General features: G+C 52.9%; 8 protein-coding genes, 1 long non-coding RNA gene and 1 other non-coding gene across 36 annotated transcripts; 6 read left to right on the plus strand and 4 right to left on the minus strand.

Moving 5' to 3' along the window:
• The first annotated feature begins 5057 nt into the window (after positions 1–5057).
• Positions 5058–13448, plus strand: MRGPRF (MAS related GPR family member F). 2 transcript variants are annotated; one of them, XM_036326362.1, is made up of 3 exons: positions 5058–5629; positions 8816–8919; positions 11634–13448. In XM_036326362.1, exons 2-3 carry the CDS (start codon positions 8872–8874, stop codon positions 12615–12617), a joined length of 1032 nt encoding a protein of 343 aa, XP_036182255.1. In that variant the 5' UTR covers positions 5058–5629; positions 8816–8871; the 3' UTR covers positions 12618–13448. The 2 variants fall into 2 exon arrangements, with proteins under 2 accessions (XP_036182255.1, XP_036182257.1); XM_036326364.1 differs by lacking the exon at positions 5058–5629 and adding an exon at positions 5653–6281.
• A 12187-nt stretch (positions 13449–25635) lies between these two features.
• MRGPRD (MAS related GPR family member D) lies at positions 25636–26631 on the plus strand. Its single transcript, XM_036326951.1, has one exon. The coding sequence runs from the start codon at positions 25636–25638 to the stop codon at positions 26629–26631; it is 996 nt and encodes a 331-aa protein (XP_036182844.1).
• A 9258-nt stretch (positions 26632–35889) lies between these two features.
• On the minus strand, positions 35890–56025 carry IGHMBP2 (immunoglobulin mu DNA binding protein 2). Of its 2 annotated transcripts, XM_036326365.1 has the most exons (16): positions 55869–56025; positions 53961–54130; positions 51294–51477; positions 50984–51081; positions 49302–49465; positions 48241–48441; positions 46771–46918; positions 45760–45934; positions 44835–45017; positions 44455–44573; positions 43333–43427; positions 42461–42584; positions 40661–41536; positions 39950–40122; positions 39321–39514; positions 35890–38004 (listed from the first exon to the last, which is right to left on the minus strand). In XM_036326365.1, exons 1-16 carry the CDS (start codon positions 55952–55954, stop codon positions 37920–37922), a joined length of 3075 nt encoding a protein of 1024 aa, XP_036182258.1. In that variant the 5' UTR covers positions 55955–56025; the 3' UTR covers positions 35890–37919. The 2 variants fall into 2 exon arrangements, with proteins under 2 accessions (XP_036182258.1, XP_036182259.1); XM_036326366.1 differs by having other exon boundaries at positions 35890–39514.
• A 9-nt stretch (positions 56026–56034) lies between these two features.
• Positions 56035–65706, plus strand: MRPL21 (mitochondrial ribosomal protein L21). Its single transcript, XM_036326367.1, has 7 exons — positions 56035–56182; positions 59332–59389; positions 60375–60460; positions 61909–62072; positions 64753–64805; positions 65174–65277; positions 65594–65706. Exons 1-7 carry the CDS (start codon positions 56083–56085, stop codon positions 65656–65658), a joined length of 630 nt encoding a protein of 209 aa, XP_036182260.1. The 5' UTR covers positions 56035–56082; the 3' UTR covers positions 65659–65706.
• Positions 65707–84641: 18935 nt separating this feature from the next.
• On the plus strand, positions 84642–129031 carry CPT1A (carnitine palmitoyltransferase 1A). 4 transcript variants are annotated; one of them, XM_036326368.1, is made up of 19 exons: positions 84642–84775; positions 99158–99310; positions 101775–101914; positions 103207–103378; positions 105157–105258; positions 106521–106658; positions 107676–107753; positions 109621–109728; positions 110686–110773; positions 111931–112126; positions 113615–113803; positions 114531–114636; positions 117209–117325; positions 118726–118890; positions 122922–123056; positions 124355–124507; positions 125173–125286; positions 125499–125591; positions 126771–129031. In XM_036326368.1, the coding sequence occupies exons 2-19, from the start codon at positions 99170–99172 to the stop codon at positions 126855–126857; spliced, it is 2322 nt and encodes a 773-aa protein (XP_036182261.1). In that variant the 5' UTR covers positions 84642–84775; positions 99158–99169; the 3' UTR covers positions 126858–129031. The 4 variants fall into 4 exon arrangements, with proteins under 4 accessions (XP_036182261.1, XP_036182264.1, XP_036182263.1 ...); XM_036326369.1 differs by lacking the exon at positions 84642–84775 and adding an exon at positions 87892–88034; XM_036326371.1 differs by lacking the exon at positions 125173–125286.
• On the minus strand, positions 85888–86978 carry LOC118665191. Its single transcript, XR_004970585.1, has 2 exons — positions 86630–86978; positions 85888–86439 (listed from the first exon to the last, which is right to left on the minus strand). It is a non-coding gene; the product is annotated as an uncharacterized LOC118665191 (long non-coding RNA).
• Positions 129032–132243: 3212 nt separating the features above from the next.
• Positions 132244–149879, plus strand: TESMIN (testis expressed metallothionein like protein). Its single transcript, XM_036323927.1, has 8 exons — positions 132244–132765; positions 135634–135774; positions 137510–137630; positions 139329–139405; positions 142406–142497; positions 144729–144831; positions 147907–148067; positions 149690–149879. Exons 1-8 carry the CDS (start codon positions 132289–132291, stop codon positions 149877–149879), a joined length of 1362 nt encoding a protein of 453 aa, XP_036179820.1. The 5' UTR covers positions 132244–132288.
• A 3015-nt stretch (positions 149880–152894) lies between these two features.
• GAL (galanin and GMAP prepropeptide) lies at positions 152895–157061 on the minus strand. The gene is made up of 6 exons (XM_036326373.1): positions 156862–157061; positions 156566–156637; positions 156018–156072; positions 154320–154406; positions 153955–154035; positions 152895–153143 (listed from the first exon to the last, which is right to left on the minus strand). The coding sequence occupies exons 2-6, from the start codon at positions 156635–156637 to the stop codon at positions 153031–153033; spliced, it is 408 nt and encodes a 135-aa protein (XP_036182266.1). The 5' UTR covers positions 156862–157061; the 3' UTR covers positions 152895–153030.
• A 21157-nt stretch (positions 157062–178218) lies between these two features.
• Positions 178219–241570, minus strand: PPP6R3 (protein phosphatase 6 regulatory subunit 3). 22 transcript variants are annotated; one of them, XM_036326385.1, is made up of 23 exons: positions 241338–241570; positions 235950–236136; positions 232288–232425; positions 229049–229114; positions 226938–227050; positions 221969–222082; positions 220239–220368; positions 217469–217621; positions 215312–215461; positions 214014–214078; positions 212554–212669; positions 210711–210796; positions 203089–203175; positions 197997–198043; positions 196136–196190; positions 194976–195106; positions 192399–192520; positions 189703–189856; positions 188099–188205; positions 186290–186440; positions 183322–183339; positions 182946–183065; positions 178219–179711 (listed from the first exon to the last, which is right to left on the minus strand). In XM_036326385.1, the coding sequence occupies exons 1-23, from the start codon at positions 241562–241564 to the stop codon at positions 179660–179662; spliced, it is 2589 nt and encodes an 862-aa protein (XP_036182278.1). In that variant the 5' UTR covers positions 241565–241570; the 3' UTR covers positions 178219–179659. The 22 variants fall into 22 exon arrangements, with proteins under 22 accessions (XP_036182278.1, XP_036182273.1, XP_036182271.1 ...); XM_036326380.1 differs by having other exon boundaries at positions 197997–198076; XM_036326378.1 differs by having other exon boundaries at positions 197997–198094.
• Positions 241571–256097: 14527 nt separating this feature from the next.
• TRNAA-AGC lies at positions 256098–256170 on the plus strand. Its single transcript has one exon. It is a non-coding gene; the product is annotated as a tRNA-Ala (tRNA).
• The last annotated feature ends 3709 nt before the right edge of the window (positions 256171–259879 follow it).

Here is a 259879-nt window from a genome sequence, read left to right on the forward strand (position 1 = left end):
ACAGCTGCTTCTGCCAGGAGGTTTAGGAAGCCTGGCCTCCCACCACCAGGAGACACCAGGTCCCTGGGACTCGAGAACAGCTCTGCCGTTCTGTGCTCGTCCCACGGGAAGCTGAAACTAATGAGGATTGGGGTCGAGGCAGGTTTTCATTGTATTTGCACGTCAGCGCCAGCGGCCGGCCTGGACGGAACTGCACAACATGATCTCAGGATTTAGGGCAGTATCATCCCTGGCTTCCCTGCCTCCCATTTCCCCCAAGTCAGGAGTTGTTGGCACCAGTCCCCGTGAGTGTCTGGCAGCCGCCCTGGCTGCCTGTCTCTTCCCCCTCACCAGGGACACCTGTGTAGGTGTCACAATCACCTACCGAAGGGGGCTGGGGCAGTGGTGAGCTGAAGACGAGGCCCATCAGAGCAAGGCGGGAGGGAATTCCCATCATCTTCCTCCCCTGTCTCACGGCCCCATGTCCACGTGGTGCTTCCCAGGATCACCACCCAAATAAGTGATGTGGCCCCCACCGCGTTAAGTACGGTTGAAGGGATGGTGGTGTGTGCCTGGCACAGCCACAAAGGGGTGGACTGTGCTAGGCTGCCTGCCCCCCATCGCGTCTTCCTACGGCTGGAAATGGTTTCCCTGAGTTCCCTCCCAGAGCGACACTGGGTTAGAGGTTGCCTGTGAGGAGGGCTCCTGGGAGGCCTGGAAGGTGGAGCAAAGTGGAGGCCGTGGCTCTGCAGACCTCTCCAGGAGCTCCCGCTTCGGGCTCCGGGCCAGATGGGGCAGTCCCCCCGGCTTCTGCAGCTCCTGTGCTGATTCTTGGCTCCAGGCTGGTGAAGGACCGGCTCTCCTATCCTCCCCTGCCCCAGCCCACACACACTCCTCTATGAAACTCCTTATTTCCCTGGGAGTGTGATGTGTCTGTTTCCAGATCCAACTGGGGCAGAGGGAGGGAAGGGGAAGGGAAATAAGGAAGCAGGGAGGGAGGGATGCTGCAGGGGAACCCTAGGTTAAAATAAGGGGAAAGAGGCATATCCAGCAATGAACCTTGTCTGGACCCTAATGACACACACACAACTCTCTAGTAAATAGAGATAGACAGACCTTTCCCGCCTCAGGGCCTTTGTACCTGCTGCTGTCTATCCTGGAATGCTTTCCTGTGGGCTCAGTGAGTACCTGGCTCCTTCTCCTTCCCCCTTTCAGGCCTCAGCTCAAGCAGAAGTAGCCTCTAGCCCACCCTCAATCAATAGGCCTATCTGGCCCTAACTGGTTTGGCTCAGTGGATAGAGCATCTGCTTGCAGACTGAAGGGTCCCAGGTTCGATTCCGGTCAAGGGCATGTACCTTGGTTGCGGGCACATCCCCAGTAGGAGGTGTGCAGTGCAGGAGGCAGCTGATTGATGTTTCTCTCTCATCGATGTTTCTAATTCTTTATCCCTCTTCCTTCCTCTCTGTAAAAAATCGATAAAACATATATTTTAAAAAAAGGCCTATCTGCCATTCTGTATGAGTTTCCGATCGCTGCTGTAACAAATGAGCACAAACTTAGTGGCTTAAAACAACACACAAGTATTCTCCTGTGGTTCTAGAGATAATGGAGCCTAAAATCAAGGTGTCTGCAGGGCTGGTTCCTCCTGGGGCCCCGAGGGGAGAACCCTTTTCCTTGTCTGTTTCAGCCTCTAAGACTACTGGCATCCTTGGCTCATGGCCCCTTTCTCACACTCCCCTGGCCTCTTCCTTAGGGCATCACATCTCCTGCCTGACCCCCTGATTGTCCTCCATCATCACATCTCACTCTGACCCTCTTGCTTCTCTCTTATAAGGACCCTTGGGATTATAGGGGACCCACCTGGATTATCCAGCATAATCTCCCCGTCTCAAGATCCTTCACGTCATCAAATCTGCAAAGTCCCTTTTGCCACGGAAGGTCACATATTCTCAGGATCTTGGAACTCAGACACCAACATCTTTAAGATCATTCAGCCTATGACACACCCTCCTCTCTCCCACCATATAATGTCCTATCACCAAGCCTGTTCCTCTTCCTCACTGCAATGATCCCAGTTAGAATTCATTTGTTAATTTGTTTCTGTTTATCACCTGCTCTTCTTCCCCAGGATCAACATTGTTGGTGTTCAGTAACTATGTGTTAAATAAAGATAAGAATGAATGAATAAATGATGGTTGGATGGATGATAGATGATGGATGATGGGTGGGTAAATGGATGATGGATGGATGGGTGATAGATGGATGGGTGAATAGATGGATAATGAATAAATGATGAATAGATGGGAAAATGTATGTATGTATGTATGTATGTATAGATGGATAGATGGATGGATGGATGGATGGATGGATGGATGATGGATGATGGATGATGGATGGGTGAATGAATGCTGGATGGATAATTGATGGATAATAGATGAATATTGAATGGATGAACAAATGAACAGTCTCCCACATAAGGGAAAGAGGAAAATGTAGGCTTCTGCAAAGATTCCCATGATGCAGCTTCTATCACAGACGCTCCAGCCTGGCTAGAGCAGGGGAAAGAATAAAAGAAGGTCCCACTCACCCTTCCCATCAGGAAAGCACGCTAGACCTTGAGAGACCTTTTTATCTCAAGGGTTGAAGCCAAAGGGCCTCAGGCATGGACCTGGGAGACCCAGACCACACACACGTTTGCCTTGTCTCCTCCTGAGAAAAAAGAAGAGCCGGCCTGTTAGAGCTAAAGTGGAAAGTGAGGACGGGCATGGGGCACAGGTATCATCAGATCCCACCACCCTCTCCGCGGCACACCTGGGGAACCAGGGCTCCGTTTCCCTCCGTTTGCAAAGGCAGAGCCAGGCTGGATCCCAGGGTCCAGAGCTCTCCCCACACATCTTGACGTTTCCATGCCCAGCAGTGGAGATGGGGACACAGAGCCGTCCCAGCCCCTGAGCACAGGTCCTCCAGACACGCACAGTTACTCCCTGGGCCTCAATTTCCTCATTTCCAGAATGCGGGCCCATCTCCATCTGTTTCATTCACCATTGGGTTCCCAGGGCCTAAAACAGTGCCTGGCACATGGTAGATGCCCAGTAAATACATGCCTGATGAATCTGTAAACTGTGGGGTCGGGGGGGGGGGGGAGGCTGTTGTGAGGATTAAGTGGTTCCATTTATGCAGGCTCTGGTTCCCAGGACACAGTGAGTGGCCTATAGCTGTCATCACTGCACCTGTCCCCCGACAGATGGGACAAATGGCAGCAGAGAGGTGAGAACACAACTAGGAGCGTGAGATTCTGGACCCAGTGAGCTGATCAGAGCTGCCCAGCTTGGGCACCTCACCCACCGGTGCCCTGTCTGCGTCCCTCAGCCTCATGCAGCCGCCATTCACCTGTGCAGCCTGCCTTCCTGCCCCAGGGCCTTTGCTCACACCACCTCCTCTGCCGGATGCCTTCCTTCCCCTTCTCACCGAGTCACTCCGGCCCAGCTTTCCTCATGGGCTCCATGATCACCTCCTCAGAGAAGCCGTCCTGATCTCCCTGGCACACCTGGCCGTGGTGCTGGCTGTCCAGGTGTGGTTTTACACGTATGCGGATCATCTGGCTCTGGTCTGCCTCTCCGCTCGCCTTCAGCGGGGTCATCCGCCTACAGTGCAGTGCCTGGCGCCCCACAGGTGCTCTGGCTTCCACAGTGGAGAGGAGCCGGCAGAGGCTCTGCTCCACGGCCACCGTCCTGCAGGGGCCAGGTCTGGCAGCAGACAGCCCTGCCCAGAACCTCCTGCCCCCAGGAACCCCCAGCAGAGGAGGGTCCTGGCCTGAGGGGGCGTGGGGTGTGCTGTGGGACCACAGAGTCCATCTGTGAGGCCCATGGTGGGGGGCGATTAAAAACAAAGTTCCTGAGCAGAGCCTTTCTGGGTGCCCACAGCGCTGTGCTGCCTGGATCCGACCCCTTCCTCATTGCAACTCTGTGGGTCGTTTCTCCTCCACCCGACAGGAGAGGACCCCGAGGCCCAGGACCGCCCAGCACTGAAGCCGCCACAGGAGCCCAGCCTCCGGCATGGGACCCCGGGTGGCAGCAGCAGCAAACCCGGGCAGGGGACGGCTGCCCCACTCACAGGCACCTCTCATTAGTTTTAAAGGAAACCAATTTCCACACCAAATAAGGCGGCGGACCTCGGAGCCACTGCCCACTTCACACAATTCCTTTTAAGTGTCCAAATGCAATTACACTTGGAACTTGCCTGGACTCGGTCTCCTCCCGCCTCCCCCACCTCCCCTTGGCCTCCCCACATAAACAAGTGGCCCAGCTGGGCCCCAGCTGGCCTGCCCTGGGGAGTGGGGGGCGGGGGGGGGGGGGTCCCGCTGCCCGCTGCCTGCCCAGCCTCTCATCCCAGGCGTGGCCTGAGCTTCCGCATCCTGGAGCCTCCTTCTGCCCCGCCCCAGGCCAGCTGGGCTCGCCGGGAGCACCCCCCTCCCTCCTCCCGGGGAGGATTGCACTGGGGCAGGGACACCCGCTTCCTCCAGGACAGAGGCCTGCAGCCCCAGGCAGGTGCAGGGGGAGCTCTATTTCCAGGCTCCCTTCAAGACGCCCACAGAGGCACCTACACATGATCTGGGCACCGCTGGGCTCCTCTCGGGGAAACACTGGTTGGAATTCCCTCAGCTCCCTGGCCATGAGAAAGTTGGACCAGGGCAGGAGGGCCCTTCCCAAGGGGCTCGCTGGGAAGCCACTCCTCCCTGCCCCGCTGGGGCGCCTGCATCCCCCAGGCTCTGGCTCGGGGCCCCAGGACCCCGTGGTGCTCGTGGGGGGGAGTCGAGGTTGACTCATCCTCCCCGCGAACAGCACACACACCAGGCACCCACAGCCGCCAGTTCCCGGCTCAGCCCAGGCAAGCACAGTGATTTTCCACTTGGGCCATCTGATTGCTATTAGGGCTGGGAGAAGGGAATTCCTGGTTCCACGGGCCCCCGGGGGCCCTGGGCAGATTCCGGGGTCGGGAGGGGAGGCGCGGGGGGGGGGGGGGGAGAGCAGTGCCACCTGGGTGGCCTCCCTGTCCCCTGCCAAGCCTACCTCTCACACGCCTGCACCTCCCCCTCCACGGAGCCCTTGCCTGCTGTCTGTCTCCTGGCGTCTCCATATCAGCCCCTCAGTACATTGGAACAACCAGTGGGGGCCCCCCTCCTGGACCTGTGCCCCCAGAAGGCCCAGTGGGAGCTGCCGAGGGAAGGCACCCGCAAGTGGACAGCGAACGCCCCTCTCTCTAGGATGCGCGGGAGATTAACAGCTGGACTCTGGCCACAGTGCTCGGGCCAACTTGACGTCACCAGGCAGAGAGATGAGTTCCCAGTGGGGCTCTGGGTGGGGGGGGCTCCTGAGCAGGGCATTCCTTCCCCAAGCCTCATCCCGCTCCGCCCCTCCTCCTCCCCCCTCCCTCCCCTCCTGCCGGGCCTGGAATTGGGTTTGGGGCGGGTTCTGCTTCCAAAGCCATCTCCCCAGCAGCAGGCGCGGGCTCTCCACACTCTGGGCTTTCGTTTGCTGAGGCTCCAGCCCCGCTCCACACTGGCCTGCCGCCTCGGGGATCGCAGCCGGAGGCGGGCATCACCGAAGCGCCCTCCACAAAGGGGCGGCCTGGAGGGTCCGGACAGCTGCAGGTAGCTCCATGGGGCCCAGGGGAGGGAGGTCCGGGAACCAGGTACTGCCATCTGCAAACCCACACTGCAAGGCGAAGGCCAAGCAGGGAAGGGGGATGAGGTGGGCACCTTTGGGGCAGGCAGCTCCCAGAAACCACAGCCCCGAGCAGGAGCCCTGAGACCCCAGAGAGGGTTGTCACCAACCCCGAACTCTCAAGGCTCCAGAAGTCCCAGGGACACTGGGGACCTTCGAGAGTCCCCCTTCTGTGGGGCTGGCCCTGGTGTTCTGGCAACTCCCAACCCTCAAGCTGTCCTCCACCCCAGGGCGCTGCTCTGTCCGCCAGTGGGTGTGGGCTCCCCCTCTGTCCCTCCACCACCCTCGGCAGCAGCTGTCCACGCCTGGAAGGGTGGGGAGGGAACACCCAGCCGGCAGCATCCCAAGCTCGGAGAGGGCTCCCTGCTCGCACGCACTCCGCACACCCCAGTGCTGCTCTGCCTCCTTCCCCGGGCACCCAGCTCAGGCGGCTCAGTGTGGGGCCGGCGCTGGGGTGGGCAGAGGGGTCAGCCTGGCAGCCACCGGAGGCTGGACAGCTGGGTCCCCCCTTCTCCCAGGCCTGAGACACCTGAGGTGGAGTTGGCATTGGATGAGGCCGTTTGTGAAGTTTTCTGGAAGGTACCACTCCCCCAGAAAAGCCTTTCAACACACGTTGTGAGCAGAGGATTGCAGGGGGAGGCTGGGGTGAGACAAGGCAGGCCTCTGCGTCTGGAGGAGTGACTGCCAGGGCTCTCGTCCTGCCCAGGTGGCAGCCCGGGGACAGGAGAGGGGCTGGCAGACGGGCTGGAGAACTTAGTGTTCCCACCTGGGCCTCCTGGAGGACAGCCTCGCCTGGGGCCCGCATGGGTTTGGGGCTGCGGAGGTGAGTGGGGGTGGGAGGAGCTGAGAGCTTCCTGAGGCTGAGGAGGCAGACAGGTAGGTGGTCAGGGGCCTCTCCTTGGGTGTTGGGTTTTGAAAGGAGGGTCGGGAGTGAGCTGAGCTGGCAGTTTGGGGTTTGGGGGGGGGGGTGTTTGTTTTTCTGTCTGCTTTAGCTCTCGTAGGCCCGATCCCAACCTGAGGAGCACACACATTCACACGCACTCACACACGTCCCATGCACATGCTGCACACATGTCCTTCTAGGGCCCATCTGGGGCCCACTCGGCCTCTGGTCCCTCTGTGTGAGTGCAACAGCTCTTCTCTGAGGGCTCAGACACACACGGCACCCACCCCTCCGTCAGTCAGCAGAGGGGGGCTCGAGGCCCATCCAGGCCCCGCACACGCCAGGCACCATGCGTGGGTCCCAGCCGGCTGCCCTTGGGGGCCCTGTGTGTTGGGGGTCTTACCTGCCTTGGTGAAAGGGCAGGGCTCTCTAGCCTCAGGACATCCCTGGTCCAAGCACTGAGAAGCGAGGGCGCAGTGCAGGGGGTGTGAAGGATGGGGAGGCGGGGAGGTTGGGGTTGCAGGCTGGCATGGAGAGCTTGGGCAAGCCCAGTCAGTGGCGAGGCACGCAGCCTACCCCTGGTGATGGGAACAGTGGCCCAACTAGAGTCAAGACTGGAGAGGTGTGTGTGTTGGGGGGGGGGGGGGGGGACGGGTTAAGCAGCACACCTCCTTGCACTGCCATCTGCAAACCCACACCACATGCACATCAAGGACTCGCCCACAGGACTCCCACCCACCCCTGCAAGTAACCTCTCTGGGGCACCCGCTCGGCCACCACGCTGTACCGGCTGCTGTCCAGGGCCGCTTGGCCCAACCACATGTGGCCTCGTGTTCTGAGGGCTGCACTGGCACCGCGGGCTGGGGGTGGTGGGGGCTACCAAGGGTTAAGAAAGGGTGGCAACCCACACAGACAGCCACCCTTTCCAGCCAATAATGGGCTTGGCTGCTGCAGGGGCCTCCGCCCCGGCCTGGCGGGGGCGTGGAGGGGGCTGCCCAGCCTGCAGAGGAAGGAATTCCGGGGGAGTAGAGCTGTCTGCGCTCCCTCCAGCTGAGGAGAGGCCTAGCCTTCGGCCGCGCCTGTGCCCCTGCAAGACCCTTCCTCCGCACACAGCCTCAGTTTCCCCACCTGCACAGTAGGACTAGGTGCTGGCCTGTGGAGGCAGAGCTCAGGTGGGGACCTGGATCAGGCGGGCCAATGAGCTCTGCTCTGCTTGGGGGACCTGTCTCTGGCAGGGAAGCCCCCTCCCAAGACTGCCGCCCCTCCCAGGCCCCCCAGACCTGCCTGGCTGGGTCCAGCTGCCCTTCCACCAGCCTGGAGCCTGGGCCATGGCAGAGGCCTGCTGGCTTGCTCCCTCTGACTGCTCCTGCCTTCATGGCTGCTGGAGTCCTGACCACGAGCCTGCAAAGCCACAGCACATGCAGTGGCAGTGGCCCGTGCCCGGGGGCAGGCGACCTCACCCCCCGGAGCCCCATAACCCCATCAAAGGGGAATGACAATACCTGCCTCATAGCTGGTCACAAGGACAAACGGACCCTGGCTGGTTTGGTTCAGTGGATAGAGTGTCGGCCTGTGGACTGAAGGGTCCCAGGTTCGATTCCGGTCAAGGGCACATGCCTGGGTTGCAAGCTGGGTCCCTGGTGGGGGGTGTGTAGGAGGCAGCTGATCAATGGCTCTCATCATTGATGTTTCTCTCTCTCCCTCTCCCTTCCTCTCTGAAAGCAAAAAATATATATATTTTTTTAAAAAAAACAAGGACAAACAGGATGATGGATGTGGAGCTGGCACAGTACTCGGCTCCCAGCTGGCCGTCATTGACAGAGGGTTTGATGGTGATGACCGAGCTGTCCTACCTTCAAGGGAAAGACCAGACCCCTTAGCATGTTACAAACACAGGCCCAGCCAAAGGCCGCCTCCTCCAGGAAGCCTCCCTGCCTTCTGGGTCTGACTTCAGGGAACCCGTGTCCCACCATGGGCTGAGCACAGAGGCGGTACCAGGAAGTATGTGTGGGCCCCACTAGCATGTCAGCAAAGTGTGAACGGGGGGCCCAGGCAGGAGGTGACCTGCTCTGGACTCAGCAGAATGACCCCGTGCCTCCCACATGGCCCTGCCTCACAGGGAGCCAGGAGATTGCTTGTCACCTCTCCTCTACGGTGAGGCCCTGGGGACAGGGCCTGGGAAGGGACAGGGAACCCTGCTGCCCTGATGTGGCCCTTCCTGCCTTTGCAGGTGGGGTGCGCCGGCCAGTGAGCTGTGAGCAGAGCCGCGAGGAATCGGGCCCGGAGATGGCTGCGAACGGCTCCTGGGAGACCCATCCCACCCACAGGAACAAGGCAAGTGCCCAAGGCCCGCCACGCCCCCGGTCTGTGGGACAGGTGTGGTGGGAGGGGCAGACCCGCCCAGCATCTCCCCGCCTCCACCCGCTCTGCTCCACAGGGCGCAGGGGGGCAGCAGGGCCGCTCTGGCCACACGGCCTGGCACTGGTCGCTGGGTCCCTCGGATCCCGGGGTGCTCCTTGGAGAGGCCAGCACAGGGGGGGGCATCAGTCACCAACCCAGAGACCTCCTTCCAGCTCTTCCCTGTGGAGATGGGCGTTTGGCCACCTCCCACGGCCACCCTGAGAGGCCGGCTCTGAATCACCCTGCTCATGCCGCCCACGGCAGGGGTCTTAGTCACACCTGCCTCCTGTCTTCAGACACCAGCGGTGGCTGAGACCGACAGCCCCCACCCCACCCGGGACCCCTTCTTCCCAGAGCCCTTGAACACTGGCTCACGGTGGAAGAAACTCCGAGCTCACCTAGTGCCGCCTTTCCCCGGGAGGAGACAGGCTCCCGCGAGCGCAGAGGCTTGGCGGGGTGAGCCCGGAGGTGGGGGCAGAGCCGGGACGCCGGCCCAGGGCCCTGACCTCCAGCCCCTGGCATTTCCCTCCTCTGGCAGTGACCACGTGGAGCGGCAGCCACGGGGGAGCAGAGATGGGCTTGGCTGGGCGGAGCCTCCAGAAAACCCCGAGAAAAGGCAGGGCGGGGAGGGGGCCCGGCTCCAGGGCGGGCATTTTACAGGCGGCATGTGTCTGGGGATGGCAGCTCCCCACCCAGTGACTCACCCGGGCCTCCCGCTCTGACTCCAGGACCGGATTGCAGGCTTTTTCCAGCCCGTGGTCCGCTCCGTCTGACACAGCCCCTGCCGCCAGTCCCCTCCCGGTGTCCAGGCCGGTCCTCCAGGGCAACGGTTCTCAACCTGTGGGTCGCGACCCCCTTGGAGGTCGAACGACCCTTTCACAGGGGTCGCCTAAGACCATCCTGCATATCAGATATTTACATGACGATTCCTAACAGTAGCAACATCACAGTTATGAAGTAGCAACGAAAATAATTTTATGGTCGGGTCACAACATGAGGAACTGTATTTAAAGGGCCAGAAGGTTGAGAACCACTGCTCCAGGGGCTCATTCAGGCCCCGGCCTCAGGAATTACTAGGTCCGCCCCCGGCTCAGAGGAGGCTGGCAGGAGGCTACTCGGGCCTGGAGTGGTCAAGGCCACCAGCAGGAAAGGCTGAATAAAGAGCAAGCGAGGGGCTTGGGGCTGACAGACAGATGTGGAGCCATAAATGTACTTATAGGAGGATAGGTGGAGAACAGGACCCGCTTAAAGTGACCTCACGAAGGCTCCCCAAAGTTTGGCCAACACCCTCCATGGCCAGGTTCCAGCCGGCTGTGTGGTGAAGACTCTGAGATGGATTAGTGATGCCTGCCCGGGCGTGGGACGGGAGTGACAGTGCCGGGCAGCCTCTGGGGTGCGAGGTCAAGGTCAGAACCGGCAGCCTGAGCACGGCATCCGGCGTGCAGACGTGTTGTGGGCGGCCCCACAGTGTGTTTTAAACGTGAACATTTAAAGATCAGGAGGAGCTCATTACCATCCAGAGCTCTGGCTCCTCTGGCGACGGGGAAGGCTGGCGGGCTGGAGCCCAGCGGCTGCCCACGTGCTCAGGGGGGAGCTCTGCAGTGTGCCTCCGCGCCCCCACTCCTCCTGCACCTGGCCCACCTCACGCACATACAGGCCAGCCCAGACCCTGCAGCCAGGCTGACGTTCGCTGGACACAGCTGAGCGGTCAGATCCACTGTTAACATGCTGATCAATAGTTAAAGTGCTTCCCTGGGGCCTGACAAATACCTGCTGCCTCAGCACCCCCCTCCCCAGGGACCCCCAGGCCCCCCGCCCCCCACCATCCAGACCCCAGAGGTCCCCTGGCCCTGCAGGGGCCGCCTCTGACTCCCCAGGTCTCTGATCCCACCGTGAGCCAGGCCCACTCTTTTTGTCATTTGCACGTCCACGGTTTTATTTTTTAATAAATATTTTCACATTTTAGTGTGAAATAGTGCAGGTGCACAGAAAACCTGGGAGAGCAGGACGGCCACGGCACACACCCTCCAGCAGTTCACTGCGGGCCTTGCTCCAATGAGCTCTCTCTCCATCCCTGTCCCTATCTCTTGCTACGCTTTTTCTCCCAGACTGTTTGCAAGTGAATCGCAGACACCGAGCCCCTTTGCCCCCAGAGAGCCTGCATCTTCGAAGGACAGGACAGTCCCCTACGTAGCGCCGCCCACTCTCCCAGCGATGCAGGGCCGTCATGGGTGCAGGTGCCCCCGCCTCTCCGCAGCCGTGCCAGGAACAGCCTGGGCGGCGGGTCAGACCCCTCACAGGCTCGGACCCGGCCCTGCATTTCCTGTCCCTGTCTCTTTCGTCTCCTCCCGTCAGGAAAGTCTCCTCGGCTTCTCTCTCCCCTGCACGCGTGGACGTGCTTTGTCCGGTGTCTGTCCTGGCAGGTGGGCGGCCGACCCGGTGCCCTGTGAGTGATGGGCATGTCCCTTGTCACCCGAAGGCGGCTAGCTCCAGACCTGGGTCACAGAGTGGAGGCGCTGGGTGGAATCAGGGGTGTTGTCTGCTCCGGTGAGAGTCCGTAGTGAGGACCAGCACACCCGGACGCAAGTGCGGGGCGGGGTGGGCCCCGCGGCTGGCCTCACCGGAGTCTCCCCTCTGTGCCCGTGCAGATGTATCCGGGCGTGCTCGGGGCCCCGGAGTTCCACAGCCGCGGCTTCCTGACCATCGAGCAGATCGCCACGGTGCCGCCGCCGCCCGTCGTGAACTACATCTTCCTGCTGCTCTGCCTGTGCGGCCTGGTGGGCAACGGGCTGGTGCTCTGGGTCTTCGGCTTCTCCATCAAGAGGAGCCCCTTCTCCGTCTACTTCCTGCACCTGGCGGGCGCCGACGTGGGCTACCTCTCCAGCAAGGCCGTGCTCTCCATCCTGAACACCGGCGACTTCCTGAGCACCTTTTCCCAGTACGTCCGGGCCGTGTCCAGGATCCTGGGGCTCTGCTCGTTCCTCGCCGGCGTGAGCCTCCTGCCAGCCATCAGCTCCGAGCGCTGCCTGTCGGTCGTCTTTCCCGCCTGGTACTGGCGGCAGCGGCCCAAGCGCCTGTCGGCGGTGGTGTGTGCCCTGCTCTGGGCCCTGTCGCTCCTGGTCACCGGCATCCACAACTACTTCTGCGTGTTCCTGAGCCGCCAGGACTCCAGGGCGGCCTGCACGCACATGGACATCTTCCTGGGCATCCTGCTCTTCCTGATCTTCTGCCCGCTCATGGTGCTGCCCTGCCTGGCACTCATCGTGCACGTGGAATGCCGGGCCCGGCGGCGCCAGCGCTCCTCCAAGCTCAACCACGTCATCCTGGCCGTGGTCTCGGTCTTCCTTGTGTCCTCCATCTACCTGGGGATCGACTGGTTCCTCTTCTGGGCCTTCGGGATCCCAGCCCCCTTCCCCGAGTACGTCACCGACCTGTGCATCTGCATCAACAGCAGCGCCAAGCCCGTCGTCTACTTCCTGGCCGGGAGGGACAAGTCGCAGCGGCTGTGGGAGCCGCTCAGAGTGGTCTTCCAGCGCGCCCTGCGAGACGGCTCCGAGCTGGCCGAGGCTGGGGGCGGCACGCCCAACACCGTCACCATGGAGATGCAGAGCCCCTCTGGGAACGCCTCCTGAGAGATGGGCGCCTGGAGAGGAGGCAGGGACCAGAGGGACCTCCGGAGACCCTTTGTCAGGGACGGGCCTGGGCTGCTGCCCTGGTGCCCGAGTACAAGGAGGAAAGTCTGCTTCCGGCCCCTCGGCCTCCTTCTCCCGGGGCTCGAGGCTCTGTGAGTGACCAAGAGACAGCAGCCGCCTGCAAACAGGCCCTGAGGCCCTGCCAGGCTCCCCCAGGGGTCTCCTGCACCAGCACCCACTGTACAGAGTGTCCCCCAGTGGGGGGCTCTCCTCACCCCAGGCTGGTCTGGGAAGGAGAGGAGGGGGCCGCCAAGCCCTGTCCACCTGCTGCCCCTCTGAGCGCGCCCCCCTTGAAAGTGACGCAGCCATCACAGCACCGGTGGGCCACCAGCACCTCCCCCGTGGGGCACCTGTTCTCGCCACGCCACCCTCTCGAGGCAGTGTCGGTGGCAGGCCTGAGTGAGCGGAGAGGGTCCGGGGTAGCCTGCCTGTGGCTCGGTCTTTCTGCAGGTGATGTCCCTGCCCCCTTGATGAATCCTTGGTGACTTTCACGGGTGTGTTTCTGGTCCCAGCAGACAGGTGGGGACAGGAGGACCTTCAGCCAGCTCAGAAAGGTCACCCTTCTTTCTGGCACCATGCCAGCCTCGGCAGCCTTCCGGAGCACACGGCGCGTGCCGGCTGCCGCCCCCTGGGCCTCGGGTGCCTGCAGACCATCCGGAAGTGGGCACAGGTTCCACCTGGCCACCCAGCCCACCTCCAAGCACAGTGGCCCAGCGTAGCCAAAGGAAGTTTTATGAAATAAATGTATATCAATAAACGTTTTATATCTTACTTCCTCTGTCCTATCCATGGTCATGTTCCTTTCTTTAAAAAAAAAAAAATATTTTTTTATTGATTTCAGAGAGGAAGGGAGAGGGAGAGGGAGAGGGAGATAGAAACATCAGTGATGAGAGAGAATCACTGATTGGCTGCCTCCTACATGCCCCCTACTGGGGATCAAGCCCGCAGCCAGGCATGTGCCCTGACTGGGAATTGAACCGTGACCTCCTGGTTCATGGGTCAACGCTCAACCCCTGCGCCACGCCGGCCGACCTGGCAGTCTTGTTCCTTTCCATGCACCACCCCCCAGCGCAACCTGCTCTGTCCCCAGCCACTGTATGTCCTCTCCCGGCTGGTCTGTCCGCTCCTCGGATGTGAGCTCTGCTCCTCAGCCACACCATCCTCCTGTGCCCTCTCTCACCCACCCAGGTGCCCTGCTCCCCTCGGCGCCGCCTCGGTCTTCATCACGCCCACCTGGCGCCAGGCCCTGACTGTGGGGAACATGGTGTGTCCACATGGAGGCCTCCTGGAGTGGGGCTGCATCCTCTCCTGCTCCCCGTCCCAAACTCCATGAAGCAGAGCCGCCCTCTGCCCGGCACCCCCCTACTTCACAGCATAGGCCGGGTCCCTCCCAGGTGGCTTCCAGGCCCAAAAGCGTCCCGACTGCCCCCTGGCCTCCGGTCTCCCCCACCTTGGGCTCCTGGTGTCCAGCACGGGCCCCGGCTGCTCCGCAGAAGCTCCGGGGGAGCCTGCTCACTGCAGAGGCCCAAGGAGAGACCAGGCGGGGCAGGCCCCTCCTCTGTGGAGAGCCAGGGGAGGGCGGGAGGGCTGTGCCCACGCTCTGGGCAGGAGGGGTGGCTAACGGAGTGGACTGCCTAGCAAGGCAGCAGCACTGCCAGAGGCTGGCATTCTACCCACATGCACTTCCTTGAGGACTCGTCCCTCCTGGCCACTGCAGGCCATTGCTCCCAAGCTCCCCTCCCGACAGTCCCAGCCACGCCTGCCCGCAAGGCCCTGCTCTGCAGAGAGAGAGGACCCTGTGCGGTTCCAGAGCCTCAGGTGAAGGCAGTCGGGAGGGCCTGCCTTTCTCCCAGCAGCTGGGGTGTGCCTTCCCCACGCCACCCAGAGGATGGTGAGCAGAGGAGAGCAGAGTTCGGCCACCACGTCTGTCACGTCTGGGGACTCAGAGAAGCCGGGAGGGTCCTGGGACCTACGTGAGGGAGCGGACCAGGACCCTCCACCCAAAAGCTCCCCTGGCACCTCCTTGTGGCAGAACCCCTCCCAGGCCTGAAGGGGCTGAGGGGGCCATTGGGGGCCATTGGGGGCCATTGGGGGCCATTGGGGGCCATTGGGGGCCTGGGTTTTCAGTGCCTGGAGTTCACCGCTTCCTCAGGAGCCCCCACCCCGGCCTCCAGCCCTGAGCCTTTGTGGGGAGCTTCCCCAGGAGCTTGGAGAGGCCACCTGCCGAGGTTCAGAGCCCAGACCCAGTGGGTGGGTGGGTGGGCATCCCTTACCCATGACCAGGACCTGGGTGTGAACATGAATCTGCCCTTGGCAGGGACCAGGCCTGGGAGGGTGGGGAGTGAACCCAGGAACTAGGCCTCTCCCAGCCGGCAGCCACTTCTCCTGTGCTGATGGCTAGTCGGCTGGGGAGCAAGACTTCCTCTGTGACCACCCACATCCCTGGAGCATCTCTGCACCTCCCGCCCACGCCCTGGACCACCTCACCTCTGGGCTAATGGAGGGCGGATGACCGCCGGGCAGCAGCCGCAGGCCTCACGGCTCCCTCCTCCCTCTCCCTCCTCCCTCCTCTGGTGTTTAATTATTCAAGCAGGCCAGGGAGCCAGGCAGGGATGGGGCGATGGGCTGTCCTCCCACCCCACCCCACTCCCTAAGGCAGCACAGCTGGGCCCCAGTGACCTCCCCAGCTGCCTTCTTTCTGGGTGTTGAGTGGATGCAGTAGGCAAGGGCTCCAAGCATTGCTGATGTTCACCCTGAAATTGTCTGGAACCAGGGATCTAGCCACTCGCCCCTGACACTCGCTGGTCCACAGAAAACAGAACTGAGTTGTGGGGAGTGGGTACCACCATTCCTACAAGAACAAAGAAAGACTGATGGTCTTTCTCCTCTGGTTATTACTAAGCCCGACTGTGGAGAGCGGCTACAGCATTTGGACAGGTTCAAGACTGGGACTAATGAGAGGGCACGATCCTCTCGTGGCAAAGCCACGTGCAAGTCCCAGCACAATTATAGCCAAAGGCTGTGGTTGTAAGCTTGACCTTATTGGTCCGAACCTGTGGCCCCACGTGGCTGAGTGATATGGGCTGCGGGAGGTGCAGCAAGTAAACAAAGCTTGATCAGGTGCATGTAATTGAGTAGATTCGAAACCCGTGAGAACATTGTAACCACGCCCTTACTTTGCCTCGTGGAATCTGGCTATAAAATAAAGACTCGCCTTGCAAGCCGTGGCGCTGTCTCTCCATCAGAGAGGGCAGGTCCCACCTAGTGCCCAGCTTTATTCTTTTGTCTGTCTTTTCTTAATCCTTCACCACCCCCTCTCAGGCTCACCGAACCTGGCCGTGTGGGCGCGGCACATATGGCGCCCAACATGGGGCTGAGTGCAGGTTCACCCATGGCCCTGCCGGCTCGGCACACCGGATTTTCCATCCCATGGGACATGCAGGATTGGGAGGGGAAAGGGACAGGGTGGGCTGGGGTCAGGACAGACCTCTATGCTTCCCCGTGCTTCCGACCACCGTCTCTGCAGAAATGAACACGAGGAGAAGGCACAGCCAATGCCAGGGATGTGCAGGGTACATCCAGGGCAAGGTCGGTGTTGCTGTGCCTGTTTCCTCGAGTTCTGCGATCAGGCATTGGGGCATGAGGAGGGGAGGGAGAAGGTGGCCACGGAAGGAGGGACCCAACGTAACAGCCCATCCCAGGCACAGGCGATGAAGGCAGTGATTGCCATTTATCAAGGGCCTACTATGTGCAGTGGGCCCTGTGCTGAGAGCTCCACCTACACGTCTCATTTGATCTTCACAACAGGCTCACAGATGGAGCTCCGGGTCCAAGGTCAGCCCAGCAGGTGGGGGGCCCTGGCTGAGCCCAGTCACCATCCACAGGCTCCGCCGTGACCATCTCGCTTCCCTGGAAGTGCAGGCCTCTGCCCTCCGTGTCTCCCATCAGCAAAGCCCTGGGAGCTGGGCCCTGGGTGATGCCGTCACAGCCCAAGGACCCAGACCATCCTTGTTGGATTCCACACGCGACTGAGATCAAAGGGAGGGCTTCGAAGGCATCTGCAACTGGCGGGGGGTGGGAGGCCGACACGTGTTCCACAGGCAGCACTCGAACAGCCTGCAGGCCGAGGCCTCTTCCTTTCTCCATCTTCCCAGAGGGAGTGCACGCTGCCTGGCACCTGCCCAGCTTTCTCGAATGCCCCGCCCGCCGCGGTTTTGCGATAACCTGGCTTTTCTGCCAGGATTTTAAAACCCAAGATCTTCCGCGTGAGCACAGCTCCCTCAGTCCAGAGGACTCCTTCCCGGGAACCCCGGGCTTCGTGCTGGAGGCAGGCTGGACAGATGGCGCCGCCCTGGCCCCACCTCCCAGTGCGTGGGGAGAAGCCAGGTCCAGGGAGATGCGCCCCCAACTCGGGCTGACCAGGCCGAAGCTATGCACGCGCACGCAGGACGCAGACCCTCCGGATCGGGACAGCCGAGTGCGAGCGCAAGAGAGCATATTTGGAGCCAGTGGGGCTGGAAAGCCGCCAGGAGGGGCTCGGAGGAAACAACGGCGCAGTTCACAGAGCGAGGACTCATGGAAAACTCAGCTTCAGGGGGTCGGAATGCCAGCGCGAAGTTTCCTGGCAATTCCGAAGGCTCCCCGCTCAGACATGTTTTCAAAGGTTTTCTAATTGGCTTAATTGCATGTGATTTATATACTGGTACACGCACCCATTTCGTATATAGTCTGATGATCTCCAACACGCGCGGACGCCGTGTCTTCACCAAGTCAAGACATGGATGTTTGCATCCCCCCGAGAAAGAACATTTCCGTCATCCCGCAAAAATCTCCCCGCGAACCCAGCCAGGCAGCCCTCCCCCTGCTGCTGCCCCCAGCCGCAGGCAGCCACTCTGCTTCATGCCACTAGAGAGTATCGATGACCGATTATAGATTAGTTCCCTAGACAGATGTTCACACCACAGCAGCCAGGAGGTGTGGTGACAAGCACAGGAACCTAACTCTAATCTAGCTGGGGGTGGTGTAAGTTCGGGGGAAGGGGCATTTCTAGAAGTCATCTTCACCTGAATCTTATTTGGCCAAATGGGGTCACACTTGGGCCCTGGAGCGGGAGGCGGGGCCAGGGGAGAAGGAAGGAAGCCCCGCCCACCTCACCTAAACCCACCCCCTGAGAGCTGCCGGTAGCTTCTGGCTCTAAGCCAGTGGTTCTCAACCTTCTGGCCCTTTAAATACAGTTCCTCGTGTTGTGACCCAACCATAAAATTATTTTCGTTGCTTTTTCATAACTGTCATGTTGCTACTGTTATGAATCGTCATGTAAATATCTGATATGCAGGATGGTCTTAGGCGACCCCTGTGAAAGGGTCGTTTGACCGCCAAAGGGGTCGCGACCCAGAGGTTGAGAACCGCTGCAAGCCCACGCAAAGCCCACGCAGAACGAGTCTCTCCGTCCAATAGCCTGCAAGGAGCATAATAGTACTTGGCTTCCTTGTTTGCCATCAGCTCCATGAACTAGTAACCAAACCCAGGCCCCTTGTAGAGTCCCAGGCCTTGATTCTAAACCTGGGCCCGGGCGTTCTCACTCGGCACAGGTCTCGGGGACTCAGGCCCCGCTCGGGCCTCGGCTGAATGGCCTCCCCGAGACCTTGGAGCAAAGAAAACACCCGCCTTGGCGAGGGGAGGAGAGCCGAGCTGCTTCCTGTCGCAGGGAGTACGTCACCGTGTGTGTCATCCCACCAGGCCCAGCCAAGCACAGGTCTGAGGGCGGGGATTTGCAACCTGCCTCCTTCGCGTAGGTCCGAGCTCCCCGCTGGTCAGGATTCTCGGTTGCAAGTGACGGAATCCCCACTGAAACGCACATGCGTGCGGGTGCACAGACAGAATGGGTTAGTCCGAGTGACGGGAAAGTCCAGGGGCGGATGGGCTCCGGGGACAGCTGGATCCAGGTCCATGCATCCGTAATTAGTAAAGAAATGTGAGCCTCTGCACACGCCAGGCACAGGAGGTGTGAGAGCAGGAGCATTCCTGCCTGGGGAAGCCCCTGCCCTCCCGGGCAGCGTGTCTGTCTCAGGGCTGAGGCCCTGTGTTCCTCGCTGGCCCATTCTCATACTCGGCTGAGCGGCCTCCCCTGCAGCGATGAGAACCACCGCCCGGGAGAGGCTCCTGAGGCAAGAAGGCCTCCGTGGCCCCGAATGAGAGCCCCTGGCAGCTGGAGTGGCTCCTGCAAGAGCGGGTGGTCCAGGTCCCCTGGGGTGTCCTGGGTCCCCCATTATCAACGTCGATCTGCGTCGCTCACGGGTTCGAGGTCTGAGGTCCCACCTTTCCTCTCCTCGCTCACATTTGTTTCCAAGGCTGGTGCCCAGCGTGTGCCACGCTCCCCCCTCCTCTCCAGGGCGGGGCAGGGAGGGTGAACACGCAGTCCCACGGGCCTCCAACTTCCATCACCCAACACGCTGCCCTTGCTCGGTCCAGCAGGCTGCCTGGCATGCAGGTGATCCCGGTACAGTGTCAGCCTCCATCCTGCCCTGGAGGGACCCAGTTTCATCCGATTCTTCAATTACCAGGCGGGCTCAGCAGATGTGAGGGAGAGAGTCCCGTTCCTCCCAGTCACCTGGGGCCCCATTCGGTTGAAACCCCCCGATTCCTGGGCGGAGTTGAGGGCGGCACGGGAGGGCATCCGACCAACTAGTTGAGGACGTGGGCGCTCAGGTCACCTGAACTACAGGGCCCCCAACTAGCAAGTTGCAGAACTCGGACGTGAAATGAGGCCCTGGACTCGGGGTCTGGTGCTCCTTCCTCCCACCCCTCGTCGCAGAGCCCCGGGCAAGCCCATTAGCCAGCGCCTCACCCTGCAGGCGGCCGGGCAGCCATAATGGCTCTCCCAGCCCACAAGAGCCTGACTTCCGACAAGGGAGCTGCTAATGCTCTGAGGTCTCGGAGGCTGTCCCAGGTGGCCTCCGGGAAGGATGGCCGGGAGAGGGGGAGCCTCCCACTGCTCCCCGAAGGCCCCCCCACCCCGTCCCATCCATCTCCCTGCATCCCAGCCCTCCCCTGGGCAGGAGCTGAGGGCACGCCTGGCAGACCATTAGCCCCAGCTGCTCTCCCACAGCCCCGGGGGCGGGGGCCTTCCTGCAATTATACCTCAGCTCCCCTTTGGCTCCCAGAAGGAGCAGAAGGTTCTTTGAAGGCTCCGGGGGACTGGGCTCCTTTGAGGCCCGGGTGGGAGACCGAGGAAAAACAGCTCCAAGGCCCGGGCCAAGGGGACCTGCCGAAGGGTCGGACCAGCGGCGTGCGGAGGGGGCGGCCACCGTCCCTGAAGGACAGGGCGCCACATCGGAAGCAGGTGAGAGGCCCTGAGTTTGCCCCGGGCGGAGGCGGGACAGCATGATGGGAACAAGCGACGCCTTGCAGCCCCTGGCAGGAGTCTCGCCTTCTCCGGTCCTGCCTCTTCTACCTGAGGCTGATGGAGCCTGTCTCGCTCCCATTCTGAGTGTATAAGGCCCACGGGCGCTGCCGCACGGAGCACCCCCACCAACGAGATGGCAGAGCCAGGACGAAGGTGCGACAGGCAGCTCCCGGGGGCACAGTGGGAGGAAAAGACATCCAGTTAGGTTTTGAAAAAGCAGCTTGTGGAACAGCCGGGTAATATATTTTCATTGATGTGAAAACAAATTCCTATGGAAATGCACAGCAAACAACCTCCAAGGACATGAGCACACATTAGCAGTGCCATGAGGATGAGATCGGGGCAAGATCGAACTTTTTGCTTAGCATTCGGATCTTTTCAAGTAAGACTGGTGTTTCCTCTGTGCAGATTTTTTTGAAGTCGTTAAAGCACAAGGAGAAATGGGCAATATGATAGCAGTCGTGGGAGATAACACATTTCCGCCAGTCTCCCGTGGAATCAGCTAAAATCCTGACAAGGCTTTGGAGGACGGGGATTTAGAGTAAAGCTAACGGCAGAGTCTGTATGGTAAGCCCTCGTCCATCGGCAGGTCATTACTCAGCGTTCGCTACGTCGGCTGCGTGCTGGGGACGCGGGGACACGGAGATGGGTCAAGTCCTATGCAGGCCCGGGGTGAGCCTCACAGTCCAAGGGGCACACCGCCTGAGCAGGCGTGGTCAGACCATGCCGAGGGAAGGAGGGCCTGGAAGTCTGGGGGCACAGAACATAGCACTTAGCTCAGGGGCCAGTCCACATTTATTGAGCGCCGACTGTGTGCCAGGACCTGATTCAGGCCTGGCCGGGACACGCACATCCATCCCCACCACCGTGCAGCTCCCATCACCGCAGAGAAGCCGGAGTTAAGAATCGTGTGGTTTGCCTCTGCTGTGCCCGGCACTCCAATGCTGGCTCCATGAGAGGGACCCCACTCGGGATGGGGCCCTACGCCTCTGGGGGCTGTGAGACAGAGCCCAGAGGGAGCTGGGCCCCCCCGCAGAGATTAGGGGCTGGAGTGGGGGAGAAGGGTCAGCTCCCTCCCATCCCTCCCTCCCCCTCCTTCCCCAAGTGCCTCCAAGCCCAGGAGAACCCATTCTTCCGGTTCCTCGGGGAGCTGGTGCCTGAAGGGTGACTCCCCCAAATGTGTATGTTCTGTCTCAAGGTCCGGGGTCCGTCCCAGACCAGGGGGTCCACAGGCAGGAACCCAGCTCCCCCATCCCTTCCCAAAGGCTGCTTGGGGTACCTCTGCACCCACGGACCCCCACTGAGTCCAGCTCCACCCACTTGTCAACACTGAAAGGTGAAAATGGGAGGTGGCAGGGTTCCCCTCTAGCCCCCTCTCCTGTACCAGCCTCCGCAGAAACCCCAAAGATCTGCCGGACTCATGCCCATCCAGTCTACAAAAACATTTATTGGACACCTGCTGTGTACAGGCACAGCGGTAGGTACCAGGGAATACAGACAAGTCCCTGCCCGAGGAGCTTTCATCCCCATGGAGAACACACAATAAACAAGTAAAATATATTTTAGAAAGAGAGAATCATGTGGTCCATTTCCACACAGAGCATGTGTTGTTTGCTTTCATTAGGAAATATTCACAGGTCCTGAGTTCCTGCCAGTTAGTGCATTAGTCGCTCGGGTACCATAACAAAACAACAAAACACAGCAGGCAGTCGCTTCCAAACAGACGCTTGTTTCTCACGCTTCTGGAGGCTGGAAGTCTAAGATGGAGGTGCTGGCCATGGGGAGCTCACTTCTTGGCGCCTTCTCTCTGTCCTCACACTGGGGAGTAGGAGGGTAGGAGGGTTGGGAAGGTTGGGGGGTGGGGGAGAGATGCACACAAGAGAAGGAGGGAGGGAGCGCCCTCTGGTGTCTCTTCAGAAGAGGACACTAATCACATTAGATCAGGGCCCCACCCTTATGACCTCATTTAAGTACCTCCTTATCTCCCAATACAGTTGCATTGTGGGTTAGAGCTTCAACAGGTGAATTTGAAGAGGGCACAATTCAGTTCACAGCAGTCGGGATAAGGGCTCCTCTCTCTTCCAACCTCCCAAATCCCTGTTCTCTTTCCTCGATCCCAGTATTTGACCTCCCTTCTACTTTTGCTGAAAAGGGGGATGCCTAAGAAAGAACAGTGTCTCTGCTGCTGAGGGTCGCCCCTTGGGGCTGTCTTCTGGAGCCACCCCACTTAGAACACCAGCCCCTCCCCTCGGTGCTCCATCCCCTCGCCCAGCCGTTATCTGTTGGAGTTTCCCCGAGCGGCTCCTCTGTGACAGCGTCCCCGCTCCACGGGGACATTGTCATGTCAGAAGCCGCGCTCTTCCTGCTCACTGACAATCTCCCTCAGAACATCATCTCCGGGAGGCACAGTGTCTGTCTGCTTGTCCCTCTGCCCCAGGACCTGGAACAGCACTGGCCCAGTCTGCCCTCAGTCAGCACTTGCGGGTGGACAGCTAGTGACCACTAGGAAGAGGCCCAGGTGTTCCAGGGCCCCTGTCCAGGCGGAGGGACCCCTGACCCAGAGCAGGCAGGACCCCATGTGAGCGGGGAGGTGAAGGAGGTGTTGGCCTGGGGGCCCAGTGTCATAAGGACTGGGGGTGGCAGTGTGCATCCCCGCCCTGTCCACTCAGCCCACATCCTCCCTCCTGGGAGAGCTGCCCAAACACGCCTGAGTGTGGCCTTTGAGTGGCATTGAAGGAGGGGTCCCGTCTGCTAAGGGAGGCCAAGGGGATCCTTGCTCGGTCCTTCATCCCTTCACCCGGTTTCTCCCAGCTGCCCTCAGCCCTCAGGACCTCTGAGTCCCCACCTTGTTAGTTTTCTGCCGTGGTCGTAGCAGGTAGTTGTATCTAAGCGTGTGTTTCCTCCCTGGACTGTGCTCTCTGAGAACAGGCTTTGTCCATCGTGGTCACTGCTGAGTGTGTGTGTGTACACATATATGTCTGTATTGTATGTTGTGTATATGTGTGCACGTGTGTACATGCTATGTTTACCTATGTGCATTATACATGTATATCGCTGTGTGTATATACCATGTATGTGTGTTATTCTGTATGTATATATGTTCTCTCTATATAGCACTATGTATCTGGCACATGGTATAAGTCTGATAAATATTATTTCACTTTGTCTTGAACCTAAGGAAGAGGCTTCTGATTGTAGCCACAGGGCACCTATGGAGCTCGGAAGCAAAGAAACAATAGAGATGATTTTTGAAATAAAACAATTCTCAAAAGCCCTAGCCGGTCTGGCTCAGTAGATAGAGCGTCGGCCTGTGGACCGAAGGGTCCTGGGCTCGATTCTGGTCAGGGGCACGTACCTTGGTTGCAGGCTCCTCCCCGGCCCAGGCCCTGGCCAGGGCTTGTGCAGGAGGCAACCGATCGGTGTGTTTCTCTCACATCGATGTTTCTCTCTAAAAAAAAAATCAATGGAAAAATATCCTCGAATGAGGATTAACAACAAAAAACAATTCTCAAAATACAAACCTCCTGCAGATAGATGAAGGACAAAAGAAGCAAAGGCACAAATTAAAAATGGCAGATAGAATTAAACTTTTAAAAATTATAAAAGCATTACACCAATAAACATGAAACCAGAGGACAAGAACAATTTTCTGGAAAAATAATGTCACCTACTCTAAGTCAGGAAGTGAGGGAGAATCTGAACACACCTCACAGTAACTCAGCTGAAGCTGTAGGGTTTTCTCACCGCTCTGCCTGTCCGCAGCCACGGAAACGTCGCCAGGCCAGATGGTCCACCTTCGGCCAAACCTTCAACGAAAGATAATCCTCACGTGATAGAAACTGTTCTAGAGGGGAGAGAGCGAGGGCCATCTCTCTGAGTCCTTTCATGAAGCCAGAGAAGCCTTACAGCTTTGAATACAAAGCATACGAAGACGGCACCAGAAGGCAAAATCATGGCCCAGTTCACTTACGGACATGGATGAAAATTTGCCAAAAAAAAATCCCAGCACCCAAGCAGGGGGCAAACAGCAAATTGGAAATGATTTGTCCAGGACACAGAAGGCTAAATAAGCATCAGAAAGCCTATCACTGTGTATTCACCACAGAAACAGATTCAGGGAGGGGGAAAATGATTCCGTAGATGCAGAAAAAGAAATTGTGATAAATTTTGTCACTCATTTATGATAAATAAATGGTCAGAAAGCCAGAAAGGGAACTTCTTCACCTTGATAGAAGGTAATACCACAGCCCTAGCCAGTTTGGCTCAGTGGAGAGAGCATCAGCCTGCGGACTGAAGGGTCCCAGGTTCAATTATGGTCAAGGGCACATGCCCGGGTTGCAGCTCAGTCCCCCAGTGGGGGGCAGGCAGGAGGCAGCCGATCAATGATTCTCTCTCCTCATTGATGTTTCTATCTCTCTCTCCCTTCCTCTCTTAAATCAATAAAGAAATATATTTTTTTTAAAAAAAGATAATACCACAGCCCTGGCCAGTGGCTCATTTGGTTCGAGCAATAAAATTCCAAACCACAAAACACTGCTTTTCCATGCCATCACCTGTAACTATCCTAAAATCATAGCGTTGACAAAAAACAAACAAACAAACAAACAAAACAACAGCAAGCATCCATGTAAATTAAGAACATTTCCAGGTGAGTGCTGGGGGTGGGGGAGCTGGGATGGAGATAAGCGGGAAACTAAATGATTTTATTTTTTTAAATATATTTTTATTGGTTTCAGAGAGGAAGGGAGAGGGAGAGAGAGATAGAAACATCAATGATGAGAGAGAATTATTGATCAGCTGCCTCCTGCATGCCCCACACTGGGGATGGAGCCTGTAACCCGGGCATGTGCCCTGACTGGGGATCGAACCGTGACCTCCTGGTTCATAGGTCAATGCTCAACCACTGCGCCAGGCTGGCTGGGCAGCTTTTGCTTTCCTTTAAACGGCCTGCTGGTCCTGTGTGCTAGCGGGAGGGCGTGACTCATCCTACTCTTTGCACCTGAAGTTCACTTCACAGGATTTGAATTACAGGAGAAAAATGATATTATCAATAGATGTAGGAAGAGCCTTTAAGAAAAGTCAGTCGATGTCTCTTCGTGATTGAAAAAAATAAGCTCAAAACTAGAAGAGCCTCTTGCCCTGGCCGGTTTGGCTCAGTGGATAGAGCGTCGGCCTGCGGACTGAAGGGTCCCAGGTTCGATTCCGGTCAAGGACATGTACCTTGGTTTCGGGCACATCCCCAATAGGGGGTGTGCAGGAGGCAGCTAATCGATGTTTCTCTCTCATCGATGTTTCTCTCTATCCCTCTCCCTCCTCTCTGTAAAAAAATCAATAAAATATATTTAAAAAAAAAAAAAAAACTAGAAGAGCCTCTTAACATGGCCAAGGGCCTCCATAGCTCTGGGCGCCTAAGGGGCCCTGGTGGCAGGTTCAGGGGGGCTGGGAGCCGCTGGGAGGGCAAAGGGTCGCCTCCTGGGCAGGGCCTGTTGCCAAAAGCGTGAGGGCCCGGAAGCATGAAACTCGGGGTGGGGGTCCCCGAAGTCCCCAGGGTCCATGCAGCACAGAACCTCACGCAGGTTCACCTTCTTCCACAGGATGAACCAGACTCTGAATGACAGCCAGGCGCCCACGCCCGACCCCAGCAGCCCGGAGCCGCGGGCGCTGGGCGTGCCCTACTGGGTGCTGAGCGCCCTGACCCTGCTCACCTGCGTGTGCAGCCTGGCGGGCAACGGCCTGGTGGTGTGGCTGCTGAGCTGCCGCGTGCGGAGGACGCCCTGCACCGTCTACGTGCTGCACCTGGCCCTGGCCGACCTCCTCTTCCTGCTCTGCATGGCCTCCGTGCTCAGCCTGGAGGCCGCCGAGGCGCACCCCATGGCCTCCGAGGTGCTGCGCAGGGTGAAGTACTTCGCCTACACGGCGGGCCTGAGCATGCTGACGGCCATCAGCACGCTGCGCTGCGTCTCTGTCGTCTGCCCCGTCTGGCACCGGCAGCACCAGTCCCCGCGCCTGTCCGCCTGGGTGTGTGCGGCGCTCTGGACGCTGTCCCTGGTGATGAACACCCTGGCCGCCGTCTTCTGCAGCAAGTACTGGCGCTCGGACGAGAACCAGTGCTTCGTGGTGGACGCGGTGTTCAGCGTGCTCATCCTGGGCATCTTCACCCCCGTGATGACCGTGTCCAGCGCCACCCTGTTCGTGCAGGTGCGGAGGACCTCCCGGCGGTGGCGGCGGCGGCGGCCCACGCGGCTGTACGTGGTCATCCTGGCCTCCGTGCTGGTGTTCCTCGTCTGCGCCCTGCCCCTGGGCCTCTACTGGTTCCTCCTCTTCTGGCTGCACCTGCGGCCCCAGGTGGTGCGCCTGTACAGCTGCCTGTCGCGCCTGTCCGCCACCGTGAGCTGCGGCGCCAACCCCGTCATCTACTTCCTGGTGGGCAGCCGCCACGCGGGCCCCCGGGAGCCCCTGGAGGCCGTGCTGCAGAGGGCGCTGCAGGAGGCCCCGGAGCTGGAGGGGAGAGAGACCCCCTCCGGCTACAACAACGAGGAAGGGGTCTGAGCCGTCCCCCCCCCCAAACCCCCGCAGGCCTGCTCCAGCCCGGCACCTGGCTGGCCTGCTGTTGCCCCCAGGAACTCTGCGCTTCCCCTGTTGGGGTCCCTTTCCTACAGTCAAAGCTCCCCCCAGCACGGTCCGGGCCTCACGTGCCACTCAGCTGGAAGATGAAATGTAATCTCTTGGCATCTGAGGATCTTTGGTTAGAGGACAAAGGTTAGCCGTCACCCTGGCCCAGCACATTCTCTCCGCCTCCTCCCCCTCAGATGCGGCTCCTGGGGTCTCCTGGGGTCTCCTGGCCCTGCTGGTCCTCGGGCATGTGCTGGCGGCACCCACTGGCCCCCAGGCGATGCCCCTGGTCCCCTCCCACCAGTGTCCTGCTGACACCCTGCAAGCCTGCAGCCAGTCAACCGTGTCGCCTTTGCTGACCCAGCCGTGGCTGGCTGCAGGCCACAGGACTGCCTCGCGCTCCTTGTCCTCGACCCCTGACCTTTGCCTGCGGGTCGCCGTGCACCACCCCTGCACCCATGGCAGGCCAGCTCCTTTTCCCGGAGGTCACACTGGAAATGCTCAGCTGAGCTTGGCGGGACTGCGCCCGCACGGTGCCTGGAGGCAGCTTCCTCCCAGAGGCCCACGCAATGCCAAGCAGGGTCGGCGGCTGTCCCTGATCCACTGCCCCTCCCAGAGTCCCCCTCAGCTTGCCCCACACCCTCTGCCCCTCTGGGGACAGAGCCCACCGGGCGATGTGGGCACGTGCTCTGCCGTCCTCCGTGGGTCAGAACAAGGAGTGGACTTCTGCTGCCGTCTCGTGTCCAGCCTCAGGGCTGGGGGCTTGGGTGGAGGGCACCTGGCAGGGGGTCCCCACAGAGCTGCCCTGCACGGAGAGGAGGGAGGAGGAAAGAAAGAAGTGGAAACATCATGGCCCGGCCCACAGGGCTGGCATCTTGCTGCGTAATCCTATTAGGAGTGTCAGAAGCCAAAGGGTACCTGTCCTTCCGACTGGCACCCTCTGAAGCAATTCCCAGTCTTCCCCCAAAAGAGGGAGCTTCAAGCCAGCTGGGGCAAAGGTCAGATCCTCAGAGAAGCTAGAGAAACCCACTAACGATCCATAAATGTTAGCCCATGGCAGCAAGCGCCCCAGCCTGCAGATGTGAGCACCCCGTCCGCACATGCTCAGGTTGCACCGCTCGATCCCCAGTAGGGATCTCATCATTGATGTTTCTATCTCTCTCTCCCTTCTCACTTGCTCTCTGAAATCAATAAAAAAATATATTTAAAAGTAAATAAATAAAACAGTCATGGGATTGTAAAGTGCAGCACAGAGAATATAGTCAATAATATTGTAATAAGTATGTATGGTGCCGGGTGGGTACTAGACTTATTGGGGTGCCACTCTGTAAGTTATATACATGTCTAATCGTTATTTGTACACTTGAAACTAATATAAACTAATTTTGAATGTCAACTGTAATCTTATCTAATAAAGCGGTAATATGCAAATTGACCATCACTCCAACACACAAGATGGCCACCCCCATATGGTCAAGGATGGCTGGCAGGGGAGGGAAGTTGGGAGGAACCAGGCCTGCAGGGGAGGGCAGTTGTGGAGGGACCAGGCCTACAGGGGAGGAAAGTTGGGGGTGGCCAGGCCTGCAGGGGAGGGCAGTTAGGGGCAATCAGGCTGGCAGGGGAGTGGTTAGGGGTGACCAGGCAGGCAGGCAGGTGAGCAGTTGGGAGCCAGCAGTCCTGGATTGTGAGGGGGATGTCTGACTGCCCATTTAGGCCCGATCCCCCCGGATATCCCTTGAGGGGTCCCAGATTGGAGAGGGTGCAGGCTGGGCTGAGGGACACACACACACACACACACACACACACACACACACACACACACTGTGCACAAATTTCATGCACCAGGCCTCTAGTTAAAAAATTAAAAAAAATTTAAGAAGTAGCTCATTAAGAGGAAGAAGCCATTTGGGAATAGAAGGCATCAATAGGCTCTTGGGTTTTTCATAATGAAGTAAACGAACAGGAGTGCACTGTATGCACACGGGGGGAAGAATTTCAATCGTGTGCTGATTCGACAACACCCATGCACATAGCTTCCCACGACAGCCAGAGCACCGGCAACAACAGAGTCAAGGGTGGGGTCGACTCAAAGTCCACTTCAGGTGAAGCATACACAGGACACCCCAAGGTGCCCTGCAGTCTCGCGTTCATTATGAGAAACCTTGAGAGAGGCCTTCCCAGGTTTGGAACGATCCTGAGACGTTACCAAGACAGGCGGGCAAGGTGAGAAACACTGTGAAACCAGTCGTGATGCTAAACACATTGCGGCCAGCCATGCTGAAAAGGCCAAATCGCCTTTCAGCTTGCTCTCTGGAAAATATTCCAACCCGTCGACATGTGAAAAGGCAGTCGAAGAGTGTGTGGCCAAGAAAGGTAGAAAAAATATTACAATGTCTTGTATTTTGTATTAGTTGTGGTATCGGTCCGCTTTTTAAAATCCGTGATCTGCTGTGATGACTTTTCCCATTCTAAATAAATATTCGTTGTCATATCTACCTTGGTATTCTTTTTCTTTTTAAAAAAAGTTTTTGTTTTAGAGAGAGAATAACATCAATGCGGAAACATCAATCAGTTGCCTGCTGTACCCTGATCTGAACCCAAAACCTGGGCATGTGCCCTGACCGGGAATTGAACCCGCGACCTTTTGGTGCACAGGGCAGCACTCCAACCAGCCTCAGCACCCTCCCTCATGCTGATAAGCTTTGGGCTCCACAAAGTGTAGCATGGGTGGAAGGCAGAGGGACTCCCATTGAAGCTCCAGACGGTCAGCAGGACCCTTGGACAGCTGAGGGGCAGCCACACAGCCCCAGGGCCCTGGGCAGGGGCTGCCTCCGACAGCGCTGAATTCTTTAGGTCAACAGAGTGGCAATTCAGATCCCCAATTTCTTGTTTTGTGATCTGGACTGAAACTCGAGGACTTCCTGAGCCGATGCCGAAAGCAACGCTGCTGTTGTTGTTGTTGTTGATGGGAGGTTGACTGATTTGGGAGAGCCACGCACTTCCGCAATGTGCCCAATCTGTTCAATTCACAACGTCACAGTTTTGTTATTCACTCAGCAAACGTTTAGGAGCGCTTACTCTGAGCCAGGCACGGCTCCCAAGGGGCTGCACATCTGTCGGCCGAAAAAGAGACATTGAGAAGGTTCCAGGAGCCACAGGGCAGAGCCTGGCCCCACGCCTCCTGGCCCCCTCCTCCTTGCTGTGGATGGACCCCCATGTGTGCAGTGCGGGGCGGAGGGAAAAGCAGGCGTTCAGACTACACCAGTAAGCCCCCCGGGTGACTTCTGAGGGAACGCGTGTAGGAGAGAGCATAACGGGGGAGGTGCTCGCTTACTGAGACCAAGAGGAATGTCTCGATGCGCGTGTGTTTATAGAAACCGTACCCGAGTCCTCGCCCACACGGTTGGACGTGGTCCTAAGCATTTGCACGGCGGTCGACACGAATCCGAAACTCCCCCAGGCCAGGGGTTCGGGTGGCAGAGAGCAGAGTCCGCAGCTTCATGTAGATGGAAGGGCCCCAAGTCCTCGGGGGAAAGGAGGGCATGTGGCCTGGGGTCCCCCTGCACCCACCACGACCCCAGGGAGGACCCCGAGGGACCCAGAGCAGGCAGTGCCAGGACACTCCACGGCGCTGGGCAGTGAGGGACGGATGTTTTGGAAATGAGTGGACTCGGAGAAGGCGTGCAGATGGGCTTGTAGCCAGGTGGTCCAACGGCCAGTCCCCTTTCGAGAGAAACCACAACCTCCTCTGCAGGAATGGCTTCCCAGACTTTTTTTTTTTTTTTTTTTGGTTAGGTTGTACGATGCAGTTTTTTAAAGGTGCACAATATAGTGATTTCAAATACACTTACATTGTGACATGATTACCGCAGTCAAGTCCAAATCCATCACCTGTCCATCACCGCTGCCGTGCATGCGTGTGTGTGTGTGTGTGCGTGTGTGTGTGTGTGTGTGGTGAGAACACAGCTGAAAGAACGTTCAAGTTTACGATGTGGCATGGTAAGCTCCAGCCGCCGTGTGTACATCACGCCCAGCGCTCACTCATCGCAGACCCGGAAGTTGCGATGTCTGACCAGCGTGTCTCCATGTCCCCACCCTCAGCCCGGGCCACCCCCACCCTGCTCTCTATGGCTGGACCTTGGTTCTAGGAGTCGGGCTTTTAGACTCCACCTGTACGTGAGCTCCGACAGTCTCTGTCCTTCTGTGTCTGGCTGATCACGGAGCGTGACGCCCCCGGAGTTCACCCTGTGGGTGCAGACGGCAGGGTCCCCTCCTCCTGCGGCTGAACAGTGTTGCACTGGGTGCGCACGCCTCCTTTATCCCTGCATCGGTCGGTCCCGGACACGGACGCTGCCTCCTGCCTCCACGTCGTGGCTGTTGTACCGAACGCTGCGCTGAGCGTGGGTGCAGGCAGGTCTCAGAGATGCTGATCTCACTTCCTCTGGATGTGGGCCCAGAAGGGGGACTGCTGGGTCAAATGGCAGGTCTAGCTTTCATTTTTTTAGGAACCTCCTCACTGTTTCCCACAGTGGCTGCACCAGGCCCATCTCCCCCAAGTCTCGATCCGGCACCTTCTGCCACGGGAACCGAAGGGCCCCCTTCCTGCAAACCCTCTTCTCATCACGTCAGACAACTGAGGGGTGTGGCCATGGCCTCTGAATACTGTCCCCCAAAATTCATGTTCACCTAGAGCAGCGGTTCTCAACCTGTGGGTCTCGACCCCTTTGGCGGTCGAACGACCCTTTCACAGGGGTCGCCTAAGACCATCCTGCATATCAGATATTTACATGACGATTCTTAACAGCAGCAACATTACAGTTATGAAGTAGCAACGAGAATAATTTTATGGTTGGGTCACAACATGAGGAACTGTATTGAAAGGGCCAGAAGGTTGAGAGCCACTGACCTAGAGCCTCAAAGTGGGATTCTAAACTTTTTAATGTTTTTATTGATTTGAGAGAGAGAGGAAGAGTGAGGGAGAAACATCAGTGATGAGAGAAAGATCAGTCGGCTGCCTCCTGCTCGCCCCCTGGTGGGGATCAAGCCCACAGCCTGGGCATGTGCCCTGATGGGGGAATCAAACCAGTGACCTCTTGATGCATCAATCCACTGAGCCACACGGCCGGGCAACGTGGGACTTTAGAAAAGGGTCTGTAACTAGTCAGGATGAGGTCACACTGGGTTGGCGTGGGCCCTAAAGCCAAAGACCGATGTCCTCGAGAGAAGGTCATGTGAAGAGACAAAGAGGCACAGAGAGGAGGCCGAGCAGGGGGTGAGCGGCCACAGCCAGGAACTGGGGGGAGAGGGCTCCCCCAGATCCTTCCCGGCCTCCGGAGGGAAACAACCCCTAGCACTGTGGGCCCAGACTTCTGGCCTCCAGGACCGGGAGAGAATGAAACCTTCGTGTTAAGCCACTGGGTCGGTGGTCACTGGCTGTGGTGGCCCCAGGACACGCTTACGTGGACTCAGGTGGCCCTCTCACTCCCGGGGAACTGAGGCTTGAGGCAGGTGGCCGAGCAGGGAAGGCCCCGGCCACTCTGACCCCGAGGGGTTCCTGCACTTTCTCCGGGCTGTTCTCGGGGCGCGATCAGCTCGGCGGCCCCCGCAGGCTTTAATCAGACAGACAGAGTGCTGAGCAGGGACGGAAACGGTGTCCCTCAGGGACGGGGGCTGCCTGGTCTCCCGGGACCCACGTGGCTGGCACCTCACCACCTGAGGCCAGAGCTACGGCCCAGAGTTACCGCCACCGGGCGGACACCCAGGAGCCCCAGGAGCCCCCTGAGCCGGCCCTGCCCGGGGAGCAGCCGTGGGCACTGGCAGGGGCCTGGGAGTGACCGAGACCCTCCCCCAGGACAGGATGCAGCTCCAGCGCAGGTGAGGACTCAGCGCAACTCCCCGTGGTGGAGTGGGAGGCAGGGGGGCCCAGTGGTTAGGCACATGCCACTCACTTGTCCCCTGGCTGACCCTGGGTCGCCTCCTCTTCTGCCCACAGGACCCCAGACACTCACGGCACCCTGAGGGCGGCTGGCTTGTCCACGCTGCCGCACGCGGGAAATGCCCACTGAGAAAGCAGACCCCTGGCGAATGCGCCCGCACCCAATCGTTTCCAGCACATGACAAGCTTCTATGCGTTCAGAGAAGAGATAGACTCGAAAGAGTGGGATGACTTTCTTCATCTACTTTAATGGAGGGGGGATTGATTTGTGAATAATTGGGGGGGAACAATTTCAGGCAAATTTTGTTCTTATAGATGGTGCTATTTCACCGGCACAAACAAGGGACACAGAACCCCGTCCACGCCACGGCTTTCCGAGTGGTTGTTTATGCTGGAAGCAAGGGAGAGGCCTGCAGCCAGCTCCCCGCTTGGCGTGGAAGCCGAGAACATTCCTGCAAAGGCAGCTGCGAGGCTCGGGCGGGAGGGGTTCTCCTGGCCGGGGGCCCACAATCTGTGCTCCTCTTCTTCCCTCGCTGAGCGCCCACCGTGAGCCTGTGTGCACCAGGCTCCGTGCCATGACACGGACAACACTCCCGCAGGGGCAGCGGCTGCCACACAACGAATCACATGGTTCATTATTGGACCGGCATTGTGCCAAGTGGTTCTAACAGGAAATGCGGGGCGAGGTCAGCACAGAGCCTGGGATGGAGAGATGGGAGATGGAGATGGGGAGCTGGGGATGGAGATGGAGATGGAGATGGGGATGGGGATGGGGAGAGGGAGGGGGAGGGGGAGGGGAGAGGGGGATGGAGATGAGGAGATGGGGATGGGAATGGGAATGGAGATGAGGATAGAGGTGGAGATGGAGATGGGGATGGGGATAGGAATGGGGAGAGGGAGGGGGAGGGGAGAGGGGGATGGAGATGAGGAGATGGGGATGGATATGGGGAAATGGGGAGATGAAGATGGAGATGGGGATGGAGATGGAGTTGGGGATGGGGATGGGGATGGGGAGGGGGAGGGGAGGGGGAGGGGAGAGGAGGATGGAGATGAGGAGATGGGGATGGGAATGGGAATGGAGATGAGGATAGAGGTGGAGATGGAGATGGGGATGGGGATGGGATGGGTTGGGGATGGGGAGATACAGGTGGAGATGGAATGGGGATGGGGATGGAGATGAGGATAGGGAGGGGGTGGAGATGGAGATGAAGATGGGGATGGGGATGAGGAGATAGAGGTGGAAATGGAGATGGAGATGGAGATGGAGATGGAGATGGAGATGGGGATGGGGATGGGGATGGGGATGGGGATGGGGATGGGGATGGGGATGGGGATGGGGATGAGGAGATGGGGATGGGGTTGAGGAGATGGGGATGGGGTTGAGGATAGAGATGGAGATGGCAATGGGGATGAGGAGATGGGGAGAAGGAGATACATCCCAGGTGATAGCTAGGTTGTCAGGGGTGGGATAGAGGTTGGAAACAGCCCGCTGGGCAGCACATGGGAGAAAACTGACGGCATGTGGGCCTGCCGGGTGGGGTTGGGGCAGAACGGAGCCGGTGTTGGCCAGCTGCTGGGTGAGGCCCCCGCAGACACACAGGGCCCCACGCCTGGGAGGACACAGGCTTGGCTAGTCCCAGGCACTCAGACCAGGAGATGCCTCTTAGTGAGGCATGAGTGGCTTCTGTTCGGAGTTGGGGGGAGAGGTCAGAGCCACGAGGCTGGGGAAACGGCTCTGGCTCAGTTTCCCTGAAGTGAGCCCAGCGGGCCTCAGGTGCATGTGGTTTTCGGGGACAGGGCGCTCAGAGGAAGAGTGGGGAACAGAGCGAGCCTGACCACAGCAGCCTGGGGACACCGGCGTCCTCGGCCTCCGGGCCAGGGGCTGCATTTGAACCTCTGAGTCCCGCTGTGCTGTCCCAGTTCCTGAGCCCAGAACCAGGAGCAAATCACAAGATTTTGGGTAAATGTGTGATGCAGCCATAGTAACTGGCACAGCCATCGTTCCCTCTGATGCGTCAGAAAGCCCTGCCCTAGGAACCGGGCTCCAGTCCCACCTCTGACGGCTGAAGTCTTCCTCCTGGCCCCAACCCCCCTGGCCCTTCGTCCCGTCGCCCACAGGAAAACAGCCCTCGTGCGGCCAGAGCAGGGCTCGGCCCCAGCTCCCACCCTCTGCCTGCCCTGTCTGTCTGTTTTCTGGGACACAGGTTCTGTATCTCCCTTTAAGAAAGGCTCCATATTTTGAAAACATTTTCGGTTTTTGGTATCACAGCCGAGGGTCACGTGTGGATGGGGGTGCTGTGTCCCTAAGCAAGATCTGCATTGTCATCCTGACCAGAAGTCTCCATTCTGTGCCTCCTGCACACCGGCTGCCCCTCCCTGGTGGGGGCCGGGGCACCCCCAGTGGGGCCTGTGCCTCCCCCCGGTCCTGAGCGTGCTGTGCAGCCGGGCCTGCTCCGACATCTCTGTGCCTGGGGACCCAGCACAGGCTCACCCCAGCTCAGAGCCCCGCGGACTCCCGCTTTAGGGCGCCCACCCAGTTCATCCGGAGAGAGAGCCGGCATTCTGGGGGACTTGCCGGGCCCTGGCCGCATGAATCCGGGAGAGGAGACAGCACCAGCAAGCTGCACACTCCGTCCTCTCGACCTGAGGACAGGGTGTACATGGAACTGGGGCACCAAGACATCCCTTCATTTGCTAAAGATGATACACCAGAAATTTCCCCATCACTAGGCTGTGTGATCTACCCTGGGCGCCCCAGCCCCGCCCACAGCTTCCTTCCATCCATCCAGGGCCCCAGCTGCCTGGGCAGCATCTCTGCACAAATCAGAGGCCGGGAGCCCTCCCTCCGAGGGACGTGATGGGCGGGGTGAACCCCAACTCACCCCCAAAAAGCCCAACTGCATAGCCTCACGCAGGGCCTGCTCTGTGCACCCCGAGAGGCAAGAAGGCCAGCTCGGGCCAGGACCACCCGACGGCTGAAGTCTTCCTCCCTGGGGCTGACCACTCAGTTGAGTGGCAGGACAATCGAATGGTGCGGGCACGTGTTTGATAGGAAATGAAGGGGCGTGAGAAGCCCTTCGGTGGGTTTCTGCTTCTCGGGGCCCTGAGAGCTCTACCTCGTTTCACGAAAAGAATCTAAGTACAGCCGCCCCATAGAGAGATTCACCTCGGATTGGGAGCACACCCCAAAACAGGGGTTTCTGGGTATTTCTGAACACCCCCATCAACAACGTAAATGAAAATGACACACGGAGACCAAGTGGGATGTATCCCAGGAATTCAAGGCTGGTTTAACATTCAACAATCAATTGACGATATTCCATCTTAATAAAGGAAAACCCCCCATGGCCATCCCTACAGGCTCAGAAAAAGCACACGACAGTCCAAAACCTACTCACGATGTAAAAACCACAGCTCTAGTAAAAAAAACGTGTAAATAAACGGCGACTCTCGGCAGAGGGAAGAGGGAGAAGACTCCACCGTCTGCACAGGGGCCCGGGGGCTGTGTGGGCGAGTCTGCACATCCCTGAGGTTTCCTCCATCCAGCGCCGCACACAGGCCGCGGGTGAGGCTCGCGGCACGGTCATCGCACCGCTGTGGGTTGCACAAGGGGGTGGAAGAGAGCTGCGCGGGCTGCGGAGGCAAAGGGGAAAACCGCTGCGAAGAAGGCAGGCAGCCAGCACCAGAGAATCGACGGAGGAGTTCACAAACGGGCGACCTTCCTGGCAGCGTTCAGACTCTGCCCGCCCAGAGGAGAAGCCTGCTCACTCCCTCCGCTTCTCCTCCAAGCAAAGAAGTTTCCAGACCAAATAAGGCCGCAGCTTTTGCAACGCTCCTGGCACAGAACGCAGTTCCTTTTAAGTGCCACGCTATAGCTCTGCCCAAAAACGTCCCAAAGCAGCGTGGTGCCCATCGGCCCACAAGTCCCTCTGGGTAACGCTCCAAACAAACCCAGGTAAACACAGAGCAGCCAGGCCGGCTGCCGACCTCCGCCCACGGGCAGGTGGTGAGGACAAACTCTGCTCGGGGGGACGCCCGTGCCCACACCACGGGCAGGACTCCCGAACCAGCCGCTTCTGCAGGCAGCTGCCTGGCTCCCGGGGCCCTCGCGCCGGCCTTGGCCTTGAGCTGCAAAGGCTGCTCGCTAAGCCCATGTGAGGAGCCACACGTGCTTCTTCCGTCGTCCCTGCAACCTTGCGGGCGGTTTTTGAGCACGGAGGCCCTATTTCTGGGCTCTGTGATATTTCAGGCATTTCGTCTTCACAGCCATCCCAAGACGGGCCCTATGATCTCCCTGTTTTACAGATGGGGAGACTGAGTACAAGGCCACACGGGCTGTACGAGGTACATCTGGGAATGAACCCAGGGCTGACAGGCTCCCAAACCAGGGCTCCATCCTGTGCCTGTGGCCCCCACCCCAAAAGAAGGAACCAGCAGGGCCCGCTCCTGGGTGCCCCCATAGGGGACAGGAGGCATGCCCGCTGACGGGAAGCCTCAGCTGGCTCCGCTGCCCCTGCAGGTCGCCGGTGGTCACCCTTGGTCACCCTCGCTGGCTGGGCAGATGTTTGGCTTGGGGTGTTTTTTCCTTTTTTTTTAGGCTCCCTGTCCAGGCCAACGGGAGACATTTTTCAAGCAACCAGCTACAAACATTTTCCTAACAAGGTCTCTCTGAATGAGACATGGAAACTTCTTGCATTGCGATCGTCAACGCTGACATTTTAACGATGCGTCAGTACTGGCTGGAGTGGAGGGCAGTGGTGGAGGGGCGAATGCTCCGTGCGGGGGCAGGTGGGCGAACCCGGCACCAGGTACCCCGAGGAGCCCGCTAACCCGACCCGGGCCAACACACAACACTGCCAGCTGCTCGCCGCAGGGACTTCTCAGCACAGCTGGCGAGGCTGTTCCTGTCCCCGTGCAGAGGAGGAGGCAGGTGGGAAGGGAAGGGACCTGCTGAAGCCGTGTTCCTTCAAGGGCCCAGCATTCAGACTCGGGGTCCTCCATTTCTGGACCTTCCAGCAGCCCCGCCCATGCTCTTCCTGAGGAATGGCCCCTGGGAAGAACATGTGGATGAAGGTGCAGGTCCTGATCTTTCTCTAACACTGATTTGGCCCTGCCCGCCATGCTGACATATACAGATGTGGGCACAACTGGACCAGCAAGGACCCTTTTAGCTGCAGAGACAGAAACCCAAGGCAGACTTTCTTCAGCTGAAAAAGGGAATTTATTCAGGACACTGGGAAGAATGGGGTGGGAGTCAGGTGTGGCTGGATCCAGGTGCTCAGCAATGTGATCAGGTGACCCCACCCCATTGTTGGCTGTTTCTGCGTTGGCCTCCTCTCTCCTGCAGACAGGCTCCCGCAGTGGAGGAAGAGTGCCTGTGTGTGGGTGGCAGGGTGCAACCCTGGTGGGCCCTTTTGGATTCTGGCCCAGCCCTGAACCTGGCCTTGCTATGGCCAGGTGGGTGTGGGTCTCTGATCTGGCCAAGGACACACAGCCCAGCCTCCCTGTGGCCAGGGCATCAGAGTTTGTCATCACACAGATGGAAGATAAAGCAAGCGCCCTCAGCAGGCACAAAGGCTGCCCCGTGCACCCTGCAACCGTGACGTCAAACCTCTCAAACGCATGTGGGCAGGCTCTCTACTCATGTGTAATCAGACTGATGGCGTGGCACATAAATACAGGGGTCCCTGCACCGTCCCCTCCCAAACGGTCTAGTCCCAGACACTTGAGGGGGTGAGAGGGGGCCATGGGGTGCAAAGAGGGCATCGGGTCTGGGCAGGAGGACGGGGTGCCCACGAGGGGGCGGCCCAGCACTGGTGAAAGCAAAGTGGTCCCAGTGTCAGGCGGCGTGGAGGACACATAACGGTGCAGGACAGACAGGCTCCTGAGGAACACGGCCTGAGACACGGAGGCCCTGATGCCTGGTCAGGAGACTGAGCCTCACAGAGGCCATGGATCCCAAAAGTGAAACCTGGGCCGTGCAGGTGAGGGGGAGGCAGAGCTCTGGTGCAGGGCAACCCCCAGGCCCAACAGGCTGCCTCTCTGACCCAGCTCAGCCCCCGGGGAAAAGGCCTGCCCTGGGCTCCTCCCCAGATTACAGACCTTCCCTGGGGGGCGGGGGTAGTCAAGCAGAACAGGAAGTGGTTTCTCCCTGTCACCTGCTAACAGGACAAGGACCGCCCCGACACGACCCCACACACGTCCTGAGAGTTTAGAGCAAATGCAAACGGCGCTCACCCTGCACCTTCAACCTCAGGAAAGTGAGCAAAACGGGAAAGAACGCAGGACCTACTGTGGGCCGTGTGCACAGCTTTAATTCTTAAATAACTTACACTCCTCTGAAACAAATAAAACTCTGCAGCTAAAATAATACATCCATCTGAGGTTCTCTTAAAGCAGTTGGCGAGGGACCTCGGAGAGCCCCACGGGCCCTGGTGCCAGCAAAGCTGAGACCTGGGGCGGCTCTCTCCCAGGAAGGTCCAGGGAACAGCCACTGCAGCCCGCCCCACCCCAGCGCAAGACAGGGCACGCTGGGCCCGAGGACCCACCCTCTCCCAGAGGCCCCTCGCTCGCTCATGCAGCCCCGGTCATGTCACCGGAGCAGCTACAAGGCACAGAAAGCACCAGGGGCGGCCGCTTGCCCCCACCCGCATTTGCAAAGACAAGGCCGGAGGGTGTGAGGGCCGCTCACATCTCCTTCTCCCTCCTTTTGCTCCTCCTCTGGCTGCTCAGCTCGCCCAGCTTCTTATCCAGGCTCCTCTGCAGCTGGGCCCTCTTGGCGGGGTCCAGGGACCGGTCCTTGGTCCCACTGCCGGCGTACAGCACGCCCTCCCGGCTGATTCTCTGCCGGGCGTGGGCACGGGCCCTCTCCCCACAGCCATGGATCTGGGGGGACACAGAGTCAGTGCGAGGCGGGTGGGGACAAGCCCACCGCTCTGCCCATCTTGGAGCTTGGGGACCATGAAGCCCAGCGTGAGACCTCGGGGGGGCTCCGTCCTCTCCCGACACGGACCCTTCGTCCCCAGGCTCCCTGCCTTCGCCTGTGCCCTGGCCCCAGCCCGGACCACCCCCGAGCGGAGGTGAGCGCAGGCCGGTCCGCAGCCTCCCTGACGGGTGACACACAGGAGCTCAGGCCCACCCCACGGCGCTTCTGCAGCAAAACGAGCAGAGTCAGAACCTCCTCTGGGGGAAACACTATTTTCCATCGTATGGCCCCAATGCTGGCCGAGGGACTGCTGGCTGGGGGGTGTCTGTGGAGGGTGTCTGCCCCACACTGGCAGACTTTGTCAGAGGGGTGGGCGAGGAGGGGGGCCCACGTACCTCGGGCAGGCAGTGGCTGAGGCAGTAGCGGTGGCTGCAGTGTGGGCAGAGCTGGCCCAGAGTCACGACGCTGGCCCGGCACTTGGCGAGGCCACAGGTGTTATCAGCCTTCATGGCGGCCGAGACCAGGGCGTCGAAGTCCTCCGTGGAGGGCAGATCCAGGGCCGCGGGTCCTGGGGAGAACAGCGCCACTCAAACAGGGAAGTGCAGGGTCGGACAGTGTCTGAGCGGGGCGGGGGCGGGGAGGGGGGCAGGTGCATCACGAGCAGCTGCACTTGCTCCCTGCTCTCGGGGTCAGGGCAACGAGCAAATGCAGGCTCATGTGCGCTCGGTGTCCGTCCTCAGAGCTAGAACCAGTCGCTGCCGAGCGGGTGAGCACGCAGCCCTTCCGGGTCTGAGTCAGGAGCACTGTCACCACGACAGAGGTCTGGGACCCTTCCCGCCCATCTGCTCCTCCAGGCCCTCCCCTGCAGGGAGCGCACCCCTCTGCCAGGCCCTGCGCAAGCCTCCGGGTATGCGAGGGTCACTGTGACCAGTCGCCACCCTCGGGCTCACTCCAAGCCCATTAAACATAAGGTGCAAAACGCAGAACCAGGCCCCGCCAGGAGAAGTCCTGATTCTTCCTTAGGGCGGCAGGTGCGCTTCTAGTGGGGCAAACAGCCCCGTTACGGGGACACCACGCCTGTGCTCTCATTAGCTGATCCGACTCACCTTTTGCATCTTTCTTCTTTTTCTTTTCTGGTAACTTCCGCAGCCCCGGGCCCGCAGCCCGTGGGCCCTCCTTGGCTCGCGGCTCCTGCCTGGCCCTCTCCCTCTGCAGTCGCTCCAGGTGCACAGCCCTCAGGTCCACGCTGCTCGGCTCTCGCCCGGGGGGCTCCGTCTGCACGGGGCTGGGGGGCTCGGGATGGAGAAGGGCTTTGCCGTCAGTCCCTGCCGGGACGGGTGGGACTGGCGGAGCCGATGGGGCCGCTGTGGCCGGCAGGGCCCTCTTGCTCACGGTTATGAACCTGTGCTTCCCTTCCCCGGAGCTGTCGTGCCTCAGCCCGTGCTCCTCCGCTATCTGGTGGATGCGCATCCTGTCGTGTGAGTTCAGGGAAGCAGGAAACTCCAGCTGCACTTGCTCACTGGCCACAAACGCGGCGATCAGGGCCCGGAAGTGGTCCGCACTGTCCCTGCTCCCCGGCCCCCCTGGGCTGCCTCCGTTGAGGCTGGGCTGAGACTGGGCCTCAGAGCCCACGGGCTTCCCGGGCGGCGCCTTCTGGACCGGCCTGGCGGTCGCTCTGGCCTCCCGAGCTCCCTCGGGCCGCCGGCTTCCAGGCTTCCTGGCGGACCCGGCTGAGCCTTGGGGCTTCGCACCGGCCTGGCCGTGGCCCTGGGAACTCTCGTAGGAATAGTTTTCAGGGACAATGTCATCAAGATACTCAAAGGCCGTGCGCACCTCCCCGTGCTCCGTGAAGTAATCCACCAGCGTCTTCAGGAAGGCGTGGTTGCTGACCGTGCGCGAGTCGCAGACGATGGCCACGTGGCGCCGAGCGCGGGTGATGGCGACGTTGATCCGCCGGTCCTCGGCAAGGAAACCAACTTCACCTGGTAAGGAGGCAGGGTGAGCGGGCGAGATCTGAGCCTAAGGAACAGGAGCGGGCTCTCCTGCCCTCTCAGCAGCAGGCACCCCAACGGAGGACCAGCTCCAGGCTCACACCAGCGGCCTCCCGGCTCCGCCTCCCACGGACTCAAGGCCCTCAGGCCCCACCGTGACGCCAGGCTGCTGACCCTGCTGCTCACACAGCTCATCAGGATGGCAGACGGCACCCGACTGATACTGCGGTGGCTCTCAGACTGTCACTCATTTCTCAGTAAGTACAACTCCTCCTCCCCGAGCCAGAGCTAGGTGACAGGCGGGGGCATGGACGGGGCTGCAGCTGACACACGAGAGAAGTGCAGGGCCATTCCAGTACCTTCTCTCTCCCAGCACAGCTGTCCCACCTCCCACCTGTTTTCAACCTTCCACTGAAAACGCTTTTCCAAGCCCATGAACCAGAACACTGTTTCTGGGTACAACTTTCTTACCAAACGGAATTCCACAAGCTCTATGGGCATCAATGCTGTGCCCTGAGGCTGAATCAGCCTCAAGGACATAAGACGAGCTCTGAGCCTGGGGGGCTCCACCTCCTGGGCAGTGTCCAGCCCCCCAGCCTGCCTGGCTCCCAGCCCCCCACCCCAACTGCATCCTCGGGCCCTAAGCCTCCATACTGCTCTCTGTGCCAGGAACACCGTTCCCACCCCTGGCTCCGTTCTCCCTGCTGTGCACGCTGGGCCCCGGCGGGTCCCCATTAGAGGCCTCGTCACACCTCGCCCCCCGCCCCCCGCCACCCCCGCCGGCTCAGTCTCTCCTCACACTGAGCTCACGCAGGACAGTCTGCACTCCATGCTCACTGTCCGGGGACCAGCACGGCCGGAAACCCAGCCCTCCGCGTGCGTGACTCACTTCTGGGACTGGCGAGCGCTCCGTACCTTTCCTGTTGGATCTGACGAAGGACAGCACCACCGCCTCCTTCTCTCGGCCTTGGAAGCCGTCGACCGACTTGATTTCAAGCTCAGGGTGCCTGTGAGCAAGGCTCTGTCGGAGCAGGTCCACCTGAAGCACCAAGCAGACCGTGCCTCAGACCAGGCCCCAGCACAGCCCTGGCCCAGGCGGCTCAGACACGCTGTCCTTCCCTCAGCAGAGGGCCTCGCCTGCAGAGCCGCCCCGACCTCGGGGACCTGGTTTCCACAACGGCCCTCCTCACAGGCATGCAAAAGAGCCAACAAAATCCCCCCCCCCATCAGATAGGACCCCCACCCCCACCAACACCGACACCCGAAGGGAAGGGAACAGCCGTCGATTCTGCTGACTCACCACCTGCTTTCCCTTCAGAAACCGCCCACTCCCGCCCATCCCCCGGGTTCCAGAAAGCCCGGCCAGCCGGTCCCAGAGACGGGCGAGGACCCAGCTCCAGGTCACAGCACTGGCTCGGGCAGGGGGACAGCCAGATCGAGATGGGAAGCTGAGATTCTCGTGGCAAAGGCCACAAAAGGACCGCTGTTCCCGGGCTACCTGTGTAAGGACAACATCCCCCGAGGTTGCCAGGGCAATGGGAAAGCTGGGGAAACAGAAGCCAGCACAGGTCAGGACAGGATGAGGCAGGAGGTGGCAGAGTGAGTGAGATGGACAAACGGACGGATGGAGGCTCTTGCTGATGTCATCTGAGCCTCAATCCAGACGTGACGTGGCTGACTCCAGCCCGGAGTTTTCAGTCATAAGAACCAATAAACTGCCCTTTTCCTTCCAGCACAGAGGGGTAGTTGGATCCCACTGACACATGGAGAGAAAGGGGCGCTCGCACCTGGAGGTTGTATGGCGTGATGACTGCAATGTCGCTCGCCGGGACGCCGGCGTCCACCAGAGCCTGGACGTGCAAGCTGACGAGGCGCACCTCCCCTGTAGACACAGAGAGCGGGCTTCCAGGGCAGGGCACGCTGACACCGAGGCCGGCGCTGCTTCTCCCAGCAGCTCTCCCTCTATTATGCCAGCTGATCTGGGTCACCCTGGGAGCCCACACCCGAGTCGGAGGGTCCCCAGACTCAGAAACAAAAATGCAGGGCATCCTGCGCCCACTGGGTGGCCAGTGGATTGAGCGTCATCTGTGCACCAAAAGGTCACCAGTTCTATTCCCGGTCAGGGCACATGCCCGGGATGCGGGTTGGATCCCCAGCTGGGATGTGTATAGGGGGCAACCCATTGATGTTTCTCTCTCACATTAATCTCTCTCTCTCTCTCCTTTCCTTCCCATTCTCTCTAAAATAAATTTTAAAAATGAAAAAAAATGCAGGACCCCCAGCCAACCTGAATTCCAGAAACAATAAGCACTCTCTCAGTGTAAGCAGGGCCACATGTCCTGTTAGTGGCAGCCCTGGAGTGGAACCGAGTGGACATCCTGCGGGCTCAGCAAGGACCTCATCCCAAGACCAGCCAGGCAGCGCTGGCCACTCTGCTTGGAACAAGAAGATAAAACGCTGCCCAGGCCGTGGCTGCCTCGAATCGGCCCGGACCCGGCTGCCGCGAGCATCTCTTGCTCAAGGAGAAGAGCATCAAACACACTCAGGCTTAGCCTCCAGCTCCTAACTGCCCACGGCTCCTCGGTGCTGCCCTCACCTCCGCTCCCAATTTGGCAACTAGAGGGACGTGTGTGTTTGGAGGAGCCCGGGGTCTGCCGGCCATGGGCAAACTACGGCCCGCGGGCCGGCCCCGGCCCGTTTGAAATGAATAAAACTAAAAAAAAAAAAGACCGTACCCTTTTATGTAATGATGTTTACTTTGAATTTATATTAGTTCACACAAACACTCCATCCATGCTTTTGTTCCGGCCCCGGTCCAGTTTAAGAACCCATTGTGGCCCTCGAGTCAAAAAGTTTGCCCACCCCTGGTTTAGACTGAAAAGCTGACCCTCCCTCCCTCCCGAGCTCACCGGGGTTCCCTTTGGACTGGTCCTCCTCCTCCTCCAGCTCGGACAGCCCGCAGCCGGCCGTGTCCACGAGCAGCAGGGGGAGGCCCGTCTCCTCCGTGGCAGCCACTCCCGGGAGGTCCCTGCACAGGGGGAGACTGAACGTAAGGCCCCGGCGCGGAGGCCCTAAAAGCAGAACCGCATGTCGCCCTCAGCGCTGCCCCGCCCTCGGGAAGACGGTACCACCCACGGGCACCACGATGGACGGAAGCAAGTCAGACTGGGACCCCCAAGTCCACTCTCCTTCCCAGAAACTGGTCTTGGAGGAGACGCTTCCTTAAAACCTGCGGACCCCTCGGTGGCTCGGGGCTCCGTCAGGACACGGACGTGGCCACACCACTCACCGCAGGAGGTGCTCTGCCACGGAAGGGTGTGCCGTGAGCTGCCCGCGGTACAGGGCCTCCGAGGCCCACTGCATGATGGCCCGGTGCATGCGGTACTGCACCGTCAGCGTCCGCACTGCCCCCGCGCAGCACCCCTGGGCCAGGCGCTCCATCAGGCTCAGCGACAGTCCCGCCAGCGCAGCTCTGCACCGAGAGAGGAAGCGGGAGGGAGGCCAAACCCGGAGTCCAGCGTGAGACCAGGGCCCAGGGAAGAAGCTGCCCTCCAACCTCGAACCCGACTCGCTCCCCAGTTCTGACCAAGAACTAAGGTGTGGTCGGCTGAATAACAGCCTCCGAAGACGCCACCTCCTAACCCTGGGCCCTGCGAGAACGCGGCAGGGCACCGTGCAGATGTGGTGAAGCGAGGGGTCCGAGGCGGGAGCTGGCCGTGGACCAGCCTGCGGGCCCAGTGTCCTCAGTCAGTCAGCCCACAGAGGCCACTCCGCTGTGGCGTGACGATGGGAGGGCCACGGGAGCTGGTGCTCAGGGGTGCGGGGGGATGACACTGTGCCCACAGCGGGCAGGCCTGGAAGGTGTCCCCATGGAAGGAGGTGCCTACAGACCAGGCCTCGGGATCCACGCTGGGCCGGGTACTAACCCACCCCGAGGGCAGTCAGCACAGCCCACAGAAGCGGGTGAGCATGGACATCCACCCCGTGGCCCGTCGGGGTGTTCAATCCAAGCACAGGGCCAAGTTCCAAGGCCACAGGGACCACTGACACAAGCCCTGGCCTCCAGGAGCACAGGCTGAGGCGCGACGTCTAAATGAGCAAGTGTGGGGGCGGCTCACCCCGGGCCTCCTGTGAGCCGCGACTTCTGGGCCAGCCCTCGGGGGACAGAGCAAAGGGTGACCGGGAGGGGCCAAGGCGCTCGGCAGAGGGCTTACTTGGGAGAGACGATGGTGGGGGGCAGCTGCTTGTGGTCCCCGGCCAGGACGCACTTCCTGGCCTTCAGCAGGGGGACCCAGCAGCTGGCTTCCAGGGCCTGGGCGCACTCGTCGATGACCACCACGTCGAAGTAGCCGTCGGGCAGCAGCTTCAGGGGCCCGTCGGGAGAAGCGCCTGGTGGAGATCGGAGCCACGGGCTTTACAGGGGCACAGGCCGTGTGAGAGCAGCTGCCAGGGCGCCAACAGGCCCGCGGCTCCACAATCCAGCCTCACGTTAAGACTAACAAATGTGCAGCCCAGAATAACAACTTGGTGAGGACGTCAAAGGCCCGTAGTGCCTGCCCTGCGTTCACCCGTGAGGCGGTGTGTCCCCAGCCATGGGCCACTCCGACGCCTCAATCACCAAAACCCATCACCCCTTCGGGGCTGCGACCCAAGTCCTCAGATGGCCGTCTTATTTATAAACGTTCCTGCATCATTTTCTGAATTTAAAATGTAACTAATCCTCCTCTAAAGTCTTTTCAGAACAATTAGCTGCTGAGTCGACACCCAGGGACAAAACCTCCACGAGTCCAACCACACAGAACAGCGCACCAGCTCCCCCGCCCGCATCCCCGCGAGAGCTCAGCGCGCAGACCTGGCCTGAGAGACGCTCCCAACCGCCAGGGGCCTGAGCAAGCCCCCCCCCGCCCCCCCGGAGCCGGCTCCTCACCTTTAAGATAATAAGATGATATTATGAACATCACGCGAATAAACTCAACAACTTAGGTTAAATGGATCAACTCCTTCAAAGATACCAGTTCACTTAAGAGCTAACCTGAATATAGTCCCGTGTCAGTTAAAGAAATCCCATGTGCAGTTAAAAACCTCCCCGCAGCGAAAACTCCAAGCCCAGAAGGCTTCCTGGTGAATTCCACCCGGCAGGGGGACCGCCCTACACAAACGGCTCCAGGAAACTCAGAGGGGGACACCTGAGGCCCAGGGGCCGGGCGGAGACACGCCCTCCTCACCTGTGTTTGTGGCCAGGACCACGTCGGCCGCCCGGAGGCTTTCCAGCATCGCGGCCTCTTCCCTCGCCTTCAGCTCCTTCCTTAGCAGCCTGATTTCATTTTGAAAAGTACTTTTCTCTCTCTTATCCTGGGTCTTTCTAATTTTCACCTACAAATGAAGGCAAAGAAAGCATAATCCTTCTTTTTAATTGATTTCAGAGAGAGGAAGGGACAGGGGGACTTAGAAACATCAATGATGAGAGAGAATCATGGGTCGGCTGCCTCCTGCACGCCCCCTCCTGGGGACCGAGCCCACAACCCGGGCATGTGCCCTGACTGGCAACCCACCTGTGAACTCCCGGTTCATGTGCCAAGCACTACACCAGCCAGGCAGAAAATATAACCACTCGGACACAACTTTGCACTTATTTAGCTCTTTTTAGTTCACAAACTGCTTTTATTTATAATCACTTGTCCACCTCACTAAGTTCCTTAAAAGGCAATGAAGTCAAACTCTTTCTTGAAGGAGCAACAGACACATGCAGGTGACCAAGCACCTGACCCTGCCTGGCCTCAGAGCCAGTGTCGTGCACAGGGAGAGGCAGACAGGCCGGCCGGATCCTCGAAGCAGAGGCGCTGTAACGGTGAGCCCAGCCCCGCCCCCAGTCACTGACAGGCACCTGCCACTCAGGGCCGGGCTTTCGCAGCGCACAGAGGGGCTGAGCTTCACTTTTTATTCCACATTTGTCAAGAGATTTAAAAATGTTTTGATTAGCCCATAAAATGGCCACATAAACCCCAACTTACTTTAATACTAAAAAAGAGCTGTAACCCCTGCCCTGGCCGGGTGCTCAATGGTTAGGGCACCGGCCTGCAGCACAAAGGGTCAAGGGTCCGATTCCCGGCCAATGGCACATGCCTCAGTTGCAGGTTCAACCCCAGGCTCCAGATGGGGTGCGTTTGGGAGGCAACCAATCCATGTGTCTCTCTCACGTTGATGTTTCTCTCCTGCCTTCCCAGTGGAAAAACATCCTCAGGTGAGGATTAAAGAGACGTCACCCGTCCTGCCCTGTGATGTCCGCTCTGGAGGACAGGGTCCAGCGGCAGTGACAGGAGGGCCTCGGTGCCCAGCTCCGAGCAGACAGCATGATTTAGGCAGGAGCAGGGCCAGGCCCTCCTGCGCGCTTGTGACGGAGCGCCAGCACGGCAGACCCCTGCACGCCTCCCGTGAGGAGGGACTGCGGGTCCTGTCCCCGCCCTGCTGTCCCCACGCTGGGCCCTGCGCCATCCGCTGCCCCGTGGGAAAGGCTGACTCAAAGCACCGGCCCGGGGAGCCCCGAGCATGGGGAGCACACACAGGGTGGGACATTTCAGGAAACCAGGGCACACGCGGGAGCTGGAGACCCACAAAGCTGCAGCACCGAGGCCATGAGGAAATGCCACCTCTGACTGAAAACCGCCGTGAGTGAAGCCCAGCTGAGACATACGTACGGAGACCTGGTCGATGTCCCTCCTGATGTCGGCCACGATCTGGGCGCCGTCGCTGCGCGCCAACACCGCGTCCAGCGAGTGCTGCTGGATGGACTCCAGGAGCCGGGCAGGGTGCCCGAGGCGCAGCGCCCGTCGCCCGCTTCGCGCCAGGCGCTCCACTAGGTTGTCCACGGCGATGTTGGAGGGCGCGCAGCACAGAACCTGGGGCGCAAAGCTCAAGGTCGGGTTTGGGGATTCCGTGTTTAAGGAAACCACCTCAGTTTACACTGAAGCAAACAGAAAGCCTTACGGAGAGGAGAGAGGGTGCAGTGTGGGCGCCATGATGCTAAGGTGTGAACTGCAGCTGCGGGGACGGGGACACATCACTGCAAACTGTCAGTGTCTGGATAACGAGAACTTGGGCTGGAGAACCCACTGGTCCCCAGAGCACCAGACGTGCAGAGACTGGTAACTGGGAAGAACGGGCTCATAGCCCTGACCGGTTTGGCTCAGTGGATAGAGCGTCGGTCTGCGGACTCAAGGGTCCCAGGTTCGATTCCGGTCAAGGGCATGTACCTTGGTTGTGGGCACATCCCCAGTAGGGGGTGTGCTGGAGGCAGCTGATCGATGTTTCTCTCTCATCGATGTTTCTAACTCTCTATCCCTCTCCCTTCCTCTCTGTAAAAAATCAATAAAATATATTAAAAAAAAAAAGAACAGGCTCATAGGCCCTGACATAACCCAGCTGGGGCGCCGTCTCATCACCAATCACGTTACGCTATCACCCGACGAGTGGACAGGGGAGCTCTGAATGGCTCAGCCTTGCTTCCAGAACAGCAGTCCCACCGTTACAGGTGGCGGCGGAGAGGAGAGTCCCTCTTCTGTCAGCGCCAAGAACAGGGGCCCAGGCCTCCCCCATGTCCTGGCACCGCCACCCCATCGAGGTGGCCCAGGGCACATCCCGTGTCCCACTCGCTGTCAGGAACCAGAAAGGGCCCACCAGTGCTCAGCTAAGGTCAGGGACGTCCTGACCCGTCCCTCCCTCCTGGGCGGGGCAGTGCTGCGGGGAGCGCCCGGCCCACCTTGCAGCCCTGCTTCACAGCCTGGAGGATGAACTCCACCACAGTGGTGGTCTTCCCGGTGCCAGGAGGCCCGTGGATGATGGCCAGTTCTTTCTGGGCCAGCGCAAACGAAACCGCTTCCTGCTGGGAGGCGTCTAGGGCGGCGTTGTAGAAGGTAGGCGCCCCTGCGGGAGAGGCGACAGGGTTGGGCCGGCTCTGCGGGCACAGGAGGGAGCCCGACTTCCCAGGAGGCACCCGATCAACACAAAATCAACCTGCTTTGTTTTCAAAAGATTCCCCTGGAACAGGGAGCAGCAGACGGCAGACCAGGCCAAACCCAGCCTGCCGCCCGCCTCCCTGAGCCGGGCTCTCCTGGGACCCAGCCACGCCGCCACGCCTGCTCGCTCCTGCCCCAGCCCGCAAAGCCCAACGTTGATCATCCGTCCTTTTACTGAAAAGCCTCACCACTCATGCTCCAGAATAAGACTCTTCTAGGTAAATGTTTCTTGGAACATATTGTCCCTTTATCCGTGCCCAGAAAATGACAAAAATAAAGGATAAAACAGCCTTAGCCTGTTTGGCTCAGTTGATAGAGCATCGGCCTGCAGACAGAAGGTCCCGGGTTCGATTCCGGCCAAGGGCACGTGCCTGGGTTTCGGGCTTGAACCCCAGTAGTGGGCGTGCAGGAGGCAGCAATCAATGATTCTCTCTCTCATCATGTTTCTCTCCCTCTCCCTCTCCCTCTCTGAAATCAATAAAGATATTTTTTTAAAAAAAAAAGAAAAAAGGAAAAAGAGTACTAGCAAAAAGCAAAAACAAAAAAAGGAAAAGGAAAGAGTACTAGCAAATTCCAGCATCGAGTTCCTACTCCGACTCTTTCACGGCCACACTGATTACTTGCTCTGTGTGCCCTGTGCTCCGGGAGCAGGTAGCGCTGTATCCAGCTCTGCTCCCACGGCACCCGCCCCACGGTGTGGCAACGCCGAGACGTGTGAACTCACGGGCCCAGGTGCTGATCTGAATGGGTTAGTGATGCCAGGGGAGCCTCAGTGCCCAAGCACATCCCACCGCCCCACACTGTGCCCTTCTCCTTAGCTGTCAGCCATGATCAAGACGTGGCACGCTCCTTCAAAGGGGGAAACAAATAATGCGTGTGTGCGTGTGTGTGTGTGCGTGCGTGTGTGTGTAAAACAGTCGGATGTGGATGTGGGAAAAGAGTTGAAGATGAGACACAGGCGCTGTGAGGCGATCCGAGTGGCAGGTTTCTGAGTGACTGACTGCGTTTCTCTGCTTCCGAATACCCTAGTTTTCCATGACTCACATGGTCACTCCTACAGAGTCTACAGCCTGCTGAGGAAACAGCCCCGTGAGCCTTTCGCACCAAAAGCACTGCTCTCAAGCAGGGGTGGGGGGGACCTCCAGCGTGACTAGCTGCCACCGACTTCAGGGCACCAGGCCGGAAGGAACACCGCCAGCGCGAAATGCAGCCGGGGCCAGAGAGAACCTAGAAAAGCGAAGGAAGGAGCTTTCTCCGACGCTGAGCCCAGCTCAAGTCATTCCCAGGAACTTATCTGAAGAAATTAAGGTGATTTCTTCTACCTGTACCTCCTCAAACTGTTGACAAAATGGCCCCACGGCCACGTCCGTCACCCGCCAGTTTCCATCGTGGTTTCCACCAGAAGAGAAAAAGCGCAAGTTCTTACGTGTGTCACCGGCAGGACTGGGGGCTGCGTCCCCGAAGAGGACCTCTATGAGCGAGAACGCAGGGCCGGCATGGTACTTCTTCAGGGCGATCAGGGCTCTGCCCGGGAGAAAACCCAGGAGAGGGGTCAGGGAGAACCAGCGTGAAGTCAGGGAGGAGCCCCGCCCCCCTCCACTGCAGCCCCAGCTCCGGAGACGGCGCACGGACAAGCCCAGCCCGAGCCCACTGCTCTCCGCCCAGCCCAAGCGTGGTCGGCTGAGCGAGCCGTGTTTAAGGAAAACGTTACATGTGTGGTCCAGGCACATGCTTACTTCTTCAGGCGCTTGTAAGTGACGTCATTGGCAAGTTTTAACAGTCGGTAGGAATTCTGTTGGTCGAAGCTCAACTGGGAATCACAGGACTGGTCAAAGGCCACTGTGACCGATTTCTGGGTGATCCGGGTCAGCACCCCAGTGGCCAGCTGACCTCCTTCATCATTCAGACCCACAATATCACCTGCGAAACAAAGACTCAGTGATGTAAACATCGGGCAAAGTTAAATGTGGACTATTTTATTCCATAAGTCCCAGTATATCTCAAACATCCTGTTACTTTCTTTAAAAAATAAACAGTTAACATCTAAATCACACACGTGAGGTCAATGAACTGTTTAAAACAGACAGGACCGACCGCCCTCAGGGGGGAGGGACCAATACAGCCTCTTGTCAGCCAGTGCCAGGGGCCTAAGGAAACATGAAGCTCAGGGAGGGCACGGGAGGGATGCAGGCACCGTCCTAGCAAGACTGTGGGGTAAGGGCCTCCCTGAGTGGTGAGTGGTGACAGGTGGGGGCCCTGGATGAAGTGGGGGCCACGAGCACCTCTGGGGGAGAAGACCATTGAAAGAGGGACAGTGTGTATCTGCTGCCCACTCCGCAGGGATCTCCCACATCCTGTGAAACCTGTTTGGTGATTCAGCACCTGGGGATGCAGAGTGTGTGACCCGTGCCTGAGCCAATCAGGGCTTCACACACCCCGGCCATCTGACTGTTCAGGGATGGGCATGGGACCCAATCAGAGCCCGAGACACAGCGAGCCTTTACTTGGGCACCGGGACAGCGGTCCTCCCTCTCTCCAGCTAGACCAGGACCCTCAGAGGGCGTAGGGCTAGCACGGCCCCCCCCCCGGTGGCGCCTGAGAAGGAAGCCGACCCAGAAGAGGGCAAAGCCAAGAAATGGAGGGAGGCTCGGCCCCGCGACCTCCTTGGAGCCCTGACGCCCACCCTGCCGGGGTCCTTCAGCACAGGCCTTCTTGCCCAAGCCCGTCTGGCTTGGGTTCTGTCACTTGACCACAGTTCTGACCGAAACAGAATCCACTCTGAGATAAAGCCAGGGCCACCCGCACATTTACACCCTACTTATCCACGTCTGCAAGAGTGTGCCAGGCATGAGCCAGGCCTGTTCTTGGTCCTAGGGGTTCGTCTTGTAAGCAAAGAGTTTTGTCTGCACCTTGAATCTTTTCTCTGCCTCCTTCCCCAACTTTTAAAGAGAAACATCAGGTGGCAACAGTACCCCTGGGGCAGAGGTCAAGTTCTATACATGGGGCTCGCCATGGGGAGCTCCCCTGGGGACTGCCCCACGAGTGCTCCGAATAGGATCTCATGTTTCCGAATGCATCTCTAAGCTACTGAGCCTCAAAACTGCTCCTCAGAAGAAACAGCTCCACCTGACTCTGTCCATGGCTGCGGCAATGCTGGGAGCCGGTCCACGCTTGCTGTTTCAAGGGACCTGGCGTATATGGCATACTGTTCTTAATATGTTTGCTCACCTTCTTGGCACTATGTGTTTTAACCAAGGTCTCTGAGAAAGGTTGTTTCCCCAGGTAGGGATTTTCCCCTGAAGTTAGGGAGGGAATAAAACCTCTTAACTAGTGCCAGGTGGGTAATTAATCACTTTAACTATGAACAATCATGCTTAAGCTACATAATCTTTACTCCCTGGAATGGAGATAAGAAACGCCCTAACCTTTGGAATAGAGATTGATAGGATTGAATCAACTGGTATAAATACAGATGTAATAAGACAGTAAGACACAGAACTTAGAATACGGAACCAAGAGAGACGGAACCTAGGCACAGAACCTACACAGAACGTTCTCTAGAGACAGAAGAACTTCGCTGGAGAGAACATGGCAAAAGATCCTGGACAGAAACTGGCCTCAGAACCTAGAGACAGAACCTAGCGAGAGAACATGGCAAAAGATCCTGGACTGAACCTGACTACAGAAATTGGCAAGAGAACCTGACTAGAACCTGGTAACTGAACCTGGCTGGAGAACCTGGACAGAACCTGGCTGGAGAACCTAGCGAGGGAACTTGGCTATAGAACCTGGCTGGAGAACCTGGAGAACCTAGCAAGAGAACATGGACACAGAACCTGGCTGGAGATCCTAACCAGAACTTCACTGGAGATCCTGACCAGAACGTGGCTAGAGAACCTTGCTATGATGATCATCTGAACGCCCTCTCCGTGTCATTCCTTCTTCACTAACTCCGTCCACACCTTTGGGGACCCCTGGACCTGCTGGGGTTGGACCCCAGCACGGCAACACACCAAATTCTGAGCAGGTTACTTTTCAACATAAATGCCGCCTCCTCTGGCTTCCTGTTAGTCGAGGAGCCATCGGTCTCCGAGGCCGTAACTCCACAGGGCTCATTAGCTGAACGCACATTTTTACTTTTGCGTTTCCAGAGTTTCCAAGCCACCTGCACAGACAGGTCCTGCTCAATGACTCCTGAAAGACACTTAGCAATCCCCTTCGCCCTGGTCATGGCAGCCCATGGCAACTGGCCACATGAAAACAAACGCTGGCCTCAGGGCCTGACTCTCCCTGTGTGAGGCGGGGCAGGTCACGGAACCTCTCCCTCTCGGCCTCCTTACGCAAAACGCCCAGTGTGAGGCTGGTCACACTCAGTTATGCGCCTACGTCAGAAACGCACAGACCGGAGGAAAAGCTGTTACTGGGAAGCACTCCTGCAGACGCGCATCTCGGGGGCTCGAAGGTGACCAGCAGCTGCCCGTACAGCCCGGTCCGCTGGCTGGACGCCTGCAGCTTCAGCAGACAGACCCCGCGGCGCTGGAGTTCCTTCAGAGAGACGTTTTCCTGCCAGGACCTGGAAGACACCAGGGTAAACGTTAATCTTTGCACTCACCAGTGTTCATTTCCACCCGTGCAGGAGAAATGGAAAGGGGGGGGGGGGGCGTAAAGAGCTGACACAGGCGCCGAACACGAGCCGGCGCAATTCTGGCTCTGCCCCTCTCAGCCTGCCCCCTCCTGGCTCCCCGCGGGCAGTTCATGACGCGGCCTTTCTCCCAGTCACCTGGGTCAGAACCTCCGGCCACCTTCCCCTTCTCTACTCTCTCCCCCATCCTGGTTCAAGTCACTGAGTCCTATGGGGCCCTTCCTGTTTACAGCCTGGACCCACCTCTCCCTCTCCCTCTCCCCTCCAGAGCCCTGACTCAGATTCAAGCCCACATCCCTGGCAGCCTGGATTAAACAGAGCTTCCTGGCCCTTGCCGGTTTGGCTCAGTGGGGAGAGCGTCAGCCTGCGGACTGAAGGGTTCCGGGTTCGATTCGGTCAAGGGCAGGTACCTGGGTTGCAGGCTCCACCCCATATCCGGTCAAGTGCAAGCAGGAGACAACCAATCAATGTGTCTCTCACATCGATGTTTCTCTCTGTCTCTCCCCCTCCTTCCACTCTCTCTAAAAAACAACAACAAAAAAACAAAACAAAAAAGCTCTCAGCACCCAAGTGATCCTCCTAAAATGCAAATCTATTCACCGTCCCTCCCAACCCGCTTAACTTCAATGGAAGCCATCCTCTGCACCAGGATATCATACAAGCTCCTCGGCAGGGCCCTTCTCAACCTGAAGCCCATTTACCTTCCCACAGGTGCTTACTCTGCACTTGGGACCATGCTGAGCACTTGACTTTTAATAAAATCATTTCATTCTCTCGGCAAACGTGAGAGATGGGAATGATCCCATTTTACAGATAAGCTAACGAAGGCTCAGAGATACAACCTGCAAAGCGACACAGCCCTACATGAAGGAGCCGGGATTCTCCAAAAGCTCTTAACTGTTATGGTCAACACCTCTCAAGCAAACCCCATCCAGGCATACACTGCAGCGTGGGGTGTAAGCTCTGGGATCAGGTCCTCACTCCGCCTGCGTGACGGGGGGCACGTTCCTTAACCGCTCCCCTCAGCTCCTCCGACATGGGAATAACAGTAACGGGCTTCGTAGGCTTGGTCTGAGGGTTGGGGGAGCTGGCGGCGGGAGGAGGGGTTTACAGCCTCCATCAGTGCGCGCCTATTCCTGTGCAGACTCAGGCCGGCTCTCCCGGTCCGGCTCCCCCCGCGGGTCACCTGCGCCCCCATTTCCCTGGCGCCCCGCCTCCTCCCCGAAGCACCCCTCGCGCCCGCCCCGGCTCGGGGTTTCCCGCCCACTCCGCGCACCGGCGGCCGCATCGGCACTTGTCACGCTGGAAGGGGGCTGCCTAGGCTTCTGCCCACCTCCGGCGCTCACACCCAGGCGCCCAGTGCCAACCGCTCTCCTGACGGGCCGGGCACACACAGGTGCCAACCCTGACAGCGCGGACGGATGGGGGAGAGGGCTGGGCAGGCGCTGGGGGTGGAATTGGGCAGAGGCAGGATCTCGGAATGAGCGTTCGGGGAGGGGGACTTCGGACCGAAAAACGAAAGGGTCCATAACCAGAACGGGCCGCCCAGGGAGGCGACGAGGTTTCCACCTCTGGGGGCGACCGGGCCCCGGAGGGTCCGCCTGGGTCTGAGCAGGTCAAGGCTGGGGAGCTGCCGGGCCGGCCCCGAGAGGAGAGCCGGCGGCCGTACCTGCGCTCCTCCACCTCCGCGTCCCTCTCCAGCTCCAGCAGGTCCAACTGCTTGGCCACGAAGGTTTCCACGGCCGCCGAGGCCATCGCCGCCGCCGCGCGACCCGTGCCGGAGCCGCCGAGGTCCCGTCGCCGCGCGGGAAGATGTTCCCCGCCGGGCCCGGTGCGTCGACGCACCAGGTTCGCGGCGCCTCCACTTCCGCTTCCGGTCGAAAATGGCGGCGGCCGTGGCGGCCTCGGCCCTGCCGGTCGCCTTCGGGCGGCTGGTGTCCACGTGCGGCCGTAGCATCCTCAGACCTTCGGGGCCCGGAGCGGGTGAGGCCAGGGCCGCGGGTGAAGGGAGGAAGTGGGGCAACGGTGCTTCCCGCCACCCCGCCGTGTGTGTGTGTGTGTGTGTGTGTGTGAGTCCGACCTGATGCCTTCGGTGCTGAGCGCCTTTTTTGGGTAACACCGGCTTTGGAGTTGGGGAAACCGAGGTTCAGATCCTGGTTCTTTAGTTAGTGGCTTAACCATTGAGGATCGCTCTCCCACTCCTGTATGGGCCTGTGTTCGTGGGGAGCACAGTGAGGGGCAGCGAGGTTAGGCAGCTGCCCAAGGTCACTCGGCAGGGAAGGGGAGGGGCGATTCGGCCGGCGCGCTCCCGCTGCAAAACCCGTGCTTTGCCATTATTACCCTGGGCTGCGAGCCACTCTCTGAGCATCATCGACCTCATCTGGAAAAACGGTGATGAGTGCCCTTGCCTGATCTTAACCCATTCAGCAAAAACGTAGCGGTGTGTTAGTCACTGGGTTATGAAGCTCCAAAAAGGTTCTGTTCGGCCTGAAAATGGTTGGAGTGTGTGTTTGCATGCAGGAGTGCTTATGTATGTTTCTAAGTTGACCTAGATGTATATATGACAATTTTAAAGAATTTTGCCTTTTTTAGATGCCATACTTATGTTGTTTTGTTTTTTAAATAATCATCTTTTGCATGTCGACTTGTCTTTGGTGTGTCGACATAAGAAATGTCCAAACCTGTAGAGAATTTTCATTATAAGTTTACTAGAGGCCCAGTGCATGCGATTCGTGCACTGGAGGTGGGGGCGGGGGGGGAGGGTCCCTCAGCCCAGCCTGCGCCCTCTCGCAGCCCCGACCCCTGCTCCTTACCGCCTGCCTGCAGCTGCTGTGCTCGCCAGCCGTGAGCCCAGCTTCTGGCTGAGGGAAACTCCCCTGTGGGAGGGAGTGCACTGACCACCAGGAGGCAGCCCTGCTCTGAGCATCTGCCCCCTGGTGGTCAGTGCGGGTCATAGCGACTCGTTGTTCCGCCATTGGGTCGATTTGCATATTAGGGTTTTGTTATATAGGATTATATAGGATTTGAGCCAAAACGGCAATTGCCAGGCAGCAAGATCTCAAGTACTCTGGAGAATAACAGTTTTGCAGTTTCTTTTATGCATTTGGACTTAAGGAGGAAAGGAACATAAAGGTGGGAGAAGGCAAGGCAGGAATTGGGTCATGAGGCTGTGTGCTTTTTTGAGGGTGGTTATGCCTTCGAGGAGTATTACTTCTGGCTTTCAAAGTGTGTAACCTAGAAGAACAGAAACAATGGGCAGGCCTTGCTTAAAACCTTTCCCTAAGGAAGTGATAGGCCTGGGCGGTCATGGTGTGCTACCCACCATAACCTGGCCAGTTAGGAATTTATGATTTACTATCGCACCCCTTTTTCTATAGCACACATAGAAACATGACATCTTCACAGATAAAACGATGTCTGATTTGCTTTAAACTAATTGCAGAATTGGGCAAGAGGCCATGTACATCAAACAAGATTAGTCATGAGTTGATATCTGTTGACTCTGGGGAGGGGTAGCTGAGGGCTCAGTGTTGTGCACAACATTTTCCATAAAAAACGTGGGTTGAAGTAGGCAGGGAAGTGTTTACACAAGCAGTGGGACTTCCTCTATTCTGCTGACGTAAAACCACCGCTAGAATGCTGTGTTCAGTTCCAGACTCAGCTCTTTAAGGGAGAATCACGAAGTGTAGTGAGTACAGAGAAAGTGACCGAAACGGTGAGCAGATGGGACCGTAAAGAGTGAGTGAAGAAAACAGAAAGGAAGGACCAGTCTCAGTCCTCAGAGCCATAAAGGGCGGTTCTGTGATAGACAAGGGACCACTTTTTCCCGGGGGGGAGGGGGGGGTCGCAAGGCTAAGCTAAGACCATAGGCAAGAGGTACAGAAACCTTCTGAGCTGAGAACGGTGGGGTGGCTCGAAAGAGAGGTGCTGAATTTCCAGTCACAGAGAGTTACAACAGCGGCTTCATTTTTTTTTTTTAATTAATTAATTAATTAATTCAGAGAGGAAGGGAGAGGGAGAAAGGGATAGAAACATCAATGATGAGAGAGAATCATCAGTTGGCCGCCTCCTGCATGCCCCACACTGGGGATTGAGCCTGCAACCAGGACATGTGCCCTGACTGGGAATGGAGCCATGACCTCCTGGTTCATAGGTCGACACTCAACCACTGAGCCACACCGGCCGGGCCAAGAGCTTCATTTGATGGCTGGGCAGAGCAGATTTCATTCATCCTTGAGAACCTGTTACGTGTCAAACACTGGTCCCGGGTGGGGATGCACCCATAATAAACAGACGACAGCCCTGCTTCTAAGGGGGCTGGCAGCATTCTGTGAGAGGGGTGCGCAGACAGGCTCTTTAAATAAGCAAATGGCAGACTGTGTTACCAGCTGGTGAGTCTTGGGAGGGAGGGGTTCCGTTTGCACAGGACGGTTGGGAAAGGCCTCTCCACGGAGGTGGCGTTTCAGTGGAGACCCAGAAGAAATGAGGGAATTGGCCTGGTAGGTCCCTGAGCGGGGACGGGTTCAGGGAAAGAGCAGTCAACACACAGGCCTCCAGGCGGGTGCGTGCCTGGCGTGGTCCAGGAAGAGCAGGGAGGCAGGTGCCAGGGAACAAGGGGAAGCGTGTTGAGAGGGGATGGCACTGCCGCCGCCCTGCGGGCCCCGGTAAGGGCTTTTGCCTTTTCTCTAATAAAATGGAAGCTCTTGGAGAGTCTCCGCAAAATACTGGGATGCCCTGGCCGGGGGGGCTCAGCTATTCCAGCACCTCAGTCTCATGCCATCGGTCACGGACACCAGCTCCATATGGGGGGACAATGGGGTGAGCATACCCGGAGGCCGGCTCAGCAGGGCCATCCTGAGGCTCCCGCACCTGGCACAGAACAGGGTCTGAACCTCCCGGGCACCTGGGGGTCAGGAGTGGTTAATGGGCGGGTGGTGTGATGAATGGATCGCGATGCTTATGGTAATAACCAGTGACTGCCCGTGATGTTCTCTGAGCTTTGTCGACCTCGATTTTCTGTAGACAAGTTGGATGCAGTTTAAGGCGATACCAGCGACAGCTGTGCGTTTAGTGTCTTCAAGGGAGGTTTGCATTTCACGGGAGTAACTGCCCCTGTTTCGCTTACTCCCCAGCCTCCCTGTGGTCTGCTTCTCGAAGGTTCCAGTCGCAGGGCACCTCGCGTCCACAAGGGTAATGTCGACGAGGGTTTGGGTGACTCTTCCTTTCACCATCTTTCTGACACAAAACTTCAGACGTTTGGGTTTTTAGGAATATTTCTGTTTTCTAACTTTTTTGACAGTATTTTCTCAGACCCTTGACATAAATAAATATAGACAGGACGTCAAGAGTCCACAGAGCAAGGTGTCCTAGCCTTCCATCGCGCTAGTTACCAAGGGGAAGTTGTAGCTCCCACTGGGAGGTTTCTAACCGGAAGGTTGCACCCAGGCATGTTGGGTCAGAACCTCTGGGAGGAACCTGTGGAATTTGAAACAGCAAATTCCGTGTTAAATGTCATACTTAGGGAAGAAACTGCACTGTGAACTACAGAAGGTAGATTTGGCAAAGTCCCCTGGCTGGTGGGTGTACACAGACAAAAGCAGGACAGGGTGGCGGGTACGCGTGGGAAGCCCCCGGCCTGCCCGGCCCTGCGTCCAGAGCGAGGCCGTCCATCTATTATGTGCCTCCTGGTCCGCAGAGTGGGTTGTGGGTGTGTAGCTCAGTGGCGTGTTATGAGACTAAGTAAACCCTACATTTAAAGGGAGTGGACAGAGCCTGGTGGACAGTAGGGCACTCACACATCGCGGCCGCCGCCGCACCAGTCTCGCAGGGGAGGCTCAGCGGGCCGTCTTGGAGGCGCCGGCACTGGGCACAGAGCAGGAGCTGAACCTACAGGCACTTGGTGCTGGGGTTTGAGGCCGAGCCGGGCCTTCATTTCACCGAGCAGAGAAGGTTTCATTCATCTTTCACGAGTGCCTGTTACGGGTCAGACACTGGTCCAGGGTGGGGATGCACCCATAATGAACGGACAACAGTGTATACCCCTGCTTACGAGGAGCTAGCTGGCATCCCGGTGGAGAGGGGGTGCAGGCGTGACCGGCAGTTGCACACAGCCATGTCTTACGATTTTGACCTGCCTTTTCACACATGTGACGTGTGTATAAAATGTTTTTCACAGATACGTTCCTAAGACATCCCTGAGTTCACCCCCTTGGCCTGAAGTCGTTCTGCCAGACCCCGCCGAGGAGACCAGACACCACGCAGGTAAGGAAGGGGCAGAGGCGGGCAGCACCCTCCCATAGGCGGTCACCTGGCCGTGGAGCCGGGTGTCGGCTCTCCGTGCGCCAGACCCGCACAGGGAGCCTCTGCCTCACTGGCCACCAAGCAGCAGACTCGAGAGCCGCTCACTCAGCGGAGACCCCTGCGCACCTGCCGTGTTCAAAGCAGTGGCGTTGGGGAGGGAAGGCGCTTGCCCATCTGTCTTCCCGCTGTTGGGAGAAACGTGAGTTTGGGACAGGTTTCTCCCCACATGGAAGAGAAGCTGCGCGACAGCCAGTGGCCGCCGGCCCCGGCCTGGCTGTTGGAGAAGCCGCCAGGGTGTCAGGGGCATGCCAACCTGGAGCACCTGTCACCGCAGCCACCGCTGCCAGGAGGGGGTGTGGGATCCTCAGTTTTCCAAAAAAGCTGGAGTCCACCTTAATGCATGGAGTCACTTAGTTGTTTTTTTTAAACATATTTTTATTGATTTCAGAGAGGAAGGGAGAGGGAGAGAGAGACAGAAACATCAATGATGAGAGAGAATCATTGATCAGCTGCCTCCTTCCCACCCCCTCACTGAGGATCCAGCCCGCAACCCAGGCATGTGCCCTTGACCGGAATTGAACCTGGGACCCTTCAGCCCAAAGACTGATACTCGATTCACTGGGCCAAACCAGCCAGGGCTGGAATCCTCTAGTTCTAAACACTGTTTTGGAGACTTAGAGAGAAGTAAGGCGCAGTCTGGGTCCCGGCCCCTTGGCCTCATTCAGCCCCTGCTGGGACTGTCTCCAGGGCGGGAACTGTGTGGGCTCCGCGCCTGCACCAGCCCGAGGCGAGGCCGGCGGGTCGGGGCTCACAGCCGCTGCTCAGACAGTAAACGGTCAGAGGACAGAGGGTCGTGACCTGAGCAGAGGCGGTGACCACAGAAGCGGGAAGCAGGCAGCCGTGCAGGAGGCGTGCAGGGTGTCGTTCCGGGTTTCCCTTGTTTGCAGAAAGGCCTGCTCTCCCGTTCAGGGTTGGCACCCTTCCCGGCCCCAGCTCTTTATTAATAACAATCGGGAACCAAACAGGGTGTAAGTTTCCACCCAGAGTCTGAGAACCGAGGCAGGCACGCTGTGCGCTCAGGCCAGAGAATGGCGGGAGGCAGGGCGTCCTGGGAAGCGAGCATGGGGAGCTTCATCTATCAGAGCCCGTGTGCCCTGCATGCCAAGCTGCTGTGCTCCTGGGACAGCAGGGGACCCCGTGCCCAGGCGCCTGTGCCTGCAGTGGGGAGCGCGAGGCTCGGCCACCAGCTGTCACCCGCCTTGCGACCACACCACTGGGCGCCCCCTCCTCTACCCCATCACACCTCTGCAGGAGCGCAGGGGCGGGTATATAATGAAGTCCCTGGGGCCGTGTGGAGGCGTCGCCGCTGCCTTTCCCCTGTGGTGATGCCCGTGGCCTCCTCCCCGCAGAGGTCGTGCGGAAGGTGAATGAGCTGATCGCCACGGGCCAATACGGCCGGCTCTTTGCCGTGGTGCACTTCGCCAGCCACCAGTGGAAGGTGACGGCCGAGGACCTGATTCTGATCGAAAATGAGCTAGACCTTGCGTGTGGAGAGAGGATTCGGTTGGAGAAGGTGAGATTCGGTTTCTTCGTGCATTCGGGGACTCGGTCCTAGAGAGGGTTCCTCAGATCGGGGTGACCATGAGCAAAACCAGGGGGCGGGAGAGTGAGTGAGTGAGGTGGCGGCCGGCCGGGCAGCGCAGGCGGGCCTCGGGAGGTGGCCGAGCTGTGACGGCCGGCTCGGGGCCACTCCTCAGCGGCGACGGTCAGCGGCGCCCATTGATTGTCTCACATCTGGCTGACTAACGTCCCACGGAAAAATACTCCACCGCAGATACAATGGAAGTCCCAGGTTCGCATGTAGAGCTTTCCAGCCATGTTTATAGTTAAGTTTCGGCTAGAACATCCTCTGCCGTTCGATTTGCAGCCTCTCTGCTTTGAAACAGCGAGGCCTGTTCGGAGGCCCTTCCTGGGCACTGGCTCTCCCTGACCGCTGGGAACTGCCTGCTCCGTCTGTGTATTTAGCTACACGTTCCTGCCCTTGGTTACGATTCTCTTTGCTGTGGCCAAAATGTATTTGATTTTTGCCTGCTCTGTTCCTGCTTATAAAACTACATATAAAACATGAGCGCTCTGTACTAGATCAGCTTCCCAGGGTGTGTCCGTTACGCCAACATGATGGAATATGACACGTAGGATTTCCTGTACTGATGAAAACTCCTCCGTCCTTTGGGGTGGCCAGGTCTTGGCGTATGAACTCTTGCTGGGGCGGTCCCGCAGCCTATGATCTGAGCTCCTGCGTAGCTTGAGCGGGACGGCAGCCACCGGCGAGCGCTCCTCCGCACGGCCTGGCGGCTCTGCCCTGAGCTCGTGGACAGGAGCACATTGACTGTGTGTCTCGAGCAGGGGTGGGAACCTTTTCTCTGCCCGGGGCCATTTGCATATTTATAACATCATTCGAGGGCCATACAACATTATCAACTTTAAAAAAATTAGCCACTCTACTTGGTCAGACATTTAACCCTTTGCGGTCGTTTGTCTACTCTCAGCCACCAAAGCCTTTTTACCGTTCCGGTTGTATGTCTGCTCTCAGCCACCACAGCAAGGAACCGTACGAATCTTAACTCTATTCATTCATGTATCAGTTCCTAATTTCTCTGAAAGCTCTGAAGTGTCTGAGCGACCTTGTCACGAACCAAAACATTGCCCCGACAAATCGGAGATATCGAAACTCAATATAAACAAACGCGGTCGTGCAAAACACGCGCCATGCAAAACACCGTGGCGAGTCAATCGCCTTTTGAGAGTGAAGAAATCGACAAGCTTCAGAGATACTTCGCAGAATTTCAAATAAAGCTTTACAAATGACGTTTAACTGTAATTAGGCATTCTCGCTTGTTAAGATATTTCTTTTTCTTTTTTTTAAAATATATTTTATTGATTTTTCACAGAGAGGAAGGGAGAGAGATAGAGAGCCAGAAACATCAATGAGAGAGAAACATCGATCAGCTGCCTCCTGCACATCTCCCACTGGGTATGTGCCCGCAACCCAGGCACACGCCCTTGACCGGAATCGAACCCAGGACCCTTCAGTCCGCAGGCCGGTGCTCTTTCCACTGAGCCAAACCGGTTTTGGCAAGATATTTCAAAATAATACTCCAAAATGGCAAAAAGAAAGTTACTGAAAGAAGTGTACTGCGAATCTGAAAGTAACGATGAAGAGTTTTATTTTGGCACCTTGAATACTGACTCTGACGTAGAAAGTGATAACGTTTGTAGTGATTCTACTAGCAGTGACGTAGTTCCAAAAAAGAATCAATAAATCTTGTTTATCCTTCATAATCTTGCATGTTATGTATCACTGCTCTTTCAGGGGAAATTAATTCCGACCAGTACGACACCCATGTCCAAATTTAATACGACCGCAAAGGGTTAATTGCTCAGCCCTCCTGCCTGGGCAGGGCCAGGCCAAGTGACTTCTCTGCTCTATAAGGCCCTCGGGCGGGCATTCCCCACCCGGGTCTAGAGTAATGACTCGGGGAGTGGTGTGAAGGTCTCTGAGAAGGTGTTATTTGGGAACATTTCACATTAACAAAACATGGTGGAAAGCCCCATTAATGCCGGTTGCTTTTTATCGTGTAGGCAATCCAGGAGTCGAGAGCATGTGCTGAAAGTGACTCTGAAACAGTTCGCTAATTGTCACTAATGTACGTTGGCCACCGGTGTTAGAGATGTGCTTTGTCTTTAGACAGTTAATTTTAGTACAGTTGGATTTTTTTCTCACAAGTAAAGTTTAAGACAGTCTCCCAACGTCCAATAAAAACGGCGCCACTGTTCCCGACCCAAGAGGGTGGCGGCGGCCAGGGGTTCTGCTGCAGCAGGTACACCTGAGCCTTCACATCTTCGCAGCCCTGTGACCAGCCTCAAAGACACGTAGTCTGAGGTGCGTGTTTTTCCCTGCGTGTTAGACTTCACTAAGGTTTGTTGTTGTTGTTGTTAAACTAAAACACCGTCGTTTTCACAGAGGTTGACACAACTTGGTACGTGATCGCCACATCGGATCATCAGTTCCCCTGTCCTGCATCTGCGTCCCCTCTGTTTACAGTTTGTTTACACTAAAGCGACAGTGAGCTAGCACGTCCCGCCCGCAGCACAGTCTCCAGCCACACCTTTCCCAGTCCCAGTGCGAGCCGGGCCCTCCCTGTCCTGGCCACGCTTGTTACTCACGGGTAACGCCCTGTTTCACATCGCAGGTCCTGCTGGTCGGCGCTGACGACTTCACGTTGCTGGGCAAGCCGCTCTTGGGGTAACGTGCTCTCAGATGTGGGGCTCTGCCCGGGGCCGGGCGGTGAGGCCGGGCGGGGGTGTCCACTCGAACCATTGCCAAGCACAAGAGGCTTATACTTCATGATGGCAGATGCGAGGTGTCCCCAGGGGCAAGCTCCCAGACCAGGTCACTGGGCTGTTACTAACTCGTTCCCACATGGCCCGTAAGACCTGTGGACAGACTGCACGGTCTATTACGCTTCTTTATAGCTTTCAAAATGTCTACAGGGGTCACATCACTTTTATGATCAGCAAAAAAGGAAAGTAAACTTCATTTTCGAAAACCTTATGTAAAGCATCGGCAACGTTGCCAGCTCATTGGGAAGGTCTGTCGTTGTTTATTTCCAGGAAGGATCTTGTTCGCGTAGAAGCCACCGTCATTGAAAAGACAGAATCATGGCCAAAGATCAACATGAAGTTTAGGAAAAGGAAAAACTACAGGAAGAAGAGAAGTAAGTTACAGAAAGCGGAGCTGGCGCCCTGCGGTCCCACCTGCTCTGGGCGTCACCCCTGTGGGCCTGACAGGGAGGGGGACTGAGACACAGGCGGGGACCTCCCTGGACGTCACAGACCCCATGAAGCAGGGCTCCCCCAGCGGGGATCCTACAGGCTGAGCCGTCCTGTCTCAGGACATGTGTGTCGCACACGGCCCTTGGTCACAGCGGGAATCCCTGCTTCATTGAAAGGGGGATGTTGGGCAGGTCTCCGGTGGCTGGTAAACAAGGTCAGCATTGTGGTCAGGCTGTGACTGAGTTCTCTCTCTCCCAGTTATTGTGAGCTCGCAGACTGTCCTCCGGATAAACACCATTGAGATTGCTCCGGGTCTGTGCTGATCATCGAGCCGGCATTTGCAGAAAAAAAATAAACCCGTTTTCCAGGGAGTCTGTTTCATGTTTGATGCCGAAGCTCTGTGCCCGTCACCGTCTGGCTTGCGCGCCAGGTCTGAGCACAGCCTCCCTGCGTCAGAGGCCGGGAACTGGGGGAGAATCGCTGGCATGGCCTCCCTGGGCAGCCTGGTGCTGGTAAAACAAGGGCTGGCATGCTTGGCCCCTCCCCCCTCCACCGCAGGCGCAGGCCTGGGGACCCTTGGGGAGGCGCCACTGGGACCCCAGAGCTGACACCAAGAGACACAACCCAGATCCCACTTCCGCGGAGACGGACAAAAACATGAGCAGATTCCATCTCAGAATCAAGGGAGGAGGGAGGCGGGAGGAAGGACAGCCCCGTGGGGCCGGGGCTTGAGGGCCAGTTCTGAGGAGCAGCAGAGACAGCAGGGCCAGGCAAGGCTTGAACTTGGTCCTGAAAGCAGCCGCCTGTCCCAGGAGGGCTGGGCGGTCAGGCAGGCAGCCAACAGGAAAGCAGGGACGGGTCTTGAACCCTGAACCGGAGAGGCCCAGGGAATGGAGCGGAGGACTGTGGGGAGTGAGTGTGGGGAGGAGGGGGCTCTCAGACGCCCAGGCCTGGCTCTGCTTCCTCCAAGACAATAGTTGGGGCTTTCAAGTGGCACAAACCAGAGCAAATCCTTTCTTGGCAAGATCCCTTCCAGAGTCCCTCTGTGACGTGGAAATCCGAAAAGGAAGACAGCACCGACCCAGGAGGCCTCTCCCCTCTCCTGCTCTCTCTCCCTCTCCCGCACCCTCTTCAGGTACCAGTCACCCTGAGATGCTGGCCCAGGCAGGCCTTGGGACACTCCCTCCCCAGCAGTACCCTCCGTGGACAGCAGGGGGCGGCAGCCATGCTGTTTCCTGGCTGCAGATGCTGGGCTGGGAGGGTGGTGGGCCCGACCTCATAAGGTAGAGCGTCCGCTGGTGCTGCCAGGAGGGAGTCTGAGCCCAGCTCTAGATGAATGCCTCCCTCCGAACCCCTAATTCCACGCTGCCAGTGACGGCACGAGTCCCCAGAAGGGCTGGAGTGGCTCTTCCCGTGCGGTGCAGACCTCTGGGGGTCCCCGGAGGAGGGGCAGGCAGCCTGCCCAGTGGTGTCACGGAGGCTGGTGGCCCAGAGGTTTGTGGGAGAGATGGAGTCACTGGTGTCTCCCGGAACCACAGGAAAATGTGGCTCTGAAAGTGGACAGTGCAGATCACCAAGGGAGGGCACTTCCCTGCATCTTCACACCTGGGGCTGCAGACCTGGGGCCACCTCAGCTGGGGGGGGTAGGGGGGAGGGGAGCTCAGCCTCAGTGGCTGGAGATGAGCCTGCACACCTGGAGGCTGTGTGCCCTTTGACCCACATTCTGTGCCGGTGCCTGGCAGCCGGGAGGACCTGCAGAGCCCGGCTGCCTGGCCTCCTGTTGAGGGCCACCAGGCGACACACATGTCCCCCTCCGGACCCGGCCAGCCATTCTGAGCCTGCATGTGCGAGCGGAATTGCAAGGGGAGGGGCGTACACTACACCCAGGCTCCTACTGAACGTCCAGGGCTGGCAGAATCCATCAGGCGTCTCCAGGAATGGCCCCTGAGGGACAAAGGCCACTTCGTGGAGGGGTGGTTTTAAAGTACAATCACATTGCGTGGGGCTGCCTTGGAGCCAGTGCATCAGAGAGGAAACAGTGGAAGGGAGACCTGCTGGGTTCATGCCGACGCTCCCGGTCCAGGGGACCTCAGGCCTGGGAAGGCCCAGGTACACTCATGGGCCAGGACAGTGACCAGGGTGACGCTGAGCGTGTCCCGTGTGCAGGGCTGGGCCAGGCATGTCACACGTGTTGACTGGTCTAAACCAGCCCTGAGACATAGGTGTGTGGGTGAAAAAGGGTTCTCTGGAGAGTAACCTCAGGGTGAGCTGATCGCAAATTCCTGGGCAGGGCATGGCGGGCAGCCACGCCCGGGCCTGCGCTGCTCCCGTGAAAGGTTGTGAGCCAGCCCTGCCCATTGCTCCTGTGCATCCCGGGTAGCACACCTCTGAGAGCCGGAAGGAACACCCCAGTCGGCAGGGCCACCCTTGGGGTCCAATCCCAGCTCGCTTTCTCCAGTCTTCCTTCCGCCCCTCCCTAATCTCACAGACAACACTGTCCTCTCCAGAGCACGGAGACCTGCGCCCAGAAGCCATCAGATTGGCCCGACGTCTCTTACGTCAGCAGGTACTTGGCTTTTCACACCTTTCACACGAGACAAAACCACAGGGGGGCTATGGCCAGTCTCAGCCCCGGCTGCACCTCAGAATCGCCCGGAATATCGGTCAGGACAGACCTCACGATGCTGCCGTAACAAATAAACCCCTGCTTCTCAGGGGCTTTACACAGAAAGGTTCTATTTCTTGCTCACGAGAAACCTGTGCAGACTGGACTGTTTCAATCCCAGAACATGTGGGGTGCCGGGCAGAGGAGCCAGTGTGTGCACGGGAGATTTTGAAAGTACCAAGGCCAGACCCAGCCAGACCCCAAATTCTGACTCACTGGGTCTGGGTGGTTCCCCGGGTGATTCTAATATGGGTGGCCCGGGGTTGACAAGTTCAGGTGCAGTCTCCTCCTAACCCAGGGCCAGGGGGCTTCTCGAGGCTGAAGGTTTGGACAGATAAGGAACCAGGGGGACTATCCAGACCCCAGCAGAGCCTGTCCCTGCCGGTGAGGCCGAACCCCCTCCTCCCTCTTTCCTCCCTCTGGGACCCTGAGGAAGTGCGTGCCACGTGCCTCAGTTTCCTTATCTGTGAAGTGGGGACTCATGTGCCCACTTTTTCCTGCCCTGGGGGCGGGGTCCATGTTGCCATCATTGTCATCATCATGGTGGCTGCTCATTGTTAACGGCACACTGACATCTCTTTTTTTTTCTCTTTTAGATTTTTTTTTTTATTGATTTCAGAGAGGAAGGGAGAGGGAGAGATAGAAACATCAATGATGAGAGAGAATCATTGATTGGCTGCCTCCTGCACACCCTCTGCTGGGGATCGAGCCTGCAACTCAGGCATGTGCCCTTGACCAGAATCGAACCCGGGACCCTTGAGTCCACAGGCCAATGCTCTACCCACAGGGTAATGCTCACTGACATCTATTGCCTTCCAGAACATTCTCCTTGCCCTAGCTGGCTTTGCAGTGGTTAGAGTGTCCGCCCACGGACTGAAGGGTCGTGGGTTTGATTCCGGTCAAGGGCACATACCTCAGTTGTAGGCTCCATCCCTCGGCCCTGGTCGGGGTGCATGAGGGAGGCAGCACATCAATGTTTCTCTCTGTGTGTCTCTCCCCTTCCACTCTCTCTTTAAAAAAATCAATGGAAAAAAAAATCCTCAGGTGAGGATTAACAACAACAAAAATTTATCTTCTCCCAGGATGTTCTGATGCATAGAAACAGAAACTCATGGCTTCCTTCCATTTAAGGGAAGACGCTACTTAACTGTCAAACCTGAACCTTGACATTAAAGTGGACGTCTCCTCTGAGAAGGAATATTACCCTTGAGAAAACTTGCCAAATCCCCAAAAAGAGAACGTCTCCTGAAGGCCGGCCTGAGGCTGGATCTGGAGGCCTGGCTGCTTTGCCAGTCCCTCCTGCCCACGTCGGCCTGGCCTGTGCCCGCCTGGCCTGTGTGCATACACGCTGCCAGGCCTCGCTGAGCTCACTGCAGGAACGGAGCCGGAGCCGCTGAGGCCTGAAACTCCCCCACCCCCACCTCCACCCCCACCCCGTGTGTCTGAATTGCACCCGAAGGTCCCAGGAGGCTCAGAGGACATCCTGGGCAGTGGGGCTATTTCAGTGAGCCAGCGTTAATGAGCTCACCATGCTCGCTCTGCTGGGCTGTGTGGGGTCCCAGGACAGGTGCCCTGGTTCGGAGCCCCAGCTCTGATAGGCAGGTCTGCCTCCTGAGCTCTGGCTTCCTCCTCAGCCAAACGGGGCAAAAGCACTATTGCTTCCTGGGGCACAGCCTGGGGCACAGCCTCGGGCAGCAGCCTCCAACCGATCCTCCCCAGGGCCCTTGCGGTGGCACCTTGTTGGAAGCCGATCCACCCTGGCTGCTTGAGGCAGTCCCTGCAGGAATGTTTCAAGGAACCTTGAAATAGAGATGAGAAACGCCCTAGCCTTTGGAATGGAATCGATGGGGTTAAGATCAAATAGGATAAATGCAGATGTAAGAGGACAATAGGGGGAGGAACCTGGCTAGGAGAAGAGAGGTTGTTTCCCCAGGTGAGGACCAAATAGTATAAATACAGATGTTAGATGACAATAAAAAAAAGAATCTGGCTATGATGATCACCTAAACACTGGCTCCGTGTCCTTCATTCTTCGCCGACTCCGTCCACACCTTGGGGAACCCCTGGACCCGCTGGGGCTGGACCCCAGCAGCACCTCGACACATGTGCCGTCCTGTTTTAAAGTGTAGGTTTTCTTGCCATGCAGGTGTCGTGAGGCCTACAGGTCAGCAGACAGCTGCCACTGAAATGATGGTTTGTTACTCAGTTCCCAGCGTGGGGCAGGGGCACACCAGGGCAGAGGGAGGCCGGGACCTGTGGGCAGCGGCCTGGGCTGTGGTTTCCGGGGCGGGGGGGGAAGGAGCCGGTGAGGCAGGGTGAGCAGGTTTAGGCGCGGCTTGTTTGGATGATTCCAGGGGGCCCTGGGGCATAAGGGATGTCCCTGGTTGTGGATACCCTGCCGGGGTGCTTAGGGCAGGGGACAGTGTCCTGAGGGTGTGGCGTGGGAGGCTGTCGGGTTTAGTGCCGGAGGCTTGGTCTGCGTTTGAACGCAGGCTCTCAGCAGGCTGTTTACCGTCTATAGAAATTAGCTAATGTGGGCAGGGCCGTCCCTCCACGTCAGCAAGGCCCCGGATGCCAGAGACTCAGAAGACAGAAAGTACGTAGAGGGAGGTGCCCTCGGGCAGCTGGGCAGTGGGGAGAGACACTGCGTTTGTGTCCGAACCCAGATTCCCTCCCGGCCTGACCAGTGCTGGTTGCACAACAAAGCGGAACCTTCGGCGCCTCCATCTCCCCACGCGCCCAGCGGAGTAAACTGCTCCCACGCAGACTTGTTTGAAGCAAGTGTAACCGTGTGCATATAGGTGCCCCGCGTGTGGGGAAGCCCTGTCCTGGCCTTTCTCCTGAGGGCAGCCCCCAGCTGCCCCCACCCCTCCACCCCCGCCCACACACACACACAGCACCCTGTGAGGCTCGCCGTCTCGCTGGGACCCCTCGTGGTGCCTTGAGGCCTGTGCTGCGGCGCTGCAATGAATGGACAACCAGCGGGCAGGTTACTAAGCATCAGAGAGTGTGGCAAAGGATAACCAGGAGGGGACCCCAGAGGGAGGGCCAGGTGACAGTGAGCCACTCGGGATGTAGGAGGCGGGATGTAAAAGGTGTGAAGTTCCCAGCGCCCCAGAGTCGGGAAAGAGCTGGAATGTTCTGGGAAAGAGCTGGAATGTTCTGGGAGCGGTCCCTCGGGCGGTCCCTGCGGAGGAGATGGCCAGAGAGACGGACTTCATAGAGTAAAATCGCTCTTGGTGGCAACAGTAAATGTGGGCTTGGGTGCGCGTGTGCTCTAGGGGGACTTCTGTCTGGGGAGGCGCCTGATGAAATTCTGAGCCCCGTGTGAAACAAGGCAGTGGGGCCAGCTTCCCGCCAGAGCCCAGCGAGGGAAGCGTCCAGATGGCGTCCAGGCTGCAGTCCTGCGGAGCTCTGCTGTGGCTCGCGTGGGCCCTCCCTACCACCCGCTGGATACCCACGTCCCAGGGGCCGGAGAGCATCTGCCTCTCACTCTGCATTTTAAAAGGAGGCGGCTGTGGGCAGGTGTGTTGGCCTCTCCTCTGATGGCAGCCCCGTGGGTGTGTTCTGTGCCCAGTGAGGGGGTCAGAGCCCAGGCAGCAGGTCCAAGGCCTCTGGCTGCTCACGGGGACACTGATTCCCAACATCAGGCGTCCTGGGGAACGGGGCGCTTCACAGCCCACCCCCCAGAGCATGTCTGCTTGTCACCAGGCTGACATGGAGAAGGGAGGGACCCAACAGGACAGCTGGGCTGGAAGAACAGCTGCTCTGGTCGTTAGGGGTTGAACTGTGTCCCCGGAAATTCCTGTGTGGAAGTCCTAGCCCCAGCACCTCGGAATGTGGCCATATTTGGAGAGAGGGTCGTTGCGGATGTTAATGAAGGTGAGGTCACACTGGAGAAAGATGGCCCCTAATGCAACAGGACTGGTGTCCTTTCAAACGGGAAATTTGGACACAGAAGACAGGCACACGGGGAGAACGCCACTTGGAGATCCGAGCGATGCAGCCGCAGCCAAGGAACGTCCGGAGTCGGCATGGCCCTGCCAACACCTCGATCTCAGACCTGCAGCCTCCAGAACTGGGGGAGAGGACTTTCCTGTTGTTGAAGCCTCCAGCGGTTCCCAACCTGTGGGTCGGGACCCCTGAAAATACATCCTGCCTATCAGATATTTACATGACGATTCGTAACAGTAGCAAAATGACAGTGATGAAGTAGCAACGAAAATAATTTTATGGTTGGGGGTCCCCACAACATGAGGAACTGTATTAAAGGGTCGTGGCATTAGGAAGGTTGAGAACCACTGCCTAGGCTGTGCCCCGGGAAGAGGCGGGGGTGAAGACGTGGGGTGCCCTGCACGCCGACGCCTCAGTGTCCGGCTGTGGCTGTGGCTGTGCCTCACGTTCCTTCCAGCGCCAAGCAGGCTCCTAGACAGCCGGTTCCCCCTGCCCTGCAGATTGCACCTCCGGGGACTGCCCAGCGCAAGCTGGCCGGGGTCATGGACGAGCCAACCCCACAGCCCTGACTTGGGTGCTGGCTACCAGGCCAGGCTTCCAGGAAGTCACCTCTGGCAGCGCATGAGGGCAGGAGCAGAGGGGTCCCAGCTCAAGCACAGAGAAAACTGGCGCGGGTGTCAGGAGAAAACAATTGGCTTCTACCCTTCTAGGTTCTTCTAGGTGATCTGATCATTAAATTGACATGAGACCGATTGACAGGAAAAACACACACATTTAATCACGTACGTACGAAGGCCGCATACGAATATGAGGGCCAGCCCGGCAGAGGTGGCTCAGTGGTTGAGTGTTGACCTATGAACCAAGAGGCCCCGGTTCAATTCCCGGTCAGAGCACATGCCAGGGTTTCTATCTCTCTCTCCCTCTCCCTTCCTCTCTGAAATCAATAAAAATATATTTTTTAAAAAATAAAAATAAAAAGACACACTTGGCAAAAAATTTTTTCAGCTCGGTTTATGAAAGGATCCACAACCTAGCCCTGGTGGGCGGTCAGTTGGTTAGACTCTCACCGTTAGAGTATCATCCTGTACACCAAAAGGTTGCAGGTTCAAGTCCCAGTCAGGGCCATACCTAGATTGTGGGTTTGATCCCTGGTCTGCAGGAGGCAACCCATCCATGTTTCTATCCCACATAAACCTTTCTCTCTCAAAAAAAAAAAAAAAATCAATAAAATCACAAATTTGGTGCCTTAAAACAAAACAGCACCAAGACATATAAGCACATTTTTAAAAAGGCAAACAGGAGGGGGCTATAGCAAGCTTCCTTTGTGTAGGCACTTAGACAGACATGAGCACAGTAACACATCAATTGGTTGCCTCCTGCAGGAGCCCCGGCCAGGGCCAGGGCCAGGGCCTGGGCCTAGGAGGAGCCTGCAACGAGGTACCTGCCCTTAACTGGAATCAAACCCGGGACCCTTGGTCCACTGGCCGAAGCTCTATCCATTGAGCCAAATCAACTAGGCCTCACGGGCCACCAGCTGCCGACCGCTGAACTAGAGCAAGAATCTCCACCCTTAAAACCCTGAGGGCAGCGGACCCAGTGCGCTCTCGCTCTCCCAGAAACACGCCCGCCCAGCCCGCCTGGACTTTCCCCTCCCTTCACCCTCTTTGCCCCCCTGCCCCAGGCCCAGTACCCTCAGCTTCCTCACTCCCAAGTCCAAGGGCCCTTCCTTTACCTCTAGAACTTGTTTCCTAAGCCCATTTCTTCTAGGAATTACTTCTACCTCCGTGATAGACCAAATAAATGTTCTCTTACAGTTTGGGTCTTGGCTCTGAATTCTTATCCCTCCAGAACCCAAGAACCGAGGTTGCTGAACTCAGACCCCAACCGACCCCACCCGTCAGACACCTGGTGCCCTTCCCCGCCACCTACAGCACTTTTACATGAATAAGAAGGAAATATACAAACATACTCATTTTTGCTTGTTTGTTCCTAAGGAAATTCTGGAAGGACAACCCAAGAAACTAGTAAGAGTGGTTACCTGTGTGTTAGTTGGGACAGGGGTGAGAGTAAAACTTTTCCCTAGATATTTTTTTAACGTGCCCCAGGCATGCAACAGCTCCGGCCACCAACACGGGTGTCAAGCTAGGATGAACTAAGACTCGGTCTGCTTTGCTCCTGTCGGATATAAGAGCACCACCACCAACCTGGCATCTCCTTGCCCACTGCCCTAGATACCTTTCAGATTGATTTGATATTTGAACCATATTAAGGATTCAAACATATTCCCTATTCAAAACCAGGATAACCACCTGCAGTGTACCTGTCCACTCCTCCGTAGAAACGGGCCTCATGAGGTGGCATCTCTCTGGTCATTCTTGTACTTGGCCAACCTCCCGGGCACAGCGGGTGCTGAAAAACACATTCGCGGGGGAATGGTTGCCTGGAGAAACTGGAAGCGAACCACAAACAAGGAGCAAGGAGAATGCCTGACATGGGTGATGGTGCATTCCAACTGGAACCTCATAGAGCAGCTGAGGAGTTGGTCTAGAGCAGCGGTTCTCAACCTGTGGGTCGCGACCCTTTGGGGGTGGAACGACCCTTTCACAGGGGTCGCCTAAGACCATCGGAAAACACATATAGTGACATTCTGTTTACAGTAGCAAAATTACAGTTATGAAGTAGCAACGAAAATAATTTTATGGTTGGGGGTCACCACAACATGAGGAACTGTATTAAAGGGTCGCGGCATTAGGAAGGTTGAGAACCACTGGTCTAGAGCAAGTGATTTCCAAATCGTACTGTTGGGGAGTCGGGGGACGAGTTCCAGAACTACACACACAACCCGTGGGTTCCTGTAACTAAGCAACCCCAAAAGTTGCGTGTCTACATGGCTTCCATTTTGTAAAAGCGCAGGACGTGGGAGTGTGAAGGTACAGAATGTAGCACAGAAGACGCACAGGAAATGCAGCCCAGGGTTACAGGTGGTGAGGTTTCCGGCAATTTGTAAAACCCTTTCGCTTTAGGGATCAGTGTTTCCTCTTTCCCCAGTGACTGCACCTTCCGTGCGTCATTTCAGAACTTCCCAAGGAGGGCCGGGCAGCCAGCTCCGGAGGCCGAGTCCCGCGCCGGCCCCTGGGGGCGCTGGCGGCGCAGGCGGACCCGCGGCTGGGCAGCGGGGCGGCCCGAGGGCAGCCGGCCCAGGAAGGAGTCCTGGCTCCGCGCGTGGAGGGGCGCGGGACGGGCGCGCTCCGAGTCCCCGGGCGCAGGGCCGGGTGCGGTCTCCCCGCGGGAGCCCACGCGCGCCCTCCCCCCGGCCTCCCCACTTGCGGCCCGGCGTCCGCCAGGGTCCAAGTCACACTGCCGCGCGCCGGTCCCTCCCGCAGTCTAACTCGGCCAGGCGAACGGCCCGGTCGACCTTGACCCGAGGCGACCTCCCCGGGCACCCTCTCCCGCCCGCCGGGGGACGGGGCTAGCGCGCCGCGGAGTCCGCTTCCCCTCCCGCCCCAGCTCCGCCTCGTGCGCAAACGAGGGGCTCTCGGGGAGCTCGGGACGCGCCTGGGGCTGTGGGTGGGCGCCCAGGAGCCAGGACTAGCGGGGAGGGGGAGCGGGGGGAGCCGGCGGGGCGGGGAAGGAGGGGCGCCTCCAACTACCCCAGCGGCAGCACCCGCGCCTGCGCACGGTGCCGGGACCTGGGTCGCGCCCTGGGCATCACCCTCCCGGGCCTCTGCCGGGCACCCAGCGGGCAGGGGTGGGGCGGAGCGTCTGGATCGTTCGCCGAGCTTCCTGCAGGAGAAACGCAAATGCCAGAGAGCAGGGCCATTGGGCTTTTTTTATCTTTTATTTTTGTAAACTGCAGCCGCTCAGGCAGCTGCCCAAACCCTCTGGTCTGCCCATCCCGGCCCACCTCCCCCGCCCCCGCCGCGGGGGGCGCTCACTTCCTCTCCCGGAACCCCATCCCCGAATTCCCCGGCTCCTCTCTCCTCGCGTCGAAAGCGAGTGACCGCAAGGAAGCCATGAGCTTATCTGGAGGCCAGTTCGCGCCCAGCCGACTCCCCCTTCAACTTCCCACAAAAGGCTGGGCGAGCGGGCCGCGTCTGGGTCATCAGTTCCGGATCCGGAGCGGGGCGGGGAGGCCGCGCGGACCTCAGAAAAGGCGGGTGCCTGGAGGAGGGCTCCTGGGAAGGGGTGATCAGCTTCTTGGAGCTGGCGGCGTCTGAGCTGGAGCTTGAAGGCTAAGTAAGCGTTTGGGTGGGGGGGGACAGCCATGGGGTCAAGATCAGTGTGGGAGCACCACCCCCTTTTCACCCCCCACAGGTGGACTGGGGCAGGCAGCCAGGAGGTCCACCACACAATGGGGTGTTATTCAGCCAAAAGGAAGGAAGCGCTGACACAGGCTACAACTTGGACGGGCCTCGAAAGCATGGTGCTCAGTGGAAGATCCAGATCAGGACGCATATTGTGTGATTCCGTTTATAGGAGCTGCCGGAATAGGGGAAGCCATAGATTGGTGGTCGCCACGGGCTGGGGTGGGAGGGGTGTGGGCAGTGACTGCTAATAGGGTTTCTTTTAGGGGAGCATGTTCTGGGATGAGATTGTGATGATGGTTACACAATCTTGTGTATATACTAAAAACCACTGAACGGTACACTTTGAAAGGATGGATTTCACAGTATACATGAGTCATATCCTAGCAGATTTTTTTTAAAGGGAGGAGGGCTGTGGGCAGAGCCCCAGACAGGTCTGGCACCATCTGATCGTTACCCCATTTTGCAATAGAGGAAAGTTTATCTGCAACAGAGGAAAGTTTGTCTGCGCTAGGCCTCACCGCTGGGCAGGGCGGCCGCTGAGCCAGAAGTCAGGTGCCCTCCAAGCATGTGGAAAGGTTCCTGCTTTACCCTGTCTCCCTTCCTAGCATTTAGCCCACAGCTAGGCACACAGGCAAGAGGTGAGTGGGAGGGCATTGCACTCGGCAGAACAGCCAGAACAGGTGCCCGGAGGCAGGAAGTGGGGGGAGAGCTTGAGTGGAAGCAGCACAGAGGTCATCGAGCTGGTAAGCACAGTGGGGGTGGTCCTTTGGGTGCAGGTCCTGGGTCTTTTTTTTTTTTTAAAATATTTAAATAAATTTTTTTTTTTTTTTTTTATTTTTTTTACAGGGAGGAAGGGAGAGGGATAGAGAGTTAGAAACATCAATGAGAGAGAAACATCTATCAGCTGTCCTACTGGGGATGTGCCCACAACCAAGGTACATGCCCTTGACCGGTATCACACCTGGGACCCTGCAGTCCGCAGGCCGATGCTCTATCCACTGAGCCAAACCTGTTAGGGCGATCCTGAGTCTTGTGAGCTTGCCTTGGAGACAGGGCCAGCTTCCTGGGTGTGCACGTTGTGCAGGGGTTCCCAAAGGCCTCGCAGGGGGGGCGGGGGGCGGGGGGCAGTGTTGTGGGACTCAGCCCTTGACCTGTGGGAACTGACACCGTCTTGGGGAAGATAGTGTCAGAATCGAGCGGAATTGCTTGTTGGTGTGGGGAAAACCTCCACGCTTGTGAGCAGAGGTGTCAGAAATGAAGTGTTTTGTGTTAGTCATAAAAGAGACTCTTGGGAGAGAAACACACAGTAGGAAAGAAACACAGTAGGTTTTTTCCCAACACAGAAAGGTAGGCAAAATCTGAGTTTTTCCTAAAAAGGTACAAAACTGGTTAATATCCTACAGGGCAATAAACCGTAACTCCAGGGAATGCTTTTTTCTTTTTCTTTTTAAATTTATTTTTATTAATTTCAGAGAGGAAGGGCGAAGGAGAGAGACAGAAACATCAATGATGAAAATCCTTGATCGGCTGCTTCCTGTACACCCCCTACTGGGGATTGAGCCCGCAACCCACGCATGTGCCCTGATCCAGAATCAAACTATGACCTCCTGGTTCATAGGCCGACGCTCAACCGCTGAGCCATACCCGTGGGGCTGGGGGACACATTGTTGAACGACAGAAATCCTTTGCGTTGCTGTTGGACAAAGCCTACCAGTTACCATGGTAGACTTCAGCCAGCGTGGGCCCAGTCTCACACATTCCCTGGAGAATGAGCCGGTCCCCGGGCAGGCCTGCTGGACCAGGGCCAGCGGAAGGACATTCAGACATCCTTTTGCCTTATTTACAAACTTCTAAGAATTCCCCTTAGCCTGTGGTAAGGAAGGTCTGAGACTGAGTTTATCTCCCTCTGTTTGTGTGCGTGTGCATTTTTTCTGGGGAAAGCGTTTGTAGCTGTCTCCAGGTTTTCACAGGATCAGTGACTGCACGCCCACCCCACCCCCACCCCAAAATTTAAAAACTATTGACTCAGTATCAGCTGCCTGGCTCCTTCCCCCTCCAAAGCAGAAGAATCAGCGTCTTGACACCGAAGCCTTCTGTCAGTATTCTCATGCGGATGGATATTCCGGCATCTGCTACAATGAGCTGCAAGAATGTCACCTTTCTCCACCCCGAGACCCTGGTGTCCAGGCTGGCGAGGCCCTGGCTATAGGCCAGTCAAGACACCGACTCAAGGCACGCTCACTAAGATGTTGCCAGCTCTATGCCCAGCATGTTGCTGTGGTCACACCAACTAGCTCAGGTGGGCTGCACTAGGGGGCCTCAGAGGTGACCGGGATCTGCAGAGGTCACAACGCTGACCTTTGAACTACTCTGGCCTTTTCAAAAAGCCTGAAAGGGCCCAGCCTATGTGGCTCAGTGGTGGAGCATCAACCTGTGAAGCAGTTTGATTCCTGGTCGGGGCACATGCCCGGTTGCTGGCTCGATCCCCAGTGTGGGGCTTGCAGGAGGCAGCCGATCCATGAGTCTCATCATTGATGTTTCTATCTTTTTCTTCCCTCTCCCTTCCTCTCTGAAAGGGGTTCCACATTTATCCGACACGTCGAACTGTTCGCCTCTTGGCTGGCTTCTGTGGGTCCCGGTCCCCAGGGAGGAGTGTGTTCCAGGAATGCGCTCTGGCTGGCAGGTGTACCCCATTTCTGGTTAACAAACAAGGAAATAAGTTTTTATTTCATTGAATTTTACTGGTTACAGACAAACGCTTTTAAGAATGAGCTTCATAGAGAAAAAGTAATCCTGGCTAAGGCTTATGTGGACCTACTGTGCACTGGGGATGTTCTGAGTACTTCCCCTCGGCTACTCATATAATCTTCCTTAAGACTCCCCAAGGCAGCTTCTAGCACTCTCCCATTTTACAGGTGAGGAAACTGAGGCACAGATCGGTTAAGATCACTCAGCTGGTAAGTGGCAAGGTCAGGATTTGAACCCAGGCCGTCTGGCTCTGGAGTTCACATAACCAAGCAATTAGGATTACTGCTTCTCCAAATAAATAAAAAATGGTGGCGAATGTTTGCTCATTAATCTCTTAGATCAACAACCTCATTTGGGGGACATATCTTTTTTTATTCAAATAACATTCTGATCACTCATGGTCCAAAGACATTCAAATAATAAAGCAAATAGAATCAGATGTTAAAGACTGGTCTTCACACATTGTAGCCAATGACACCACCCTTGCGTGGCCACCAGACCTTTCAGCAGAGGGTCTTTAACTGTTTGAAGCGATCGGTTTGAGCACCACTGACTAGTTTTTTCAAGCTCTGAATAGCTGTAGGGATGTCAGCAGGATTGGGGGAACCAGCCCAACCGTGGTAAGTGCCAAAACATGGCTGGTTGAGGCTTCAAGTAAGTCACAGTGGTGTCTACCAGCACAGGGCCTTCTCCACTAGGTTACAGACAAATTGGGTGATGGTTCTAGGATGGAAACTCTGTGGCCTCCAGTGGCCAACTGAATCCTCGTTTATTTAAGTGAGGAAACAGGCCAAGGTGGGGCTGCGAGGCGTCCACGCAGCCAGCCAGTGGCAGACCTGGCAGGTGGCCAGGCGTGCACACTCCTGGGCACTGATCTTGCTGCTGTGCTGGGGTGCCTCCTCAGGAAGCAAGCATCTGCCCACCCTCCTTGCCTCTAAGACGGCCCATCAGGGTGCTGGATACTTCAACGTGCAGAGGAAACCAGGTGGAATCCTTGCCCTGGAGGGGAGGAGCAGAGAGGAGGAGGGAGAGGAGATGGGGTGCACAGGCCTCTTCTCCCACTCTTGCCCAAGGCATTGGCACCTCCCAGGCTTGGGACACTCTCCCTGCCTCTCCCCTCCTCCCAACTCTGCTGGGGTCCAACCCCAGCAGGTCCAGGGGTCCCCAAAGGTGTGGACGGAGTCGGCGAAGAAGGAATGACACAGAGGCAGCGTTCAGTTGATCAGCATGGTTGGGTTCTCTTGCCTGGTTCTATTGCCAGGTTCTGTAGGTTCTTCTGCAGCCAGTTTCTGTCCAGGATCTTTTGCCATGTTCTCTCTCTAGGTTCTGTCTCTAGGTTCTGTCTCCAGTTTCTGTCCAGGATCTTTTGCCATGTTCTCTCCAGCGAAGTTCTTCTGTCTCTAGGTTCTGTGTAGGTTCTGTGTCTAGGTTCTGTGTCCTGATGTCTTGTTACATCTGTATTCATACCAGTTGATTCCAATCCTATCAATCTCTATTCCAAAGGTTAGGGCGTTTCTTATCTCCATTCCAGGGAGTAAAGATTTAAGCATGATTGTTCGTAGTTAAAGTGATTAACTACCCGCCTGGCACTTAGTTGAGGGGTTTTATCCCCTCCCTAACTTCAGGGGAAAATTCCTACCTGGGGAAACAACCTTTCTAGGAGAGGCATCCCCTCCCTAACTTCAGGGAAAAATTCCTACCTGGGGAAACAACCTTTCTCGGAGAGGTGACCTTGGTTAAAACACAGCGCTAAGGGGAGCAAACATATTAAGAACAGTATGCTATATACGCCAGGTCCCTTGAAACATATGCTGTGCAGATGTTTCTTTCCTGCAGCGACTGTGTCAAGCAGCAAGGATGGACCGGCTTCTGGCACAACTCCACTGTCTCCCCAGGTGACCCCAAGGTCTCAGCTTCATCACCTCCTCTTCATGTCATGGCCTCACCCTTCCCACTAACAGGCAATGCCCAATCAACTCCCAGTCACTTTTTAAAATATGTTTTTGTTGAGAGAGAGAGAGAGAGAGAGAGAGAGAGAAACATTGATAGGTTGGCTACTGCATGCCCTGTATTGGGGACCAAGCCCACAACCTGGGCATATGCCCTGACGGAGAATCAAACCAGCGACCCTTTGGTGCATGAAACAACGCTCAACCGAGCCACACCGGCCAGGGCTCAATCATTTTTAATTTTAAAAATCGAGGCCTAACCCACTGTAGTAAAGAGCACCATGTGCATAATCTTAAGCAAATAGCTCCATGCACGGTCGCCCCTGGGCACCCTGACGGGCTCCTTCACGGGCTGCTCAGTCAGTCCCGCCACTGCGGTGAAGGCGCATCACTGGCCGTGCTGAACTCACAGTGTGCTTGTTTTCTGTGTGCTGGTTAGCTGTCTTTTTCTTAGCTCTGCAGGCTCCATCCATGGTGTGTGTGTCTTGCTGCTTATGGTTATTACACTGTACGGAGAAACCACCATTGACCCACCCGTTCTCCTGTTGGCGGACACTGGGTTGTTCTCTGGATTTTTGTCAATTTGAATGAATCTTTTGTCAACATCCCTATACCAGTCTTTTCGTGAACATGAGCTCTCTGTGTGTACCCAGGGGTAGGGTTACTGGGTCAGAGGGCAAGCCTATTCCCTGAAGAATACATTTCCATTGTTGCCGTGAGCTCCTGCCACTTCCTCTGGCTGCCTTTGGGCTGCTTGCATCTGTATTACCTCATTTTGTCCTCACCAAACCCCGCGGATGCTGGCCGAGTAAATATTCTTAGCAAATATTATTACCACTCTGACGTGGAACTGCCACCTGCAGGGGTTCAAGGTTCAAGTTCAGAGGGGCTCAAAGCACTGGAGAGGAGAGGGAAGCACAGAACGCTGAGATTACAAAATTGTTTCCTATGGGAAATGGCAGCCGAGTTCCAAAAAAGTCTCACACACTTTTGGATCAGAACCTGCTGGGAGCTGCCAGCAAGAAAGAGGCTGGCAAGAGAGGGAGGGCTCAGCTGGGCCCTTGGCAGGCGAAGAGGGCTTTACAAGTTCTATGTTACATTGTTCCTCCTCTTGAGGTTGGACAATGGTATTGCGGTCATGTTTTTAATAAAGAATTCTTATCTTTTAGAGATTTGTACTCAAGAGCTTGTGGACAAAATGGTAGGATTTCTGGGTTTGCTTTAAAGGCATTAGGGGGGCAGGGGCACAGACAAACACCTTGGCCCTGGCTCCATAGCTGTTGAACCTAAGTTATGGTTATATATATAACTATTAATATACTATTCTCATTAATGTTTAATGTTTAAATTTTTCCACACGAAGATATTTTTAGAGGAAATCTCTTAGTGATAATAAAAATAATATAGGCATTAAACATTTTTTACGGTTTCCTTATAGCCACAAGAAGCAGCTGCTCAAGTATGTTTCACACTGGGGAAGAATTTGAGAGAGAGAAAAAAAAGTTTAGGAAAGACATCTTTAGTTTCTGAGGCTGACTGGGACGTTTTGGTGTGGGGAGAGGGAACTCAGATGGGACCAGGCTCACAGCTCCCCAGGGGCCCAGTTCCACTGCTCAGCCAAGCACGGGGGGGGGGGGGGGGGGGGGGGGGGGGGTGGGGCGGGGGCTGAAAGGGTGCCTCCAGGGTGCGGCTGGAATTGCCGCCGCCCCAAGCTGGGCCACTGGGGCACAGGTGAGCATGGCGCCCTGTGGGTGCGGCCCAGCTCTGACCCACCACTCGGCCTGCAGGTGGCAACGAGGCAGCGCTCAGGGAGGGGTGCGATCAAGGCGGAAGAGCCCTGGGAACAGACCGGGCACCAGGCCAATCCCAGTGGGGCCCATGATAGAGCGTGGAGGGAGGGAGAAAATGACCTTGGGCCGGGACCTGCAGGCAGCCGGGTTTCCAGGGAGAGGAAGGAAGGGCATTTGAAAAGAGGGTGACAGTCCAGCTTCCCAGGCACAAACCTGGAAGGCCAAGGGCAGGGAGAAGCAGGCAGGTGACCCTGGAGAGGCAGATGCCGTGCAGCTGCGTGTAGCTGGTGCGCTCTGGCCCAGATCACCTGCCTTCTTCAGCGGCAAAACCTGGGGCGGGGGCGGGGCGGGGGGGGGAGTGTGAGGGGCGGGGCCAACTTTTAACTGCAAAGAAATGCAATTTAAAATAAGGAGGGATATCTTGGCAAAGATTGTTAAAAGGGGTAAGACAGCCTGAGCTGTGAGCTCCGGGAGACCAGGGCGCGCCCCCAGGCGGGGGTGGCAGATAGCTTTCCTAGAGGGCTGCCCGGCACCAGCATGTCACCAGAACGTCTCTCGTGCCTGCCCTTGGACCCGGCTGCTTCACTTCTAGGGATTTAGAGAGAGAAACCGGCAGCTCACTACCACATCCGGGGCCAGTGCGGCTCTATTTATATCCGCAGTGGTGAGACGGGGCGGGAGGGGCTCAATGTCCACGCGGCGGGATAAATACTATGAAAAAACGCGGTCTTCCCCGAGCCCCGACGGGAACGCTGTCCACGACAGAAGCCAAGTGAAAACCAAAGTTTTAACAAACAGCTCGTACCCTGTGACCGGGCTGAGAACAGCCTGGACAGTGTGCGCCAACAGTGAGCGGGAACCGACAGGGACTTCCATTTTCTCCCCCCAATCCTCGTGCGGTAACCACCAAACAATTCCGACAGAAAGACGGAGGCAAGCGTGGACTGTTCATAACCAAAGGGAGAACCTGACCTTGTTCGTAAACAGGTGCATCTACGGCGCACCTGCTGGCCGCAGACCACCAGCGCGGGCCTGGGAACCGGGCTGGCCGAGAGAGGGGCGGGGCTCGCCGGCGGGAAGCGCGGAGCCCTCGCTGCGCAGCGCGCGCTCTTCCTGGACCCCCTCCACCCCTCGCCCCCGCCCCGAGCTGGCCCGGGGCGCAGTGTCCACCCCCAGCCCCTCTCTGGAGCCGGCACGGGAGTCTCGGCCACTCTGTCACCACCTCCAGCCATTTCTTTCCCGGCATCTACTATGCTTTAGGCGCCTGTTTAGTTACTTGATGAAATCTTACCAAAGCCCCTCAAAAAAAGTGTTTTTATCCCAGTGAGCTGAGCAGGGCCCTCAGAAAGGTCACCGAAATTCCCGTTAGCGTGTGAGCCCCGCGAGCCACCCTGTATCAGCTGATCAGCTGTCCCTGGAGGGGAGGGAGGAGGGGAGATAAGGTCCCATTTCGGGCGTGGGCCCTGGAGTCAGCCCTGGGGCCAATGTCGGTCGCATCCATCTTCTTAGTTGTGTGATCGTGGGCACCTTAGTGACCCCCGCCTCCTCCGCGGGCTGGGATCGGCTATTTATAGGGGTGCCATGAGGATTACACAGGGCAATGCCTCTAACGGGCGAGCAGGAGCTGGGCACCGTGCTGAGCGCTCTGATGGGTATGGCCCTAATGAGTCGGCCCACTTTTCAGATGAGCCAACTGAGGCTCGTAGAGGGAGGAATCTTGCTCTAGGCTCCATGCTGGTGAAACCTAGCGGTGAGCGCCAGTGAGAGCCTCAGTTTCCTCACCTGACTCACTCCCGGGGACGCCCCGCCGGGGCCCCGCCCCTCCTGATGTCCCGCCCCGGCCAGGTCCCGCCCCGGCCCGCCGCGCGTCCGGAGTCGCCGCCCTCACTCGCCACAGCCAATCCGCGGCGGCTGCATTCAGCCTGGCCCGCGGCCCCCCAGCTCCCGGCGCCGGATCGCTGCTCGCTCACTTCGCCGCCGCTGCCCCCGCCGCCGCATCCCCCGCCGCGCCTCCGGCCCCGGACTCGGTAAGGCCCGACCGAAGCCGCGCGCCGTGAGGAGGGCTGGGGAGCGCTGCCGGCGGGCGGCGGCGGGCTCCAGGGCGGGGAGCGCGCGGGGAGTGCCGTGGCCCGAACCCAGGCAGAGGGGGGCCCCCTTCTGAGCCGGGGCGCGGAGGGGAACCCCGAGTATCTCTCTTGGACAGCGGGGTCAGTAGAGAACCCGAAACCGGAGCGGGGCAGGGACCCCCCAACCCCCGCAGTGTATTGGTCTGAGGGTCTTCCCAGGGGTCTGTCTGCACGCGGGCAGGTTCCATGCTGCGGCGGGAAGGATGATGCTCAACCCTCCGGACTTGGCAAGACGCCACCGGCCCGGGGCCAGCGGGCCACCAGCGTCCTCCCCCGCCCCACCTCCACCCACTCCCTAGGAGAGGGTCTGGGGGTCCGCCCGAGGGTCGTCGACCCGCAGGCAGATACAGTGCAGGAGACAGAGATGGAGGGATGCTTGGTTTTCCGGACGTGGGCAGGACGAGTCCGGCCTGGAGCCATTTGGGCCGCGGCTTTCTTCACCGTCATCCAAACCCGCCGTACGGAGTGGATTAGGTCTGGGGTACGACAGTCCCATGCAGGAGTCAGGGGACGCCAGGTCCTCGGAACTCCGAGGGGCACCCCCGCCCCCTCCCCCCTCTCCGGGCCCTCCCCGGCAGTGCAGCCTTCAGGACACGCCCTTGGCGCGGGTGCTCCACGCATGGGTACTGCAGATGCGGTCTGAGCGTCCGCGGTGCACGGGATGAAGGCGCTGGGCCGGCGTCTCCGCTTGCGAATACCCCATCTCTCCCGTGCCACGCGGGTTTCAGGGCAGGTGGGAGCGAAGAACCTGCCCAAGGTCGCGCAGGGCCCAGGAGCTGCGGTGCCGGCGGGTGGGGGCGGCGTCACGTGACCAGGACCCACCCGGCCTGCGAGTCCCTAACCCCAACTCCCACTGCTAGTTTGTTTCGTTTTGTTCGCCGCGCTGTGAGTGGGTCAGCGTCTTTATAATGTAAATTGTGGTTGGCTTTCCTTGTAGAGAACAAAGATGACGCCTGATTTTACTTTCATTTTTTTTAACACCGTCAGTAAACAATGCCAAGTAATTCACCAAGTTGAATACTGGACAGATTTAATATTCCCAACTCGGGACAGGCTTCCAGTCCCTCTGGGCTCCGTGTATTAAAACATCCAAGGGCAGATGTCAGTAGAAAACCGGTAACTTTGTAAGTTACCGAAGAAAATGGCAGTTTCACCTTTTGAAACTTGTCTTTGTTACACCATTTTCTTGCACATGCGTCCGATTTCTGGTCATTCCAGATATTCAAGCATGTTTATTTCCTTATAAACCACACACCGAATGAATAAAAAATATGGCCGAACTCGCTGGTCTTTTATTTATGCCAACAAGCGTCGCCCTCCCCTCGCCGAGTTACTTTAGGCGACTTGCAGTGGGTGCGTGTGGTGTAGATACGAGGCCCGGAGGCTAGCGCTCGTGGTGGAGGCGAGGGAGTGTCTGGGACCGACGCGTCTGATTGGGACGGAAGGCCGCACTTGGACGAGGGTCTGTGTGCCCTGCGGCTCTGTTTGCGAGCAAACGTCCGGTTTCGTCCTCCCCGTGCAGCGAGGTTCCACTGGACCTTGCACATGGGTCGCCATCTGAGCAGCTGTTTGAATCAGAAACAGGGCCATCGTTAGGAGCGCGCATACTTTGTATCAGAGTAGCAGAAACTGGCATCATGCACAGGTCAAAATAACCTTGCGAGTTTGTACTGAAAACAAACGGCCTAGCCCGGAGGTGACGAGGAGAAACCTGGTGCCGCTGCGCCCTTGGCCTCGGCTCGGCCCAGTGCTCACCGAGCGGTCAAGCCTGGGCCTCCCGGGAGTCCTGGGGCGAAGGCCCGCGCTTACGCAACCCTGGCCCCGTGATGCCCATTCATAGAAACGCCGTTAATTAAGTTTTCCTGGTGCGTCCCGGCGAGCCCCTTCCGGACGCGCTCCCGGCTGGCGGGGGCGCGGGGCTGCGTTTCGGGTGTGGGATGTCGCCGGGCACACTAAGTTCTCAGCTGCCCCGAAGGCTGAGCACGCAGGCCTCGGCCTTCCGAAGAGGCACCGCGTTCCGCTCGCGGTCGCCTGGGTGGCAGCGCCGGCCGCGCGCGCCCGAAAGCTGCGGCAGGTCTCTCCGGAGGCGCGGCGGGTGGAACAGGATCTGAGCGCCCGGGGCACGCCAGGCCGGGGGCGGGGCTCCCGCTAACCTTTCCCCTACTTTTCTCCGCCGTCACGTGACCGCCGCGGCGGGCGGGGGAGGGGGCGGGGTGTTTGGGGCGCTGTTGCTGGCAGAGCCCTAGAGGACGCGTTCCAACGGAGCAATTAGGCGCAGCCGGAGCTCCAAAGGCGGTGGGAAGGTGGGAGGCGGAAACGCGCGCCCGCTCCGGCCCGGAGCTGGTTCTGCACTTTGATCGGGAGCATTTTTTTTTTTTTTTTTTTTTTTTTACCCTTTGTTGGAAAAAATGTTTAGTCACTCTGCATGGTTATTATTGGCAGGCCAGCATTTTGTTGCCGATGGGAGCCTGGACTTGAATTCCGGAAGAAGTGCGCTTTTAAGAATAACATTGTTATTCAAACTAGTATGTTTGAAGTGTGTTTCAGAAATAACCCTCACACTTGACTGAGGCTTCTGCTCCTTTTGAGTGGCCTGGGCCAGGTCTTTTCTGTTTTAAAGATAAGCCAGACCAAGGACACGGTGTATGGGGGATGGGGTGCAGGAGTCGGCCTTCTCACTCGGGGTTCCCCCTGCAGAACACACCGCTGTTCTGTTCGCAGTTTCTCTGATGATTCCAGAAATAATCGAGGCCCTACAGGGAGTGCTTAAAAAAACAACTGTTACTTAACACCAGTAAGGAACGTTTTCTGCTGTTGATTTGTAACATTTTGTGAACTTCACCTTCTACCCCAAGCAAATATCAGGTGGATGCTGGGTTCCCAGCAAGCCCCGGGCGCCAGCCAACGTGACCTGTTTGGGTGACTCGGAGCCTCAGGGTTACAGAATGTCCACCTTTGCTTGTGTGTGTGTTATTTTTATGTCCTGCAGGGTTGTTCCCTGAAGTTGATCATTGAAAGAAGTGGTGCTGCTGACTGAGTGAGGCCTGCCCCTCCCAGTTGTATGGCAGGGTCACAGACACCTGGAGGGTTGGGAAATAGGCCGGCTACTGCCCTCCTTCCCAAGGATCATCGACTCATTGTTGGACACGGAGTTCTTTAGGTAATAAGGAAAAGAATGTCCCATACTCTTCATGTGGTCATTCACCCACACACCCATCCCAGGAACCTGAGGGGCATCCTGGTTCCCTCTGACTGCCTCCCAAGCCCACTTGCTACTTCTGCTTCCTAAATGGCCCCTAAGCTGGCCTTCATCCCCATTTCCCTGAGCCAGAGCAGCATTCGGATATTTGTCGAACAAACTAGAGAATGTTTGAGAGCCTCTCTGTCCGGGATTGCTGCAACCCCCTAAGGTGATGGGGATCCGTTGGGCGCAGGAAGCTGGTGCCAGGTCAGCCAGAAGCAGCGGAAGCGGTTGGCTCCTTCCTCACCATGCACCTTGCTTTTCCCTATCACTGTGATCAAGGACATCTGGCCTGGATACCAGTGAGCTCATTCATTCCCCACATCAAAGGGAAAGACTCCCCTCTGGCTCTCACCAGTCCTGGCTTCCTGAGGGGTCCCGTGGCTCTTGATCCTCAGCACACTGCACAGCATTCCGCACGTTTCTGAGGTTTCAGGTTAGAGCTTGATTTGCTCTCTTTAGGACCCTTCGCCCCTCGTTAAAAAAAGTAATGCATGTTGCCCTGGCTGATTTGGCTCAGTGGACAGAGCGTCGGCCTGTGGACTGAAGGGTCCCAGGTTCGATTCCGGTCGGGGGCACATGCCCAGGTTGCGGGCTCAATCCCCAGTGTGGGGTGTGTAGGAGGCAGCTGACCAATGATTCTCTCTCCGAAGTGATGTTTCTGTCTCTCCCTTCCCCTCTGAAATCAATAAAAAAATACTTTTAAAAAAGGTAATGCATGTTTGTGTTAAAAGCAAACGCAAAATAACCTTGCTTTTAAGAAATTGGCATGTGCTCTAACTCAGACGTTGCTTTTTATGGAAGAATTCTCGTTTCTAAAGTTAGGCGCTTGCCACTGAATTCCCCAGGTGTTAGCTCCTCTGCTGCCCTTAGAAAGATTTAATGTGCATAGTGTGGGCCTCCTTCTAGCTTCTCAAGCACACCTTGAGTAATGTGAGGTGCCGTAAGGTACGTGTAAAATAAATCGGCGGCGCTGCAGAAAGGTAAATGTCCAGGACATCGGCCGAGGTCCCAGACCCTGGGTGTGGGCATTGAAAGAGGAAGAAGGCGAATCCACATGGACGCCCACATTCATGGAGGACGCGTTCTCAGCACCCGCTACAGTGGGAGGGGAGAAAGGCTGTTCCTGTGGGAACACCTGACGTGGACTCGGTCCCGTCACTCGCTCTCCCGTTGGTGTGAGGTCGTGGGTGTCACGAGTGCAGACGGTCCTGATGGTTTGCCTTAGGACTGGATGTTGTGTTCTGAGCGCGCTGAAAGTGGGCGGGGCTCAGCTCTGGTGTCATTAAGTGCATGTTCAAGTTACAATGCGTTTATGGGGGTATGAAGTCAAGGAGCGTCTGTACTTTATGTGCCAATAAACGGATCTTACAAAAGGCGATGTGACCTTTTCTCAAAGGGGACGCACGCGCACGTGTGCATGTGTGGCTGAGTTGGAAGAGGAACCCGGATCTGTGTTCTCCAAAGCCTGTCGCCCTCCCTTTCTCCGCTGCTTTGCAGACCCCCACCCCCGTGCCCATTGGACGTGATGCTGAATCAGCCCTGGAGGTTTCTGGGTTTCCATTTCCTCATTTGGGCAGTGGTGCCCTGGCACCTGACGTCTTAATACACGGCTTTATGAGGGCCCAGTAAGAGGCCAGGCCTGAGAGGAGTTTTCAGGGTCGGGGATGAATACAGGTCCTTGCAGGCAGTGCGGGGCTGCAGGTGGGTAGACGGTGTCCTGCAGTGCCTCCACAAGTCCGGTTGTACTTCCGGGTGCAAAGGTGAAGTATGCGTGGGAAATTGGGGCACTCCCCCCGCCATGGTTTTAGAAACATTTGTGACAGCGGCATCCTGGTAAGGGAAGAGAAGATTGGGGAATCTTGGGGCAGGTGCACGCCTCTCCCTGCAATCATGCTGACGGGGTTCTTTACACAAATGTGACCCGCAGTGAGCTTTCCCCGATTCCTGTGAAGATCTAGTTTCTCTGTTTGATTACCTAGTCCTTGCTGACGTGGGGCAATATAGGCTTAACCTTGAATTTGCTTTTGATTCTATAGATTCATTGCTTTCCGAGAGCCGTAGAAAAATATGATTCAGAATTCCCTTTATGACCTGGCTTGACTCTGCACATTTACTCAGTAACTGTAAATGGTTTAATCATAAGATACTTCATTGCAAGAAATTAGCCCTTTAAAAAATGCAACTATTGAACGCCCAGTCATGAATTGAAGATAAAATGTTTCATAAGTGAAAGTTCCGCCCTCCCAGGCACAGAACGTGAGTTTTGAGCCGCCCCACAGTCTGTCTGCGGTGCCATCAGGTTGGGGGAATAGCAGTTTGTAGGTGTTTGTGTTCACACTTTCTGAAAAAGCAAACACACACTAGAGCACAATCACAGAGCATCACTTCTGCATGGGGGGGACGACGTGGCCCACGGGGTGCACGGAGGGTTCCCGCCCGCAAAGGAGTGGACAGGGCCGTTTGTGTCTTCTCCCTGTTACTGCTAATTGTTGCTGCACCTGACTTCTCGCCCTCGTCAGCAGCACAGCCGCAGGAATACCAAATGCCAAGCAGGAAGAAGGGGCCGGAGAAGAGTCCTGCACAGGCGGGGCTCAGGGACACCCCCGGGCTGGTGATGCCCTTCCAGGTCCTTCCTGGTACTGGCCTTGAAGTGCTTTGGGTAGCAGTGCCCGGGCCGGCCTGGTGCCACCTCGGTAGGCATGCATGGCAGGGGTGTGGCTTTCCCACGTGGGAGCTGGTACTTCCGGGTGCAAACAGAACCCTCCTGGGTGTCGCTCACCAGACCGTATGTGCTGTCGGTAATAACTGCGCTGCCGCTCGCTAAAGATGATGCTGCTCATTCTCCTCCTCCTCCTCACCTTCTTCTCTCAGGGGTGTTCCCAGCCATTGGTGGCCCGCGTGTCGCACACACTCAGCCTGGTGAGGGCCAGGGCTGTGCTTCTGGAGACCCTGCCTGGCGCGCGCTGTGCTAAGCTGTCGCTCCTGGTGGGTAACCTTTTCTTAGAGCACTCCCAGCTCAGTAATTTACCTCGACGTGCGATGGGCCCGCTGGCAGCTGGATTCCTTTTATTTTTTAATCCTCACCTGAGGAAATCTTTTTATTGATTTTGGAGAGAGAGGAACATCGATCAGTTGCCTCTCCACATGTGCCCCAGCAGGGATCAAACCCGCGACCTTTTGGAATACGGGACAATGCTCCAACCAACTGGGCCACCGGGCGAGGCCGTCCGCTGGACTTTAATAGAGGCAGGGCCAGCTCCCGTGTGGCGAGGAATTGCGCAATTCTAGCGGAAAGGCGAGCGTGCGCATAATTTTAGAGTTGGCACTGTCGCGTTTGCAGTTACTGTAGTTTTGTTGCTGGCTGCAGTCATATCATTTTGGTTCCAACAGGGTGACCTAATTTCATATCTGTGTTGTAACCTTAGGAACCTTAAGTGGGACTTTCTTTTTTTTTTTTAAGAGAGAAGGAAGAGATAGAGAAACATCCATGTGAGAGAAAAACATTGATCGGTTGCCTCCCGCCTGCACCCCAAGCGGGGGTTGAACCCAAGAAATCTAGGAATGTGCCCTACCAGGCATCGAACTAGCAACCTCTCAGTGCATGGGATGATGCTCAGCCAACTGAGCCACAGGAGCCAGGGCTGGAACTTTTCATATGGTGGATTTACCACTTCACTCGGGAGGTAAGAGTGTGCCTTTTGAGCTGGACCTGAGTCTGATGCCCAGCTCTGCTCTTTGCCCACTGTGATGTCGGGCAAGTTTCTTGACCCCCAAGCCTCAGTCTTCTCATCCGTAAATGAGGGTAACAATGGTACCTACTTCCTAGGGGTCTAGTGGGAATTAAATGGGCCAGTGCAGGTGAATGTGATCCCATTGTCCGCCATATGCCAGAGTTTGGTGGAAAGAATATTTTGTGTCTTCGTTGTTAATAGCACAAAATCTGTGTGCCTTCTCTATCTACCCGTCTACAAGTACGTACCTTTCCACCTGACCCCGGCCTCTCTCCCTCTCTGTTCATTTTCAAGGCGATGTTGAAAGTCTTCTGACGACACCGATTCCATTGCATATTTTGGTTACTGTAATGACTGTATTCTTGGAATCCCAGTGTCGTCACAGGGCAAGTTTTCTGTTTGTTTTATGTTACGGAGATTTCCACATCTTCCCCTGGGCAAGCTTTACAGTCTGGCACCAAACTTTTCACTATGATGACCTTTCACTTCCTTTCTATAACGGGCTCCCTGTTCGGGCTCCCTGTTCAGGACCTGGGGTGGGGGGTGAAGGGTATTTGGGAGGGCGGAGGCCCCTGTCTGCCCGAGGGCTCGGTCTTCTCCTCCAGGGAGACAGACCTGGCTTCTGGGTGGCTTCTATCAGGATGTGTAGGCCGCTGAGGGGAAAGGTTTTCGGTGAGAAGGAATTGCTTGTGGACAGCAGGACAAAGTGAATGCATTTGAAAAGCACAGTACCGACCAAATGATTGGCCCAGGGTTTTGGGGGGGGGAGGCGTTGGGCAAAATGTTTAAATTGAAGGTCATCTTACCAAAACTGAATGAGCTCACCTCTTCCCCAAATCATTCATTTGACATTCAGTGTTAGAGAACTGTCTTCGGCCCGTGATTTGATTCAGAGAATTAAACAAGGATGCGTGTGTGTCCCAGAGCAGCTTTTTTTTTTTTTTTAATTGATTTCAGAGAGGAAGGGAGAGGGAGAGAGAGAGATAGAAACATCGATGATGAGAGAGAATCATTGATCGGCTGCCTCCTGCACGCCCCCTACTGGGGACTGAGCCTGCATCCCGAGCAGGTGCCCTTGACCGGAATCAAACCCGGGACCCTTCAGTCTACAGGCAGACGCTCTATCCACTGAGCCCAACCGGGTAGGGCCTGGAGCAGCTTCTAGCTGGTGTTGGGAGATTAAACCAATACTTTACAAGTGGCAGTCGCCGGCAGGGCAGGTGGCACTGTTGGATGTTTCCGGTATAATTCTTCTTTCTTGGGAATGTGGATTCTGTCCACACAGGAAGCAGCTAAACCTGTGGAGAATTTTTGTGAGAGTTTATTTGAGCCAATCCGACGACAGATGACATATGCCTGGGAGCAAGGCCTCAAATACTCAGGCTTCTCTCACGCCTTGAGATTAAGGAGGGGACAAGGAAGGTCACCTTGGAGGTGGGACAAAGCCAAGGTGGGGATCGGAGGGCCGGATTGGTGCCTTGGGGCTGGGGGGCGCTACTCCCCGAAGCACAGAAAACACTGCAGGCTGGTTAGGTAGAAAGGCCTGTTAACCGAGACCAGTGGTTCTCAACCTTCCTGATGCCGCGACCCTTTAACACAGTTCCTCCTGTGGTGGGGACCCCCAACCATAAAATCATTTTCACTTCTACTTCATCACTGTAATGTTGCTACTGTTATGAATCGTCATGTAAATATCTGATAGGCAGGTTGTATTTTCATTGTTACAAATTGAACATAATTAAAGCATCGTGATTAATCACAAAAACAATATGTAATTATATATGTGTTTTCCGATGGTCTTAGGCGACCCCCGTGAAAGGGTCGTTCGACCCCCAAAGGGGTCGCGATCCACAGGTTGAGAACCTCTGACCTAGATGCACAGAAACAATGGACAAGGCCTGCTTAAGGCAAAGATAAACTGAAAAGTTATAAGTCTGGGGCGTGGCTCCCCACCAGGACCTGCCCAGTTAGGAATGGGTGATCAGCTCACCCTGTGAGGTTACACAATTCAAAGGCTGACCAGAGCAGGCCCTGGGAGAGGGAAGCTCCAAGCCAGGTGTGAGGCAGGTGTGAAGCAGGCAAGTAGAAACGGATGGAGAAGCAGGCCTCTCAGCTGTGAGTTCCCAGGCCTGGCCCAGGCGACCGGGAGAATGAGCTTGGGAAGGTGTAGGGAACAGCTAAATATGTTTAAATATGTTTTCATTGATTTCAGAGAGCAAGAGAGAGGGAGAGAGCGATAGAAACATCAATGATGAGAGAGAATCATTGATCAGCTACCTCCTGCACGTCCCACATTGGGGATCAGGCCGAAAACCGGGCCTGTACGCTGACTGGGAATTGAACCATGACTTCCTGGTTCATAGGTCAATGCTCAACCATTGAGCAACACCAGCCAGGCAGTAGGAGATTATTTTAAAAAAAAAATTTTTTTTAATTTCAGAGAGGGAGTGAGAGATAGAAACATCAATGATGAGAGAGAATTATCAGCTGCCTCCTGCACGCCCCCCTGCTGAGGATCGAGCCCGCAACCCGGGCATGTGCCCTTGACTGGGAATCAAACCCAGACCTTTCAGTCTGCAGACCGATGCTCTATCCACTGAGCCAAACCAGCTAGGGTTGGGCAGGATATTTTTAAAAATGGGTTTTTAAAGAGAGAGAGAGAGAAATGAGAAACATCAATTTCGTTCCACTCATTTACAAATGCATTGGTTGGTTCTTGTACCAGTATGTGCCCTGACAGGGGCTCAACCCTGCAACCTTGGGGTATGGGAATGGTGCTCCACCCACTGAGCTACCCAACAGGACAGAGATGTGGATTTTTTAAATGGTGATAAACACGGGTCCTTGTTCTCACTCGGAGCCTCTTATTCTGGGCCTGGGTGTTTTCCTGAGAGCCGATTAGTGAGAGGTGCTTAGTGCTCTGTGCGGACCTCGCAGAATCCCTCCCCCTCAGTGGCCCTCGGGATGGTCTCCCGGTTCCCAGGCTCTGCTGGGGGCTTTGGCCCCAGGTGTGTTCCAGGAAGGAGGTCTGTGCCAGCCCCCCGGGGGTGGGGCTCCAAGTGGGCGCACTCCACCTGCCGCCCCAGAAGTGGTTTCTGGAAAGTGAAGGTGCACAGCCCCCAGGGCCTCCTCCTGTCACCCAGCCAGCCCTGGGGAGGAGCATCCAACTGCTTCCCCTGGAGGTGCTTCCCCCGTCACCCTGTTCCCTGCAGGAGCTGCTCACGCTGATGTGAGGGGACAGTGACTGAGGGGCAAGAGGTGAAGCTCTCTTTTCTTCCATGTTCTCTTCTCGTCTCTTCTCTGTGACCTTTCTTTCCCCTTCTCCTTGCTTTTCTTGCCAGTCCATGCATTCTCCCTGGAGCCACCTGAGGACTCTGGCGCAGGTGCACGTTCTGTGCAGGCCTGTCCCTGCGGCCATGCCGCGTGGCTTTGCCCCCAGGGAAGCCACCTCTCTCCACCCAGGTAGATGGGTGCCCAGGTGGGGATAGTGGTGGGGGGTGCATACCTCTCCAAACCAGCAGGTGTCGAGTGAGGCCCGGGCTCCGTGGGCAATGGTGTGGCGGTCAGCAGTGGTGGGGACGGCGGGGAAAGATGGCCAGATTCATCCTCAGTGGACGTGCTTTGGTGTCTGTGGAGACGGTGCTGAGACAGCCAGCCTTGTGCGCAGGTAGAAGTTAAAGCCCCTGGCAGGGCCTGCGGTGCAGGGGGGCCCCAGCTCCAGAGACAGGGCGGTGGCAGCAGCAGCAGGTAAGGAGTCAGACCATCGAGCACCTGGAGACCTGATCCAGGAGGAAGTGGCTGGTGCCCGAGACGGCTGGTTTAGTTGTGCCCTGCCTGTGAGACCCCAGCCCCAGAGGCGGTGGGGCCGCTGCTCACCTGACCTTTGCCGCTCCCCTGGAGGGCTGGAGGGATACCGAGGAGAGGCTGCCCAGGGTAGGTGGCCCGGATGCAGACCCAGGCCTGGCCTGCCAGCTGGCCCCAGGGCCTTCCTCTCACAGCGGGTGCGGGTTCCCAGCTGGGCTCAGCCCCCGCCGGGGTGGGAGTGTCTGGGACGCCAGGGAGCGCTGCAGACGGTAGTCTCGGGTCAGTGCACCAAATGCTAACAGCTGGCCACTCCGGGAGGGGAGGCGGTGTTAGGGGTTCCTCCGTGTTTGCCGTGCGTCGAGACTTAAAACATAAAGACAGAGGACAGTCCTCCTAATTGCCCGTGAATTTATTAACCGCTTGCCTCCTCCCCCCGGGAGCTTCGCCAGGCAGGTGGATTAGCTGCAGGGAGGGCACTCCAGGTGGCCTGGTCCTGGTTCCGCTGCTGGCACTCCCGCCCCAGCTGGGAGGCTGCCGACCTGACTGGCCTCAGCAGCTGTCCATCTAGAGGGGCAGGATGGCTTTAGCAGGCCTGGGAGCCTCCGTCAGAGCAGGAACATTCTAACTCTGACCCGGGGGGTTCCAGAAAACGGCCGGCTGTTTTCCAAAGGGGCTGCACGTTGTGCATCCACCAGCGCTGGTGGGACCCTGCTCCCCCCTCGCCCCTCGCCAGCCCTCCTCACAGCCCTTTCGGTTGCAGCCATGCTGGGGTGTGACATGGCCTTTGTTTTTCTTACATAGATTTTACTTATTTTTTATGTTATCCTCCCCTGAGGATGTTTTCTATGGATTTTATTTTCAAAATTTTTGAAGGATTTTGGAGAGACGTCACTCCAACCAGCGGAGCCACCTGGCGAGGGCTTGCTGTGGTTTTGGCCTGCATGTGTCTGATGGCGACAGGAGGCCGTATTCCAGATATAAATACTGTTAAGCACCCACGGACTGAGGTGGCATTTTAGCTCATTAGAGTGGCACAGGGAGCTTTTCAGGCCGCTGGACGGCCGTTCACTAATTCCCGCTTAGGGCTGGAGAAGGGACAGGCCGGCTCAGGACAGCCATCGTGGCTACTGCACAACGAGAAACAAGTTGTGTGTTTCAGGGGCATGTAGGACTCTCATATTTGTCATTAGGCTGAACCAGTCAAAACAAGCAAATCCTGAGTTAAAGGCAGCTCTGACAAGGCCGTAGGGAGCTGCAGGCGCGCTCAGTCCGCCTCTCCCAGCGGCGGCCGGGCGCCTGAGTAAAAGCCCGCGAGCGCCTTCGCACGGAGTTGCCCACAAACACCAGGTTTCTATTGAATCGGCTGCCACTGGGGATCCCTTTGCGTCCTGTGCCAAGCCCTTGAGAGATCGTGCACATCCTTGTAGGGTGGCCAGTCACATCATTTTATCCGCCGTGGTGCCCGCTGCGCAGAATCCTGCCTTGGGTGGGGTGCGGGGCTGAGTGGCCGGGAGGCCCTGGGGGAATCTTACAGCCCGCTCACTAATTCCCGTGGATATTTTTTGAGAAATGGGTGCAGAGCTGTTGGTTTGGGTGCCGTCTTCAATATTCACAATCACCTGTGCCAAGCCTTTGCCTAGAGAGCTTGCTGCTTTCAGAAGCCGGGTCTAGCCCTGGCCGGGTGGGTCGGCTGGTTGGAACGTCGTCCCATACACCACAAGGCTGTGGGTTCGATTCTCAGTCAGGGCACATACCTCGGTTTCGGGTTTGATCTATATGGGAGGCAACCAGTCGATGCCTCTCTCTCCGAAATTGGACAGGCTCCGGCAGCTTGCTCCGTGTCTGCTAAATAGTATGTGCATATTCTGGAGTGCTTGCAGATTACAGTAAGCTAAGGTTATACCTTGGTGGTTGTGTTTTGGGGGGTTTTTTGTTTATTTGTTTATAGGGTTTTTTTGGTTTGTTTTTCCAAAATCTTTATAACAGACATTCCCAGGTGTGCCCACCCCGGCCTGTCCCTCTGCCCCCGGCGACATCAGACGTGAAGGAAGAAGCAGCCACAGCGCAGGCCTTCACGTCCCAAAGGCAGACCCGTGCAGGGATGTGGCGGGGCATGCCCAGTCCTGCACTTCCGCCCCCACCTGTCCTCCCGCCCTGGGCCTCTCCCTACTGGGAAGGGCTCCGCTGGGCAGATGGCTCAACCTGACGCCTGTTAGGAGCGGGCAGCCTCCTGTCCCCTCTGTTCCCACTCAGGGCCACTCGCCTGGAACACCCCCAGCCTCTTCCTGGTCTTGCCTCCCTGGCCCACCCCCGAGGCCCACGCCCTGTTGAATGAACAAATGAATGACAGTCCCGTGCCTTTTCCGGATCTGCTCATGGCTTCATTTGGTCTGGTCAGCTGAAGATCAGGCTGATCTGACTTTTGTAACTGGGCATCTTTATAACCGTCCCACCTCTGCACGTAATAGGCTTAAATGGGTAAAAAAAAAAAAAACACGGGGGAAATTGCACATAATGAGAAAAGACACCATGCAATTTTAGGTTCTTATTATGGTGCGGGATGATTTTTTCCTCTCTTAGCTGCCTTTAAAATACATACATATATATTTTTTATTCCAGAGAGGTAGGGAGGGGAAATGAGAGATAGAAACATCAATGATGAAAGAGAGTCATTGATCGGCTGCATCCTGTATGCCCCCACCCCCCCACTGGGGATCAAGTCCACAATCCAGGCATGTGCCCTTGACTGGAATCGAACCCAGGACCCTTCAGTCCACAAGCCAACACCCTGTCCACTGAGCCAAACCAGCTGGGGCTCTTAGCTGCCTTTTATCCACCTTATCCACGTGCTGCTCTGTGCAGACCGTTCAGGAGATGGTGGTCTTGCTCACCCTCAGAAGGCGGCAGGTGGGGGAGGCTGTGAGGGCAGTAGCAGCTTCTAGGGGCCTCGTGTCCCTGGAAGATGGGAGCCTGGGTGATGGGAGACAAAGGACATACTGTAGACTCTGAAAAAGCTCAAATGAAATGTGCTTACGTGGGCGGGGGCGGGGGAGGGACGGGGGAGCCTGCCCAGGGTCTGTGCCTGGGTCGGGTAAGTGCTCCCGGAATGTTCGACGCCTTGGGGCTTGATTGCGGTCCCAGCCTCCGAGGAGGAAGGCCAGCTCCGTCCTAGGCTTCCGGGTCTGGCTCTCATGGTGCCTGAAGTCGTTTCTCAAGGCACCAAGCACTGGCACACCGGAGGCCAAGGTGTCGGTCCGCCGCCCTACCTGAAGATAAGGGTTCAGGGCCTCAGTGACTCATGTGTGGCCTCCAGATGGCTGGAGGGCAGGGATTGGATTTGCTCTGCTGCACAGCCACCACCTTCCTGTGTCAACTGGGTGGGGCCCGGGCTGCTGGCCAGGAGGGGGAGCTGGTGGGAGGGCCAGGGCCAAGGGTCGGAGGGTAAGGGTTTCCGGGGGTAAGGACAAGTTACACTTCTATATAATCCTCTCCGTCTCTTCCCAGGAGACCCTAAAGATGGCAGAGGCTCACCAGGCTGTGGCCTTCCAGTTCACGGTCACTCCCGACGGCATCGACCTGCGGCTGAGTCATGAGGCTCTTAAGCAGATCTATCTGTCCGGACTTCATTCCTGGAAGAAGAAGTTCATTAGATTCAAGGTTTGCAGACACTCGTTTAAATGGGGGCCGTCTCCCCTGGGTGCTTTTGCAGTGTCCACATTTCTGAGGGGTAATTGGCACGTAATTCGTTCTTCGTGGCACGTAAGGCTCATGAGACACGTTGACATATATTGACTCACTGAATTCCTCAATGCTGGAGGCAGGTGGGGCCCCCGTCAGGCAGGTGAGGAGGTCGGGGCTCAGAGAGGGTGGGTGGCCCACTTGGTGGGAGCAGAGGGTGGACGAGCACCCGTGCTTCCTGCTCACCTTCTGGAATCGTGGTGTTTCCGGCGAAGCTGCAGGGAGTCTGTGGAACAGGTGTCTCGTTGATAAAATAGTCAAACATTGACAGATATGCACGTCCATCCAAGGGCAGCTGCCTTCGCACGTTCTCAGTTCTGTTTCCTCGAAAGAGGACAGTTAATCCCTATTTTAAGCACGTGTCTCGTTTTTAATTTAGTTTATTTTAAAAATCACAGAAGGAGGGGTGGAGGTGGAGGAGAGCATGGAGGAGGTGGAGGAGGGTAAATGATGATGGAGGAAAAATAAGAGAGGAAAACAAAGTAAAAATCACAGAAGGAATAAGTAATGCCATGTTTAACAAATTCAAGCAAATGAAAGGGCATCAAGTGAAAAGTGAGTGTCCCCCTCCCCCTCCCCCTCAGGGTAGATTGCACAGTCATTGTTTTCTGTTTGTTGTTGATTTTTTTTTTTTTTTTTTTTTGAGAGAGAGAGAGAGAGAGTGGAAGGGACGGGGAGAGACAGAGAGAGAAACATCAATGTGAGAGAGACTCATAGATTGGTTGCCTCCCACGTGTACCCCTGACCAGGGCCGGGGATTGACCCTGCAACCAGTATGCGCCCTTGACCGGAATTGAACCTGGGACCCTTTAGTCCGTGGGCTGATACTCCAACCACTGAGCCAAACCGGCTAGGGCCAGTTGGTGTCTTTATCCTCATTTTCCTTTTTAGAGGGTGGCAAAAGGCCGGGAGCAGAGTAGGTGAGAGCAGTGACATAGGAGGCGGACCCGGCTGGGCAGGTGCGCCTGGACTTAGCTTGTGGGTTCTGGGGCCCAGGGACCAGAGGGATCACGTCCTGTTCCCCAGTGGGCACCGGAAGTGGAGGAGGACGCCGAGAGCTCCTCATTACTTACAAATAGAAAATAGAAAGTGGGGGGCAGAGGGGTGGCCGTCATTTCAACCCAGTGGAAATACTGTTCCTGATTTTATTTTATTTTTTAAATATGTATTTTATTGATTTTTTACAGAGAGGAAGGGAGAGGGATAGAGAGTTAGAAACATTGATGAGAGAGAAACATCAATCAGCTGCCTCTTGCACACCCCCTACTGGGGATGTGCCCGAAACCAAGGTACATGCCCTTGACCAGAATAGAACCTGGGACCTTTTAGTCTGCAGACCGATGCTCTATCCACTGAGCCAAACTGGTTAGGGCTGTTCCTGTGCAGCTGAGAAAGCGAGAGAACAATAGATACAAAAACAAATGACCTAAACAGTGCCTGGCCGCCTGTAGCCAAAGGGTTTATTAGAGGAGCAGTAATCTCCCAGAGGAGGAGGGCGGGGTGGGCAGGGCTCTCAGCAGCTGCAGGCAGAGGGCGGGGTGAGCAGGGGACACTTTACCTAGAACCCCCTTCCCTCCACGTTCAATGGGCTTCATTCCACCCCCCTTCCCTTTAAAAATATCTCTTGCCTCCCGAGGATGGGAAAGCCAACGGAAATAGCTTGTAGGGATGCAAGCATCTTCTAAAAAATGCAGATAAAGCGTTGAGAGTTTTTAATCCATCGTCGTGGTCAAATCAATCTCTTATTTGTGGCCTCAGTGAGGACTTTTTTACTTGGAATTTGGAAACATACACAGAAGTCAAGAGAAGAAGGAGCCACACTGCTCACCTCCCAGTGTCCACTGCTAACATTTTGCCAGTTTTGATTCATTTTCCTTCACCCCCCTTCCTGCTACTCTTTGGGGTTTTTTGAGGGGGGGGGGTAAGGGAGGGTTTGTCTGAAGTATCTTACAGCACCTTCTCTACATGGAGTGAGGTCTCCTGCAAACACTTCAGGATGCCATGGCATCTCGATTTGGGGCAGGGGTAGGGGAGTGAGGGGTGGGGGAGGGAGGAGTGGATTTGGAGCGGGCGGCCCCGAGCATCTGGGGTGTAGCAGGTTGGGGAGGGGCCTTCATGGTTGGCTCAGCGACATCCTTAATCCACGGGTGTCATTCATCAGTCTGGGTGGAGCTTGGGAATCTGTATGCTTAACTCGGGTGATTCTAATGTCCTGAGGTCCCTCTGGGGTCACTTTGGCTCAGAAGTCAAGGAAGGGATGGCTGGAGGCTCCTGCAGCTGCAGCTGGAGGCTCTGGGGGAGATGGTCCGTGGCGACAGCGTGGCCGCCTGCTGCAGACACCCCCTCCCACTGTCTGACGTGCTCACGGCGCCTGTCTTTTCAGAATGGCATCATCACCGGCGTGTACCCGGCGAGCCCCTCCAGTTGGCTCATCGTCGTGGTGGGCGTGATGTCCACCATGTACGCCAAGATCGACCCCTCGCTGGGGATCATTGCGAAGATCAACCGGACCCTGGACACGACGTGAGTGGCCCTCCGTGTTCTCGGGCCGGCTCTCCTCCTGTGTGTCTCCGGCTAAGGCTCCCACGGCCCCTGAGCAGTTCCCGTCTGTCACTAGGAAATAACAGGCCCCACGCCCTCGGGCCACGAGTGGGCTTTGTTTTTCCGGCCAGGACTTGCTGTGGAATTGGGTCCTTTAGGGACAAGAAGCAGCTCGCGGGTGCGTGTGCCCGCCTGGCTCCCGGGCTGCTGTTGGGGTCTGGCCTGAGCCTAAGCCAGCCCCTAGCTGGTTGTTCGGATTTAAATTCTGTTCCTTCAGAAGCCCTTGGACTCAACTCTAGCTGAGTGGCCCGCAGCCTCACGTGCCTCAGGAACGCTGGCCCTGCCTTTATAAGCATCTGCCAGGCCCTGACGGGAGCTCCCTGCCCTGGTCGCCTGCCAGGTGCCCGGGCTGCCTGCGGGCAGGGACCTCGCCACCCCGGTCCCGGCCTCTCTCCTTTCATCCTTCAGTTCCCACCCGCAGGCCGTCGTGCCAGTCTTACCTGCTCCTCTCACTGGCATGGGTTTGCCACCGACGCTTAATTCGCTCTCCCCTGTGGCTGGCTCTTGGCGCGGGGTTATACTTGGAAGGGCCGGTGTTTAGAGCCCTCAGTCTGGATCTTTACGAGACTTGTTTCTTGTCTTCGTGGGGCAGGCGCGGTGTTCGCGTGGAGCACGTCTCTTACAGGAGCTTGTCTGCTCATGCCTTTTATGGCGGTGCCTTCGGTTTACGTGGACGCAGTCCCGGGCCTGCCGTTTCTTTGCTAACGTGAAACGCTGTGTGGATTTTGTGCCTCGAGGAAGAGTGTGTGTCTGCTTCCCTCGGTGATGTAACGCGTAGCCATCGAGAGCGCAGGCCGTCTCAGAGGCGGGTTCTCACGTCCCCGCGTCCAGGTTTGCCTGGGGACCGGCTGTCGGAAAAGAACGCACAGGTTTTCCACGGAGGCGGCAGTTGAGCCTGAACTCAAGGCTTGGCAGGCTCGGAAAGGCGCAGGTTTTGTAGCAAAGGCGTTTGAGGGCTTTGGTGCCACTGAGGCATTACGGGGTGTCCAGGTGCTGGTTTCCAAATATCGGAGACTCCTTCCGGCCGCACGTTGGTTTGTTTTAGACATTTTCGTGTCAAAAACACCGAGCTTTTACTTTGTAAACGTCCCGCAGTTCCCCCAAACCGCGGGAGCTGAAAGCAAAGCCACAAAGACGTGTGCGTGGCTGCACGTCTCCTCGCGCCCGGGGTCCCATCTCACGTGGCCCCGGCTTGTCGCGTCTTGTCCCGGCAGGGGCAGCATGTCCAGCCAGACGAAGCACGTGGTCAGCGGCGTGCTGTTCGGCACGGGCCTGTGGGTGGCCCTGATCTTCACCATGCGCTACTCCCTCAAGGTGCTGCTGTCCTACCACGGCTGGATGTTCGCCGAGCACGGCAAGATGAGCCGCGCCACCAAAGTCTGGATGGTAAGCGGCCGCTCCCTGGGCCCAGAGCTGCTGTGGGTTTTTCTAGCCACGTTTCCCAGGCGTGATTGACAGGCGAAAGGCGGGGCTTGGAGAGAAGTGGACGCCCGGGCGGCCGTCACCGCTGTCGGGGACGCAAACTTAACATCCCCCCAACGTTTCCTCCGGTCCCCCCCTTTCTCCTTTAGTCGTAGGCGCTGTGTTGCGCAGTAAGTCTCCGGAACTTATTTATTTCACGGAGCTGAAACTTTGTACCCTTTACCCATCGCGCCTTCGCTCCCCACCCCGGGCAGGCCCGTCCGTGCTGCTGTCACTTGGACAGTGAGGTATTTGTCCTTCTGTGCTTGGCTCGTCTCACAGAACTTTTACTTTTTCTTTTAAGAATATTCTTATTGATTTCAGAGAGGAAGGGAGAGGGGGAGAGAGAGAGAGAATCAGTGTTGAGAGAGAATCATCGATTGGCTGCCTCCTGCACGGCCCCCACTGGGGATCGAGCCCCCAACCTAGGTATGTGCCCTTGACCAGAATTGAACCCGGAACCCTTCACTCCACAGGCCAACGCTCTATCCACTGAGCCAAACTGGCCAGGGCAGCTTTTACTTTTTAAAGAAAGAGCCCCACAGAGCCTTCTCTCCCTTTGACCCTTGGTGTCCCCGGAGTCGCTCTAATTGCCGGGGAGGATGGACTCGCTGTGACTCATAAGTTTGGGACGAAGGCCATTTTCTAAATGATGTGAGTTCTGAGCATTTTATGTTTGTCCACTGGGTGGGTCCTCCAGGTCGTCCATGAAATAAAAGTGTCACTTTTTTGTAGCTTTTCTCACTTGAGGTCACGGTTAAGTGGCTTCCCCGGCGGACCAGGCCTCCCTGACTCCCGCTGAGCTCCTAGTAATTTCCACCTGCTCTCTCACCCTTGGCCCGCCAGTGGGGCCTGTGCCGTGTGCGTGGCCGTCTGTGCTGCTGTCAGCGCTGCTGGCTGTCTGCCGGCTGATGGCCGCCGCCCCCGGGGCTGCTAGTGAGAGAGGTTTGTCGCCACCTCCTGTGTGAGCCCACTGCACCCCCCACCCCACCCTCCACCCACCACTCTTTCCCGAACCGACTTCTGCTGCTGCTTCGTTACGTTTCCTGATTCTCGGAGAAGCCGAATCTAACACCCAGAGGGGATGCCAAGATGGGTTCCCACACTTTACAGAACAAGTTCCATGAGGTGCCCTGGATGGCTGGTGCCCAGTTGGGTCAAGAATCATGCCCCTCACCCCTTTGTCCCCCGTGAGCCCTGGGCATTCCTTTGAGGTCTGGTCGGCATGACATGACCAGTTGTTGCACCAGGTTTAGATCATTGCAGCCTAAACAAGGCCGATGGCAGGCAAGCATGCTGTCCACTGGCCTTGACCATGACCGAAAGGGCCACACTGCTCCTGCTGGGCGCGGCGTGAGGCCCAGGCACCTCGGTCGGCCCTTCTCGCTGCCGACAGAGCCTTGAGCCGATTCCGAGACCAGGACTGGGCGGGTGGTTTCCCCACAGGCAGAGGCGGTCCGACGGCACCACCAGGGGCCCGAGGGCGGACACTGCTGGATGGCGTGGGCCATTTCACGGCGCCCGGCGGCCCTGGGCCTTCGTTCAGTCTGGTTTTTGGGGGTCACCTGTGTCTTTGCGGAGCCTGCGAGGGTTGGGGCAGAAAATGGAATTGGGGAAAATAAACCACAGAAAATTGTAAGTTGTAGACCCTTGAGAACTGGTGTCAGGTTGTCTCAACTTTAAAAATGAACTTTTTCTTTAAGGGGATGGTCAAGCTCTTCTCAGGCCGGAAACCCATGCTGTACAGCTTCCAGACGTCCCTGCCGCGCCTGCCCGTGCCCGCCGTGAGGGACACCGTGAGCAGGGTGGGTGTCGCTTCGGGGCCACAGGAAATCCGCTCAGAAATGCCCGTTGTCGAGGGATTGAGGTTTATGACTTAAAGACGATATTCGTCATTTGGGTGTGTTAGCGCCCAGCAGTGGCTGAGGCTGTTGCAGGAAATATTTTTTCCTATCAGCACACCTTAAGTGTTTTTATCCGCTCTCCCCCACCCCCTCTGCTTAGATGTTTTTTAATAAAAGGCATCATATATGTTAGTGAAACCACTTGGCAAATTTTTATTTTTTATTTTTTAAAATGTATTTTATTGATTTTTTACAGAGAGGAAGGGAGAGGGAAAGAGAGTTAGAAACATTGATGAGAGAGAAACATCGATCAGCTGCCTCCTGCACACCTCTTACTGGGGACGTGCCCGCAACCAAGGTACATGCCCTTGACCGGAATCGAACCTGGGACCCTTGAGTCCGCAGGCTGACGCTCTATCCACTGAGCCAAACCGGTTAGGGCAACTTGGCAAATTTTTAAAACAACTTTGTTGAGATATAATTCACATACCATATAACTCACTCCAGTGATTTTGTTAGATTCCGTTACTAACTGTTTTGGTTTTTAAATCCTCACCCGAGGACACATTTTTATTTTAGACAGAATGCGGGGGAGGGAGGGGGAGAGAGTGTGTGTGATGTGAGAGAGAAACATTGATCTGTTGTCTCCCGGACGCTCCTGGACTGGAGACTGAACCCGCAGCCTACTCGTGTGCCCTGACTGGGAATCAAACCCAAGACCTTTTGGGGTATGGATGGCACTCCAACCAGCTGAGCCGCCCAGCGGGGCATTACTCATTATTTTAAGTTGTGCCCTGTCATTGTTCTGGCTCCTCCTTCTGTCCTGGCGTCCGGGGCACTGGGCAGCGCTGCCCCGCTTGGCGCCCCCGTGCCATCACCCTGCAGCTCAGTGAGAATGGAGCTCCCGTAAGGGCCGGGGACTGCGGAAAAGACCCCCTAGAATGTCCTTGTTAACATTTTTAAAACATCGATCTGGTCCGTCGGGAAGTCACGTTGGTGATTTTCTGGTGACGCAGGATCTGGGGAGCTTGCAGGCCAACAGAGGACGAACAGGAGTCGTTGTTTAATCATCAGGAACCCAAGTCACTGTTTAGCGTTGGAGTTAGCCAGCCGGCGCGAGGACCGGCAACTTGGGGGAAGACTTCGCCCCTTTTCGGCATGTTTGCGTTTTCTCGGAGGAAGCTGTGTGCTAACCGGGCTTGTGTTTTCCCCGTTAACCCCAGTATCTGGACTCGGTGAAGCCCCTCATGAAGGAAGCCGACTTTAAGCGGATGACGGCTCTCGCCGAAGACTTTGCCGTCAGCCTCGGGCCAAAGTTGCAGTGGTATCTGAAGTTAAAATCCTGGTGGGCTACCAACTACGTAAGTGTGTGCCCACGCTTTTTCTTGATGGAATTCTATTCAAGAAAGTAGATTCCTTGTGTGAGAAATACTAGTTCCGCGAACATCTGGGCGTCCCCATGCGTGGTGGCCAGAGGGGACATTTGGCGTGTGGGGGTGGGGGTGGGGGCCTAGGTTTTGAGGAGCAGCTGACGTGGAAGAGAGGTGTTGGCTGTGACCCAGGCACAACCAGCGTCGGGGCTGGGAGTGGGCGTGGTGCAGGGAGTGAGAGACAGGGCAAGGGTGGGGGCACGTTCCCCTTTGGAGCAGGTACTGGGTACACAGGTGTGTTGAATTCAGTTAGACCAGTGGTCAGCAAACTGCGGCTTGCAAGCCACATGCAGCTCTTTGGCCCCTTGAGTGTGGCTCTTCCACAAAATACCACGTGCGGGCGCGCACATACAGTGCGATTGAAACTTCGTGGCCCATGCACAGAAGTTGGTATTTTGTGGAAGAGCCACACTCAAGGGGCCAAAGAGCCGCATGTGGCTCGCAAGCCGCAGTTTGCTGACCACTGAGTTAGACTCTTGCCTGCACACCAGTCTGCGTGAATAGCACTTCAACACGACGTACAGAAAAGTGGTCTCTTGGTCCAGGAGGCTGTGAACGGTCCCGAAGCCCGTAGGTGTGGTCAGGAAGAGGTTGCTGCTGTGGGGGGGGAGGGGGGAGGCATTGGGACGTCCTTCGGGGAGTGAGAACAGCACTCGAGGCTCCGAAAGGGACGGACCAGGACTGAGAGCCCAGAAGCCGGGGGAGGAGACAGGTCGTCGTCGCCGTTGGGATCGCTTTCTTGTTGAGAAACGCCAGCAGGCGCACACGGACCACCCTTTCCCACTGGGCCGTGTGTTGCAACCACCTGTAACGTGAAGGTGGCCTACCTTCTGGCCACGTCAAACCTTAAAAAAACCCACTTCCCATCCCCCGTCTTCTTGCACGAAACACCCCCAGCCCCGCGGGGCCGGTGCCCCTCTGGTTGAGCTCGTCTGTTGGCACCAACAGGTGAGCGACTGGTGGGAGGAATACATCTACCTGCGCGGACGGGGGCCGCTGATGGTGAACAGCAACTACTACGCCATGGTGAGTCCTCCGGGCGGCAGCGGCTGCCGGCCCTGCGGCTGCTGGGGAGGCTCGAGGGGCGGACCGGCCCCTCCTGTTCTGCCACCTCTGCCCCCCGGCTTCACACCCACCAGGGCGCCCAGGACCCGCTTCCCACACCAGAGAGCCAGGTGCCCTCAGGGTCCCCCAAGGCGCCTGCAGAGAAACGTGGGTCGGAATGCCCTTGTGCAGCCGCCCGTTTCCTCGGGCGCTGCATGGACGGCAGGCCCAGCGAGGCGTGAAGGGCTCAGGCGGCAGGGGCGCCCCCCGGCTGCCCGCTGAGCTCGGTCCTGCTCCCCGAGACGCTGTGGAGGCACTGGCTGGTCACGTGTCGGGGTCGCGTGTCTGGTCTGGGAGGCACATGCCGCCTGCCTTTGTTTGGTTAGAAGCACCTTAGTTGGGGGGCCAGGGCATCGTGTAACAAGTGGCGAATCCAATTCTTTCTCTTTCGCGTTCTGTTCTTCACCTCCTTTTATTTTCTCCCCTATTTCTCTTTATCGTTTAGTCTTTCTACTTTTTTTCTTAAAATATATTCTTAGTGATTTCAGAGAGGATGGTAGAGGGATAGAGAGAGAAACACCATTGATGAGAGAGAATCACTGGCCGGCGGCCTCCTGCAGCCCGCAACCCCCTCGGCCGGCATCGAACCTGGGACCCTTCCGTCCACAGACTGACACTCTATCCACGGAGCCAAACCAGCCAGGGGTCTTTCCTTCTACTTTTTTCCTTGTTAGATTCTTCTCTTCTTTTTCCTTTAACTCTTCTCCCATCAGAACACTCTCAGACTGACGGAAGCTGTCGGCCTGCTCCTGGGGCCCTGAGAGGACGCGGCCCGCCGGCTGCCCTTCCTTCCGAAGTGTCGGGGTCACGCTCTCGCACGTGTAGTCGGACCCGTGTCCCCGGCCCTCTCTTCCCGTCACGGAAAACGGCCCTTAGAAACGGGTCTCGAGACTTAGAGGCTGCGGGCGCGGGGCTGCCTGCCGGGGAAGGTTCCTTTCACCCGTCACTCCCGTCCCGAGGGCCGCCCGTCCGCTGGCTCTGCTGGCTGTTCCTCCCGATGCATTAGATGCGGGCATTTGGGACAAAGCACTGTTACCTCCTTTCAATTCGAATGACAGCCATTTAAAATCTAATTTTAAAATATACTCTTACCTTCCCCAGCCCTAGGATTATTTGGGGGCTTGTGTTCTTATAAAACAGTGATGGCGAACCTACGACACGCGTGTCAGAGGTGACACGCGAACTCATTTTTTTGGTTGATTTTTCTTTGTTAAATGGCATTTAAGTATATAAAATAAATATCAAAACTATAAGCCTTTGTTTTACTATGGTTGCAAATATCAAAAAATTTCTATATGTGACACGGCACCAGAGTCAAGTTAGGGTTTTTCAAAATGCCGACACGCCGAGCTCAAAGGTTCGCCATCACTGGTATAAAACATGAAGAAGCCCTGGCTGGGTGGGTCCGTTGGTTGGAGTGTTGCCCGTACATCAAAAGGTGGCAGGTTCAATACCCGGTCAGGGCACGCTTGGGAGGCAACCGATTGACGTTTCTCTCTCACATCGACGTTTCTCTGCGCTCTCTCTCTCTCTCTCTCTCTCTCTCTGTCTCTCTCAAAATCAATGAAAACCTTCTCAGGTGAGGATTAAAAATAAATAATAATAATAAAGTTGGCAAAGTGTAGGAAAGGAGATGAGTTTATTTTCTAGCAGAGCAGGCGTGATTTCCCTCACGTGGGGCGTGACTGCAGCGTCGACGGCTGCGCCGTGTGCCCGCCTCCGCCGTGTGCCCGCCTCCGCCGGTCTGCCCCTGCGAGCACGCTCCCCGCTGACACGCGTTCCGTTTCAGGACTTTCTGTACGTGTTGCCCACGCACATCCAGGCCGCCAGGGCGGGCAACACCATCCACGCGATCCTGCTGTACAGGCGCCAGCTGGACCGGGAGGAGCTCAAACCGGTGAGCCCACAGACCGCTTTTTCTGAAAACACTCTCACGGCTCTGCCGCGGAATGCTCGACTTGTTGCACGGTGTGCAAGTTCTGACACACGCGTGCACACCCTGCACACCCCACAGCCATGGCGGCGAGCACAGCCAACCCTCCAGAGTTCCCTGGGCGCCCTGTGACCTGCCTCCCGCCCCCGTCCCCTCTGCGCCCCCTCCCCTCCCATCACCCGCCAGGTCACTCCTGGTCCGCCTCCCGTCACTCTAGGCCGGCGGTCACCAGCCGGTGGTCCGTGAGGTCCGAAAGGTTGGCGACCGCGGCTCTCGGCTGCTTTGCGTTTCCCAACGCTTTATGTGAGCGGGAGCACACAGGGTGCACTCTGGGGGATGGCTATGTCTGATGTTCTTCTATAATTTGCCCCTTGAAGAAACTTTTCACTTTTTTTTAATGCAAAGGAAATATTTTATTTATTTAAATTTTATTTTATTTCTTCTATCACCATGTATCCCCTCTCTGCCTTCTTCCACCTCCACCCCTCCCTTTCCACGCCCGAAATCACCACACTCTTGACCGTGAGTCTCTCTCTCTCTTTTTTGTTTTTTTGCTCAATCCGGCCTTCCCCCAGCCCCTCCCTCTTGTTTGCTTTGAAGGGAAATAATTTAGCTGGTGAACCCCTCAGGAATGAGACATGCCTCTCATAAAGGCCCTTTGGTTGAAGTGTCGGTTTGCACACACAGGACGGGTCAGTGTGTATTTCAGGGCTGGTGGCGTGGGAAGCTGTGCCCTGGCGAGGCTCTGCAAGTCCCCAGGGGAGCCGGTGCCCGGGGAACGCTGATCCTGACGGAGTCAGGGAGAGATCAAGCCAGACCAGGCCCCACGCGCAGAGCACAGAGCCGGCATCGCACGTGTGCTGCTCATTTGCTCCTTCGTCCTCCGCTCAGTTCCCCGTTGGGCGCGTGTTTCTGTTGCAGATCCTCCTCATGGGCTCCACGGTCCCGCTCTGCTCCGCGCAGTGGGAGCGGATGTTCAACACGTCCCGGATCCCGGGAGAGGAGACGGGTGAGTGCGCCGCCGCCGTCTTCTCGCCAGCGGCCCAGACCGTTTACCTCCCGGTGAAAGTTATTCCTCAGTATTTTGTTCTTTTTGATGCAGTTATAAATGGAATTCTTTTTCTTTTTTTAATATATTTTTTCATTGATTTCAGAGAGAGAAGGAGAGGGAGAGGGAGAGAGAGATAGAAGCATCAGTGAGAGAGAATCATTGATCGGCTGCCTCCAGCACATCCCCTACTGGGGATGGAGCCCACAACCTGGGCATGTGCCCTTGGCCAGAATTGAACTCAGGACCCTTCAGTCCACAGGCTGACTCTATCCACTGAGCCAGACTGGCTAGGGCGGGATTTTTTTTCCTGAATTTCTTTTTCTGCAGTTCATTATTAGTATACTAGAAGCCCAGCGCAAACTCGTGCGGCCCTGCCCACCAGCGCACGCCCCGCCCACCTGCGCAGGTCTTTGGTCGTTACGGCCACAGGCCTTTTATAACATAGAAATGCAGCTGATTTTTGTATCCTGCAATTTTACACTGAATTTTTTAAATAATATTTTTAGAAGGGAGAAAAAGAGAGCGAAACATCATTTTTTGTTTTTCCACTTGTTTATGCATTCATTCATGGGTTGATTCGTGTATGTGCCCTGACCAAGGATTGACCCTGCAACCTTGGTGTAGTGGGACGGTGCTCTAACCCACTAAGCCACCTGGCCAGGGCTCTACGGAATGTATTAGTTCCAACAGTTTTTTGGTGCAATCGTCAGGGATTTCTACATTCAGTATCAAGTCATCTGTAAATAGTGACAGTTTTCTTTCTTCCTTTCCAAGTTAGACAAGCCCCCAGCGGACATACTGAGCTGAGAGCGCTCTCTCTAAGACCAGGCACCAGGTCCTCTCTCCATTCCTGCACGCCTGTGTGAGGGACCCTACCAGGCTCCGGGAGGGTTCAGTCAGTGGCCCGAGCTGATGCGTCTCACGATGGCCAAGCGGAGCCTCGAGTCAGGCCTGTCTGACTCCAGAGCCCTCGGCTCTGACCCCGTGCTTAACCCCGATCCACCCCCCAGACAGGAGCAGCGGACGGGGGGCCGCGTGGAGCGGGCGGGTGCGGCTTCGGCACCGTCCCCCCTCCTCTAACCTGTGGGGGTTTTGTCTTGCCCGCACCCCCGCAGACACCATCCAGCACGTCAGGGACAGCCGGCACATCGTCGTGTTCCACAAGGGCCGCTACTTCAAGGTCTGGCTGTACCATGACGGCCGGCTGCTGCGGCCCCGCGAGCTGGAGCAGCAGATACAGCGGATCCTGGACGACCCGTCGGAGCCTCAGGCTGGGGAGGCCAAGCTGGCGGCCCTCACAGCGGGAGACAGGTGTGTGCCCGTGGGACAGCGGCCCCCTCCGGGGCGTGAGGGCGCCGCTCGCTGGGCTCTCCCGCCCGGGCCCCCTGGCAGGGAGTGTGTGCCCGCGGCCAGCAGGGCACCAGTGGGACTAGAGCCCTCATTGGGGCAGCAGGTCCCGCCCCCGCCTTGCATCACCTTGGCTGGCAGGTGTGCGCACAGGCGCCAGGGCACGTGACAGAGAGAGGTCGGGAGTCAGGCTTTTCCACGGGCTGCCCCGTATTTAATTTAGGAAACAGAAGAGTTTAAACCCAGGCCTGAGTCAGGGTGACTTTCCTGCCTTGTCCACAGGTCACCTGGCGGCCTTGGACGAGGGCACTCGGGGGTGGGACGGCCAGGAGCACCCTGGGACTGCGGGCGCCTCCGGGTGCTGGAGTTGAGGCGGGATGGTCCCGTGTGCCCGACCGCATTGGGCTTGAGCCTGGGCCCGGGCGCCATGAAAGGGACCACTTTCGGCTGGAGTGGCCGAGCCGATTTATGTTCGGTCCTGGGGCCTGGAAGGGGGCCGGGGGTCCTCCTGGGTGAGGCTGGGGCACGGCAGTGTGGGTGGAAGGGGGAGGCTTGTCCGAGAAGCTGGGAGAATTCCGCTATCCTGGGGGCATGGACTGGGCGAAAGGACCAGTAGGGGGAGTGTCTGGGGGACCAAGCCCCGCAGCTGAATGTAGGGGCCCGGGGATTGGGTGCAGGTGGTGTGGGTGCAGGTGCTGTGGAGGAGTTGCACCCAGGAGGGACCACTCACCCCTTGGGATTCGGTGAGCAAGCCCCCAGCCTGAGCTTCCTGCACGGGCACTGTCCCTCTCCCCGCCCCAGCCCTGTGCCCAGACACCCAGTGCATCCTAGTGCTTGTCACCTCTGGTCTCCTGGTTCAGAGGACAGTGGTTGGGGCTGGGTGGGTGTCAGGACCTGGTCGTGTTATGGGTCTTTTGGCACTACGGGCACCTCGGCCAAGCACTCGGGCAGAGAAGAGGGTAGGAGATGGGCTAGATGACCATGCCTGGCAGTGGGCAGGGGCCCAAGGCCTGGGGAGGGACAGTGAGGGGCCAGGAGCTGTCAGAGGTGTCCCATCCGGTCCCACATGAGGTGGGACAGGAAAGAATCCCTCAGTTGTGGCTCCCAGGTGCCCCTCATCACCGGATGCCACAGAAGCGTGGGCTCAGGCAGGCTGGCGAGTTTGAACCCTCCTGCCACACAGTAGCCGTGGCTTCCCTCTGTGCCTTGGCCTCCGCATCTGAAGGAGGGGTGGTCCGTGTCGATCGGGAGCCGGCCCCGGGAGCCTGGCAGGGGGACTGCTCACCCGCTCCGGCCGTGGCCCCCGCTGCCAGAACCTGGGATGGTTATAGAACATGTGCTTTTCCTTAAGTTCGTGGAAACCCGTGGAAACTATGGAAAACGATGTCTCGACAAACATCCCGGGGGAGGCGGGTCACCCAGCCGCCGAGGTCTAACGCGCCCTCCCCACAGGGTGCCCTGGGCCCGGTGCCGCCAGGCCCACTTTGCGCGTGGGAAGAACAAGCAGTCGCTGGACGCCGTGGAGAAGGCGGCCTTCTTCGTGACGCTGGACGAGACCGAGCAGGGCTACCGGAAGGAGGACCCCGACGCGTCCCTGGACAACTACGCCAAGTCCCTGCTCCACGGCCGCTGCTTTGACAGGTAGTGTCCCCGCCCTGGGAGAGTGGCCGTCTGCCCGTGACCACGGAGGGAAGGGGTGTGGCCAACCCCGCCTCCAGCATCTGGACCCTTAAGGAATAAGGCTCAGTCAAAAATAGAGCTTCTGATTTTCTTGTCTTCACCTGAAGGAGGGGTGGGCGCAGGACAGAAGAAACTTGTCTGTCTGTTGTCCGTCTGTCTTTCACACACACACAGGCACCCACCCGCACCTGAAGCCGCGAATTTGAGTCTTCCCCTCTGTGCATGCCCGCCTCCCTTTGGGGCTGCTAGTGAGGCCTGACGGCCGGTTCCCCAGGCAGGGAAGGTGGCGGACGGGGCCTGACCTGGCTGTCGGCTCTGGTCCTGTGCCGGGTTAGGAGGCAATTCCGCCTCCCAGACCGCCTTTCCTTACCTGTAGAGGGAGGCCCGCCTGCCCGCAGGTGGGGTGCAGGCACGGGGAGCCGCCCCGCTCTCCAGAGTTGCCGCCGTGTCCTTGCTCATAATAACAGCCTGTTCTCGAGTCTAATCTGTGCGTCTGGACCAGGGAGGCGTGCAGGACTGCGCGTCCCGTGTGAGCCTGTATTTCACGGCAGAGGTTTGCGGGCCGCGGGGAACTGTCGCGGGCTGGGTGCCAAGGCAGGGACCCCATCCAGAAGGAAACAGTTACAGTGTCTGTGTATCGTCCTTCCTTTCGACGTTGAAGTTCCACCAACACTTTTGTTTCCCGCAGGTGGTTTGACAAGTCCTTCACGTTTATCGTCTTCAAAAACGGGAAAATTGGCATGAACGCCGAGCACTCCTGGGCCGACGCGCCCATCATGGGGCACCTCTGGGAGGTGAGTTCTCGCAGGCGCGACCTGAGTGAGGAGGTTGCTGTTGGAAACCCACACCCTGGCAATGGATTTCATGTGATGTTTGTCTGACTGGCTTTTTAATATGTTTTTATGGATTTCATAGAGAGGAAGGGAGAGGGAGAGAGATGGAAACATCAACGGGAGAGAATCAGATCAGCTGCCTCCTGCACGCCCCCTACTTGGGATCTAGCCCACAACCCGGGCATGTGCCCTCCTGGTTCATAAGTAGACGCTCAGCCACACTGGCCGGCGGGTGAGGTTTATTTTATTTTTTAAATATCCGGATAAGAGAAGGTACAGGGGTTTGATCTTGGACCAGGTAGTATATTTAACTGTCCCTGCTCAGCGGACAGAATGGTCTGTGAGTCCAGGAACTGGACGGGGGCCCAGGTGCTCCCCACGGGGACCGGCGGGAGCTGACCGTCTGGTGGAAGTCTGTCAGCGCTGTGTGCCAGTTAAAAACAGATCTAGTCGAAGGTCAGAGTTGCACCCCGTTTGCTCTCAGTGGGTTTTTGATGTTTAAATGTGCTGGGCTTTTGGCTCTGATGCCCAGCAGCTCAGATGCCAGGACCCTGCCTCCTGTGCTGCTCAGTCTGCGTGGCACTCGCCACGCGTGAACGTGGCCCCCCACGCTCCCCCATCCCGGAGCCCTCATTCCCCTCACCATCTGCCTCCCCACTGGCATGTAAGCCCTGAGCACAGGGGTTCCATTTTTTTTTTCCAAAATATATTTTATTGATTTTTTACAGAGAGGAAGGGAGAGGGATAGAGAGTTAGAAACATCAATGAGAGAGAAACATCGATCAGCTGCCTCCTGCACACCCCCTACTGGAGATGTGCCCGCAACCAAGGTACATGCCCTTGACCGGAATCGAACCTGGAACCTTTCAGTCCGCAGGCTGATGCTCTATCCACTGAGCCAAACCGGTGCTGGCCATTTTTTTAAAAAATTATTGCTTTTTTAGTGAGAGAAAATTCACGGACCGTAAAATTCCCCCTCTTAAAATGTACAATTCATGGTGGGTGTTGTATATACACAAGGTGGTTGTGCAAACCATCAGCACTATCTAATTCCAGGACATTTTCATCACCCCCCAAAGGAATTCCCCATCTGCCCCCGCCCCTGGCGACCTATTAACCTGCTTTCTGCCTCTGGATTCACCACCTCTGGCCGTTCCATAGAAATGAGGTCACACAGTGTGGGCTTTGTGCCTGGCTTCTTCACTTGGTGTGCGTACAAGGTCTGCCTGTGCTCTAGCATGCGTCAGTGCCTCATCCCTTTTCATGGCTGTATAGTATTCCTTCATGTGGGCAGGCCACACTTTATCCAGTTTATCGCTTGATGGGCATTTGGGTTGTTTCCACATTCTGACTGCTGTAAGCAGTGCTCCCATGAACATGTGTGCACAGGTGTTATGTGAACATCTGTTTTCATTTCTCTTGAGTGTGAACCTAGGGTTGGACTTGGTGGGTCCTGTGGCCGTATCCACTGGTGGAGGGAGGGCAGCCATTCCTGTCTGTTTTGTTGACTGTTCTGTCACGAGTGCCCCATAACACCAGTAGGTGGGCAGCAGGCACCGTGGAAGAGATTGTGAAAAGGTGAAATTCGCCGCTGCCCTCAGGCCCTGCCCCTGAGGAGGGTCAGCTCCGAACAGTGGCTTCCCCTGCTCTCTGAGCCGTTTCCTCACTTACACAAAAGACCTTTCGGTCCAGACATAAATGCTCGGTGGGGTGACTCTGGAAAACACTAGCCCGCAGCCGGACGCAGCGATGGCTCTGAGCGCCCGCCCCCCGTGAGTGGCGACCTCGCGTGGCTCCTGCGTCCAGTCCTGGGTGGGTGGGCCTCTCCGGGCTCTCTTCTTGGCTCTGAAGTGGAGATGAACACCATCTTGCCTGTGCATATTCGCTCCTGGCCGCACAGAGGACTCAGCACGCTGTAAGCATGTGCCCTCCCTCGGTAGCTGCTGGAAGCCTTAGCATCTCCTATATATATAAAAGGCTAATATGCAAAGTGTCCCCTCGGGAGTTCGACTGGGAGACCGGGAGTTCAATCGCTCGCTATGACGGGCACTGACCACCAGGGGGCGGTGCGGAACCAAGGAAGGCCCCAGCCAGCAGCCAGAAGGCCCCAATCGACCCTGATCACTGGCCAGGCCTAGGGACCCTACCCGTGCAGGAATTGCATGCACCGGGCCTCTAGTATCTCTATAAAGAGCAAGGATTTGTCTACTTTGGAGGACAAGTACGTTTTTGTTTTTGTTTTTTCTTTTCGTTTGTTTTGTTAATCCTCACCTGGGGATATTTTTTCCATTGCTCTTCAGAGAGAGTGTAAGGAAGCGGGGAGAGGGAGAGAGAAACATCGATGTGAGAGAGACACACCGACCAATTGCCTCCTGCATGTGCCCTTGACCAGGAATCAAGCCCTCTACCCTTTCGTGTTCGGGTGGGCACTCTAACCACTGAGCACCCTGGCCAGGTGGGACAAATACGTTTTCCCTAACTCTGTGGACTGTATCATCTTCTCTGACTCCCACGTGTGTCTTTTCCCCGACAGTACGTCTTGGCCACTGACAGCTTCCAGCTGGGCTACTTGGAGGATGGACACTGTAAGGGAGACACCAACCCGAGTATCCCACCCCCCAGCCGGCTGCAGTGGGACATCCCGGAGGAGGTGAGTGGGCCTGTCACAGGTGCTAGTCCCCGCGGCGGGACCTGTGCTCGCAGCTCACAGGGAGACCACGGAGGCCGAAATTCGTCCGCCTGACAAATTTTTGCTGAGGCCGTGGAGCGGCTCCAGCTCCTGTTGCCTGAGAAACCCCAGTGAATACTTCTTCTTCCGTTTGGAGCTTTTAGCTAAGATTGTCAGGGAGAGCTCCAGCTCAGACGCAGCTACCCTGCGCCGTGAAAACGTGACACGCTTCCTCGTACAGCTGAAATACTCCGAGTCACTCACGTATCATGTTTGTTTCTCCTAAAGATTCTCAGATGGCTTCCATTCAGCCCAGGTTTTTAGGGCTGGGAATGCCAAATCCTGGCTCGTCTAATCCAAGCAGGAATTCCTGGGGCCCAAGAAGTAATTTTTTTTTATTTGAAAAAAATATTTATTTCTCATTTAATGAAAGGAACCATGTTCAGCAATGCACCTTTAAAATCCCCTGGCTGTAAACTGTTTTTAGAAATACCATAAGGTATCGTTGCAGACCTCGGCATCACCGGGTTTAAAATTTCATTCCACTCCTCACCTGAGGACACACTCATCGATTTCAGAGAGAGGAAGGTAGGCAGAGAGAGAGAGAGAGAGAGAGAGAGAGAGAGAGAGAGAGAGGGAAACATGGATGTGAGAGAGAAACAGCGATCAGGTGATTCCCATAGGCCCCAACCGGAGTCTGAACCGGAAACCGAGGCAGGTGCCCTGACCGGGAGTCGAACCCGAGACCTTCCCGTGCAGGGGACGATGCTCCAACTGACAGCCCCCCGGCCAGGGCTGCGCCACGTTTTTTATTTCATTGTAAGATTTGAACTCACTGGGGCTGGAAGTCGTTTCCGATGTAGAAAATGAAGGGCCCAACGCAGACTGTCCCAGCCCCGCCTTCCCGCCCTGCGGCCCCTCTTGCTGCCCTTTCCCGCCGTCTCTGCTGGGAGCGCTGCGTCCGGCGCCTCGGGCGGCCTTTCCCGCCTCGTGGCTGCAGTGAAGGCTCCTCCACGTTACTTCACGGCTGGAAAGCTCATTTCCATTGTGTGGTTGGACCACAGTCCATTAATGTTTTGAAAGGGTCCTCGATCGCCCCTGTAGAATAATGGGTTTTACAGGGCACACCCGCGGCTGCTGGGAGTGCCCTTTGGGGTCCGACCGGGAACCAGGAGGCCCGTGTCCCAGCTGTGCTCTCCCTGTGGGGGCCCCACGGCGCCTCGAGGAGGGGGGTGCATGTGGCAGACACATGGAAAGAGCCGACGAGAAAACACGGCGTCTGTGTCGCCAGGCGACAGCTCTGTTGGCTGCGCTGGGATGCTCCTCTGCGCGTGTGTCAGCACTTCCCCCACAAGGGAAACCTCTCGCTCCTCCTCCCCCAGTGTCAGGAGGTGATCCAGGCGTCCCTGAGCAGCGCCAGCCTCCTGGCCAACGACGTGGACTTCCATTCCTTCCCCTTCCACGCCTTCGGAAAGGGGCTGATCAAGAAGTCCCGCACGAGCCCGGACGCCTTCGTGCAGCTGGCCCTGCAGCTGGCGCACTACAAGGTGAGGCGCCGGCTTGCTGGGAGCTGGGTCCCTGCGCTGCAGGGTTGGGGGGGTGGGGGGGATGAGGCCTGTCCAGGAAGAGGCCTGGGGTGCGGCCAGGGTGTGGCTTCCCCTGACGGCTGGGTGGGGCGCAGCAGTGTCCCCCGGCCCACAGGACGGGGAGCGGAGCACAGCCAGATCTCACTGGCCTACGACTCAGCTCTGACCCCGAGGGTTTGGTGAAGCGGACGCACTTGGGGCAGGTGACTGATGTCTCTGACCTTTGACATGGACTAAGTTTACTCATGATTATAGATGCAATAGACTCTCCCAGATGGTCCACGGCTGTATTTTTTTTAAATATATTTTTATTTATTTCAGAGAGGGAGGGAGGGGGAAAGAGAGATAGAAACATCAATGATGAGAGAGATACATCTATTGGTTGCTTCCTGCGTGCACCCTGATCGGGGCGGGGATCGAACCTGCAACCCAGGCATGCTGCATTGGCCAGGAACGTTTTAATGCTTGCTCAGTTGAGCACCAGCTCTGTTAGGGACGGGGCTCTCCGTGGAACTGAGGGTCAGACCCATCTCTGCCCAGCTCGGAGGGGCGGGTTGCCCCGTGGTGCGGCCTCAGTCCAGGCGTCCTGCCTGGTCCTGGGTCCACTCCAGGCTTCTGAACCTTCTCTGCACCGGGACCCCTTGGGCAGTTTGGCAACACCATGGGGACCCTTCCCAGAAGAATGCTTGTAAAGCATAACGGGAAATACCCGGGTTACAAAGGTGAACCAGGCAATTACAATGCAGGTGTCAGGATACTCAACATGAATTTGTGGTGCAGGAAATCTCATTCTTTGTGCACTAAAGTTCGAGCAGCAGGTCTAAGCACGGCTGTAACTTTGAGGCAGTGGTAAGCGCGGATGATATTTTGGAATATGTGCAGCGAACGTACCTTGATGTGAAAATAGCTACGATTTTCTATTTAGAGTCACAGGCACTGCTCGTGATTACTGTGGCTTATTGCCTGTGCTTCTAAAGCTGATGGTCCAGCTTGAGGTTACTGGAGATTCAAATATTTGTATTTTCCCTTCCAAGTTCACACAGCCCCAAGGGTAGTAACCAGTGATCTGGTCCCTGGCTACCCTCCCAGCCTTCTCTAATACCACTTTGAGCTCATTCACTGTGTTTGTCACACTGCCCTTCTTGCTGCTCTTGAGTATGGGAAGCTCATTCCTACCACAGGGCCTTTGCACCTGCTCTCTGCCGGCAGGTGCTCTCTCCCAGAGTGAGGCGTGGTTGCCTAGGTCTCTCTCACGGTGCCCCCACCTCCTGTTGGAAATAGCCAGCACCCCATCGCTCTCCACTATCCCAGCAGCGTCATTTCTGCTCAGCGCACCTGTCACTCACCACGTGACCTCACGTCCTCTCTCCTGCCAGACTCTTTGCTCCTCGAGGGCAAGCGCGTGGTCAGTCTTGTTTGCCACCGTACCCGCAGAGCCGGGAACGTGCCGGCCACACCACGTCGGTGGAGACGTCAGCAAATATTGAATGACTGGCCGGTGCGACCCTGGACAGTGGCCATCACTTTGGTCTGTAGTCATTTGCTTCCTGCTTGTAGGCATTTTATTTCTCATTGGGGAACCGGGCTGAACATGCCCCCGCTGCACGGTTGGGCGCCGGGCGGCAGTCGCTGTGTCACAGGTCTGTTCTCACGCCGCGCGTGTTACTGTCTTTGTAGACGTTGCCTCTCCATCCTGCGCGCTAGACACCGGAGGCGCTTTGGCGGCGGCGAGCGGCCGCTCCCGGTGGCGGCTGGTCCTGGCAGGTTAGGTGGGCGGCCGGCGCCGGGGCCTGGCTCTGTGAGGGGCTGAGCGCTCTATAGCCTGCGTTTGCCAGGAGGTGTCTGAGGGTCCTTTTTGCAGTGGTGGCTCTTGTGCATGGTGGTGCTACACGTTCCAGTTTGACGTGGGGAAAAGCTGACTTCAGATGAATCGTTGCATCCTGTGTCCCCGTTAACCTCTGTGTGTGACTAAAATGCCTCACTGATACTTTCTCCTGCCCCCTCCTCCCCTCCCCCTCCCCCCTCCCCCCTCCTTCATAATGAGCCCCTCGAGAACACTGTGATACGGGGGCCTGTGGGGCGCTTTGAAGGGCTGTGTGATAAACCACCTGGGGCCCTGCTCCCCGAGGACGGGTGAGGACGAGAGCCTCTCAGACCCTGTCCGAGGGAAGCCGGTGACGGTGCCTTGGTGCCCAGTGCGGTGAGTCGGCGGTGTTTGTTGGGGGCACTGTGGAAGCCTTCAGTGTGGACCCCAAAAGGCTGGGCACAGTCACCGTGGCGAGGGGAGCTCACCGCAGGGCTCCCGCCCTCGCCCAGGCCTGCCGGCTTCGCGTGCAGGAGTTCAGGATCGGAGGGAAGGGGGAGTGTCCGGCCACCCAGCAGCCGCGGGGAGAGGGAGAGCTCCCAGGGCTGGACTGCACACGGGAAGGGCGGCCCTGGTGTTGGCACCCTCTCCTGGGTGTCGCAGGGCACCCTCTGTCACCCTGGGGTCCCCAGGGCCTGCGCCAGGGCACACCCGAGAGCCTGGGCGTTGTCTGGTCAGGAATCATTTGGGTCCACAAACGGCCACTACAGTGTCCGCCCCACGTGGGGACCCCGCTCATCCCGGAGCTGCTGGTGGCCATGGGAAAGTGCAGATTGCGAGTCGTCTCCTCAGACGGCGCACGTGTTCGGGTGTCACAGCCCGGGGACCCGTCTGTCCTCTCCCTCCGGCCTCCCTCCGAGCCCTCGCTGGGCTGTCATCACAGCACCCGGCCCTCTGCCTGCCCCCCCCCCCCCACCCCGTTCTAGTCCGGGACCCACCTTGCCCTCCTCTCCTCAGCCGTCGATTCCCGGCTGATGCCACATCCCTGACCTGTGACCCCAAGCACAGCCTGGTTCAGTCCCGCTCTCTGCCCTCGTCATCCGGCTCCCGGGAGCCGGCGTGGCCAGAGGAAACCCCGGTCCCCGCTCGTCTCACTTGATGGACGCGCAGTGACCCTGGCGGCCACCGGGCACCCTGCTTTCTGTGGCCCTGAAGGCCTGGTTCACCCTCAGACGTCAGCACCTCCTCCCGTCCTTACTCTCAGCGGGTGGCTGTGTTGCCGAGGAAACGGGAGTGTTTCATAGAGACCCCGTCCACCCCCACCCCGTCCACCCCACCGATAATCTAGAACAGGTGCATGCCGGCCTGCTTGTCGTGTTCATGCTGTAGGCGTGTGGGCGCTCGGGGGGGGCGTGTGAGCGCTGGGGGGGGGGCGTGTGGGCGCTCGGGGGGGGGGGGGGACGTGTGGGCGCTCGGGGGGGGCGTGTGAGCGCTCGGGGGGGCGTGTGAGCGCTGGGGGGGGGCGTGTGGGCGCTCGGGGGGGGGGCGTGTGAGCGCTCGGGGGGGCGTGTGAGCGCTCGGGGGGGGCGTGTGAGCGCTGGGGGGGGGGCGTGTGGGCGCTCGGGGGGGGGGCGTGTGAGCGCTCGGGGGGCGTGTGGGCGCTCGGGGGGGCGTGTGGGCACTGGGGGGGCTTGTGGGCACTGGGGGGGGCGTGTGGGCGCTGGGGGGGCGTGTGAGCGCTGGGGGGGCGTGTGGGCGCTCGGGGGGGGCGTGTGGGCGCTCGGGGGGGGCGTGTGGGCGCTGGGGGGGGCGTGTGGGCGCTCGGGGAGGCCTGTGAACGCTCGGGGAGGCCTGTGAACGCTCGGGGAGGCCTGTGAACGCTCGGGGAGGCCTGTGAGCGCTTGGGGGGGCGTGTGGGCGCTCGGGGAGGCCTGTGAGCGCTCGGGGAGGCCTGTGAGCGCTTGGGGGGGCGTGTGCCGTGGCGTCAGGTGCATCGGGAACGGACTCCCAGCCTTTCTAAAGCTACCGGCGTCCCGTCTGCCTGCTGCATAACCCGTGGGAAAACTGACGATGGCTAAAACCTGAAGCTGGCCACCACGTCCACGTTCCCTTGCGGACCCCAACCGGCCCCGGCTCATGTGTCTGCGTCCTCCGTGTGCCTTGTATGGAAATGCCTTTCCTTTCCCAGGACATGGGCAAGTTTTGCCTCACGTACGAGGCGTCCATGACCCGGCTCTTCCGAGAGGGGAGGACGGAGACCGTGCGCTCCTGCACCGTGGAGTCCTGCGACTTCGTGCTCGCCATGGCGGACCCCTCCCAAACGGTAATGAGACGCGCTTCTCACGCTTCTCCTAGGGCAGCGGTTCTCAACCTGGGGGTCGCGACCCCTTTGGCGGTCGAACGACCCTTTCACAGGGGTCGCCTAAGACCATTGGAAAACACATATATAATTACATATTGTTTTTGTGACTAATCACTATGCTTTAATTATGTTCAGTTTGTAACAATGAAAATACATCCTGCATATCAGACATTTACATTATGATTCATAACAGTAGCAAAATGACAGTGATGAAGTAGCAACGAAAATTATTTTGTGGTTGGGGGTCCCCACCACATGAGGAACTGTATGAAAGGGTCGCGGCATTAGGGAGGTTGAGAACCACTGTCCTAGAAGGACGCCTGCCCAGGGTCTCTGATGAAATCCTGTGCGAACCTGCTCATCGAGACTCCCTGTTCGCCGCCCCCTTCCCTCCACCCTCTCACGGGAGCAGGAAGTTAAAGCGTAAGGTGGGGACACACGGGGCGACCGGCTGAGCCCGTCCTCCGTCGTCCTGCAACTCCTACACCAGAGGCTCCCGGGGCCTTTCAGTTAGAAGGGTGCTTGGCAGAGGCACGAGGCAGGAGCAGTCGGTGTGCAGTGAGAAAAGGGTGACCCCCCACCCCGCCCCAGGGGCCTTGAGCTGGGTGACTGGGCTCGAGCAGGCGGGAACCCAGCGCCCTGCGCACCGCCTTTGGACATCCCGGCGGTGGCCCAGGAAGTGCTACCAGTTCATTTTTGTAGATAGAGGAACCCAGACGCAGGTGAGCTCAGCCCGGGTCTGCCTGACCCAGAGCATGCACACACACACACACACACACACACACACGCACACACACACCCTGGGCTCGGCTCTGCGGGGCGGGCGCTTGGTTCCAGAAAGCCTTCTGTTCTGAGGAGGGAGCAGCCGGTGTGGAGGCGGATCCCCCGGATGGCCAGGTCTGCGAGGGGGGTCACACCTGGACAGGCCTCCCTCATTCTGTGACTGGCCTAGCAGAGCCCAGAGGAGCCTGGGGCCGCCTCTCAGGTCAGACGTGAACGTCCAGAAGGGCTGTTTGAGCGGAGTAATGCCACCACGGGCTGCACGCAGGACCCCAGGCCTCCTCCACAGCCTGGGGGAGGGGCAGCCCATGGGGGGCTGTGGGGGGCGCTGAGCAGGTCGCCTTGGCCATGCCTCCCGGACACCCCGGTGGCCTGACGGTCAGCGTCCTGTGAGACCCCTGCCAAGAAGGGCTGGGACCTTCCCTTTGGAGCTTGGGCTGCGCCCCACAACCTGACGCGCCCCGTCCTTGGTCACTCAGATGGAGCAGAGACTGCGATTGTTCAAGATGGCGTCGGAGAAGCACCAGCACATGTACCGCCTGGCGATGACCGGCGCGGGGATCGACCGCCACCTCTTCTGCCTGTACGTGGTGTCCAAGTATCTGGCCGTCGAGTCTCCGTTCTTGAAGGAAGTAAGTCCCTCTTCCTGTGGCGGCTCAGGGCTGACCCAGAGCGTAGTGAGTTCGGGCAGCGGTCGCCAACCGTTGGTCCGGGACGTCCGAAAGGTTGGCGGCCACTGATTTAGTGGGACCCCTCCATGGACCGGGCCGGGCAGAGCCCAGGGTGGGAAGCGGGAGCTGTGGTCTCGGCCCCAGACCGCTCTGCCCTCCCCTCCTGACTTACGGGCGTGACCAGCCCCCAGAGCACAGATACTAGTAAAATGCACTGAGACCATTCAGAGGTGCCGAGCCCTGCGTGTGCCTCACCTGTGGTGTTAATAGGGTTTACTGCATTTTCAGTCGATAAAATGTAATTTCTAGGAATGGCTGTTTCACAAGCAGCTTGAGAGATTTCTGAAAGGCAGCAGTTGGCTCACTGGAGCTGGTGCCAGTCGGCCCCCGCAGCCCAGGGCCCCCGTTACGAATCTCCATGTCTCTGCCACCTTTTGTGCCAAAGACGCGTTCGCTGGGGTTGGCCCCTCCAGCCCAGGCGTCCTCACCTGCTCCGCCCCTGCTGCAGGTGTACCGCCCGAAACAGTCCAAAAGCGAGCAGGCTGGTCCTTGTCTCTCCCGGCCCCTGGGGACCGCGAGGGCGGGGCTGGGAAGAGGGTCATGGGAACACGCTTGCTCCCTCCCAGGTCCTGTCCGAGCCCTGGAGGCTGTCCACCAGCCAGACCCCTCTGCAGCAGCCGGAGCTGTTTGACTTGGAGAAGAACACGGAGTACGTGTCCAGCGGCGGGGGCTTCGGGCCGGTAAGTGGACGGGCCTCGGTGTGTAAGGAGCGGCAAGCCCCGGGCCAGCACGTGCCCGTCACGCCTGTCTGGGTTCAGAGCGCCACAAAGGAATTCCTGCTGGTTATTCGTACAGATGGGTTTCGTTTTTATGGTTTTTTGTTCACAAATAGGATTTGTTATTTGTCACCGTTAAAAGCCTGAGCTTAAATCTCACTTCCTTTGCCCTGCAGGTCGCTGACGATGGTTACGGCGTGTCCTACATTCTGGTGGGAGAGAACCTCATCAATTTCCACATATCCTCCAAGTTCTCCTGCCCTGACACGGTACAGACCAAAACCCTCCCCCCCCTCCCCGAAAGATGGGGTATTTCTGTGGTTGTGGTTGTTTTATTTTTATATATACATATATATTTTATAAATTGATTTCAGAGAGGAAGGGAGAGGGAGAGAGAGATAGAAACATCAATGATGCAAGAGAATCATTGATCGGCTGTCTCCTGCACGCCCCCCCACTGGGGATCAAGCCTGCAACCCAGGCATGTGCCCTTGACCAGAATTGAACCTGGAACCCTTCAGTCTGCGGGCCAACGTGCTATCCACTGAGTCAAACCAGCTAGGGCTGTTTTTTAAAATATTTTTTTTATTGATTCCCAAGAGGAAGGGAGAAGGAGAAAGTTAGAAACATCAATGACGAGAGAGAATCATTGATCGGTGGCCTCTTGCACGGCCCTTCCTGGGGATCAAGCCCACAACCTGGGCATGTGCCCGGACCAGGAGTCAAACCGTGGCCTCCTGGCTCATAGGTCGGCGCTCAACCACTGAGCCACGCCAGCTGGGCTCAAATCATGTCCTTAATTTGACAGAAATTCTCAATTATGTACTTTTACTTGGTTTGGAGCTTTTCAAATTAGTGACTTTTGAAGTTCTCTTACCTTTGTTTTTAAAGAAATGATCTTTTTGATTAAATGTTTATGTTTGTAGCAATGGTTTTAAATGTTAGTGTTGGAGAGCTTGTATAATGTTCAGACCCTGCCACACTGGAGGGTTAACGTGTGCACGCAGGGACACACAGACACACACGTGACAAGGCAGGGTCTTTGCGGTTGAGTGAATGCCACCCCCCACTCCCGTTCTAGGTGGCACATTAATCCTTATTTATACCCCCTCCTGTCCACATTACGTCACCTGGCAAGCAAGGCCCAGAGGAGACTGGAACTCATGTGCGTCTTGTGCTTTACGTGGAATTTAATGCCCTGACAGGGACCACTTCAGGTCCGACGCAGCACATACAGCCTGTGACCACTGGGACCCTCACCTGTCTCCAGGCGTGTCCCTGGGGGGTTACGGGTGAAGTCCAGGCTTAGGGGCCCGGCAGAAAAGAAACAGTGGCTCTTCCCGGAGTCAGGTTACGGGTTACGTGGGGAGAGGCTGGAAAAGGGGGAATGGCTGCGTGGTCGCGTGTGTTTACGCGGTGTATTTTGTTTGTTTGTTTTCAAACGAAAGGATTCTCATCGCTTCGGGAAGCACCTGAGACAAGCCATGACCGACATCATCGCTCTCTTTGGGTTCAGCTCCAACTCCAGGAAGTGACTCCCAGGACGGCTGCGGGAAGGACAAAGGAGCTCTTCCGACAAAAACCAAATGAAAAATAGCTGTGACTCCTGGTCCTAGTTCAGGATGGAAAATTGCTCTAAAAAACTCACAACTGTTCTCGCCGTCGAGGGTTTGGTGTTTTCTTGTTTTCCCAGAACAGCGGGCTCCACCACGTGAAGTGTAGCCCTACTCCTTTCAGGCAGGTTCCCAACGTGGGGGGCACTTGAGGAAGCGCCCCGAAACTCTTCGCATCAGCTCGCGCTTACCGGGGGATGGAAATGCCACGGGGGTTGTGACCTCACACGTGTTGAAAATGGGATGGTCACACTCCTCGGCGGCGACCCGGGACCTGGTACTTTAGGGGCATTTAATTTTTTCAGAGTAAAACTAAAGTGTGTTCCGTCCGTCCGGGGAGAACGCGCTGTGGGCTGGAGGTGTTGGCAGCTGACAGCTGACGCACACGTAACGCACTAACGGGAACGCCGTGCTGCCGAACACCGTTGTCCCTGTGGTAACCGTCCTCGTCCACTTTGGTCTCGTGTGTGTGTTCGCCTGTCCGCGTTGCAAGCATGTAGTTCGCGCATCTTTCGTTTTCCCGGCCTTGTGAGTATTCAGATCCCAGTGCCTTAACCACGGAAGGCCCTAAATGTAAGGGAGACCGGACAAGGGGTTTATTCTGTAGTCTTTAGGTGGAATCGTGGGTGTCTTACTCCTCAGTTTACTGAGTGGATAACCCTAAACAGGCATTTTCCTGTGGTTCCCGTACCCCGAGAAAGACCGGCGCCCTTCTGAGGGCAGCTCTGTGGGCTCCCCAACCCCACTGCCTGCCTTGAGAGCGAGTGGACGTGCGTCAGAAATGGGGACATTGGATGGCTCAATATTGCGTGTCTGGAGTATCCCCTGAACAATAAAACATACTGTGTGCCTCGTCCTGCTTACCAAACTCACGGCAAGCGGACGAGACTTCTGCCCCCGGGAAAGGAACAAAACTTGAGCAAAGTGTCTGGAGAGGGCAGCGCCGATGCGCCGGGCGGGAGCTTTCTGTCCCGCCTGGCCTGGCGAGAGAGCACCCACTGTGTGTCCCGAGGCGCTGGGGAACCAGCGATGTGTCACCAGCGAGCCCGACCATGGTGGCTGTGGCTGAGTGTCGACCCATGAACCAGAGGTTGAGGTCTGATTCCCAGTCAGGCACATGCCCCAGTTGTGGGCTCGGTCCCTAGTGGGGATGTACAGGAGGCAACTGATCGATGATTCTCTCTCTTCATTGATGTTTCTCTCTCTTCCTCTCCCTGAAATCTGCAAAAATGTATTTTAAAAAAATGTTGCGCGTGATGGGTGCTGGTTTCACACAGCCTACCCTTCAGCTGGGCGTGCCTTACCAAAAGAGGGTGAGTGACCAAAAACACGTACGCACTGAATCGTCCTCAGTATTTAATGTAAAAAGAAAGGATCCCGGAATTTGAAACACCACTGTCTCGGCTTCCTGGCGAGTGTGGCTGTCCACGTAAAGAACTGTGTTTGTTTTCTGACCACTTTGTCCCCGCTGGGCTTGCCTCTGAGGGCGGAACGATTGGAGGAGAAGGTGCCGGCCACGGACCTAGCTCGGGCATGATTTACTATGTCTAGGTTGTCATGTACAAACCCCATCTGAGTGGGCCAGAGAGATTTTTTTTTTTTCCTCTTAAAGCAAGAAGAAATGAAAACAGAAAGAAAAACACACAACCATAGTGAGAAAAACCCCAGTCCATCTGTGGTACACAGCTCCGGCAGCGTGGGCCCCAGGCCGCGCCGCCCGCATCGCGCATTCCTGACCACTGACCAGTCTGTGTTACCAAGCGTTCAAATGTACACGTGTTAGCACTCAAATATAGTTGGGCTTATCTCTCAGGTTTTAAATATTTTTGCTAATCAGTGCAGTTGTCAATGCAATTTTTATATTCCTTAAAAGATGGAAGAGTGGGTTTTTACTGTACATGTTGAAAGGAAGAGGTAAGAGTATTATGTATTTAATTTAATTTGGAACAAACCATGGTCTTAACCAGAACTGCGGTTTGGATTTTTTAGCTTGGACTGTCCATTGCATGTAAATACAATATGATCTTTTGGTTGTAAATCTTAGAAATGTAGTATGAATGTTATCATTAATAAAAGCATTAATCCAGTCTACTACAGCCTTTGTCTCTGACTCTTTTGTTCTGTTAACAAGGAGGTTATAAGTCAGATACCAAGCTGGGGCACTTGGGACCAAGATGAGAAACCAAGGTTTGCAGAAAAAGGCCTGGGGTCAGGCAGAGTGGACGGCACTGGCTTCATGCTCTGGCTGAGAAGGGAGGCTGGTAAGTGGGGCTGTGGATTTTCACTCTACATCCATTCATTCATCCACTCCCTTGTCCTGTGCCTAGAGCAGTGCCTGACATATAGTAGCTGCTGAGTAACTACCGATACAATGAACGCATGGGTTCCGTTTCCCCACAGTTCTTATTGAGTGCCCACTGTGCTAAGCACTGTTTTACGCACTGGGAATACCGTGGGGACCCCATTAGTCCTGACTGTAGATCAGTGGTTCTCAACCTTGGCTGCACATTAGAATCACCTGGGAATCTTTTTAAAATCCTGATTTCTGGGCCTCGTCCTCCGGAAATTCTGTTTCTTTGTTATGGGGTGGGGCCACAACATTAGTAACAAAAAAAACAGAATTTCCGGAGGATGAGGCCCAGAAATCAGGATTTTAAAAAGATTCCCAGGTGATTCTAATGTGCAGCCAAGGTTGAGAACCACTGCTGTAGATGGAGATCAGATTCCAGTGGGAGGAGTTAACCAAGAGAACCAGTCAAAAGGGTTGTAAGTGTCCAAGGCAGGTGAGGGGACCATGGCAGGCGAGTCTAGCAGAAGGAGGGGAGAGTAGCAGGCCCAGGAAGGGGGCTCACTGAGAAATGGGTTTTAGGGGAGACACCCAGCAGGGCTCGAAGAGCAGCTTGTGGCCAGCAGTCTGGGTGGCTGTGCACATCAGAGGTGACGCCTGACACCTGGGAACATGCTCAGTAAAGATGCCTGATGTGTGAATGAGTGGATGGGGCGGTGCGCTTGCCTGAGCTATTCAAGCCACTCACTTTTTTACTTGGGCTCTTGGGTTTACATTAGCTGCCTTCTATCCCTACAGTTGTACTCTGCCCCTCACACCCCCACCCCCTGAACTCAGCTGAGTTCAACATGATTATTTCAACCATAAAATTATTAGCGTAAAGCCATCTCCACACATGTATGCAAATCCCCCTGAAAGGGCTGAAAGGACTTCCTTCACCATGACCCTCCTTTGCAAGGCAGCGTGATTAGGGACACTATGGTGCTCAAGGGACTGTCAGCTTTATCTGATATGTAAATATTTCAGGTGGAGGGTTTGTTTATATAATTTGTATAAAGCCATCCTAGTTTTAATCTGAAGAAGCCGCTAGAGCCTTCTAGGGAGTCCTGCCCTGTGGATCACAGGAACAGGAAGTGAATGTCCAAAAAGTGGGCAGGAGCTTCCTTTCAAGTCAAGCAAGTTTGTCATAAACTACTTGCTGGGAATATGTTTTAGGTCATTCACATGGCAGGAAAATTCCAACAGGGGTATCTTAATTTCATTGTCTTCTTTTGAACTAAACTTCAATGTCCCAGAAAAAAATTTCAGATAAGCCCTAGCACACTTAAGGCTGTGCCTTGAATTTGGGAATTCTCAACTGCATGAAATTTTCTTGGCATTTCTTGAATGGTAAAGTGTAGAGCTAAATGGCAGTATACAGTGTTGCTGTCTTGGTTACTGTTTGAAAAGCTTAAATTTTTTAAAATGAGATTAGGAAGTTGATGTGTTTACATTTTAATTTTACCCAAACAATACTTGCACGTGAAATAACCTGAGCGTTATGGTGAATCTTCGCCCCGGCCCGCCCCCTCGCATCCCCAGAATCCCTTTCAGCTCTACCCTTAGGGTTGGCAGGTCAGGCCATCCCCCTAAATGGGCGTTCACTTCTATGGAAGGTGGCTCTAGCTCACTCCCCACCCGAAGCGGGCGGCACATTAGTGTGAGCTGTGTCTAGGTTTGCGGGACTCCGCCTCCTCCCCAGCATCAGTCACCAACGTCGGGTGCTTATCTTTGACTAGGGATGCCCAGTTCTGTCTCACGTCCCAAGCTGCAGCACCAAGGATGTGACGTGTGCGCTCGGCCTGGCCCTCTGTCCACCCGCAGCGATGGGGAGGTGGGGGAGGGGGGAGCAGAAAAAGTATATTTTAAAGACTAAAGTCATAAGTCAAGCGAGGGAGTCCCATCAGCGCTGCATCAGATGGGTCTGGGGGCCTCAGTTTCCCCACCTGAGCCTGGAGCTGCTGAGCTCCAGAGTGTCCCTCCCTGCCCACCTTCACGCAATGGCTGCTCGCTGGTCCCGGCCTGCACCCGCGCACCCCTCCCACGGCCACAGGCCCCGCCCCCTCCCCTGAGACCCAATCCACTCCCCCCTGCGCGCCCCGCCCTGCAGATCCCGCCCACTGCCACAGGCTCCGCCCCCTCCCCTGAGACCCAATCCACTCCCCCCTGCGCGCCCCGCCCTGCAGATCCTGCCCACTGCCACAGGCCACGCCCCCTCCCCTGAGACCCAATCCACTCCCCACCTGCGTGCCCCGCCCTGCAGATCCCGCCCACTGCCACAGTCCCCACCCCCTCCCCTGAGACCCAATCCACTCCCCCCTGCGCGCCCCGCCCTGCAGATCCCGCCCACTGCCACAGGCCACGCCCCCTCCCCTGAGACCCAATCCACTCCCCATCTGAGTGCCCCGCCCTGCAGATCCCGCCCACTGTCACAGTCCCCACCCCCTCCCCTGAGACCCAATCCACTCCCCCCTGCGCGCCCCGCCCTGCAGACCTGCCCACTGCCACAGGCCACGCCCCCTCCCCTGAGACCCAATCCACTCCCCACCTGAGTGCCCCGCCCTGCAGATCCCGCCCACTGCCACAGGGCCCGCCCCTCACGCCCCACCCACCGGCGGGCCCTGCCTCCAAGCCCCGCCCACGGCTTCGCGCCCGCCCCACCCTCTACAGGCCACGCCCACTCCACGCCCATCCCCCAACTCCGACCCCTTCCACAACAGTTAACCGCCACACCTGTGCTCCAGCAACCCCAAGGCCAGGTGCGCCCCTCCGAGGAGGCCTGTCTCCGGGGCCCTGGCCCGGCCTCGGGTCTGCAGGCGGGGGCGGGGGGGACGGTGGGCCCCTGGTCAACCCCTCGGGGCGGCTGGACTCCCTGGTCGGGACGGTGGGACCCCTCTCCCGCCATCAGCCCGGGGGTCGCGGTGGTGGCGGCGGGTAGGCCAGGCGCCCTCTTACCTGGCCGCGTCTTTGCAGGTGCGCGGTTCTGCCGATCCCGCCTGGCGCCGGGTGCGGGTTCCCGTCGGGAACATGGACGAGGCGCCCCTGCTGGGCGGGATGTCCAGTCCCGAAGAGGAGATGGGGCCCGACCTGTTCGGCGCAGAGGGTCGGTTTGTCTCGGAAAACACAGGCCTGAAGGCGCCGGCGGTGGTGAAGGCGGAGGAGGAGGAGTTCCACGTGTTTAAGGACCCCTACCTGAGCCCCGCGGGCCCCAAGGAGCCCCTGCTGCACGCCTTCAACCCGCCGCTGGGCGCGGACTTCGGCAGCAAGGTCAAGGTGGAGCTGCTGGTGGATGACCACGAAGAGGAGATCCTGGGCCAGTTCCCGAGTCTCGCCGAGCTCGACCCCCTGGAGGACGCGGTGCTCCCCGCGGCCCCGCCGCCCCCGCCGACTTACAACGTGCACCTGCTGTCCTCCCTGCTGACCCCGCACCGGAGTCCTGCCCTCGTGCCCCTGGGCGCCTGGGCCCTGGACGGGGCCGCCCACGCCGGCGTCCGGGTGATCCCAGTAAGATGGGGGGGATGGGCACGGTACCCCCTCAGCCCTCCGGGAGCCGGGCGGGGAGGCTGCTGGCTGCCCCCGGCATGTCCCTGTGTCAGCCCCATCCCTGGTTGGTGTCCGGCCACACAGGGTGCAGCCCTTTGTAACCCGTTCAGCCTGCAGGTGAATCACGTCCTGGGTCCCTGGTTCACACCTGGCCTAGCCCTGCAGGGGGCGCCCGACCACAGAGGAAAAGGACTGGAAAGTGGGTCACACGGGGAGAAGAGCCCTGATGGTCGGAGTAACTGTGTCTGTGAAAACAAACGCAGCGTGGTTGGCTTTTCATGTTCTTGCCTTTAGCTTTCTCCCCGCTTTACATTGAGAACGCCTGTGTCATACAGAGCACAGCGAACTCCTGCCAGCTCTCAGATAACTACCCTCCTTTGCTGAAGAAAATCATCGATAATTTTCTGCTCTCTCCTTGCTAAACAAATTCATTTTTTTAAGTATATTTTTTATTGATTTCACACAGAGAGGAATGGAGAGGGACAGAGAGAGAGGAACATCAATGATGAGAGAGAATCATGGATCGGCTGCCTCCTGCACGCCCCCTACTGGGGTTCGAGCCCTCAGCCCAGGCATGTGCCCTTGACCAGCATCGAACCCAGGACCCTTCGGTCCCCAGGCCAACGCTCTATCCACTGAACCAAACCGGCCAAGGCAACAAATTTATTTTTAAAGGGAGCAAAGGATCCCAAGGAAATGTATGCCACCGCCTACTCCCCACCCCTCATCCCTGAAGGATCTAGTTTGGAAGCTAGGTTACTCACCATTAATCTTTTGAGTAGGTCATAGGCTAAGCCAGCCGTGGGCAAACTACGGCCCGCGGGCCGAATCCAGCCGTTTGAAATGAATAAAACTAAAAAAAAAAAAAAGGACCGTACCCTTTTATGTAATGATGTTTACTTTGAATTTTTATTAGTTCACACAAACACTCCATCCATACTTTTGTTCCGGCCCTCCGGTCCAGTTTAAAAACCCATTGTGGCCCTCGAGTCAAAAAGTTTGCCCACCCCTGGGCTAAGCCTTTGCACTACTGTTGAGATGGCTGGAGCTGGACTCCACGTCCCCTACGCCAGCAACAGCACCTTGGATTTCTGCTTTCTGGTGTTTTGGTTATTTTAGCACAAGCACTGTTCCTTGGTGTAGAGCAGGGGTCCTCAAACTACGGCCTGCGGGTCACATGCGGCCCGCCAAAAACATTTGTTTTTTTACTTCAAAATAAGATATGTGCAGTGTGCATAGGAATTTTTTCATAGTTTTTTTTTTTTAAACTGTAGTCCGGCCCTCCAACGGTCTGAGGGACAGTGAACTGGCCCCTGTTTAAAAAGTTTGAGGACCCCTGGTGTAGAGGTCCCATCTGACTGGGAGGGACCACAGAGCAGGCAGCCCCAAGCCCTCCTCACACAGAGGTCTCCCGCAGAACCTCTCAGCCAGCGTGAATGCTCATTTGCCAAACTTGCCCTGATAGCTTCTGCCTGTTGGTCCTGGCACGGCTCCCATACGAACACCATCTTTTTTGAAGGATTACCTGCCCTGTCTCACAGACAGCTGGGCAGGTGGAGCCTAAGGGTGGGGGCGGAGGGTACACGGTTAGGTTAACTGTGTTTTCCGCCCTCCTTACATTCTTTTTTTTTTTAATCCTCAAGGATATTTTCCCATTGATTTTTATTTATTTTTCTTTTATCTCCCCGCCCCCCCCCATTGATTTAGAGAGAGAGAGAGAGAGAGAGGATAAACATCTCTAAGAGAGAGAGACGCCGAATCCGGTTTGGCTCAGTGGATAGAGCATCGGCCTGCGGACTGAAAGGTCCCAGGTTCGATTCGGTCAAGGGCATGTACCTGGGTTGCGGGCACATCCCCAGTAGGGAATGTGCAGGAGGCAGCTGATTGATGTTTCTCTCTCATCGATGTTTCTGACTCTCTATCTCTCTCTCTTCCTCTCTGTAAAAAATCAATAAAATATATATTTTAAAAAAGAGAGAGAGAGAGAGACATCAAGTGGTTGCCTCCCATATGTGCCCTGGGGATTGAACTTGCAACCAAAGTACATGCCCTTGACCGGGAATCGAGCCCGAGACCCTTGGGTCCGCAGGCCAATGCTCTAACCACTGAGAAAAACCGAGGGCAGCCCTCCTCCTTACATTCTTATCATTTAAAAAGTATCTCAATTTTAAAACCCTCAATTCTGATGGTAATTTTTTTAACTGAAACTTTTTAGTGTCTTTCTTACTCCATTGATTTTCAGTAATATCATGGTATTTCTCCCTGTTCTTGGTAATTGGCTGGTGTCACTGAGGTGACAGTTGCGTAGAGCACAGCTGAGACACAAAGGTGGCGGTCGTGCCCACCCTCACTTTCATACTCACGTTGTCCTACTGTTCAGTTAGGGAAGCTCCACACTAACTATCGCTAGCAGCGCGTTGTAAGTTACATTATAAATATCACCAAACAGCAGCAGGGACTGCAGGCTTTGCAAGGAAACAGCAAAAACAATGGGCCAGAAGGTTCCACAGAGCCGACGAGCCTGCTCTCAGGGGGCACTGAAGGGTGGGCACCTCAGGACGGTCCCGCTGGCTGCAGCTCCAGTGGAGTGGGGGCTGGCGAGCAGCTCGAGGGGCGCCCACTGACCTGGGAGTCTGCTCGGTCACACGGGGCCACGTGGACATCACACCTCTGGCCCCACGGGCAGGTGGGACGACTGTGCCCCAGGGAGGGAGGGTGAGGGAGGAGGCACGCAGGCCAAGTGTGACTTCCAGAGAGAACGTTCTGTGCTGTGCAGCTGCTGCACCCAGTGTCCCCCACGTGGTTTCTGAGCAGCGACCGCTTTTCCAGGTGGAAGTGAAGGAAGAAGGTGGCGCTGTGCCGAGTGAGAGCGTGGAGGAGGCCGCTCTGCAGAACCCTCCGTCCCAGGAGCCCTGCAAGTTCCCGTGCTCGCAGGACGCCGAGGACTCTCAGAAGGACGGGAACACCATGGTAACCTTGCTGGGAGAGCGGCTGTTGTGTGGGTGCGGGGCCTGTATTGCTGTGACTGAGCCGACTGCACTGGTGTGTCAGTCAGCGTGTGCCTGCTGAGTCAGCATTTTGGTTGTCTCCCCAGAGGGCATTCGAGCCTGCCTAACCCTCCCGCTCCAAGTCCTCACTCCAGCCAGTGCAGCAAGTCAAACAAGGATGAGGACATGGCTGTGTTTTTAAGGACAGTGACCACACGTCACACCAGTCAGCACAGACCCAGGCGGCCTGACAGCAGCCGGCTGAGCGGGTGGCGCGTGGGGGGTGGCCTGTGGGTGGGAGACGGGCTGCGGCTGCAGGGCCCAGGCTGCTGCCCTCCCTGCCCACCTCCAAGTCCTAATACCACCAGCACTCCTCTCGGAAAGGCAGTCAGTGACACGTGTGGTCTGTGTGCTACTTTCCTGAAATTCTCTTATCCAGTCTGTAGGGTGGGCATTATTTTTGTCTTCATTTTATGGCTAAGAAACAGATGTTACATAGTCGGCCCATCCGGCACCTCTAGGATTCGGGCCAACCCCAAGCATTCCGTGAGCAAAGAGCCCAACAACCAAGCTTGTCCCCCACCCCTGCAGCTCTTGACTCTGAGGAGGCCTTCGCCCTAAGCCCACACTTTGCCAGGGAATGAACCCGGCTTAGCTCTGGCATGCACGGCACTCACCTCTCTGTCAGGCCCCAGGGAGTGAGGGCAGAGCTTTCCCAGGACACACGGACCAGGTGAGCAGGGCGGGGCCGCCTCCATTTACACCAGACCATTGAGTCAGGCCCCCGGGTGCGCGATGGACAGAGGCCTGGGGTCCACCCTGCGCCTCTCTCGCGCGTGCACGGCTATAATTTAACCCTCCAGATACAAATAAACTCCCACTGAACACGAATGCTGGCCCTCGTCCAGGGTCGGTGCCCAGAGCTCTGCCGGGAGCGCCTCACTAGCAGGGGCTCTCCTGAGACTGGTAACACTGGTCCTTTAGGCTTGAGTTGTCCTGTCTCAGAGCCCAGAGGCCACCGAGGGCAGAAGCACAGCCGGCTGAGTGGAAGCTGTGTGGGCAAAACCACGGCTGCCCTTCCTGGGACGGGGCCACCAGCGAGGGCTCCAGCCCGGCTCTGCCCGACCGACGTGCCTGGCTGGCGGGCCCTTGCCTCATGGAGGGTGTGTTCAGGGTCAGAGCCCAGCCCGGTGGCCTGAGTGCTGGCCAGGCCCAGGAACACTGACGTGGCTTCTTAGAATTTTCCAGTTCTTGGATTAACCTTTCAAAGTTGTACTTGTAGGAAATAACATTAATAGACGTTTAAAAAAATCCCGCATATTAAATAAACACATGAGTATGGCAGGAAGGAACACTGGTCATGAATTAAAGAAGACTGAGTGGGCCGGGGTAGGGCAGCTCGGTGCGCTCTGCGCTCCCGTGGCCTGGAGGAGGCGGCAGGGGCCTCTGTGAGCCCAGCCACCGTCTGAGAGCGTGTGGTGGAGCAAGGAATCGAGAACAGATGGGCAGGTTGCCATTTTCCAAGAAGACATAAGTTCCAGATTAAAGCTATGTTGTTGGTGGACGTTCGTGCGGGTTCATTCTGGGGCGGTTTTTTGTTTTGTTTTTACAGCAAAGGTAGAAATTCACTGAAGAGCAAGTACAGATTCCCACGTGGGAGGGGATAACGTCCCCGGGCGGCTGTGACACGTGAGCCTGACCCTTGTGCTTCATTCCAGGTGCTGTGTCAGTTGAAAGGCGGGACACCAGTGCTGCGCACAGACAACCCGAGTGCGCGAGAACTAAAAGCACTCCATTTGGTTCCTCAGTATCAAGACCAAAACACTGCTCTGCAGTCAGGTACGAAGTAAATTCATTCAAAAGCCATGTCCTATCTGTCAGTTGGTAAGGGACCATGTTTGGCTTTGTATATTGAAAAAAAGTGAGATAGGCAGTGAGGGTATTAAGGAGGCAATTTGGCAAACTTCATGTTCCATAGCAGCGAGCTAAGAATGGAAAAATGTCTTCATAGACCAATGTGTGTGCCTTCCATTGACTGTCTCAAGTTTTGGGATAGCCGCGCCCTTCCTCCGCTAGCTGTGGACGGCTTGCCATCCTAACAGGTGACAACTCCTTCCAGCACGCCGGTGTGCTGGGTGCCAGGTTGAAGCATCAGCCCTCCCAGCTTGAGTGGGGGCTTGGCCCTCAGCTGTGGTATAAACTGCATGTAAGGGAAACGCCTTCATATAAGCCCCAGGAGTTCTGAAATAACTGCGTAAAATGCTGATTATCTGACACTCATTTACTCGGCAACTTCTTCAGACTGGCACAATAGTAATAAGCGACATGCAGGCACGTGATGATCCTGTAACGCCTTAGGCATGACTAGAGACTGAATGGTGTAGCTTTCAGCTTGTGCTTGCAGAAGGGAGACAAGAATTCTTCAAAACTGGGCATTTCTATGTGGACTGCATATGTAATTGCGTTTCTCCAAATCTTGATTTAACCAGAATATTTCCTTACCAGATTCACTGCCCATAATTTAAATCCACATTAAACCCAGATGTCCTCTCCTGGACCTGCAGAGTCTGGGCAGAGAGAGAGAGAGTGTGACCCTCTTCCATCCGACAGTCCCTTCATCCAGGGACAGGCAAGGCCTTCGGGACTCTGCCTTGTCTCGCTGTGCAGAGCAGGGCGGGCATGGTCCTCCCAGTCGAAGCTTCCGGGCTCCGTTCCCTGGAGGTCAGAGCTGTCTCTGGTCCTCACACAGGCAGGGCGTTCTTTCCCACCCCACCCCCCTTTCTGGCCGTGGCAAGCCACCGTGCCTTTAGATCCACAGGAGGACTTCCTTGTCATGTAATCCCCATTCCCTTGCCCAGTCCCCTTTGTGATGCTGTAAACATACTAAGTATCAGCGTAAAATAACTGTATCCTGACCTAAGTCTTAAGGTAGCATCTCTCAGAGGCTGCAGGTGGGTGATTCGGGAGATGAAGGCACGTCTCCTTCCACTGGGACCCACCAAGCCCTTGGTGTCTCAGGAATGGTTGTCACTGTGCCCTTGGGCCCAAGAAACACCTACCAGCTCTACTCCTTAGGTAGTTTGGGCTAAATAACCTGATCAGTACTTACATCCTCACCACTAAGTAACCAGTTGGAAAAGAAACACATAAATGGAAAGTACTTCACCTGATGACCAGCAGATGTCGCTGTGCTTTCTTTGAAAATAAACTTTCTGGCGGCTTCCTGGTGAGTGTGCTGCCTACTCCAGGGTACCTCAGCCAGCAGTTTGGGAACCTGGGTATGCAACATTGTTTAGGATAGACTATCCCTGGAGCTCAAGCTAAGTAGCTTCATGGCAAAGAAAAAGGGTGTAATTAGTAAAAACTTACATTGACTTGAAAGTTTTTATAGGATAAAAAACAAAGAGGATGAAGATAAATTTAAATGACTTTGCACATGATAAATCCATGATACATTTCATGTTTGAACATTCTTCCGTGTGCACGTGGAAGGAAAACAATATATGCATCAATTAATTTTAATTGTCTTCCTTACAGATGTCCCTAAACCAGTGACTACTTTAGTAGGAAGATTTTTGCCAGTGCCAGCAAAATTAAATCTCATTACACAACAAGTGAGTCATGTTTTAACAAAAAAACAACTGTCTCTTGAAATTTTGATTGTTGGAATTTCTCAGGAAATACAATTATCCTCCATTTAAAGATCCACAGTGAACCATTTACCAAGTGTTCAGCCCCGTCCCCACAGTGACAGGCCTGGGAGGGATGGATCCGACCAAGATGCAGCTCTTTGTCCCCCAAAACAAAGCAACATAAGACACATGACTCTAAGCTCCTGCAGGAGACAGACAGTAGACAGACCTAAAAAGGGAGTCACACTGCGCCGGGACAGCAAAGGATGGGCACAGGGCATGGGGGTCTATGGGAGGAAGGCGGACCCGTTGGCTCCACTGAGAAGGTCTTGAAAGACAGAGGGAGGGAGCCAGGTGGTGCCTCGTGGAGGCAGATTCCAGGCAGGGCCCAGCACGGAGAGCAGGACAGCGGGGCTGGGGTGAGTGAGCATGAGCGGGAGGAAGAGGCAGGTGATGGAAGGGCTGTGCCTTCACTGGGCTTAAAGGGGCTGGCCCAGAGCGGGGGCAAGGCCAGTGGTAGACCGTGGCCCTAACAATCTCGGGCCGCGGGCATGGAGGTGTCGAGAAGCAGCAGCTCCTCAGGGTACTTTGAAGGCTGCGCCAGTGTTTGTGAGAGGCTGGATGTGGGAACCGGAACCGGTTGAGCTAAGGATGCCAGGGTCTTCAGCCTGAACATGGGCCGAGGGGGTGTCCTCGGAGCTGAGAGGGGAGTGGGGGCAGCCTGAGTGCCCCTGGAAATGTGGAGTTCAGCGTCTCCGAGTTGTTGGGAGTCGGCTCAGAGGGCGGAGTCGGCACACCTGGGATTGACAGCCACCAGCTAGAGATTTCTGAGTCTGGTTTAGAGTTAATATTTGTTGAGTAAATATTTCTCAAATGATACAATAGGCAGGAGGGAAGGGTTGCTAATGAGACATCAAATGTTATGAGTCTAAGCCAAGGGTGGGCAAACTTTTTGACTCGAGGGCCACAATGGGTTCTTAAACTGGACCGGAGGCCGGACCAAAAGCATGGATGGAGTGTTTGTGTGAACTAATATAAATTCAAAGTAAACATCCGTTACATAAAAGGGTACGGTCTTTTTTTTTTTTAGTTTTATTCATTTCAAACGGCCGGATCCGGCCCGCGGGCCGTAGTTTGCCCACGGCTGGAAGCCGTGGTCCTGTGAGCGGCCTGCACCTCCTCCCTCCCTCCTGGCCGCCGCCCCCCTTCTGGCCGCCCCCTCCCCCCCCTCGCCGCCTCACGTGGCACTGCTCTTCCTCCTCGGAGCTCTGCAGGAGAAATGCCCTTTAGGCCACACCTCCTCCCGGCTCTCCTTGGCTGTGATGATTCTTGTCCCCGTTCTGGCTCCCCTGACTTCTTACCCTGTGGGCCTCGGGCAATTCTCCTAGCAATGCATTTGCTGCCTCCCTGGAACCCCTGCTTCCTTGCCAGCCCCCACTTCCAAGTGTTGTTAGAGCCTCACTCCTCAAGGTGTGCTTCGAGAACCCGCGTGGGCATCCCGGGAGCTGCTGGAAACTTGGCTCTCAGCCCCGCCCAGAACCCGCATCCCAGCGAGGTGCCAGGGAGGTGGGTTCCTGTCTCCACTCCTGGGTGCCAAACGCCGCTGAAGAAGGCTGTGGGTTCCAGCAAAGGTTGCCCTAGATTTGCTGCCTGCGTGGCCCTTAGGAGACATTCCTTTTTCTCTGCGTTACTTTGGGCCTAAGCAGAGGGGAAGAAACTGCCCCTGGTTTATGCAAAGAATGGCCTCAGCCCCGTGAGATCCTTTCTCCAAAAGAATCGCAGCTCTTTGGACGGCCCGTGGGGACGGGTGTCTGGGACGGAGGGACACGCGGGCACGTCCCTCCTGTGAACGGAGTCCCCGTGCCAGTGGGAGGCTTTGCACAGGGTGGTTGCTCAGTGTCCTCGAGCCCAAGAGGCAGCGGAGACACACAATTTAAAAAGAGGCGACAGGGGGGCGAGGAGGAGGATGGGTAAAACGGTGTTTTTCCCAGGCTGTACTGCGTAAGTAAAGCTTATTTTAAAATTTCAAGTTTTCAGTGGAGGGACAGGATAGGGCGTTTAGCTGTGATATAGACAATCTCAAAATCTAAATGTATCCAACCCTTTTCATTTCTTCAAGCTCTGAGAGGGAGAAAATTAGGTCAGCAATGTTGCCAGCTTTTCCTTTCCCTGTGAGCCACGCTGCTGAGGAACAAAGAAAAATAAGCTGGAACCAGGAGAGCCACGGCCGTGGATAAAGCAGAGATTACGACATTGCTTTTGAATTCGTTAATGTTGACTATGAAATGCTCCTTTTGAATAGATGAAAAAGTAATGGTTGCTAATGAGACATCAAATGTGAAGATCGCTCATGTTACACTAAGGATATAATAATAATGGCCATTTTTAGTTTACAGAGATTGGTAATTGAATTTATTTCACAAAATGAAAAAGATGTCCAATACAGTGTTCTAGCCAGCGGCTGACCGCTGTGTGTGCTGCCTGCCAGCTGGTCTGTGGCCTGGCCCTAGGTCCCAGACGTCCCTTGGTCCGGACCGCAGTCAGGGCCCCTGGCCTTGGCGCCCTGTGGCCAGGCTCCTGGCTGTGGCCGCCACCTGGGCTGGAGCCTTCGGGGCTGATGGCACGTTCCTGCTAACAGACCCAGACTTGTTGGGAAGTGATTTCGAGATAAAACCAGGAGGAGGATTGTTTTCCTCTGTAGCTAGAGGCTGACTGGAAGGAACATTTAAAACAGGGGCCCTCAAACTTTTTAAACGGGGCCAGTTCACTGTCCCTCAGGCCATTGGAGGGCCGGACTATAGTTTAAAAAAAAACTATGAACAAATCCCTATGCACGCTGCACATATCTTATTTTGAAGTAAAAAAACAAAACGGGAACAAATACAATATTTGTATTTGCATGTGGCCCGCGGGCCGTAGTTTGAGGACCCCTGGTTTAAAACATCCACTAATTCAAAATATGCTGGCCTTGACTCTCTGCAGCTGGACCACGGAGCCCAGCCGGCCGCGGCCTTGGGGTCTGCTCTGCCCTCGGGACCAGCCCTCCCCGCACCGCCCCGGATAACGCTGGCTGGGTAAGGACCATCGCCATCGACAGTCACTCCTTCAAGAACCTAAGAGGCTCTCTCGGGGGGTGCACTGTCATTTTCTTCTAAGTGGAAGCATTAGCTTTGCTGCAGCCTTCCCCAGCAATAAAAGAGCTTTGGGAGGAGCAGCGCGCGACAGTGCCGTGTGCGTGGGGTAGGTGTCGCCGGGACGGCCCCATGCTGCCCCCGGGCTGTGTCTCAGAGGCTCCGTCTGCTTCACATTGGTTCACGTGAGCTGTTGTATTTCTTTTTCTTTCTTGCTGTCATCACGTGAGCAATGGCGTGGCCGTCCCTTACTGTGGATGGTGGTCTTGGCGCACCTTCCCGCGGGTCCCTCACGCTCTCCGGCAGCGCGCCAGGCGGTCTCCGAGGGGACGTGGCTGCCCTTCCTGCCTGGGACCTCGATTGCCATTTTCAAGTGGCGGCTGTCATTGTAACTCAGTAAACTCGCCCAGCTGGTTGAAGCTCTGTTCACATTCACGGACCAGCCGGGGATGGACAGCCCTTTCCGCGCAGGCAGCCTCTGTCCTGCCCCCAGGAGTGCGGGCAGGCAGCCTAAGGCAGCGGGCGTGGGCCTGACGGAGGCAGCCCGGCAGTGGGGGAGGGGCTCCTGCGGGGCTGCCCCGGGCACAGGCTCACCAGGCGCTGGCAGTGGGAGCGGCCAAGGGACCCCCCTAGTTCTGGAGGCTGCGTGGCCCGTGAGGAGTGAGCACCAGCCGTCGATGATTTCTGTTCTCCGGCTTCCTCCGGGTGCGCTGCTGTTGCTGTCCTGGCCCCTGGTCGTGGCCGGCACAGCCAGGCGGCCCTACTGGCTGCGTGGCAGGTCGGGTTGCGCAGCCATGAGGGGGTCATGGGCCCGAAGACACTGGTTTCCCCTCCTTGTCCTCGGGAGCTTTGCTGTGTGCTTTGGTGCGGCCAGGACCCCGGTCCCTCTGGGCGCTGCTGGAGGACGTGGGGGCAGAGCCTGGTGAGGGTCCTCCCTGCAGCCCATTTCTCCCGGGCCCTCCCCCTCTCCAGCCTCTACCAGGCTTTCTCACTCAGCACAGTCTCCTTTTTTTGAGGTCATTATACAGGTCATAACCAATTTTCTGTTATAAATGATGTGCCAGGAACAATATGAGCTTTGTGTTCGCATTTTTTGCTGTGAATAATTACTTGATTTGCTGTCACTGCACGAACCCAGCCGGTGATCTGCATCTGAACCCCCTGTGCTGGGCCTGGGGTCTGGGAGGGCAGTCAGGGGCTGCTGCTCCGTTCTCACCCAGCCTGGCCCCAGCTCGTACCTCTCAGGCTCTCCACTAGCTTCCTTGTTGATTTCCCCAAGACAAGGCCAGACAGGGTCCGAGTAGGGATGTGGGCGGGGGTCAGCGTGGGCCCGCCAGCAAATGGGTGAATTCACTCTCAGTCGCCCTTCTGCTGGGTGTGAAGTGCTCCCTTACCAACTAGCTGATCACATGGATGAAAGTCTGTCTGGCCACCGGTGTTGGTCCAATAATCCGGTCACCAGTATTGGTGTGAATTCTGACGCATCATTGCTGCTGTTATTTTTGGTAATGTAATGACAACTATAATAAGGAATATGAAGTTTCTGCTTTTCTGGAAACTTTAAAAATATGTCTGTATTGGTTCAGAGAGGAAGGGAGAGGGCGAGGGCGAGGGCGAGGGCGAGGGCGAGGGCGAGGGAGAGGGAGAGGGAGAGGGAGAGGGAGAGGGAGAGGGAGAGGGAGAGGGAGAGAGAGGAACCTCAGTGATGAGAGACGGTGAGGGGGGTGTCCCCGGGGAAGCGGGGCAGGGGCTCTGGAGCTGGAAGTGCCACAGCAGCTGGGAGCTGGCGCAGTGACGGGGTCTTCCCGTTTTCCCAGGAGGAGATGGTTGACTGCGAGTCAGGGGCATAGTGTGGACCCTGTCACACGTGTGTCCCCAGCATTCATCTCCCCCACACAGCACCCAATGGGAGAGACAGCAAGACCGAGCCTAGAGCAGTGCGGCCTCGGGTCCCCTGCGTCTTCTCTCCCAGGAGGGTCTCCGGTGCCGTGGCGGAGGGGCGGGGACAGCTGGTGGGAAGACGGCTCTTTATTAACTGACATGTCCACCCCAACCTGCTGTGTTCCCGGGACAACAGCAGTGGGGCCAGGGGATGGTGGGCATCAGTGGACATTTCCAGGAAATGGTTTTGACTCGGCCACGGCCTGTGACAGGCTGTGCGACTGTCCCCACAGGTACTGCGACTGCTTTGCCAGTGGGGACTTCTGCAACAACTGCAGCTGCGATGCCTGCTGCAGCCACTTACGCCACGGACTCGAGCGCTTCAAGGCCATTAAGGTAAGTGCCTTCCCATTAAATGAAAGCATCTCAGAAGCACTGAAATGTCTCGCAGGCTAAAACCACCGCCAGAGAGTCTGCGTTTCAGTTTGGGGAAAGCCTGGGTGTTGAAGAATGTACACAGAAAGCGACAGGGAGGGAGCTTTGCCCTCCCCTGGGACGCCCCGGGACTCGGAAGGTCCTGATTCAAGAACACCCACATGTCCACGTTGTCTTGACCTGAGAAACTGGGTCATACACGCAGCAGAGAGGCCCACGTTGGAGCAGCGTGCTCTGCAGACGTGTGGCTGGCCCACTGTCCGGGGGAAATGGGGAGGAAGCTCTCAGCCATCACGAATGTCTCGATTGTGCTCCAGGATGTCCGGGTGACGGGAGAACCTGGGCTCCCTTCCAGGCCGCCGCCCTGCAGGCCGCTTGCTAACGGCTACCTGCGGGAGCTTGCAGCGCCTCTTCTGTGGACACACAAGGTGCCCAGAGCAGGGAGGACAGTTAGGCTGGGGCCGGGGGCCTAGTTTGCACAGGACAGTGAGGCCATCACCGTGGACCGGAGATCACCATGCGCCATGGCTGGTCAGTTCCTTGTTCCTACAGTAATCTAACTCCCCTCTTGAATTAGAGATAAGTTTGTTGAAATTGATGACACACATAACTTCAGTATAGTAGCACTTTCTTTAGGGTAAAAGGTACTGTCTGCAGTGTACAACGCTTTATTTAAAAAGCGGTGGCATTCCCGTGCATTGCTGGTAGGAATACAAACTGGTACAACCACTTTGGGGAGTTGTTTGGCATCAACTACTACAGCTAACCCTTGCATGTACTATCACCCGCAGTTTTATCTTACTTCTAACACACAGCCAGTATACATGTCCACCAGAGCCTTTACAAGAATGCCCTCAACAGCTTTACTCATAGTAGCCGCAAACCGGACCCGACCCGGGTGTCCGTCTGAGGCAGGGCGATGAGCCTGTGCGGGCTGGCCGTCAGAGGGGCAGGAAGGAGGAGAGCTGTGTGCAGCTGCGGGAGGATCTCCTGGCGGGCGCTGCTGGAGGAAGCCAGGCGGAAAGGGTACACGCTGCGTGATGCCACCTGCGTGAGGTTCCAGCAGAGGCGGAACGAAGCCCCCAAGTCCAAACAGGTTCCCCTGGGGGTGCCGATGGGCAGGCGTCACCGGGAGTCTCTGGGGCGGGGCCGTCGAACTTGACTGAATGGGGCACACGGGGCACAGCCTGCTCAGAGTCCTGACCTCGTCCCGCAGCACGTGGCCCAGGTCCCAGCCGCCAGCCTGCGGACGGGACTGCGCGGTGACTCGTGTCTGCTTATGAAGAGCACCGAGTCACGTTGTTAAGAACATGTGCACATCTGTGTGTCTAGGGAAGGTGGGTAGATGGTAAGACATGTGAACAAGCCGGATAAAAGGCAGCTGAGTTGCATGAGAACAGAAAGCCCAGCGGCCGAGACCCAGGCTCGGTGGGCCTTGGAGTCGATTCCATCACTTGCCGTCGCTCTGCAACCTCCAGCACCCCAGTTTCTGCGTCTGTAAGACCAGGGCAGCAGTCATGCACACGCCCCACCTGGCTGCGTGGGTCCCGCGGGAAGATGCCGGAACGCGGCGCGTGGGCAGTGGTGAGCCATCGCAGAGCCCCGGGTCCCGCTGACCTGGGAAAAGCAACAAGAAACCCTGGAGGAAACGCGTCCACAGACACAGCCATTTCCTCGGCATCTTCACCAACCGTTCGTTTTCTACAGCAAAACCCAGCAAACATATATGACGCTGAAGCCGGGGGGCGGGGGGAGCCTGAGAGGCTGGCTGCAGGAGACGGCAAGCGTGCGAGCGGGGTGAACGGACCGCGGTGCATTTCTCACTGACGACGGGGCCGGTCACTGTGGCTCCTCCAGGGAACAGCGAGAGCAAGTGACAGGCAAAGCTGACCTGGTGCTGGGAGGGAACCCCCAGCCCACATACATGACCTTGACAGGGAATCGAACCCTCGACCCTTCGGTGCATGGGCTGACGCTCCAACCACTGAGCACATCGGCCAGGGCTGTGAGCTTCATTTTTAAAAAGTTGTCATAGAGGCTCAGATGTAAGAAAGGCCTCATGATTCTGGAGATGGGCCCTGAAAGGTCCGGCAAGCAGACCTAGCCGTCCATCCCCCCTCCATTATCCCCGTGCAGATCCTGAAAATACAGTCAGAACTGGTGCAGAGATGGCGAACCCTAAAAGTGAGCGCAGCCCCAGGCGCTGTGGCGTCCCTGCTCCTCATGGCGCCCGCTGGCTGCCGGGTGACGCTGTGTCAGCCACCTGCCTCTGCCCAGCCACGGCCACGTGAGGTGCAGGGGACCTGTAGTCCCTGGCATTATAGAGGAACTAGAAATCCCAAGAAACCTCCGTTCAAAACACCCAGAGGTGCAGAATAAGGCACACCAGGCACCTTTGAGCTGGAAGGAACAGAGGGAAATGGCAGGGGTTGGGCAGAGAGGACGCTAGAAACTCCAGTGTCCCAGGGCGAGCTTGCAGGCCGTGCCCAGGGCCTTGCACAAGCAAGTGCTTGGACCCAGGCTTGCTGGACACAGCCGGTACCCCCTCGCTGCCCCCTGGGAGCAACACTGCCATGAAACAAGGAATAAAGTCCACCCACTGGGAGGCAGGTAGGCCTGCCCAGAACACCCAGCACAGGCCAGCCGGCAGGTTCAGACTCCTCCACCCCCTCATCTTCTGCCGCAGTGGGAGCCCGAGGTGCCCTCAACTGCGGGCCAAGGTGAACCCAAGCTGGGACTGTGTAACCAGCTACGCAGCTGCATTCAAAATCAGAGTTAGCGCCCCCTGGGGACTCCACCCACACTCACCCAGCTCCCAAAGCCCCTCCCCACCCCCTTGTCAGCGCCCCACTGTGTCCCCTCTACAGCGGCACCTGGGCACGTGCCCCTCGCGCTCCTCGCATCACCGCCATGGGCCCCTCTCACTCCTGCTCTTTTGGTCTGAAAATTGCTGGTTATGTGTACACCATAAAGCTATTGAAGGTCCAAACAGAATTTGTTCTTCTGGGTGATTGTAGGACAATTCTCTATTTCCAGGCCAAAATCATGTGCTCCTCTATCTGCAAATGCATTGGCTGCAAACATTATGAAGAAAGCCCCGAACAAAAAACACTCATGGCCGTGCCAAACTACGCGGAAGCTGGCAGTTTTGAAGGCAGCCATTACGTGTCAGGACTCCCCAAATTCAGGAAGGAGAGGTAGGTGCTCGGAACTGACCTCCTGATGGGGAACGGGGCTCATGCACACACTGGAAGGGGCGGGCCTGTCTGCAGGGCGGGCGCCAGCGACTGGACGAGGTGCCGTCCCCCCTTCCAGACTCACCCTGGACCCACACTGTCCCCAGAGGCCCCTTGCTTTGTCCTGTGTGTCCTCTGAGCAGGAGCCACCAGCAGGCCACTGGCCTCGGGCTGCGGGTGTGGCTTCCAGACAGCAAACCTCTGAGCTGCCCGTCACCGTCACCGTGTGGTGAGCGCAGAGACGCTCGGGACGCAGGCTGGTCCTCCCCAGCGCGGTGAACCCGTGCAGCTGGGTATTTTCCCATTCATTAGCCTGCGGCCATGTGGTGGTCCTCGTAGCTCAGAGATTGAGGAATAACTTTATATTGGACTAGATTTATCCATTTAAAAACCGTCTTTGCCTTCACACGTCATTAATGTTGTTGAACAGCCACGTTCATGCTCCTTTGCTTAGAGACGTCAGAGGTGGCCTCACTGTGGCCTGCAGAGGGCTGTGTGGTGGACGCTGACCAGGCGTGGCCCAGTCCTCTGGGAAACTGCAGAGACAGTGTGGCCGCTTCCCCCGGGACCGTGTGTCGATGGAGTGTGACGAGGGCTCCAAGCCGTGGACTCTGGTCTCAATGTGATAGCTCCACCCCAGGCAGCCCTGTCCTCTCACCTTCAACTCAGTTCTTGCGTGTTACCTTGGTGGAGAGGTGTTTTTTTAAGTGTGTTACTTTATTAATATATCTTTATTGATTTCAGAGAGGGGAAGGGAGAGGGAGAGAGAATAATTGATTGGCTGCCTTCTGCACGCCCCCACTGGGGATTGAACCTACCACCCGACTATGTGCCCTTGATCGGAATCGAACCTGGGGCCCTTCAGTCCGCAGGCCAAGGCTCATCCACTGAGCCAAACCGGCCAGGGCTATGGGAGGTTTTAACCAGACCCAGCACCTATCTCGATTTTCATAACCCAACACTTTTTAATAGAGTTTTCCTAAAGTGTTCAGTGTGAGCGGCCTTGAGCTGAGCCACGCTGTCCCGATCTCCTAGGGACTTGGCTGCCCCTGCAGGACTCAGCACAGCGTCTTGCAGGTCCTTGTTCAGGGCCCATTGGGCAGTCAGAGCAAGCGCACCCCAGGGGTGACAGACGAGGGCGTCCTCAGAGCCCCTGGGTTCCCCAGCCCCATGCACACCTGTGGGAGAGCGGGCACCCAGGAGGGCAGGCAGCCCTGCACGGCGCTGGGACCCAGGCTGCTTGTCCGCAGGGACTGGTCTGGCCTAAGGTTCCTGCTGCTGCTCCTGCCCAGCCGCGGGCTTGACCGGAGCCCAGGCCTCTGGGTTTGTGAGGATCTAATTTTGAGAAACTTAGAATCGACCCCGAGAGGGATGTCAAGAAGCTGACAGATTTACCTTCCTCTATTTCCTTCTAAAAGCAGTCCTTGATGCTGTTCTAGTGAACAGCTTTCAATATCAGGAAGACAGCATTTGGTTTTGCCAGTGAGTCTCTGAAATGCATGACAAGCCCGTCCCCTTGAACACGCCGGCCTTTAAGAGCAGCCGGAACTCTGACCATGGCCTTGACTGGTGTGTCCCTGCAGGCGGTCCTCGTGCATCTCCTGGGAGGTGGTGGAAGCCGCGTGCGCCTGTCTGCTGGCTCAGGGCGAGGAGGCGGAGAAGGGCCGCTGCTCAGAGGGCCTGGCCCAGCAGATGGTCCTGGAGGAGTTCGGGAGGTGCCTGTCCCAGATTCTCTACATCGAGTTTAAGTCCAAAGGGTTGAAGATGGAGTAGAGGAGAAATCTGAAGGCTGTTATGCAGAGAAGCCCCCAGAGGAGACTCCCAAGGGGATGAGGTCAATAGGGTGACTCTTCCCTCTCCCGCCCCGTGGGAGAGGAGAAGGTGGGAGGAGAGAGGAGCCGCGGGTCTGCACTCGGGGTTCCGGGGACCCATGGAGGAGAGGCTGCTTTAAGGAACACGAGGCCGGTCTGTGTCCACAGCTGCACCATCGAGGTGGGCGCTCCCTCTGCACCAGGGGACCCAGGGGGCTTAGTCTGGGAGGGTTTGGCATCCACAGCCCCTGTTTGAGGAGGGGCGTGACTGACGACATGGCGGGGCCAGGAGGGAGCGTGGGCTCCCGTGAGCCTGGGACCTCTGCATCCATACCCAGTGCTGGTGGGTGGACACGGGGCAGGAGAGGGAAGAGTCACCCTATTGACCTCATCCCCTTGGGGAGTCTCCTCTGGGGGCTTCTCTGCATAACAGCCTTCAGATTTCCCCGATTCTTAGAAATAACGTCTCCGCTGGGCTGCTGAGATGCAACCTGAGATCTCTAGAGAGACCTGAACACCCCAGGAATCAAGGGCGGGCGTGTCCCAGGGCCCAGGGCTTACCAGCCCGGCTGACACCCGGACACCGAGAGGCAACGGGCGCACAGGCCGCGCTTTCATCGTAGCGTCTTGAATTGCGGGACGGAAATGTATCTAGTTTCTTAGGTCTTTCTATTTGATTGTGGAAAAGCTCTAGTGTCCAGTAACTTCTCCGTGATTACTGTGAAGCTATTGTTGTTGGTAGAGTATGGTTAAACTGACGGGTTTGCAGAAAGTAGCAGGTAATATTAGCTGTTAAGTTGACTCCTTTGGTTCTATTGTAAAAGCAAAGAATAAAAATTTCAGCTGTTTCCTGTGGCTGTAATTAGCTTGGTGACTGAAAATACACTCGTCATGTTTCTGTGTGTGGATGGTACTGGCCCCACAGACAACCTTCGGAAGCGGGCAGTGTGGCTGGGGCAGCCGTGGGCACACTACGGCCCATGGGCCGGATGCGGCCCGTTTCAAATGAATAAAACTAAAAAAAAAAAAGACCGTACCCTTTTATGTAATGATGTTTACTTTGAATTTATATTAGTTCACACAAACACTCCATCCATGCTTTTGTTCCGGCCTCCGGTCCAGTTTAAGAACCCATTGTGGCCCTCGCGTCAAAAAGTTTGCCCACCCCTGGGCTGGGGCCTCTGGCACATTGGGGAGCAGGAGCTGGAGCCGGCCAGCACAGCGATATTTGGAACAGCCTCCTGACACTTCATTTCTCTGTTTCAACCCCCTTGTCTCCCACCCGGATCCAGTCTCTGAGGCGAAAGCCCGAGGTAGAGGCAGAGCTGTGAGTTCTCGGGAGCAGAGCTGGGGCAGAGCAGGGGCACTGCGGCCAAGGGTCACCTACCACCCCCCGCCCCCCGCACCCTCAGGCGGAAGGGGGCCGCGATGGGGCTCTGTGACTCCTCCTGGGACGGCCTTCCTTCTCAGCAGGGCAACTGGCAGTACCTGCCGGCCACACAGGTAGTTTTAAAATTTCTAGTCACCACATTTTTAAAAAGTGAAAAGGAACAGGTGAAATTCGATTTAATAATCTTTTTTTAAAACATATTTTTATTGATTTCAAAGAGAAAGGGAGAGGAGAGATAGAAACATAAATGATGAGAGAGAATCATAGATCCGCTGCCTCCTTCACGCCCCACACTGGGGATCGAGCCTGCAACCCTGGCATGTGACCTGACCGGGAATCGAACAGTGACCTCCTGGTTCATAGGTCAATGCTCAACCACTGAGCCACACCAGCCAGGCCAATTTAATGATTTTATTTAACCAACATATCCAAAACACTATCATTCCTATATGAAACCAAAATAAAAGTGGTTGCTCCGTTTCACCTTCTTCGTGCACCAATCCTAACATCCAGTGAGTGTTTCGCACTCACCACCATCTTAGTCCACATCAGGCCCAGGGCAAGTGCCGGGAGTCTGAGGGTCAGGTGTGGAGGGGAGGGAACAGGTCCCCCAGCCCATTCTGACCTGCAGAGCCCAGAGGCGGCCAGGATCCAGCACAGCAGGGGAGCCCACCTGCACCCTGGGGTGGGGACCCAGTGCTGCAGCCAGGTGTGCTGAGCTGAAGCCTAAAAGCCAGGGACAGGCCACTGGAAGGCGTGACCCCTGTGAGTTGCTCAAGGGGGAGGGTTATCAAGTCAGCACAGCTTTTAGGAAAGTCAGTGTGAGAAGTAACAGCCAAGTGCAGGTGCATATAGTCATGTGATGCAGCCAAAGACCTGCTCCCAAAGCCAAAAGGCCCCGCATCGTCATGTGACCTAAGAGAATGCTCTCCCCCATCCCCACCCCCTCACCGAATTCCTCTGGGTCTTCAGGTGTGACTGCCTCCCCCTCGGGATGCACCATCACCGCTGGTCCTCAGAGCTTCTGCCAGGTGCTGGCTTTCCCGCACCCGGACAGGGCACACATCTCCTCAGCTATGAAGCACTTGAAGTTTTCAGGACAATCACCTTTCTACCTGGACCACACAAAGTTTAATTCCCTGCCCTGTGGGTCCCCAGCTCACTCCTGGCCCCACCCCCTGCTGGCCCCAGGTCGGCAGGGGCGTCTGTTTTGTTTCTGCCTCAGTAACACTCACCCTCATAATTCTCTTAGGTCACGCCTTTGTTCCCGATGTGCACTGATCTAATGCACGTGATTACAATCCAGCCGTATCTTTTTTATCTTTTTAAATCCTCACCGAGGATATGTTTTTTATTGATTTTTTTTTTAGAGACAGGAAGGGAGAGAGAGAAACATTGATTGGTTGCCTCCCGTAGGCACCCTGACCAGGGACTGAACCTGAAACCTGGGTATGTGCCCTGACGGGGACTTGAACCCGCCACCTTTTGGTGTACAGGACGACACTCCAACCACTGGGCCACCTGGCCAGGGCTCCAGCTTGTCGTAAAGCACTCTGGTGGTGGTGACAGGCAGGCACAGAAGGAAGACACGGAAACACTTGCTGGTTTTTATTTTGCCATGAGAATAATTACCAAAGGGGAAATCTTAAATGATAACAACACAGCTTCAAAGGAGAGGAGGGGCCGGCTGACTCGGGGAGTTGGCACAAGCTGACCCATCGTCTCAGAATCTGACTTCCTGGGACGGGAGGGCCTTGCCCGGCTCCCTCAGGGCTGACTGCTCTGTGTCTTCCCAGGACGCCGCCGAGGGGAGCATGGGCACCAGGGCCCCGGCCTCTGCAAAGAGACGGACTCTGGGTGATGAGCCCCTGCTGTCCGCACGGAGGACATCACAGCCCCAGCTCACCTCACAGGGTCCAGACAGAACAGAATCAGCCTGGACTCTCAAACTCACACGAAATCGTGACGTGTGAAACGACAACCAGCTGTGTCTCCTGAGCATCACAGCGTCCATCTCCCCGGCCCCCGCCCCCACCTGCACGGCTAACTCTCAGAGCGCAGGCCTCCCCCGGGCGGCTTGACCTGTGAGCTTATCTGGCAAAGGCCAGACCCTCACTGTTGAATGAATGACAAGCATGAAGCACAGACGGCAAAGCCAGGGTTGAAAGGGGCAGCACCTGCAGGAGGTCCAGAGCCGAGGGCCCTGCCTTTAAACGCAGCCCGCCCCAAACCCAAAGGAAAGCTGACGTCTGACGGATGGGCTCCTGTTCAGTTGCAGTGCTGACGGGACCTGGTCTCAGACGCCTGTGAGGAGCCGGGCGGTGGGGCACTGTGGCCGGACAGGGACAGTGGTTGTTGCCACATCAATAGTGCACAGAGAGAACGGAACCCTGAGGCTCTCTCTCTCTCTCTTTCTCCCTCTCTCTCTCTCTCAATCTCTCTCGGAACAGTAGGTCTGATGACCCTTTCCAGGGACGGTGTGGGGCCGGCAGCAAGCCCAGCCCTGCTTTAGCTAGTTCCAGTTCCCGGGCTGTAACGCCAACCAGCAGGCGTGGAGATCAGTCACTGCAGAAGTCTAGGGAACCCTTTCCGTTTTAAGTGCCAGGTTCTAGGAGGTGGAAATGTAAATCGGCCACATTTCACTAACCTTTGAGATGCAAGAAAGTCAGAAACTCCATTATCTTGTGCATAACATCATCGTTCCAGGGCAGCGGCCGGTCAGAGTCGCCTAGAAACCAAAAGGATTGACATTTACGACTTACACAGGTGCTCCGGGCACCCCGAGGTCATGAACCCCAGCATCTCTGTCACCCATCTCGGGGACCCCTCTCCTGGAGGCCCCAGGTCTAGAGGGCTCTCTGCTGTCCCTGCGCTGCCCAGCATCTTACTCCCAGTGTCGTTGCTTCTGTTGCTAGCAGTGGACCGATGTGGCCGGGCCCGGCTCGGACCACTGCCCTGTGCGCCCAGAGGTGGACAGTGAGGGCCTCGGAGCGCCGGGACCCGTCCCCTCACCTGCCCCCGCGCCGTCTTCAGGCTGCAGGTCCCGCTTGCCAGCAAGGCCGTGCTTGTCATGGGATGACCGGTGGTTGTCAACAGCATCTGTTTGCAGAGCAGAGCAGACGGCCCCTGAGTGTCGCTACTGTACCCTCCCCCGCCCAAAGGACCCGACTGCCACTGAGCCCAGTGTGGGAACCACAGGAGAGGGAGGGCAGCGTGGACCCGGGGCCCAGTTCGTCACCAGGTGCCGGGACTCCACAGGACCAGGGCCCAGAGCCCACAGGCCTGGCGCAGGAGGGGGCACAGGCTCCCGGGGGTGCTGGCAGGCGACTGGGGCTCGGGGCCTATGTTTCTGAAAACAAGGGAGGTACCGAAACATTTCTATTTTCCAAAGATCACTCTGGCAGCTGTGTGGGAGATGGACCGGAGCCAGGGGGAGAGGGGGGTGGGGCGGCGGGGAGAGAGACAGACAGACAGACAGACATGCTTGGGGTGGGGTAGGCTGGGTGGCTGTGTGTGCATTGGGTGGTGTGCTTCTTGAGAGCTCCCTTAGGAAACTATTGGAAGAAAGAATGAGGGCTCTATACCAAGTGGCCTGGGATGAGGAGAGGGGGCTGGATTTGGGGCGACCTAGGAGATAAAGGAGAAGAGGGGATGAGGGCGAGGACGGCTCAGAGTTTCTGGCTGCTGGGCCTGGTGGGCTGTGTCATCCACAAGCCGGATGAATGAAAATTAACTCATTTTCCCAGGACAGAGCTCCTGGCACAAGACTGAGAAAGGCGGTAAGTGGGCTGATCCAGTGGGCGGCTGGGTGTTCCCTGCAAACGCGTTCTTCCGGCGCTGTTTCTACGTGGGCGGTGGAGGTCACGCGGGTGGTGGAGGTCAAGGGCAAACCATTAGGCTGTAAGGACTTCCCACAAAGAGCTGTCTGCATGCCAGCTCCCGGGGGTCCAACTCAACAGAGACTTAAAACTTCACAGTGGAAAAGGGTGTTTCCCAACTCGGGGTGAAAAGTCTCCTTGACATGCTGTCAACATTCCAAAGTGACATTTTTGCTGACGGTTCCTCCTGTTTCGGGGGCCAGGAGCACCCAGAGATGAGGTGCTCTCTGAGGGGGAGAGCTCAGGGGTGCAAAGGGTGTAGGGGAACGTGCACCCCTTCCAAGCGCCCGTAGGTCCTGCCTGGGCCCACCTGGTGTTTGCCATCAGTGCTGGGCTCTGAAGGACCCCGGGCGCTGGATAAACCGTCTGAGCAGGAGAAAGTAGGTACTTAAGCTCCAGGATTAAGGACTGAGACAGCTCCCGGGCAGTTTAAACGGGTGGAGGCAGCCCTGAGGAATGTGGGCAAAAGCGAGAAGGCAGGAGACGGGGTGCCAAGGGCCGCAGGGCGGTCAGGGTTCAAGGCAGAGTCAGGCACCTCGAGGCTGGGGGAGCGCAGGTGGGGTCAGGGCGGGGGACTGAGTCCCTCTAGGCCCTACAGGAGAGGGGTGGGGGTGTGGCTTCAGGGAGGGCGATGTGCCACCTAGAGACGCGGCAAATGCCATTAACCTGAGGGGACCCCATCCTCCAAGCCTCAGGAAGCGCCCCTGCCCTTTAACACTGGACCAGCCTCGGGTCAGAGTGACGCCCAACAGCTCAGAATGGCAGGATTAGCACGAATGGCTGCCGCAGCGGCAGGTGCAGCGTCTGCGGGTTCAGGTTCTTGGTCACTTACTTGGACCCAGAAGGTAGCCAGCGCTGTTCAGGGTCCAGCCCCTCTTCTCCTTCACCTGAGACGGGAGAAGGGGTCAGATGGCCAGGACCTGCCTGGCCCAGCAGCCTGTGGGGCCGCGTGGCGGGCGGTTGGACTCACCACCACAGCCCGGTCACACAGGCCGCCGGTCACTCACGTAACGAGCCGGGGCAGACCGGTCAGGGAAGAGGCCCGCTTTCCGGGGTGAAAGTTCAGCCAGATATGGCAGGGCCGGTGCGCGCATGGGACAAGCCAGAGACCAGCCTCACCCGCACCGCTCGCTTCTCCGTGAGGCCGGGACGGCTCCAGTGACTGACCCTCTGCGGGTGAAGCTGCGCTCGGGCGTCCAGTCCACGCTCACTGGCTCCCAGCAGGCTGTCCTCGCACCCGCGCACACCGGGGGGGAGCGATGGCGGGAGGCCCCCTCTCCAGCCCTCCGCCCCCCGCCCCCCACCCCCCACCCCCCACCCTGCTCCCGGCACCAGCGCCCACACTCCGCCCTCTGCCCGGAGGGGTGACGGCGCACTTACCGGGGACCCGAGGGTGGCCGACAGGGCGGCGAGGAGCAGCGCGGCGAGCAGGAGGGCGCCGCCTCTGGGCATCTGCAAGGGAAGGGGCGGCGGGCGCCGCGCACGTCGGGGCGGAGCTCGGACCCCTACCCGGCCGGACGGAGGGTGAAGAAGACCGAGGACCCAGTGGTCTGCGCCCCCGGACAAGGGACAAGGGACGGGGCAGAGGCGCCGCGCTGACCCTCCGGCAGGCGGCGCTCGCAGCCGGAACTCGGGGAAAGGGGCGCCTCCCCCGGGGCCTCCGACGCACGCGGTACCTTGAGCAGCGGCGGGTCCCGGGGTGTCAGTTTCCGGCGGGGTGTCGGCGGGTCCGGGCGCCCGGTTGGGTCGGGTCGGGTCAGGCCGGGTCGGGTCGGGCCGGGGCGCTCACCGCATGGCACGGCCCCGGGATGCGAAGGAGGAGCGTGCGCGGCTGGGTTCCCCCGACGTGTCCGTGCCCAGAGCCGCCGCTGCCCCGCTATTTATGCGGCTGGTCCCGCGCCACGTCACGGAGCTCGGGTCCCGCCCCCTCGCCGAATCCCGAGGGGGCGGAAGAGACCGCAACTCGGCTCCTGAGGGGGCTCCACGCTTCGCGGGAGGGCGCGCAGTGGTCTGCATGGGGCGGGGGCGCGCAGTGGTCTGATTGGGGGGGCGCGCAGTGGTCTGATTGGGGGAGGCGCGCAGTGGTCTGATTGGGGGGGCGCGCAGTGGTCTGATTGGGGGGGCGCGCAGTGGTCTGAATGGGGCGGGGGGCGCGCAGTGGTCTGCATGGGGCGGGGGGCGCGCAGTGGTCTGATTGGGGGAGGCGCGCAGTGGTCTGCATGGGGGGGGGCGCGCAGTGGTCTGCATGGGGGAGGAGTGAGGGGACGCGAAGAGACCCCATCACCGTGAATGAGAGCCCGAGCAGCTCCCACAAACACCCGGGTCATTACTGTGGGGGAGAGCCCCACCCCCATACCCGGGATCCTGGTCCTGGGGAGAGCGAAGCCCCCCTCCCAGCACAGCGCCCCCTGCGGGAACGCCGCTAAACTCCGCCAGACACCCTGGGACCACCCCTCAGTCCCAGCAGGACAGCCCGGGGCGCCCTGTCTGCTGACTGGCACCGAGCTCTTCCCCTCTGGGTGCCCATACTTTGCTAAAAGGGGGCACATCAGCCAGGGCTGTTGGGCTGTGGGCCCCAGGAGTCCATTCCCACCCGGAGCTGTGGGCGCCCCCCACTTCCCATGCGCACTGCTGGCTTAGGACGGGTCCCTGCCAATGTTCTCCTGCTGACTCCCGGGCTCAGGACACAGCTGCTTTGAGCGGGATCAGGTAGTGGTCAAGCCCTCGGGGACCTGGGGGGTCTGGAGCGGACACCAGCCCAGGCTCCCAGAGATGGCAGGTGGGCAGGGCAGTAGCAAGAGGCTGTGGCAGGTGGCACAGGAATCAGGCAGGAATGGGCCCTCCTCTACTTGCTCCAGGAATACCTCCTGAGCTCGGGCCAGGCCCAGTGGGTTCCTCCCTGGCTCACAGACACCGGGCACACGGGCACCTCCAGACTTCTAATGAGGGATGAGGCTGGCAAGCAAAAATTTGCCTGAGCCCCTCCTCCCCGGCCATGGAAGTCAGCAGTGGCGCACAGAGGCAGCCCCTGCCGGCAGGTGGCGCCGCCGGCCTCCAGCCCGTCACTGGGAGGCGCAGCCCTCGCCCCACCCGCCCAGCTGAATGTCAGATTGACCGATGTCACCGATGTCACCGGGGCCTGGAGTGAGCAGGATCCAGGACAAAGGGCAATAACAGTGATGCTAGCCTCCATCTCGTTTTATGAACCTTTTGTGCAGACAGCTCCAGGGGAGAGCCATTTGCCTCTGCATGGATGACAAAGGACCCCGGCGCTTGAGGACTTGGGTCAAGGCCAGCGGGTGGCCAGGAGGCAGCAGGGTCCTCGCCTGGGTGCCGAGCGCTGCCCTGGTTTGCGAGAGGGCGAGGAGGGTGCTGGCAGGGAGACGAGGCGTGGAGAGGGGTCTTGGGAACAGACTCCCGGCTGTGATGGGGTGACAGGGTTGTTCTCAAGGTCACGGTCTGACTCCCATTACTCCTATTTCTGGCAGCTGGGGTGGGAGGACAGCAAGGGGCAGGGGGCCTGACCAGGATGCACAAACTGGTTTCTGAAGCCCACGGTGGTTCCGAGGGCACATTTTCCCTGGGAGGGCAGCGGGATTGGGGACAGGGACAGCTGAGAGCGGGAGAGCAGAGTTTTCTGTGACTCATCACAGGAGTGATGGTGACGCCCTGTCATGCCCTGTGCCCTTGTATGTAGGCCGTGTTAGGGAGTGGTGCCCCCGGCCTCTGAGAACTGCTGGTTTCTGTGTGTGTGTGGGGGGGGGGGGGGGGTCCTGCCATCCCTCTGAGCACTCCCTCTTCTTCTGAGAACACAAGTGCCCCGTGCACGGTGCATCTGGGCCAGCGCCACCCTCTCCTGTGGCCCAGGTTAGATAGGTGCCTCTTGCCGCCGGCGAGAGCCTGAGGACCCTCTGCTCTTGACTCACTTTGTCAAGGAGCCTCTCTGTCTAAAGAGGCAAAGATTCTCAGCTGAAAACTTGGGCCCAGAACGCCCGGCCCCGGAGCCAGCATTCAGGTCTCACGTGGGGAGGCCGCCCGGCCACCTGGTCAAGTGGTGCACGCAGGTGGGCGTCAGCATTGTGTCCGAGAAGCCCAGCCCTTCCTGGAAGCAGGACCCTCCTGAGTGCAGGGCCCTGGGTGGCCCGGGAGCCGGCGAGGTGCTGGCAGGGACCGAGGGGCGCTGGCACGCAGACTAGAGAACAAGAACGTGCCCTCTGGCCACTTTCCCCACGTGTCTCATGGAAAATCATCAGCCATCTTCTTGGGTATCATGAATCCATTTAACAAAAACCAAGCCGCCCCCAAGTTCCTAGGTCTCTCACCAGGACCCCACGTGGGGACACACAGTGCTGCTTTTCCTGGGTCTGGGCCGGGAAGAGTTAGGCGGGTGCGGGAGGACCCAGACCGAGCCAGGCAGGAGCGGAGGCGCAGTGATTTCCGCCACGGATGCATCAGACCAGGAGGGCAGTGCACGTCACGTTGGGGCAGCGTCTGCGTCCGGCACAGGCTGATCTGGCACCGCGGCCACACTAATGGGTCCGTGTGCTCAGCGACGACCCAGTGAGTGTCACTGTCAACCTGTCATCCTGCAGACAGGCCAGCGTGTGGCGGACAAAATGGGGCACCATTACGGCAGTAATGGAACTACTCAGAAAGCATAATTTCATCCTTGCGTCGTGAGCTGGCCCATCTTCCCTTAGAAGTCCTGTTCACCACCATCAAGAAACCAACCGGGTCTGCCGAGCAGGGAGAGCAAGGGTGCGGGGAAACCCGGGCTGTGCCCGCACCGGAGCTCAGCCATGGGCCGGGGAGGCTGCCTCCTGCACGCCCCACAATGGGGATGAAGCCTGCAACCCGGGCATGTACCCTGACCAGGAACTGAACCATGTGTGACCTCTGGGTTCATAGGTCAATGCTCAACCACTGAGCCATGCCAGCTGGGCTAATGTTGGCTTTTATTTGACCTTGCTGACAGGTGTGTGTCTTTGAACCTCCCCTTCCATGACTTCTAGCTGCTAACCCCACCCCTACCCAACCCCACCCCAGTAACACAGTCCGCGGAAATGTCCTGGTGTTGCTTGAACTCTTGGCGTGGGTTTGAGCATTCATTCCTCAGGGTGCGGGAGGCGCATGAAGACTTGCTTGCTTTGTCCACAGAAGCAGCTGGGGCTGTTACTGGGGGTGCCAGCTGAGGAGGAGGGGGAGGCAGGCGAACAGGAGGGATTAGTGGTTTGGTGAGGGATCCCCTCCTCCCGTTAGGCAGCTTTTGGGGAGACCCCTCCGCCCACTTCTTTGACCATCTTTCTGGTCAGAGACACGTCCAGCTGCAAATGGGGTCTTTTTAATGGACGGGCCTGGCAGCACTCACTAACATCAGGGTCTGGGTCCAGAAGAAGTTCGGTTGGAGGCTGGTGCAGGCCCTTCGCAGGCTGCCTCCGGCCGGGCCCCAAGGCTGTTTTCATGGTTGCAGTTTGTAAACTTTGAGATAAGCCGTGAGCACAGTCTGCCCAGACCCGGAGCTTCCCCATCTCTTCCTCGTGCCACGGCCGCCCTCCCACCACAGCCGCCCTCGCACCACGGTGGGGAGGCTGCCGGTGGGGAGGCTGCCGGCACATCAGGTTCTGCTGGGAGGAGCTGAGCTGAGGATGCTTGGCCTCTGTGCTTTGTGGGCTGGTTCAGGGCCAAGTGCTGCTGCCCCCCCGCCCCTGCCCACAGTGCCCACCTCAGGACAGGTGGCCGAACGTGCCCTGCAGAGTTGCTGGCCCGGCCCTGAATGCTGTCACCTCACAGGGAGGTGGGTGAACCAAGCCCAGGTCCCCGGAAGGAGAGTCACTGGCTGTCCTGGAGCCATCAGGCCTCTCCCTGAGCCCACAGCCCCACACCAACTGCCCCGCACACACTCTGCAAACTCAACTCTCCCAGGAGGTTCTCGGTGAGTGGGGTGGGGGGATCTGGCTCTGGCTGAGCCCTCCTTCCTCCCCACATGGAGCCCCTTCCTCCCCCTGCTGCTCCCTCCCTCCCTGGCCCTGGGCTCCACCAGGAAGTCCTGACTTCCCAGCCTGCCCTCCCACCGGCCTCTAGCCCTGCCCCTCCCACCTCCGTGCCAACATCCCCCCCCCCCAGTGGTGAGTCCATTCAAACCAGCTTCCCAGGGGGCATTGCTGCTGGTCACAGGCTCTGCTGGGAGTCGGGAATCCACCTGTGCCGGGTGACTCACCAGGTGGGGTTTTCCTGGTGGCTGGGGCTGGAGGAGGGCAGAGCGATGCCCTGCGGCTGGGGTGCTGGGAGCTGGTGACTCAGCTGCAGGCCCTGGGCAGTTGCACCTGTTTCCTGGCCCTGAGTCAGGCCCACGGCAGCCCTCCTCCCCCCCCCCCCCCCGGCCATGTGGGAGCCCATCTGGCTAACGGGATGTGGATGCGGAGGGAGAGGGCAGGTGGCTGGGGGGGGGGGGGGCAAAAGGGAGGGGTGCTGTCGGAAGCGAGGGGGCATTGCGCCTGGGGCCTGGGCTCTGCAGAAAGGCGCCCGCCTCTCAGGGCCGGATACTCAGAGGACTTGGGAGACAGTGAGCATTCACAGCCCTTCAGTAGGAGAACCCACATACGAAAAGGTGCTGGGCCGGCTGCATGGCTGAATGTCGGGTCGTGCGTTTCTCCTTAGTGTCTGCTTCCTCCTCCCAGCTGTCCGAGCCTCCATGTGGCTTCAGGCTCTGTAACCACTGACCCCGGGCGCCGGCCTGAGGCAGCCGGCCAGAGCCTGTCAGAGGGTGACGGTGTCTGGCGTGTGGCCAGCTCGGCGTGGACGGAGTTGAGTCACTTAGAAGGCAGTGGGCACAGCAATGGCGATTGGTTCACATCCCTGAGAGCCGGCTGTCCTGTCGGGAAGAGCTCACGCCCCCACCTGCTTCATCCACTCCTGTGTCGCAGGTGGTTTGGGGAGAACAAAAGAAACCTAGTGTCGCTGGGAAAGGCGCCTGGTAGCGGCTTCCAACTCGGCCCTGCATCCCCGGGTGGCAGGATCTGTCAGCAGCCCTCCCCGGGCCTCCTGCCCTCACGTGCACTCCCCCCACGTGCACTCCCGACTCCCCAACTTCCCAGGGTGGGATCGTCCTGCAGGGAGCGGGGGAGGCTGGTGGTGGAGGGGGGCCTTGCCAGACCCCTCTCTCTTGAAGGCCCACTGCAGTCTTGGTATTGAGTTACCTTAAGTGCTTATTGTCAAAGCTGTAATATTTGAAAAAGCAAACCAGAACAGCGTAAGACAGAGTAAAATTCACCCATAATCATATCACTTTTTAAGTTTTTAAAATCAGAAATGCAAGCGCTGTACCCCTGCTTCTCGAGGAGCCTCTGCCGCGGGCACGTGTGTTCTCCTCCCGGTATTTCCGTGTTCACTGTGGCCATACATGCAATTTAAAAACAAAGCAAAATGGATGTTGCCATGTGATGTCTGACTCGTCGCTTCCATCTGCGCATCTCAGCGGCCTTTCCAGCGGAGGGCCGCCGCGCCCCTTCCCGCTCCGGCCAGCACACTCCACCGCGGCGCCTGGCCAGCGGGCCTTCCCTCTCGGGACATGCGCCCGGTTCCCAGCGTCCTGGGGTGGGAAGGCCTCCTCACGCAGACATCTTCCGGGCGCAGGTGAGATGGAGAGTGAGCCGTGAGGACCGCGGAACCAGGTGTGGCCGTTCCAGCTCCTTCCAACGACCACAGCCCCTGCAGAGCCCACGTGCCCTTCGCCCCAAACCCTGGCCGCTGCCAGCAAACCTTCAAGCATTTGCTGGGCTGCTGTTAAAAAGTACCACAAGCCAGGGGGCTTAAACAGCAGGAAAGCATCGCCTCGATTCTGGAATCTTCTGAGGGCTGAGGGGCGTCTGTTCTGCTGGCCCAGTCTGGGCATTTCTTGGACTCGCACACGTGTCCGGCTCCCTTCTTGGAGCAGAGAGAGTGTGGTCGGGGCTCCCCCGCGTGTGAGAGCTGCACTCCCTTTTCAGGCCGAAGGACGCTGTCTTTGACGGAAGGACCGTGTGTGCCTGTCCGATCACCTGTGAGGGCACTTGGGGTGTTCCCACCTTTTGGCGGTTGCGATGATGCCGCCATGAACGTTCAGGTGCACATTTTGTTTGAACACCCTTGTCAGGTCTTTGGGGTGTAGCCCTAGGAGTGCAGGTGCTGGGTCATACACTAATTCCACATTGAACGCTTTGCAGAACTTTATTTAAATGTTTTATATTTTGTTCATCGTGGATGACGTACATTTATTTTTTAAATATGTTTTTATTGATTTTTTGGAGCGACAGGAGGGGAGAGGGAGAAAGAGAGAGAAGCATCGATGAGAGAGAAGCGTAGAAAGGCCAGTGTGGGCTCCGTGTGTTTGCACAGAGACGCAGAGCTGCTGGGAGAGCAGGCCCCGTGCCAATTAGGAGGAAACCAGGTGGACAGGTCCTTTGCGGCGAGAGCTTGCTTCCTCCCCGCTTCTCCCCCGCAGCCCATTGACAGCAGAACAAATCCTGCCCCCGGGGAAAAAATTAAATTCTCAAACCCTGTGATTGTATTTGAAGAGGCAGGATGACTTCCCCAAAGGAAGGATCTGCCAATTACCTCCGCCGGCCATCCTTCTCCCGCAGCACAGCTGTCCTGCACGCTGCCAGACGAGGCCCGCCCCCGCGGCCTCACCAGGGAGACTGCGCGCGTGGGGAGGGGGGTGCGGTGGAGGCTGCTGCTGTGATTTTAGCAGAAACACACAGAAGCAGCTGGTGAAGTGGCCCAGGGTCTCCGGCCGCCGCGCTGGCCCTGCCCGAGCCCAGCAAGCGCCTGTCCGGGAGTCCAGGCCAAGTCTCTCCCAGCCTCCCACGTCCAGTGTTTTGGGCTATTTATTACATGTAATAAACTGCTCCAAAACTTGGTGGTTTAGCCCAGGCAGTGTTGCTCAGTGGTTTGAGCATTGGCCCGCGCACCAAAGGGTCGCAGGTTTGATTCCTGGTTAAGGGCAGGTACCTGGATTGTAGGTTCCACCCAGCGCTGGCCAGGGTGCATGAGGGAGTCAACCAGTCGATGTGTCTCACAGCCATATTTCTCTCTCCCCTTACTCCCTCCCTTCCACTCTCTCTAAAAAAAAAAATCAGTGGGAAAAATATCCTCAGGTTAGGATTAACCAAAACAAACAACATAGTATTTAGTGGCTAAACAACGTGGATTTGCTCTTGGTTTTGCACGGTGGGAGGACTTGGCAGAGAGAGCTCATTTCTGGGGCCGGCGGCAGCATCGCCGGTTGGGCTCAGCCAGGGCAGGTGGGAACACTTCCGAGAATGCTGACTCATGGGCGGGCCTTCCTCCTCCTCCTCCTCCAAGTGGCTACTGGGCTTCCTCTCAGTATGGCGCTGACTTCCAGAAGGGAGGGGAGCCGCCCGAAGAGCACACCTCTGCCAAGTTCTATTGGCCAAAGCAGTTACAGGTTCCACCCAGATGCAAGGGGTGTGGCAGGAGACCCCGCGCTCCATGGGCACGTGTGGAAGTATTTGTGGTGGTTTCTAATGCACCACATCTGTGACCGACCGACCGCACTCAAGGGGCCCGCCTCTTGGGCGCTCTATTCAAGAGCCATGGACGGGGAGTTGTGCTTACTTGCAGCAAGTAAAGAAGACGGGGTTGCATCCCAACTGCCTCCAGAGGGAGGGTGGCCATGGCTTATGTGCACTGTTGGGTCAGGGACATGTTGGTTGCAGCTGGCTGTTTTATCCCTCAGTTCCCACAGGCTCAGCCTGTTTACAGCTACTGCAAACCGCCGGGCTGCGTTCTACCCTCAGCGAGCACAGCATTTGGTAAGCATGGCTGACCTTGAGACTCTAACATCCAGTCTTGCTGCTCCTCCCTGCCCAGACCCCACTCTGTGGCAGCCGCTTTGAGCTTTCCAAAGAGTAGGCCGGTGTGGCTCAGTGGATTGAGCGTCACCCCATGCACCAAGAGCTGCCGGTTTGAGTCCTGGTCAGGGCATATGCCCGGGTTTTGGGGTCAATCCCCAGTGGGGCGGCATGCAGTAGGCAGGATCATCCATGTTTCTATCTTCTCTCCCCCCCTAAAAACCCAATAAAAACATATTTAAAAAAACAAAACGGGAAGACCGTTAAAAAGCAAGAGTGGGTCCAACCACAGCGCTTTCTTGCCAGGAAACCCAGAAGCCCCATCACTGCCCGAGGACTCGCGTTCGAACGATGTTGGCCAGCATCCCTCCAACTGCCCCAGCCTTTGCTCCCCAAACAGTTGGTCTACCCACCAGGAGAGACTGATGTAGGTTGGGGTATCTGTGCTCAGTTGGCTCTTTCCAGTTTTGAGCCATGAAAAACCAGTGATTAGTTTGCTTAATAAAGGGAGTCGCCAGTGGCCTTCAGATGACTCAGTCTTTCCCGGAGCCTCTCACTGTGAGGAGGGAGAGCAGAGCATTTGCTTTCTCCTTTTGAAACCGTTCAGCCATGAAAACGAGGTTGCTTTATACTATAAACTCGCCGTGGTTCTCAACCTTCCTCACGCCGCGACCCTTTCATACAGGCCCTCATGGTGTGGTGACCCCCAGCCAGAACATTATTTTCGTTGCTACTTCATAACTGTAATGTTGCTACTGTTGGGAATCGTCATGTAAAGATCTGATATGCAGGATGTATTTTCATTGTTCTCGACCCACAGGTTGTGAATCGCTGCTTTATAGCCTGTTATCCAAGAAGGTATTTCAAAAGTATCTTAAAACGTTCCCTCTCCCAAGAAGCAGTATATGGCAATAAAGTTGCATTTTCACCAAGGATGACGTGTCCAGAGAAAAGTGCTTAGAAACAGAAGGAATGGCCATGAGACAGCGGCACTGGTCACCTCCAAGGAGGTGGGGGGGGTGCGGAGGAGGGGGAGCAGGAGGGGCAGGAGAGCAGGAGGGCTGGAGGGGCAGGAGGGCAGGAGGGGGTGGAGGCCCTGAGGAAACCAGCCCCCCTGGCGGCTCAGTCCCGAGGGAAGCGGCCGAGCTGTGAGGCAGATGAAAGCGCTGTCGCTGTGCCAGGCCCGGGCGCCCACCCTGTGCTCAGGTGCAGGTGCTGAGTCCCATTAGCAGCGGCTTTCTTTGCTCTGTGTCTGAACTACAATAATCTGGCTCCTTTGGTCACTCTGGTTTGATCTCGCTTTCCCAGCCTGGCAGGGGTGGGGGGGGGCATGAGAGAGTCCATTACAGGAGCTTTCATCTGAGGGTCTTTGTGAGTCAGAGGCCCCGGTGGGCCCGCTGAGCCAGGAGGGGTGAGGAGGCAGGCGGTGGGCAGATGCCCGCAGGCCAGGCTCAGGGCACACGTGGGCAGCTGGGCCGGGGATGGCTCCCTGGGTGGGGGGCGTTTCCAGGGCGGGGGCTGCCTTCCGAGCCCCCAGGAAGCGTGCATGCTGACCTTCCAATGTGGCAAATGCTTCATCCGTTGCAGCATGTTGCCAGTGTGTGGCATCGCCCACTGTGGCCGGCAGCACGATTCACCGCAGCCCGAAGGGGGAAGCACCCGGCGTCGGGGGATGGACACCGGATGGACGCACCGGGCCTGTCTGCACATGGAACACACCCAGCCTTAGGGAGCGAGGGCTTCCCACCTGCTGCGCCAGGAACCCGCGGGCACTGCGCCGGGTGACAGGAACCGGGGCACAGGACAGACAGGGCATGACCCACTTCTGCGAGGGCTCTGGCCATCACACCCACAGACAGCATGCACCAGCGTTCCCAGGGGCTGGGGGCGGGGCGGGGGGGAGTGAGGGTTTGATGGGGACAGAGTTTCAGTTTGGGAAGATAGACTGTTCTGGAGATGATGGTGGGGATGGTCTTATAACAATGTGAATTCGGTTAATGCCACTGAATTGTGCCCTTAAAGATGCAGACAATGGTACATTTTATATGTTTTACCACAATTTTTTAAAAGTGAAAAAATCAGCCAGAAAGAATAATTATCCTCAACATCACGTAATTATCTACAATTTCCTCCCCCCCCCAAAAGAGTAATTTGGAGAAACGTTTTTTACAAATTTCAGAAGCCAGTTTCCCGGCTCTATTGTGTTCCCCGGAGCGGGGGGCGGGAGGCGGTGTGAATAATCCACGGCCTCTTAATGCCCCGAGTGCTTTCTGATGATTACATAACTCCGCACCGGTCAGAATCACGAGGGCGGCGTGACCCTCTGATGGCATTATCCCGACTCCTGCCGCCTCATTTCCCGGGCGCTGTGATGGAGGGTTCTCAGAGGAGCACTGTGGTGTCGATGGAAAGTCCGGCCAGTGCTCCTGGCTTTGCTTCTCGCCCGTCACCCATCTGCATGTGGGACTGTCCCCATGCAGACCAGCCCACAGCACGGGGTGTGGTCTTTATTTTCTTGGGGGGGCTATTCCCGGAGTTGGGGTGGTGCCATTTCCCCAGGATTCCACAGAATCCTTTCCCTCCTGTCCCCTCGCCCCTTCTGCTTGGACACTTGTCCATCAGCCACTGCCTGCAGCCAGAGCAGGGAGCTGAGTGAGTGTAGCAGGTGCCGTGGCGTGGAGACCAGGCCCCTGTGCAGCTGTCCCAGCCTCCGGGTGCTCGCGCTCACTGCTGCCCCCTTCCTGCAGAGTTGCCATTGGGCCCTGCCCAGCTCAGAGACGGGGGGAGGCCCCCCTCCTTCTGCACAGCCCAGTAACGACTGAACGTCCAACTTCTTCCCCAGGACGGGATAACCTGTGAGGCCTCGCACACCCGAGCTCCCGTGGGGCCAGGCCCAGGCTCGCATGGCTTCTGTCCTCACCTTCAGGTTTCTCCTGAGGTCACTCCTTCAGGTCACTCCACTTCCACAAGAATCTGCCTCAGGCTCTGCTGGAGGTAACAGCCGAGGGTTTGGACTTATTCCGACCTGGGCTCCAGTTCCGCATCTTATAAGCTGTGTGAGCATCCATCAGCCCAGTGAGCCCCTGTCTTCCCACTTCATCAGCGTCGGCCGGCGCCTGGCAGCCTTTTTGTGCCATGAGGTTCCCCCACCCCAATCAGGAATTATGGGACAAGTCTGGGTACGTTGGGTCAGACCTCCTCCCTCAGAATCTGGGATTGTGGCCCCGCTGGTGTGGCTCAGTGGCTGAGCATCAACCCACGAACCAAGAAGTCACAGATCAATTCTCGGTCAGGGCTCACGCCCAGGTTGCAGGCTCATCCCCAGTGGGGGACATGCAGGAGGCAGCTGATCAATGATTCCCTCTCATCATTGATGTTTCTCTTTCTCTCTCCCTCTCCCTTCCTCCCTGAAATCAATAAAAAAAAATATTTTTACAAAAACAAAACAAAACAAGAATTTGGGATTGTGACTAAACCTAAAAGCCCCCTGCTAGGAACCGCACCACCTCCAGCCCTCAGGAGGCCGGGAGGGGAGGGCAGAAAGGGAGCTGCAGGGCAAGCGACTCCTCTGCCAGCGGCTGCCTGAGGCCCAGCTGCTCTCTTGTCCTCGAGGTTCCAGAAATTCACCTTGAGTAGATCCTCCGTTTTAGCTTAAGTTACCTCAAGTCACTTCAAGTCGATTTGTTACAACCCAGGACTCGGAGTAACTTGGAGCTGAAATCATTCACCTCCTTCAACCATGAGGAACCGAGGCGCAGAGCAGTGAAGGTGCCTGCCTGCTGGAGGTCACCCAGCCGGACAGGGCCGCGCCGGGATTTGAAGCAGGTCAGTGGGCCCAGAGACGGGCCTCCAGCCTGGGGAGTGCTGGCTTTGAACTCACCGGCCACCCCCTCCCCCTCCCCAGGCCTCTCTAGCCCCACGCCCTTGGGGTCTGCCTTCCACAGGACGCCCTGCGAGCCCTGCCCTCCTCCCCGCCTCCCACTGGCCCTGAGTCATGGCTCTAACCGGGCAGCCGGGCTGCGGGGAGCCTGCTGAGAAAGGGAGGCTCAGGGGACCTGGCTCCATCGGGAACAGCGCGCTCATTCGGACGAGAGTTCCCAGAACCCACGACGAAGATGAGGGACGTCAGACCTTCCTTTCACAGCATGAGCCTCCCAGTGTGGAGACGCCCCCCTACATGCCCCCCTCCAGCCCAGCTTCTAGACTGTTCTAGCCAGGAGGGCCCTGGGAGGCTGCTGGGTGTTGGGTGATGGCAGAGAAGCTATGCCCAGGCCTAGCGCTGGCCTGGGACACAGAGATCCCGTAGAGCCCTGGGCGGGGTCTCTGGACTTGGGGTCCAACCTGCACCCCCTTCCACTGCGATATGCAGATCAGATGTCCTTGTCAGCCGGAGGAAGAGTCCAGCCAGCTGCAGTGTGAGCGTGCTGGTGTGGTACGGGGTGTGTGTGTGTGTGTGTGTGTGTGTGTGTGTGAGCATGTCCATCGTGCGTCTCTGGGTGGGACCTGAGCCTGGGTCGTGGCCCTCACCCTGCCTGGAATGACCTCTGCTTCTTCTGGGTGTGACAGACCCTTTCTGTCCCCAGGCCCTGCCTGGATCGCTGCTCCCTGCTCTCCGGCTCCTGAGCAGAGACCTGCCCAGCGAGGGGCAGGGCGGAGTCCCCTGTGCTCCACCTGTGCAGGGACTTGGGGCTGAGCGCTCTGTTCCTTTGCCAGCTGGTGGCACTGCCCCGGCCGGCCGGCCACCCTGCCCGAGTCCTGTCCTCTCGCTCACGACTCCCTCTCCACCCCTCTCTGCTGCCGCAGCGCACCCTCTGGAGAACATATGGACTCAGTTTGCCAAATCGAATTTGACTTATTGGGTTATTTTTGCCCTTTTAAAAAAGCATCACCATGCCTGGTAGGTTTCCTAATTGAATAACGTATAGCAAATGAACTTTTATGTTTTAAAAAAAGCTAATCCCCTGAAAACGTCATGAAGCGGGGGCGCTCCTGCCTGCCTTCCGACTGTGGGGTGAGAATCGCCCCCACACCCCCTCCCCCGCCCCACCGGCCACAGGGGTCATTTAGAGCAAGAAGGAACCATTCCGGCTACAGACAGCGCTGTTTCCGGGCAGCACAGGCCCCTGGCCCCCACCAAGGCTGGGCTCCCCGGGGCGCTTCCCCTCCCCTGTGACAGTCACCCAGCCAGCAAGGGGGGAGGCCCAGCTGCCAGCTCCCACCTAGTGCCCACCCGAGCCTCAACTGCAGAGCGGGGCGTGGGTAACAGACAGAATTGGAAGGACAGGCGGCCACGCCCCACAACCCGCCCAGCGGCCCGCCATCAGGTGTGGCAGCCGGGCTCTGGGACAGAAACAGGGACACTGGCCACCTGGGGGCCTGAGCAGCCAGGTGGGATGCCAGGGCGGTCCTCGCTCAGGCACCTGGCCCTCTGGGCTCTGCGTCCTCCGCGGCTCCCTGTGTGGTCTCAGCCGCCCGCACAGCTGTACCCAGACAAGCAGGGCTCCCACCCCCCAGGGTGTCGAGGAGAAGACGAGCTACTTTACGTCAAACTCTGAGACAGGACGGAGGAGGTGCTCCAGGGACACCTGTCGCTCCCCAGTGCCCCCCTCCACGGCAGGCACCGTGTCCCCACGTGGGACAGCCCAAGGCATTGTAACTGTCGTCCACGGTGTCACTGACTCGGCCGGATCACATCACAGACATCTTATCTCGTAGCAAGTTAATTTTTTTATTTTTTATTTTGTTGTTAATCCTTACCTGAGGATATTTTTCCATTGATTTTTAACATTTTTAAAAAATACATTTTTATTGATTTCAGAGAGGAAGGAAGACGGAGGGAGAGAGAGAGAGAAACATTAATGATGAGAGAATCACTGATTGGCTGCCTCGTGCATGTCCCGCACTGAGGATCCAGCCCGAAACCCAGGCATGTGCCCTGACCAGGAATCCAACCACGACCTCCTGGTTATAGGTCGATGCTCAACCACTGAGCCACACCAGCCGGGCTCCATTGATTTTTAGAGAGAGTGGAAGGGAGGGGGAGAGACACTGAGGGAGAAATATCGATGTGAGACATCGATTGGTTGCCTCTTGCACACCTGGCCCTGGTCCAGGATCAAGGCTGCAGTTAAGGTACCTGCCCTTGACCAGAATCAAACCCGGGGCCCCTTCAGTCCTCGGGGGGGATGCTCTATCCATTGAGCCAAATTGGCTAGGGCTCTCGTGACAAGTTTAAAAGGCGCACCCCCGGCACTGCACCTGGCAGAGTTGGGGTCACCCCCTGCCTGCACCCCTGAGCCTGGGCTGTCTCCAGGCCTGGCCCCTCAGCCGCTCTGGCAGGTTCTCCGCTGCAGGGATTCTGTCCCTGGCGCACATGCGATGTCTGAGACAGTTTTGGTTGTCATGACCAGGGGAACAGCTAAGGGGGCAGCCGGGGTGGAGGCCGGGATGCTGCAGACGTCCCTCGGGGCACAGGACACCCCAGGAATTGCCCCAGGAGTTCTAGGTGGTGCAGGTCTGGATGGTGCACTGAGCTGGGGTCCACGGCTTCAAACACAATCCGCACTTTCTTCTAAAACGGTGGTTCTCAACCTTGGCTGCACATTAGAATCACCTGGGAATCCTTTTAAAATCCTGATTTCTGGGCCTCATCCTCTGGAAATTCTGTTTCTTTGTTATTGGGTGGGGCCACAACATTAGTAACAAAGAAACAGAATTTCCGGAGGATGAGGCCCAGAAATCAGGATTTTAAAAAGATTCCCAGGTGATTCTAATGTGCAGCCAAGGTTGAGAACCACTGCTCTAAAAGATGGCTTTCCAGGGCTCCTCTGCCCACAGAACCGCATGGACACCTGGCCCCTGAGCCTGGCTCAGGCTGTCCTCAGCCCCTCGCAGGGCTCCTCCCACCTGGCCCTCCTGTGGCACCAGCCTGCGCCCATTCTGTTCCTCCCCTGCTGTGCCCTACCAGCGGCCGGCGGTGGCCTGATGCCAGGTCCACCATTTCCCCAGGGTCTTGGTCTGGGGCTTAAACTACAAACGTTTGCTTCTCACAGTCCTGGAGGCCGGAGGTCCAGGTCAGGGTGCTGGGGCGTCTCATTCTGAGCCTCCTCTCTTGGCGGCAGGCGGCCGCCTGTGTGCCCCGTGACCCGTCTGCACCCCAGGAAGGAGTTAGAGCTTGCTCACTGGTGTCTCCTCCTATGAGGGCACCAACATGGTGGGGCGCCCGCATGACCTCGTCTAGACCTAATCGCCTCCCACAGGCTGCACCTCCAAATGCCACCACATTGGGGGGGGGGCACACACCAGTCAGCGCACAGCTCACAGCCATGGCTTCACTGTCCCTGCCCGTGTCGTCCTCTGTCCCCAGAAACTCTGTGCAGGCCAGGCCTGTGTGTGTCACCCCCTCCCCAGGGAACTCCTCAAGGGCAGTGCCCCCACCATGTCAGGGGCTCCGTAAATCTTGTCAGGGTCGCCTGGGGCCTGTCTCCAGAGGAGCAGTGGTCTGGTGACGCCCCCCCATCATCCCCCCCCCCCGCCAGAGACAGCTGGGGGTCTGCAGCCCAGCCCAGGGTCACCGCAGGCCGAGCAGGGGCCCCTCCCCTGCAGGGAGAGGAGCGAGGGCCCCACAGGCACCAGACACTCCCCCACGTCTCATGCCTGGAGGAGACTCTGCGTCCCTTTTCATCACAAGGAAAGAACCAAGGGCAGCACATAATGGCCTAATTTATGCTGAAATTATCGGCAATTTGGGCCATTGAAGCTAGTGGACCCATGGCTGTGTCCTGAGCACAGGACGGAGGCGGCCTCTGTGGAGAGGCTGTTTCTGTGGTTATATTTTGGGGTGTTTTTTCAAACGTGTCCATGGCTGAGACATGAGCCCCTTCGGTGGCTGGGAGCCTGAACCCCTCCGCGTCCTTCTAGAAGCTGGGGTGCTGACGACAGCCTGCCACGTGGGGCCAGGGCCACGCAGGGGCCAGACACTGACCGACCCCCGAGAAGGGCCCTGTGGGCGAGTCTCCACTTCATTTGCATTTTTATCCCTTTACTCCGCGCTCGTTGATAACTCCAATATTTGAAAACGTTAAGGCAGATGGAGATTTATATTTGAATCTGCTCTGGCGTCCGCTAACAAGATTCGAGTTTCATTTGAAGCTATTGAAAACACATCTCAGGGATATTTGCTGGAATTAAGAACTTGAGCTGAGAACATTCTGGAGAACTGACCCCCCCCCCCCCCCGGCCCCGCACCCCTCCCGAGAGTGAGGGCCAGCTCGCGGCTGACGGCAGAGCTCACCCTGGGCCTCTGCTGTGAGTTCACACCCAGGGGCTCAGGGCACCCACCTGTGGCCAGGCCTCACCTGACCTGGCTCAGGACAGTCTTCTATCCCCAGTGAGGCCCAGAGGACAGCATCTGTGCTAGAAGCTGAATCAAGGTCGGCCTGTTTCCTGTGAGGCCAGATAGTGCCTATTTCCGGCGTAGCGGGCCTTCTGGTCTCTGTCACAGCGGCTCAGCCCGCACGTGGAGTGACAGCGATGGCTGTGGACCAATAAAACTTTATGGAAACAGGCATCGGCCAGGTTTGGCCCACGGACCCTCGTGCCCCGATGCTCAGCTTTAAGACAATCCCACCAAGTGCACTCGGCTCGCGGGCAGGACTTGAACCTTCCTTCTTGGGGGACACAGGTCAATCCACTACTTCTGGGTGCTGCCTCCCAGGCGCCCCTCCCTGGCCCGTCACGGAGTGACCGAGAGGATGTTATGAGTGACGTTAAGTCAGACAGAGAAAGACAAGTACCACAGAATGTCACTCACATGTGGAATCCACAGAACAAAATACAAACAGAACAGACTCACAGACACAGCGGGCATTCTGATGGTTGCCCGAGGGGAGGGGGTGGGGGGAGGGGTTCAACAGGCAAAGGGGATTAAAGTACTAACTTCCAGGTATAAAATAAGTCACAGGGATGTAATGTAATGAGTAGGGAACATAGTCGATAATCTATAATAAAAGCATAATATGCTAATTAGACCGGACAGCGGAATGAACTCCTGGGCCGGGCTGGAGGCGTGGGCCAGCACCATGGCCTGGCGTCTCCTGAGCGCGAGCTGAGGAAGCCAGCTCTGGAGGCTGGTTGACATCGCCTCCGTGATGGGCTTACTGTCTGGCTGAACTCTAATGCCGCTAATTTTGCCTCTCACTCAGATTTCTGGGGGGAAAAACAAGCATACAATGGCCCAAGTTCACTTAAGCCAAGAAAATAAAATAGTAGAAAAATAACAGTAACAATTACTGTGCAACTTTTATCACCTTAATTTGTTATCCTCTCGCTTATAGTTTATCCCCCATTTTCCTGAATCTCCAACATTGCAGGAGGTTACGAGTAATTTCCAGAAAGCGTAACCCTTTTGGAAATGCACCCCTCTCCACAAATGAACAGCTGCTTGTGGTCATTAAAGTAATGCCGTCCGGTGCTCCGACTGCCGTGCTAATGAGGCTAATTGACGGCAGCGGTATTAACCATGATTAGTCATAACGTCTAATAGTCACGGTGCCTGTAATTCCCTGTAGGGAGGGCTTACAGGATTCCAGGCTCTGTCTGCTTTCAGGACCTGCACCCTTGGCTGTGCATTTTTCTCTAAAGAATTGGATCCCCCTTTGCCCGGCCTTCAATAGCCAGGTTCTGTTTCCAGAGGTGAAGAGGGCTGCAGTAGAACATTTCACGTTGGCTAGTTTTTAAAAGAATAGATGCTGCCCTGGCCAGTTTGGCTCAGTGATTAGAGTGTCATCCTGCAGATTGAAGGGTTCTGGATTTGATTCTGGTCAAGGGCATGTACTTGGGGTTGCAGGCTCGATCCCTGGCCTGGTCTGGGAGTGTGCATGAGGCAGCCAATCAATGTGTCTCTCTCACATCAATGTTTCTCTCATCCTCCCCCTCCCTCTACTCTCTCTAAAAATCAATGGGAAAATATCCTTGGGTGAGGATTAACCACAAAAAAAAAAAAAAAAAAAGACTCTAGCACATTCTAGGGTTTGGCGTTTATCCATATGGACACTTACTTTTTTAAAAAATTTTTAAATATATTTTTTATTGATTTCAGAGAGGAAGGGAAAGAGATAGGAATACCAATAATAACAGAATCGTTGATTGACTGCCTCCTGCATGCTCCACAATGGGGATTAAGCCTGTAATCCGTGCATGTTCCCTTGACCAGAATCAAACCTGGGACCTTTCAGTCAGCAGGCCGATGCTCTCTATCCATTGAGCCAAACTGGCTAGAGCAGCCGTGGGCAAACTACGGCCCGCGGGCCGGATCCGCCCGTTTGAAATGAATAAAACTAAAAAAAGACCGTACCCTTTTATGTAATGATGTTTACTTTGAATTTATATTAGTTCACACAAACACTCCATCCATGCTTTTGTTCGGGCCCTCCGGTCCAGTTTAAGAACCCATTGTGGCCCTCAAGTCAAAAAGTTTGCCCACCCCTGGGCTAGAGCCAGACACTTTCTAGTATCATGGTCCAATCAGGTGCTCAGAGCTCAGAGGCAGGGCTCACTCAAGAAATAACATAGGGCATTAGGAAACACAATTCAGGATGTCCATGTCCCCTAGGCTGCAGCTCCGTTTGCTCAAACACATGTTTTTTAATGTCTAAAATTAATTTGGGTTTACTTCACCTGGCTAGTGTCTGGCGGAGCCAGGATTCCACCCTAAATCTGACTCCTCCAGCTCTTTTTAAAAAAACCTTTCCTTTCTTTTTTTTTCTTTTCTTTGTGCCCTGGCCAGGAATCGAACCAGTGACCTCTTGGTTCCTAGCTTTACACTCAACAACTGAGTCACACCCAGAAGAAGGGCAAACATATTTTTATTGATTTCAGGGAAGGAGAGGGAGAAAAACATCAATGATCAGAATCATTGATCGGCTGCCTTCTGCACACCCTCTACTGGGGATCGAGCCTGCAACCAGGCATGTGCCCCAAATGGAATCCAACCATGAGCTCCTGGTTCATAGGCTGAAGCTCAACCACTGAGCCACACCAGCCGGCTCCTCCAGCTTTTTTTTTTTTTAATATATTTTATTGATTTTTTTTTTTAAGAGAGGAAGGGAGGGGGACAGAGTTAGAAACATCGATGAGAGAGAAACATCAATCAGCTGCTTCCTGCACACCCCCTACTAGGGATGTGCCCGCAACCACGGTACATGCCCTTGACTGGATTCGAACCTGGGACCCTTCAGTCAGAAGGCTCACGCTCTATCCACTGAGCCAAACCAGTTAGGGTGGCTCTTCCAGCTCTTAACAAAAGTTCAAGGAGAGAGTGCTGCAGAAGACCAGAGAAAAACCAAGCCACGCTTAGAGAAGGGAGTTACATTTTTTTAAATTAAATTCTGTGCAGGCCCAGAGAAAAATGTGTCTTTCAAATTCTGAGCCTCCAACATGGAGGAAATTCTCTATTTATACTTTTTCTAGTCCTTTGTCTCCCAAATTTGGAATGAGACTTCTGGGCCTTCTGAGAAATAAGGCCTGTGTGCTGGGAAGGGGCCATACCATATCTCAAGGCCTGGCCTGGTGTCAGCACTGACAACTCTGTCTAGGGCATAGTTTATGGCCTCTCTGAACGGGAGTAGTCTTATTTGCCTTATTATTTAAGCAGGCATTTACAGAAATCGAATAGCAGGGTTAAAATTTCAAACAGCAGTTGTTATATAAGACGGATGCTTCAAGAGAAATGAGGAAATGGGTTTTGAGTTGTGTTTTTCTAAGGCTAATAGGTGCTGGAGAAGAAAGGATGAGAAGTAAACAAGGGAAGGAGAAAACAAAACTACAGGAATGTCAGGTGGGGAAAGATGAAGCAGCTCCCTGAGCCGGCCAGCGTGGCTCAGTGGTTGAGCATCAACCTATGAACCAGGGCACGTTTCGACTCCTGGTCACGCCTAGGTTTCGGGTTTGATCGCCAGTGTGGAATGTGCAGGGCAGCCAATCAGCGATTCTCTCTCATCATTGATGTTTCTTTCCCTCTTTCTTCCTCTCTAAAATTAATAAAATTAAAAAAAAGAAGCTCCCCGAGTTCTGAGGCCAGTTTTAAAAATCAAGGTCAAAAGAAGGAACTATTTAATACTTTCAACAATAAAGATTAAAGGAAAAAATATATACATATATAAAAACTAAAAATCAAGGCCAGAGGGAGAGGCATTTATGCAAGGCCCCGCCCCTATACCTTCCAGCCAGCAGCCCCTTCCCCCAGGGGAAGGCCGACTTCCTCCTCACAGGGCAGCTGCTTCTGGCAGAGACCTTCCGAACACTGCCCAGCCAATCCCGGCCTCGGCCTCCCCTTGGTCTTGAGCACTAGCTCCTGGTGCGCTGGAAGGCTGGGCGCCAGGCCGATTCTCTGCATCTGGATGTGGTGGATGGGAGCTACACTGATTAATTTGTGCAGTTATTCAGTTAATGTTCAAGAAAAAAATATTAATTTTTATTAAAATGTTCTATTATTTTATATTAACGATTACTCATTTATTTCAGCCCTTTGTATTCAGCATGTCTCTGTTGAAATAAACCTATGTTTCTATGAAAACTGAAGCTTTTGTTTTTTTGCAGCCCACATACACTTACACCTTGTTTATCTGGCCGTTAGCCTTTGAGTTTGACATGCTTGGCCAACTGGCTCTGTTCTTGCCATCTTCGTGCCTTCCTTGCACATAAGACGAACACCACCAAACACAGCCCCAAAGAAAACTCCGACGCTCTTTCATCAGCATTGGGAGGAGGGTATACAACACTGTTACCTTGGGTGGGACAAAGATGCCAACCAAATCCAAACCATATGGGACAGTATGTGCCACCCTGAAGCCAAGCCCTGGTGTTGCCGGCAAAGCTCTCCACCAGGCAAGCTAAGAGCGCAGCGCGCCCATCCACCGGGAGTCCCCGAAGCCCTGTGCCACATAAGTCAGCAGCCTTGAGACAAGCTGAAGCCCCGATCCAGAGGGGAACACACGAGACAGTCTCTTGGAAGAGGAGCCACAACAGAGGTTCCTGAGGAGGGAGGAGACGCACAAAGGCTGAGGGCACACGCAGCCTGCCCCGGGCACACCACTGACCCCACTGCCCCTTAGTGCCAAGTCTGCTACTCGCAGGCGCCTCTACATCACTTACAATGGGAAAGTGAACGAAAGAGAAGGCATCAGATGTTTGATTCTTTTATTTCCATATGCAATGTAATGTTTAGGCACGTTGCTTGGGAGGCTATTTCTAAAAAAATTGTTGGCCATTTCTCAGAATATCCTTTTGGTTTTAAATACTGGTCAGGAAAAACAAACAATGTAAAAATAGGTGAATAATTTTCTATTACAGAAATGAAAAACTGATTTGCATCTAAAATCGCAAGAGGTGAAGTCATTTAACCCTTTCACCAGACGGTACGCAATATACAACATATTGCTTCAGCTGTTTGAAGGCTGTGATGTATTTTTATATTGACATAGAAAATTATAAATTACATTGAATTAGTATCCATAATCACTATATATATATACATAGACCAGCTCTAAAAAATATAGACTGGTTGAGAATTTACGAGTGAAAACCTCACAGGGCACAGGAAACAATTAACATGCTGAGGTGCCACAGTCTGATTTCTAGGTTTAAACGCTAGCCAGTAAAATGAACGCACTCTAATTCCATTAGCAGCACGAGCATTTTTCAACGGACTCGCCTAATATGATCTCGGTATGTTAAATACGCAGACTGCTCAGAAATGTCCATTGGTGGTGCCTGTTAACAAGGGAAATTTTGGTGAATGGGTTAAAAGGCAGATGAACTACCAAAACAAAACAAAAAACAAAAACAAAAAACAAAGAAACCAAACCACAAGCCATGTACACTCCAAAAATTCTAGTGTTTCACCTGCAGGAATAATCATTTCAAGCAAACAAGACTTTAACAGAACATATGGCTTTACAATAACATCAATTCATCAACTAAGTTGTAGCAATAAATACTCATCTCTACCAATAGACTTACATTTTTGATCCGTTTTAAACAATACAGAAAAAACAGTTACCAATCAAAAACTGGTTATAAAAAGAACACCAAGTATTTCTTATTCAAAATCGCTTTTGTGAGTTAAGAACAACCAAAATACACTCAGAGGGCAACACTCCCACTACGTACTCCCTGCCAGCCTGGAAGAAAATGAATTCAGAATTTCGTACAAGGTGAAAAATGTATGAAAACTGCCGAATACTTTGGTCACACTAATAATTGTCAAATAGTTATGTTTCAAATACAATAGCTCTGTGTTCACTTTTATAAAACTATTCTTACAGCCATTTTAACTATAGTATTACTACTATTATTACATGGGTGGCAAGATCTTATTTCACAGGCTACCCATTATTTAGAACAATACAATATAAACATACGCAAAAATTCTTGGTATTTGTCAATATGCAATATTTGTACACGTCCCAATTTCTCTGTACAATGTCTTAGCATCTGGAGTAGAAAGGTTGCTGGTCCTGATCCCCTGCAGAGCGAGGCAGCAGGGGCGCGTGGCGGCCCAACTGAAGCCCCGGAGCCCTGCCTGGTGGCGGCCTGCAGTCCTCAGCAGCACAGAGGTCACTCATCATACAGGGCCGTTCACGGATGTGTCGCCTGGCACGCTTGGCTGGTCAGTCCTACGCAGTAAGACAGATATCTGAGGCATTAGGCAGAACGTGAGACGGAAAGTTAGCTTCACTTAGCTCTCAGGGCGGAGGTGATTTTAATATCGTTTGTGCCATGCCTACCACTAAGCCTGGCACTCAGTAGCTGTGTATGAAATGCTTCATAAATGAATTTATCTAAAGCTCCAGAAACTCTAACTGAAGAGCATTTAAGCTCCATCTAAGCTAGGTTACCCAGCACCGGCCAGCAGCAGCCACGCAGGCTCCCGGAGAGCCCCGCTCAGCGCTAGGAGCACAGGCACAGGCCAGGTCCGCGGTTTAAACTTCTGCTCCCAGAGCCTTCGGGGCCATTTGCTCATCCCTCCTTCACTGCAGTCTCTTATCGCTTCCATGTACTGAAATCCACATAAGCTTTCACTTGAAAAACAGGATTCTGCTACTGAGGAAAAAAGGAAAAGCTTGTCAACAGGACCAACTGTTGCAAACAAAGGTATGCACTGCAGCGCCCTGGCCAGGGCACATACACGAGGCAACCAATGAATGCATGACTAAGTGGAACAGCAAATTCCTGTTTCTTCCTCACATCAACAGGAACAGGTGTGCACTGTAACAAATGTTCCCACAAAGCCAAGGTGAGGTTACCGTGGGGAGGGAAGAGGTGGCACTACCTGGACAAAGTGCTGGTAGAATCAGAACGTCTGCCTGCCTTCCTGCCAGAACGACAACCTAGACATGTCAGATACTCCGGATGGCGTTACCAAATCTTACGGAGTTGGGCAAGAGGATGCTTGGAGGCCAAACTGGGAAGCACACAGTACTTCTGAACTAGCACGGACATTCGGAATGCTTTCGAAGCCTGCTAGTAACAGCCAAGAAGGCAGCTGCACACTACTTGTATTTGCTGATGTCTCACTATCTCAGAAGCAGGAACCTAGAGTTCTGGAAGCAGACATAGCCGGGCACATACCCCCGACTCCCTTCACCATTTATAAGCTGTATGACCATAGTTAATTTCTTACCCTGTAAGAGCGGGACAATGATCCCCAGACAGGCGTTCCTGAGTATACAATGTGTGCAAAGTGCTCAGCATGCTGGCGGGCACAGGTCTCGGACATGCTTGGTGAACAGTAGTGAAAAATAAAATCCTGTGGTGCTGCAAATCTTTGCGAGCAATAGGGCACGTCCATCAGTGTTTGGCTGTGACAGGAGCCACGGTGGGGAAGTCCCAAATGGCTCTTATCTTCAGCACTGCCATTTGCTTTAAGAACACGAATGTCACCTTCTCAGAGGCCTTGCCCGCCAGCCTACCTAAAATGGGACGCCGTTCCTTTGCCCAGCTGTTTATTCTTATCGCCTTTTCTGTGCTTCCTTATATTGTCTGTCTGTTTTGCTCTGCTTTCTCCTCGGGCTTGGACCAACGGCTGCCATACTGAGCCACTGACTGGAGGGAGGACGAAAGGACAAATGCCATATGGACACAGTGATGCTAGCTTCTCCACTGGTTCGCTCCACATTTCCTCCGCCACCCCTGCCTTGCAGATTTGAGGCAGGGCTCTTCATACCAGAGGGTTCTCCGAAGGGAGGAGCGAGTGGGTTTCCTGAAGCGAACAATTCTGCACTCAGAGAGCCAAGGAAACGCACCCATAGCCTTCTGTGCCTCTCTCATGTCAGAGAGGCCAAAGCCAGACTCCTGAAGCAACTACGCAATTGGGACAGACGTGGGTTATTCTGCCTTCTAGACAGGTCTCAAAATCAAGAGAATTATAACTAGAAACCAGGGAGATGACAAATGATTAGCAATCAGACCTACAAAGGGCCTTTATCAAAAACATATTGAAAACCCAGGCAAAAAGTGACTTGTTCTCACCCTTAGCAGCACAGCTGGGGCTAGGTCCTCCAAAGCTGGAGTGTCAACTGCTTCTTCCTCCCAAAGCCTTCACTAGAGCCAACATGCCCAATAGTTCTCATAATTAATTGGTTTTACAAGCAAAAAATATATATTTTAAAAATCACATTCATTCTGGCTAGAATTTCCATGAGAGAAACAAAGGCAGTTTCTGCGAGTCTGACATGCTTGCTGTAGAGATTTGCTGACCAGTGGACGGAGAGTGCCCCCTGCTGGCCCCACTGGCTATGTTACCCCTAAAATGATTAGACAATTGCCAGGGCTGCCGAGGGAGAAAGCACTTATGTGAAATGACTTTAAAAGTTATTTTATTCCTTAGGGAAGGATTATTCAGACGTAGAAGTATCTAATCAAAAGTGCTGAGAAAAGTCCCAGTGGACCCAGGACCAGGCCTCATCCTGGCGGGAGCTCTGGGGTGTGTGTCTAGGCTGCCCCCGATCAGCCTGTGAGGCCATGTGGTGGCAGCGGGACTCTGGCCTAAGCAAAAGGTGACCAGGAAGAAAATCTGGGATTTTCACACTTGAGATAAAGTATTTTATAAAAATCAAACCACACATGGACTCATCAGGGGTGGCGAGGATTTAGCTCCACAGATGGAAGGGTCTCCAGGGAAGTTCTCTGCGTGGGCCACATGGGCACGTCCACAGGAGAACAGGCACCAGGAGCCTCTCGTGCTGGCGGCTGCATGACTCCACAGGGCCCATGAGAGCCTGGACGCCACGGCCAAGGGAACCCAATCCTGGAGGACTCAATCGGTCTCAACTTAGCATTTTGTTTATCATCAAAACAAACACAAACAAGGGGGGGGGGGGGATGCCAGCATGAGAGACCCTTCCACTTACGGTAATTTTTTTATTGATTTTTTACAAAGCGGAAGGGAGAGGGATAGAGAGTTAGAAACATCGATGAGAGAGAAACATCGATCAGCTGCCTCCCCCACACCCCCCAATGGGAATGTGCCTGCAACCAAGGTACATGCCCTTGACTGGAATCGAACCCAGGACCCCCCCAGACTGCAGACCGATGCTCTATCCACTGAGCAAAACCGGTTAGGGCCATTTATGGTAATTTCTTAAAGAGCCAGCGATGTTACTGAAGCTCCAAAAATGGTTAGCTTTCGACTTCTGCTGTAAGGAGATACTATTTCTAAGTTCTGAGCGCAATCACTCTGATCCCATAAGGACTGAGAAAACTGCTGTGCTGAGTTAAGTCACTGAATGTTCGAGGACAATTCTAATGATTCCCCCTGCCCTCCTGTGCCAACTTTCCTCCCAGTGCCCAGGAGCCAACAGCCAAAGCCAGAGCAGGGCCTGGGCAGACCTGAGAAAGCGGGTGGTTACCTCTGCTCAGGACTACTGCTGGGGGGCCGGGGGGCTGCAGACTTCGCCTCGGCCGGCTCAGGGCTCTCCTCCACATGTTTGCAAGCAGCATCTTGAGAGGTAGACAGTTTTCCTTCCTCGCTGTGGTAAAGAGGATGAGAGGCAGCATTAGAGCCCGCAGTGACAGCGCCGAGTGGAGGAGGGATCATGCAATGGCTCTGGAGTCATGACTGCCATGGAGTCACAAGCCCTGGGCTGAGCATGCTCAGGTGAGGGACACAGGGGCACAGACAGTGACTGGGAAACGACAGGAGGAGAGGATCACGCAGGAGGGATCTGAGAGGGACGATGTGATGCAGCTGGCGTTGATAAAGAACGGCCCCTGTGGCTTACATACCGGTAGGATTTCAACACTCTGACGCCAAGTGTGCAAAACAGAAAAGAAATGTACAAGAGTTTCAGAACACTCCTATAATGAGGGGTGGGGCTACTATGTCCACGACTGCACATAAGCAAATCTGCAGACTCGGTGAAGGTGTCAAATGAACCTGTTTGAAGGAATGAGTCTTTAGTTAAGCATTTTGCTTTTGGGTTGAGCCCACCATTCAAACCGTCAGTAGGACAGACCCCCATCAGTTTGCTGGCTGAGGTCACGGGAGCAGGTTCCAGGGTGCCTGACCTTCTCGAGTTGTCCTCCGACCACGAGTGAGAAGTACAACACCCTCAAGGAAGAGAGCCAAGAACTGCGGCCAGAAGAGGCAGAAATGGGCTGGAGGATCAGAAGGCGTGGGGAACATGAAAGGGTTATTTTTCCCCTCAGATGGCTCTTGGTGAAGAAACACAAGTAGCAAATGCTTTCAACTGTTTGTGGGCTAAAATTTCAGACGTTTGCCTATTCTGTCTGGATTTCTACTTTGACACAATCAAGATGCCCCTAAACTGAAATAAAGGAAATTGGAGGTTCCCTTTGAAAAGCCTAATTTTAGGATGATTTCTGGGGTGGCGTTCAGAGGGGCAGGTCAAGTGATGAGGAAAATGGCCTGTAGTCTACGGATTTGTTGACAATCTGAGCTGCCTCTTAATTATCCCTCTTCACCCCACGCCCACTCCCTGACCAGCAAAGCAGCTGCCCTGAGTTGTCACACAGCTGTCCGTATGGGAAATGACGGAGTATTAATAAATGACACTAGCACGTACTCTTTCCTGTGCTCATAACTACAAACCTCCTTCTGCCCCTCCTGCATTCCATTCCCGTAAAATGCAGTCAATGCAGACGTGCACTGAGTCAGACCACCGGCACTGAATCTGCACCCGGGGACCATCCGTGAGGAGCACACTCTGGAAGGTCCGCTGCCCTGCTGACAGTGCCCCCCAAGGCGTGCACCTCTGGTTCTACCTGCTTCTCGCAGCAACCAGTGCTGAACTGTCCTCCACCTCCACGTCTCTGTGTACAACAGGGCAATGCACGCCACTGCACAGGGCCACAGGGGACAGCCCGGCATTTCCCAGCAGTGGAGAGGCGGTCACCCTTCCATCTACAAGGAAGCCCAGTCTGCATCCCACAAGCAGGACAACGGGGCTGCTGTAGCCCAGAGCCCACCAGCACTCAGCACTGTCCACACACTCCTGCTAGGCTCTGAGAGGTGTCAGATGGCGGCTGCTTTTTGAGCATCTTAAAATTTTTAAGCCCTTTTACATGTCCTTGTTTATAAACTGCCTACTGATATCTTTTGTCCCTTTTCTGGTTTGGGTTTTCTATCTTTTCCTTACTGGTTTATAGGAATGAAAGAAAATGCTAGTTTCTGGTTGATTTAGATACTGTAACCTTTACCCCCTCGATTTGCCATCTGCCTCTTAATTAGTCTACAGTACTTTACCAGCCAGGAATTCTTTTTTAAAAAAAATATATTTTTATTGATTTCAGAGAGGAAGGGAGAGGGAGAGATAGAAACATCAATGATGAGAGAGAATCATTGATTGGCTGTCTCTTGCACGCCCCCTATTGGGGACTGAGCACACAACCTGGGCATGTGCCCTTGATGGGAACTGAACCCGGGACCCTTCAGTCTGTAGGCTGACGCTCTATCCACTGAACCAAACTGGCTAGGGCGAGCCAGAAATTCTTAACATGGATGCAGTCTAAGTCTATTCTTTGCATTATAGTTTATACTTCTGAACGTTTTTGTTTTGTTTTTAAAAAGGAAGTCTTATTCTGCTGCCGGCCAGAAAGATGCACTGAATTTTATTCTAACAACCATGAGACTTTGGCCACATCACTTAACTCCAATCTCCTGAGAGTGGGGAGGACACCCACTCTCACTGAACTTCTCAGGCTCTTGAGGGAAATCAATGAATGGTTAAAGCACCACATGTGGGTGCATGTCTCCCACACTGAGCTTCAACCCACCAGGAACTAACTGCCTTTGAATGGAGGGCAGGAAGGCTCTGATTTCATGGTCTCTCCCCCCACCCCTGCCTCCCACTGAGCCATCCCTGTGGTTACTGGGCTCTCTCCCGCATCACATTGGCCTCTCACCTATTTGTGTGCTAACATCAGTTTTAATTGCTGTGAGTTTGCAGGGCAAGTCTCTTTATTTCATCTTCCTTATGGTTCTCTAAGCAATTTGGCAACCTTCATTATTCCACAGATTTTTCAGAGTATGTTTATCAAGTGCTTTTTAAAAATACAACTGAAATTTTTACAATGTCACAATATTCTCACATTCCTGAGATATATCCTTGGTCAGGACTTAAAACATAGCTGGATTTGGTGTGCTAGCTTTTAAGTTTTACGCATATGTGCCCACACATTGGCCTGCGATTCATTTTCCTCTCATGCTGTTTTGTAGTGGCCTCATGATGAGTTGGGAAGCACCCTCTCTTGTGAGGTGAAATGCTCTGTACAAAATGGAGACCAAAGCTCTGAGCACTGACTTAAGTGCATTCTGCAAGTTTATAGAAGTTTTTTCATACCTTTTCAAAGCTATTGTTTTGCTACTGAATTGTAAAGACTGCATGATGTCTGAAGAAAGTGACCAGGATGGTACTGAACCTTTGTGATGGGCTGTATACAAGTCAATTTCCCCTATAACTGGATTCGCCAATTTCTTATACTCGGGTATTTTCAATCTGCTAGACTGAAACTACAGTCTTTTAAATACTACCAGACAGGGGCGGGGCACTTGGGGGCCCAAACTTTTCATCTCTTCATTAAGATTTATAGAGTTTAACAGAGACATTAGAAAGATGTCAGGCTAATGTCTGAACCCACATTTGAACCAAATTAAAGACATTAATACTTAAGGTTTCTCCCTATCATCCTCCCAACAACATGAAGCTGCCAGTACGATCTCGCCCCTGGTTACCTTTTGAAGACTGCAGTTTCTGTCTTGGCATCTACAGTGAGGCTGAGAGTTTCCTTCATGCCGCCATTCATCACTGTCTCAGTTACCTTGTCTGCACTTTCTGCATCCTCCTCTCCATCAGAGCTGGCTTCCATGGCCACACTGCCTGTCACTGAAAAAACACACAGCTGAGGGTCATCCACACCACAACCAAACAAGAACTGTCACCCCTCTTCTGTGCAGACCCACCCACCCCATGTGACATTCTCCTGCCTCAAGGGTGAGATGTTACCCGCTATTGCCTTGGACAATTCTTGATGGGCACAGGCTTCTTAGCAATGCCCAACGGAGACGTTTGCTGCAGCACAGGATCAGTGAGTACCCTGTCTTACGAGCTCACACACCCAGCTTTCCCTAGCAGACCCTGCTGTTCCTAATGTTCTCCAGCCCACAGTATGGGGCAGGAGGCAGCGACAGAGTCTAGCCCCCCGCTTCCATCCACAGTACACACAGGCTATCCACTGCCCTGTCCTCACTCACCTCTTTCTTCAGTTATCCCTCTTGGGTCCTATCCCTTTTTCCCAAGTTACTTACTTGTGGTTCCTGGTGGGTGATTTATTTCTTATATCATAGGGAGCCATCTGGTCTAGTGCTTATAAGCCCGGGTCTGAAGTCAGATTTCCCGAACTGAAAAGCCACTTACCAGCTGCATAAGCCTTGGGAAAGGCACCTAACAAGTACCTGAATTTTCTGAATCAGAAAATAGGGATAACTGATCTCACCCATAGAATTGCTGAGAGATAAAGTGAGGTCATCTATACAAAATATTTAACAGAATGACAAATAAAAGCAGTATTAGTACTGGTTTTATTACTTTTCCCTGCCCCTTGGTTCATGTGCCCTCTACTGTACCCTCCTTTCTCTAAGAACTTACTTGTTTTTCTAATATTTATTTAATCTTTATTGTTGAGAGTATTATATTATGTCCCCCCTTTTCCTCCATCCAGCTCCTGCCTCACAGGACTTACTTCTTTGTTCCCTCCACATACCACCAATTCTCCCTCACATCCATTCACTAACCGCCTCCCTTTCCCCCACCTCCCAAAGTCCTGTTCTTCAGGGTGAAAACAGTTCAGGGCCCATGCAAGAAACAATGTGTGTATTTTGAGTAACAAGAAAACTCACTGGACCCCCTTGACCATTTTGTCTGTTCATATGGTGAAAAGAAAATAGGCCCGCGGCCTGAACCACACCGGATACACACACATGCTCCAGCAAAGTACCCAAGGGGCAAAAGAACAGGGTACAGGCTGGGCTTGCATCGCACGTTAACTCTGGTTCTTCTTCCCCGGATACTAGAGGCTAAGACCTGCTTCCTGTCTGCACATTGATGGGACTGAGTGACTGACAGCTCAACATGCTGTGGTTCTGGAGTGAGCACCCAATTTCTTTTCTCAGTTTCCCAGTGAACATGAGACCTACCATCTCATTTTCCTGGCTACTTTGAGCTCTTGAGCCCAAGAACAGAGAGTCAAGTCTGGTTTTACTATAAACCTGCTATGGGATAAAGTCACCTTTTCAAATCTAGAACACTAAGCATACATTAACCCTTTTCGGTCCAACCGCGAGGCTGACTCGACAGACCAGGCACTAGGAGCAGGTCCAATGTCGAGCAATAAGAACATTAAAAAGTTCAACATTCAATCCCGTCAATTAATTTGGACCAGACTGTTTGAATTCCAAAAATAACATTGGACCGCAAAGGGTTAAGGCTTAAACAGCCACGAAATGACGGCCCACGGGATGTGCACCCAGGCTCTCTGCACCCACCTTCTGGCTGCACGGCTAGTGCAGCGACACTGGGAGTCAGAGGGTCCATTGGTTCAGCGCTGGTTTCCATTTCCACTGGAGAATTACTCCTTAAAGACTCTTTTGTACTTTTAGAAAAAAGAAAATTCACGTTAGCAGTGGGTAATAGCCTTCTGTTACCATTATTCACAAAAAATCCTTTGAAAATCAGTTCCGCCTGCTGGGAAGGCACCAGCAGTTGGTTACAGACTCCAGGGATACAAGGATCTACGCATAGGCAGTAGTATCTGCACACTCAGCAAGGCAGTAACGCAGGAACTTCTCCCAGGCCCCAGAGGCCCCAGCTTCTACCTCACCACAATCACCAGCTCCCAGGGCCGGACAGCAACGGTGCACGCTGCACAGTAGCACCTGCATCTCCGTGTCTGTTCTACAGAAACCCTGACGTAAGTAGAGGCTAACTGCCCGGAGCGCCCCGCCCTCTTAGGATCCTGACTGAGAAAACACGAGCTGTGCACAAGGGGAAGGGAAGTGAGGCGCTTCAGCGGTTTCTATCACCCAGTGAGAAAGATACAGAGAAAAGCAGGAGGTGGAAACTTGACTGTTTTGGACTGGAGTGAGGTTGGTAAAATAATTCATAATTTGGAGACATTTTCCACCAATTTTACTTTATCACTGAATAGTAGCTTACTTACCACCAATTACTTAGAGTTGCTATAAAGCAACATGGGTTTCTTTCATTTGTCTAAGATGGTAGCTGCTCACTCATCTTTTCAGTAGACAAAATAAAACAATGTTTTGCAAATCAAACTAAGCCTAACAAGACATGAATTCCATGGTAAATACGCAAATGCTGACAATATTGTTCAGGAAAATTACGAAATAACAGGTTGCTGTCATCGAGAATACAAATAACCCCAGGTGGTGTGTGGCTCAATGGTTGAGCATCAATCCATGCACCAAGAGGTCACTGGTTCGATTCCCAGTCAGTACATGCCTGGGTTTCAGGATTGATCACCAATAGGGGATGTGGAGGAGGCAGACAATCAATGTTTCTCTCCCTCTCCCCTTCCTCTCTCTAAAATATCAATTAAAAAACATATGTATATATATTTTAAAGAGAGAATACAAATAAGACTACTCCCCTTAATTTACAGCACTAGCTGAGCTACAAGTGAGATAGATACAAGTCCATGATATCACTAAATTTGAGTCACATTTTGCATTATTCTATCATGTTCCACAGAGAAGGGCCTCTCAGTTCCTTGGCTTCCCCTCATTCCTCTCTCCTCAGTCCTGTCCTGACAGCTCAGTGGAGCCAGAGCAGGCCTGGGAGATGCCATCTTCATCAGCACCCTGTCCACTCGCTACCTGGGCCCAGGTCTTCCCAAGCTGCTGGTGCAGGATCTACTCCCTCCCTTCTTCCCCAGCTTGCTCTGGTGAAAGGAAGGAGGGTGGTAACTGTTGTTCTGGCAACTCAGAGCTATGGCATTATCTCCTTGTGTTGATTTTTAGTCTGTTTAAGTCACCATATCCAACTGGAATGGTGTGTGGTGCCTACGGCAAAGCACATCATCCCACAGTTCTCGTATGGGAAGGTGTGGAGAGCTGGTACCCATGCTCACCTCAGGGAAGATGTGAACTCTGAGAAAGAGGCCCAGCCTGTCTCTTTAGCTGGCATCGGCTCCTCTGTGCTCCAGACGTCAGAGCCCACAGAGTCTAAGGGAGCACCGTGGGTTGTCTCCATGGGGACATCAAAGTTGGCTGACCAGTTGGGTGCTAAAGAGAGGAGGAATTTCATTTTGAGAACACTTCAGTAGTTTAATATAACACAAGATATTTTACAGAAACAGATTGGCAATGATTTAAAAAAGATGGGAGATGTGGGGGAAGGCATCCCCTTTCCCCACAGTCACTGGGTAGGCGGGTAGGGCACCACCACCTGGAGGGCAGTGGCACAGCATCCACCTGCCTACAAACTGCAGTGCCTCTGAGCCTTAGCAATTCCCACTGAGATTTTCCCCAGTAGAAATATCAAACAAAGATGCAAAGCTACACAAGAATGTGCTAATCTAACGGCTTAGTTTTCACAAGTGTACCAAGGTCATAGTAACATTGTTAGGAAGATGAGTGAAGGAAGCTACTCCCTGTAAAATCTTTATAACTTTTCTGTAAATCTAAAATTATTCCAAAATAATTTATTAAAAATAAAGAATATGTTGGCTACTCACTCAACTGCAGTAAGTTGGAAACAACCTTAATGCTTCCTAATCCGCAGCCGGTCCCATGTCTCACTGCTAAGGGACTAAGGGCCCCGCTGCAGTCTCCTGGAGTTAGTACGGACACCAAGCAATGTATTTGGTCCCTCCTCTGTCATCCTCATCTCAGAAATGGTTTCTTCTATATGCTAATGAGCTGACTAGTGGCTGGATGCCAAGGGAAGTCACTTTGTAGGAGGGAGAAGGGGCTGGAAGTTGAGCTAATCATGAATGGCCATGATTTAATCAGTTACTTCATGGAGCCCCTATAAAAACCCACGTTGGCCCTAACCGGTTTGGCTCAGTGGATAGAGCGTTAGCCTGCGGACTCAAGGGTCCCAGGTTCAATTCCGGTCAAGGGCATGTACCTTGGTTGCTGGCACATCCCTAGTGGGGAGTGTGCAGGAGGCAGCTGATCAATGTTTCTCTCTCATCGATGTTTCTAACTATCTCTCTCCCTTCCTCTCTGTAAAAAATCAATAAAATATATTAAACAAACAAACAAACAAAAAAAAACCCCACGCTGCAGGGTCAGAGCTTCTGGGGTGGCCCATGACAAATTCTGCAGGGACAGAAGCTCCTGTGCTCAGGACCCTTTCAGATTGCTACTCATCTCTTCACCTGGCTGTTCCTTTGTATACTTTACAATAGTCTTTGTGATAAATTGGTAGTAGTACGTCAAGTGCTCTTCTGAGTTCTGTGAGCTATAATGGAACCCAAAGAGGTGACAGGAACTCCCGATTTATAGCTGGTTGGTTGGAAGTACAAAGGGCCCGTGTCTCACTGTGACTGGCATCTGAAGTGGGAAAAGGCTGCAGAAGCGAGCCTTCCCCTGGGAGATCCACCCCAATTCCAGAGACAGTATCCAAACTGAACTGGAGGACACCCAGCTGGGGCTGGAGATGTGGTCCGTGTGGGAAAGCCCACCAGCTAGTGTCAGAAGTGAAGCTTGAGCACAGAGAGGAGCTTTATTTAATTTTAAGTCCTGCAGACACGGGCTGATTTCAGAGGTGGGTGGGGGTGGCGGGATCTGCATGGGCATCTGATTCCTATCTGCGGTGCCTGTCACCATGCCACCTGCCTGCCAACTTTGGATCTGACCTGCAGGGCTGTTTAAATGCCACCTCCTCAGAGATGTGCCCCTTCAGATGGCACAAGGCTGATACTTGAGTTCAGTGCACACCATGCTTTCCCTTCCCAGTGCTTATGCTGAATCCCCAATCCTGTCAGCCGGTGTGGAACCCCTGTTCTCTTTCAGGGCTATTTCCTAGCACACAGGGGACCTCTAGGCTGTAGGGAGGCATGCTTGGCTAGGGAATCTGCCAGCTGTTAGGAAGATTATCCTAGAGGCATGAGACTGGGAAGCACCTGTGTACAACAGAAATGTTCCAGTTCTAAAGACCTTACTGTGACTTTGGGCAAGTTACTTAACTTCCCCAAGCCTGCGTTTCCCCACTTGTTTAATTCCGATCGGGACTATCCACGTGCTGAGGTTCAGCTGAGGATTCAGTGAGGGCCTGCAGGTCGTAGGCATTGAATTAGGGTCTGTTCCATGCTTCCTGCCCTTAAGTCTGGGTGAGTGTGGCAGGGCTGCACTGATACCAAGAAGGGACGATATCTGAATGCTTGGAAATCTCACCTGAAACTCTTCGAAGTTAACTAATATTAATAAGCCAGCTAACACAAGTCTTTTTAGCAAGTAGCAGGACATAAATAAGGGAGTTTTAGGGTTTCAAGAGTCACAAATAAACTCTGAAAAACCCCATTTAAAACTGTTTAAGCTTTAAGGTGTTTCGTCTGGCTCAGTGCATTCATGATTCTACAAATGACAACACCGGCTCATCTTTCCACAGCTGTGGCCTCTCCCCTTCGGCACAAGCACCCAGAGGACAGTGTGCCATGGCCCCTCTGCAGACTCACACAGGTGTTTCCACACCAAGAGAAGCAGCAGTGCCACCATCAGAAGTGTGACCTGCTTCTTCCTGCAGGATCAAATGACATGTGTCTCAAGGACTATTTCAACACAGATCAACACATGTGCTCAGAAGAAAAAGGTGACTCACGCTCACTGAGGTCCACCTCCATCTTGTCCTCTGTGTTGGCGCTACTGGAATCAAACAAGTCTTGTTTTGCCCCGTCTTCTTCTTCAGAGTCTGTGCTTTCCTCACTGTCTGTACTCCCCGAGCTAAGAAAAAAAGGGGCCAAAATGACTTAATGCCGCTTATCAGCCACCAGAAAATTCTACAGGTCATTCGACAACAGAAAACCACATTGCACTTATCAGGAACTCATCTGTCTGACGTCACTTCATTAAGACTCTGCTCTGTAATTGGCTGCCTTATCCTTGGCTTAAAGATGTGGAGCACAACCTAGCAGCAGCCTTCCGACAGGGGTGCAGAGGTACCTGGTGTGTGTCAACCTGACTTTTCCTCCTGACCAAGGGTGCTGAGCTCCTCTCCTGCTGCTTTGCCACCCACATACCTTCTTTTCTGAAGTTTTTGCTTGTCTTCAGTGCATTTGAAAACTGGGTTACTGTCTTCTTTCTCATGATAGTTCTGAGTGCTTCAGAGCCTCTCCTACAAATCCTCTCAGACATGCGACTGCAGTGTTTTCCTCCTAGTGTATACTTTGTCCTTTCATTCTCTTAGTAGTGTCCTTTGAAGAGTAGAAGTGTTTAGTTTTGATAAATTTAAACTCACTAAACATTTCCTTTCATGTATAGTGTTTTAATGTTGTATCTTAGAGATCTTTGCCTAACCCAAGGTCACAAAGGTTTTCTAGTACAAGCTTTAGAGTTGTACACGTAGGCCCATGGCCCGTTTTGAGTTCTGAAGTATGCACTGAGCTGTTCTTCTGCACACACAGCATGGTTTGTTCCAAAGTCCACCCTTTCTCCACTGAACTGCCCTAGCACCGCCATCAAAATCAGTTGTCTATGTATCTACTTATGGGCTCAGTTCAGTTCTCGTCTTAAGTTACTTGAGACAAGGTTGTATTGGTCTCCAATTTCGTCCTGTATGAAAGCTGTTTTGGCTATTCCAGATCCTTTGTATTTTCACGTGAGTTTAAGAATCAACTTGTCAACAGCTACCAAAAAACTTGTTACAATTTTGTTTGGGATTGCACTGAATCAAGACCAATTTGTGGAAAACTGAACTCTTAACTATGCTGAGTCTTCTAATTCATAAACATTTATCATTGATCAAGTCTTGGTTTCTTTCAGCTGTTTTATAATTTTCAGTGCACAGATCTTATACATCTTTTGCCAGGCTTATCCCTATGCATTTAATACTTTGCTGTTACTCTGAATAGTATTGTGTAGCTATTTTGATTCTAATTGTTTGTTGCAATGTGCTGAAATACTATTTTATGGACTTTGTATTGTGCAATCTTGCTAAAGCCATTTAAGTGTCCGAGTCGTCTTTCTGTAGATTCCAGTAAATTTTCTGCATTGACAGTCATGCTGTCTGTGGATATATTTTCACTTTTTCCTTTCCAACCTAGGTGCCTTTTCTGTTTCCTGACTTACTGCAGCGGCTAGAACCTCCAGCACAATACTGAAAAGCAGTGGTGAGAGCAAATATACATCTCTCATTCCTGATCTTGAAGGGAAACCCTCTGGTCTTTTACCATTTAGAATGCCCTGACCGGTTTGGCTCAGTGGCTGGAGTGCTTCCCGAATGTCCAGAAGACCAGACTGTTTTCTGCCTATTGTCTTATCAGTATCTACGGATTTGTCTACTTCTCCATGCAGTTTGATCAGTGTTTCTCCATGTACTTTGAAGCTGTTATTACGTACACCAACATTCAGCTGTTGTTCTCTTAACTATAAAGATTCTGACAATGAATACTCAGATAACAAGAACTCCCTGTGTACAGAAGCAAATCTATTTAGGTTCCTATGATATAGTGACTTAAACATTTGGGGGAGATGCCCTGATCAGTTTGGCTCAGTGGATAAAGTGTCGGCCTGGGGACTGAAGGGTCCCGGGTTCGATTCCGGTCAAGGGCATGTACCTTGGTTGTGGGCACATCCCCAGTAGGTGGTGTGCAGGAGGCAGCTAATCGATGTTTCTCTCTCATCGATGTTTCTGACTCTCTGTCCCTCTCCCTTCCTCTCTGTAAAAAATCAATAAAATATATTAAAAAAAAACATTTGGGGGAGAAAAAATACTGAACTAATTCTGATGGGTACCAATTGACATGAGTCTGTCTCCCCAAGTTAGATTAGCGTTTAGAAACAACTGCTCCATCCTTGGGGAAGCGCTCAGTCTGTGTAAGGACAATACATAACCCAGCTGCTGCTATTACTGGTGAGGAAGTTATTCAACGCGCTCTGTGACCACATTGCCAGGCATCATTTCCCAGTCAGGAGAGGCTATGTCACAACTTTCCACGAACTACACACAAGCACACCCAGCATTTCAAGCAGGTCACCTTGACTCGTCCACTCTCCTATCACCCTACAGATGGGAATACTAGCACCAGCTCACAGCAGTTATCCAGGGTGTTTCTGATCATGACAAAAGCTTTGGTTTCTAGATCAGATATACATGCTTGGAGAGGATACAACGATTCCTATTAACCATCTTTGCTTTATGCACTGGATATTATTGCTAATGGAACAGACTCTGCTTTACCTGGACCGTCTTTGGGATTCTGGTGTAAATGCAATGTGCTTCTCCTCCCAGATGTCTTCCTCATCAGAGCCGCCATCATCAAACTGCTGGATTCTTTCCTTACAACATGCTTCAAACAGGGCAATGTTTCCCTAAATAAAAATGAGGAGGAAAAGAACAAAATTTAAAGCTCAAGTCTCCCAAAGTGGACAATGTAAATTGCATTCTCTATTTCCTTTAAAAAACAGTGCTGCTCACATACACCAAAATAAAATGCAAATATCTAATGTCAGCCTCTGTGGAAGTAATGACAAAAAGTTCCCCACTAAGACTGGATTCAAAACTAGCATACAAGCCAGGACTGTCCTTGTGGACTCACGTTCATCTAGTAAAACTCCCTGCCTGCCTGCGATGCAGTCTCAGGTCTGTCGGAACACAAAAAGCAACCTGTATTTCCTCAGCTTTTCCAGTCCAGCTAAGCAGTGATGGGCACCAACTGGAGTCAGAACTTTCTACCTTATCACATCAGCCAATAAACCAGTGGTCTCTCATACTGATCAACCTAAAATTCAAGAATGTGTCACCTAGTTGGTTTGGCTCAGTGGATAGAGCATCAGCCCTCGGACTGAAGGGTTCCAGATTCAATTCTGGTGAAGGGCACATTACTCAGATGCAGGCTCAATCCTGTGCGGGAGGCAATCGATGGATGTGTCTCTTTCACATCAATGTTTCTCTCTGTCTCCCACTCCCCCTTCCACTCTCTCTAAAAAGTCAATGGAAAAATATCCTCAGGTGAGGATTAACAACAACAACAAAGACTGTGTCCATTCAAGCGACACTAATCCACTAGATCAGTTGCTGATGTGGGTGACCTGATGTTTCAGAACTGCTTGGGGCTAAGAGGCTGGTGCTGATCTGGCCCAAGTTCTGCTGACATACAGCAGAAAAAGGCTGCAGGCTAGCATCAAACTGCATTCTTTGAAGCTAAAGGTCTACACTGTAATCACAAGTGACCTGGTTTTATTAGCCCTGCTGCACCTTAGCCACAGGGCAGGCAGGCCATGTGAGTGGGTGAAAAATCACCAATCTAAGATGAAGCTTGTTGGCCCAGAGCCCCTGATATACACAGCACCCAAATGCAGCCTGACTCACCCAGTTCCCACTTCTAGGTTAATACTTACACTTTCATTTGTATTGAGGGTGAAGTTGATGTCTGATACCCGATCAAAAGAAACACTGTAAACAAAATGTAAGTGTAGAAATAGTTAATTATCTAGACTCACAGAAACAGTATTCATAAAATTTTCCAAATTTAAAATATTTACACTATCATTAAAATCCGCATACATTAAAAGAACACATACCCTTCTTGCATTAAATGATACCCCCTCCTTTGGAATTAAGGGATTTATATAAAATGGAAGGCTGGCCGGCTGGTGTGACTCAGCAGTTGAGTGGTGACCCAGGAACTAAGAGGTTGCCAGTTCGATTCCCGGTCAGGGCACATGCCCAGATTGCGGGCTCAATCCCCAGTGGGGGCCGTGCAGGAGGCAGCCAATCGATGACGTCCTCTCTCATTGATGTTTCTATCTTTCTATCCCTCTCCCTTCCTCTCTCTCTAAAAATCAACAAAAAAATATTTTAAAAAGAGAGAATATTTTTTTTTTTAATGGGAAGGCTGAAATAGAAGCCTTTTGAGAAACAATAAACACACCCTCAAAGAAATCCTATAAAATATTTTTAACATCCATGGACAACTATGGCTCCATAACCAGGAAAAGGTTACTCACAAAGAAATAAGTCAAAACATAAAAAGCACACAAACGTTCTCCAGGTACAGCCAAATTCATATACGGAAGACACAGATAGCCCTGAAATCTTAGGCCTGAATACGGCATTAGGAAGTAAGGAGTAAAAAAATTCAGAGCCTGGTGACATAATTTAACAGGTGGGGCTATCTCATCATCTTAAGAGATCTAATCAACCATTATTTCATTTTAAGTCCCCCAATACAAATTTTAAAGAGAGTATGGAATCCTAACAAGTAGCATTTAATGAGTGCAGACAGGCATGTGCAGAGATGCTGTGTGGGGAGCCTGCAGGTTCCAGTGTGTGCACCCCTAGGGTTCAGACATGAATGCTCCCTTTGGATTTCCCAGGGCTACTGACAGCTTTCCACCCCTGCGGCTGACAGTGGAGCCTGAAGCGCAGGGTGCCAACGTGGCCTATTGAATGGCGGTTACAGTGAGTTGGAAAGTCTTTTAGCTTCTCCCATGCCTAAACTGTAGCTGTGATAGACAACAGCCTCCACTGGCTGTAGTTCCACAAACTATTGTGAGGAACCACAACAATCTGGTATTCCTGAGCGTCGTCAGGGATCTCCTGTGAGAACAGCCAGCCACCCAACATTCAAAACTTTGTTTTCAATGAGCCGTGCTACCCGTCTCTGAAACACTTTATTCCCCCAGGGAAGATGCTAGACCGTCTGTTTCCATTTCTGAGGACCACCCACAGAGCTTCTATCTGTTTGTTTTCTACAGCACCAGCAATGCCCCTGCTGTGCTCCTCTTACCCTGACTGCAGAATGAGTGGTCTGGCTGCCTGGCTCTTGCAAAAAACCCAACTCTGCCTTATGGCGAGTACCCTAGAGAAGGGAACACGGGTGGAGCTGCTCCTGCACCCTCACTGTGTGCTGTAAGGGAAGGTGCTGCTCAGGCCTGGGCAGTAACACAGGGATTTCCTGCTTTAGTTCTGCCCCCTAACTCTAATGACTGAAGAGCAGCAGAATGAATTAAGTTTTAGTAAAAATAAACTTCTGTGAAATAGGTCAAGCCCAAAGGCAATCCCTCTTAGTGGGAGGCTATCTAATTCCTCCCTGTCCTTAGGTGCTGCAGGGCCTGACAGGTTAGAACTAATCTGGAAGGGTAAGTGCCTCCTGACTCATGGGTGCAGACAAGTTCCAAGAATCCAGGAAAATCACAAAATGTCTCACAAAGAGCAGGAGCATACGAAACAATTATGGAAGCAGGAAAATATACTCACTTGCCAATGTCATCTTGATCTGCAAACTTCTCATCGTTGAAGCCAAACTGGTCAATAAAATTGGACGTCATTTGTTGCATCTGATAATCAGAAAAGGCCTGGCAACCCCAGGACCAGTGACAGTGATATAATGATTCTAATGACATTCTACAGACTACTTGCCCACTGTGTTTCAGAAACCACCTTATTTATGTAGCCGTAGGGCTTTAAAAGTTGGTGTGTTTTCTAAGAAAAATTTCAAATAATTTCAGACATAATTTTCCCAAGAGGAAATGTTTGGAATTTGGTCCACAAGTCATTCTAATGCATATGTCACTGTAATAAATGTTAAGGGACCACTCTGTCTCCTACTGCAATTATCTTGAGAGAGGATTGGGCTGTCTAGTTGAAAGAGATGATTCAAGTGACATGTGACAGTCTGAAATTATAAGGTGTATTGGCTACCTCTGGACACCACCAACCTTCTCATTAAGATCCAACAAGTGACCACCTACCCTCCCTCCCTGCGTCCCCTGCCCCCTCCCATTACAACCACACAGCATTAGAGAACATCCACGGCCCTACAAACACAATGTTCATTTAAAAAAGAAAAAGATTAAAGTTTTAGAAGTTGGAACGAGTATAAAATTAACTTCTATCCTACCTACCTTAAGAGAGGACAGAAAGTTCTAGTACTAATCCGAAACCATTCTGAAAAGTCTACAACACTGTTTCCTACACCACTTCTAGAGAGCCCAGCTCACGTGGGTTTTCTTAGGTGGAAAATGGGGGAATGTTAAAATGAACTTCACAAAAATGTTGATATTCTAATTTAAAAGAACAAGCAAGGCCAGGGCAAGTGAAACAGGGAGTGTGTTCTATGCTACGGATCAGGAGTAAAGAATTTATGAATATAAGCAAGTACCACTCCTCACTCTACCCCAACAATAAATATGGAGACAAAAAACAATGTGTGTGATGCCCGTGGACAGATAAGCGCACTCTTTCCTGCAGGGGAGTCCCACACAGGGGCATGAACAGCAGGTGGTGGCTGAACTACAGGCGTCATTCCTGAGGCCACTTGCTGGGAGGGAGGCGGTAGCCAAGTCAGTCCTCTCTGAGCAGAGATCGTGGATTCCATCCTGCAAATTGCTGCAGACATGCCCTGCCCTTCCTTCCTGGTCATTCATTCTAGGGGCAGGGAATTATGGCATGAATAATCCAAGTTGTGGGTAATTAAAAAATAAACCTTATATTTGGCTTTGGAAGGCCTTGTAGGTCTGAAAAAAACTTTATCTACTTTCCTGCAACCTAAAACCTCGCCTTTTGCTTTAACTCCGGATACCCACCGCCACCTCTGTTCGTTCTCACACTGTCAGGCGGTCCCTTCTTGCCCAGACATGACACTCTATGAGCACATGGGGCACAGGGCCAGCCTTGCAGGCAGCTGCTAGGAAGGCACACCAAGGCAGGGTTGTGGGAATCTGGGACCGAGTCTTGAATACGTTATTGGAAAATATGATGTGTAGCATGGCGGTTCATTAAATCAAAAAGGAATAAACCAGCTGTCTTTTACAAGTTAAAATAATGCTTGGTAACTTCAAAGACGTGCCAGAGAATGAGTCGTCTTTCTGAGGGAGCAAGCAGCATAGCCCAGGCTCTGAGTTTATAGGAAATCTGGTCACACAGGGAAAAGGTCCTCCTCAATTATTGTGTTTGACCGTTTTTTCCCTATTTATTTATTTATTTATTTATTTATTTATTTATTTATTTATTTATTTTGTGCTTCTGGAGATCCTATTGTAAGTGTTTTGGGTGTAAAAGGAAAGAAATATTACCAAAAGTATTCCTTTAAATGCTTCCTGATGTTTTAGCTGCTTCATAAACAGAATGCAAATTCTAAATGTATAATAAATGTGTACGTCAATGCCTACATTTATGTACATACAATCGTCCCTCAGTATCCATAAATTGGTCCTCGGACCTCCTTGGATACCAAAATCCAAGGATGTTCAAGTCCCTTACATAACTGTGTAGAGTATTTGCATGTAAAACATGCACATCCTCCTGCACACCTTAATTCACCTGTAGGTTACTTATACCTAACACAATGTAAATGCTGTATAAATAGTTGCTATACTTTATTGTTAGTCCTCATTAATGCTAAGTCTATTATAGCTTCTACATAGATATAAACTAGCAAAGAACTTCAGGTTTCAAACCTGATTTTCACTAATAAAGCATCAAGGCTTACTAAACCCATGTAAGTGAAGATGTTACTGTATTCTAGTTAAAGCTACATAAAAAGTGCTTTGAACTCTGAGGAATCCAAATCTGGAAAGCACACATGGCTGTCTAGCTATTAAAATCTTTTCATTATTAAAAAACAAAAGAAACATATTTCCCAGAACTAACATCCTGGCCAAAGTCAGGGATGTACAAGTCACTGAGAAGTGAGTCCAATGCTTCATTAAGCAAATCTCTTTGGTGGTGCCACCTGGAAAACAGATACCAGGCCACTTTGTCTGACCTGCCTGCCTGCCTCTTGACAAACCTGTCTGGAATGAGGAGCAGGAGCAGGCTAGAGGGAGACCTTCTCACCCTCCACATCAGTTAGGCAGAATTACAAGGAGAAAAAGTCAAACACCAGCAGCGAGGAAACCACAGGAGCGGGAGGCAAAACAATGCCCTGAGCCAAACGTGGCCACACGGGTGACATGCTCAGGCTGTCTAATGACCTCCCTAAGCTCTCTACCCTCGGGGCTTGACCAACATGAGACCGAACTTCAAATGTAAACGAGAACTTGAAGTTCTTATTCATATGAAAAAGAGCTCTGGACTAAAGTCACCTAGACTCATATTCTCAAATGAAAAAGAAAAAATGCTTTAGAACCCATTTCTTACTTTTAAAATGATCCATGATTGGTTTAAACATGCAAAACAAGTTTACTGAATGCCTGTCAGTCAGGAAATTAAGTCTCCTACTTTTAGAGGGTTACACAAAGTGGACAAAATCCACAGGAATAAGCCTGGTGAGAGCTGTTACTCAGGCAGTTTTGTGACTGAGTTACTTCATGTGCACATCAACAGTCTGTCAAACCACAAAAAAGTCAGAAACTTATCCCAGAGCAATTATAACCCTGGAACCAGGTTTCCTGAGAAATAAGGGATCCATTTCCAGACCCCTACACCCAACCACTCCTTGATTAAATCAGTGGCCCAAAGCTCCAAGTTTATTAGCCTATGTATGAAAAGAAGTTTAGGGGACTCTTCGTCTTCAAGTTATTTCAACAGGTACAAAATCACCGTGGTAATTTACATTCTCCACCACCATGCTTCACTGTGGGGTGGAGCAATGTGCAGCACGGGGTTCACACTAGGTTAAGTGGACATTTTCAGTACTCTACCGGTGCTCCAATGGAGGGGAAGGCTGACATCAAAGTGCTTCCTGGGGTAGCACCAGAGAACTCGGGTCAAGAAAGGATTGCTTGCAGGCATGGGGGCTCACAGCAAGCCAGGAGGGCACCCTGGGGGGCAAGTGCTGCGGATCCACAAGCCAACGTGGAACAGTGGCAGTGAGGGGCTGCTGCCATCCATAGGAAGGCCCTGCTGCTCAATAGCATCCCCTATAGGATGGCTGTTCCCTGTTCCTAACTTTGGGAGGCTGGCTTCAAATTCAAGAGCAGCAGTGCCAAGAATCAAAAGAGAGCCCTGGTTGGTGTGGTTTGGTTGGGCATCATCCTATGCACAGAAAGGTCTCCGGTTCATTACCTGGTCAGGATATATGCCCACGATGCCGGTTCGGTCCCTGGTCGGGGTATGTTTAGAAGGCACCGATTGATGATGTTTCTCTCTCCTCCCCCTTTCCCTTCCTCTCTAACAATCAATAAAAACGTATTAAAAAAGAAGAAAACCTGCCCTAACCGGTTTGGCTCAGTGGATACAGTGTCAGCCTGTGGACTGAAAGGTCCCAGGTTCGATTCCAGTCAAGGGCATGTACCTTGGTTGCGGGCACATCCACAGTAGGAGGTGTGCAGGAGGCAGCTGATCGATCTTTCTCACTCATCGATGTTTCTAACTATCCCTTTCCCTTCCTCTCTGTAAAAATTCAATAAAATATATTTTTTTTAAAAAGAAGAAAATCAAAAGAAAGGCCAGCCAACTGTGGAAATGCCACTTCAGACCTATCTTGAAAATGTGAATGTTAAACTGCCTTATTATCAAAACCAAGCAATTGCTTAGCTCAACTTACACTGGAAGGTGACAGCCTACGTGGACGCCAAAGACGGGGCCAGTATAAGCATTAGATGCTTCATCCTGGCCCTGATAAAAATGAGGCTTACAGGTTGAGGGAAAAGAAGCTAAGCAACACTTGGTGCCGGGTGGGAAGGTGACCACGCTAATTCTGTTGTCACACCAAAGGAACTGATATGTGAAAATCTGGTCAACTTCTGGATATGAAGAGCTGATGACTTTTAAAAGGGCTTCTATTTTTAGCTCCCAAACTTGATACCCAGGTGAAATAATTTGTCGCCTTTCCAAAAACCACCAATGGATGATAAATCAGTACATTTATTTTTACAACCTGTTTTCTCCCTCACAACAATTATAAGCAGCTGATAAGTGGAGATAAGTTTGGGGGCAGTTGCTTCAACTAGAATTTAATTTAGAAGTTACTATAATAGACATTAAAGATATTAGAAACATATAAGCTATTTGGTTCAGGGATATTTGTGACATTAAAAAGGTTTTATTCCTATAATTTTTACCCTGAGTTCTCTACTACAGGAATCCTTAAGCAACAAGTTAACTATTGTAAAGGTCTACATAGCAACCATGTCTGAGACGCTTACTAAACTATTCGGTTCATTCAAATCTCTTGAAAACTTACCCAAATCATCATTGTTATCAAGCATGAAACATTTCCTGGAAATATCAATACAAACCTTCCTCTCACATATCCAACACTTCCTATTTAAATGCTTTTGCTAATTAATAAGTAACCCTAAATTACATCCTGACACATAATCTGTCTTTAAAACCGATTCATAAATGGCAACTGGACTAAGCATTTAAAATAAAAACAAAAAGCAAAGCTTTAGGCATCACTCACTTGCTGCAAAGAAGAATCCTGTGAGAAACCCGTTTCTTTAAAGTCAATTTCATCATCACTGGATGAATGAATATGGCAGGTTGTAACCTATATGCATAAAAATGTAAAAGACTATTTAACAGAGAAAAGTTTTGGACATTTGCATCATCATTTTTATGGAAAAATTACAACAGCAAGAACAAAACTAAGTAACAGTTAAGTTGTAAAACCCACCCGATATTCATGGGTGCACTTCACTCAACCAGATGGTTTGGCTTCCTGCCCTCTGCCGCCCACTTGTGGTGATTTCACTCATTGCTAGCATCACCAGAAAACAGGTAAGAGATGAGTTACTCCCTTCAAGTGATTTTATCTCCTATAAAATGTTTACAAAGGGAAGGCAGAAGGAATGGCTCAGATGAAATATAAAAATAATTTATATGTGCCAAGCCTGAGAGCTAAAACTGCAATTCCTAGAAATTACTAATCAGCCACTAAAAGGTCAGGTTTAAATATTATGATTACACTTTAAATTCTTGCATTTCCTGCCCACTCTAAGCACTTGAGTTAATAGTCCTCTGCTTGTAAAAAGACCCCAAATTTTCCACCCCTTAAAAAGTACCGCCCCTGTGATTAGAACTTATAACCAATTTATTAATTAAGCAAAAACGCAAACATGAACTCTGCTCACCAATTCATGGTGATTTTTATTAATTTACAAATGTCACATAATATTAGAGGGAAATGTATTAACAATTAGGAATGAAGAAATACAAATGACTAATAGTACTAATAGCAATAACTGCTACATAGGAAGTAACAAACATAAATAATCTGTACACCCTAAAAACCAGCACAAGGGTCACTTACACATTTCCTGAGTTACTCTTCCTAAACTTTCTGTACAAGTGTGTAGGGCAGACACCACTGTCATCAGGGGAGGACACTAGAGGCCATTACCTACCAGCCCTCGAAGCTGTGCCGAATACCGTGGAGTTACAGAACCTGCCGATCTGATTTTTGAAGTTTCAACACGGGTTCAAGCCAAAAGTAGAATTTAAATAGATCTATATGTGGTAGGGCTTGTGAAATTCTGACTAAATTACAGCCTGAAAATTAACCTTTCTCTGTGGCTGACCGTCTGTGGTAAAGATACTAAGCCCAAGTGAATAACCCAGCATTTTCAGTTCATTCCCTTTCTATGCCCCCTAAGGTCTAGAGAACACATTCACACCTAATTTTGAATCTGGTCTGATGAAATCAGAGGCAGAATTTGTGATCAATGAAGGAAACATGCTTACGTCAATCCTCCTGTAGTAAGTTAATGGGGAAAGATGTGGGGAGGATGGGATATGCCAGGAGTGCCCAGTCAGAATGCAGAGGAGGTGGCAGAATACTGCTTGGTCATGGCAGCTGGCTTTTCCTGGGGCCATTGCTATCAAGAGCGGGTCAAGGGGTTCCACTGCAATAGATGTAGAGGAGCTTTGGGCTACTTGGCTGGCAGGCTAGTGTCCGAGTCATATTATGCCATTGTGAGTTTTACACCATGGTGGGGTGCAGAATTAAAGGCAATTCACAGAGCAAGCAAGGTGAACTCAACAAGAGAGAACCAAAAAAGAGATGGCTACTCCTGTCTAAGTTTAAAAAGGATACAACATATGCTCATGCAGACTTTTACTTTTTGCTACAAAGTAACATGTTTAGCTCATTAATGAGAAAGAAACTAGCTTTTGTTGAGCAACTAATGTGCGCCAGACAGCAAAGCAATTCTGGGAAGGATCTAAAACAGTATTTTTCTCCAAAAAGAAACTACTGTTTTAGAAAGTTATTATTAATATTAATAAAATGCATGTACATACACCTTTGTAAATATGTTATTGAGCCCTAGCTGGTTTGGCTCAGTGGATAGAGCGTCGGCCTGCGGACTGAAGGGTCCCAGGTTCGATTCCAGCCAAGGGCACATGCCTGATTGCAGGCTCGATCCCCAGTAGGGGGCATGCAGGAGGCAGCCATCAATGATTCTCTCTCATCATTGATGTTTCTCTCTCTCTATCCCTCTCCCTTCCTCTCTAAAATCAATAAAAATATATTAAAAAAAATATGTTATTGAAAGATGTGGGGATTCTGCCCTAGGATAAAGCATTGGCCTGCAGACTAAAGGGTCCTGAGTTCAATTCTGGTCAAGGGCATATGCCTGGTTGTGCCCCAGTAGGGGGCGTGCAGAAGGAAGCCAATCAGTGATTCTCATCACTGATGTTTCTCTCTCTCTCTCCCTCTCCCTTCCTCTGTGAAATCAATAAAAATATATTTTAAAAAAGAGATGTGGGGATTCTGATTTAATACTTTGCGGTAAAAAGACAATTTAATTTACCCACGGGGGAAAACTTGCTAACTGGAATCCCAATAGTTCATTATACAGATGTATCCACTACAAGTCCTGATCTAAAAACTTCTAAACACAGCCTTTTGAGGCATTCCATTTCAGTAAATGTCACCTTCATTCTTCTCCTTCAGCTAAAATTTCAAGTCATTTTGTTTTTTCTGTTCCACACACATCTATCCACACACATCTGTCAAAATATAATCTAGCCCTTGCTCAGGTGCTTGCAGTGTTGTCCAGTACACCAAAAGGTGGCAGGTTCAATTCTCGGTCAGGGCACATACCTGGGTTGTGGAATCAATCCCCAGTCAGGGCACGTACAGGAGGCAACCCATTGATGTTTCTCTCTCTCCCCTACTTCCTCTCTTTCTAAAAATCAATTAATATATATGTGTAAAAACCTAGAATCCATCACCTCTCATTAAATCTTTTTAAATTAAATTTACTGGAGGTGACATTGGTTAATAAGATTATATAAGTTTCAAGTGTAGATTTCTATGATACATGATCTGTATATATTGCATTGTGTGCCCACCACCCAAAGTCAATCATCAAATCTTTATTACCTTCCTAGTGTGAGATAATGCTGTGTCATGCAGCTAACTAGTCTCCCTGCATGACCAATATACTCTAGTCTCAATCCCGCAGCCATAATAATCTTTTAAAATACACATCACTTGTTAGTTCCTAAGCTCATGGCTCTTCATCATACTAATAGCAACCTGAGGGGCTTGCTGTGGACTAGAAGAAGCTGCACAAGATCTGACCTCAGACCTCACGTCCCAAAATCTCCCTCCCTTGCTTGATCAAGGACACCCCGTGGCAGGCTCTGCACACAGGAAATGCCCCAATCTCAGTCCTTTGCACTCACCCTTCCTCCCTCACTGCCATCAAGGCTCTAGAAAAGTTACCTTCTCAATGCAGTTTTCCTAGACCACCTCATTTAAAATTGCACTCCTCCCTGGGAGTTTATCCATCCACTTATCCCTCCAAGGATTTTTGCCAATCTGGTCTAGTACAGCGACCTCGTGTCTGGCACATAGCAGCCATTCAAATATTTATTGAATTAATGAGTACTAGTAAACCACTAAATGAGAACACAGAATCATGACTTTTTATAAAAAGTAACAAGTATATACAATCACTCTTGCCAGGCCAGATGTATTCTAAGCATTTTCTTGATGCTGCAGTGAAAATAGCTTTTAAGATGTTACTATCTTTCATAAAAAAAAAAATTTAGTTTTACTAACTGCTGTTACAGGAAAAAACAAATGTTTCCTTTCATCTTTGCTGATTAGGCTGCTAAGGAAAATCACAAGCATGACTTGACTGTTAACCTCTGACGGGGAGCAGGTGAGAAACACCAACTCTCAGAGGTTCCTCCAGAACCTGACAGATCTCCAGGCAATTCATATGTGCACCATCTGCGTGGGGCTTTTTTGTTTGTTTTTATTAATTCTTATCTGAGAATATTTTTTCTATTGATTTTTAGAGAGAGTGGAAGTGAGGGGAGGGACAGAGAGAAACATCAATGTGAGAGAGACACATGGATTGGTTGCCTCATGCATGCGCCCTGACTGGGGTGGGGATCGAACCTGCAATCCAGGCACATGCTCCTGAACTGGCATCACACTCGAGACTCTTCAGTGCACAGGCCGGCGCTCTCAACACTGCGACACCGACCAGGGCCATAGCACATTTGCATTACTGTCCACAAAAACCCCATAAACTATCTCATCAGTGCTGGGAAAGAAGCACCAAGACTTTTCATTCTCTTTTTTTTTTCCTCTCCTTTTGTTGAGACTTTTTCATTCTCTTCCTTGAGAATGAAACCCAATTTTCCAAAGTAAGCAGAAAAACATTTCCTACATCATCTAAACTTACTCTACCTGAATCCATACCAATATCTATAGTTTGGGGGCTTAGTCAAAACACAAAGGTCTCTGGATGTAATTAAAATACCGAATTTCATTCATAATAAACTCCCAACATAAAAGCATAAGCAATATACGCGTCTGCTGATGGGGTCAAAAGACTCAAGTACTCCAGAGCTCTCAGAGGGAGTAAGGAAATTGCTGCCCTAGCAGTGACAGGAGCTTGGGGCTGGTACAGCCCATCCTACATAACTAAAGTCCTCAAGCTCACAGCCAGTAGGACGGACAGTTAAGTACTTGGTGCGTAAATGAACAAATCCTTGCTGGGACTAGGAAAATACTAACAGGCCAGGGCAACACAACAATGTAGCAACGCAAGCATTTGGTTCTTGAGTCACAGGTTGACTCAAATTCTGTGAACAACCTGACATGATTTCCAGAGAGGCAGGTACCTGAGCCATCCTAAAACCAGCAAAATCATGGCAGTGCATCTCATCTATCTATTTAGGGAGGAGCCACGGAGAAAGCCATCTATTCCCTAACGCAGTGGTTCTCAACCTTCCTAATGCTGCGACCCTTTAATACAGTTCCTCATGTTGCGGTGACCCCCAATTTCATTGTTACAAATTGAACATAATGAAAGCATAGTGAGTAATCACAAAACAGTATGTAATTATATATGTGTTTTCCGATGGTCTTAGGCGGCCCCTGTGAAAGGGTCATTCGACCCCCAAAGGGGTCGCGACCCACAGGTTGAGAACCACTGACCTAACGGCTGATTTGACTGACAATGTACCTGAGACAATGAGAAGGGAAATGCTTTCACCTGGACCTTGCACTACAGCACAAAAAGTGTGCTACCCCAATGCCCTGCCTCCGGGCCACGTGGAGCAGCCACTGGGCCCCGCCCCCGAGGAAATCCTGGCATAAGCCGTTGGAAGCAGTTGCTGGCCCTGCCCCCGCTGTGCATGCTGCCATCTTGCGACAGCATTACAGCATGAGGGTTAATTTGCACATTACCTCTTTATTATATAGGATTCACAACAGCATATCTTCCCTGGAACATGGTTCCCAACCCCATTGGAATAGAGTCTGAAACATTCCGGGTGGAGAAATGAAGAGTTTGGAGGCTGCAGGTAAAGTCTCCTTGGTGGCCTAGGACAGCTGTCAGCAAAGTGCAGCTCGCGAGCCACATGGGGCTCTTTGGCCCAGTGGCATGGGCCACGAAGTTTCAATCACACTGTAAGTGCGCTCCCACACGTGGTATTCTGTGGAAGAGCCACACTCAAGGGGCCAGTGTGCCGACCACTGGCCTAGGATGACTGTATAAGCCTCTTTTAAAACCTGGAACATCTGTTACATCTGTATCCCTAAAAACCCTATAGGAAGAACTCAAGACTAAACGGAGGTGGTATTTTAGTGCTGGGTATGTGGGACCAAGAAAGTGAAGAGGTCCTGAGAGAGCAACCTGTAATTCTCAACAGGAAATAAAGTAGAGAGAGGGCTAACTCACCTGGGATGTGAGCAAGGTGAACCGGGCTCCAAATCTGACCACTTTTGCTTTAATAAGCCACTGCTCCTTACTTCACTTTTACTGCCGTCTAAGTATGTGGCAAAAAGTGTAACAGGCAAAGGAGACCTGAACTCCAATTAGAGCGGCAGGTGGAGCCTGTGGGGATTTTCCTTCAACACAGGTGCCCCGTCTAGATGTGCTGGACCCCAGAAGGCTGCACATCAGTTTGCACAGCCTGCATGTGGATATACCTAACAACATTCGCACGGTCACACATCAGATTACTGACAACATCATGCAAAGTTATGGAGTGTTATCTGAACTGCAATGAAGTCCTTTATACAGAACTGCTCACAAGAGAAATCTGCTTGAATTACCAAAGATAAAGAAGTTTTTTAAAAAAATTTCTTACTGGACTTTTTTTTTTTACTTCCACCTATGAAGTCAACCTAAGGATAATTTTAAAAGAAGTCTCTCAAAGAAAATGAGAATATCCCTAGATATTATTCCCAAATATTTCTTTTTAAATAGAAATAAGACAAAAATCCTCTTAGAGGCGACCACCTTGCCTGCAAGGAATCAAACATGGGGCCTCTAAAATGAAATGGCTTCATTTAACAGTATCAGAGTACCATTCCCCCTCCAATAAACCCCGATTGTCCAGAATTTTAACCAATTTGATGGAGGGGGCAGGGCAATCTACAATGGGTACTATATTCACAACAAATTACTTAACCCTTCCTTGATGACTCAGGGTAGCCAAAGTGAATGTGTTCCTTTGTTGGGCTATAATATACTCAGACACTAAATGGCCCTACACAGCTCCCTTTTTATTGTTATTTCTTAACTTCATAATTCCTCCAACTCCTAATACCTACTGGTTCTATCATATGCCCACCTTAACAAGACATTAGCCCACCAATCTGTCAAGAGTCTAGAAAAAGATAACCAAATCTGTTAGACAATCTACAATGGAGGAGGCAACAGGCCCTTTCGGGTGTGACTTGGGATGACCTGGTGACCATCTGTAGCTGCCTCAGTGTTTTCGTTTCTCTCCTGTTTCTAAATTCCATTTTGAACAGAGAAGGCTGCCAGAGACTTGACTAATAATTGACGAGTTACTGTTTATTAGAAATTCAAGACTGTGGCTGCTGGATTTGGATTTCAATTATAAAATTCAATGCCTGACATACCCACTTCCACGTGGAGTCAAGGCCACCACCCCAATCATTGGCTGCCATGTGCTTATGAAAGGAAATACTTTCCCACATCTTAAAAGCAAAGGCAATACTCACCTTAAAACTTAATGTGTTAAAAAAAATGCATTCCAAAGTCCAATATAATTTTAAAAAACATTATCAATGCCATTATTCCCTTGCTAAAAGTACCAATCTGTTAAGGCTTTAAACTGGGGTTTCAAAGGCATCTACAAATTTTCTACCACTGAGAATAATCTAAAACAAGGGTCAACTAAACTGAGTAACATTAGGAAACATCCAAAGGAATAGTTAGGGTTCTGACCACCAAGGGTTCCCTTTACCTGAGGCAGAAGGCAACACACCCGACGGAGTGGCAGGCAACTGTGGCTGAGGCGCTCAGGGAGCAGAGCACAAAGGGAAAGGGAAACCACCTCTGGTGTGAGAAGGAGCATTGGTGGCTTCCTTGTTCCCCTTTGTCATCCCAGGCAGGAATCAGGAGCTGACTAGGCAAATTAGCAAATACAATGCGAACACTGACCTGTCTTCTTGGTAAAGAAACAAACTTATCTTTGACACACTATTACCGGGACAAATGGAAGATCTTTCACGTCTTTTTGAATAAACGAGCAAAGGCTGAGTGCCCTGAAACCATAGAAATTTAACCTTGTAAAACCTACTAGATCTACCGTGTTCCTCTTGTTAGTTTCTCCTAAGGAGCTTGTGCAGAAGGTCTCCCATCGCTCCCTGAGGTCGTCTGGAAGATCTTGAGGGAAAGGAGGAGAAAAGTGTCATTACCATAGTGACCCACGCAGGCAAATAAACTCACCAGGTAACACAGGAGGCCCACCCAGCAGTTCCCAAAGGTGAACTCAGAGGAACCTGAAGGCTTTCAGGATCAGAACCCCCACTCCCCAAAAGTCTATGTTTGATGTCAAAAGCCCTCAGCAGCTGTAATTTTAACACTTTTTAAAAATATTTTGGTTAAAAACAAACTGGAAAATGTGAGTGTTTCCAATAAACTCTTCTGAGAAAGGAAACAGGTCTCTAAGGTGGAGGAATGCCATCTTTCTTCACCGTCACATAAGTTTAGGAAATGCCGCAAATGTCGGCTCCTGCACATTTTCTTGAGGTACTCTGATTGACATTTGACCAAAGAATGTTCCATGGAACCCAGTATGGCTTTTCAAACTGATCAAAAATAATGTTTCCTAAATGTCTGTGCCATAGGCCAACACATGGATCAGATGCAATAGGGAAATTCTACGTTCCAAAGAATTTTTTAAAGAAAAGGATACAAAATGCATTTTCTGAGAAAATGAAACCACAGCTGTAATCTTGGAGGCCTTACTAGACTACAGCTGTCATCTGACAATTCTGCTTTAAATATATTCTTTTATTGATTTTTTACAGAGAAGAAAGAAAAGGGATAGAGAGTTAGAAACATCGATGAGAGAGAAACATTGATCAGCTGCCTCCTGCACACTCCCCACTGAGGATATGCCCACAACCAAGGTACATGCCCTTGACTGGAATCGAACCCGGGACCCTTGAGTCCGCATGCTCTATCCACTGAGCCAAACCGGTCAGGGCTGACAATTCTGCTTTACACACACACCTGCATGCACCAGGCACACAGCGCTGGCATGCAGCCACCATACAAGAGACCAATCTAAAAAACCATCTCACACACACACGGCCACTTTTCTTTGGTAAGAACAGGAAGATAACCTGTGATGACCTGGCTTATACCTCTCTCAAGAAGCAAAATTCCAAGTGAGCAAGCCCCAATTTTTCCATCACGGGGCAGCAGCTATTCTCTGAATGCACATTCGATAGATAATAGCTCTTGAACACGTAAATATTCTTAAAAGATAAACGAAGAAGGGACTGGAAAATGATTTTCATCATTACTCTGAAAGAACTCTGTGCTGCAAAGGTGAGGATTTTTCACAGAGTAAGTCCCAGGGCTAGTGATTCTGTTGGTACACAGAGCTCCCTTGTTTTAGAGGTGACAGACCGGGCCAGGGTCTGGGTGCCAGTGTAAAAGGCACCCACACACTTTCTTCCAAGTAACCTTGGGCTGACTAAATTTCAGTGTTAGTACAGAAAGAGTTCTTGTGTTAGTAATGGAGATGTGGACAAAAGCTGAGAAATGTTTTAACACGCCAGCTAAAGGACTCAATCCACAGCCTACACAGCTGGTCTTCAGAAGGAAAGAGAAAGCAAGAGTAATTATAGCTCAAGGAACGGGTCACCGAGCACTGCTCTTTGAGATGGAAAGTGGGTAACTCTAGTGTGCTGAGCTCGGCCAAGCCTGCAATACCTGCTAAAAGAATGCAGAAATAAGACAAGTAAAGAACAATTATTCAGAACATTCTCAAGAAACTCATTCAAGTCTCCAGATAATTGTTAAAGAAACTCCACAGAGAACTATTACAAATGACAGAGTATTTCCATTTTATCTTTAAATCCTTTCTCTGACCCTACAAAAATGTGATGAGAACTCCAGAAAGCACTTACCTTTGATAAGCTGCTGCACCAATACGCTATTAGGGCCCTTATCAGTGCTGTGCACGATGCAGTTAGCTATCCTCGTCAGGTGTCCCATGTAGCCATGCCGTCGTCCTCCCTGGGCCCTGATAACAAAGGACAGACATTCAGATTCCTGACAGGACAGAGCGATGAAACAGAAAAGCACGGTGCCAGAATATTACCAGGCTTGGGGGTGAGGATGGGAGGTGGGGTGGCAGAAACTCTACTCAAAAATTATACTATAGCTTCATCAATGGGACAAGGTTTATTCAAATATGCCAACCAACTAACCAACAAACCATTAATCCTCAATAACATATTAGCTTTAAAAAACCAACAAAACCCAAACAAGTCATTGATGCTTCATGTTTCTGTGACTTTCCTTTTTATCTTTTTTGTGAAACTATTTTTCAGACTTTAAATAGATCGTAGGGAACTGCTTCATTTTGTTAAAGGTCATCAAATTTTAATCAATTAATAAAGATAATCACCTACCAATAGCATTTCTCAAGTTAAAATATAAGCTGATTTGAAGATTTGGCCAAGAGGTAATCATCTCTTGTCTGGCCCACATATCACTTGGAATACAGGCAAATCATCCCTGTCCCTTTCCCCATTTAGGGTCTAACCTTCCCAACTATATCCATCTTTCCATTTAGACCAACGCCTATTACAAACACCACCACTAGGAAAAAATAAATCTGTGTAACAAACTACTTACATGCATCAACTAAGACTCGAGTAATCTTGCCAATCAGCTAATGGAAATTTCCTGACAAGAAAGTAGGCAATTCCTCCCTCTAGTTCCATGAAGTGACATTTCTGCACAGTGAGAACATGGGGTACGCAGAAACAGAGTACTAGGTCCAACCGTCACTGAGTAGGACTGGACTTTACAACTCTTCCTTCAACTCCACATTATTCTCAGAAAAACAGCCATTCAAAAAGGACCAGGAAGTCTCAAAAGCAGCACAGAGGTGGGTAGTACTCCCAACCCCTGGTCTCCCCTCAAGAGGGAGAATGACAGAGGGATCAAAAAATAAATTAAAAAAATACCTGCCCTAACCGGTTTGGCTCAGTGGATGGAGCATCAGCCTGCAGATGCAAGGGTCCCAGGTTTGATTCTGGTCAAGGGCATGTACCTTGGTTGCGGGCACATCCCCAGTAGGACGTGTGCAGGAGGCAGCTGATCGATGTTTCTCTCTCATCGATGTTTCTAACTCTCTATCCCTCTCCCTTCCTCTCTGTAAAAAATCAATAAAATATATTTTTAAAAAAAGAAAAAAAAAATACCTGTTACAATGAAATACCCTGGCCGTCCAAGGAGAAGTATTTGTAACTATGAAGTGCCATATACCATGTAATCACTTTCACTGCTCTCTGTCCAAGGTAGGGAGGACATTTTCTTCAAACAGAAAATCAAACTGAATTCCTATCAATTTACTTACTGTTTCTTCTCGTTCATTTCCCAGGCATCAAGTATTCGTTCTATTAACTGACATTTTTGAAAAAGCTGAATGAAAAGGAATATTCCAGTTAATCTTTATATAAATGTCAAAGTGTCAAAATTTTAAAGTGACCTAGAACACTAACTGAATAGAATAGTGATATGTTTAGCCCAGCAAGCTACTAGTAAATATAGCTGTAAATTATTGGCTAAATCAAATGCAGTGTGGTGATAAATGTACCCAAGGCTCTCAGAACACTACAGGGATTCCAGACAGGACCCATGCCTTTAACTGTGCACCTACTGGGAAAGGACAGTATTTCAAGTAATGCTACCAATGAGCTATTGATCTAAGCAAAGCTAGGTTTTATTAACCATGGAAATTTGGCTCAGAAATACAGAGCCTGACTAAAATTAAAATGGAATAAAGAAAATTGTGAGTCAGAATTCACAGTAATATTTGTACTTTCTTTTTTAATCCTCACCTGAGGATATTGTTTTTACTGATTTTAGAGGACAGGAAAGGGAGAAAGAAACACAGATGTGAGAGAGAAACATTGATCAGTTGCCTCCCACATGCACCCCAACTGGAGATTGAACACGAAACCTAAGTATGTACCCTGACCAGGAATTGAACCCACAACCCTTCAGTGCATGGGACGATGCTCCAACCAACTAAGACACTGGCCAGGGCAATCCTATCTAATAAAGAGGGGATATGCTAATCGACCATCACAAAGATGGTGGCACCCACAATCAATAAGGAGGGAATATGCTAATTGACTGCACCACCCTCAAAGATGACGGCACAGACAGTAGAAGGGGAGGGCAGTTAGGGGAGACCAGGCCAGCAGGGGAGGGCAGTTGGGGGGGCCAGGCCTGCAGGGAAGGGCAGTCTGGGGCAACCGGGCTGGCAGGGGAGGGTAGTTGGGGGCGACTGGGCTGGCAGGGGAGGGCAGTTGGGGGCGATCGGGCCAGCAGGGGAGCAGTTAGGCATCAATCAGGCTGGCAGGCAGAAGTGGTTAGGGGCAATCAGGTAGGCAGGCAGGCAGGCGAGTGGTTGGGAGCCAGCAGTCCCGGCAGTCAGACATCCTCCGAGGGGTCTCAGATTGGAGAAGGTGCAGGCTGGGCTGAGGGACAACCCCAGCCGCCCCCCCACCCCCCGCCAGTGCACGAATTTCATGCACCGGGCCTCTAGTATACTTATATTTTTTAAATGTGAGCTATAATTCATTTCACACTTAAGTGGAAAAACTCTATGACCAGGAGTAGCAGAAAAAAGCAATCAAGTAAGCTTACGTGTTTCAACAATAAATTGTCACCAGTTGATTCCTGATCAGTAATTGTGCTATTTTCTGTGTTCTCAAAGGGACTTGCAAGTATCAGTGCAACACAAATTTCCACTTGTGTATGTAAAAAGTTATTCCATGTATATTTGAAGAACATGTCCTACAAAAAAAACAATTCTTTCTTTTATTTAGTTACCTCAATATTTAAGTCACTGCTTTAAAATACTGACCAAATAATAATTTAATAAAGTAAAAATGATGTGTTCTTAGTCCAACAGGACTACTAAAAGAATACAAGTTTATTTGAAACAGCACTTCATAGACTAAATAACAGGATATTTGCTCTTTCAACATGCCAAAGTTTTCATGAAATCATGTAGACACCAACAATAAACAGATGAAGAAAAGGTAATAGTTTCTCAAAGAGAAAGGGAGTATCCTCTTATGTTTTCAAGACAACTAATGCTGATATTAAGTTCAATAAATAATTTTTAAAGAAATATATATATAAAAATAAAAATAAATGCCTAATAAGCAAAGTGTCCCCTCGGGAGTTCGACCGACCCTGAAGTCGATTGCTCACTTTGACATGTGCTGACCACCAGGGGGCAGCGCAGAACAAAGAAAGGCCCTGGCTGGCAGTCAGGAGCCTACCCAGGCACGAATTTCATGCACTGGGCCTCTATTTATAATAATTTCCTTTTGATTTAACAAATATTTACTGAAGGCTTTTTGTGCAAGGTACAGTGCTAGGAGCAACAAGGCAGAGAGAAACACATAGGCCCCAATCTTGAGGTGCTCACACCTTAACAAAGAATAACCACTCAAGCATTTCAAACAACCCTGTCAGCAAATGGAGCAAAACAAGGGATTTCCAAATTACCTGAAAAGGTAACATATCACAAAAAGAAAAGACAATCCCTAAAAGCAAAAAACACATAGTTATGTATTTAGAATATTATTGAGTCTGGTTAGCTAATCTCAAATGAAAAAGAAATGATGACCCACTTAAGAGTTTTATCAAATTATCTAAAGATTAGCAATAGTAAGATTAAACTAGTAAGATTAAAGACTAGTAATTGATGACTTCAAGGAGACTCAGAGACAGGAGTAGAAAGGTATATTTCTCGAGTTTTACATTCTATCCAGAGAGTAAGGCAAATACTATGTCTCCCAGGGCAACAATTATGCTACCAAACAAACTATTATCTTTTCACATTTCACCTTTATCCAAACTGTTCCTGTTCTCTATGCCCTACACTGACATGTCATTTAACCAAAGCTGAACTTAAAAGTATCTCAGTGACGCCAGCAAGCGCATGGTATGAAAACCACCCATGGGTTTGCAATTGGATATGAATTCAAATCTGGCTCCACCATGGACAGCATGAGTGCATCCCTTCTCTGGGAATGATCTGAAAAACAGACTCTCTCTCACAGTGTTTGATGTTCAAGATCGCATGAGCACAAAGTAAGTGCACATTCTAATGTGCACCGCCTTTCATGTAGTGATCGAACACCCACACATCCTCCTGTGAAACAACCCTAAACTCCGCAAATGAACAGTGTGATGGTACCCTGTGAAACCTGCTAAGTGTTAAACTCATACCTTCTGGATGGTGGGGCACACACAGCAAGCAGGGGCACCAGAGCGGGGCCTATGGATTCTAAGCACAAACTTTGAAACTGGGGAGGAGCTCCTTCCTGGGATCTTCCTTTCCCTCTTTCACTGACAAGCAGACTCACAGCTGTTTCAAGGGAAATTCTGGACTCAAATCTGGTGTCTCAGATATGATAAACAGAGATGTCTCCGTGGAAAGAAGATGAACACTTGCCCCTTTGCTAACAATGCTATCACCAGCAGTTATTCACTGTTCATACACTCTCCTGAAGAGGGTGACTAACCACGGCGGAACTTCTTGGCAAACTCTGTCTTCACCATTTCTGAAAGTCTCTAATACAGTTTTCTTTACATAAATAACTACTGACAAATTTAAAGCACTCAAATTTGATGATTAACTCAAGGCAAAAAAAATTCTAAGATCATTTACACGCAAGACCAAGAAAAGTCACTGATATGGATTGTAAATTTGTGAGGTTGTACCTTGAGTTATATGGCCATAAAATACTGAAGGCAAATGAAAACATCTCTCCAGGGAAGGCTTACCAATATGACCCCAATACTGTTCAGCTCCATAAGGTCCCCATTGATACTGCTGGTGTTTGTCTGAAGCAGGCTGGATATCAACCGAATCACATTCAACCGGGTGTTGCCGACAGGAGGGTCCAGCACCCCCCATGTCGTCTTCATCACACTTTTCTGAGGAAGAAAAAGTTTCCAATTAAAAGGCTTCCCGATACAATCCACTTAGGTAAACAAACAGAAAGGGACAGGGTATGTGCTAACGATGAAACACCAGGTCAAATAACCCTGTAAACAATTCAGCCTGAATTCTACATCTGAAGGAAAATTTGTATCTTTAGGATATAATGAAGTAACCAAGAGAAAACAATCAAGCAACTTCCCTGGACTATTTTATAAGAAATGAAGTGCCCCATTTTAACATTCTAACTGCCACAGAAAGCAAGCAGAAAGCTACGTGGGTCCCTAAAAACCAGTGCAATATGCCAAACCTGACCAGAAACCAAGAGAAGTTACAAGTGGTCTTGGAACACAGCCCTCTGCCTTCGCCAAATCTGCCATAAAGATGCACACTCGGAAGCTGCCTCTGGACCACAACCTTGAAACATAACCTCAAACCTGCTCTTGTCCATAAAAGGGAGTTCCTACCATGTGAAGTCACAACAGACAGGCACAGAACCTTTCAGAATCTCAAGTTCAGGAGTTCAGCTGTGTGGTGTCCTTTCTCAGTGTCCCCCTCCCTGTCAGCACCCTCACCCCTTTCTGCTCCCCCAAGGCTTCAGGGGACTGTGAGGCTCACAGTTTTTTACTCTATGTACGACAGCTCTAATCATCAGATATTTTAAAAAGCTTCATGTATCTACTCACACACCACACCAGACAGTAAAATCAGGACACACTGAACACACTCACTCTTCCAAATGAGACAATACCTCCCTTTGGATTGGAGCCAAGAAGAATACGAGTGTGAGACTCCACATTAGATGCTGCCCTCGATGTCCTTCTGCAAGGAAGATGTGGAGGTCGTCTAAGTTAACTGGTCAGGGCCTTTCATCATGCACCCTCTTCTCTCTCATCCTTCTTCCTCTTCCGACTTCCACTTGTGATGTTCTCTCCTCTCCTCCTAAGTAAATCCTTTTTCTCCCTTACTCTCCCTCTTCTTCTGCCTAGGTCTGGCATGAGAGATGCCACTGACCGTTAAATATTCAATACCAACACTGGCACTTTTCCCGAGGGAACGCCAAGCACTCTGGACAGCATCCCATGCAGGCTGAATGCAGGGAAGACAGCACAAAGGAGGCAGGACCACACTTGATCACTGCAGCATCAGCCATCTGAAGAGATCATCCAGAAGCTGAACTCCTCTTCCTTGGTAATGGACATAAATTAGCCTGGGCTCCCACTCCACAAAATGACTAAATAAACAGAAAACATTTCATTTTGAAGGAAGAAACTAGCATACTAAACCTAAATCCCCAGTAACTCATGCACTAGATACCACCATGGTTCTAGCTACAATGTCTAGGACACTGAATCCAGTGACACAGGGCTGAAGGGAAAGGAACACATAAGAGCTGGTGCTGGCAGAACTCTCCATAACTGAGTCTTCCACCCTCCAGATGCCAGAGGGAGAGCTTCCTACCCTAATCTACGCCTGTGCACCATTGCGCAGGCAGGGGCTGGAGCGATAAAACCACTGGGAGCTGGGTACCGTGGACTCATTTTGCAGGTCTTCATTGCTTGTTCTCAGTGCTCTCTCTCATGGCCTGCCCGAGTAAACAGTCGTTTTCACATCAGCACACACATGCTCCCTGCAGAAAATCTTGGGCTCTAAGTCACATTCAATTGACAGCTTCTTAACTAAGCATCTGTCCATTAGCTCCACTGCTCCAACTCTGAATAAGACAACTCCACTTATAAAATCAGTTCCTGAAAGATTTATTTTACCTCAAAAATGTGAAAATAACATGCTGTGAGAAGAAAAGTGTTCATTTTATGGGCATAGAAGTAACCAGAGTTTATAAAAAGAATAAGAGTTTCTTAAGCAGGTAAAAATTTTTTAATTTTAATTATATACATTTGCTAATTTAGACATTATCCTATATAATAAAAGGCTAATATGCAAATCAAGAATGGCAGAATGACCGGTTGTTATGATGCACACTGACCACCAGGGGGCAGATGCTCAATGCAGGAGCTGCCCCCTGGTGGTCAGTACGCTCCCACAGGGGGAGCGCTGCACAGCCAGAAGCGGGACTCGTGGCTGGTGAGCGCAGCAGCGGTGGCAGGAGCTTTCTCCCACCTCCACAGCCGTTGAACATCCCGAGGGCTCCCAGACTGCAAGAGGGTGCATGCCGGGCTGAGGTACACCCCCCCACCCCGGCCCCCTGCATGAATTTCATGCACCGGGCCTCTAGTCTATATATATATATCTAAAAGCCTAATATACAAAGTGTCCCTCGGGAGTTAGACCGACCAGGAGTTCAATCACTCGCTATGACATGCGCTGACTACCAGGGGACAGCATAGAACGAAGGAAGGCCCAAGCCCGCAGCCAGCAGCTACTAGGGACCCTACCCGTGCACGAATTTCATGCCCTGGGCTCTAGTATAGAGATAAAAGCCAATTAGAAACTAGCTCAAAAGCAATAAAGACAACTGGCAGTGTACGTGTAACATATTTTGTGCATGCGGGTCACAGCCAGTTCTATTACTCAGAAGGTTCATATTCTTTCTAACAACTGTTTAAATCAAACTGTTAAGCTGGCCAGCCATGTTTAAGATAGCTGTCCTACCTTGGGTGGCTCAAGCAGGAGTTCATGAAAAGATCCAAGCCTTCCTCGGATAGCTTCTAAAACACTCTTGTTGACCGAACAAGCTGAATGACTCATGCCTGGTGGACAGATCTCTATATGGCCTTCAAATCTTAAAATAAAGCAAGTTAATTATACTTATTACAATTTCAGAACAAATCAGAGTGCTCCATATCAGCATGTAGATGTATACACAACAACCATATAAAAATGTAGTAATTCGACAGGGACCAGCAGACACAACCTGAAATCCAGAGGCCCAGAGAATCAGATGGGAAATTGTATGTGATTTCTTCCCATTCACTTGAACCACCAATCACCTTGAACCTGTTAAACTACTAGCAGTTCTCTAGCCAGAAAATATGGAAAGCAGGCCTCTGACCCTTGAGGTACAGAGCATAGCACACTGCCTACCATTTGGGATGTTAATAACAGGCCTGCATTTATTCTAGTTTTTCTTGGCTAATCAACATTGTTTCCTATTTAAAAGGCTTAAATTACCCCTCTCCCAAAAGCTCAATCTATACTCATTATAACCCACTCCTACAAAAAGAGTTATGAATGCAATGAGACTCTCAAATCCCAATGGGCAGGACAGAGCCCAAGAGGGGAAAAAGGATATCAGGAAGGAGGGGCCTAAAACTGCAGGGATGCCGTTCAAATAAAAGTCATATCTGGAAATGGTGTCAACTGAACATCAGTGCAAACCAGTGGTTAAAAATGTCATTGCTGGAGTTGTGCCCAAGTCCTGGCTCTTCTCTTCCCAGCCATTTGTTCAAATGTGGAAAGTGGGCTCACTCAACGTCTCTCCCAAGTCTGCCGTGAGGACCATGCTAATGCAGACACAGAACTGAACACTGCCTGGAACACAGCTAACTTCTATAGTGATTATTATGACGATTACTTGAAAATATTCCACATGTGGAAGTGATTTCTAACTGTAAGAGCTACATGGGACAGCATTCAGAAACTCAATTATTGGAAAGGGAGGAAGGGAAATAGATTACAGTGCTTTTGGATATGTAGGGAGGTTTAATCATTTATGTGGCCAAATATAGTTTTTTTCATTATAATTTCTGTCTAAAGAGATATGCTTAAAAGTTTTTCACAATTCCATAATTCTTTTGAGTGTTTGCATACTTTTCCTCTAGTGTTTTTAATTTAATTTGACTAGAATTCATTTTTATGTAAAATAGGTATAGACATATTTTTCCCCAAGTGGTGAGTCACTTCCTAAGCCATATTTATAGAACCACCACCTTTCCTGCTTATGTGAAAAACAAACAAAAAAACCCATAAACTTAATCAAGCATATAAATTTTGGTGTCACAAATACTAGCAACACGCTGCCCTATATTACATCAATGATGCATTGTAATAGGCAGGAGACAACTTAATCTCAATCACTGGTCTTGCTCAAAATTCCTTGGCTAGTCTAATATTTTTGTAAGTACTACAAAACCCAAATGTCCAGAATCCAAATACTGCCAATAAAGAGTGTTCACCAAATGCTATTTTTCAACAGCATCCCTATGTATTGCATTCACATAAGACTTACTTATAGTTTATACAGCAGAAAAAGATTTAGCACCTGAAATTCAAGGGCATGATATTGTAGCTTATAACCAACAACTCAACTCTTAGCTTTTAAAAAATCTACAAGGCAAAACTAAATGGCATTTTGTAAGATATAAAAGAAAAGAAAAGCTTACGTTGGTCGTCGTGTCTCAAGTAATGTCAGCAGTATCTGTATTGCACTGACTATAGCTGATTCATTTTTATCCTTGTGGAATATATTTGATAGAAGCTGCTCTATAATTTCTTGCCTAGGGAAACAAATCAACAGTCAGGCGTTAATTGTAACATCATTCACCAACAACTTCAGAGAAAAAGGTCATGGTACCAGTGAGACAAATATTACACAAGAATTCACAGTCACTTGTACATGTTTGTTTCACTAAACAGTATTTTCTTTTAATACATTTATTAAAGTAGGCAAGTGATCCTGCTTATAATAAATGTAACTCTCCATACATATATTGCTCCCCTCCTTCCCTCTGCAAAATCATCTGGGCCCTGCTTCCTTTTGCCGATCTTCTTGAGAGCCAACAAATATTTCAAGACTAGACGTCACCTCCCACTCAGACCAGAGTGGTGGTGGCGGTGGTGGTGATGATGGCGGCAGCGGCTGGGGTTGGGGTGGGATAGTAAGACCCAGAACCCTTCACCCTTGCAAAAAAGGGAAAATTTTTAAAAAGGCTAATTAGAAGCCACAAAGGCATTAATGTATAATTAACATCTAAAACAGGTAAAAGAGAACATCAATTATTGCCTTTTACTCTACAATTAAAATTTCATAAATCCAAATAAAGTGGTAGCAATGCAATGAGTATGACTGAACTGTTGCCCAAAAAGAATTTTCTGCAGGCTCTTCCTATTACAGCTCTCCTGTACACAGGCAAGGTCACAATTCAAATGTAAGGTAACCTGCTAGGAAAATTTACAATGATTTTCTCAAGGAAAACCTCCATTTTTTAGGATCTCAGTAATTTTCAGAATCCATGTAGATTAAGGAAGGAACCTTCCTGACATACAGCTTGGGCTGCTCACACTAGTCATCCCAAGGCACAGTGTGCTCACTGTATCCTAACTCCAGGTCCCTTGCCAGCCTAGGGCAGCAAGGAGAGAATCTCTTTTTACTTGGGGGAAGCAAATAAAACTGGTATTTAAACTAACTTCAGAGGATTCCCCTGCAGGAAGTAGCTTTCAGGTACTCCCGCACCTGCACTAAAATCACTCGAGACCTCTACCTAAAACAGTACTCTAACAGTCACTCAGCACGGCAGCCTACAGCAGGGGTCCTCAAACTTTCTAAACAGGGGCCAGTTCACTGTCCCTCAGACCGTTGGGGGGCCGGACTATAGTTTAAAAAAAAACTATGAACAAATTCTTATGCACACTGCACATACCTTATTTTGAAGTAAAAAAAAAAAACGGGAACAAATACAATATTTGTATCTGCATGTGGCCCGCAGGCCGTAGTTTGAGGACCCCTGCTCTACAGGGTAAATGTGAGTTTAGGCCTGGGACTGTGCTCTGGAAGACAGTGGTTTGTTTGTTTTTTACAGAAAATATGTATATTCTTCAAACAGCAACCTCGGGGGTACTGAAGGAAGAGGGGTACCGACACAGTGTCAGACTGCAGATGCCCACCTTACTTCTCAGGCAGCACTGTCACACTTTCATCAACACTGTGCCTGAACGGAGCGGCTAACAAAGAGGCCCTCACTATTTTCATGGCTGCACCAAATTCGAACTCTACCATATCCAAAAGGCATTCTACTAATGGACAAAAAGGACATACTAACCTGCAAACACTTGATGGTCAAGATGTAACATAGTAGCTGAGCCATATTCTGAGTCTTATCTAAACATACAAATATCACTGAATACAGAATTCAAAATCATAAACCAAGGGACTGAGCTTACCAAATAGGATAAAAGGAATGTCTTCATATTCTATAAGGTGTTTATTTACACCTGAGAGAAAACGTATTCACTTTTACATTAAAAACAAACACACTGTAGTTCCTGGATGAGCATCAGTGGAACTAATGGTATGAGTGTCTGGTGCATGAAGCATTCCAGGGTCTTTCTCCATGTCTGTGAGACAATGGCTCACGTCTGGTTTGTTTTTTCTATGGGCAGGCAGAGGAAAGACTTCTATACAACTACTGGTTGAACAGGAATCAACCCCAACTCATTCCAAGTTCATTAGTATTAAGAATTAAGAGCTGCACAGTCCAACCCTCTCTAACACAACTATCTTTCAAGGAATTTTTGAACTTGAATATTTTCCAGGTCCACTAAATTGAATACATTCACTTTAAGCCCAGATTACTTCCCAAGCTAATATGCATTATCTAACACTTCAACCCACTTTTTTAGAGACCTTTTGGTACCCCTACCCATCTTTATCATTCGCTTTAACTTTAGCTCATTTCAAACTTTCCCTTCAATGCTAACTTATATTCATACATATGGTGTGTGCACTACACACACACACACACACACACACACACACACACACACACACACACACACAGTGCTACCCAACATATGAGTTGTTTGGCATAATAATATAAAGATTAGGTAATCTGTTTACTACGTATTGTCAGTAGATGGGCCTAATATTATACTATATTTCTACATAATTTATCAAACATTTAAAAAAACATTATGATTAATAAGCTTACTAGGCTCACAGAAAGAAGCCTTTTGTCACTGTGTATTTTCTCAATCAACAGATACTAAAAGAACAACCATAATGTGGGAGCCATGTCTGATATTTAAAGGGGGGGGGGGGTTCTCATTCTCAAGAAGAGTGTAGGAAGCAGAGGAAGGGTCCCTGCTGCTAAGTGCAGGGAAGGTTTAACTCAGTGACATATTGGGGCCCCTGACTCAGCAGATCCATGTATTTGAAGAAACCTACTCCAACTAATATTTAATGGTGTTATTTCTGAGCATGTACCTATCTGCATCAAAAGATAGTTGCCTGATCCAGAACTAAAGACATAGCCTGAAATGTAACAGCTGGTCCACAGAGGCTCCAGTGGCTAGATCCCCCATTGGTTCAAGCGGAGTTGTGTGAACAGAGGACTACAGCAGCATTAAGAACTGTGATTACTAGTGATCAGTCTGACATTCAGAGTGAACTTGTGATGTCCAAGACAGGAGCCATTCACCACACGTGGTCACTGAACACTCAAAATGTAACTAGTCTAAATTGATCTGTCTTAAGTGTAAAACATGTTGGATTTCCAAAACTTTATATAAAGAAAAGACTATATATATATATATATATATATATAGAGAGAGAGAGAGAGAGAGAGAGAGAGAGGGGGGGGGGGGGAGACTACAGTATACAGTCGTCCCTCAGTATCCAAGGATTCTAGGATCTCGAGGATACCAAAACCCAAGGACACTCAAGTCTCTTATATAAAACTGTGTAGAGTATTTGCATATAACCTACATACATCCTCCCGTATACTTTACATCTCCAGATTATTTATAATACCTAATACAACGTGAATGCTACGTAAATCATTGTTTCACTATATTGTTTAGGGAATAATGACAAAGAAAACAAGTCTACACGTTTAGTAGCTAGGACACATCAGCAACACCGTAACTTTCTTCCCCCCTAATATTTTTGATCCATGGGTGGTTGACCTGTAGGGAATCTGCAGATATGGAAGACTAACTGTAGGCTCAGTAACAGTTTTTTAAAATGAGCATATGTTGAAATATTATTTTTAACCTATTAAATACATTTAAATTAATTTCACCTATTTTTTTAACTTTAATGTGATTAATAGAAATTTTTAAATTACATGCAGCTTTTATTATGTTTCTCTTGGACAGTGCTGTCATGAACCATATGAAATAGTTGCTATTCAATGTTTTAATCTACTCAAATGGCAATTTTATATGATTTAAAGAATATTGCAATTATTAGTATCTGAACATGAAATGTCTTACATGTTATAAAAGGAGTGCATATGTCATAATGCCAAGAACTACTGAAATGGGGCAGGTAAAATGACACTTTACTCAAAAGCAAGTAATCTCTTTAAGAATTGCTACTTGAGAGAACTAGTCCTCCTCCCGTTCTATCACACTCTGGGAATTACAACTTTACTTCTCAGAAGACAGAGTTTAAAACAAGATACCTTGCCTCGAATTTGTTCCTTGCTTGGGTCAAACTTGCCAAGTAAATAATACATACACATGTCTATTTTAATAAAAGGCCTCCCAAGGTGTTAAGCCAAAAGATGCAAATGAGCCTCACTATACAGGAGGACTGAAACAGGACTGACAAAGCACTAAAAAGAAGGAGAGCAGCAGTAAGTTGAAACAAGACAGTCTTTCATACTTAACAGTGCTAACTTTCTAATGAATCATCTAACTGGGGAAATGTCTGTTTTTTCTTTATTAAAATACCTTCAGCTGCAAGGATGCAGGTCAAACATATGCCCATATTTAATGGTAAAGACTCTTTCTGAAAATGTGTGAACCTAGAAAAACCTAGTACATGCAGGGTGGCCAGTCACAAATTTCAAAACAGCACACTATCCCCAAGCTGTTTTCTGAAACCCAAACATGACATGGCTGTTCATTTAAGAATTTTCTAAAAAGGGCAGAAGCCAGGACAAAGAAATGAAAAATACACGACATGTATCCCCTTCAAATCAGGTGTGATAAGGTTGCCCTTGTCAGCTATAAAAGGAGAGTAAAACCTAAAAAGGGCTTCTGATAAAATTATTCGCTAAAATAAATCAATTTAGTGCATTCGTAAGAAATTCTCCATCAAAACTCATAGAGGCTGTGAGTACAGTTATGATGAGGCTACGCCATATTATGATGTCTTCAAAGAATTCTAGTTTGAACTTTGAAAAGTTCAGAGTCTACATATAAATGTCATTTATTTACATTCTTACCCTCCATGTCTCTACTGGGAATTACCAATGGCTGGGATCAGACAAGCAATTTTCCTACCTTCTCACCCACCCAAAATAGTATCTTCCATGGACGTGATTCCCAACACTTACCAATCTCATAATGGCAACACATCAGATAGCATCAATATGAACAAAGGACAAAAACTGGGTTTAAACATACTTTTCTAGAGTGGCAAGCAGAGGATCTGGCTCTGTGCTGTTCTGAATTTGTAACATCTGGTCTCTGCTCAGGCGAACAATTTCACAAAGTGACTGTGATGCATTTGAATGCCGCTAAAGGAAAAAAGTACAATTTTAACTATAAAACATGTCAAAAGTCAAATTTATAAAAGTTAGGAAGGAAACTGCTTAAGACATGACACAAATTAACACTGGCCATAAGCTGCAGTGGGTAAAAAGTCAAGCTCAAAATAAATAACATATGGAAAAAGCATGAATTTTTAATTCTGCCAAGCTAATGAGCTTGACTTAACAATATTGCACAGTACATACTGCTATTTGTGGGGAGAGATGATAGAATTTAATACATAAAAAAACACCCCAAAACATATACTTTTATCATAAAAAAAAGCAAATACAGCTTTAAGGACTATACCAATGGGTAAGAAATATTACACTTTTCCCAAGTGTACAGTGTATTTACCTTACAGGAAAACACTAAAATCTCAGTGCCCAAACACTGAGCATCACCTCAGTACAGGTAGAACAATGATATTCCAGCAGAGATGACACACACACCGGGATATCAAAATCCACTGTTTGGAATCAGGAGCCTAATATTTCCTTAATAAATATAAATTGGTCAGTACAATTTTAGCAGTAATTTATCATTTAATACAGAAATATCAATAGGACTGTCCCAAAAGGTGAAATGAACTTTCTTGCAAGTCAAGTAGGGAAGGTGCTGATGCCCTAAACACTTTGTCCTTCGGAAAAAACCTGCTGCAGAACAGGGCTTCTCCTTTGATTTCACCTGGACCTGCAGAGGGTATAACATCCTGTTGAACCAGCAAGTTCTTCTGCTCAAGAACCTGAACCTAGTGAGGAGCAAGTCTGGTCCACAGCCACAAGCTCCCATGAATGGGTAGGCCGTGCTCCTGCCATCACTTTCCATATACCCATTGCATGGAACCACCTACCTCCCAAGCCACAGGAGGGAAGATTACCTCCCTTAGACTCAAGGCTTCTTCTAAGCAGGGTCCTCACACTTGGGCACCTGACACACCTGAATGTGTCCTCAATGTCAACAGTAACAACACTGCACGACCCCAAAAAGAATGATGGAGAATCAACAACCCCTTTAATAGTTAGCTCTTTTCTTCTTCTTCTTCTTTTCTTTTTAAATGCCTATTTAGATAAACTCCAGGTACGAAGTTTTGAAATGGACCAGAGTGAAGGGGAGGGGCTAAATTCATCCTAATGGAAAACAGGCCTTCATGAGAACACACCCTTTGGTGACACACCTCCTCCATTAGCACTCTGTCTAACCAGCAGCCTAAGGGAACAAGGAGGTGCCCCTGTGCCTCATGATATATCCTGCATCTTCTTGAAACCAACTCCTTCATAGAGATGAAGTTGAACAGCATGGAACTGTCATGTCTATAGGTAGAAATGGCTGAATGCTGAAAAATTCCACAGGGCTCAGTCCACTGCTAAAGGTGGCAAGAGTAGCAGCAGAGAAGCATAGTGCTAGCCTCCTCCACACAGCCACACCAGCTGATCCCCGAGACCCCATCCTGACAGGCGGCCCCTCAGCACAGCTCAATCTTCAAACTGCAAAGCAGTGTCAATCCTAATGCCAAGTCCATCTTCAGCACCCAGGACCAAGCCAAACCTGCCAGAGCATGAAGTCCGGGCCAAGAAGGACAAGCACCAAGACGCTGTCACTCTAGGGATTCAACGGAGTCAACACTGACCCAGGCCCTGACACAAATGCAGATGTAGCCATATCATTCGGAAGCATGGACAGAGGTCTGTAACAAAGGCAAGTAGATTCAGCATGAAACCTGGGCTCTGGAAAGGAGAATGGCTACAACCAGACCTTGCTGCTTTCCATACTTTTGGAAATTTTCTGGGTATCAGCAAAAAAATATTAAACATAGTATTTTTAAAGCCTTTAGTGTTTAGAAAATTGGCAACTTTAAGAATGCTAGGTTATCACTGTTCTACCTGCCCTCTATTTCACATTTCATGCAATTATGCTCTATGCCCAAATAAACATGGTTCTTTTTTTAAAAAAAAATCAGTTTACAGTCAGACAAGGGAACTTACATCTTCTTCTTGCGATGGATGAACTATTTCCACAAGCCTCTGGATAATTTTCTCCTCATTTAACCACTGTAAAACACATTGTAGAAGTGATCATAGCAATGAGTGGCTCTTGTTCAAGCCCCAATGAAGGTTAACATACTTGGAAATATCCATCACATTTTAAGTAGAATGTTACAGGTTTCTCTGGACTTTGAACACTACAGGAAATTAAAAGTCCCCCAAGGAAAACGCCAGTGAATATATCATTTTAACAGTAGCCAACAGTACCAAGTATGCCCCAACTTACAATGCCCACATAACGAAAATTCTATACATCAGCTTCCTAGCCATGGGATAATTCACTGAGTACGAAAAGGGTCTGAACTTTGGTTACTGGAAGTTGGGGGATAGAATTCATACATTTTCTATAAAAGAGTATTCACATTAGGAGAGCTTTAGAAAGATTGAGAAAAGCAATATTTATTATTAGGCCTCTGGCTTAAAACACATTATGAACTTTTAGATTGAGAAACCAAAACCACCACAGGAAACATGGGGGGGGGGGTTTAAAGGTGGGGGCAGCACTACGGAAGCAGTTTATCTACCCTGTCACATGTTAGCAAAGAGCTATTATCATGGCTAGGACAGTCTCTTCTTCAGCCACACATGAAATACTGCTGTGAATGAAAACATGAGGAGATGAAAATAAGAAAGAATAAGTAAAAACTCAGTTTGTGTAACACCAGTTCCTCAAGGACGAGAAACACAATAAATGAGATGCTCAATACCTAGAAAGGACTCCCCCCTCCAAAAAGAAAAGGTTAAAGGAGACAGGGGGATACCTAAATTTACTAAAGGTATAGAGAGAATCCCTAATACCGTCCAAACTGTCCCCGGCTTCTTAAGGAGACATGCCAAAGGAAATGCGAACAATAGCTAGTGGGGGGAACAAAGGTAAAGGCCCAACTTCACAGTTTAAAGTCTGTTTTACGGTGTGCACAGGAATCACCCTCCCAGGGTCTTGTTCAGTGCAGATCCGACTCAGCAGGGCAGGGTGAGTTTCTGGGTTTCTAACAAGCTCTCAGGTGATGTTTGGGACCACACCATGAGTAACAATGGTGTCTCCTAAAACAGTGGGTGGTAATGCCTGTACAAAGGGGGATGGGATGGAGGGTTCTGACCATCACTCATCAGTCCCCCACCCTACTCCCTACATTTCACACCCTTTTTCTAAAAAATATATTTTATTGGTTTTTTACAGAGAGGGAGAGGGATAGAGAGTAAGAAACATCGACCAGCTGCCTCCTGCACACCCCCTACTGGGAATGTGCCTGCAACTAAGGTACATGCCCTTGGCCGGAATCGAACCTGGGACTTTTCAGTCCGCAGGCCGATGCTCTATCCACTGAGCCAAACCGGCCAGGGCACACCCACTTTTTAACTGATCCCCCATAGTGGGCCCCCAAATAAAGTTGTCATTTATGAGTTTTCAGCTACCCTTCCCCTAACTTATGTGTTTATTAACTACCTATCACTGTATCCCTCTAATTCAGTGGTTCTCAACCTTCCTAATGCTGCAACCCTTTAATACAGTTCCTCACGTTGTGGTGACCCCCAACCATAAAATTATTTTCGTTGCTACTCCATAACTGTAATTTTGCTACTGTTATGAATCGTAATGTAAATATCTGATATGCAGGATGTATTTTCATTGTTACAAATTGAACATAATTAAAGCATAGTGATTAATCACAAAAACAGTATGTAATTATATATGTGTTTTCCGATGGTCTTAGGTGACCCCTGTGAAAGGGTCGTTTGACCCCCAAAGGGGTCGCGACCCACAGGTTGGAGACCCACAGGTTGAGAATCACTGCTCTAATTCCTTCTAAAAGACCATACCGAAAATTTACCCCTGTAACAATCCAAATTGTTACATTTGGACCTTCCCCCTTGACCTCAACAGTCTTCCCTGGAATCCTCAACCTTTTTCACATACACAAAAACATACCTAAAAGGAACCAGTGTTCCAATTCAGGGCCCTTCCATGGAACATTCCCTAGGTCCACCAACTGGTTTCCTCACAATGAGCACGGTTCGCCGTACACCTCTACCTGTTCTACCTTCCAGCCCCATGCCCATGCCCAGATCCTCCCACTCACACAAACACCCCACTTCTGCAGAGCATCCCCTTTCCTGGAGTACCACCTGACAAACCCCCATCTCTCCTTCTTTAATTAAAATTAGCATTCCCGCCCTGACTGGTTTGACTCAGTGGATAGAGAATCGGCCTGCGGACTCAAGGTCCCGGGTTCAATTCCAGTCAAGGGCATGTATCTTGGTTGCAGGCACATCCCCAGTGGGGGGTATGCAGGAGGCAGCTGATCGATGTTTCTCTCTCATCAATGTTTCTAACTCTCTATCCCTCTCCCTTCCTCTCTGTAAAAAAATCAATAAAATATATTTTAAAAATAAAATAAAATTAGCATTCCCAATAAAACTCATTTCCACGGAAAGAAGTAAGTTCTAAGATTCGAGGTTAAGTATTAGAGATGGCCTGAACTAGGGAGTGGCTCTGGAAGAAGGCAAGGAGGAGAACGAGAGGGAGAGACAGAAGATAAGAAGGCAAAGACAAGGGTCTCTGGGAAACTTCAAGTTACTCACATCTCCCTCTTCCCACCCAAATCCTGCTCAAGAGGCACATGTACCCTAAAATAACCATCTCCCCAAATTTTTAAATATGTGCCCTTTTGGAAATAAGCTCCATTCTCCTATCCCATGCTCTTAGAAAGTTACTTCTGAAGCCTCATTCCTTGGAAATACAGACACCTCTCCTTTCGACTCGTAGAGATAACTCTGTGATGTGCCCATCTTCTCAAGAAAGAAGCCTCAAAGCACTACAGATGAGATGCAGCTCATAACAGTCATACTTCTGCTTTCACTACCTGGCCAGCTTTGAGACTAATCCTCAGCCCATTCTACCTTCTTAACCCACTGACAAACAAGCCAGCAAAGGAAATAGAAGCCCCCAAAGGAAGCATCCCAGAAACCTAATGGTGTACACATCTGAAACCTTAATCCTGCAAAATCTGAATCTCTTCCTATCTCGGAACAACCTTCTGCCCCACCCTGTCCCCTACCCTCTAGTTTCCCAGATAATCTTCTACCAGCCCGTGGAATCCCACCCCAGCAGACAGCAGCCTGTGGGTTCATGCGCGCCTCTCCTCACCCCGATCAAGGACAGTCATAATTCTACTCACATTCAGCACATCTTGCCTGGGCTGTGGAGGCTCGATGCATGTCAGGAGCCTGAGCAACAAGTCCATGATTGCTGAAGTTCCTATGTGCTTTATAATAAGGTCTACAAAATCACGTTTCTTCTTTAAGAAATCCACAATCTAGAGGAGAACAAACCAAAACTGAAAGACATGTAACCTGAGAACTAGAAACTTTAGAATGCTGCCAGTCCTGCCCCCACCAAAATCCTAACACCACTGTGAGCGGAGGAACAGCAAATGTTGAATTCATAACAAGATGTCAAGTTGGGAAGCCTGCTAATCATTATGCTATTCAAAAACCCCTAGGGGGAAAACTCCCAAATTATCACATATTCCCTAATACAAATACACCATCACAGAATCTTTTATTTCTGTTCACTTTCATTAATTATTAACTCAGAGAAAGAGGATATACCATTTCAGTTTATAAACATAAAGCAAGTCCATTATTAGACTGTGCACTAAATTGCGGATACATATTTAAAATCCTAATTATACACTAGCCAGTGAGAGAAAAAAATTCAAAACATTAAGATTTCTCTATCAGTCAAAGTGACTAACTCACCTGCTATAGAAACATCACGTGGATTTTATTTTAGCAATTCACCTGATCAGATTCACACAAGGAGAGTGACTGTGGCAGAGGCTGACAGTATACCGAGACCATGACGACAGAAATAAAGTTACATCCCTGCCACCTGGGTCTTTTCTGTACAGGAAGAAGAAGGAGACTGTTTTGTCCCATACTCCCTTGTGTACTTCTGGTTTCTGTCTGTGTGCAGGAATCATCTATTCACAAGTCCTAGAAGCAGCAGCCCAGCATGGCAGCTGCTCTAACATAGTCTCACTGAAATCTCTCAAAAGCCCCAGAGGTGAGGTTGCTTAACTCACGTTGCAGAAACCAAGGCTCAAGTGGCTGTCCTGAAATTTAAACTTAGATTTATATGTCCCCAAAGCCATGATCCTGCTATTATCCCACATGAAGAAGTCTAATAGCCAACTAAACCTGCTTCACACTCAGAACCAGGTGGAAGTGCAGGATTGACAATCCCATGGGGCTTCTTTAAACAATGATGTTAAATGTTGTAATAAACCTTCGAGTCGTCATACACACTGAATCCACTCACAAGTGAGTCACACAATAGTATTAAAACCACAGTTAAGGAGAGAGGAGGAAAAAGCACTAGATCTGGAACCCAAAGGCACAGCCAGGACAGAGGAGGACACTGCTGATGCACTAAGTCATCCAACCATGAAGGTGCCCTACAACTTGACTTTATGCTCCACGAGCTAATAAATGTCTGTATCAGTTAAGCCAGGTTGAGTCAGATTTTTTTTCCCATTATTTAACAGCTGCATATATCCTTACTAATTCATCATGTGATGGGAAACCTTTATTTACACTCATAATTCCCAAAAGGTTAGAGAGGTGCCGGTGTGACCCTTTTCCTGGAGCTGAAAAGACCAAGGGCTATAGAATCCACTTGTTTTCATTCAAGGAGTCCTGAACCAAAATGCACAATGAGCAGCAATGATTAGGCCAGTGATAGCGAACCTATGACACGCGTGTCAGAGGTAACACGTGAACTCATTTTTTTGGTTGATTTTTCTTTGTTAAATGGCACTTAAATATATAAAATAAATATCAAAATTATAAGTCTTTGTTTTACTATGGTTGCAAATATCAAAAAATTTCTATATGTGATACAGCACCAGAGTTAAGTTAGGGTTTTTCAAAATGCTGACACGCCGAGCTCAAAAGGTTCACCATCACTGGGCTAGGCCCTTTTCTCAGCATTTAATTGGCAGGTACCATCATCTTTACACAGATACTATGTCTGGCCTTGAAGACCAATACAAATACTCAGAAAGCTTCAAGTGCATTCTCACTCATGTCACTGAAAACCAGGACCTGTTTCACTAGTCACTACAACCATCTGGAACTGACTAGTAATTTAGGCTGTGGGGTGACTTGAACTTTCCTGTAACAGTCAACAGTCCTATTATTTCTCATCGGAAGGCAGAAGACAGAAAGACAATCTATCAGAGCAATCATGTTTTGGGGAAGATTCTCGAAGAAAAAAGAACCTCGATTCCAATACATTTAAGAAAGTAATCCTACTCAGTTAAGATAGGAAAGAATAACCTCCTCGCTAAAATAAAACATGTATCCCCTTCACCCTGGCACAGGATAGACACACTAGGCCTAAAACAGTTCCAGCCCTCTATGTGTGCAGATAGCAAGGCGGATCCTGGAGCCTGCTTTCCCCATGAAGGATGCCAGGCCCGACGGGTTTGACTACCGACAAACCCTGTCATCACCCCTCTGCTCGCTGCTCTCGCAGGGCTGACGGTTTGTACTTGGGCATCTGAGGCTCGATGCTCCTTGGCTGCCTGTTTCTCTTAGTGGACTGTAATAAATGGTCAGCAGACCCTTTCACACCAATACTGCTTAGAGCAGTGATCCTCAAACTGGAGCATGCGTCAGTCATCTGGAACAGCGGTCGCCAACTAGTGGTCCATGACTGCTGATCTGGAAGACTTGTTAAAATCCCAGATTGCTGCCCTAGCCGGTTTGGCTTAGTGGATAGAGTGTTGGCCTGCGGACTGAGGGGTCCTCGGTTCAATTCTGGCCAAGGGCACATGCCTGGGTTGCGGGGCTCTACTCCCAGTAGGGGGCATGCAGGACGCAGCCGATCAATAATTCTCTCTCATCATTGATGTTTCTATCTTTCTCTCCCTCTCCCTTCCTCTCTGAAATCAATAAAAATATATTTAAAAAATAAATTATAAAAAAAAAAAAAATCCCAGATTGCTGAGCCCAACCCCCAGAGAGTCTGAGTCAGTAGGTCTGGAGTGGGGCTCAAGAACTTGCATTTCTAACAAAGTCTCAACAGATACTCATGCTGCAGGTCCTGGGACCACACTTTTGAGAACCACTACATATACAACCGATAGTTGGAAAATAAATTTCCCAAGGACATATGAATTATTTAAAAAGCAAACAAAGTGGGGTAAGAGGAGAACAAGAAGAAAAAGGAGGAGGAGGAGAGGGGTGGGGATGATCCTGCCATAACAGTAAGGCATGAATTTCTGCCAATCACTACAGCAGAGCTACATAATAGGCACATACAGTCTATACCCAGATGTCTCAAGCGAAACTTTTTTTTTAGTAGAATCAAAATAGAAACAATCACCATTTGTATAAACCAATAATCAATTACACTTATAAAAAAGCTTTTTTATTTAAGCTTCATTTGTAATCATCAAGGGAAAAAACAATTGTTACTTTACCACAGTCACTAGGACTCTACTCACACACTCAACTGCTCAGTATGCACCGTCATGCCATCTTCACAAACAGATACTAGCGTTCTCATGCTTCTAGCTACTTGTCAAAAGAGAAAACCACAGTCTACTAAAAAACCGAGATGTGAGGCATTTGGAAAATGTAAAGTTAGAACATATTAATGTGTAAACCAATGTTAAGCCAGCAAAATTTAGAATGCTTAAGGTGTAAAATATATTCTTTTATAAAAGCTGGACTTAGAGCACACTCAGAACACTGAAGCAACAAAATTACTGGGGATCATCTCAGAGTGATGATCAGCCCTAATACTTACCTTTTGGAAAACAATATTTACCTGTTCTGGTTTTCTGCTGATAAGAATACTTAGCACCTTGCTGAAGAAACTGGCAAGTAGTGGGTTCAAGGGGGAATCGTTTAGGAGGAAGCTATATAATTTCATTAGCAAGGATTCATCTTCTCCCAGCCTATCATTTATCTGGGAAACATCAGAAGTGAGCAACTCACAAGATATATTTGGATACCTAGAAGAAGAGGATACCTGTATCATCATCTGCATTAACAGTTTAATTGCATAAAGTAACACACAAATCAGAAAGGCTTTCTAAAATTGTAGGGGGGAAATTATCTTGTGAGAATGACAAAATCCTTTATTTCAATTTCTGTTCAGCCTCTAGATTAAAGTGAGTTTGCTATGTCTTAAATACTGTTCCTAAACCAAGCTTTAATAGGAATACATTTCCCCCAACAAAACTAGAACACAGCTAGAACTCAGGAGCCAAAAGAGGGGGCCAGGGGGGGTATGATGCAGGGGCCTGGCCTTCTCAGATGAGGCAAGATGTGACAGGTAAAAAGCCTTGGGCTGCAGCCATCAGTAGCTACTCTGGCACAGCTTATACGACAACCATGAGGGACACTGGTTTCCAGGAAACTGCACACAGCACCTTGTAAGTACTCAAGAAACATTTAGGTCCCTAGAATGGCCACTCTAATTTCATATGGCTTGCAAATGGTACTAGAAAGTTGTTTTGGGGGCTTCTCAAATGTTCAATCTATATTACATCTTAAGAGAATAAATACTCTAGAGAACAGGGCATCTGCCTGAGTGAGCCAGATGGGAATGTATACAAAAAAACCCCACTCTCGCCCTAGCCAATCTGGCTCAGTGGATAGAGCATAGGCCTGCGGACTGAGAGGTCCCAGGTTTGATTCCAGTCAAGGGCACATGCTCGGGTTGTAGGCGTGATCCCCAGTTGGAGGTATGCAGGAGGCAGCCAATCAATGATTCTCTCATCATGGATGTCTCTCTCTCTCTCTCTCTCTCTCTCTCTCTCTCTCTCTCTCTCTCTCTCCCTCCCTCCCTCCCTCCCTCCCTCCCTCCCTTCCTCTCTAAAATCAATAAAAATATATTGTTTTAAAAAAAACAACAAAAATACGCACTCTCCACACCAGCCTTCCAAGGTCTCTGGGGATCAATCCACCATCAAGTTTCAATGCTGTGGAACACAGACCTCTTCTACAGAGCCCACAGCACCAGAAGTACCTATACCCCTCAAGCTAGCTTGTCTTTGAGCACCAAAGGGCTCCTCCCCCCCACTCCCTGAAAAGCAGGCAGCAGATCCATTTCCTGCGCTCAGTTCTCTGACCACAATTTCTCATGCTTCCAGTAGCATTGGAGACTGCAAGGCCTGTGTAGACTGCACTCTCCCCAACCCAGTTTACTTCTCTGTTCTTTATTCCTCCCTGTCAAGCAGCCAAGATCCAGAACCATCTAGTCATCAGGAATAGGAGACTCAAATGCTGACCAGGACAGGGAAGTGACAGAACAGCCAGAAGCAGCTATATGACAAGAGAGGTGAGGACTGGGGGCTGGAATAAGCAAGCAAGTGGCTGCCTGTTTTGAGGCCCCTGGCTGGAGAGGCCACTGGCATCAGACCAGAAAGCTGCAGCACCTGAGGGGGTCTGGCATGAGGTCAGAAGACTGAGCAATAGGAAAATGTCCCCAAATGAACCTTTGCAGGGAGAAAAAAAACCAAAAAACTGCAAAGACAATGGAACTGGCAGGTGTGTGGGCCCAAAAATCACATTATCAAACAGCCTCTTCTGGAGGCTTGTGGCTCAATCAAATTAAAGCCTTCCTCACTTTAAGAAACATGCTGGCATATAGATGCCATAACATGAAGTCGCCATTATGCTGGGGGTTTGGGGGCAGGATTATCCAGTGATTACAGGTGTGATTTCTAGAGTCACATCATCGAGGTTAGGAATCTGTCTCCACCACTTATAATCTATATCATGGGCAAGATACTTAGCTTCCCTGGGCCTCAGTTTCCAATTCTGTAATATTAAGACAATAGTCCTTACGCCACTGAGGAGAATAATACATACAAAATACTGAGAAGAAAGGCTTAGAGTAAATGAGTGTTAGCTGTTTTTATTCTTTCTTATTTTCTACTTTACAGAAGTGCTGAAATGCTGCTCTAGGGCTTGGGGAGCACACTGCCGCAATTTGAAAGTTGCTGGCAAATAAAGGGTTGGTAAAAGGCAGTAGACCTCAACCCCAGTTGCAAACCAAATGTGTAGGTACACTCTCTGAATTCTGACACAGAGGTCATCTTTTTAATTTTGCATCCATTTTCCCACAGGTAACTTGAAAGTGTGACCTAGCTTAAAAAGAGCACATGTGGGGCCTAGGCACTACAGACAAGGCTCAAAGTTCTGGTTCTGGACAGGCTAGGGCTACACGCTCCCTCCCCCAACATTAAAAAAGTTTCAAAAACATCCAAAGTGGTTGAGCAATGACCCACGAACCAGGAGGTCACAGTTCAATTCCCGGTTCGGGCCGCATGCTGGGGTTTGGGGCTCTGTCCCTAGCAGGGGGCATGCCGGAGGCAGACGAGAAATGATTCTCTCTGACCACTGATGTTTCTCTCTCTCTCTCCCCTACCCTCTCTAAGAAATCAATAAAAACAAACAAAACAATAAACCTTCTACCTCATTCCTGGGCAAGGCCTCTGGCTCCTACCCCACACATACTCTGACTTCGATTCCTTCCTTGGCACTGAGAACACAAAAGCAATCAGAAGAGAACCCTGGTTGACTGTACCCTGACCTGGGAGCCAGCCTTGCTCCTAAAGCTGCTGGTCACTTGTCCTCTTGATCTCGTCCCCACCCACCCACTCAAGCACAGCACATCACTCAATCTCCAATCCTCCTCAATCTACACTACACCATCATTTCCTCTGAACTGCACCATTCTCACCAGCATATAAACAGGCCATTATTTCTCCCATGTAGGGTAAAAGCCAACGCCACCCACTCCTGACCCACATCTGCCTGTAGCTCCCACTTTCTCCCTCTGCTCCCTTTCTAGGAAACTACATGAAAGAGCTGTCTCAGGTTTGTCTCCAATTCTTACTCAAAGGCATCCAGGGCCCATGGCTCCATGATGCAAACACCAACAGTCACCTGGCCAGTAGGCAGCAGCCCTGTCCCACTGTCCCGTCCCTTCTTCCCACAGCCTGTCTTCCCTCAGCTCTCAGGGTAGCAGCCCCTTCTGGTCTTCCTCTTGCCTCTAGAAGTCCACAGTCCCTCTGTGGGAACTTTGACCCTACCAACAGCATTTTAGTTTTTGGATTTATACTTCTACTAAGGGCCTATTTTAAAAGTTCTGTTAATTCAAATTTATGCTAAATTATTTAAAATGAAGTATCTGTCATTAGAATTAAAAAGGTTAGTATAAAATGACAATCCTTTAATACGTTGTATATGACCACCGAACTAAGTTAGAACAGTGATGAGTTTATAACTAATATATAGTTATAAACTTCACAAAATACAGCAATCACTCCATCATCCAGAAACTACAAAACACCAGTCTCGATGTCCTTAGATGACTATTGTCAACCCTAACTCTGAAAAGCTTTCAGATCCCACTGGAAAATCCCCTCTATACTAATCCTGTTGTCTGAGTCATCCAGCTGTATGTAACATACACAGCTGATGGCACTGCCTAGGCCAGAAGCATAGCAGAGAACAGCTCTGCCCAGGTTATGCTCTCTTGAAATGGTGCCATCCAGAAGGCTGTGTCCAGGAAAGGCACACCTCCTTTTGCAACTTCAAATGTAGTACAAAAAACCCCCACCAGAAAAACGTAAACAAATAAAAAACCCCACCAAAATGCTGGCATGGCATAACAAAAGCCACACTACTTTTTGGTAAAATAAGCACTTTCCATAGGCGTGCCTACACTTCCCCAGTTAAAGAGGTATTAGCTTCATTCAGTACAGGAAGAATCAGAATCCAGAAGGGCAAGTCCCCTGCTCAAGTTCTCAGAGCTTGTTAAGAGGGGAGGGCCATACCTCTCCTAGGAGGATCTGATACAAAGCCCACACCATAGTGTCTCCTACCAGCATAAGCCCCAAACAAGCAGCACCCCACATGTGGCAGGAATTCCAAAGTATCACAGTGTCTATCTCTTGAGGGATGGGAATACACTAGTATTTCTGACACCAAATTTCTTTCCTTTTCTTTTTTCAGACACTGACCTCTGAATGGAGGCTGTCATTGAATGCTAGTTGTCAATCTTCATGGCTGACAGAGAACATGACTAAAAACATTAATAATTATTATTTCCCTGACAGCAAAATTCTCACCACAAATGAAAAGATATCTAAAAAGAAAGGACAAAAGAGAACCAACTAAAAAATATAATTCTTCTGCCCTGGCCAGTTGGCTCAGTTGGCTAGAGTTTGTCTCGTACACCAAAAGGTTGCAGGTTCGATTCCCGGTCAGGGCACACATCTAGGTTTCTGGTTCAATGCCTGGTCAGGGTATGTACAGGAGGCAACCGATTGATGTTTCTCTCTCACATTGATGTTCCTCTCTTGCTCTCTCTCTAAAAAAAAAAATATATATATATATATTTTCCCCGCCCCTTGGGGTGGAGGATAAAAATAAACCACCATAATTCTTCCTAGTCCATGAAGTTTATTTAGCGCATAATCAATAATTTTTCGTTCCTGAATTTGTACTATTTTCCTGGGGGAAAGGTGGGAGGCGAGCCAAATATTTCAATGGTTGGAGATGGAAAAATAACTAACTGAAACCCCAATACTTCAAATACATATGGAATAGTCAGAGTTTCCAGGGGTCCGAATACAAAGTTTCATCGAGATAGTGATAAAGGGTCCCACTGTACTAACATTCTCCTTGTAAGCAGGTGAACTAGTGAGTAGGTAAGTCCACTGTAATTATTCAAGGTGTTACATGCTTAAATTTAGTGACACTAATATTCACCAAGACACGCACCCTTACTTTTAGGTAACAAAAGGTCAGAATTTATTTTATCAGCAAGGTTCTTCAGAACCCGAGCTCCAGCTTAGATTCATTGTGTGATCTTGGATGATCACATAACCTCTATCTTCCTATTTTCAAAGAAGAGAAAATACTTACTTAGATGGCCTTACTATTTTAAGAAACTTCATCACTACTTATAGAACACGTTGCCCTTCTGAGTGAAATATAGAACACTTGTTTTTAAAATCCCATCATTTCACTGGATTTAGTTCTAGAACAGATTAGGTGCTCTGCTGATCCTGTCACTCCTGACCATCTAAACTGTAAATGGTCTGCAGCAGCTGTAGGACATCGCTGGACAACGAGAATGAATATTCTACCCCCCTTCACTTCAGTCCCACCCTAAAGAGAATATTGAATTTCTTACTTGTATCTGATCTTTTCATCCATGTCTTGAGGTGGTTCTTCTATAATGAACGAGACTAAATCTTCGAGACATTCTGCTTTTAACAGAAACTCTATAAGTTTGCGGTTCTGAGCTTTACATTCCTGTAAAACATCTTCCTCATCCATTAACTCCTTCAGTGTTACATCTTCTCTTTCTAGAAGTGTGTCTATGTGGGATGATGAGTGAAGATCAAATTTCCAAAACATGCTGGTCTAGACAAAATGCAGAGAGTATTTCAAATAAAATTTCAATTTCACATTAATTTTTCCTTTCAGTTCAGTTTTATAGTCTAAAATGTCATAATAAAGTTTCACATTGGACCTATAAAATATTTTCTAAATAAGGATTTTTTCCTTCTCAGAAAAAAGTTTTTGATAACAAAAATTTGATTTGCAGTGCTGAAACAATGCTAAATCTTGGGATTTTTAACCTGCAGAATCATCCTATCCACACTTTAAGAATTACTACTGGAAAAGGAAGTAAACCCTTTCTTAAGGGTGAAGAACACATTCTTACACAGAACAAATATCTTCAGCAACAATGACAAGTACTGAGACCTAAGTATCTACTACTCTTCAGAATACTAAAGAATTAAATACATTAATAACCACCACCAACCAGCACTGTTAACCACTTAACAGCACTTTCCCAGCTGAAACTTTGGAAGTCATAAAATGGCAAAATCTTTGCAATTATTAATAAAGAAACTAAAAACCTGGAACCTAATTCTTGAGGAACAAGAGAAAACAATTCTCAGTTACTAGGAAAAACACTTGACAAACTTAAAACAATGACTCCACAATGCCACGTCTACACTGTTCCTGCCTCTTCTCCGCCCCGCTCCTCAAAACGAGACATATGTACTACTATCTGTAATACTTTAAATAAAATAAAATTTTTAAAAAACAAACTTTGTGCCGAAACCGGTTTGGCTCAGTAGATAGAGCGTCGGCCTGCGGACTGAAGGGTCCCAGGTTCGATTCCGGTCAAGGGCATGTACCTGGGTTGCGGGCACATCCCCAGTAGGAGGTGTGCAGGAGGCAGCTGATCGATGTTTCTCTCTCATCGACATTTCTAACTCTCTATCTCTCTCCCTTTCTCTCTGTAAAAAATCAATAAAATATATAAAAAAAAACACACAAAAAAACACAAAAAATGAACTTTGTTTTCTTTTGAGTTACAGAGTTAAAGAGGTCCTTATTAGTTACAACCGAAACACAGAGTCCACTACATATTCTAAAGCTGCCAGAATTAGACAATCTCAAAGGCCAATTTTGACCAAAAGATGACAAAAGTTCTGATTAGGGATAAGACCATTCAAAAGTCATTCCTATCTGTCAAAGGTGCTCACAGCAGAATTCCTGAACCAGGGTTTGGTAAGATACATACTATAAAGTCACCTGCATTTCCATTTACCAATAAATAGAAAATTTAACTTAAAAAATTTATTTACAATAGAAAAAAACCCCACCTATAACGTACCTAAAGAATAAATCTAACAAAAGATGTGCAAGACTTATAAGAGAAACCATAAAACTTTTTAAAAGACAACTACCTATAAACCAAAAATATATTTTCTCTTCTACCTGTGTAGCATGAAGGCTAGAAGATTAGAACACTGAGATCCTTTTTTGTCCTTTTATTCCATGCTTTCAAATAACCACTTTTTAAAGATTCCATAAAAATAGTAAAGACAATTCACAAACTGAAGAGATTATTTGTCACACAGATAATACAAGAGTATTAAACAGAATGTTAATTCCTACAATAAGAAAAATCAAACTCAATAAAATAAAATAAAATACACAAACAGGCATTTCACAAAAGTGGAAATCCAAGAAGCCAGAAGATACTTCACTAGTAACCATAGAAAAGAACATTAAAACCATGCAAAAACAAATTAACAAAATGGGTAACGTTTTTAAATACTTTCCTCTAAAGATATGCAAAAGCCAATAATCACATGAAAAGATGCTCAATAGCATTACCATTAGGGGAAGGCAAATCAAAACCACATGAGATACCACAGGTCACACTCATAAAATGGCTACAATTTTTTTTTTTAATGGAAAACAGTAAATGTTAGCAAGAACATGGAGAAACTGGAACCCTGATGTAGTGCTGATATGGTATAACCACTTTGTAAATCAGTTAGGTAGTTCTTCAAAATCCAAACATAGTAACCACATTACCCAATAATTCCACTCCTAAGTATACAAGAGAAATAAACATATGTTCACCCAAAAACTTGTACACAAATGCTCATAGTAGTAGTATTAATAACAGTAAAAAAGTGGAAACAACCCAAATGTTTATCAACTAATGAATGGATAAATAACATGCGATATAGCCATACAATGGAGTATCATTCAGCAATGACAAGCAAATAAGTACTGATAATGACACACACAACAACATGGATGAACCTTGAAAACATTTTGCTAAGTGAAAGGAGCCAAAGACCACATAGTGTATGATTCCATTTATATATGTAGTATGATTCCATTCATTCAAAATTTCTAGAATAGGCAATCTATAGAAAGTTTATTAATAGTTGTCTAAGGATTAGACAGAAATGAAGAAAACTACTACTGGGTACAAGGTTTCTTTTTGGGTGATGAAAATGTTCTAAAACTAGATTGTGATGAAGATTACACAATCTGTGAACACTGTATACTAAAACCCACTAAATTTTTAGTACATGGGTGAACTCTATGGTATGTGAATTATATCAATAAAGCTGTTATTTTTAAAAAAATGACATGTAAGTTCACACCCAACAAAATAGCAAATAAAGAAAGTCTGACAACACCAAGGGTTAGCAAGGATGTAGAACAACAGTGCTGGTAGGAAGGTAAACTGGACAACCATTTTGGAAAACCATTTGCACCAGCTACTGAAGTTGAAGATGTACAGTTCCCACTACCCTTCAAGGTCTATCCCCTAAAGAACTGTTTTGCACTTGTTCATAATATCATTGTTTCTTTGCTGGCAACAATCCTACCTTCCAATGATAGGGCAAAATAAAATGAGATGTATTCAGTCTAAAACAGGACACAGAAGTGAACAGGAATGAACCACAGCTACACGCATCACTGCTAACAACCCTCACTACCGACATGCCCTCACTTCCTCCCTTCCCAGCTTCGACTTCACGCCCCACCAGCAGACTCACTTCCTTGACCTGTTCTGGCATTGCCACTTTTGCTGGGGAACGAGGCGGGGGCAAAAACTCCAGCACAACCCAGCACTGTCTACTCTGTGCCTCTGCTAAACAGAACACAATTGCTGTTTCCTTCAGATCACTCCCCTCAGCTAAGCCATTCCATGTTGCTAATCCACTCACATTTTTTAAAAAAAATATATTTTATTGATTTTTTACAGAGAGGGAGAGAGATAGAGAGTTAGAAACATCGATGAGAGAGAAACATCGATCAACTGCCTCCTGCACATCTCCTACTGGGGATGTGCCCGCAACCCAGGTACATGCCCTTGACCGGAATTGAACCAGGGACCTTTCAGACCGCAGGCCGACGCTCTATCCACCGAGCCAAACCGGTTTCGGCTCCATTCACATTCTTATCATACTTAACCGCAGACTATTCCATACCTTCTTCTCTCTCCCCACATCTCATTAGCCCAGTGATGGCGAACCTTTTGAGCTTGGCATGTCAGCATTTTGAAAAACCCTAACTTAACTCTGGTGCCATGCCACATATAGAATTTTTTTTATATTTGCAACCATAGTAAAACAAAGATGTATACTTTTTATATTTATTTATATATTTAAATGCCATTTAACAAAGAAAAATCAACCAAAAAAATGAGTTCGCGTGTCACCTCTGGCACGTGTGTCATAGGTTCGCCATCACTGCACTAGCCCCTACTCACCCTCATTTCCACTTGACAATGCCTTCCTATTTCACTGGGAAGACAGGAGACAATGTCCACCTGACCGACCCCACTATCCCAACTCTGTCTCCCTCTTCTCAAGAGCCTGTGGACTCTCCACTCGGCCCATCCTGTGACCTTCCCAAAAGCAAGACTCCAGCAAGTGCCCCCTCTCCCACGTCATCAAGTTGGTCACTCTGTACAGAATCATGTCTCATCAACATGACAAAAATGCTGTACTTCCTCCCACCTCAAAAAAACCTCCTCAGAGTTCCAAATCCCATTGCAGCATCCTGGCGCCTGCTAAAGAGCTTTCTCTATTTGAGGTCCTCTTCTCTCAGTTCTTCATGAACCCTCCTTCCCAGGTTTTTCCTGCACCACCCTCTAGAAACTGCTCTTGTCAAGGTCATCAATGTTCTGTGCTGCCAAAGCCTCCAAACAAGCCTTGACCCTCCTTCGACTTGACCTTACAGCAACAGCCTTGAGCACAGGTCTCACTGCCTCCTTGGTTTCATAGATGCACTGCTTACATGGGCTCACATGGTTCACCTCTACCACAAGCCCTGCTTCCCTTGCTGACTCAGCCCTCATCCCTCAGTGCTTTCACTCAATCTCAGGACTTACAGGTGTCTCATATTTCTATCTTCAGCCCCAATCTTTCCCTCAACTTCAAAAGTTTTAATCCTACATGTCTCCAGCGGGCTCTAAAAGTTTCAAACTTAACACACCCCCATCCCAATGCATCTTTTTTCCACAACCTGTGCCTCCCTCAGTCTTCCCTTTCTTCATAAATGGCAACTCCCACAGCGGCAAAAATCCCCAGTATCATCATCCTTCACTCCCTCTCAGAAAATCACATTGTCATTACTTTCAAGATGCACCCAGAATCCAACTGCTTGCTTCTCACTGACACCTGTGTTTCCTATCAGTCCCAGCTGCCATTATTTTGCAGCAGCACAAGACAGCTATTATTTTAAAAATATGTATTTTTTTGTTGATTTCAGAGAGGAAGGGCCTCTAGAGGGAGAGAGAGAGAGAGCAACATCAATGATGAGAGAGAATCACTGAGGGGCTGCCTCCTGCACACCCCACACTGGTGATCAAGCCTGCAACCCAGGCATATGCCGACTGGGAACCGAACCATGACCTCCTGGTTCACAGGCCAATGCTCAACTACTGAGCCACACTGGCTGGGCAAGACAGCTATTCTTAACACCGCTTTAGGGGGACCTTTTAAAAATACAAATCAGATCACACAGCTGCTCAAAACACCACTATTTCCCATCTCATTCAGAGAAAAAGACAAAATACTAGCAAAAGTCTGTGTGATGGGCTCCCACTCCACCTTAATCCCCTCTGACCTTATCTGCCACCACTTTCCCTTGGGCTCTACTGCCAGCCAGACTGGCCTCTTCCTACTGCCCCTCCCTCCCGCCCTCTGAGTACCTCAGGCACACTAGGCTCTCCTCCCGCCCCACCCACACCCGTAGCCACAAGGCTCTATCCCTGACCTCCTGTTAAAAGGTTCCCTTTCTCAGGGAGGCCCACTCTGATCACCATATTTCAACCTGCAAACAGCCCCCACTCACCCACCTACCCACTCCCCTGCTTTACTTTTCTCCCTGATGATCATATGAGTGTTACATCTAACTTTTCTGTGAATTATTTTTTTTCTTTTATTTTTAAATTGACTTCAGAGAGAAAGGGAGAATAGAACTTGCTACTTTTTGATGTATGGGACTATGATTCAACTGAACCACACCCCACTGGCCAGGGCTGTGAAGTGTCTTTCCCCATTAAAATGTAAACTCTGTGAAGACAGATACTTTTTTCTGCTTTCCTCACTGCTAATATACCCAGCATGAGAACATGAGTCTTAATGCCTAAGACATGATAAGTACACATCCTATATAATAAAAGGGTAATATGCAAATCGACAAATGGCAGAACGACCAGTCACTATGATGCACGCTGACCACCAGGGGCAGGCGCTCAATGCAGGAGTTGCCCCCTGATGGGTCAGTGCACTTCCACAGGGGGAGTGCTGCTCAGCCAGAACCCCAGAAGCCAGGCTCACAGCTGGCGAACGCAGGGGGAGCCTCTCCTGCCTCCGCTGCAGCGCTAAAGATGGCAGTGCTAAGGGTGTCCGACTGAGGGCTCCCAGACTATGAGAGGGCTCAGGCCGGGCTGAAGGAACCCCCCCCCCCCCCCCAGTGCACGAACCTCGTGCACCTGGCCTCTAGTATTTGAATAAATGAACCTCAAAAACAATAAGGGGGTAAAATTTATTGAAGACATACAAAAATTAAGTTATAAGGATACATTCACAGATGGCAACACCTTAAAGTAAAGCATGAAAATGATACATGCAGGGGAGTGCTTGCCTTGGGGAGGTCAGAAGAGGGAAGAACTGGTCTGGTGCGGACTTACAGAGAGCCAAAGATATGGCAACATCGTATTTCTTAAGCTGGTTAGTGGATACACAATTATTATTTTAGCATTTAATATCTGTACACATGCTGATATTATTCTTTGAACATATGGTTTTATTAAAAATTAAAATAAAAAGGTTAGCACAGGACTGGCCAAATCCAGCCCACCACCTGATTTTGTAAATAAAACTATTGGAAGACAGCCACCTTCATTTGTTTACATGTTGTCTATGGCTGCTTTCACACAACTGTGGGGTTGAGTAGTTATATAAACAATATAGCCCCCAGAGCCTTCAAATTTTACTAACTGGCCCTTTACAGAAGAGTTGTCTGGTAATAATGTGAAATTTGTAAAGAAGTTAAGTACAAAATTAAAAAAATCAATCATCTGTTAAAACGCACTGATGCTTCAAAGCAGATGTGATTTTTCTTCAAGAGCACAGTATACTGAGAAAATATGTTTTAATATGGGAGGCTTCAAAGCAGAGTTACCTTTATAATGGCAGAGAGAGTTCAATAACATAATCTAAATTTAGAAAATAACACATTTGCATACAAACACTAACTCCATAACCTCCCCTGACCCAATACCATCACCCTCTATTTCCCCAAAACAACTGGTTAGACCTCAGAGGTCCTCTATGATCCCATTTCACTTCTTCAGGGCACTAACTTCACCTTATATTAGAGTCATTTCTGCAGTTACTTCTATTATTATTAGGAAGATTGGTGACAGTAATAAAATTAATACAAATATTACTCTTGAGCTAGGCATTTATCTAATTAGTCTATATTTAATATTCACTGATATTTTCTCATAGCTGGAAAACTGTGGGAGCCAGAACTCAAAATCAGCTATTTTAGACCCTGAGTACTCTTGACCTCCATAACATACTCTGAACTGGGGACAGAAAACAGGTACTAATTTTTGAAAACTCCCTTAGCTTAAAATACTATACCTATGATGGATGTTTATTACCCTGGATAGTTGTTGGATCCAATGTAATAAAGCAAGGACAAGAGATCCACAATGGAAAGGAAGAGAGGGGTGGGGCTCATTCAAAGAGTGTTATTTAATCACAAGGGGCAGGGTCTCCTGAACTCACAGCCAACAGAGGCAGATGAGACCTACCCATGGTCCAGAGACAAGAGAACCCCTGTGTATCTTTGTCAACAACAAAAAACCAGGAGACACTACCTCCCTCATCCACTACAATGACAAAAACTGGCATGTACTACTACCAAAGGAAATAATTCATTTTAATCCTTTGTTCTTAACTCTCAGTGAGATCCACCTGTGATGTCACTCTTGAAACAAATTACACTTGGAATTGTGGTCTAGTAGAGTCAGCAAAACCCTAAGGAATCACATGTCCCTTCTCCAACCTGGCCTAAATTTTTCTCTAAGATAATTAATAATCTCTAAGTTATGTTCTAGCTCCAAAACCATGATTCTCATGAAAGGAAGCCCCAAACACCCAACTGAGTCAATACTTGTCAAGGTTCCTGCCCCTATCTGGGATTGAAAGCCCAGATTTGCCCTGGCCAGTGTGGCTCAGTTTGTTGGCTGTTAGGCGTTGTCCCGTACACTAAAAGGTTGCTGGTTTGATTCCCAGTCAGGGCACCAAAACAAAAAATAAATTAATTTTTTTTAAAAAAGGCCAGATTTCATCCAGGTCCAACCAATGTCTATTAACTACTAGGCCACCATGCAACGTGCCTCGTGGCTAGTGTAACACAGCTGCTTTACTTACCCTGATTAGGGTTTCAGAGCGCCACACGTTATCAAGCAAACTCTGCTTTCTCTTTTTGTCAAAGTGTCTCTCTAACACCATCACTGTTGTTCAGATATGCATCCACGTACAGAGAACTAAAGAATCCAACTAGCAATCTGCACAGCTTTCTCCAAGTCTGCCGACTCAACATTCAATCATACTCTTACTTCTGCACTATTAATTTTTATTTTTTCTGCAGCCTTTTTAGTTCTGCTCTCTAATGTACCAAAAAACAATCTTTCACTCCGCTTTCCTTTAGGCCACCAGATTTCATGGCAGTTAACCTCTGGGGCACACAAACCATCCAAAATCAGTGTATATTCCACATAAGAAATTCTGGAACTAATAGTATCCTAGTTTTCTCAAGAGTTGTTAAATACAAAATCAGAACCTCCTTTTATCAGTAAAAAGATGTTTGTAACTTATCAAACTATTTATATAAATTCATAGACTATGTAGTCTTCACTAATACATACTTATAAAACCAGTCAACACTAGCCAGCTGTATGTTTCAAGTAGTAAACTGCCTCTACTCAGAGTAAACTCAGTTCTTTGCCAAGTCTGTGACATAAAAATGTCCCAGTTAAAGTAAGAAGCCTTTCAAGTACTGCCAAGATCCCTTTTACTTGCTTCTTTATCATCCAGCCAATTTACCTGGTATCCAGATGTCAGTTCATCGTCATCCAAAAACTGAAATAAAATGGGTATTAATGCAACTAGTAACTAATATCTCCCCTTCTCCCAGGAAAGAAAAGTAAAGGGGGAGGGAGAGCAAGAAAAGGGGTTCTCATGGGAACTAAGCCTAAAGCCAAAGTCAAAAGGCCACAAAAACAAATCTCCAGTCAACCTCGATCCCGACTACAGCAAAAACCCATTCCCACTGGAAGCACCATCAATTTCAAGGATACGCAAGATGTTTAGCATCAACCTACATCAAGCCCCGATCAGTATGGAGCCAGTCACTGTTTCAAGTTTGACTGACAACCAATATCTATGGAGCAAAAGATATTATAGATCAACTAGAGGCCCGGTGCGGAAGGTTGGACGGATGGCTGGTCCTGGCCCCTGGTTGAAGTCCTGATAGAACACCCGTTCGGGAAGACAATTTGCATATTAGCATTTTATTATATAGGATAATATCTGTCATAAAACAGCTTCACCAGCATGGGAAGAATGGCATTGCTTTTTAAGACACACCAAACCAAGGACGCAAGTCAACATAACAATTTAATACATAGGAGAAACAAAGGTGTAACTCCTTTATTCTCTGGCAAGACTTCTGGCAATCTCAACCACCTTACTAGCAAATATAAGCTCTTTCCTCTGAGGCCTTGAGGGCCTCCAAGAGACTACTTATTCCACATACTCGTACAACTTAACAAGCTTTTGTTATCTGGTCTCCCAGCCAAAACTGTACCTCTTTTCATTCCTGTCTCGCCCAAGTCCTTAAGCCCCTGTTCATGAGTGAATCCCTAATACAGTTCCTGGCAGAATAAGGACTCAATATATTTGCTGACCAAATAAATGAAGATCAGAAGAAGTAGATGACCATAAGCCAAATTTCAGGATGTAAGATTAGAAAGTTCCTGCATGATCTTTTTTGTAGTCTAGAATCTAGATATTAGCAACATTAAGTTGCTGAAAATTTGTATAGCTTTTACTAGTATACTACATTCTTCCATTCAATAAACTAGATATCCTAAATGTTAAGTGTGTAAGAGAAAAGAATTTCTGCCCTTCTCCCTACTACTGCACCTCATATTTCTCAGGATGTCAAACACCTGTGTCAGAGTCCAGGCCCTGAGGACCCCTCTTTACCAGCTGTCAATGTCACTGTGTGAAAGGTTAAGCACAGAGCATGCCTCTCCCTTGCCCTCAAAGGGAAGAATTGGCAAACTGATACAGAGCCAACTCTCTGGGAATAAAAAAAGATAATGATGAAGCTGGCGTCTAAAAACAGAACTGACAGATGACAAGCAAGATGAGGGCAAAAGATACAAAACTCAAAAACCACAGTTTAAGGTTATTTAGCATAGGAGCAAACAATCCTAAATACCTGAGAGTTGCTAAGTTCAGCACAATACAGTAATTTTTGTTTAACCCTCATCAAGGGAAACATCGATGAGAGAGAGAAATACAGATCAGCTGCTTCCTGTACATGCGCTGCCCCCCACCCACCAAGGAATTTGAATTCACAACCTAGATATGTGCCCTGACTGAGAATCGAATTCGAAACCTTTTGGTACATGGGACAACATTCCAACCAACTGAACCACCCAGCCAGGGCACAATATGGTAATTATTTTCATGGGAAGAAACATTTCTAAATTACCTTATAAAATCAATTCATTAAAATTTTCATTTAAAGTTCAGTTTTCAGGCACCTGAAAATAATGTATGTATACCATCTCTCCCGTTAACTAAGCACCCTCCAAGGTAGAACCTACATACAACAGACACCATACAAATCACCTGAAGGATTCTTTGACCAAGCAGCCCCTAACATTTCTGGTGTAGCACAATGTTTCCAAAACCTAGCTGCACTTCAGTATTACCTAGGGAGCTTTTAAAAATATATACTATCAATCCCTCCACAAATTTCCAGAGATGGGATCCATCATCCATCATCCATCATTCATGGTCATACAAAGTATCCCAAATGATTCTAAAGGAGGCCAGGCTAGCATTTATCTAGAGCAGGGTTTCTCAACCTTGGCACTATTGATTTTGGAGCTGGATAATTTGTGTGTTAAGTGGGGGGGGGGGGGGGGGGGTAAGAAATGCTGCCCTGTGCATTACAGGATGTTTAGCAGCATCCCTGATTTCTACCCTCTAGAAGCCAATAGCACATTGCCCATTTCCCACAGTAAAAATATCTCCAGCCCGCTGGCATGGCTCAGTGATTGAGCGTGGATGAACCAGGAGGTGATTGTTTGATTCCCAGTCAGGGCACATATCTGGTTGTGGCCCAGTGTGTGTGTGTGGGGGGGGGGGGGGGGTAGGTGTGTGTGTGTGTGTGTGTGTGTGTGTGCAGGAGGCAGAAGTTCAATGATTCTCTTTCATCACTGATGTTTCTATCTCCCTCTTCCTTCCTCTCTGAAATCAATAAAAATATATTTAAAAAATATATATATATGTATATATAGCCAAATGTTTCTTTGGGGCAAAACTGTCCCCCTGTTGAGAAGCACTGATCTAGAGTAAATAAAAAACCAATCATATGAGGTGCTCTTAAGAAAAGAAATAAGGCCCTGACCGGGTTGGCTCAGTGGATAGAGCGTCGGCCTGAGGACTGAAGGGTCCCAGGTTTGATTCCGGTCAAGGGCATGTACCTGGGTTGCGGGCACATCCCCAGTAGGGAGTGTGCAAGAGGCAGCTGATCGATGTTTCTCTCATTGATGTTTCTAACACTCTATCCCTCTCCCTTCCTCTGTTAAAAAAAAAAAAAAAAAATCATTACTATATATATATATATATATATATATATATATATATGTGTGTGTGTATATATATTTAAAATTTAAAAAAAAATAAGAAGAAAGCTACTTAAAGCCAGGAGGCCAGGTCTATTTTTTCAGCCCATGTCACCCAAGAAAAGTAGCTGGCACTACTCAGCCCACACTGGGGCTCAGATCTTGACTTACGAGGAGGACCAAACCACAGCTTCTTGTGCTTTTTAGGAAATAAACTCAATGTTGAGTTTTAGTTGAGCAGACTGTTAGAAGACTTTCACTGTCACTACTATTCACTCTTATTAAGGGTAATACAATCATTATAAAATTTTAGAGCAATATATACTCAGGCTGCCTCTCAAAGATCCAAACTATAAAACTGAAAGATACACAAGTTTATCACAGAAACAAACTAAATACCACAAATACTGTTTTAAGGAAGAGCTGCTGGTTTATCTTTAATAACATTGTATTTGCACCAAATTGATACAAAAACTTAAAGCTAAGCAAACTTCACGCTGTCTTAATTTTCTTATCATTCATTTTACATCCAGCTATTGTCTAACTTTCAAATTCTCAGTTAACTGAAGCTAGCAAGTTTTTTTGTTTGTTTTGCTACATAAAAGCTAGTTTTCTAATCCCAAACAATCTTCTTCCTGTTCTTGGGTAAGTTACACCAGACAGATGCTCATCTCTACCTAAGACTGAGTCTATCAAAATAACACTTTCTCAGTGCAAGCCAGGTCCCAAGCAAGTAATGCCAAGGGTGAGTGGGCACGGTCTCCAGTACCAAGAAGAGCACAGGACAGGAATTAAAGGACTAGGAGTATGTGTGACCGAATGGATGGCATTTAGTTAGACACTCTGGATTCCCTCAGGCACAATGAAATGCATCCATCCAGGACAAGTTATTTCCCAAACTATCTTCACTGAAGGAGATCTCAATACACAGCAACCACACTGAGAAATCCTGGAGTTAATGACTTGGGTGCCAGTCACTTAGATGTAGCATCCGAAAGTCAGGAAAAGAATCCACCTTGAGCTCCTGATGGGCTTTTCTTTATGTGACCACCTCCTACACAAAACACTCCGAGGCACCACCACTAATCATTACTCCTGGAAACGTTCATTTCATTCAATGAATTAAAAATTGAAAAAAAACCTCCACTTCATTTTCTCAGTCCGGCTGACTCGTAAATACGCAGAGCTTGCTAAAGACATTCACCAAGAGGCAGGGCTTAAACACTCATTTGGCTTCCCAAAAATACCTAAACATTTAAAAGCAAAATTTAAATGAACAATAGCCACTAAGGACTAAGCTGCCTCTCTATATTCGAGGCACCTCTCCTAGCTGCTTTCCATGCACGAACTCATTTACTCCCAACAAACTCACTCGGCAGACACTATTATCATCCCCACAGTACAGAGGAAGCAGAGAGGTTGAGCAACGTGCCCAAGGTCACAAAGCTGCAAAGTGGAGACACGGAGATCTGAACCCAGGCGGTCTAAGCCCCGAGTGAAGAAAGCTCCAACCTCGCCGCCGCTCAGGAGACATCCTCGTGGCTGGAAGCCTGGAGTCCCCTTCCCACTCGCTGCCTACCTGCACCATGACCTTGAGGACGAAATCCAAGTAAAATTCACCCAGTGGGACAACATCCACGTTATCGAGCGCTGCGAGGATGAAAGGAAACACCACCCAAGTGCCCCTCCCATGAAAGCAAAACATCAACAAAGCTCCGTGGGACCCGCGGAGAGAAAACTTGAAGTACCGGGAAAATCACAGGAAGCTTGGAGGCTGAAACCTCAGGACACAGAGACACACAACCGAGGACTCATGCCGGGCGCCTACAACCTCAAGTCCCAGCTGCGATCGGAGCAAGCCGGGTGGAGGGAGGAAACCCCTCAAGTTCACAGCGCACGGGCTTCTTTAAGGAGGGGGTACCTCCAGCCGCAGGGAGGACCACCCCCCGAGCTCCGGTGCGCCAGGGGGGCATTCGCGAGCAGGTCTGCGCTCGAGTCACAGCACCCGAGTGAAGAGATCGCTCGGGAGGCCATTTAAATGCTCCGAGTAGTGCTCGCCTTGTGCGAAGCGTCTGCGGCCAGTGCACAGGGACCCACAGAACTTGTTTTCCGGGGAACGGGGTCCAACAATGGTCTTCGCGAGTCTGCGGCGAGTTGCTCCTCAACTTGACACGCTCGGGGGCCCGAACGCGGGGCGGCGCTCGAGCAGATAGGCCGGAGCGGAGCGGGGCCCGGCCGGGTTAGGGGTGCGTCCGGTCCGCCCGCCGTCGCCGCCGCCGCCGCGCAAGGCCGGCGCAAAGTTCGCCGCCGGGCCAGCGTCCCACCCCGCGGCGGGCAAGCGGGCGGCTGACAGGCGCAGGCGGGGACGGTCAGGGGAGCCCTCTCAGCGCCGCGCCTCCCCGGCCGCCGGCGAATTCCGGGGGGGAGGGGAGGGGGCCAGGACGCTCCCTCCCCGCGCCACCGAGGCCGGGCGGAGGGACCTCGCCGCCGTCCGGGCGCCGCGCACCCCGAGCACCCCGAGCCGCCACCCGCTCCTCCGCCCTCCTCCCCCTTCACTACCTGGAGGTGCCCGCGACCCGCCGCTAGTTGCGCTCAGGCGGGAAACGCGCTCACCGACACCATCAGCGAAGCGCCCAAAATGGCGGACGTATCAAGCAGGCCTTGAGTTCCCCCTTCCCACCCTCCAGCCGCCTCGCGGCCAATTGCGATCCTGACCCTGCCTCCAGCTCCACCTCATTGGCCTTCCTCTCCCGCCCCCTGCAGTCTATTGGAGCGCCCAGCGTGCCCCGTTGCACTCACTCCAATTGGCTTTCAGGACCCGTCAGTCAAGCGCGAGAGGCGCATTTTTTTTCCCATGGACTTGACGGATCCGGAATCTCTAGGACCCCCGGCGTCTGGAGAAACAAATCAGAAACCGGGAGAAACCCGGCTGGGACCCCTTACGCCGTAGCAACAGTAGGTCCTCCCTTAGATGGACGTGTCGGACCACCAATCCGATAGCCAATGCTTTTTAAAACTCAACTGAGCCAAACCAATCGTGGTCGTGGAGCTGGGAACTGCAAGAGAACCAATGGGGCAGCGAGATGGGCGGGCGGGTCGGAGGGTCTGGAGGAAACCGGTGATGACGTGAGCCACAATGTGTACCCACCGCGGAAGTGACAAGCAGCTGGGGAATTAGCTCAAATGGTAGAGCGCTCGCTTAGCATGCGAGAGGTAGCGGGATCGATGCCCGCATTCTCCACACTTGAGTTTTATAAAGCAAACGGGATTCATGAACACGTCATACTCTCTTCGTGAGAAAAAGGTGGCTGTCCCAGGAGCGGGGTCCAGTTCCCTTAACCGTTTGAAGAGAAATGTGCGAACTAGGGAGTCCCTTTTGTCCCACGACCTTCCTCCGAAAGCCGGGCCCCCGAGGAGCAGCCCACCTTGTGCACTTACTAATAATAACCTGCCTTATTCCTAAAAGCACGGCAAGAGGGCGACATTTGTCGGCGGGGCTGAGAAAGGCAGGCGGCAAGGTTAGCGCCCGTGAAACCGAGCTCAGTGGACGCAGCATCACGCCCACGGGTGTGCGCGCAGTGCGGGGGAGGCCAGGGCTGCGGGTGCTCTGCATGCGTGGGCAGCCCGCCAGTGCGCGCCTGCTCTGCCCGGCCCGTGGGGGGCCTGGCTCACGCGCAGTGGGGGCCGTCAGGCACCACCCAGGTAACACCGGGGAGTGGTATGTGAAACAGGCCGCAGAGGGGTGGGGACCCTCCCTGAGCAGGTGGCATTGCCACCCATGGGCAGGGAGGACAGGACCGCAAGCCGGAGTAGCACAGGACCAGAGGGGCAAGCTCAGGGCTGGACCCAGGAGCATGCGGGCAGGCTACAGGGAACAGCAGGACAGGGCTGGGACCTGCCCTCCTGGACACCTGGGGCGGGCCCAGCTACCCACCGGTTTCGTTACTCATTCATCATCCAAGGACTTGCCGGTACCTGCCTCAGGCTCCTCCATCCCAGACTCTGAGGGGGGTCACCGGGCCTTGTGCACTGTAATTAAATGAAATAATGCAGTGCTTCCGGCAACGTCAGTGGGTCCCAAACGTCTCCAGTTATTATAACTCCTAAGCTAGCAAGTTCAACCTTTTTTATTCCATGGCACACATAAACGAATTACTAAAATTCTGCAGCACACCAAAAAATATATTTTTTGCCAATTTGACACCCCAAAAAAGGTATAATTTTGATTCATTCACACCAGATGGCTATTTTGTTGGCTGTCATATTTTTTATTTGACAATCTAAGGGAAAAGAGGTCAGTGCCCCTGACTAAATAGTCAGGTATTGCATGTTTTAAAAATCCTAACACAATCCATAGGGTTGAAATCAGGAGAACTTCCTGAAGGAGGAGACATTTGAGTCAGCCAATCATCAAGAGCCAGGGGGCTTTAAGGAGGAGAGTGACTTTGAAACTCTGCATTGGCCTTATCATTGTAGAATTTTTAGATTTCACAGATTACTACCTTCCCCTTTTTCTCTCTAATCTTTTTGTGATTTAATTTTTAATGTTAAAATTTTCAAACCATCTAGACTTTTTTAAAATTAATATAATTTCACACACACTCAACAATAGAGAGGAACCTATAATGAACGCCCATGTGCCCATCACCCAATTATTACTCCTTAATTTTGGGAACAGACATAGAACTGCCCGATTTTAATTCTATCAAGTAATGATTTTTAAAAATATCATTTATTATCATGATTTCATAAAAGGACATTTGTACACACACATACACTCAAGAAAGATTAACTCGGGATAAAGAAAAGGTTTTTTAACTGAATAAGCTCCTCTTGAGGACAAAGACATCCCCCATTGGCTTTCCTTTTGTTATGTTACCAGGGCTCAGACCTGATCTGAGGGCTGGAGTGGGGCCACCCTGGGGAAGGCCATGCTCTGGGGAGGGGCCTGGGCTGGTGCTGGGTCAGGTCAAGACCTGTTGTGACTGGAGACAAGGGGCCAGAAAGGGAGTTCTATTGGGGTGTGAAGGGTAGACCCATTTTAACTTGGAAATTTAACTCTTCTGCTTCTTTTCTCCCCCCCACATTCAGATTCAATCTGGGAGGGGGGAGGTATTTCCTTTTCCACATAGGAATGTTGGTAGCTCAACTGTCAGTAGAAAGGGGAACTGCTGGGGTTGCTAACCATTAGGGCCACCAGTGAGCTTATGGGGAAAGTAGAGAGAAGTGGGCATTTGGGTGGAGAGAGACATAGAGGGGTGGGAATCTGGGTGAGGACCTCCAGAGAGGAGGCAGCAAGGGTGGGACCAACAAGGGGGGGTCCCAGTGCTGTGAAGAACCAGCTGAGTGGTTCTCGAGAAGGTGCCCCAGGGTGGCCAAGTGGGACCCAAACCCTTCCCAACCATCCAGGTCTGTCTGGGACAGAACATTCCACATTACCCACATCCTGGTTCCCTACATCCTGCCTGGCAATGGACATGCCCAAGATCTGGCCACATGGATTCTGTCCGGCTGCCCAGGGCAGCCATGGCCCCCAGGGGGCTGCTGGACCCGGACAGGGAGGAGATCCCACACCCATCCTGGAACAGCATGTCATAGGTGTCACCGCAGATGTTGGAGGGAAGGTACAAGTCCTTTTGGCCAGGTTGAGTAGCACTCACTAGTCAATTAGTAACATTTATTGGATAAAGGAATGGTTTGCCCTAGCTGGTTTGGCTAGGTGGACAGATTGTCAGCCCAATCACGGACCCTTGTCCATGGTTCAATTCCAGCCAAGGGCATGTACCTTGCTGGTTCCCGTGGTCAGGGTGTGTGCAGGAGGCAACCAATCAATGTGTCTCTCTCACATCGAAGTTTCTCTCTGTCTCTCCCTTCTCCCTCCCACTCTCTCTAAAAATCAATGGAAAAAATATCCTGGAGTGAGGATTAATCAAAATAAATAATAAAATGAAAAAAATATATTTCTTTTTAAAAGGAATGATTGAACAAATTATTGAACAAGCCTTGGTTTCCTTAACTACCAATTGAGGATACCATCTGCCTAGCTGGTCTATTGTGAAGTTTAAATGAAAAAAGCTGGGTTAATGTCATCCTCCCATTTAAGACACAGCTGAAACACACCTCCTCCAGGAAGCCTTCCCATCTGAACGTGATACCCTCTCTGGGCCCCCGATACCCCCATGGCTTTGGAAACTGCCGGCCTCTATCACTGGATTCAGAGCACCTTCAAGGGAGGACATCTAATGTCTGGGTCCCCCAGCATGTGACTTAAGTGCAGGGCCCTGCACACAGTGGGTGCTTACTGAAGGCTGACAGACTGACCTGGCACATGGAAGACCAGAGCAGGTTGTCCTCCACTCCCTCTAGCTGACCACACGGCAGGAAAGCATGCAGGGGAGTGGCCTCTGGCCACCAGATGGCACCCCTAGCCATGCAATGGCTCCATCGGGGCTGGGTTGGGTGCTAGGGGAGTGAGGGGGAGGGCTGCAATGGGTGACTCTCCCTACCACCCCCACCCCCAGCCCACACAGGCCACCAGGTGTCAGCAGACCAGGCCACTCCTTCCCTTCCCCTTGCCTGATCCCGGGCAGACCCTTGCAGACTGAATGTCTGGCTGGATAGGAGAACGCAGCAGGTGTGCTCCAGGGGATCCCCAAAGCATGAGTGAAGGGTAAGAAAGTGAAGGGAGGGTCTCCTAGGGGATCCCCACAATGCAGCCACTGCTTCTGAGTCAGCGAAAGTGACCTCCACTTCCTGCTTGGCTGCCCAGGTGGAGATTGGTGCTTTAATTAGCACCTCAGGGTGTGTGCTCCAACCTGGAAGAACAGGAATCCTGGGTGCTTGGCAGCTCTGTGGGGCAGAGAACCCCACCTTGGGCTGAGACCCTGGGTGCACCATCTAGCTCTGCCGGTCCTTAGCGGTGTGACCTTGAGCAGGTGTGTCACCTCTGA

This window comes from Myotis myotis, unplaced genomic scaffold (genome assembly GCF_014108235.1).
Source record: "Myotis myotis isolate mMyoMyo1 unplaced genomic scaffold, mMyoMyo1.p scaffold_m19_p_10, whole genome shotgun sequence".
NCBI lineage: Eukaryota > Metazoa > Chordata > Mammalia > Chiroptera > Vespertilionidae > Myotis > Myotis myotis.

Bases quoted from the DNA above. Each gene is read 5' to 3' on its own strand.
- MRGPRF (XM_036326362.1), top strand. From the start codon at position 8,872: ATGGCTGCGAACGGCTCCTGGGAGACCCATCCCACCCACAGGAACAAG. The intron at 8,920-11,633 runs GCAAGTGCCCAA...GTGCCCGTGCAG, and splicing joins ATCCCACCCACAGGAACAAG to ATGTATCCGGGCGTGCTCGG.
- MRGPRD (XM_036326951.1), top strand. From the start codon at position 25,636: ATGCAGCACAGAACCTCACGCAGGTTCACCTTCTTCCACAGGATGAAC.
- IGHMBP2 (XM_036326365.1), bottom strand. From the start codon at position 55,954: ATGGCCTCGGCGGCCGTGGAAACCTTCGTGGCCAAGCAGTTGGACCTG. The intron at 51,082-51,293 runs GTAAGCATGTGC...TCTCCCGGGCAG, and splicing joins ACTTACAAGCGCCTGAAGAA to AGCCCTGATCGCCCTGAAGA. The intron at 45,018-45,759 runs GTAAGCCCTCTG...CTCTCGGTGCAG, and splicing joins CCCACCATCGTCTCTCCCAA to AGCTGCGCTGGCGGGACTGT.
- MRPL21 (XM_036326367.1), top strand. From the start codon at position 56,083: ATGGCGGCGGCCGTGGCGGCCTCGGCCCTGCCGGTCGCCTTCGGGCGG. The intron at 62,073-64,752 runs GTGAGATTCGGT...TTCACATCGCAG, and splicing joins AGAGGATTCGGTTGGAGAAG to GTCCTGCTGGTCGGCGCTGA. The intron at 65,278-65,593 runs GTAAGTTACAGA...TCTCTCTCCCAG, and splicing joins AAACTACAGGAAGAAGAGAA to TTATTGTGAGCTCGCAGACT.
- CPT1A (XM_036326368.1), top strand. From the start codon at position 99,170: ATGGCAGAGGCTCACCAGGCTGTGGCCTTCCAGTTCACGGTCACTCCC. The intron at 106,659-107,675 runs GTAAGTGTGTGC...TGGCACCAACAG, and splicing joins CCTGGTGGGCTACCAACTAC to GTGAGCGACTGGTGGGAGGA. The intron at 107,754-109,620 runs GTGAGTCCTCCG...GTTCCGTTTCAG, and splicing joins ACAGCAACTACTACGCCATG to GACTTTCTGTACGTGTTGCC.
- TESMIN (XM_036323927.1), top strand. From the start codon at position 132,289: ATGGACGAGGCGCCCCTGCTGGGCGGGATGTCCAGTCCCGAAGAGGAG. The intron at 132,766-135,633 runs GTAAGATGGGGG...CCGCTTTTCCAG, and splicing joins CCGGCGTCCGGGTGATCCCA to GTGGAAGTGAAGGAAGAAGG. The intron at 139,406-142,405 runs GTGAGTCATGTT...GACTCTCTGCAG, and splicing joins TAAATCTCATTACACAACAA to CTGGACCACGGAGCCCAGCC.
- GAL (XM_036326373.1), bottom strand. From the start codon at position 156,637: ATGCCCAGAGGCGGCGCCCTCCTGCTCGCCGCGCTGCTCCTCGCCGCC. The intron at 156,073-156,565 runs GTAAGTGCGCCG...CTCCCGTCTCAG, and splicing joins CGGCCACCCTCGGGTCCCCG to GTGAAGGAGAAGAGGGGCTG. The intron at 153,144-153,954 runs GTTAGTGAAATG...GTCTCTTTGCAG, and splicing joins GACTTTCTTGCATCTCAAAG to AGGCCGGGGCCCTGGTGCCC.
- PPP6R3 (XM_036326374.1), bottom strand. From the start codon at position 241,564: ATGTTTTGGAAATTTGATCTTCACTCATCATCCCACATAGACACACTT. The intron at 210,797-212,553 runs GTAAGTGCTTTC...CTTTCCCTCAAG, and splicing joins GGTGCAGCAGCTTATCAAAG to ATCTTCCAGACGACCTCAGG. The intron at 179,712-182,945 runs GTAACCACCCGC...CTTACTGCGTAG, and splicing joins AGCAGTAGTCCTGAGCAGAG to GACTGACCAGCCAAGCGTGC.